The sequence below is a fragment of the Numenius arquata genome, chromosome 7, assembly GCF_964106895.1.
Source record: "Numenius arquata chromosome 7, bNumArq3.hap1.1, whole genome shotgun sequence".
NCBI classification, from domain to species: Eukaryota; Metazoa; Chordata; class Aves; order Charadriiformes; family Scolopacidae; genus Numenius; species Numenius arquata.
In genome coordinates this window covers 50779449-51067806 of record NC_133582.1, presented here as the reverse complement: position 1 = coordinate 51067806, position 288358 = coordinate 50779449, and the positions used below count along the sequence as shown (strand labels likewise).

Genomic DNA, 288358 nt, shown 5'->3' with positions numbered 1-288358 from the left:
ATTTAAGATTACTTAAGAGATCAAAAATGACAGGCTTACTGAAATATATTCTGGTTTTCTTACAGGCACCACTCAAATTGTTAATTCTGCTCCTGGATGCTAAGGAGTTACATAATGATAATAATTACCTTGCATTTCTATGGTATTTTCATGTCATGAGTATGTTCTACAAGCTGTACATGGAAATAAATGGAAATGCCACTGTTTCTAGGGGTTTTACAGCCTTTGCCAGGGCTATGTAGATAATAAGGAATGATAACCTATCTAAATAAGATACTTTGGGCAGGCTTGTCTGGAATGCAGGCAGCTACAGAATTGCAATTTTTGCATGAAAATTTGAGGATTTACTTAAAGCTTCTGCTCTTGAAATCATGAGATTACAACGTTTATACTGGAAATAATTTCTCTTTTGATCTGCACTTTGGAAAAACTTGAACATAGGAAACTCAGAGGCTCAAAATAAATGAAAACAACCCCTGCTACACTGACTTTGAGGCAGTGATATGATTTGAGAAGGAAGGGGAGGCTGCGTCCTCCATTTTCAGTTTATGCAGTTCAGCAGGCACGGGTTTTGATATTATGCTGATTGCAACTTGTCACAAAGACAAGATGCAGCCTACATTAATTAATAGGGGTCTGGCAATCTCTATTCCCACGACTTCCAGTGATCTGTATTTTCAAAGAACAAATCTGAGTCTGATCCTTGCTCTGAGTAATGAATCACAGAATACCTGAAACCTGGAAGTATAAAATACATGATTCCATTTTGCACAGCCATAAGGCCATATTGTTATTAATTCTTTGCTTTACTGATTGTTCACATTAAACTTCTGGTCTACTACATGTGTTGGAAAGGCCTTCTGGGCCCTCAAGAAGCAAAATGTTCCCCAGATCTGCCATAGTCAAGGTTTATGGATGTCAGGATATATGGGAAAATCCATCCAAATTTATCAAAGATTTGAAGTTGCAGAGGATTTGTTTAACCACATTAAACTCCCATCAGGATGCTCCCATCTGGAGTTAAACTAGTTCATTTTCACCAAATTCACTTTGTTTCTGAAGGAGTTAAAGTCATGGTGCAGCCGCTTTAGCTGAGAATAGGAATCTAATGCATGGATTAGAGCAGCCTCAAATCAGCTTCTTTCTCTCTGTGAAGAATGGCCCTCAGTGTTACAATCCACATGGAAATCCATGTTTTTCCACAGCTCCTCCTGCAATCTCAGGGCCCCTTTCTTCCCTCCATCCTGGAAAAAATAGTAAGTGGACCAGGTAGCCACAAAAGACACAGCACTTGAACACAGAAAATGAACATCTCGCTTGCCTGCACATCACCAGCTGACGCAGCGGCTGGAGAAGGAGACCTTTCCGTTCACTGTATTTCCTTAAGACAGGGACGCCACTGCTTTTCATGCAGGAACATCAGACTACCCAGCCCTTTTGCAGCCCTCACCGTCTTGGTCATTTACAGGTGGGCAGAGTCCAAATGCCACCACACCATTTACAGCCCTTCTGAAGGGGTTTAATCCAGAGGACTTTTCACATTTGAGCCCCCTCTGAGCTTATTGGCGTAACTCCTGACAAAACAGGACAAAGGGAAAGGAGGAGCGGGGGAAGCCAGGAATTGCAGAAATACTGGCCCATTGTGCAGAACTTGCAAATGCTAGTCAGGCTTTAGAAAAATGCAGTAAGTTATGGCTGATCCAGCAGAAAGAGAGAAAAAGATGAAGAAGACAGCAAGGAAAGTCTGTCTCCAAGCTGTGTGTTTTGTCTATTCACATCAGGACCACTGACCAAAATGGGTGGGGATTTTGTTTGGTTTTTTACACATAAAGAATGACTTGGCAGTGGGGTTTGATTTGAAGAAAGAAATGCAATTCAATACAATCTAGATGATTAATTCTATATAAGCAAATGGTCGCTTAAACTGGCAGGCTTAAAAATTCTGAGGGTGTCACTTTATCGTTTATAATTATCTGATTTTGTAATGCCTTTTCCTTTACTCTGCTCACTGTTTGAATTAAACTGGAATCCAAAATTTCATAGCTAAGCCATTTGAAAAGGATTTTTAGAAGGAGGGGGAAGAAGAGTTGCACCTTAATTTGTTTTATTTGCAGTCCCATCCAAACCCACAAAGACCCGACTCTGAGATTCCCATTTAAAAGAAACTGACATCCTGAAAAAGCAAGACGTGTTAATGTGTTAATATTTTAAAATCTGAACTTGAACCATAGCCTTCATTTGACCTTGAGTCTAAACCTTTAAAGCTTCTTTGCCTCAGCCCATCTCCATGCGCTGCACATTTAGCCAGTATCTCTCCTGCCACAATTCTAGTTTTGTGTCCCATTTATTTTGCTTTTCCAGCAAATTATGTTTTTTCTTCCCTATCTATTCCCTATCTAAAAAAAGGTCAAAAAGGAGAATTACTGTGCATAGGAAATCAGCATTATTTCCTTTTGCATTTGCAGCCAGCTGCCAAGCACAATAAACACATCCAGTCACAGCTAGGCTCCCTTCCCTCCCACCTCCCTCCCAGACCTGGTCAAAGAAAGAAGAAAAACAGCTAAAGAGAAAATATTCTGGAAATTGGGAGAGGATACCCGGCTCAGAGTGTGCTGTTTTCTGCGCTGAACAGCAGAGGGGGGCAGCAGAACAGAGTCTGTCCGGCTGCACAAGGGCTGCACAGTCCAGCCGCTAGAGAAACCCCCACTGGGGAGACCAGCAATCCCCTCACGCACTGGAATTTAGCATTAAATATATTTCCTCGATGGCTGTGAGGTGAATGAACCTCCTTGGCAATAGACAACATGTCTTCAAGATGGTGCTATATGGATTGCCTTCTATTAACTCTGTATTACACCCTTACTGGTCCAGATCCACAGGGATGTCCAGAGCCTAACTCCCACTGGTTTGGAGTGGCCACCACAGCCCTTTGATCGTGTATCAGCTGGCATTTCCCTAGGATAAATCTGTATAAGTGAATGACAGCCAATCAAATTCAATCAAATCTGAGCTAACATGTAAGAGACCCTGGAAATAAATTCAAATTGAGGAAATTATATAGCATCATTACTTGAGCATTCATACTTTGCTGTGTCTGCAGCATCTATATATTTCATAGAGCTGATACAGGAGAGATGTGGGCACTGACCCACTAAAAGAGAGCAGAGGCCATTGGAAATGCCTCTTACTGGAGTTGTAAGCCATGCGTGCGAGGTGTTAGGAAGCACTCAGCCTGGAAAAAGCCCATGGGAAGGGCTGACATTCATGAAACAAAGGATGGGGAGGCCTTTCAAGAAGGCTGGAGACTGAAAATGCCAGCTGCCTCCCAGGTGATATGCAAAACCTGGAAAAGATGTTTCCTTGAAAATCACCAGGTCTTCATACAGGCTAGCACACAGATCTCTTAGCTGCCTGCTGAATAGCCTTGGCAAGATACCAAACTACATGTGATTTGTAAGCAGATAGTCTAGAAGGTGTAATAAGCTTGCAGGCTGTCCAGAAGTGGGGCTCGCTATAGCCAATGCAGGGTTTGCCGCGTGATCACATCCACTGTGCATCATGTACACCCGGATTTGCAATGCAGCACATGCCAATAAGTTTGGGGAGTCATGGCCTCAGAGGACATGGTGCCTGTCCTGTCCCAGAGTGGCACTTCTTCGGGGTGCTCTCCTTCAGACACAAGTACTGAGCAAGGGTAGAGGTGGCATGCGCCTAAGGAAAGCCGTCCCTGCACTGAAGGTTTTTTGGGAAGCCAGGCAAAGACCTTGCTCTATGGAGCAGACACACATTTGTAGAAGACCTTAAACCAAAAGTCTAATTTTAATCAGACAGAGCCAAATACAGAAAGAAAAGGGGCCACGGTGAATGGCAGTTCCTGGAACAGCAGAGAAACTTAAGGTCTTAGAGCTGCCCTGCTGGAGTTAAGCCATATTACTGAAGATGTAGCGAATTTGGAAGCCCTACTAGGGAACCTGTTGGAGGATGGTAGCTGAAAAGGCTGTTCTGAGTCTCCCAGCAGAGAACAATCCACTGGCTGAACAGCCACAAACTGCAGGCAGGGACAGGCAATGAGATGTGAGGGGCAAAAATCAGGCACTGGATCTCATAATCTAGATTATATGTGCACATGTGCACGTGTGTGTGCATCTGCACACGTGTGCATGTTTGTGTATCTAGCTCAACTAGTAGCTGAGATGATGACCATATCTACTAGAGGAAACAAATCTGCATTTTAGTAAAGAAAGAAAACACTAAGCCTAAGCAAGAAAGACTAAAGCAAAAAAATTCCCATCCATTAGAAAGGGATAAAAATACTACAAACCTGTAAAAACAGAAAGCAAGTACCAGCACTTCAGCAACAACAAAGAAACAGCCTCAGCTTCAATAAATGTGCAATTAATATTTGAGAGAAATGTAGAATAAGAGGGCAGATTGGATACTGCATCCAACATGTTAAATTTAAGTAGTTGAGGAACCCAGCCCCTAAGTTTGAGAAGCCTTTGGGGTATGGACCTGTAGTTGTTCTCATCTCTGCAGTGATTCTGTGAATTAAAATGCAGAAGTTACCTGATGGGTCATCTTACCTGAAATTACCGTTTAGTATTTCAACTCCTTCAAACATACTGTGCTGGAACCAATAGCACAAAATTTTATTTAAAAAATAATAAAGCAGTTTAAAAAAAAAAAAAGCAAATGGAGAAATTGCATTGGCCTTCCTATTGTGGGCAACGTTTTCTTACCAAATTGTGAGATAATTTGTGTAACAGGGGTCTCTACACTAAAATCCCAGTCTGATTTCATTCATTCAGACTTCCCGTATTTCCCCTGCAGTCTTGCTGGCCTGGCGTCCTGCCCAATGATAATATTAATGGCCTCTAAAAACTCTGCATACATGATTTCAAGACACACTTGTGAACTTTGGAGGAAACAAATGCTGCTTGCTGCAGTGAAGTGCCATGTCAGTAAATATTAAAAGCACCAGACCTGCCGGTAACAGCAGCTATGAAATAAGGGCAGTGCAACCTGCCTGAGCATTAAGGCTGTTGCTTTTGTTGTGGAAAGGGAGTGCCAAAGTAGATTGCATCAACTAGACAAATTGAATAGAACAAAGAAATGACCCACTAAATTAATAGCTCACTGTCTATTTTCCCCATAGTAATTATCTATATTAATTTACCTCAGAAGGATAAATGTATAGAGGTTGCCAAGGGACGTGGTCAGAACTAGGAAGAGGGAAGAAAGAAGAGGATACGCTCGTGGCCAGACCGTGGTGGGCACGCATGCTGGGCAGAAAGATGTTTCAAAAGCACTTACAACAACTATGACACATGGAGGGATTCAGTTGTGGAAATAGTCCTAAGACATCTGTCTCTGCTGCCAGAGAAAGTGAGAAAATACTGAGTCCCTGTGCCCTGTCCAGGACCCCGACGGGTGTCCCTCAGCCCAGGGAAAGTCAGGCACAAACCTGCAAGAGGTGTTTCAGCCTCTTGGACCTGCAGAGGGAGAGGGAAGATGGGCCAGGTATGCAGCCCCAGAGCCTGTATGGAGAGTGAGGAGACATTGCCCAGCTCCTGGGGACAAAACCAGTTTGCCACAGCTGGATAAATCCAGCTTGTGCTCACGGTGGAGATACAGGCTTGTAGGGCAGGGCACAGGTACGGAGGTGCCAATCAACACAGATGAATAAGAGGAGGATCTGGAAGTAGACATAATACTGAAAGAAAGGTAGCTAGAGAAGGCAGTTAACAACACCAAAGCTCCTTTATGAAGCTGGGTTGAAGGGGAAATGTGAGAAAAAGGCCTTCACTTCATGAGTGCCTGTTGCTGGCCACTGCATCTGCCCAGCACAGCAGTACCTTTGCGAGAGGGTTGCTAATGCAGGCAGAGATGGCATAGCACTGCTTTTTTTAACAGAAAGATTTTATGCACTGGGTATTTTGTCACATGCCACTGCAGTTTTGGCAATCCTGAAGTCAAATGTAGCTTGTAGCACCCATATGAGCTGTATGCAATGATTTACAACAAGATCCCGGAAAATAGGTATTGACATTTGACCAGGGTACTGGGTCACAGTGAAAGATTTTTAACAATCATAAGTAGACATAATCTCTGTTTTATAGCTTAGCTAAAATATCCTTATGAAGCCAAAGAGCCTATAATTAACTTTATAACAATACCTAGCAATGCAAGCATGTTGCTCAGGCTGCTCCCCAGTCACTCCCAGCAGAGCACCAGCTCTTTCAGTGAACAAAGCAAAATCGCTTGCTTTCTCCCCAAACGGAAAATAGAATTAGCCTGAAAAAGACAGAAAGCTAAAAGGGAAAGGAAAATTGAAAGATTTAAGGAGAGAGGACAGACAGAAGGGGAGAAAGGAAAATGACTACTGAGGAATATTTGTCTCGCTTCCTACTATTTTTGTGTGTTATGGCCCTATTTTGGGCTGCACTGTTAACGCAAGTTCCCCAGCCTTTTCCTGCCCGCTACAACACTAAGAGCCTGATAGATTTTGCCAAAAGAGGCTCCCACCTCTGTTTTGACTTTTGCATTCAGCGGCGGTACACAGTTGTTTTTTCCCTTAGCAGACCGGGTGCATGTTGGCTTCTCTGCTTCCAGCAAAAAGAACATCCAAAATCCATAACCACACAATAACATCAGGATGAGGTTAAGCCAGCCACAGATTTGGGAACTGATTTCAAACACAGGCAGTAGGTTTTCCCTCACATATAGCTTTTCTATTTGTTTTCACACTTAAAATTCTCAGAAATAGTTCGGCAGTGTGTCATACAAATAAAGTGTAGTAAGCCTGCACGGAGCCCAGGCATACAGCAAACAGAGTGAGATTTATTAGAATTTTTAATGTAAGGAAAACATTTTCATTACTCATATGTAGGAAGTGGCTGCTTCCCTCAGCGGGGCAGGCGGGGGACCTTAGTTGGGCCCTGTGTTGGGTGAGATGGATGGAGCATTTCCAGCAGCATCCCTGCTGTGAGCATGAGTTTCTCAGGAGAGGGAAGCAGCGTGTAGGACTTCAGTGTAAGATGCAGAGTATGACTCAATGCATAGTCTCTGTAGGCTACCTTCACGCAAAGGCACTGCAAACACCAGCAATGGTTGCTTGCAGTTACACAGCTCGCAGCCCTTCAACACCTGAAATGTCTCACCCAGCAGCGGGTATTTTGAAACAGGAGCAGCTGTTATGGCTGGTAGCTTTTCCTCTACACCATCGCTATAAAATGCTGCCTGTACAGGTGATAATGGAGCACAAACCAATACTTTCTCTATTTCCACAGTCTAGTCAAGGCTGACTAGCTCAAAAAATCTAGTTATGATAGAAAAAGTCTATCATACCACTAGTCTTCCAGGTTCCTTCTTTGGTAGTCGCCAATGACATGACTAAGCAATCTCATCCCAGACCTGCAATAAGCAAATATCTCCAGTGTATTAAGTGCCATCCCACTGGGAAGTCACCAGCACCGTCCTGGCTGCCTCAATGGACTAAACCTCTGGAAATGAGCTACAGTCACTAGAAACGTCAGGCCAAGCTCAGGTATGCTATATGCAGGTAGAAATAGAGTTTCAGAGGGTGGTATTTACTTACAGCAAGGCTGGTTTTTGCCCTGTGGCCTGAAAGCATTAAATGAAGCAATGTGTGGTGGTGGATTGAGCAGATATTATGCATGTGTCAGGGCTAAATGGAACGTATTGGCTTCTAGACCTGTCTAGTCTTTCTTTGGGAGCCAAACTACTTTAAAGTTGAAAATTCAAATTGATCTTAAAAAATCAAATCTTGTGATTAGAGGATTTCTGGAATGTCATTTCAGGCAATACGGCTCTCCACAAAAGAAATCTTGCTAGTAGGACGGATGCCACCAGAGAACTGTCGGAAAGATAGGAAATGCCTGCCTTTTCTGGTCCCCTCCTACAGGGGTGCGATTCGGCAGGGATGCTGCAATAGCAATGAGGCACAAGAGCATGAAGTGCACTACATCAAGCTTGCTCTTGGGAGACAAGAAATTTGACTGCCATGGAGGACAAAGCAGAGTTTAAGTAACTGCACTTCAGGTAAGCACCAGCTCTGGGATATTGCAACCAAGAAATTTCTTTGTAGTGGAACGAGATTTGACAGAAGGACCTTTTCTGTTGAAACTATCTCCCATTCTAGTATTCTGGGATTTCTAGTACCAAAAACCACAATGTAGATCTCCATCAGGCTTAAGGAGAAATGCAGCCATCTAGTACTCTAACAAAAGTCCTTTGAATAGTTAGTTTACTGTGTTTTACCATGGGTACAAAAACAACTCAGGAATGGCTATGTCTTGTGAATGCACAGGCAACCACAGACAAATTCAGCATAGAACCATGATTAGACATATATCAAGACAGATGTATTTGTCTGTTGAGGCCTGGGAATTTTTCAAGACACATTCCAGCAAGTCCTTTTGAAAACCAACTCAGAATTTGAAAATATTTCTCTTCTTTTCATTGGCTTCCAAGCAAAAAACATCATCATGTCTTCCCCATGCTGCAAGTGTTTAGGAAATCCACCCCACATCTGGACAATTAAACTGCCTGGAGATGCTCCAGCTCTGGGCTTTGAAGAAAACACTTTAAATGTTGAAAGAAAATACTGATAAGCCAAAAATAGGCAGATGGGTGGATTCTATCAACTTTCATAAATCCAAGATCATGTACATATGTATTTAATTGGAGAAGCAGTTTCTGTTCTGCTTTGAATCTGAAACATTTTTATTGCTCCTCGCATTTACACTCTGAGATTTTGCCCTGATGTACTTTTTTTTTTTAATTAATAGGGTTTCAAACTGCTGAGACAACTTTCAAGCAAGATAATTGTTGGCCTGGGCCACTACATACCATATTCATCAGTTTATCTATGAAAGGCTTTAATAAATAGCATGACATTTCAGAGCTTTGCTCCCTATGGGAAATCACTATGCCCCATATTCCCTTCCTGTCCCCTTTCTAAATTGCTCTTTTGGCTTCTCGGTTTTGCTGGAGGGTTTGTAGCCCTGTTGTGAGTGCTTGCTGTGGTGAGAATGTTTTTCCACTCTCTTTAGTGTGAAATTCCAGGTACAGTATTATGTCACATCAGATCTCTGTGAAAAAATGTATCTTGGCTCCAAAAGAAAAGATTAATGGAAAAATCATTCTCAACCTGCCAGGAAAATATTTTTTCCCCTTCAGCATGAAAACAAAGTGTAGAGTCAGCTGAGGGATCTAAGGATTAAAGGGAAAGTAATGTTCCGAGCTTTTCTTAACCTCTGTCCCCAAATTATCTAAAGGCTTTTGAAGGAAGTGGAACAAAATAAAGAAAATCAACTTTGTTTATTCCTGAATAACAAAGTCCCGTTTGGCGGTGCCTTACATTGATATAAACGTTAAGGTTGCTTTTATCAGCAGTGCTATTTTCAGCAATTATGTCTAGCAAAAAAGCTTAAAAAATAACTGGATAATATAGAACGACACCTTTGGCTCTGGAGCCACTCTGTCCTTTATCTGTCTAGCAGCCACAGGAAGTTTCTAGTGCTAAGTAAAAGCAATGAATTATAATATAGGCAAGCCTAGATCTTTACTGTCATATTTTATTAATCTGGCTACAGTGCATTAAAACTCAGAAAAGACAAATAAATATAGGGGGGAAGAGGGAAAAAAAGGACTGACACAGCAAATTTTATGTTCTTGCACACAAATAGCAAGTACTCGGCTAGAAGGGTGTATTGGGCTGAGGGACGCACGGAGAAAATTTGAGTAACCTGCCAACATAAAACAAAGGGGGTAGTATAGCACAAAGATCTGCTCCAGCACTTACTGAACACAGGAACTTTAACACTGCTTTGAAGGAGAATTTGATAAATGCCCAAGGTGGAGCTGACCAAGGAGAAATGAAGTGTGGCAGCCAGTTTTTTTCAGGGAAAATGAATGCTACAAAGTGTGATGCAGAAGCAGAAGACAATAAGGACTCGGAAGGCTGAATACAGCAACAAGTTACGAAAGCAACCCTGCACCCTGCCCTTCTCTTTTGAAAATGTCCTAACGCTGAGTGGCAGCAAACTAGGGGAGCAAATAGGGGTCAGAAAAGAGAAATATTATCCCAATTCTAGGAGAGATTCCCATCTTAGCATGTGTTATACTCTTGATCAATCCAGCACACACACACACACAAAATCTTGGCAAAAGACTGAGCATTTCAATTAGATAAATTACTTCCACATTTAATCAGCTAAGACTGAGCTGTATTTATTAGTGAGTGCAAAACTTCTGGCAATTTAAGGAGGTTGCTTATGTCATTGTCTTCTCTAATGCTATTAAAACATTGCTACGTTATCACTATGGAGTCTGACAAAACATTTGTTGTGGAACAGGACTCAAAAGTCATTAATTTTAACTAAATTTGGACGTAAGGAAACTGTTTTTCATAATTGAATTAGGATGTTTTCTGTGATCTGTCAGGCCGGTTCCATAGCTCAGCTCTTACCAAGGTCTCTTCTTGCTGTTTGAGTTGTCAGACTCCCGGAGAAGAGCGGCACAATTAACAGACACCTGGGGCTGATGAGTGAACCCTCAAATCAACAGTGCTGTTTTAGAGTAACCTGAAATGAAACATTTTAAGTTTTAACACGGCAACTAATAGCCATGCTGTTTTGTCTTTGGTCAAACAGATTGCTTTGGTCAACCTAATGTGAGATGTTTCATTTTGGGAGTGCAGGAGGTGGTAGGCTCTTCAAAATGTTCTTCGGGTATAGAAACTAAATTTTGTTTCAAAATAACAAATGGATATTAGGAGAAAATACTGACATTAAACACCTAGATTTCTTTCTCACCCAGCTTAAAAAGTCAGTTCTATGAATTGACAAATTCAAAGATCATTTTCTTTGCCTTGAATCTGCATTTTTGGTCACATTTGACCAAAAAATACAAAAACATCACCACGATCCACCCTTGAGAAAGCTCCCCAAATAGAACTTAAGTCAAAAGGATCCATCCTCAGTGACAGGAGAAAAGACCTAGACTTCTCCTTTCTCAATACAATAATTTGCTTCTATTTTATTTGAACTAGTAACAGAGTACTTTAACAAATTTTCAAGCTAAATTGAGCCTCAGTAATTCAGAAGTTCTACTGTGTAGTGAAGCAACGCTGTAATTGACAGATCAGTCTGCATTTAAATTAGCTCCTGGGAGGATTAGTTATGTGGGGATTAAATCCTTTCATATCTGACCCAAATCCCCCCAAAATTAATATTAGTTTCCTAAGTCAGCTGGTTTAAAATGTACTTTGATCACCTGGGAAACTTGTCTCTACTTCTGACTGATAGGATTGCTGTGTTAAAAACAAACTCATTGCTCTTCTCTTTGACCTGGCCCCAAAAACATGACATGAGCCTTGTAACTCCACACAAATGAGAGACTCATGTTGTAAATCCATGCAGCTACATAGTCCGTATAATCTGCAAATGAATTCTTACCATCTTCCTTTTTTCTTGATTTACTTGAAAGCCAAAATGCAGGATTCTTGTTTAAGAAAAAAAACGAAAACAGTAAAGGCAGAATATTCCAGGGTGGTCCTAATCTTCTCATCTTGAATTTATATTTTTATATGTCAGAGATGGAACATATGGGCAGAGTGGAATGTCAGACAGGCAGAGTATTAGGAACAGACAGAGTAGCATAAAGCAAGCTACCTTCATGTAACTAATTTACTATGTGTTAAACTGGATCAAATTCCTACAAATGTGATGTTAAACACTTACGTATGGCAGTATATTTTTATGGAACAGGATTAAGAAATGATGTAAATTTCCAAGCATAAAATTTTGGCTAATCAAAATCTTTTGGCAAGTTAGCCATTTTCATTTTGAATGAACACTCCATATTACCACTTTGTCTCCAGAAAAGACCATATCTGCACATAGATCGCTTGAAAATTGAATGGATAATTTATTTTCCTGACTCAAAGCATTTCCCTGTACCACCACCATCCCCATTTATTTCCACATATTTTATTACATACAAATCAAGTATTTTTTTAGTAGGAACAGACCTTATATGTGAAATAGAAGCACTTAACCAAGTTTCCTTAACTTCTGACCTATTAGCAGCAAAAACCTGTCAAAAGATCCTGCAGTAGAGGAACATTTCTGTTTAAAGAGGAATGCCAGCACCTGACAAGGCCTGCAGATTTTGGGGGAGAAGAGGTTATAGCAGTATATAGCAGATTATAGCAATTTCCAAAGTTATAGGTGGAGACTACATCACCATCCAAGTCTCTAATAATGTGTTTCACGACGAAGAAAAGAACGTGGTATGGCACAGCTCTGGCTCTGTTGTTTCCTCCTGTCTTCACATGACTCAATCCTCAGCTGCAGCACTGTGACTGGAGTTATCCCTTTTGATCTGACCAGCTGAAATCCAGGATCTTGTCTGTCCTAGCCAGAAGGAAAACTGGAGGTGGACTGAGACATCATCAGACTAACTCTCTTTATGTAAAAACATATTCAAGGTTTTATTTCTTACTCATAGGAAGCTTTGAACCACCCACTCACAGATTGAAAACCTCCCTATGAAGCACAGCTGAGATGGCAGGGTGGGCATAGGAAGCGACCTAGAATTGGTACCGCCACGCTTGTAGCAAGATGCAAATGAAATCACCAGCTCTTTGAGGTGCCCTGGCCTGCTATCACACCTCTTGGTGACCTGCAAAGCCCACTGGCAGCAGAAAGTATGAGGAACAAGGCAAATGCTGCTCTTTGTCCTGGAAAAATTTTCTGTCTGAACAGTCTCACCCGGCCAGTCCATCTCTCAAGTCTGAAATACGGGAATAGAGGGGCAGTGCTGCTTCCTGGAAGCAGGCAGCACTCCTGGAAATGGCATCATAAGCACAACAAGGAATGTTTCTTTGTTTTGGAAGAAGAGGAGGGGAGGAGGAATGGCGGGAAGAAGTTGGCTCTAAGGAGAACCTTATGAGTGGGAAGGAAGGAATCATTTAGTTTTCTTTACTGTCTAATTAAAAAAGCATGTTACAGAACATTTAGATTATGAAAAGGGCCGTGTCTCTGGGACTGCCTGTTTTGACTTGGGGAATGCTCTTGAGCATGAAGGATGTACTTACAGGCAAAAGACTCAGTGACTTAGAGTCACACCCACCACGTGACATTCACCAAAACATCTGGGCACATAGGACATGGAGAGGCTTTGTCAATAAAGCCGTACTGATGGGCAGAGACTGCCTGAAAACGAGCTGCACTGACAGCTCACTCGTATAAGCCCAGCAATGGGGAAAATGGAGGCGGGTGGATACGCAGGGAAAAGCTTCTGCTGTGCAGCAGATGTTTTCAGCCTGCTTGGATGGAGGCTTCTTCTAGCTTACAAATCAGGGAGGCCAAGCTGAGGGGACACAGAGCAGTTCAGGAATTCATAGTCTAATTTTTCTACTGGGGAAATACCAGGGTGTGTTTGCTTGCACTTTGGGATGTCTTAATTCCCTCCTGCTCTCATGATTCCTGTCCTGTAAATGTTTTTACTGTTGCTGGTTAATGAATTCACTTTAGCCTGGCAACTTATCTGCTAATGCAGTTTGAGCAGCAGATAGTTGATATTTACCAGGCTAGAGTTAAAAATAATTCACATCTTACACTTGAATGTTGAATCTGAGGTAACACAAGAGCACAGTCCATTAAGTAAGAACAGATGCAAAATTAATCTGATACTTTGTTTTTTTGTTTCTTTCCCTATGACTTTTCTATTTTTTCTGCTAAACTCTGACTCTTCCCATCTTTTCCCTGCTGCAGAGGGTGACACCTGCCTGTCAAGCTCGCAGGCAAAACTGCCTTCATTGGTCTTTCTACTGATAAACACAGCAAAGTGTTCACCCATACTTGCAGTCCCAGGAGTCACTGTAATGATAATGTTAGGTGCGACCAAAGCGGTCCCAGGAGGTCCAGGCTGCAGTGTGACTGGAACAGGACGTCCCTAAGCAGCTGGTGGCCAGAAAGCTGGAGCACGAGAAACACCACCGTATGCCTCTTGTTATCTTTGCTTTGCTTGCAACGGGACTTTTGTTTGACCTGCCATGGCAGTTCCTATGGCTTGCTTTATGTTTTTGTGTTTTCTTAACCGACTATTCACACAGCAATACAAGCTGCCAAGGGGGAATGCCCCAGAGATTTATCTTAGCTGGACTGGATTAAAAATTCCTTTAAGCACAATACTGCCCAAGTGCTCATGGCTATGCTGTAAGGGGAATGTAGCTAAAAATGGTCCCAGACATCCCCCAGCCAAGTTCCCCAGACTAGGAGCCTCAGTCATCTAGTGTGGCTGCTGCACAACCAGCTCCAAGAATTGACTGGGGAGTCCTTATGGGCAGCAGGGGTGAAAAGGGTCCATCCTGCTCTTGAGAGGCCTCTCTCCCAAAAAGGCCACTAGACTTGACACTGCACTCTGATTTCTGCTGACTGGTGATATCAGAGAGGCTGGACTCCACAACTGAGAGTCCAACAGCTGTTGATGGGCTTCCTACACCCATCACTTTTCTTGCCATGCTGCCTGTTTGGAAGGGTTTGAAAGGTTTGAGTGGCAGGCTATGAATAGTGTTTATTCTTTGCCCTCTAAGGATATTTGTAAAGGCGAGTTAGAGATGTGCATTGTGGCAAGCTGACTGGGCTTATGACTGGTCCTAATAGCATCCGGGGGGGCAGCCCTGCCATTTTGACACCACAAGACTAGGATTTCACAGTGGAAGGACATAAATCAGTATTAGTTACCTCGGAGACTGTAAATGAGCTGTAAAATACATGATGTTCTTGCCTACCAAAGTAAAAGCACTAACATGCCACCATCCATGCCACATAAATTTGGGGCAATCGAACGTAGGTGGGCTGTTACTAGTGGCTGTGGAGGCAGAGAGCTTTGTAGGCCAGCCTTAATTCTGGCAACCAAGAGCTGAGCTAGTTCCTGGGGCAGCAAACAGCAGTAGCGGTGATGAATCTCCATAACACCCATGTGAAGTCATGCACTGGTCACCCTTACATAGATACCAGGCATAGATTTCCTGGGAGGGGTCAGGGACCCCTCCAGCAAGTTCTCTCAGCGACACTCCTCATCTCACAAAGCTGTGACACCCTACCACCTCCTCTCTGGGACACACTGAGGTGCCCCGGCCTAGCGCTGACACTGAGCAGCGGGGCAAGCAAGGATAACACACTGCTGTAGGCCAGCCTTTCTCTCTGGTATTTGCAAGCAAATATCAAGAGCAACATCTGGTACACCTTCAAGGTGCTATGGAGAAGATGCGCTCTGGGACACCCCAGGGCAGAGCCTCCATGCTCATGGCTATGCTGTGGTCACTGCTGGTCTTCTTGTGGAGCAATCCCTTCCCCTCACTCAGGCTCTTGGGAATAGCCAAAAATTTACAACATGCTTGTGGCTCAGTTCCTGCACTGAAGCACTAGTTCTTTATTATCATATTTAATTCTTAAGAACTACATCAATACAAAAGAGGGATGAAAGCACCAGAATTTGTACGCTGTAATCCATCTTTTTAGAGGTTTCCCCTATAATGACAAACATCACATCTCATCCCACTTGATTTTACACCCCTGTCTCACTGCTTTTCTTTCTGTCCTCCCAGGAACCAAGAGCAGGGCAGCCCCAGGGAAAAACAGAGCAGGCCTGAGAAATGGCTCTCTGAAAAGGACACCATGGGACAGGAGGCTAAGAGTCTCCCTGAAGACTTGTACAGGCTGCATCTGAGGTTACCTTTCTGCACATCAGGCACAACCTCTGATGACAAACTTGGCCAGGACTGCAAGGGCTGAGCCGAACACTTCCTGCCACATGCATTGCTGCTGCAGGCGTCCTCAGGGAAAGTTTTGCCCCCACTTACAGCCAGCAACTCCACGGTCGTTTCCTTCTTTCAGTAATACGGAGGTGCAAAAGAGGACGTATTTCGTCTCATTGGGAGCATCAACTAGTTAACACACCTTCCTAGATCAAAATGACACGAAAGCATGGAGGGCAGCTACAGGAAGACCCCTTAGGCCTATTGCTGTAGGTGTTTGCTCATCCTGGGGGTGTCAATGACTGCCAGACCCCCAGCCCTCCCCAAAGTACAGGCTGAGAGAAAAGGGAGAGCCAGTAGGGACCCAGGGGTGACATAAAAGAACACAGCTGGGAAGGTGATGGAACTGTTAGCATCAGAGCTGCCTTGCCCCAGGGTAGGACAAAAGCTGTGTCTGTCACAGCAAGGATGGGTTAACATTTCCCCTGGAGGGAAGCTTGTCTCTCCCTCAGTGTACTGTCACTGCACTCACAGTTGGCAAGGACAGGTCAGTCTGGTCCAAAGACGTCTGTCCACCCTTCAGCCTTGTACCCAAATCTCTGTCCTCGGCTAGGTTTCTGCAGTCCAGAAGAGTGGCTTGACCTGCCCTTTATTTCTGTCCTGCAACCTGGAGAGCCAAGAGAGGCAATTCTAAATATCTCAGCTGGCTGGCTTAAAGGGTGCCTGCTGTCATTAAGGAGAGGATAGAGGTGGCTCCATAATGTCCAGAGAGAGTTTCAGCAAGCACTTGAAGGAATGTTTCCCTCATTTTCTAGGTCATGTATCTGAGAAACACTCACTGGATATTAAAAATATAAACATTTGTTAGATAATAAATCCCAGACTGTGCTTTCTTGATAAACTAGATGATTTTGTGAGGACTCTTCAGTGACTGAAGGCAGATTATTTCATGGTGTCGTCATTTGTTTTGAGCTTTGCTGTTACCTGGTTTTGCCTAGACCCTGTTCTATGAATGAGAAAAAAACCTTCTAATTGCCCCTTGTGTAATCTTAAGGAAGAAATTCAAGTAACTGGTAAAGTAATAAATCCTTACTACAGATCATCACTCATTTTTCCTATGAACATATTTAAGACTTTTACCACTGGTTGGAGGGGGAGAAAGCAAAGGTTAGTGCAATTCCTCTGCTTTGTTACCACAACAGACTGCAAAAAAACCCGTAAAAATATCCCTCCCTCTCTCCAGCTATTGCACTAGTCCAAGTCTATGCAGTGGGACCGTGAGTCATGTCACCAACAGCTCTGCAAGTACAGAGCTATTTCTACATCCTAACAAAAGCAATTCTGTTGCTCAGGATGACAAATTCACAAAACATCTGTGAAAGTTCATGAAACAACATGCCACTTTGGGACAAACAGACTTTCTTCTGAAGTCCCACATTTCAGTGAAAATCTCTGCTTCGCAGCACATGCTGCCAAAAGTTATATTAAAAATATCATACCATAAAAAAGAAAAAAATGTTAATATAGCATAGTGCTGTTTTATTTAGGTTTTTTAGCAACCTCAGAAGGGCAGTTGTAATATTTTAAGAAAAGAGCAAGCCAGCAGCCAGGTTTTAGCATTCTTCACACTGTGCAGATGCTCCTTGCATACAAGCCAGATCTGCTTTTTACCCATCTCTGCTGTCCCTTTCCCTCTCTGTGTAACCTGTGCAGCCCAGGGGCCAGAGGCTGCATAGTTTCCATCTCTCCCTTTTCCATTCTGGATACTGTTCCCAACAAACCAAGACAGCTTTGAGAGTGTCTCCAAAGAAAACAGGCTAACTGGGGGTAGGGGTGAGAAAACCCCTTAGGGTAGGACCTGAAACAAGTTAGCTCGGGCATCCGTATGCCCAGTGGGAAGGGAAAATCTGTGCCTTTTGGAGAGCAGAAAGAGAGATTCTGCCCCTGGTACGAGTCAGGCTGGGAGAGGTCTAGAGATCACCATGTAGCAGTTTCCAAGCAGAAATTCCCCTCCTGTGGATTTTAACATGGGAGGGGACAGTCTGGCCCAGGTTTAAAAAGTCCTTTTAAATCCCTTGGAACATAGTTTTCCTTTCTGTTTTGTCACTTACAATTACAATTATAGGTGTTGCTACTGCTTCATCCATTGTTACACCAGGCTAATACTTTCCACCCAGTGCTTCCTGTTGCTTGTCACTTTGTCAGACCTTTAACTTTTAAGGGATGAAATCTTCCATGCTCTTTGTCTGCCTGAGATCAATTGGGAAATATCCCCAAAAGGTCAGATGCTTTCCAGAACAAAAACTAGCAACAAAGGCAGATTTCCCCACCCACTCATGAAGATTGCAAAGGTTCAGAGCAGGAAGCTGAAATTTGGCAGAAAGACCACAGTGAAGTTAGAAAGGTGTGTCACACCATCTCATTGATGGTTCTTTTTGATTCAGTTGATGTGGACCTGATGAGCAAAGTACTAACGCCTGCCCCTCCTGCATGCACGGTTGAGCTGGATCAGTTCTCAGTTTTGGTGTCACTGAAGCAGGGTATAGCTGGTGGAAGCTCAAGCTCCTGCCACACGTATCCCAGGCACTGGTGAGCCTGATGCTGTTCAGAAGGGACTGTGTGGGGTTCTCACGCCATGCAGGAGAGAGACTATATGGCACGCACTGTGCCAAAATCTCTTTTAGGCTGATGTCATGGTCAGTGCTGCGGTGGTAGAGCAGCTCCGCGTTCCCAAGCCACCAGGCAGACACAGGTCTGAACCATCTCCTCTGTGTTATTGCCACCACCCTGTCTGTAAAACTGGGGAGGATGCACATCACAATAATTTTATCAACCGTTGCTGTGGGCACAGCGTGCTGGTATTTTAAATTGCATTGGTACCAATCCTGTCCTGGTCTTCCCTAGTGCACAGTAGGAATATTTGTGACTACTTCCTTCAGAGGACTGGCCTTCCAGGACTAGCTCCCCTCCCACAGCAAGCATATTGCCACTGACTGGCTGCAGTTTGCAGAGCAAGCCATGCAGCAGTAGGTATTCCTGAGCAGGGTTTCCATGCTCTCATTTCCCAAATGAACCTAGTGATTAGCAGATCATCTGTTAAGGGACTTGGCACTCATTTTCTAAACCTTATTGCTAACATCTCTCACAGAAGTCAAGAATGGGATATGCCCTTCATACTTATTCGGTGGAAGTAAATGGGAACTTTAAGCAGGGCATACTACAGTTTGGAAAAGGAACAGAAAGCATCAGGCAGACCCCTCCATCGGTTCATTCTTTGAGGAGCTCTCAGTGAACCCACCAGAGTAGAAACAGCCAAATGAACTCTGGCTCACAGTCCCTCCATAATATTTCCTGAATTTATTAGACCTGACAAAGGAGTAAGCCCACCAGCAAAGGTGTCACCATCATGCAGCTGCAGCATTTCTACCAGGTTCCAGGAGATCTGTGGCTCCTGATGTCTAATCTGCCTCCCAGCCCAAGGGCTGGACCCAAGAGATGAAGCCCCCCAATCTCTACTGTGTTCAGGTTGCTTTGTGCCACTGATACATGGAGGAGGCAGCAAGGCAGAAAAAAGCACTCAGGTAAAAGATGTTCTTAATGTTGCTGCTTCATGCATGTACATTTGGATACATCAATCATTTTTAAATAGGATTTAAACAAGCACGAATAAAAAATTCCCTTTCCAAATGTGAATGCTCCAAACATCTAGGACTGTATGCTCGATTAACTTTTAAGGAAATAAAGGGTCATGAGTGCCAATATTATTGTTGAAAACGAGATCTAAGTCACTTAGATCTTAGAAAGTCTTATACACAGCTTTCAGTTACATGTTTGAATCATTAAACATGTACAAAAATAACATTATAAACGTGTATAAATATCTACTTAATGGACGCACTTGTTCACATGTGTTTAATTTCATTTTAAGGTGGCTTTTGCATACTATCCGCTTCCTCTATTTGTGGCTAGGACTGAGCTAAGACATTGATTTGAAATTTCCTGGTCTTCAGCTTCTTGTAACTTTCTTCTTAGGACAGGTGTTTGCTCACACCTCAAAATTGTAATAGCACCTATTATAGATAGGAAAAATTATTCACTTTCAGCTACTTTCTAACATTATCCAAGCACTTAAAAAAAGTTACTCTGAAAAAAAGTGTTATTCAAAAAAATTAGCTTCAAAATAAGGGTATTTTTTGGAAGGAAGGGATCTGCTGAGAAAACTGTGCTGTTTAACACCCAGATATGTAGATCTATACTCATGAACTGCATTGATTTTAAAGGAACTGCTTGGAGTGATAGGTTTATACGCATACAGGCTGGGACATCCTGTTGTATACAATTTTCTTGCCTCTCAGCACTCACTACAGACACATTTTTGTTGTTTTTTAACCACTTACACTGCACTTTATTAGGGAAAGAAGCCCCAGTAACTCATTGTATGACTTTTGAAGAGAATAGGTTTTAAAGTTTTTGAAGCAAGAAGATTTTTTGTTCTGTATTTGACCAGCACCAATAGCACTACAATCCAGCTCAAAGGCTTGGCTTTTATGTTGCAATTACGTTACAGGCTATAGAATAGACCAAGATACACTTGACAATTGAGATGCAGGCAATTGAATACCAAAGAAAAATGTCATTTTTCCAAGAAAGATTTACATCGTTATAAATTTGGAAGCCTCCTCTTGCATCAAATAGGCCACACCACTGACTTATACTCCAAATATTACACCTGCTCGTATATTAGACAATTACCATTCCCAGGGAAGATTTTAATTTCATTTTTACTCGTGGCCCTGTGCTTGTTTCTGCAGATTGGACCAATTCAAAAGCCAGTGACCTTGGCTAATTTGTGAAGGACAATTAACACTCAAGCAGAAGTGTTCCAAAAGCCATCTACCACTAACTTGCCAAAAGAACAGACAAAGTCATAAAGTGCACATTAGGGTTGAAAAAGAGAGAAACAAAAAAAAAAAAAAAAAAAAAAAAGAGGGATGACTTCAACCCTGAGGAAGGAAAGAAGAAGACCGAGAGAAACTGAAGCAGGAGTAAAATACCCTAAACATTGAACTGTGTTCTTGAACGCTTGGCAAACTTGCGAGGTAGCCTGGGAATCAAAGAATATAGGGAAAAATAAAAGCCCCCTATTTATGGTTGCTTAAAAAGTAAAAAAGGCCATGCATGCAGCAAAAGAGACCAGGTGAAATATGAAAAATACATTATGATTCAGCACTGGAGCCAATGTATTCAGAGTATTGGTGGCATAAGTATTTTCTCACTGTTTAAGCTGCAGCAAAACACAAATGGATCTTCAAATAGAAAAAGAGATTCCCCAAATCCACCTCTATTTCTTCTAGGACTTCAGTGAGAGGAAGAATTAATCAACAGACGCCCAACCTTAGCCCACCTTCCCACCACTTAATGCCTTTTGGAAGCCTAGCTTTGAACTTTACTGCCTTCATGTTTGCTAAAATTATTCTACACACTGATTTTGCCTCAGCTAATCTATTAGAAGTTGTTAGTTAAACTGAGCTGCTTTACAAAGTACTTAACACACTTGTATATCCTATCCTTGACACGGTCTTGGAGATCATCTCATTGATTATCCTGTTGAACAAGTCAAACTCAGAAGTTTTGGCAGGGAATGGGTCAGGGAGGAGAGGGACAACACAAACTCTGTGTCAGAAGGACCACAATTTGAATCATGACATGGAAAACGTTCATTTCAAGCACCACTTTTACAAACAAATCTCGCTGGATGACAACTCCTTCCCATAAGTTATCTAGTCAAAAGCACACCCACTTTGGGAGTATATAAATACTCTGAGACTGGTTAGAGCTACCTACATATTAACATCATATATTACAGTAGTTTCAAAACAAATGAGAATTTCAAATTACACTGGCTGGATCTTTTTTATAGGTAGTTGCAGTATGCTGGAGGCAGACCTTAGAGAGCAGACACTTTGGTAGAGAAGGCTGCTGTGAAGCGTGACCTACCTTTAGCTTCCTGTCTTCTTTTCATTTTTTTCCTTAATAAGCAGAATTATTAAGATCACCACATTACACGATGCAAAGCAGAAAATGTGTTCATCGAGGACTGTCATAGATTCACCAGTGTCTGTGGTTTTCAGTGCACTCCACAATGGAAAGCGGAACCCAGCATTCCCACTTTGTAAGCAATAAGAGGGCAGCACAGAGTGTAGTGTCTTCCCCAAAGCCATGCGACAGTTTGGCGACAGAGATGGGAGCAGAATCCACATCTCTCTGCCATACTTTAATGCCTTTATCCTTGCCCAAACAAGTAAGCAAACTGAAATACAATGGGGAGGATCCTGCAGTCATGGCTACTCCTCATTAAGCTGACCCCTTATATTTGCCCATTGAATTTGTTGCCCAACAACTGGAGCGATGGGAAGGGTAAGAAATGAACTGCAGTTTAGGGACTCGGTGTTGACAGAAAGAAAGTAGCAAAGATGTGGTGACTAATCTCATAGCCTCCCTGGGCTGAATTGCAATGCAGTCTGGGGCTTCAGCAGAAACCTCAGTCTCCAATGACTTGTCATGTATTATAGTTTTATGACCTCGAAGGGAAAAGCCACCAAAAGCTTTTTGACAAACGTTCATAACCCTGCTGAGTACCAAACCTGGTCTGCAGCAGTGTTTAAATCATGCAGATCTGAACAACAAGAATGGGGGAACAACAGAATTAAATGTTTTCTGAAAAAGAAGTGAGAGAGTGTTAGAAACCTTACATGTTTTCTACACACTGCACATCTGTCTCCTCTCTTTGGCCTCTTTAGTAGTTCAGTTGAAATGCTTAAAGTTCTTCTTTTAGCCCAGTTGGAATGCTACCTGATTTTCTTCACAGAAAACCTGGGGATACCTGGATTTTGCAAGAGAAAAATAAACCAACAAACTGAGATTTTCCATGTAATCCAACATGGAAAAACTACTGATAGGCGTAACATTTTTTTCATTTAAGCACCTGGGCAAAGCACTTCCCGGTTTGTAATTCAGTCTTATGGTAACAATTGCAGAAACGGTGACTGAAATTGAAATTATCTTTATTTTGAACCCTTTCCCATTTTTGTCTTCCTTGGCAAGACAAAACTATTTTTGCCTTGCCAAGCAGACATATGAGCATATACCTTCCATAAGACAACTAGACACGATGCAGTTACCTCCTCTTCACTCATCTATTAAATAATAAATATTGTCCTTCTTTTTTAAGGTCTAAGCTTTATCCATGGTTTTATCTGGAAAACTTCTCCATTTCAGCCTCCAGTTTTTGTGCTCCAAAGGACTGAGCAAGTTGATGAAGTTTTCCTCAAGCTAATAAACCAGTTGGCTGACACAATTTAGGAACAAAGTCCTGCATTCATATGCAGCATCTTTAAAACTGTAACTCACTTGCAAGGACAAGAGCAGTCACGAAACAGTAACTTAGCTCAAAATAGGTATGCAAATGTTGGCTGTACTGGATCACTAAGCCACCTGCTAGAGAGTCATTTGCATCTATTTAAGCAGAACAGGGTTTACCGGAATACAGACTGCTTTCTTAAATATCTACTAGGATCTAGGCAGGACAAAATTAATTTCTTAATGAAAAAGGTCAATTTCTGCACTAATGAGAATTTTGAAGAGCTAAGAATGACAGCATTAAGAACACCTGTGTTCATATAATCAAATGAGTCTCCAAAAAAAATGCCAAGATCACTTTAAAGGCAGATGAGTTATCTAACATCCTTGTATGCAGGAATGCAGCTCTCCCTGCACTGACAAGTTTTACACCAGAGCACGCAGTAGCCATTCCAGGTGAACAAGCCTTCTACAGAATTTGAATCAAAAAGCTTTATCAAAGCAAAGATTTTTGTTCTTCCTGCAAAGACAATAGACTCCACCCTGGAGTGCCAAGCGTGGCAGTTTCTATAATGTAATACATCTGCCTGCCTGTGATCACCTCTCCAAGATTTGAAGTCATGGGCTGCCAACAGTCGTACCACAGAAAATGTTTGATCAAACTGAAGTACTTTCACTAAGCAGGACTGTGTCTGGCCCTGAATCTTTGCCGATGCTGGTTCATGCCAGCATTACAATAAATCCATTAAAAACAGTGGAGTTAGGGCTGCATAATCCTACAGTCTCCCTGCCTCCGGTGGACTCATCTGTTCAAACAGAGGTCACCTCCCTTTTCTGGTCACTACTGAGACCAACAGAAATCTGTACCTGCTACTGAAATGGAGCCAGTGCCTTCACTGGCTGAATCTTTAATCAGAAAATTACAGCTGTGGCTAGGCAACTACAGCAGAGACTTTGAAGCAAGTACCCCTTTACAGAAGTTTTCCATGAAATTATCTTTCCTAAACTTTCCTTGTGGGTCTCATGATGTGCCATTCTGTGTAAATACCTCAGCAGGACATGATTTTAAGATGCTGATGTCAGATGAGGTGAAAGGGGTGTATGAGAGATCTTGGACACAAGCAAAGCAATCTGAGACTTTACTCTTCAGTGTTGACTGGAGACTCACAGTGAGATCACCGCTTTTAGCATCCTAACACCATAGCACCAGTGCAGTAAAAGGATACTTAAATAACCAAAGTGCTACCAAAGTAGAAAGTAAATGCCAGGGAACACCAGTCTAAAATGGAGACAATTTAAAGAATGTTCATTAGATGATGTAAGCATTTACACAGCCTTTTTACATATCAGTATGTTTTTGTTTCCCTACCAGTATTTTTTCTGCAGCATAGATGTATCTCTACAAAATCTGTTCAGCACATAAAACCTAAAGGTGGAACATATGTGTCTGATAAACAGCCTGTTACAAGCTTATTGTATTTCAGGATTGTTCCACTTCGGTTTACAATTTGTTTTATGTCCTTTTGAAACTGTTTTGGTAAAACTGGGATTAATTTAATACACATTTTATTAAAATTGTTTGGAGTAGGGTAAGGCAAAGTTATGAAGTACAGCAGACATTGAAGCACTGAGCTGCCTATAGCGTTTAGGGCAACTAAAAATAAAGCACATCAAACTATGAATTCCACAAACTTCCCGATTTCCTGGCCCCAGTCACCCTGTCTCAGATCCATGTTAGAGTGAAAGGTCTTTTATACAGTTCAGCCTTTCCTTAGACAACATGATAGGTATATCGTTAAATTATTTCCATGCAGCCACTGTGTTCAAACAATAAAATTCCCAGTCCAACTCATTTTGTAAATATGCTATAGCTGTTCAAGGGCTCTCTGAGCTCATGTGATTGGATTGATAGTCCTCAATGGTCAAAAGAAGGGAAAATTATCTGCTGGGATTTTTCCATCTGGTTTACATTGCAGTTCAAACTCTACGGATCAAAGAAAAAGCATTTTTTCTTTCACTGTGTTATCTAACATGAGCCAAAGTATTTCTGGGTCTGTTCAGTGGAAAAGCAAGAGAGCACCACTTTATAGAAACTACCCCTATTTTTATTAGTTTCAAGTCACTCTTTAAAGTCATAATATATAGTAATAGACATGGGCACCAGCCATGTGAGTGCTGGTACAGGGAGCTAACAATGAAATCTTTGCTCAGTTTTTATTTGGTCCTTAAGAAAAGCTATGACACCCATTCCTAGAAAGCTAATCAGATGCCTGTAAGTTTAGAGGAAACCATAAGCAAATTTTTGGCTTTTTGCCTCCACAAATCAACAGCAGAGCTACCAAGCTCTTTTAGAAGTTGTAACCCTATCCAGCCTTTAAGGCTTGGGCTGAAATGCAGCAGTCTAGAAGAACCAGCTTAGTTACTCATACAGAGCTTAGACCTGGAGCCTCCGAAGCCAGACATGCTCTGCTGTCTTTCCCTTTTAGGCACTTTATTTTAATGCTTCTTAGTTACATCAACAGCCTCTTTAAGTCATAAGTTCTGGTGCTTGCTTCTCACTAGCCAGCACCTAACCACGCTGCCTACTTCGCAGAGTTGGGGTAGAGATAGAAGGTGGCCTTTTAAAAGAGAGAAACCAAAGGGAAAAAAACAACACATGGACAATTTTGCATCCTGAACATTCCAGGAATGTAACAAATAAAGAAGCTTTGAACAGGGACATATTCTTTTCACGACAGGATAGTGACTTCCAGAAAAAGCCAATCCCAAATGCCCCACCACAAAATAAAAAAGCATAAAGTAGCCATAGCTTTGTAATTATTTGTGCCTCTTAGGCGTTAGAGAGACAGTTAGTAGCTACAGCTTTATAGAGAAACAAAGGATGTCAGTTGTGCAGTCAAACACTTCATGTTCTGAACTGCTCACAGTGTCTTTTAGTCACGTCACTGTTTTAATCCATGGGGAACAGAAATCCAAATCTTTTTAAGACTTGCTGGAGTTAAACCTAGAAGAAACGTTGAAATTAACTGGATGTACAGAATGTACCGATCGGATCCCATCATATCTTGGTGAGAAGACCCTCAGACAGCAAGCAGCACAGGCAGCTTATTCTACAAAGTCTGGGAAGAGCCCAACCTTGCAGGAGGTAAGGAGCACACATGGGAGCAAGCACAGACACGCAGAGTGTCCAGCTATCAGAAAAAACTTCTCTGTCTGCAGGAAAACCAGACATTTTTACGCTAGTCTGTGAAAAGGAAAAGAATATACCCCAGACCAGTGCAAAGCGCACATATTCCAAATAAAAGAAATTTCAGCTATGGAAAGGAAAAAGTATCAGAATTCAAGAGCTAGATACATCCAGTGAGTGGAATATTATGTTGGATTTAGATGAGATGATTATTACGAACAGGACATGACTACACTGATTAATGTGACATCTGAATCTAAAATAAAGATTTTGCAGAGAAAGTTGACTCATGTGGAATACAGATGGGTAAAGTTTAAGGCGTATGCAGGGTAGATCATTCTCTGTAAGGAGAAATAAAGTCTTAGGAAATAAAAGAGTTCACAATTGCCTATGGAAATGGAATACCTGTTCTTGGGTTGAAAACATATAAATGAAATATATGTTCTTAAAGACTTTATGGTGCAGAGGATGAGAAAACCTTGAAAATGGAAATATTTCTATATAGAGGAAGAAAATAGGGCACAGCTCTGCATGAAAGCTGCTGTGCTCTAATTGTGGGCAGACACCAAGAAGTGAAGGCCAGGCCCTTCCCTGGTCCCCCTCTGGGGCTGCAGCATCTGCCATCCTTCCATGCTTGGGGGTCTAGCTCCATCAGTCCAGCTTGCTCATCTTCCCCAGAGCCACTTGCTGGTGCCAGGGATTTGTCTGGTGTTGAATCCCTTCACTGAATCACTCTGGTCAAGACAGGAACATTTGCCAGGCGTTTACCATAACTGGGCTGTGCATGAGAGGGAACGGAGGGGGAGCAGAACTGCCTCTTCTGGTGGCAGCCTGCAGTTAGACCAAATTCCACATGGATGTAAAACTCAGTATACGCAAGAGTACACCAAAGGAAGAGACAAATTGCCAGTAAGTAAAGAAATACTATAGACAGTCCATTGCTGTCTGGTTTTAATATTAGAAAGCTTCTTAAAAAAAATAAACATTGTTTAAATCTTATGACAGAAAAGGCAGAATGAAAACAGTCTGAAATCAAACACAAATACATGCAAGAAAATGTTAAATCCACAATACAAGTTTGGCCTGGGAGTATTTGTTGATTTTGACTCCGAGTTGTGGTTCTGCATAACTCTTGTCACTATCCAGATCTCCTTAAAGAATATAATATATGAACTCATGTATAACCTCTATATTTAATAACTATGGCAAACTAGCTGAGAGTAATGACAGGCATTGGAACACAATTTGATTATTATGTTTTGTGACAGCTGTGATTTGAATGACCTTACTTCATAACCAGGGAATTACAATTAAGCTGTCTTATGGAAAACAGTGTCAATATTGTTAAAGAGACATTTTAAAAACCGAAAAGTTAAGTTCGTGTAGGTAGGGAGTATTAACCTGCAGGGCAACACACCTGGGACTATCACCTGTTGAAATCTGTATAATAGTAGTCTTAGAAATAACAGTAAAAATAAGAGTACAATATGTTCTTGCAAATACAATGAGAAGGTGAGAGAGAAGAAAAGCATTACAGGCATAGGCCTATGCACATATATAGTATGACATAGTCCTCGTCCCAGAGGCATCTGTCTCTAATGAAGCTGCCTTTGTGAGTTGAGTGCTATGGTCCTGAATACAGTGCAGAGCTCTGTATTTTAACTCCTGCACAGCACTGGGTTTTAGCTTCCAAAAGGTACTGTGGGAATTGGAGCAACTTTTCAGAGCAAACTAAACTAGGACTTGACGCACAGAGATGTTGCAGAAAAAAACCCACTTAAAACAGATGAGATTGAGGTGAAAGTCAGTGTGGCACTGAAGGTTTCATGAGAGTAAAATAAACACAGCCAGCATTTAAACTCTGTGCATTGATGACAGGAGCAGGGGGACCTATAATGAGGTTTTTGTGAGTCCCCAGGCATGCACATATTATTACATGCTAAAAAAAAAAAAAAGTAAACCACAAATCTAGAGAGAAAAGGCAAAATTTATCTAGCAACTACAGCATGGGCTAATTTCTAAAAGGAACTCCATAAACCCCAGCAGAGAGACAGTGTGAGCCAAAGGAGGGGGGAAAAAAAAAAAAAACCAACATGTATCTGTGAATGTTAGTGAATTTAGGTGGAACCAAGAAAATCTAGCACACTCTTTTAGTATTGCATCCCAGCTGCGCACAATCACGATCACCTTGTAGTGTGATATTTCATTCAGGTCTACAAAGGGCAGGTTATGGGAAGTAAAGGAGAATGGATTCTTCACAAACTCGAGGATTAGAGGGTTTAAAATAATTCATAATGCATTTAATATTAGCTCCTCTGCTGCATATGAAACCTCTAGAAATAGATTAAAGTTTAATGTATTCATTTGTCATGCATACAATTAAAACAAAAATCTTTTAGCTGATTGTGAATTGTTTACAGAGACTAATTATCTGATATATCCATTTGAGACAGGCCAGCAAATACATAGGCTGTCTCCTGGCTAGATACATAAGAATAATTTACAGTCGGAAAGGATGGCTTAGGAAGCTTGATTCTCTTGGAGAAAGTTGGCAGTATATGGAGAGGCAGAAGATTAAAAAGCATTAGACATTTTAGACAAGTAAACTTTCCTTGTGAGGGCAGTTTACATTGCCTGATATGTCCTTTTCCAAAATATTATCTTTATTGGCCAGAAGCCCAATTCTCTGGTCACATTCACGGACAGCTCTCATGAGAGCACAGACTCAGACACAGAGGATGAGAAGCAGTTTTTGAAGTCTGTATGTTGGATGATATGAAGAGGAATAAAAAAAAATAATCTTGTTCTTTGAAATAAATATCACTGGCAGCTTATTGCAAATACTTGTGAACAAGATGCTCAGCAGATGTGCAAGTGTATAATGTTACTGACTTCAGTAGCACAAAGACAACTTACTCTGGGTAGAACAAAGCCTTGAGCCTTCATAGCAAGTTTTAGTTCTGTGGAGGTTTGTGTGGATAATGCTCAGATTGCTGAGCCATTTCCAGGAAGCAAAACATGGGGCTGAGCAAAATATTATTATTATTTTTTTAAATAAAATGAATGATTGTCCTCCAAAAATAGAAACCTTGCACAGAATACAAGTTTGCCTCTTGTTTTGGCTAACAGAAATGCCTTGCAACTCCAAAACTTCACTCCATCAGCCTCACGTAGGGATTGTAAGTACATATTCCTGTATATCTGGAGATATAGCTGGCCTGCTGTGATAACTTCCCAGTTTCTGCTGCTGAGGAATTTTATTTGGCATGTGAAGTGGTTGCTAGCAGCCACATATGGCACCCCTGCCCCATAGGAAGGGCTTTATGCAGAGTTACACCGCCCATCCTCAGATGGCCCCAAGCCTGCAGTAATGTGGGCAAGCCGCCCTGGCAGTGGCTACCATGTTATGAGGCAGATGGGCTCTGGGCAACCATGTGGACTCACAGCAGGTGAGCAAACCAAGGAGCAGCTCAGCCTACAAGGCCATGCTGAGAGGACCCCAGAGGAGTGTTGAGGAGGTCCTGCCCTTCGCCAGCCATGGGACCTGGCAGCGTGACCCAGCATCGACTGCCGGGGATTTTATGCTTTGTAACAGTTGAAGTGCACTGAGGAAATTTCAGTCATTCTGGGCAAGAAACAAAGCCATTTTTGTGAATTGTTAAAAGCCTTACAAACTTGGACCCATATAATTTTTGACTGTACCTGACTGCCCAGCACAGTGAGGTAATACATCTCCTTACTAGGTCAGGCACAGTCCCACAAGCCGTGGAGCGGTGCTGGCACCAGCGCTGTTCCGTGTCTACCTATGCAGGCCAGATGCTTGTGTTTTACAGCCTGCAATAACAAAGACATGACTGCAGGCAACAATACTGCAGCATCTCAGACCAGATTTGGGGTTTGTCTTCAGTAGACATTCAAGGTGCTTGTGGCAGTTTTCTGTTAGCTCTTGAAGACAAAAGCTTTTCCCAGAGGATCACTTGGATCAAGCTGAAATACCCATTTTGGACTTCAGCCTTAAGGCGACCTTCATAGCTTGCCGAAGCAAAAGGGATTTTTTTTTTTTCCCCCCTTTGGAAAAATCCAACAGAGGCAGTTAACCTCAGCCACATGTATCTACACTACTAATATATTTTTACTACATTATTGAAGCCTGGTGGATTAGAAAGCCTGCTGCATAAATTAAACTTTACAATCCTTTGCCAGAAGCTCAGGGGGAGACTAATTTTAACCAATCATCATCCCATCTCCTCCTTATGGGCTGTACTAATTTTCAAGGGATAAATTCACCACAGTATTCAGGGTTCTTGTTTCTGGGCTTTTTTTTTTTTTTTTAAAAAAAAAGAAAGAAAACAGAATTATGTGATTACATAATGCAGAAACACTTTCAACTCATTACTATTATGAAAAAGTAAATAAAAGTCTCAAGTTTAATGTGCCCAGAGTTCCTGCTTTGGGAAAAGGCTTGGTACAGGGGAAAAAGATGCAAGAAAAACCCCTTTGGGCTTTAGCACATGACTCAGAAGCCATGAGATATTGCTCCCTATGCAAACTGACACCTGCTGCACCTTCCCTTTACGCTGTGGATGAGGGCAAGCCTGGCAGCAGGTTCAGGACCACTCCAGTGAGCAGAGCTAGCCAGAGAAACCACCACAAGGAAAGAGCCTGTCAAAAAACCCTGGGGTTAATGAACCATGCAGCAGCACCTCAAGGCTCTCATTTCATTCCAGTGAATGGTTGTAAATGGAAATTAAAACCACCAGCAAAGCTAAAACCATGAAAGGAGGAAGAGATTTACACTCACCTGCGTGGGGAGTTTTGAATCCTTCATCCCCTCAAGACAGACTCTTAACTCACCCAGCAGGAACTGTGGTTTGTCAGGATGCTTTGGCCATACAGATTTTCCATATGAACACCCAGTACATTTAATTTGTACTCCACGAGCTGCATGTGTTACCAGGGGTGGGATCTGTAGACAAAAAGAAGCAAAGGTGAATCCACAGGCTAACTAGCTTTTACTCACTTTTGCTTTTAACATGACCTTGGAGAGCATACTTAATTCTTTTTCTATATTATACACACTCATGCACACCTGTGGGGCCTTTTTTTTTTTTTTTGAGTCTTAAGAGCTGTTTTGTTATTTTTTAAGGTCTATGAGAAAGGTTTCAGAAAGCTGTTACTTTTTGAAATTCTTTCCCAACTCACAAAACCAAAACAAACCAGAAAAAAAAAGAAAAAAGTGAGCTGTGGGGATCTCGTGTGATCTCTTTCAGCAGCCTGTTCTGCCACAAATGGCCATTTTCAGATCCTCCATAACAAGGAGGTTACCTGTGAGCTAAAAGCAAACCTGAATTGCAAACTGAATGCATTTAAGACACAAGATGCTTGATGAGTGGCAGTGTAGCTGAAAAGAGATCATTTAATCAACAGTTTTCCAGCTAAAATAATTCCCACCACATGAAAGACACCTTCTTCCCTCTTTTCTTCTTTTATCTGTGGGAAAACTGGGGAAAAAAAAAAAAAATCTAACAGGTAAGCTGTCTTAAACCAGATACCTCTGAGTTTTTGAATTAAACTGGTCTTTCTGATATTTGAGGCTCGGGGCACTGCAGTTTGAGGCATTAGTTCCCATTTTACTCCAATGCATTTTACCAACAATCTGTGGTCAGATCAATGCTGTGTTTCATGGGAATATTTATCATAGGTTGGCACGAGAAACACAGGTCAACTGGGGAGCAATGCTTATATGGAACTGAAGCATGAGACTGTCAAACTGTAAATTTCAAGAGGCACTGCAACAGCAGAGGGGGCATAGGCTCATTTTGACTTGAGCTAGAACAAGTACACCTACTCTGCACAACATACTATTCCGAAATATTTTGATCAGCACCATAAAAATGAATCTAAATTCATGCTTTTCTTCACTTGCCATTCTGTGAAAAAAATTTTTAGGTTTTTCACCCTAACTGGACATTGTTGCTTTTGAAATAATCTGGGTTCTCCAACAGACTTCTCCATGAGCTCTGATAAGGCCAGTTCATCTCTCTCTCTTTGGAAGAGGTGGTAGGATGATGGACCCAGCATGCAGCTGGAAAGCTGCTCTCCAGAGCAGCTGGAGACCCCAGTGTGTGTAATTCAAACAGGCAAATAACAAACTCTTCTTAGTAGGTGCCTTTCAAGAAAACACACCTCTAATCCTTATGGTCATATCACACACTCAACACTAGCAATATGTTATTTAAAAGCAGGAATAGATGAAATTTTAAGGAGCAGTGAAAAAAAGCATAGCCAAGAGGTATAGAAAGCAATAGCTGTAAAGCAGCTACATCAGCAAAAAGTTGAATTCATATGGTTGGGAGAAGAAGAGCTTTCTACCAAGGTTAAAAACAAGTTCCTTGTGGCAGCAGCTGGGAAAGATGTCACTGCAAGGTGTCACTGTTCCCACATGGCTGTGCGGCCACCCAAGCAACAGGGCATCGCATCTAATTCCACAAGGAAAACGCCCACAGAGAGGAGTTGCACAAAAACTACTAAAGGGCAGGGTGGGAAAAGGGCTCAGTTAACTCTCTGGCAGGATGAATTTGGCTGTTGTTAAATCCCCAGTTATTCTGGCCTTTATGAACCAGGAAACTGAGTCTGATCTCAGTTCTCCTGTGGTAGCGGAACAGGGACCAGAGCACTAACACGGCTGACCATCTAGATGCGACTGGCCTGCGAAGACTGACTTCCCTGTCTCATGCTTCAAATCAGCTGGATTTCCAGGACTGTTCAGATCAGCCTTAGGAAGATGTTTCATTCCCCTCTTCAATTTCAATACAAAGTAAACCCAGAAGCTTCCAGCCTGAAAGCACTTTAACAAGTGTACAAGATGCAACGGTCTGTCTGGGCCAACAGAATAAATGATCACTTAGACAAGAAAACAGAGATGGGCAACCTGACCAGCCACAGATGGCAGAAAGGGGAGAAGGCTTTCTGAACTATTTCTTTTGGGGAGATCACGAGCAGGGACAACCCATAAAGGTGTCTAGTCTGCTTTCTGAAGAGCTATAATAAAACCCCACAAACAAGTGTGATACAGGATTTCCTTGTTAACAGAGAAATTAGGTCATATGAATATCCACCTATGCCACAACTGCTCATACCTGCAATAAGTCTTTCAGTTTCTCTGTAGGTAATAGTGAGAGGGAGCGACAGATGCATCTCTCTAGGGTCAGCCAGTTTATCTAAATTACATTACTGCTATAAATCCCCTTCTCAATAGAGGAAGCATCTCTATCTCTCTCCATTAATAACGTTAAGAAGTCTAGTTCCTGCCTTAGGAGCATAATCAGTGCCAGAAGTTCAGTGCTGTTAGTACTACCAGGTTGTCTTTTCTCTTTGTAATGTCACGAGCTGCAGAGCAGGCTGTTCTCTGATCTTTCCTAACGGTTCCTGTCTGCTTCCAAACAGAAGAAAAGCACGGTTTGCATCTAGTTTGTGATTAGATACCAACGCACTGGTACTAGATATGCACACAGCAAACAATAGTTCTACACTGAAAGACAAGCTAAATATTAATAAACATCCCAAAGTCTTATTCGTGGGGACCTACTCACAGAAAACAGCTTATAGGACTGTGCAAGCACAGGAGATTGCTGTAAGTGATCACTGATACTATCCCCTAGCTGTGACAATATGCAGCCACAAGGACACTAAAGAATTCAAAATAAAAATAACAGGCAAGCTATATATATATACACACAAATATAAGCAAACAAAACCATCCCACTTTCTGCTGAAAGATTATCACCAGATGGTTGGCTGCCTGACAGGAGGTAGCCTATCTCAAACAAGCAAGATAAAAGAATAGGCGAGGCTGTAACAGTTTTTATATTAACAGCATGCACATCTGATGCAGTGGTTGAGCTTTTTGGGTATATACGCCCTTCTCCAGGTCTGAAATAGAAATATCAACTGCCAGGCCAAATGTACATGGGAACAGCCAGTCTGAGTCGAGTGTAACAGCTACACATAGCCTGTCTTGCTGTTTGCATGATGCTCCCCAGTGAACATGTTCTGCTGTGAACAAATAGGATTTCAGGCCACGTGGTTCCCCTCCCACCACTCGCAGGGGTGCTGCCTGCCCCTGCCTGGGCAGCTGTTTTTGGAGAGGGACGGTGCCTGTATCAGCAAAGATGGCAGAAAGCAGCAAGGTAGCAAGTAATTTTCAAGCCTAAAACAAAGATAAAAGCCAAGTGGAAACAATTCACAAAACATTTCTCCTTTGAGCTGCCTTTTTCCTAAGGAGGAACAAATGCTTTGTCCTGAAAAATGCTATAAATGAAAAGCTCTGAAGTATTTTTATCATTAAAGTTTCCCATGTTAGAAAAACAGTTAATTTTTTCTCCTAGTTTTAGCCTACGTAACTCAAAAATATTTAAACACAAGAGAAGAAACAGGGAAAAGAAAAGAATAAGAAGGGGCTTTAAACTCTAGGAACATTTTTTCTGCAGTGAACTCAGAGTGACTGAGGTTTGTAACAAAAGTTTAGCATGTAATATTTTCCACTGCTTACGGTTCCCTTCTGAACTTCCATTTTGTGGGAATACACTTGGATCACTGCTGACCTGTCTCTGGAAAAGGCTCACTGTGTATTTTGGCTTGGCTTCCTTCCATTTCTACTCCTCTAAGTCTGTTCCCCATTTCAACATCTCTTATTGCCACATTCCCAAACATGTTACACAACCCTAAAGAAGCAATTTATAGGAATATTAGTAATTCAGCTGTGACCAAACAAGCACTTTTCCCTTTTAACAGATCATTCTCTCCTGGGAACCATAGTTATGTGGCTGTTTGCTCATTTGTTTACAGCGTTGCACTGGATGCAATATTTAAACAGGCAAATGACTCAAAGCGGCATAAATCTGTGAAAGCCAGTGTTCTGCAGCAGCTTTCAAAGCAAAACCTGCTGGAAATATTCTGTGAAGACTTTTCCAAAAGTGCCTGGAAGAGTCATACATGAACGTGCAACCTTCCTATAGCCAAGCAAATTGTGCCAAATGTCTGTACAGAGAGATTTTGCTTTGATGTCTACAGCCTGAGGCAGCGCCATCCTGATGAAAGTCTGAGCACTCTGGGAATGCAACCCATCACCAAGTGTAGGGCACTTTTGTAGTGCCAGCAGATACAAGGGTATGAGGCTGCATAGCTTACCCCAAGACTGGAGTTATGAGAAACCGATAAGTAGCCGAAATGCAGTCTCACCAAATGTACTGAAATCCCCAACTGTTGCCTTATCTTGCAACCCCTGTTTGCTTGAACACTGGTTCCCATGGGATATGCCTACAAGCTGTCAGTTTACCAGGTCAAAGACCTTAGTTTTTAGTATTTTATCAGAAGATTACATCAAGTTCAATGTCAACTTCTCTGGAAAAAGAGGACCCCCGCTATGCAAGCTTAAAACCTGAGCCACAATCAAGACTTTTTCATCTGCCTTTCTGCAGAACAAAAGCTTTGGATTCATAACATGTAGTATATTTTGCTGACCTTCAGTTGTACTTTTTACTCTGCTCCAAATGCTGCCATCCCGGCAGAAGAGCTCTCCAGGTGGAGTATCTACCTGCCACTGTTTACAGCTTGACACATTAGCATGCAGAAAAATTACTGACTTCAAATTTATGCACTCATTACAAGCTGCAGCTCGTGGTCACATTTATTTCTGCTTGGCTGTGCCTTCAGCACTGATAAAGCCCTTTGGAAAAAGGTTTGTGGCATATATTAAGGGCAGTAATTGCTCAAGCCACCTCCATGAGTTCCACCTTCAAGTCAACCCAAAGAAGTCCTGTAGCCATACTGTGCTCTACCATGATCATATACATCCTCCATCATGCAGACGGTATAACCTAACACCAAAGTTAAGTGGAGAACTGTGACCAAGAGCTACTCAACCTCTCATAGAAATGAGAAAGTAGTCTAGAGAGACCCTCTGGATCCAAGCCAGGGAGCACAGCCACAGACAGAGCAGTGAGCTGCTGAGGCAGCAGTCACAGCTGATGGCTGCCTGACACCCACCTGAAGGTAAAGCAGGTCTACTAAAGGCAACACAGCTAACCTCACCTGTAAGCACACCAAGGAGATAGCCTCACAGACACAAAATGACATTTTTCCATGTAAGGCTACCCAAGGAATCCAACACAGACTGCACTAGGCTTCAGTTACAAGCAGGTTTTTTGTTTTCCTGCCCCGAAGCGGTGAGCTCTGCAATCTACCAAACAATGACACCATATGTCCTCAGAGATCTTCATGAGAAAGACATACTCAGATGTAAGCAAAAATAACTATCACTGGGGCCATACAATTACCATTAATATCCTCAGGCTGATAATGTGGGTACAGAATTACACCCACATACCTGTGCCTGAAGTGACAGATATTGTTCTCACCATACGTTGTTTCCTTTTGACATCCTAGCAACATCACTGATGTCTTTTCTGGCTTCAACCAATACCTACCTATAGGACAACATAGTCAACATCATTGCATGGGCAGTGGGACATTTAGCTACCGAGTGACATGCAGTCAGTACGCAGCAACTCTCCAACCAGCCTAACTGGCCATTTCACCTATCACCTTCTCATCTGATAGAAGGTTGTCTCTGATTATGTGCAGTTAATGCACGCGTTTCGGTCAGGGGTCACCAGGGATGTATATGCGTGGACAGGGCTTGGCACGATGGGCCCTCAATAGCTCTAGGGAGCTAATCTAGCCTGGAGCAGACAGTTTGCTATCTTGCATTCCACCACTAGGATCCATACACCTGAGCTCGTTCGGCCTGGCAGATACAAGCTGCTCTCTATCTGCCACTTCTTTCAGAAGTAAAACATCAAGAAAAAGTTATTTTTTAAACAATCTTACCAGTAAACTGAGGAGCAATGATGAAGCACAAGGCAGGGACAGAGACTGCAGGCAGGGGGAAACAGAAGTGTCATAAACTGCTGCCCACAAAGACACCGAATTGTGTAATACACCCCCAGCTTCTAAATGTCAGCACTAACAAGTAGGTTTTCTCCTGCTTCTGTGAGTTTTCCATTTCTTCCCAGGGCAGAACTGAAGGCTATGTAGGCAGTAATAAGGGAATGAGTAGGCAAACCAAGTGACAGATATTTGTCAAAAAAATTGGACAGAAAATTCCCACATTCTCTACAAGGATTTTAGTTGCTACAGAATCACAAAAATAGCATTGGGCTGTAAAGTCACTGTAAACCAATAACCTTCTCTCACTGTCCAAACTGGTGGATGGGTAAACAGAAAAAAAAAAAATACAAGGTGAAGGCCAGAGCCATAAGCTATTGGGAGCCTTTGGGATAGAAGAAAAACAGGTTTGAGCCCTTCTGTGTGAACTTTCTGGGAAATAATAAAGTTATTGAAAAACTGCCATATCCAGACTCAATATAGAGATTTACAGATGGCTGTGCCAGCACAGTATGATCTGTCAATTTTCTGGCTCCTCTCATCAACAAATACTTGGAGTTCCTTTATTGAGAACATTTTATCCACGTTCAGGCTGAAATACATCCCAATATACCAGGACCTTATTAGATGTGCCATGGAGATACTAGGGATGAATTTGGGGACTTGTTACTCAAGTTTCCTCCTGTGGGAATTGTAACTTGTCAGTACTAAAGCAAAGTTCAGAGAAGATGCACCACCTGATGCTCCTAAAGCACTTAGAGAGAATAACCTGAAACACTTACTAAGACCCCCCGGGACTGACTTTTACATGCCCAAGGAAAGGCCAGATCATCACAGAGATACATGTCCTAAGCCAGAAGAAAGAACAGGCTTGGACTGGGACATTCTGAGGAAGAGGCCCAGGGTGTCCAGTGTGCTGTTTCCACCACAACTGCAAGAGAAGGAGGGTACAGATGCCTCTTGCTCTGGGCAAGCACAGAACAAAAGAAAGGGAAGAAGACAATGTAATGCTTTTGTTAGAAGCAGATGTAGCCGCAATAGGACACAGCTATGACAGAATGGTTCATGTCTGCTTTCATCCGCATCCAGCCTTGGTGTCCACCTAGATCTTCTTACCATTGCAACAACCAGTCTGCTGGCCCAAGTCCTTTGGTGCACAGTCCGGTGGGACCTGGGGCCTCCCAATGCCACAGGGCCTGCAGCTGCCATCACTGTGTTAAGAACATCCTTTGGGGTGGCTGCAATGTGGTGGAGGTGGCACAGGACCAGCTCAGTGCTGCTCCTCAGTTCTTTAACCACTGTGACCCTTCTCCAGTATGCAAGCCAAAACTCTTCTGCTCTTCTAAATTACCATTCCTCTCTCAAAGAAATGTTAACGAATCAGAATAAAACCAGGCAGGGTATGGGGAGGCCCTGGGGGGACTGGTCATGGCCAGTCGTGCCTTGCTAGTGCCACCAGGGCCATGACAGTCCCAGTCATTACCTTGAACATGAGACCATAACGGCAAGTAGTGCCTGCAGGTGTTATTTCATTATGCTGATTGCTGCTTTGTTTTTCACCCCACATTTGGAAATGGAAGCAGTTTTTAATCAAGAAGAGGAAGAAATACTGAGAAACTGGCAGGATTTTTGATTTCGTCTTTGGTGAGGGTGATGGCACAGCAAGGGTGTTTGCAGCATTTTGTTGTGCTTCAAGACACTTCCCACATAATTAGCCCTCTTGCCACTGTGAAATGATTCAAAATATACCTTCCCTAGTGAGCAGTCCCATCTAACTACAGCAGTCATGTAGCAAATAACACTTTGATTGTCTGTGCTCACATTTTCCATCATCAGCAGAGCAGATATTTTATTTCCATTAGATTTTCCAACCACTCTTCTCCCATGCATGACAGACATAAGAGAGGACAGTTAACTCATACCTTTCCTGAGGCCACCTTGTTTCAAAGCCTAATATCTAGATCCTAAAGAAACACGTTCTGTTCCCCTGGAAAGTGAGGGAGAGAAATCATGAAATGAATAAATTCTATTGTGCCATTTATGAGTCTGTGATACCAATAATTTAATTCTGTCCCCAAATCCTCAGTTGTTCTTCTTGATATGATTGACTTAAATGTGAGTAGTCCTACTCATAGGTTTCTTTTCTTCCACATAAATTCATAGTTTTGAGGCAGGTTTGTTTGGTTTTTTTTCCCCAAAATACTTAATATCCTTAAGCAGTGACTAAAGACAAGAAGATTGCTGCTTTTCAAAGAAGCCAGTCCTGTGAGAGTTCCTGTCTCTTCTCCTTTAAATGCATTAGTATGAATAGGAAAAAGGCAGAAGGTTCCCCTAAAACATATGGCTAATACAAATCCACAATAACAGGCTCTGGCCCTCTTATGGTCCCAGGGAATGAATGCATCTGTTTACTTCTGCACGGCTCTGAACTCAGTTAAGTGAGGATCACTGAGTTTACTCTACCATTAAATCTCTGCCACATTAGCCTTCCCTCATCACTGTCCAGAATCAAGAAAAATATTGTAGAAGTGTGAAGAAAAACCCAAGGCATTTTAACTTGACTTTGCACTTATTTGTGGCCTATGGGATAACCGCTTTAATCTGGATTTTAACTTCCTCTAAGAAAAGATTTCTAACTCATTAAAATTACCCACAGTCAAAAAAACCCCAAACAAACCCAAACACCAACAAACAACTCCAAAATCCCCAAAACAAAAAAGAACAACCAGGGAGGACAGGGTGGGCTTGTTGTCATTTACAGCTGTGGAAATATATGCTTATGACAGGGAAAGGCAACCAGAAAACAACAGTGAGCATTTTGTTAATTATTTTTCCCAATAACTTCCCCAGTTAGCTAATCCAAGCAGTACCTATATGAAGAAATTGTTAGTTTCTCAGAAACATCTTATCCACGTCTTAGTAGTTGTATCTTCCTTCAGAATTTAGACTCTACAGTATGTTTGCTGTTTAAAAAAAAAGATTATGTTAATTATCCAAACCAACTCAAGCTAGAATTTTATTCTGAAGTGGATTAATAATTGCCAGCTTGTTTTTCAGCAAGTGAGAAGTTGGAGAAGTGGCATCCCCTTTGTGCCATACCACAAGGGCAGCAGAAACTGAAGAATTGGAGGGTCAGAAAATACAAATGGAGAAAAATTATTTGGAAGTATAATGTCCAAAGTTTATAGCTGATAGCAAGGTTAACACTATAGGGATTATGAAGCTCACACTGCAGAAAAAATTTTATTTTAAAAAGGTATTGTTTTTATCCAATTACCTCCTTCCTTTTTTTTTTAATAATAAGGGATTATTTCTCTCAGCTGGGCTAACTTCGCTTCAAATGAAGTTCACTTCCTTTTCATTAACAGATACTGTTCTTTTTCCTTCAGGTTGCTGAGCTCAGTTTCACACTGAGCACAAGTAGCTCAAGAGTTGTCTGAGGATCACTAGAGGACAGGAAGACTAAAGCTTTTTAGAGAAATGCAGCACTCAAAAAAAAAAAAAAAAAAGGGTATCAGTAGGTAAGAATTAGCATCAATATCCTGTGCTGCTTGTGTTACTTGCTTGCAGTCTCATAGCTCTGTATATTATGACCAGGTTTGCATAATGAGAAACTAGGACACTGCTGATTTAAGCTTAATTCACATCCAGATGCAGCAAGTTATGTTTTTATCACCTGTGTCTCAGGGGAGGTGTTGAACCAAATAGGCACTTTCCTCATAGGGAAAAAAACATGGGTTAAAAAGGTAAGAACAGCTATACTAGGCCAGAGTGCTGTATCCTGCAGCTCAGTATCCTTTCCTGGACAGGGACCAGTAAGAGATGCTGAAGTCAGACTATAAGAACAGGCTAAGAATGCAGTGATGCTTTGCCAGAATGCACTCCCAACAACAAATGGCTTTAGGAATTCTCCAACCAGAAGCACACACTCATGTATCCCAGCTGCTAATGAGATTTTCTTCTATGAGCTTGTCTGGTTGCTTTTTGAACCCTGGTAGAGTTTTGGTCCCCACAGCACTCAGTGGCAAAGGCTGCCAGAGCTTAACTATGGATCATGGAAGAAAATTCCTCTTCCTATTCTAAACCTTGGAATCTGTTATTTCACTTGGCATCATGTAACAGAAGAAGCAGAGGAAACAGTGAATGACTGTTCCCTGTCCACCTTCTCTGCTACTCTTTATTTGATAGCTTTCTATCATATTCCTCCCTCCTAGTCATTTCTTTTTTATGCTGAAGAGCTGTAATCTATTTAGACATACAGAATGGCTTCCTTTCAAGGTATCTCTGGTCATCACTGCCTTCCTTCTTTGTGTGCTTTCTTTTTACTCATCCTTTTTGAGAATGGACAATTCATGAGGTGGGCACACCATGGGCTCTTCAAGTGGCACAACTGTTTCTCCTGATTTTCTGTCTATTCCTTTCCTAACAACACCTAATACTCTTTTTACCTCTTTGACCCTCACCAAGCACTCAACTGACATTTCCACATTGTCCAAAATGACTCCAAGACCTTTTGTGATTACTAGTAGCTACGTCACAGCCTATACCTGAAATTAAGGCTGTTCCCCAAAGCACAGTAATTTTCTTTTATCAACAGTAAGCGTCAGATGGCATTTTATCACCTAGTTATGAAATACAGTCTTTCTACACCATTTTGAAGTAAGTTCTGTTTCTCCCCTGAAACTTCCTTTCATCATTCTCTATCCCCCCCCTTTCCCAGATCACCCATGAACAATTTGGGCAACGATCTCCAGGAGACTCAAGTGATCTGCTTCCCTGTGAAAACTCATTATCTATTCCTACACTTTGTTTTTTTTTTTTTATATACTGAATCTCACTCATATCATGCAATTTTGTGGAAGCATAGCCCGTATGGTGCCAACAAGCACGTTTCCCTTAAATCCCAGGTCACATATGTCAGCTTCACGCAGATGTCTTGGGTATCACAGAGCATCCCAGGTGGCACAATGTGCCTGCTTTTAGGCCCCTGAATCCAACTCTTTGTTTCCTGTTTCTTAACAGCTTACAGACTTATACAAGGACAATCACATTGCTTAGTTTTGTTCCTTTTCAAGTGCTTGGCAAAAGCTGTGTTGGAAATCGAGACCTATCACAACAACTTTTCACACAATGCTAGTAACTACTCCAAAAAAACCCTCTAATAAATTTGTGAAGGATAAGTTTTTTTCCAGAAAAGCAATGATGACTCTTTCCTATGATACCTTATTTATAATGTCTCCACAACACTTCCTACAATTTTTCTGATACAGACATCAGTTAGGTGCCACTAGCTCCCAGATCCTACTGAGAACCTATTTTATAGACTGAAGTCACATTTGCCACTTTTTAATCACTCTGGTTCCAAAGCAGTTTTAGAACTGTTTCAGTCTGTAATACAGCACCTATTTCTCCACACTAAATGTTGGTGCAAAGACCGTGAACTAATCAAAGCGCTGACTCAGCATAAATTAATCCATGAATTAGTCTGTAATCTACATGCCATGATCAGCCCCTGGCAAGAATAAGAAAGGACATGCATCCAATTCTTGGTCTATGGCCTTTTTGCCTTTAAAAGCTCTAGCCATACCAGCAACTCCTCCTAGGGTAAGCACAATTAAGAGTTGGCCAAAAAAGTTCTTCTGTCCATGTGGTTTGTATCTGCTCCTTAAGCAAAACATGCTACGGTAGCAAATGGATTTTTTGGCCAGGATTTGCACTGGGGCTACCCTGCTGTTGCCACATCAGCAAAAGGCTCTCATTCCTCACTGATATTTCTATGCCAGCAAAACTTTTAAAGCATAGGCTAGGCCTATATTTTAGTACTTTCCCATGTGTGCCCCAAGGGCCACAGCAAAACACCTGCTCTCCACAGCTCTGTGGCCCTGCCATCAGTTTCAATCTTCTTCCTGCATCTTTCCCTCTACCTGTGCTTTCAAGGAAACCAGCCCCAGCTGCTTAAACCTGTCTCCCACTGTGCCCAAACTGGACACAAGCCACCAGCAAATAGGGGAAAGATAGTTGGGTATGGATCACATACCTGGGTTTTCACTGGTGAGACAGAGCTGAAAGCTTCTCAAGGATGTTTAATCCATGAGTCATTAGCATCATTAAGAATTCAAATCTTCCTGTGAATTCAAAATGTGAATAACTGAATTAATTAAACAACGGCTCCTTTTGTGTAATGAGTAGTAAAAAAAATAAATTGTATCTAAGTGAGTACGCTGTCACGTAAAGCTGTTTTAGAGGAATCATTGCTCTTGTCCACAAGGGAATCTATCGGCAGATGGAATTTACTCCTCTATAGGGATCTTATTTCTCTGTAACATTAGATGCAAAATTTCTCTATTCTGTGCTTCTGAAGAGACTTATTCATAGCCACTCTTCTGGTAAGATACTTGAATCTTGTGGTAATATTTAGACGAGGTCAGTTTCTGGCTGAAACTAATGCGTTGCTGTAGGTTATTCTTATCCTTAGCCAGTATCATATCACATAAATGCATTAGGACATTTTCCTGGACTACAATGTCTTTATACGTACTGGAACAACTACAGAATAAACAAATGGAAAGGCATTCCCTGTGGCTGACTTGTAATTTGGAGTTCTCTTTCAATTCCTTGAGCTTCATTTTCAGCGTATAAAAATAAGCCAAAGCATCAAAACTCTACAATTGTCACTTCCTCTAGAGTTCACCTATGGCTATTTATCTGAAAGGAATACAGTGAAAGGAAAGGTGCATCCAGAGAGCAAGGCACAGAGCAGGTGGCCAACATCAAGTGAGTAGACAGCAGCTCCGTAGAGGGCTGCCCAGCTGCCTCTCCAAAGCACAGCAGTGCAGGACATACACAGGGCCACTGTGGTGACTCCAGATGCCCAACAGGGAACCAGCTCACTTGACAAACATTGTAATTTGGACAGGAGCATATGGTGCTTCAGGTATTACCCACACAGGTGGTACAACTCTCATTCCTCCTCAGGATTTCAAGTCTAAGAGCATAATTTTCACCTTGGGAACACCATAGAAATATCAGGCTATAGCAGCTGGAACAAAGCATTAGTTTAAGAGTATAAAATCAGAGATATTTTTGAGAGTGGATATGGTTGACAGTAGGCTATGATAGGTTAAAAACCTCAAACACCCATGAAAAGTAGATAACTCTGGGGGAAGGGTTGAGGACGATGCGGGAGATTCCAGCTAGGTGGATGCGCTAGCCCAAACATCAGGAGGAAACCTGCAGATGTTTCAGGGACTATTTCAATAGGCAGAGCTTGAGTTAAGAGTCTATATAACAGATGGCAGTTTCTGAGTCACTAAACATTATTATTTGGCAACAAACTTATGCTCTATCAAACATTTCTCAAGGGATCCTTGCCACAAACTGCTGTGAAAGTGATGTGTATTCTGTAACATTCAATTGCAGAGTTTCTAAACCAACAAGCAGAGCTCCATATAACTATAGACACAGATACATATTTAAATAAAAGATCTAAAGTAAACTTGGCATACATCAGCCCAAGTCAGAGAAAACAACAGTGGAGTCCAGAGACCCACCATTTTCTGCGTATTTCTGGATTAGTGAAGTGCAAGCATAAATATCTCCTAAGAGATCAAATAATTATTTTTTGGGGGGGTAGATATTCAGGAAATTTCAGTAAATATGACAGAGGATTTAAATCTTAACACCATTGTCTGGCACTGAAAGCAGCTTTCTCCAAGATATATTTGAAAAACAACCAAACCATAGTTATAGGTTGATTCTAACAATGCTACTATAAGTATTACACTTCCCACTCAATAAGTAGATACAGGCTCAGAAGACCAGATACACAAAAGGATTCAGGTTCCCAAATGCTTCCCAATTTCATTTAGTCCCAGTTTGGTGGGATTTAGGTACCAAATCACTTCACGGGATCTGGCCTTGTGTATCTTTGCCAGGCTGTTGGAGGCACTACTCCCAGGGACAGGATTAAGAAGTCCCAGCTCCAGTCTCATCCTCAGGTTATTAAGCTATAACTTCTTCTCAACTGCATCAACAGTTAATAGAAATAGCACATGACCTTTCTGTGATAAGGCTCTTTATCACGAGCAATTTCCCAGAGAGTCACAGTGTTTACTCTGCAGAGCTAATAAGAGGCAACGTTCCTACAGGGACATAATTTATGGGGCTGCATGCACAAGGCATGCACCAAAACCTCATAAAGCACCAAATGAATCATTCACCAATGAATAAAAACAAACAAGCTGCACACACTGCATAGTGAAATATTCAATAAAAACTATCTGCATAGCAGCTACCTATCTTACACCCAAAAGGAGAAAAACTGTAGAGGGTAGACAATAGCCAACTGGTTGTGTATCCCATCTTGGGCAATGGGGTTGCTATTTTTGGTAACTCCTTCTGCCCGCTAGGCATTTTATTCCTACCCTGGAAGGATCATTGACTAGCAAGAGAAAGAAAACCATGAACAAGAAGAGACGAGACTACTCACAAGAGATCAGTATGGTCTACTTAAACCTGGGAAGAGGAAATACAGGAAAGGGGAAAGGATGGTTTTGCTTAAAGCAGAATAAACCTTCAAAGTTAAAGCATCTCTCTCTCAGAAGGAACATCCTCTTTCCTCCCTTCCCTGTACAATTCCGTGCAGTTTATCAAATGAAAGTCTGCCAGATGAAATGCTTCTTTCAGCAATATAACAGTGATATCCAGAACTGCTCATAATAGAAAGCAAAGTCTGCAACCATCTTTTGTAAACAACGTTGTTGCTTGTAGGCACATATGTATCTAGAAAGTGATGACTCCTTTCAGTATTGCCCTTGAAATTGTTATTTTTGGCACAAACCTGCATTTTTGAAAAACAGAACCAAGGCATCATGTTACAGAGGAGAAAGACATCATGTTCTGAGCTGGAAAAAACACTCTCCCTTTCCTCTGGGTTTTGTCTACCAAAACAGGGCAACAGAGCTTTGTAACCTTGATATTGTACACCGATGTCAAGGTGACTGCGATTATATCCTGTTCACTGTGCTAGGTATGAAAATGAACTGACTCCCATCAGTACAGATGGTAGTAGTAGTTTTGGAAAGGAAACAGTTAAACACTGACTAAACTAGTCATAAATAAAGAGAAGATGACCCTTGTGGTTAATTAGCATGTAGAACCTCTTCGATTTTGCTTTTAAATTTCATGTTTTTCCCTATTATCTGCTTTTTGAATACTGCGTTTTTATTTTGATCTGGTGATGATTCATAGGCAAAAAAAAAATTATGGCTGACTCAAGGAACAACAAATCTATTATACGGGTAGTATCACAGCCTAATCTCCATTGCGAAAGCATATAGAGTGAAATTCTGTCCCTTCTGAAATGCACAGGAGTCTATCATCGAGTTACTGAGTTCAACAGGGACAGGATTTCAGCCATCCACTGAAGATATCTCTAAATGGTAAGATGACACAGCCAGCATAAAAACATACTAGTTAAAATCAAATGGTGCTTAGACAGAAGAATTTTATGTTCATATAGTTGTGCTGTTTGAGGGGCTTGCAAGCACATTAAATGCATTTCCAAAGTCAGGGTTTACAAGGTCTCCTTCTGCAACCATGTAAGATACGCATAATTAGGTGTCATTACAGCCAACCCTTTGTGATCTCTTCTTCTCCTGTAATCTTTATAAGGTGTCCCTGGTTAGCAGTGTCCAACAACTCTATAGAATTCAAACATTTTCTGACTTGACTTTGCAGAAGCAGACTGTAACAGACAGGAAATACTCCCTAAGGATTTAGTCTTGCCAAGCTTCTTCCTCTGTATTTCACACTCAAGTAGTGATGTCCATGCATCTTTACTGGTATCTCACCTTGCTCCTGAGCTTTGGCTAGAAGGAATATCAGCAATAGTTCCACTTGTAGTGAACTCACTTCTTGCTATTTTAAAAACAAACAAACAAACCAACCAACCCCAAAAAACCCAAATTGCTTTTCTTCCATCAGATAGGAAGCAAAACAAAATATTGACTCAGAGGCTAAAATAGATCCCTAAATCCAAAGAAACCTTTGAAAGCGAGTTTTTTCCTCCCAGACTGTGTAACCTTTAGCATATTCTTTTTTTAAGTAACACGTTCCATCTCACTTTGAGAGAAGCAGTGTAGCATCACCTCACCTTTTTTCATCACTACACATTTTTACAGTTGTTCTGTTGCTGCTTCAGATACTGTAAAATGCACCAGTTGAATCAAGTGCTGCTTCAGTCTGCATGAAAACAGGCATGAGAAATTCAATGCCTTTCTAGTTTCTTTCCTTTCCAAACTCCCATCATCCATCATTCCACCTCTTCACAAACAGCATCCAGATGTTAATAAACATCTCAAACTTACTGTTTTTCAATAGCACAACCTTTTCCTATTAGCTTTTTCTATCACTTATTTTGTCCACCCTACAGCCTTTTTTGTTTGCTCATATTTCCAGCTCACCACAAAATATGTTGTATGAATGTCAACAGAAGAATTTCTTTAATATGAATCAAAATAACATTATTTGCTTAAAATCCAGGGAAATAGAACCTGCATTTAAATTTATGCTCATTGGAGCTTCCACCAATATTTTTCTGGATGACAATTTAACGTGGAGCATCACTGAGTGTTCCAGTTGGAGTTCAAAAGTAAACATTTATTTTCAGAGTCCACAATAACAACGAGACTGAGAATCTTTTATATTTTTAAATGTGCTCCATTCAGTAGAAAATAGGTCCCCAGGTCATGAACTACAGACTGTAAATCAATACAGGTCTGATAAGGCTGACAAGTGACAGAAACAGAATATGCAGCACCTTGCACAGGCTTTGCAGCGTCACTGAACACATTAATGCCTCTACATTTAAAAAAAACCTTCTGACCTAAATTTATAGGCATGCTGATCTTGACTAGAGAAAGGAATTTTAGTAGCTATATGGGAAATACAAAAATATATTACATTTGCCACAGTTCCCGTAATTGTGTGTATAGCGATAAACAGTTGTTTTCAACCTGAGTTCAGTGGACTCTGGAGGCTTGCAGACTACTTCCAAGAGGTCTGTTTAAAGTAATGAATAAATGCAAGGGCATCATTTCCAGGTTTAATTCTGCTGGCAGTCATCCCCATCTCTACTGATTAAAAGTGCTTGAAATGACTGATACAACCTAAAGGAGAATGAATTATGTCACCTCCTCCATGGGCCCGACAACAATGAAAACTGGCAAAAAGTATTGCTAAAAAGTAGTGGCCCATTTCCAGAGTCTTGGGACTGAGGTTGAAAGAAGGAGGAGCTTCCCCAGCAATGCATTACTTTCTCAGGAAGGCTCCTGCAGAGAACCTGAAAGACTCCAGGTTCTTAAAAAAAGCTGACAGCAAGCCTGAGGAATGACAGTTTCTCAGGGAATCTGAAAAGATACCAGAGACATTGCACCTTCAAAAATCAGCTCAGGAGCTGAGATGTGGTGCAAGCCTGAGCCAGACTTTTGCTAACTGAATCATGACTCTCCTGCTGCATACCCTGTCCTGCAGAGATGGGGATAATCTTGTTTACTATTGAAAATCTCACTTGTCTGGCTGCTCTTTGTGCCACAGGACTTAGACTTGATATGAAGGGTTAAACCCTTGTCTCCAATTAATATTGTTTAATGAAGCTAATGGGTATGCTGGGCTTGCAGCCCAAGATGAAGAGCCAAAAAAGAGCCAAGGGCTTACCCTATTTCAAAGCCATGACAAGGGCTGGCAGTGTCAAGGTGATCAGGCAAACATGAAGCAAACAGACTGTGGACACCAGGGCTCTCCTGGCATGTGGAGCCATGACAACGTACAAACATTGTCCTCAGGCCTCAGATCTTCTCTCAGGGGAATTTGCTGCCAGAGCACATGCTATTTGCTAACATCTTGGGTCAGAAAGTAGTCTCTATGCCTCCCTGGTGGGACTGCAAAAGGGGGATTGAATCAGACCTAAACCTAACCAAAATCCAATCAAACCGATGTTTTTACATTCTTGTTAAATTCACACCAGCCTTCCCAAAATGTTTCTGCTAATCAGAATAACAGCTCAGCTAAAACTGATGTGCCCAGGTGCCTGACGAGCACCAGAACTGTCTGCACCTGCACAGGTCTGCAATGCTGCATTATATCCTATACCATTATAGCCTATGTCCTCAACATCCACAGGGCTCCCCACAGGGATACTTGGTGATGCTCAGGGTCCCAACTGACCTCTGCTCCCTGTGAGGATTCTCACGCCGTGTGCTATCACTACCTGCTTTCCCTTCCGAGAACTCAAATGGGTTTAAACTCTTTTGAAGTTACCAAAGTGGTTGAGCCCACCAGTAGCCTGCATGGGAGCAGAGCCAGAACAAATTCAGCCAGAGCAAAGTCCAAAAAGAAAAGAGTTGTGGTTCAGCTTTCTGGTTTTACTTCTCCAAGGACTTTGCAAATGAAAGTGAGAAAATTTTAAAGGAAATTGAATTATGTAGGAAATAAGAACTGTCATTACAGTTCACCTCTAGAGTCTCCTGTAAAGTCTGAGACACATGGGCTAGATTTTGCATCAACACAGTCCTTGGCTCAAACAAGCTCCAATCCAAACATATAAGAGAGGAAGGGAAGAAGGAAAAACAGGGCAAAGCAAGCTAAAGCAGGATAGTGACTGTGCTGTTTTTGAGCACAAGCCCTACGCTCTGCTCCAGAGCGGCAAAGTAGGAGCAGAAAAATCCACAGAAAACATCTTGGTTACAGTCCCCTGCTCATGCCACTGTTTTAGGGTTGCTGTTTGCTTTCCTATGAGAACATCTCACTTTCCTTGAAAGCTTAGATTATTTCCTCCCCCCATCTAGACAAAAACTTATCAGGAACCTGAAATGCGATTACAACTCATATGCAGTAGATGGTCTGTTATGGCAGGCTAAACAAAAGTCAGTTGTGATGTGGGCATGATTATAGGAAAGGCCTCCATTATTTTGGTTTGTTTTTAAACAATCTGTGGTCTGCAGTGATCACTGACTGTACACAGCAGAGGATCAGATGCTGTTGGGTTACACTTCCCTGGATAGGCAGCACTAGAAGTCAGAACACTTTCACCTCAATAAAAATGCAACAAGTTAAAAACAACTCCAAGCTGTAACAGTGCAGTCACTGCTTATATTCCTACCCCTATTTGTGTAACAGTGTTTACTACTTTTTCTCCCCAGGAGTAAGATTTCAAATAATTTAGTACTTTTCTCACTTGCAGTCTCAAAACTCTGCTCTTTTCAGGTCTTTACAGAAAAGAAACAGACTTCATAGAGTCTGAATTTGTTCACTTCCTTTCCTGTTACAAGGTCCTCTGCAAACTTTGTCTTTTATACCCAAGAAATAGCTCCAAAGGAATCCCTACAAGGAAAAGTGTTAAGAGATGATTAGCAATGCCTGCAAAAATATTCAGAAGCAAGCTCCAGATTTTACTTCAGCTAAGAGGAAACATTGAGCTTTTGTTGTCAAATTGGCATCAGAAACCTGGAGAACCCAGAGACACAGCAAGGTCCATAAGATATTGTCCAGCTCCACAGAATCATGGCTATAAACAGGGCTATCTCAGGAATTCTCAGCAAGGCAGGCAAAACTAGATTTTGCTTCCTGGAATAAGGAACTTGAACCGGAGGTCGAGCTCTTCTGATCACAGGAAGGACAAAAGAAAAGAGGGGGCACAGGTAGGATGCAGAGCCAGAGTAAAAGACCTGTGCACCTTTGAAACTGGGCTGTTTGCTGGCCTATTGAGAGAAGGGGAAAACTGGAGGTCCATAACTCTGAGTTACACCTCAGATACCCTATTGCCCTTCCACGAAGGGAAGCAAATATTAGAGGATTCCTAAAATATTTTGAGGTATCAATCCAGTTTCTAACTACTAAAGGAAGGAACCATCATCCTTTTGATGACCCAGATACATTTCACTGCATTACAAAAAGTAGTATTACATCACAGTTTGTGACCTTTTGTATACCACACTGAGGATCAATTAAATGCAACGTCAGAGATGGATTGGAATCCATCCAATTGGATGGATCTGTCATTGGGATTGATCAACCTGTTTCGTTGCACCATTAAGTCCACTTTGGTGAAAGGCATAACTGAAATATCAAGTTACAAACTCAGAAGCAAAATATTACAATAAATAGTTGTTGTGGTGACTCAACATATAACATTTCCCAATACTACACGTCACACACACTAATGTCTAGGACTTTTTTCTTGTGTGGCGTGGAAGGAGAGTAGATGCTCTCCATATCATGCAGAGGTCTCACCAGAGAATGCTCCACAACAGCCCATTTGCTCAATTTTTATAAAGGTTTTAAAGATATAGCAAATCTGGCATAATGTCAGGCTAAAATTCAAGAACACAGTCTCATCAGGACTAACCAATGCCATAAACTTAAGAATTTGGTACAAAAAGCCAGAAATTCAATACTCACTTCGTGAAATTCCACTACCCAGGATGAATACAAATAGAAAATGAAGTGACTTAGAGACTTCATGTATTTTTTTAAAAAAAACCCCACCATTATTTTGATGTTTGCTGTTGGCCTATTTACCAGAACACATTTGCCAGGAAGTTTCAAGCCAATGCAGTCAGAAGATGACTGTTTACTCAGCTTCTTCACAGAGCTACTCTCTTACACATAACTGTAGTGGCCCTGATACTGAGATATCAGTTCAATCACATATTAAAAAAAAAAAAAAAAAAAGGACATTTCTCTAGATCTTTAGAGGTGACACTTGGTACAGTCCCTTCGGCTGTACTTTGACTCCCATTTCAATCCATTCTGGTGCTGCCTTTTTGGTGCTTGCAGAGCACTGGTTGAAGCTTGTTTATAGGAGAGGTATTCTACAGCAGCAGCAGCAGTCACTTCTCAATAAATCAGTAGTTGGCCTGCTGTATTCTGCATGTGAAATTGCTAATACAGAATGAGGAAGGAACTGGCTTATCTATTTTATATTAATGATTCATGAGGGTTGTTTGGGGTTTTTTTGGGGTGGGGTTGTTTTCATTGTGGGTTTTTTTGTTGTTTGTTTTTTTGGTGGTTTCTTTTGGTGGGTTTTTTGGTTTGTTTTTTTTTTTTTTTTTTTTAAGAGTATGCAGTAATTCCACAAAGGATGATGTAAAATATTTATGAGGTTTAAACAAAATACACCTGCTGTGTGGATGCATTACCTACCAAGTCTTACTTCAGTTTGACTGGATTTATTTATTTTGGCTCTGTTTTCATAAAGTTTCATAAAGTTTCCCAACCTTTCCCACTCTTTCAAGCCACATAATCTTCTAACCAAGGAAGTAAAGAAACTAATGTCAGTGAAGTCTGTTCAAAGCTTTCACTTTTACTGATTTTACCCCTCCATAGATCACAAATCCTGATCTGACCAGAGTCAAATGGTATGGGTATGCCTAACCCATTGTACTAATGTTTTTGGAGAGGATTACTCAGACAGTAAAGAGCACAAAGAAAAAAAGTATTTTCTTCTTGCTTGCACTGAAACAAACAAAACAGCACTTAAAATGGTCCCCAAATTATTTAATTTGGTATCTTCTCTTTGTAAAAAGTCAATATTAAATAAACAAACTACATGTTTAATGATAACATGAGACAATGACATAAATGAGTGAGTTTTGCCAGACCCAAGTTTCATCTCTGCATATCACTGCTCCCAAAGGGGAACAAACTGTGCAGCTATCATTCCATTACACTGATGCATTGCTTTTGCTCCTTCTAGAAAGGGGAAAACTAGAAGATTCACCAACTGAAAACAGTTTTGCTCTTAAAAAATGATCATTTGGTTTGTCCACTTCATATTAAAATGAAGAACTTCCATTAGCCAAGGGCTTATTAGCACCTCTTGATGAACTGATCTGTTATGACTGATGTCTTTGGTATCCTTTTGTTACCATCTGAATCAGTGAACATCTTTTAACCACTGATATTTCACATTTGTTTCCAATAACAAAAACCCCTTATACACATCACTACATTAGAAAACAACAAAAGTGTCCTAGAAGCATGGTGTTGAGTGCTATTATCTTTTTCATTGTAACACGTGGCGATCTACCTATTCAAAAAAAAAAAAGCAGTATTCCATGAGTAACATAATTGTATAATGATACTAAATAATACTAAAAAATTAAAGCTTTCTAACAATGTTCTTGGAATAGACCATGAAAAGGCTGTTAATGAGTGACCTGCAATATATGAGGAGCTGGGGGAGTAGACTCACACTAGCTGTTTGTCTTAGGAAATGTAAGGATGTGAGAGAGAAAAGGCAGCTTTGAACAATCAATACATCCCCTACCCACGGCTGCACACAGTCACAAATACACCGAATCACAAGGACAACAGCGGGAAGAAGACAGAAATGCTGCTGAGCAAGTTGCAAGCCAGCATAGCCCAAGCCTCTCTAGCCTGGCAGGCTACCTGGCTTATCCTGGTGCTGAGCAGGGTTGCAATCGGTCTGCAAATATGCTGCGCAGCCATTACGTTCCACACACACACACACCCCACCCACCCACCCACCAGTGAATCCAAAGCCATATAGGAAAGAGAGGATCACTTCCGTCAGTTCACAGGCCAGAAATCTTCATGGACCATTTATAGACTATTCGATCTGAGCGGTCAATCCTTTTTATGGATAACACATTGAGTAGGATGAAAGAATGAAACTCTGTGCTAGCTGGCTGCTCTCGAGTTTTAAATTTATAAAAAGACCTCAACTTATAAACACTCTCTACATACTAATTCTGGGAAAGATTTTTGGAACATCGCTCTACAGTTGGGTGGAAGAAGTACAGATGAGTCACACTTTTTATTGGTTGCATAAACTTTCATTTCTATTAAACGTTTTTCTGAACATGCATTTAATTTTATTGTTTTTTTCTTACTTGCTGATGTTGATTTGGCATTGGTTTTGTCTGCACCAGAATAACAGTGTTGCTATTTTCACAGCATTCACATTTTTGGTAACAAAAAAAAAAAAATAATACTGTTTTCCCAGCATTAATCAGCCCAATTTATCATGATTCCAGAGCTGACAAGTTATGGTTTCTCTAAGGGTACAGTTAAGTGTATGCTAAGCATAATATTCATCCTGCCCCTCAGCTGGATTTCACTTGCAATATACACCACCTAAATCCAGAACAGCTCTTTGTAACTGCAATCATAATCCAGTCCAGACAGTTAATTCAGGAAAGGAACATAAAAATACCACAGTAGAATTCAATGTGCTAAGGACAGCATCATTATAACCTACTAGCAAGGTAAATATGCTGGGAGAGAACCTGCAAGTAGGTAAAGATTTTCCATTTCGTGCTGCTTTGATGGGACTTGGCACATACAAGTAAAGCGATACAGCACACAAAACATATGGTTGGAAGGTCAGCCTCCATACATGGCTAGGCTTGTCCAAGAAGACTGAATGCCATCACTGGGGCACAGCCTAGGACATGCATGCGGGAATAGGGACGGACAGCTCAGTGGTCCTAGAAGCCTCCTCCACATCCATTCCAGGCAGCAGGACATTGCTCACAGCAGCCCACGCAGGTGAGGTGGGACAGAGGCCCACCTCTGTCTGACCTGACCCAATCCAGCCCTCCACGTTGCTCTGCCTGAGTGTCAACAGGCAGACCAGGGTGATGCCCAGCCTAGGAAAGCTCAAGGCCATTTCTTGCCCCCTGTAACAAATCCTGCTACTCATCATCACGTGGGCAAGTGTGAAAAGTGGCAGCAATGAAGACACCAAAGGAGGGTGTCCTTAGAGTAAATGGTCGAACCTACACTTATGATGCAAGGAATCTCTTAGTTTGCACAGGGCAATGAGAAACAGAGCTGTTTCACTGATTTTTGCACCATTTATGCTCTGCATTACCCAAAAGCTCTATTCCACTTTCTGTAGTCACCTGGCACTAACTTTATGTGATGCACCAACGCTTGCCTCCCCAGCTCCAGCACAAAGCATTTAAAAGCTGCAGGTATTACCCGCTCCTCACTGTGCCGTGACGACATGATACAGGTATTCACGTCTTCCCTGGCCGCATAGTTTTAAGGTTGCTTTTGAAACACAGTTCACTGCCTGCCTTGGGCTTTGCTGATGCTTGAGGCGCAGGGCCGGGGGGACAGCTTGTCACCTGGTATGGAGCTAACACTTTCTCTCTTCCAAGAGTCCAGCTTCCCCACTGCAGCACCACCGTATGCCTCAGCTCTGCACGCTGAGGCAGATAACGGGAGAAAACAGCTCTGCCTTTCTGTGGGTACACTTTATTCTGCCTTTTTTTTTTTTAAACCTAATATTTTCTTTAAATACTTGTAGCATGATTATAGAGCAGAGAGAAAGCAACACAATTGCTGTCCTTTGCTTTAGCCAGGAGGCCAACTTACCTCAGTACCTCGTGTCAGAAATGGGGGCTAAGTACTACCCTGAAATTGTAATCCCATTTTAAACTTTGGAGGCAAATAACTTACAAATGCATTAAATCTGGGTACTTTAATGCCTTGCCTGCCTGACACTTGGACCAGTACTATGGTTTTTTCAATACAAAGGCCCTAAGGCCTCCACTAACTAAGCTGGAAATTGTGCGTGGTATTTTGACTATTTTATCTGTTTAAGTGTATTTAGTTTTTTTCCAAAATAGCTGGGGGGGAAGAATTAAATGAATCTTAGATGCAAGATAATGAATAAATATCCAGACTCATGGACTACAAGACTTGTTAACAATTCTAGAGGGAATCACAACAGTTTGAAGCAAAACAAAGCTTATTAGTCCTCTCCATGCTTCATCAGCTGAGGCCACTGTGATTACATCGGGGAATGGGCAGGGAAGGAAAACCAGAGAGCTCCCAGTGTTATCACGGGGCTGACCAGAAAGTGAGCCAAACTCCTCATCTTTAGCAACTACGGCCCATTCCCCCTTTCATTCTAATTGGTAATCAGCCATGTTTCACCACCCAAGAATGAAGCTGCCCCACAAATATGTTACACACAAATAAAGGAATTCATATTTTCCCATCATCTCTAGCCTCCTATTTTAGGAGGCTGGTTTTGCCTTTTCCCTCCTCCCCCCTTTCCAGCAATATTTGTCCCTCCTTTTCCCTTCCCAGTTCCTTGAGCCTATTTCAATGGAGGCTCTTGCCATCCTTCTCCCTCTTGCACACTCACCTCTTTGCACTTGTTCCTCTAAATATAGTTCCTACACTTTTCACTAAAACAGGCTGGTGGGAACCAAGTAACAAGCAGCATTGCCTTAAACGCAGAGACAACATTTCACAAAGTAAGTGGACAGGAGGCAAACTCCAAGGAGACAAAATTGCAGCTACACAGCCCATGCAGAGGAATGTCTCCAAATACACATGAATAAACAAGATGCAAGAGAAGCAAGGGCATTCAGTCACAAAGATGGATGAAGTAACAGTTTCTTCTTCTCAAGCGCTTGACATTTAAATATATCAGTGAGATGGCAGCAAGCCTTGGCTTTAGTACAACTTGAGCCTACAAGGATATCAGTTCATATCTCTGCCTTGTGGGTGCCACATTTATGCCTTGTCAAACAGTAGTGTGAGAATATTTGCAGAGTTTTGCCTCCAGAGTAAAGGAAACAAGTAATTACATACAATTGTTAGAGACATCCCAAGGTTACACCAGTAAACTCATGTAATAGTACTATTTATTGTTCTTCTTTCTCTAAATGGACACCAATTAGCCTTGCACTTTGCTGACAAAACCTTCCCATTTGCTAAAAATAGAATCTTGTGTTCAGTAATACAACTCCTCAACATACTGAAATGTGCCTCATCCAAGTAAAAGGTAAAGACCCAACACCGACATTTTGTCTTCTGTTACAGTTAAGCAGTTATGAAACATGGACAAATCAAAAGTTATGAAATTAAGGCAGTGAACTTGCCGCCTTGCCAGAATCCAAATGGATGAAGTTTTCTTCTCGGAATATGAGTTAACAGATATATGGATTCAATTAGCCCCAGTCCAATACGAATGGTGCATAATTTACCTTTATGTCAAGCTGCCTTATAAATCAGATAGCTTTACAGTCATCTGCCTATGAGTACCTCAGCTGCCATTCTGATTGCCTGCCACCATGTTTTGTCTATTTATGCACTGAGAAACAAAAGGTGGTTCAGTTCCTACATCCTTCATTTTTTGCTTTGGAAAGAAATGCAGTGAATTTTCCCACCATTCTTCCCCTGCAGCCCCTATTAGAGGGAATAAGAGGGAGGGGAGGAAGGAGAATGAGAAGAACAGCAGGGGGAGGAAAAAAAAAAGATGAATGTCTCAAGCATGTCCTCATACCTTCAAAATGCCAAGAAAGAAGGATAACTATTTCCATTTCACTTCCCTCGTCCAGTCTCAAGCACTTCATGGAGAGAAGATGATGACTGGCTACAGGCAGTATGAGGTGTACCACAAGCAGCAGGAAACATAATAGTGTCTGAAAGGTCAGAAAGGCTTCCTCTCTGTGAATTAGAAGTTGTGATGTAGAGCCCAACCATTTCCTTCTCCCACTTCACTGCTCACAGGGAGTGTTATCCCCAATTCACTCTACATCAGGCTTTGGGGGAAGTGTTTTTCTCCATTGATTCTCCAGAGGTGTCAACTCATGGCCATATCTAAATACCATTCGTATTACATATTCGTATATCTAAATACAATTCATGCACCACTAGCATTAATCACTCTCCCTTCTTTTGTTCCCTAATTAGCCCAAGGAAAGCAAATGAGATAAGGCACATCACAAACAGTTTTTCACGGAGTGACAAGAGCTTTAGCAAACTCAAGTTGAACATGAGTCTGGTAGGGCAACAATTGCATATGAAGATTCTCTACTAGGACATTCACAAGATGACACGAAAAATAGATTTTTAAACATCTAGAAGCCTTTACAGTAACTTAATCTATAGTAATAAAGACACCATGGCCAGGATGTAAGCCTTAACCACTGACACAAGACCATCCCATAGCATTTAACTGGCTAGCTTAGTGCCTAACGTGGTTTGGGCCTTTCTGAACCTTAATTCAAACTATGCCCAGACAACATAGGCCAGGGAGTGATCCTTTTAGAGAAGGTGGCCAGAGGTGCACTACACCTGGTAGCCATGCAGCTAAAACCTGGGCCATACCTCTCTCCCAGAGAGGCTGGCTTGTGAGATTTATTAGTATGGACATACCTGTAAACCTCTGGACAGGAATACCAAATAAATATACAACTGATAACTGGTCCCAGAGAGCAAGGCCTATTAGTGAGTGATACAGCGTAATGAATCCTCAAAGGAGCTACGAGAAGTGCACTCTGTAGTATTCTTGGCATGATAACGCTGGCAGTTGAAAAGCTTGTTGTAGGGGAGCGTTGGGCATTTTACCCCCTTTTCCCCTAGACTCCTAAAAAAATCCAGGGGAGATACAGACCCTTTATAGTAAACTTAAACCAATAGGCAATACTTTTTTTTTTAGTTGCCTTCCACAGTCCACTTGAAAGTGGTTCAGATTTCAGGAACAAACTTGGGTGGCAAAGTCACAGCTGTAAGTCAGTAGATCTACTTCTCATTACAGACCACCACTTATGATATGTATTAGAGGTCAGATCTTGCAAATGGTCAGTCCTATGAGAAGCAGCCATGAATTCATCGGCTCCAGAAAGATACTTTGGGTTGAGGTTTTTTTTTCAGGGCAGTACCTTGTCTAGAGATCCAGAGGACCCAAGTACACCCAAGGCAATGCAGCTGGCATGATTCCTGGTACCACCACGCTGTGTCCACACCAGGACACCATGCTGTGTCCTGTAGCACACCTGGTACAGCAGCAGAACCTCCCACAGTTGTTGCTTCTACTTTTGTTCACTTGTACACAGACCAGAGAGTTACCACTCTCTACCCCCAGTCACTGCTACTTGTCAGATACTCTTCTACACCCTGAGCTCAGAAGACAGAGACTGTCAGGCAAAGCATGAATCACCCTGTCACCTGGAAGCAATAAGCCTTGACCTTTTCGGAAAGCAAGCACCTGAGCACTGCTGTCAGCAGGGAGGCCACTACAGCGGCAATCAAATAGCATCAGATCATCTAATCCAGAGCTTGACAAACCCAGATCTCTGCCCCTTGTGCGCCACAGGGTATCTTCCAGTGTTCAAGGCTGCCTGAGAGGAGGCTTGATTCTGCAATCTAGCTAAGCTGGCTGTCAAAGAAGATTATCTGGGCATTTAGCCTACGTTTTTCATGTTTGTACTAATTTATGCATATAAATAACCTATATGTATACATTAGCTTTTCTACATTTTAACAGCCAAGTATTTCTTAGACGTTAATAACACGGCAAGGCTAATTAAACATTGAACATGTTGCTACGTAGCTAGCATTTTAAGGAGAGCTACAGCTGCTGTGATGGGATTTCATTTTGTGCAAGAAAACACCCTCTTAAAATAATCAGAGATATATTATTCAGAAAAATACAAACTATTTCAGCTGTCAAAATAATTAAAAATCTGATGATAGCAAATCAAGCTATTTAACAATTGTATAAGAAAGCTCCAATTTATAGGAGGAGGTGAAGCTTGTTTCTCTTGTACCCTAGATGATTGTGGCTACAATAACACTATCTATTTATGATGGATTTGGATGAAGTAATCCAGCCTTAAATGGAACAAAGAGAGATAAATACATATTAATAAAAGCACAGATAAAAAGTGTCAGCAGATATGCTAAATATCTCTCAGTTGTCAAATACAGAGATAGCAAATATCTTCTAAGAGTTCAGTAAATATCTAACTCTGAATGTTAACAAGCACAGGCAGGCAATTTAAACAAAGACTAAAGCAGCAGGCAAGCAATACTGCACTGCCCCAGCTGGCTCTCCTACTAAGCATCCTGTATCATCATGCAAAAGTGTTATTTTCCTATTCTTGATTTATATGGTAGATCAAAGTCTGAAACACAATTTTCCATATGAAATGCCATTGCCAACTCTACTTTAAATCTGTTAATGTAGCACTACAAAGTCCCATTTCTTTTTGTCATTTCCATGTCAACCATTAACTCTAAGTTTCTGGTTTGTGGTTTTGTTTGGTTGTTGGTTTTTTGTTTTGTTTTTGGTGGTTTGTTTGGGGTTTTTTGGTTTGGTTTTTTTGGGGGTTTTTTTGTTTTAAGATTACAGTCCCTAGAAGCACCCCTTGAAGTGTGAAAAGAAACCTAACTTGTCATAGCTTGTCATTCTTCTCAAGCATTACAACAGCTGTACAGACCCTGGCATCTCGCATTGTGCCTTCTGATAGCTCTGCAAAGTGCAGTAGGCTTACACAACAAATGTCTGCAACTTAAGCAACTCAGTAGACAAGACAAATATCCAGTTGAAGGTCTCCAAGTAGCATCAATTCATTTAGGAGGAAACAGCTAGCAAACTTAAGTATCAAAACCAGATATGGTTGTATCCACAGAGGAGTCAGATCTGATAAATGGCATAGTGGCTACATTAAAATGGAGAAGAGTCGTAATTTAAAGCTATATTGGTTCTGCAGGGGAAGCCAAACTTACCTCTTTGGCTACAGCAACTGCATATAAAAGGATAGAAGCAGGTCCCATGACCTCAGCGTTACTAAGGCATTCTGAACTCTTGAATGATTTAAAAAAACTGGAATATATCCAAGCAGGCTGAGATACAGCGTTCCCAACTCATGCAAAATTGCCCTTGAAATAAGGAAGATGTTGGCACACCATGTTTGAGCAAAAGCAGACTTTCGTAGTGGGATGAAGCATTGAGCCATTTAGACCAGTAGCAACAAAGATTAGATGCAGCTAATTATGTTGTTTTATATAAACAGAATCAAGCACGTTATATCCCAGCATTTCAACAGCCTTCCCTCTTCCAGACAATCCGTCACCCCCATGATGTAATAGGGAAACCTCCAGACAGGAGAAACATTTTCCTATGCTGCTTTTTACTAAGGTCGAAAGATTCACTGCAGAGTTATTTTCACCAATTGCCTCCCACAGGTCAAACCCATCTGTTTAAGACATGCATCTAAAACAAGTATCACTGTCATGTTCCCTAAGGCAGGAAAATATAAGGAAGATTTTGCCAAGATTAAACACGAACAAAAACCCCTACTAATACTGAATGTCAACATGTAAAACTGGTTACTGGTTAAGTAGTAGCCCTGCATAGAAACACTGACAGGAACCCTGCATCCCAAGACTGTCCATGCTCCTAAATTTGGGGCTTTGATTGCCAAGTGAAACATTTTCTTCATGAATGTTTTTAAGGAATAGACAATATAGTGGCCAGAGATAATTGCTTACATTCAATGCATAGCACCTTCTGCTAAAGAAAGCTGCAATCTTCCAGGAGAAACAACTATCTGAGAAGAGAGAGCAGCTGCTCTCCACTTAAGCGGACTGCAAAGATGGCATCTTCCACAGGAAAATGGGAGACAACAAATGAGGTCCCATGGAGGTGATCTGCAACCTCATGGGATGGTAGAAGATGGGTACTCTAATGACAATTTTGTACAGAATATTTGCCTTGAACATACAGAGAACATGACATAATGAAGACTTTAACCTGAACTGTAGTTGCTCTTTCTAACCCTCCCTTGTTCCATACTCGGCTGTGGATCTTCAGATCTGCCAGCATGCACCAGGAAACTCCAAGACTTTCATCTTCCAAGAAGCTTGAAAGCTCCCTAGTATGACACATGGGAGTGCAGAGGAGCCGGATTTGTTTTTTGGGGTTTTTTTTTTTTTTTTTCCTCTGTTTCCATCCTGAAGCTTGCAGACTAAGAACTCCATCCCCAAAGAGGCAAGCATAGCTCTTAAATGCGGTTCGGAACAAAGGAAATTGGTTGATCCAAAAGACTAGAAATAATATGGATGTCCAAGGCCTAGGTGAGTCACTAGCAAAGTAAGCTTAGAAGATCATACTGTTAAGAACCAGTTGATGCACCAGGCCTGCTATCTCATTACAGTTAATCAGCCAGAGCCCAGATCATGAATGAAACAGACTTCTTTTGGATTTAGAGACACAGAGGAAACCTGGCAAGACTTCTTCCAAAAAACAGAGACCAGCTCAGGTAAAAGACCCCATCTTTGCTTCAAGAGCAACACGAGCAAACATTTTTTTATATCAGCAGGGGAAAAAAAAAAAATTATGTACCTGTCTTACACCTTTGTGCAAAACATTAACAAAATGACCACACTACAGCAGAGTATAAAAACCATTTTCATCGGAAATGGCACAACAAACTATCCGACAGTAGGGTACAGTTTAGCAAGTGTGAGTTTAAATCATTGCAATAAAGTGTGAATTTAGAAATGTAACAAGCAATTCCCATTAACCTCAATTAAGGGCTTGGCAGAAAACAGTGTCAAAATAAAATGAGTACTGTAAAAGCCATAGAATGAGACTGATCCATATTTAATTATCTTAAATTAAAAGATCCCTGTGGAGAACGCATGGTTGCCTGATGACATTCTGTTTGCTAGAAGGTTGAAAAAAGAGTATCTGCACTGTTAGAAATTTATGTTAGAGTTGCTGAGGATTTAGAGAGATATAAACAGGCAAAATGAAGCCCTGCATCTGACTAGGAACTCTAGGACCACTCGATATCCTGGGAATGATTCTGTACATATCATCCATGACGAGATCCAAATGTCTGTTTTTTCACAAGATATAACACAGTGGTCATACAAAAATCACCACTGAAAGTGAACTTATTGTGTGGGAAAATTAAGGATTTTTTTTCGTGTTCCAGAGCAGGTGTGGAGATAATCGGGCACAGGGCCATTCATTCTGCAAGACGGGCAATAAGGCAGCAGGCTGTGGCAGTCAGCCACCCTGGCATGGCAGGGCAGAAATGGACTTACTTTATCCAGCCAATGTTCCTGAGGAGACCAGATGATCATATAATAAATAGGAAAGCACACCCCAGAGACTAATTGAGCCTAACAGGCCCTTAAGCTGTTCTAACACATCTGGATTTTTGCATCACATCAACGTGGATTGTAAATTACTGTCATTTAGGTGTTTGTCTCAAGAAGCCCCATACAAGTAAGTACGTTTTCAGTCTGAAGAGGAAGACCTGGCATCAACAGATCTCCCGTTGGGCAATATTCATTAGCTGGAACTGCAATGCAGGGCGCAGCCCCACTGTGCGAGCTATTTTCAAGCTGCACGAGAGCCCCAGGTCTCCCCTGAGGGAGATCCCTGCTGGGCAACAGGTGATGGGAGACAAATATCCCCATCCATTGCCACGTGGCAAAGTACATAGCAATATTCTCCTGTATTAATTTCTGACAAATTCTGCACAACAGCAATTAAAGCAGAACATGCAGGGCCAGTTAATTTGTTTTTAAGATAAATTCAGTCTCAGAGATGTGATGATAATCTCCTGCTCTACAAAGGCCATCAGGACAACATAGACTTATGCTCAAAAAAACCACCAACCAGAAAAACACCCCACACTGTAAGATTGAGATGAGCTTGGCAGAAACAGAAGGAATAAAGGCGCATTTTCCCTGGTATAAAAGCAGACAAGCCCGTGGTGATACACAAAACATCATTTGGCTGGAACCTTGGAGTTGCCAGTTAGAAACCTGATCTCATATCCACTGAAATCAATGCAAAGACTTCCAGAGATTAATCTCGGCAAGGTGCAGACTGAATCCTTAACCGACACCAGCGGGGAACAAATTGGGTGATTGTTTTCAGCAAGTTTAATATTTGTTTGAAACAAACTTTTCCAGGAAGAGTTCCCTAAAAGAAGGGATTCTTGTCACAGCAGAATATTTTTCTTCACCATTATAATTTTATATTGACTTAATTTGCCACTATATTAACTTTAAAAGCACTTTAATGATGGCACTTCAATACATCTCTAGGTGAACAGAACATATACCATGAAACATGTTTCTCTAGCTAGTTGCTTGTTGCTAGATGAAAACTTCATAATTGCTCCTCTCAACACCCTCTTCTCTTTTTAAAATTAGTGACTTTACACAGTTGGATTGTTTGTATTAAGTACCATTTCAAACAGCATTTGCCTGAACAGATCTGGACTTATAATTAGGTTTGTAGGTTGGATGCACTTTAGGTATGTTTGTCTGAGTCTTTGCTGTTGTCTCCAGAGAGTGGCAGCTCCTAGAAGAGTTACTTTACAATTAAAATCAGTACATTTGATCCGTTAGTAAGTTACCATTTAACTATAACAAGTCCCAGAAAAAGTTTTAAAACAAGCTGAATGGTTTTCAGCTGTCAGCACTGTCCAGATAAAGTAGGGTCAGAGAGCTCCTGGGTTCAGTGCAACAAAATTGTACCAGTGTAAAAGTTACCTTCTGGGAAGGAGAGGTTAGAAGTCAAGCTAAAGAAGGATGCAGGATGATGTGCAAGACCTCTTTTTCAAGGAGGAAAACCTCAAAATACATTTGACTAAAGTGATCACATGAAATTAATACATTAACAACATGCAAGAGATTAACTCCTATTCATACATAGCTATGATATTGTTGCAATATGGCCCATTTAGGCAGAGAGATATGAAAGGTTGTTAGACTCATGTTAAAAGAAGCACTCAGCCCAAGGCTCTCCAACACTAGAGTACTAAACAGCTGTCTGGAGACATGTGGACACAAGTTAAGTGTCCATGATCTATGCACTATACCCACAACAGAAACCCTTCAGCACAACATACGGGCCAGACAGAAGCAGCCTCCAAACTGCCAATTTATCAGCTTTGACCTACACATTAGCATCTGGGGAGGCCCACATCTGACAGTAACACAGCTCCTTCCAGGTTTTGGAGAAGACACCCCTTACAGGCCACCCTTCTTCCCCACTGCTGCAACCACTAATGCATGCACTTGCATTGGACACAAGAAAGCAGGCCACTGTTAGGTCAGAGAAAAAAGAAAAAAACAAAACAATATAACAAACACTCTTGCTGCCTAGCACGACAAGCCACACTGACGACAGCACTAGGAGAGACCAGCCCAGCAACACCCCCTTTCCCTATTCACCAAGCCAGGAAGAAGAGATCAGCTTGGCTTTGCACGTGACCGGGGTTGTCCAGCTGTCCAGGCAGCACTCAACAATCCAGCTTTCAGATTCCAGATATATCCAGGTATGCCCCATCACGGGACAGGCAGGAATCATCTCCCCAGTTGTTTAACTAATAAGCCAACACCACTACTACACCCGTACTGACGATGTACACCAGCTACTGCCTGTGCTGCTGCCCAGGCACCTGCACGGATGGAGCAACCACGAGTAACAACAGAGGCAAATTGTGCAGCCATGTACAGGGCTGAAAATTGCTGGCCAGGGACAAAGAACAAATGGAGTAAGGGCAGGCTGGCATGGGATGATGAGGGCATATAGGAGCAGAAGGCAATAAGGATATAGAGCATCTCAATGGGCTGAGGGTACTGGGAATGATGCTTCTTGTCAGAATTAAACCAGTTTGCCCCTCACTTTGCACATCACCCCCACCCAAAAGTAATCAGGAATCTCAGTGAGCCTGGAGTTGCCCCCACAAAAAGACCCCCACGTTTCCTGTTTACCGCACCACCACAGCTGTAGGCCTCAGCCACTTGGCATGGCATCCTGTCACTAGATTCACCCCTCACATTGACTAAGGCAACAGGTCCAGCCAAATTAGTTTACTGCTGTTTATTTCCTTTGTTTCCAACTCTTTCTTCTGTGTCAGTCCCTCCTTGGCACTGAGCATCTAGTTGTTAGGTTACTTTCTTTTACAGCTTTATAAAAGAGCCTCATTATGGCCATTAACATGTCCGATGCTACACAATAGTAACTGGGGACACAAGGTATGATATCCTGATCCAAGCTAAGAGCAGCTTCCCCTGAACTTAAGTGTTCCCTCAATTTGCTGTCCACATTAATTCCAGCCTTTACACGACTACCATTAAGGTTAGGCTGATTTTGTAGAGATGCTGTATGAACAGCTGACATAACACAGGTCCCATCTGGGGATGGTGGAAATCTAACAGACAAATGTAGGAAATAAAGGTAAGCAATCCACCAGCAACAGCTAAACACAGGGAGAATCCACATCAGCTCGTATCTCCCCTTTGTGTAATTTCCAGAGCACTATCACCATTAGCTACATCTTTCTGAAGCAACTTTCAGGCAGTTTTCCAATTCCCTCTACTTTCCTCCATGCATAGATAGTACTACAAGGCACACACTCCAGCGTTGTTGACAGCAACAGAGTAGTCTGTACAGCTTCCAAAGGAATTCCTGGTCGCTTACTCCGTGGTTATCTTAATACCAATATGTGTTTCCTGGTTACTTCTCTTTGCAGTGTTTATATGCCAAGAGCAGATGATCATTTCATAGAAACCAAAGAGCCTAACCTAGAGCAGACACAAACTACAGTATAGCAAAAATACTTGGTGCGTTATACTTACAGACTAGCTTAAATTCTCAAAGCATTTTAAGCATTTAATATATCTGATATTTATTCGTAGGTGTATCATTTTTTCCATGTTAAATGATGTCCACCCATTCTTTTTTAAATTAAACACTAAGAAGGTAATTTGAAAGATAACACTGGGATCTGTCCTTACCGCATGATTCTGTAATTAAGGTAGAGTTCTGCAAAATATTTGCAAGAAGTCCCACGTTAAACAGCTACTTTTACATGGACAATAGTTGTTCCACCAAGAATTCATGCAGTACTTCTCTTAAAGAATTCCATCCACAAAGTATTGAAATGCCGGTAGCAGTGAGACAGTTTCACATCTAACTTGAATGGTTTTGATTCTGCATATTGCATTTAAGCAGGTAATGTAAATGTATTCCTTTGCTTTGCTAGTGTTGCTTCCCCCCCCCCCCAAATAAAACATCAGATGTGTAATACAGATTAGTCACATCTGAGAAATTCCAGCACATTAGTTTGCCAGTCATTAGCAATGTGAATCAAGTTCCGTGTAAAGCTCCCACTAAGAAAGCAAAACGCAGATAGATTTTGCCAAAGCCTGCTCAGATAAAGAAGGGGATCCTTGAACTCCTTTGCAGGAGCCAAGCAAAATGCATTAGCTTGCACTCCCAGTATGTAGGGCCAAGGGGAAAACAAACAGAGACCTAGCCTCACTTATTGGCCCTGTGCCCTTTCCACACCATAAAATGACTGAGGCAACATGGAAGAAATGTTCTCCATACCCTGCTTAAACGTACAGGCCAGCTTGCTTGTATCCTCATTTCCAAAGGCCTTTGCTTTACTAACAGCAAATGCATTGCTTCTTTTTCGGTGCTTGTATGACATGCGGTGTTTCACCTTCCATAACTGGAAGTTTGACAGCTTCCATACTGTCAAGAAATACACCGAAAACACTGCTGTGCAAGAGGGCGAGAAAGAGAACGAGGTGCAGTTTTGTATGTAATATGATCTACAGACTTTCATACTGCATGCAGTAGGAACAAAAGTAGTCATTAGTGAGATGAAGTATAAGTTTTACACTCCTGTAATCAGTTACTTAACTGATCTTTCCAGAAACTTGGCAAAAGTGTACTGCAGCTATGCATATATTATACTTAATGATGGCCATTAAGCCTGCAGTCACAAGATTCAGTTTGCCTTTTGCTGCTGAATTTGTACAGCAGCCTCCCAGATTTTGTAATAGTTACTGACAAGGTACAAAATAATAGTCCTGTGAAATCATGACCCTGATTAGTAAAGGGGTAACCGCACCCCCCTCTTCAACTTCATTGGACCCAGTGGGTTCATACCAACAATAAATTTGGTTCATTCTTTGAAGATGAAAGGTGCTATAACGTGCACTTTATTAAAACCACTATAAAGACTTGTTATTTTTGCTCATATACCTGCTGAGTGATGGTTTCCAGAAGTCTAATGGCACCCCCTGAACATGCACACTCACTGTACTTTCTGGCTTGGAGAATTCCTCTTAAAATTGTGGGCCATTTCTCCAGCTTTTGGTGTACAGCTTTCTTGTATGCTCCAGGACTATAGATCGGCCTTTCTATAAACCAGACAGTTGTGTGGGAACACAGCTTTACTGTAAGGTAGAAGTGATACAGCATCTTAATGGAGATGACCTAGCGGACCAGACGCAGAGTCAGATGTTGATCTTGACTTTTCTCCAGGCCATGGAGTGGTGGGTTTGGGTTCAGATGTGGCCATGCCAAATTCTCACTGTCTTTGACCCTAACCAGAAATGTCCCACAATTTTTCTAGCAATAATTTCTTCCCCTGCATGACAACTTTGTTTATATGGGAAAAATCCCAAGAAGCCTGTAGGATCATGTTTTAACTTCTACTGAAAAGTTTCCTCCCCCTCTTTCCCTTTTGGTGCAGAATCTCTGAATCACTGTTTCCCAAAAACGCTGTCCCAAAACTCAACACTTTTGAGGCTGTTGACAGAAATGTTAGTGCTAGCAAAAGAACAGCCCAGGTTCCTAGTACCTAGACCGTGATATAAATCTACAGTCACCAGGCTCTTCCAAAAAGGATGTCACCTCCAGGTATGCACCTTTAATAGTAGTACTCTTCCTACCAAAATCATCTGCCTAGCATTTTCAAGCTCTGTTGTATGGATGCCAAGATTATGATTTCTGAGAAGCACTCAAGAACCTTGAACAAAGGCTTAGTTCAAATTACTAACTGCAAGTCTGCCTCTTGAACTTTCATTTTCTCCCCATTTAACAGCTCTATCATTTGTTTCAATTTCTGTGAGCATTAACCATGCATGTTAGCATGTAAGCCAATTGGCTTCTCAGACTACATCTGCAAACCAGCTTCACAAACCAAACATCCCATCTATGTCTAGAGAGCCTTTTTCCTGAACGGGAAAAAAAAAAGAAATAAAAATCAAGACTTAACATGAAGAGGAAAGGAGTCAGTGAAAAAAAAAAAAAGTCTCAACTGTCTTGTGCCATATGCAGCAATTAAGTAAGAGAAGAGAACAAACTTTTACTTCGGTCACAAGCACAGAGAAAATGAACTGGAATGATCAGTCACATATCTCAGTTTGTGTCCTTGTGCAGTTCAAAGCACATTCAGAGTCTGGTGAATGACACTAGTTTTCCTGGCATTTGACAGTCAGAAAACCCAGCCTCAGTGACCTTTACAACCCGGATGATATTTTTGCAGGCATATCTTTTAAAAAAGATTAATCGAGGTCTATTAACTATGTCTTGCTTGTAGTTAAAGCAATAAAACCTTTCGTGTCTATTCTTATTGACTCTTGTTTGGCAGCCAGAAGTGACCACAGCCTATACCTTCCACCACCTCTGCCTCTTTCCTAAACTGCCAGGAAGTCAGGAGTTTTAGATATTTAACCTATTGTCGTGATAATCCTTTTTCTTATAACTTCGTTTCCAAAATCCCTGTTACTGTCTAAGTTTCTGTACAGAACAGAAAAAGCTCACAAAAATCACACAGACAACTCTTGCAAACTACAGACACAAGTAAGCTTTTCTCATAGCAAGCATCCATTGTAGCTGTGTGCCTCATCTCCTTCAAAAGGCTGTGCTTGGAAAGGACACTCTTTTCCTTTCTATCAGAGCTGTTCCTTTGGAAACGCAGGCTTGTATAGGCAACATAGTAAATTAACACATATCTTGGTTGTCTTGCCACTTCCTTCCACACTGGTATTCTTATTAATGTCTTGCCAACATGCAGATATTTTCATAAGACAGTAAATAAAGGGGTCTTGTGTCCCTTTGCAGATTTCCTTAATCAAGGTTGTTGAGTCTCCTATTTTAAGGCAGGAGAAAATAGCTGATCCAACAGAAACCAGGATTCTGAGGGAGTGTCACAACATGGAAGTAAGTCTGCTTATGCTGGAGGATTTACTTTAAATTGTTCTCTAAGTTCCAGCCATTACTGAGCAACTTCCCAGACTGTCAGCGTTAACCAAGAACGTATATAGATAGCGAGTTTTAAAAGTATATTAACAAATTAAAACCATATACTTCATTCAGCTGTACAGAATTCAATGCTATACTGCTAGAGGGATGAGAAGTTTCCATTTATTCCAGTTTAAAAAGGCAAGAAAGGAAGTATCTTCAGCAGTTGGTTTACTGCTTTCTTTAGTCACCCTGCCACAAACCAAACAGCACATCTGACAGGATGGTAGGATAATCCAGGTGGGAATGGACATGAGACCCATGAGTGTAGACCAGGTTGTTTTTATTTTATATATTTATACTGTCATACACACACACATATAGTATACACACAGACTACTCTTCTATATGCATACATATGCACATACACACACATTTCCTTTCTGTTTTTCTCCTTAAATTCAATCCCGCTTTTAAATATGTAGGCCACACACAGAGCTCCTACAGATATCAGTAATGCATACATGCATTTTTGGGCCAAACCTAGTTTATCTAGAACATCTTAGGCATGAAGCCCAGCTTCATTTTTCAATAGTACTTTATATTTAACTTTTAGTCACTCTACATGAACATTGATGATCCCAAACAAATGTGAAGAAAAGCACAGGGGTTTTTTTATATCCATCCCATTATGAGCTGCACTTAAACAGGACAGTGGGGCTGGGGGAGGAATCTAGGCCCTTATTCTTGAAATTTAACTTTTGCATACACACTGCTGAAGAGCATCATAAATTCAGTGTTAGCTCTTATGAAAATAAGTTATTTTAAAAAGAAACAACTAATAAAGGCAACAGGCTTGCAAAAATTAGCATTTTCTGCATTCCTCTTATGAAATAATTAAAAAATATGTCTTATTTAGTAGATATGGAGAGAAATCACAGGTCCAACTCGCACACATGTAATAGTAACATAACTTACTTTCATTTTCTCTGTATTTCCTTCATATTAAAAATTAAAACACTCCAGCCTTACCTCAAACATCCATCCCACATTTTGTGTAACTCTTCTATTGTAACAGCACTCCAATATATGCCCCCTGTGCTCTCAGCTTATGCTCACCTGCTACCCAACTACAGCTCGTTAAGCTGCACACCTGCAGTGACTTAACTTGGGCTTTACTCAGCTCTTAACCCACCCCAGCAACAGTGAAATCATTTGCTCTTCACACTACCATTAAATATTGTCTTCTCATCAGGGTTTTTCACAACTATGATACTCTCTGCTAACTTCCCTGGTAAATTAAACCCCTAATGTTCAGCAGGTATCTGAAGAGCAGCGATTTGCTATACCAAGTACACACAAATATGTAACTATTTAGAAAAAAAAAAAAAAGGTCATTTCCAGCCTAGGTGATGTGGACGACCATTGCATTGAAACATGTGTTATCAGTTGTTTAACTCAATACTTGAGTGAGTTAGGAGATGCAAGAACAATTTAAAGCTTTTTCTTTTCACTTAGCCTAAACATTTTAGCTAAAAATAAGTACTATGGAGACAGCCTCTTTATATGAATATTGGGACTTTTAAATGCTGTCTGCTTTTAAAGTTTCTGAGAATCATATGCTGTTTATATATCTCCCATATATGCAGAAAGAAATAGAGTAGGATATGAAGTTAGAGCTGCCCACCAGGTACTTGGTAGGGAAAAAAGACATTGTTGTGAGTGTCTTTAGTATCACCCAGATTTCTAGAGATGCTCTGTTTGCAAATGGTTTCATGGCCTGTTCTGTGAAAGTAAAGTAAATTTCCGACCCCAGAAGAAACTCTACAGGTAGAGTTCCCCAGGGGAAACCTGTGATGGAGATTTCCTTCTTGTGAGCCTCCATCCATAGGGCTGAATTTATCCCTGAAGTAACTCTACTGATGTTAACACTACATGAGGGACCAATTTCCCTTACCTCAATTGTTTAATTTTTAAAGCCAAAAAGGCCAGGCCAGTCATTTCAAAAGAGTAAACCACCTTATTTCCATTTCCACCTGTGTAGCTACAGCTATTTAGAGCCAGCTAAGAACTTGCCCCACTGTCTCTAATGGTGGGTTAGATTTTACAGTCAATGTGGGATGGTTTTCTAGGGAAGGATGTTGACAATAGTCAGCAAATAGTCCCAGCCAGTTTAGAGCTGGATTCAGGTTACCTGGGTTGCGTTCCTGGGGATTGAAGGTATACAGGACCCTCTTCAGCTTAAGGATATTAATCGCAGTTGAGTACAAGAGGCAAGAGGATGTGATGGCATGCGTGTTGCCCACAATGCTTGAGATGTATCATTTCTAGGTTGGCTAACAATGATCAAAGGTCTCACTCCTCCCAGATAGCTTGTAACTGTCTAAGGCTGTGTTAGGGACCCGGGTTTCAGGCGAGGAGTACATACTATTGCCCTTTAAGTCCTGAAAGCTACCATTTCTGAGTTAGCCAGAGCCTGTGGTGCAGTAAATCCAGAAGCTGTCGCTCCTCTGATATGTTCCCTTTACTTCCCATCAAGTGCTGCTGACCTTCATGGCCACAGAACTGCTTTTGCAAAGCAGCACAGAGGCTTTCATGCTCTGTTTTACATTGGCCACGTGATTTATGAGCAGAAATCTTGTAAAAATGGAATTTCAGCTGCATTTCCTTCACTGACAGGTTGGCAAACATCTTATAAATCACAATGCTAGTGCCAAAATCCCTGCCAGTGATCAACAGATTTTATCAAGCTTTGATAGCCTCCAAAACTGAGTTCCATAGAATCTTATTCTAATTTATTATTAACTTGGTATTAGAAAATGTCATTGAACGAACAATATTTGGTGCAATGCCAAGTACACAAAGCATCTGCAACACCTGCAAATAAATTATATCCTGTGATAATCTACAAGTACATATTTCTTGTACCCTGGGAAGAATGAGGGAAGTAACTTGATTATAAAACCACCACAAATCCTGTGCACCATGTAATCAGTCTCATTTTATGCACTGACTTTCTTCACATCTGTGCAAATAAAGCCATTGTTAAAATGTACAAAGAGCTGTGGCATATAATACATGCAGCTATGAAACCGTGAGTGCTGCTACGTGTTGAGTCTTTAAATGGAAGGTGGCACATCTGCTTTTGGCATAAGAGTGTAAATCAATCCAAGATGTTTATTAAAGAATAAGTAACAACCTGTCCACACGCTCTTTCCTCCATCCAGCCTTGTTTTTATTCTTTCTTTGTTATTTTCCTGGCAGTTAAATACAGGCTCTGCACATTGAAAGTATGTGTTTTTTCTTCACGTACGGATAACATAACATGTCACATAATATTTAAGAAGTATGTGATGGGGAATGGTTTAGACAAAATCGCAAGCCAAAATGAGGTGGGAGGAAAGGGTAAGTACAAGCAGTTACACCACAGTTGACTGAAGGGCTTATTTCTCTGGGTAAGGCAACTATGTTTCCTAACATTTTTCAAATTAATAATAAGACCTAGATTTGATTTCATATTCTAGCTCTTAGCAACTAGTGAGCAAAATTTGCAACAGTGAAGGATGGTGAATATTTTCTTCCTCAACAACCAGAAGCATAAGCAAGCATTCAAAAATGGAGGAGTCAACACGGCTTGACTTCGCATTTACTGAAGGTATGTATACCTTCCACAACTGGGTCTGCCTGAGCAGGACTGGTTAGGAGCCCAAGTCTTTCACCACTTGCATGGGTTTACCAGTAGGAAAGATAACACAATATTGGCACTGGTCAATATTGGCCAGTTGAGGTTGGCCCTTTCTAGAGCAATTGCCGATGTATTTGGCATAGATCATGTAACATATTCCTCTCCCACTGACTGAGGAGCTCTAGGGTCTGCTGCGTGAACAGCAGCCCAAGGACAACAATACCTTTTGTGGGCAGTCCCTTTTGTGGGCCACCTGCATGAAGCAGCACTTAAGAGACTGGAAGTGGGGAAGAAGGCAGTGCCTCTATGCCTGAGGGTAGAGCCTGGGACATGCAGTGCTCCTTCCTCTTTCATCAAAGGATGCACAGGAACGTGTCCTAGGATGCCTGGGGAGAGGGACCCCCTCACAGCTAGGCAGGAGAGAGCAACCCATTCTGTGTCCCAGTGAAGGGCCTACTTTGTAGTGTGTTTTTTAGTAACCACGGATAGAAATAAAATACCTTGGACGTGGTCTTCTTGACTTCCAGGTAGAGAGGTGATAAGAAAGTGATGCTATTCTTCAAGTGTACTTCAGAAATGAGACACGTCCTCTCAGACGCTGAAGGGCTCGGCCATTGAAATACAATCTCTCCTCTGTATGCTGGCAGCAGAAAACCACAGTGCTTTCCTGGCTCATTTTTAAGAGACGACATTGGAAAACAGTCTCGTTGACACACGATGGTTCAGGAGGGCTCTTTGTGCATACCTGGGGATGGTTGTGAGAAAGCTTCAACAGAGATGTCCATGCTGGACAGGCATTAGAGGCTGCTGGAAGTGTGCCACCCAGTGTTTTATACTTGCACGTTTAATTGACGAGACTGACCTCCAAGCATCTTCTGTAACTGTTAATTTCTTCTTTGTTAAAATGGTCAGGATATATTCAAAAGCCAGATTCCATATGCCTATGTTTCAATGATAATGTTATCTATCAGCTCTGTCCCAAAAATAGCAAAGGTTGCTGTAAATTTGTTAATTGGGTCTCTTTTCATCTGTAGCTGAAACAAAGCTGCCCAAGAGACCCAGGTGTATTTGTTCAGCAGCACAGAACACACCAGGACAGAATTTATACAGCAGTTACCACTGCAGGCTAGAATTATCTTGATCAGAGTTGTTACAGCATCCTGTTATAATATTTTAGCCAGGACAAAAATATTAATTAAATTAAATCAAAATACTTGGGTAGATCAGAAAAGTAAAAATAGAAAAAAGGCCAGTAATACTTTCTCTCATTTACTACACACACTCTGAAGTTTCTCCTTTTATTTTCTTTTATTTTCTTTTCCTCCATATGCCTGATAATGGGACTCTCTGAAACTGAACCTTTTGCAAGTCACTGGTGCCAGCTTTTTGCGGAGTGTTTCGGACAGGTCTCTCCATTTCCATTTCACTTTGTCTTTCTATGTCTGACACATATTGTTATTTAAATGAATGCTTTTGAACTCAGATTTTTTTAATGCAAATATGTGCTGCTTCCCTACTGAATTGAAAACATCAACACTTTTTTTTTCCCCTATGAAAAGTAGGATAAAAAGCAATATTCTCAGGGCTGAAGGTGGTTTGGGATGTTACTTTTCTGTGAATTTAAAAAGGGAGACACATACAATGGTGAAGTATCAAAATATTGGCTAAATCTTCCTTCTACCCAAGATATGATTAAAGCAGTATTATATCTTCTAAAGAACAGCTGAGGTAGGGAAGGTGCCAAGACACAGCAGACTGGCCACGCTCCCTCAAGGCATTCTGTATAAGACACTTAGGGGAGTACACAGAAGTGCCAGACACTACACGCCTCCAGCAATTTTAAGGTGCTCTATCCAGTCCTTCCTTCTGAAGGCCATGACTCATTTTGGTTCAAAAGTCAGTGTCCTCTCATTTTTATTTTAAATTTTTTGAAAGTCATTTACCAGGAATCATAGGCTGAGGTTACAGAAGTTCTTACAGGGAAGCAATGGGAAAGAAGAAAAAAAAAGACCAAATCCCTGGTTCCCTTCAGAGTATACTGCATTCATGTCTTCAGGGTGTTTTTTTTAACCTATAATGTCTAGAAATGTACTTTTTAAAAGAGGTGAATATGTAAGTTCTCCAGTAATCACATGCCTCCTGGAGCTGGAGCTTTCTGCTCGTCAAATATTGCAAAATATGCAAAAACCACATCCCATGCTCCCGGTGTCAAAAGGGTTGGTAACACCTGAGTTACATCCATACTCTGCCAGACCGAGAGGGGTGTGACGCTGGAGCGTGTGGACTGTCCCAGCCCTTTTCCCATTGGACAAGCATCCATCTTGCAGCAAAAAAATGCCACAGTCCGTGCCTACTAGCACCCATGCCAGCAACATTAGCAGACAGACCTCAGAGACCGAGCTCCCCTTTTAATCACAGAAGTCGTCGTTTTCTTTCAGTGTCAGTAGCTGTTGTTCCAGGCCAGGCTTTCCACACGATATTCCTGGGCTATTGAAAACTTGGAAGTGCTGCTTCCCTGCCATACCAAATTTATGGATGAGGAGACAACTTCAGTCTGCCAGGTGATAATTTGGCATCCTTATGTCAGTGTTAAAATCCCTACAGCTGTAAATATTTATTGAAAATGAAATATACTCATATACTCCAGCTAGCACATTACCATATGAATAAATCTAGCCTTAAATAAATCATGTGCACTCCCTCTTTTATTCAGTTTATAAAATTCTTGCTTCTTGCTCTGAGCATTCTTAGCTTAATATGGCTATTCAGAAGTACAGTGATTTGTGGTGTGCCTTGATTTCTTTTATAATACAACGTTTTGCTTCTTATATTTCGCCTCTTACAGCTTTTGAAAAGTTTTGATTTGATAGGACACGAACAGTGAGGGCATTAGGACCAAGAGAAAGACGCACACATTGCTCTGTATTATGTCTGGCAAAGAGCTTCCTGACTGAGTGCCGTAGTTATGTGTGAAACAAAGTCAGGGACCGACTAGTTCTCATCTGTTGATCACAGTTAACTTGAAGCCTCTGAACGGGGGAGAGCTGTCAGATCTGCTTTCAGAAATAAGGCGCTTCAATCCAGGCAGCAACTGGAAACTTTGAAGAAGCAAGAACTACTCTGGAAGGAAACTATAAGAAACGGGATTTCTTTTTTACTTAGAATTTAAAAAGGAAAAAATCAAAACTTTAGTTATTCTTTTCATCTGCTAAACCTGCGCTTTCCTAAATAAGCTGGGACTCTGTGTAATAAAGGATCTACTTTATCTCACTGGATCCATGCTACCTTTTACTACAGTAAGTGCAATATTAATAGGAATGTTATATTTTGTCTGTACATAGAGAGGAAAGCATGAAACGGCATCAGTGAAATGTGAGGGGAGCAAAAAAAATCCTCTTGGCAGATAGTGAAAACCAGGGCTTTGCTGCAACCCGAGGACTGGAATCTGAGAAAGATCCAAGTGATATTTAACATGACCATCTGTATCATTTTGTCACCAACAGTATGTTCTTGAGGAAGAAGTGCAGATATGGATCACGTAAGCTGCAGTTTCTCTTGTTGCTGCTGATGCTGGGCTTTTTGCTACTGATGGTTACAATGCTGAATCCACCACCCAGCAACCAGAGCAAGGAAGGGACCTTCCAGCCTGTGGAATTCAACCCCCGGGAAAGGTATCAGATGGACTTTGTGGAAACCCAAGAGATGCTGGAGACCCAGGAGGAGAGCCAGCAGTATTACCCTCTGGATGGGCTGTCACCTTTCATCTCCCTGCGGGAGGATGAGTTGATCGTGGCCGTCGTGTCGCCCACTGGCAAAAGGAACCACAGCAAGGCCAGGAAGGGCTACCGGGTGGTGAAGCAGCAGAGCAGGCGGCCGGAGGGGAGGGCAGAAGGGGACCCGGAGCCCCAACTCCTGCCCCTGCCTCTGCAGCCTGGGGAAGGGGCTGCCGCTGAGGGGGAGCAGCCGCTCGGCCTGGAAACCCACGGCTTTAACGAAGCGCTCAGCGAGCGGATCTCTCTGCGCAGGGACCTGCCTGAGGTACGACACCCGTTGTAAGTAAAACAGCCTCTTTAATCTCTGGGAGAAAACTTGGCTCTTTCCCCGTCGCCGTCCCCCCCATGAACCTCTGCCCCTCGAAACCCCCTGACTTTCCTATCCAACTCCCCCCGCTCCGGTTCGGGATAACGTGTTTCTCCCCACGCTGTGTGAGGAACACGCACCCCGCGTTCCTCACAGCTCCGGAGTTCCTCAGAGCAGCCGGCGGGATCCCCAGCCGCCGCAGCCAGGTCCCACCGGCTGCCCACCCACAGCAGCCCCCGCCCTGGGCCACAGCCCCCGGGACTCCGAGACGGCGGCAGGTGCTGCCGGACCCGCACGGTGTTTTCGAGCCCGGCAAAAATGGAGGGTGCGGGACAAGGGAGGGCGGCGACGGGGCGGCCGGGCCGCGGCGGCCCTGCCCGTCACCACGGCAACGTGGGGCCCGCCGGCCGGCGGACGGGCAACAGCGCCCCCTGCCGGCGGCTGCGGCTCCCCCTGCCCGCAGCAGGTGCCGGGCGGCGGCCGGGGAGGGCGGCGTGTGCCCCACCCCCCACGGTACCCTCGCGGTTGTCTGTCAGTCTGTCTGTCAGTCTGTCTGCCTGCTGGGGCTGGGAAGGGAACCCGCACGGCGAACGGGGCCTGGGCGCCAGGGGGGCGCGGGGTTGTCGAGCGGGAAAGGCAGCGGCTCCGGCTCGGGCGGGCCCCAGCCCACCTGACTCGCTCCAAGGCCTCAGCCATCCCCTCATGGTGGGCTTCTGACAGGGCTGCTGGGCTTACGGGGTGGTAAGGGAATCAGGAGTTGGGACTTTCAGCTTTTTTAGTATAACAAGTAACCCGACAGACGTTGAAAGGAAACTCCTGGGTGAAAGGAAGGTGGAGATCAGGGTGTCTGACCAGATCTGCTAACAGCTCTGTGGCTACCAGCAGCCAGGCTGTAAGGCCACATTGGACAAGCAATGCATTTGAAGCCCTTTACGTTACATTTGAAGCCCCACAGGTTGCATTTGAAGCCTGGAGACTTGAGATCCAGTTACTCCCAACAGCCCAGCAGGGACAGTTTATTACACTTCTTAAAAAGGCGCTGAGGTGTATTTACGCCTGTCCAGGGGAGGGGGAGAGGGATGTGAATGGGTGTCTTCTTGTCTTACCTCCTGTAACGAAAGCTATTGTAGCTTTCCCCCAGGACACAGTGGAAAGATGCACCAGAAAATGTTTTAAGTAAGACACAGAATACATATTTTTTTTCAGTGGTCGTTTTCACGTGTTTAAAGAGAGCTGGTAGCTCTAATTTAAGGGGACAATCTTAAAGAAGGAGAAATGAAACAGTGTTTTCTACACTTGCTGGCTAGGTTCAGTGTTAATTTGGGTAATTCCATTGAATAATGAAATGCTAATACTATTTCAGTTATTTTTCACAATGCTTCACTGGCAGCTCTTTGAACCATGTAATGTTCAAAGGAGGAATGATGATTCCTGGTTTACTGCCTGTGATGTCAGCCAAAAAACAGTTTTATTTTGGCAGCTGAAGGGCCATCCAACAAGAGACAGGCTTAGTTAATACTAATCTTGGTAAGATTTAAGCCATGGCCTCAGAGCTGTTGGATGGGTTTTCCTGTCTGACTAGTTACAGCCTAAAGAGCTATCAACACCACAGCTTATAGAGCCCAGACTGAAACCATAGATCTGAACATCTGAGGTTTAGATCTGAGTTGTTCAGATCTAAATCCAGATCATAAAGCTGCAGCAGAGGTCTGCCTCTAAGCCTGTCCTGTCCTTTATGGCACAACACACAAACCACAACGATATTTTTCAGGCGTAATTTACTCTGCGGGCCTGGCTCACAACTCTGTCAGTCCAGTTTTATACCGGTATAAAATGAGAGCGAACCAGTAATAAATTAAATTGTCTATTACTCTATTCTGTTTGACTCACGTTGTTTCTAATAATGTCTGTTATTATGTAGTCAGAGAGAAAGCAACCAGTTAGAGACATTTCAGTGAGTTAGCTCCACAGACTCAGTCTCTCTCATTTCACTTGAAATTAGATGGCAAGTTCTTCACACCAGAAGCTATGCCTGCTAATTGTAAAGCAATTCCAGATACTATAAAATAAGGCTGGCCAAAATTCACATTTGCATACTTCATGTTTACTCTTAAACCAGAGTGGAAGATGTAAGGTAAATGCCATAAGATACACTTTACTGCTGTTCCTTAGAAAATCACATAAAGAGGTCTGTTGTGCTTTGCATTGGAGCAATGAGCAGCACAACTACAGTTTCTTCTTATGTGAAGAGTACAGAGCTGTGCTGGAAATAAACCGGAGCCTGTGGGCTCTGCTGTGCCTTCAGAGCCCAGGATCCAGCTTTCTCACCTGGAAAGTGGTACTTCAGACCTCTCTCACTCAACTCCAGCTTCTAACATAACCCACATCTCTTTGCATGCCTTTCAGGTGAATGTTTTATGCTAATTTTCAGAAAGTAGATGCATAAAACTTGTGTCTCTTCCAGCACTGCTACTGATCCCACAGTAAACATACCCCAATGGATGAATCAGGTACCTTGTTTCGCCCATTGTTTTTTTTCACTCATTTACTTTGAGTACCAGTTTTGAAACAGCCAGGATCTCTAGGTGAAAAGGCCTAATAATTTGTCCAGTTGTACTAGAAAGTTGTTTTTCCACAATAAATCTCATCCTCTAAGGTACCTTCGTTCCTCAGAGGGCTTTTTGCTGCTATCAATTGGTCCAGCTGCCGTTGACACCCTCCTGGTTCAGTGGACCCGAATCAAGCCTGCCATTGTGATTTTTGTGATGGGGTTCTGCCTCTAAAAAGGTCTGTTTTCCTCTCTCGGGCTTGAGTGTCAAACGTATCCAGGAAAACAGAAATTCACAAGCTCTCTGAAAAGGTTTTAAGTTTGATTACAAAAGCATAGCTTCCACTTCAGTGCTGTTGGGAGCTGAGTCTTGGCAAGACGTTTTCCCGAAGGTGGGTGGGAGTCCCCACCAGCAGTGCCTTTGCCGAATTTGCAGAATTGCTCTCTTGTTCATTGCTGGTTGTCACGATTCCTTATTTTTCACAAATTGGATTAAATCACTATGTCTCATATGAGTCACAGCCCTGACTTTTTGAAATGCCAATTTATGATGGACAGTCCATGAAACTGCTCCAAATTACAGGGAAGATATTTCCGTACACCAGTACCCTTTCACATTTTTCTGAAGATTAGATATCTATATTGCAAGTCTTTGCCAATCTCCATGGCAACTAAACACTCGCCACCTAGGTTATGTATTCAAGTACAGTTATTTTCAATTCTTTTCCAATTAAGATTCCACAACAGCTTTATTTTCTTGCTATAACCACAGTACTAGCAACAAGGTGTTGTAGTATTATGGTGCAAAATATAGGTGCTTATAGCTGTACTGAATGTTCCTGGTTGGAACATTCTGCCTGGCAGTATAAGGACTGCATCAGATCTTCACTTTTCTTAATCACCTCTAGATTCTTCTGCCTGAAAATACGAACACTGCCAAGTCGTGAGAGTATCCTTTTCTCCATCCTGATGAAAATGGAAACAATTATCCCATATGAAATTGTGAAATAACAGCATTGTTGATTACAGAAAATTAGTAAACCAATATAGATTCATTACAATGTAAAAATCATCGAGAAAATTTACCTCTCTATACAAAAAGGTATAAATGTGAAATATTATAACTTTTTATTAAACCATAGTAAATTATTATAATTGTGCTCATTTAAAATTTGTATTCCCAGAAGTGTATCTAGTATTCATTTATTTCTTTGTTATTCAATCATTCAGACTATGGATTCTCTCAAATGATAAGCAGCTTTGTGTCTGGATAGTGTCTAGCATCGTAGTGCCTCCATCCATGAATAGAAGCACTAAGTAAAATGGTAATAAACATAGCAGTATTAAAATTATATCCCCTATATGAGCTTCTGCTGAGTAATTGTTTAACAACCACTGTAAAATCTGTATGACGGTGTGCTTGGCAATACAAAAATGCTGAAATAACAATAGGCCACATTCAGCCAGTTCCGTAATTCCTTGAAGAAGTTCTTGATGCTGGAGATTAAATGAGTTAGGAAAATAAATGACTGCTCCTCGGGAAATGAAAAGATTTTAAAATGTGTTTCCTGATGTAAGAAAAGCAGATACATAGGCATGGTCTTTGCATCTCTACAACAGGTATTTGAAGGTCTTTTCTGGAAAATGTGCATCATCATGCCAGTATAGTGTGTCCTGTCTCTCTGAACCAAGACGGGTACATCAGAAAACACTTTTTCTTGTGAATGTGGTTTGTAGATCCTTTACTTATATTTATGAAACAGCCATTGTTTGAGAAGGGTTTATAGTTTTCATATACAGTTTCTGTGAGGATGAATAGGAAGTGTTTTTCATTCTTAAACTGTAAAAGCAGTAAAAGCAACATCTAATTCCCAGTAATTTTGCTGAAAGTTTTTTTAATGCCATGAGTGAAGTCTTGGCCCCATAGAAAACTGAGGAGCCATGGGACCCAGCTGGCACTCTGGAGCATCTCAAGAATGCAGTGACCCATGCAGCCAGGTGTCTTGCAGTAGATTGTGTCAGTACCTGGAGTTGTAAAGTAAATAGCAGAAAATGGCATAAAGATAATCTACCCAGCTGAGAGCCTCATTCATCAATGATTTGTTTTCATCAAGAAAAAACAACCTGTATAAGCTTTATAGGGAAATTACATTTACTTTCTTAAATGTATCTGCATTTCTTTTCATTGCCCGTATAAGGATCCATTTCTTTCCAGTACAGGACTGAGATGTTAGCTTCATTCACTGGTCAGGCAGTCCACAGGTATACTGGCCTGTGGTGCACATGAGTTATTTTACTTGTTAGTCTTAAAGGTACTGCATTTCAATTTACTCTTTTCTGTGTTACTTGAGAAAATGTGGTAATTGGTGGAGGTTGACTGACCTGCTTTATTCCCCTCTCTGCTTTGCTGTGATTGTCTTCAGTTTCTCTTTCTTTGCCTTCTGGACCATTTCTGTTGAGCAGTGTATTTTCAGGCAGCCAAAGCAGAAGAAAGTATCCCAGAATACAGCAAAACATTCCTACTTTTGCATTTTAATTTTTATAATGTCATTCTTGTATTTTCACTTTGTATTCCAGTCTTGGGCACCTTAATACTTCCTTTGCTTTGTTAGAAGTGAGCCGGTTTTAAACTCTTTCCATCCCTGAAGGTTTAGGTGTAGCATACAACTTTGCTCTGAGAGGCAAGCAGCCAGTTGTACCAGTGTTTCTAGTGTCTCCCTTATTTTATCGCATGCAGGTGCCTACAGCAAGAGTATGACTCCAGTCTGCCTACTGCTAGTGTCATCATCTGTTTCCATGACGAAGCCTGGTCTACCCTACTGAGAACTGTGCACAGCATTATGGACACAGCACCGAAGGCCTCCCTCAAGGATATCATCCTAGTCGACGACCTCAGCCAGCAAGGTAGTCCCCATCTCTCTGTATGTGAGTTCATTCTTTCAAAGCTTCAGGGAAGAAACTGTCCTCCTCCAAAAAGTGTGTGAGGAGAGTAGAAGGCAAAGAGGACCCTAAGGAAGAGACCTAAGCAGAGTCCTCAGCTGGCTGCCAGGTTTCACTCTTCCATCCCTAGAATTCAGCTTAGCCTTTCAACTTTGAAATGTTTCTTTTTTCCCCATCGTTTCCAATCACTCAGAACGTTCTTACTTTAAAATAAGATCATAGTATGCAAATCTTAGCCTTCCCACTGGATCAGATCTGCTGTAATAATTTCCAGACTTGGACTTTGGCTGAAGCATAGAGTGGAAAACTCCACATTGCTAAAGTAATCCACGGTGCTTGGGAAAGCCAAACACCTGTAGTATCTCACTCTGATCTGCGCCTTTTACGAGATGATGAGAGCATCCACCTTTTGTTGAAAACAGGAGAGGAGGCTATAAAATTTCCCACAGGAATAGCTTAACACCTAGTGAATCTCAGTTTCCATTAGTCTCTACTTCTCTTTGATATTATGCTGTTGTGGGAATATTTGGAACATGGCCTACCTGGCCATGTAAAACAAATGCCTCCAAACCATTTTACCATCAAGAATAGCATCTCCTACTACCTATTGCTTTTCTGTTACAGCTTGAATCAAAGCTAAAGCATTTCAGTGACTGTTCTGTTTTTGACAGGGCCCCTGAAGTCAGCTCTGAGTGAATACATCTCTAAGCTGGACGGTGTGAAGCTCATCCGGAGCAACAAGAGGCTTGGAGTCATCCGAGGTCGGATGCTAGGAGCTGCACGGGCAACTGGGGATGTGCTGGTCTTCATGGATTCACACTGCGAGTGTCAGAAGGGCTGGCTGGAACCCCTCCTAGCCAGGCTGTCCAGCAACCGGTAAATATCCCCGTGACCTCTGAGTTCCCTGCATATGCTAATTTCTTCTGAAAGAGAAGTACTTGGAAAGATTTGGGTACTTTTTTTATCCTCTTTTTGTTACCTTCTTCCTCATGGTTGCATTGCTTTTATTTTCTACCTTATCACCACACGTATCACTCTGATATGTGGGAAGCAGGATAGGTCACACCGCTGGTAGCCTTCATTTCACACACAATATCACTGAACCGTCAGAGTTTGTATCCAGTTAGAGCTATAAGAAGGCTTCCAGGGGGTCTGAATTAAAAAGGTTGCAGTCTCAAGCTGTTTGGAAATTGGCAAACATCCACCTAAAAAACTACTGCAAGACTCCATTATTTTTACTTTTTAGCTGTCTCAGTCATGAGGCCAAGGATAAAATGCTTTGTCCTCCTGAGCCAGTTTGGCTACATACCAATGTCACTCGTACCATTTCTGTTCCACAGAAAAAAAGACTTTCTTGGCAGCATAGACAGTTCTAGCTAATCACAGGTACTTCCACTGACACCAAACTGACAGAGGAAGATACAGATTTGTATTTTCCAAGTCTTTCATGTTTAGGTTGGTGCTTGGGCCTGCTCGCTCATGTACAGCTGAACTCATCTATGCAGTCCCCAAGTCCTTCAAAGAGATTAAATCACTGAAAATGTTTCAAGAATTACATGGCAGTAAATCCTTTGTTAAGGGGACTTTTCTGAAAGAAAAATTTGTACATTAACTTGTCTATCATTACTCATAAGCCACTAGGGAAAAAATGAATAATTGCTTGAGGGGGTAAAAGAAAAAATACATCTTTAAAACTCTTACCAAACCGTTAAATAGTCATACTAAAGACTTTCAAAGGCTGTTCCCAGGCACTGGAACAAGCTGCTTTTATGGCTGATTATGTTTGCTTATAAGAGAATTCATTTGAGTTTTTAGAAATGATTACATCATTCAGATGAAAACATTAAAAATACTGCAAGCAAGAGTAATGCTGCTCTAGAATGCCAGGACTATTCAGATTACTTTTTGTCTGCTGACTTATTAGATGGCTTATTATGAATACACTTCATGATTCTTCTGCCTTGAGCTAGTCTATTGTTGATGTTCATGTAAAAATCCTATATATATATCAATTGACCAGTCCTTGTTCAAGGTTGTATTGCTGAAATTAAGAGAGTTACAAAAAGTCTCAGGGGAAAGCTATAATGAAGGGGGCAAGAGAGAAGTTAGACCCCACCACAATTGTAGTGTTTCACTGTCAAAAATTATCTCAGCTGAGGGAATGCAAAGCCACTAAGCCTACTATAGATCTGAGATTTATGTAGCGCTGTCACCAGGGGGTGAGAAAGGGATTCTCTTCCCCTACAGGGCTCCTACGCTCATTCATTCCTCCAGGAGAGCAGAATTTAACACTGAGTTAGCTAACGGCTAATTGGATCCATGGAGCAAAGGTAGAAGGATGTTTGGATAATAGTGTGGTCTAAACCATCCTTTTCTGTATGCTGCATCAGTCACTGTGTCTGACCCTGGAAGCTTTGTCACTGCTAGCGTGGAGAACCTGTGCCATTCTCCAGTGCACAGGGAAGACATGCTCTAAGGCGTCTGGCAATCACTTTCACTCGCTGTCCTTCTCTTCCCAGCTGAAGAACGGTGATAATAACACTGACCTGATAAGGAAGTTAATTCATGATTTTTCCCAAATTGCCTGTAATGCTTGCGTGGAGATCACTATGGAAATATAAAGCATTAGCATAGTCAACTTGGCTTCATTTAGCAGTTGAGGAGCTGTTAAATTGAATCATGTGTACTCCCTGAGACTACCCAAATGAGGAAAGTACAGTGAAAAAAAGCTTACAGTGACTGGTGAAATATTCGTCATTCCTCTTCTTAATGTACCAATCAAGCTGCAACTCATGCGCTTTTGCTGGAAAGACAGGATGGGAAAACACTTAATCACTTAGAGTGTGCGAGTTGTTTGCTGGCAAGGAAAAATGCAGTCTTTCCAAAGCTCAAACCTTTGCAAGGAGCTTAGCGGAGCTGGAGTGAGATTTTAACTTTGAAAATTGTGATTAAGCCTAATTTTCTAGACTCCTGATCAGATCTACCACTATTATTGTGTCCTGTCTTAGAGTGATGCCAAGAGATCCTTGCCCAAACTGAGACCTCACTGTGAGTTGAACATACACAAAGGGAGATAGCCCCAGTTCTGAGTAGCCTGTGGTAATGACAGATAGGAAAAACACGAGAAAAATTATTCCAATTTTACAGGTATGGAAATATTTGACAGATACTTGACTTGCTCTGGGTGATGACATTTCATCTCCTGACGTGATGGTTTTCTTCACTAACACAATCATAATTATTTTCCCAAAAAGTATTGAGTCTTTCTAAAATCATTACACATGCATTTATTACACTAAAATTATTACACATGCACCTTGACTGGGAGTAGTTCCACGAACCATACCTAACAAATTGACTGGGAAGCTGTGCATCAGCTTAGTATATCGCTTAGAGAATGGTTCAGCGGTTTGTAAAGCATCCCTTGACATTTTGATTATTCAAGGATGAATATCGTAGGCACCTGGACAACATTAGAAAACTAGATGAGGTGCCCCACAGATCATTTAATTTGGCAACTGTTTGTGTTCTAGGATAATTCCAGGTGAGTGGTGTGGTCTACAGTAAGGCAGTGTGCAATTATTGCAGTTGTGTCTTTTGAGGGGTTTGCCTGTGTCAGGAGACTGCAGGAGACAGCTGCTTTTTTGTATTCGGTCCAAAGGTAGAGGGGGCATGTACTGGACTGTGCCATGAAGCCTGGAAAAAGTTGTTCCTCTAACCTAAAAACTGTGACCATCATGCTGAAGCAGGATGATTTTTAATAAATGATCTAAAGTGTTGTTCCTGAGAATACTGCATGAAAGCAAAATGAGTCTTGATTATATCCTTGACAAGGAATTCCACCTCTAAAAAAGACATGGACACCATAAGTATGGCAGAGGGATGGCTTGCAAAGGGGTAGCTTGCCCTTAGGACCTTTCTCCTGCTCCTGGTTGCAAGGGCTGTTTCCCTCTGTGCCAGTGCACTGCCTATACCACAGCTCAAATATTACGTTAGGAAACAGCAGCCAGTGATATTATTAAAAGAAGCCTATCTAGTTTTTAAATTTCAAAGTGCCTCTACTTAGCACCATGATTCTAGGTCACTAATCTTTAATGAAAATCCTGTTAAACAGAATAAGAAATTAATATAGCAGTGAAAAGATATGTCCTCCACTGTTTGCTCCCATTCCGGAGTGAATGGGAGCCTCCGCTTGTAGATACAGGAGTAGAAACAGAGTTCTGCTGTTCAGAAAATTTCTGTGTGGTTCTTGTTTTATGGTAATACACTAGAGAGAAGAGAAACACTTTTCACTAAAGTTGAACAGCTTCTTCATCTCTTTTCAGCTGATTCTCCCCTTCTCAATTGCCCATACCCCAGCCTTTCGAGCTACCAAGTACATGAGCCATCTGTTCTACCTTCTCACGGGCTCAGGGAAGCATGATGTTATCCATCCAGAGCCCACACAACGCCAGCATCTGAGCATGCATTTCCGTGCTACTCTCCTTGTTTTGAAAACCTTCCATATACTTCACATGTAACAGCCTGCTTCCTGAGACTTCTCTTTTGCCTAATCCTTTTATATCCTCCATTTATCGATAACACTGATTTCAATTCAGTAAATTGATGTTCTGCATTTATGGTATGTTATGTGAAGATATGCTATCTCTTTACAATCTTCCACAGTTGATCGAGATCAGTAGGTGACCTATTTTAAAGAAGCTGAGGTAAAGAAACTGAAGACAAGAATCTAAAGCCAAAAGCAAGTATTAGTGCCAAATGTAGGAGCAATGAGGATTTAGACACCATTCATGGCACAGTGCCCTGACTATCCAGCGTAAAAAGGTGTTGGTCACTCCTACAGATTTTGTTACCCTACGTACAAATTTGAATATTTTAACAAAAAATACAGGTTCAAAAGGTTTTTTTTTTTTTAAACAAAGCATTCCCTTAGCACCCTACGTAGCCGAAATTTGAAGTATTTGTTTAGTGCTTAGCATATGAGTAGTCCATCAATTCAAGGAGACTGTTCATATGCCCTAAGTTAGTCTGGAGTTGGTCTGTGAGGCAGTATTTAATCCTTTATACCATAGCTTTACCATTCCTGATCATTGCATTTTATCTTTTTATTAACCCTATCTAATTTCAAGTGTTTTGCGTTACTATTTCCCTGAAGACTTCAGCCAGCCAGCAAGATGTTTTCAGTGAAAATGCAGTGCGCTGTGAAACCAGCATGGGTTCTCAGTTACTTGCTGAAGTTTTGACTACGTGCAGAGCCAGAGAACTTGGACTGCCTGGATTTCCTAGCTATCCAGTTTTTGCATGGAATGATCCCCTATGAAACTGCTGAGGAAAATACATCGTTTTCATGTGTTTTTTTTTTTTTTATTCCTCCTTATTTAAAGGGGGATTTAAACATATTAAAATTAGTTCCCTTCCCAGCAAAAGAACGTATAAATTAATAAAAAACACTTTCAAAAAACAGTGTATCTAAAACTACAAAACAGATGTATTAATTGAATCTCCCTCTCCTCATGTTGCTTAGTCTAAAAATAGAAAAGAACATAATGTCCATGGTGACTGCAAAGGGTCATGGGAAGACATTGCATTCGCAATTGTATTTGGTTGAGAAATCCCAAACCAGGAAATTGTTCTTGTTTGGGTTACTCTTTTTCATGGAATTGTGACCTTTTGTAGTTCATGTGTGTTCCAAGCATTTGAAATATTCGCAAATTAGTCAAATGGTTCAAAGCCTTGCTGCTAGTTGTGTTTGAATTTCCTGTTTTTTCCTTTCCTCGGATTCCACAGAGTAAAATTAGCAGTAGTTTGCCAGTGTGTGTTTCATTTCAAAGTGGCAAGAAGCTGCTGACTGTCTGCCAGTTACGCAGTTAAAGGCAAAAAGAATAGCTAAGAACATCTTCCAATTTTCAATTACCTTCTGCTGCAAATTTGCATTTAGAACCACACAAACATCAAACCATCACTGATTATGCAAAAAACAGATCTTTTATTTTAAAAAAAGGCTTTAATACCAAAATATAGGTAAAGCACTGCTTGATTAAGCTTAAAATTGGACACTGAGCTGTTTCCCCACAAGATAAAGTTACTTCAGATCTGAAAGATACTCCCAATATTTAAAGTTTCAAGAAGGTGTGTTTCTGTTGGTTTCATCAGAGCTACACCAGTTTATACAAGGTGAAGATCTAGCATTACACTTACAAACATACTCTTGAAAATTGTTAATCTTGGTATTCTGAAAGAGCTACTAGAGTAGTAGCTCTAAAACACAGTTATCAGTTTGTACTGTATAGTTTTCTGGCAAATGAGGTTAGATTTTATTTTGTTCTGGTTTATTGTTGAATTTAGGCAGGGTAGAATGTTACCTATCCGGTGAGTTATTTTCAGCTGTCTTAAACACTGTAATTTTCCATGTCATAATTTGCAGATAGTTTGGATAATTGCTTGGTCTCCAAACCATCAGAATCCATGACATCACTGCAGGTATTTTTCTTGAATGGCACTGAAGAATCAATGCCCAATAACAAAGCAAAAGCATGCCTTAAAAAGAAATTATTATTTCGACAAGAACTGCTATTTGTGATGCTTACTCTTACGAGCAATTGCGCTGATGCTAGAAGCATCATTGGAATTTGGAGTTTTATAGTGCCAACAAATTTAAAGTGGATCCACAAAGAAGGACAGGTTTTAAATGGCTGAAATGATATGAAAACGTAGGATAGTCTGAAATGTCTGGATCATCTGATCCAGAACACAGCTGATCCAGAATATGTCTGGGAGTAACTGAGCATCCACATTGTCTGAGCTATCTTGGATATGCACATGTGGTCTAGTCTTCACAGTCAAGGTTTTTTCAGTGGTTTAGCCTACATTGCCTCCTCCAGCTTCCACACAAATTCACCCTCCTGATATTTCATTCTTTACTCTGAAATTGTAAAATAAATTACCCTGGGGTCATTAGTTCCTCAGTCCTCTCTGGATGCAAATGGATAGACAAGTAGGAATAGATAGCATGTATTTCAGCAAGTGGCAACAAACTGAGGTACACCTAACAAGACAGATGTCAGAGATGCTCATACTCTGGAAGATAGAGCAGGCTATAGAAATTAAAGTTATGGTGACTTTTCATTTTTTGAATTTTAGTCATATAAAATCCATTTAATTTGTTAGCTGGATTTTTCTCAGCACATCAAAGACAAAACGTGCTTGTGTGAGCCCATTGGGACACTGCCTTTTAGTAACTTCTAGAAGCAGTCAGTTTACTTTTCATGCTGTTAGTGAGTAAAGGTTAAATACAGCTTTCAGTAGAAAGGCTCCTGCTGGCTTGAGTTTGAGGCGGTTGCTCCTGTCCTGGATAAAAAGCTATATTACAGGGCTACCACCAAGGGAATCAGGGGAGGATATATTTTTTATTATTTTTATTATAATTTCTTTTCATTTATTCTTGAGTCCTGTGGGAGAATGACAGCAAATCACTGCTTTAATGTATATGCCTACAAATATTGCATGTGACCATAGAATTTTCTCATCTATTTATAAATCCAGTGCTTGTTTCTTGGAGTACCTATTATTACATATTACAAAGGCTGTTTTTACACCTGAATGGAGAAATACAATCATTTCTCTATTTTAAAACTTTCTGCCTGTAGCTCATCATAGGACAGTCTGGTCTAATTAGGAAATAAAGGAATAACTGAGTCATTTTAATGCCATTCTCTGCATAGTTCATCTTCATACAATTCCCTGACAATCAGTAGTTTCTCCATGGGCTTCTAAAATTCTCTACAGGAAATGGCAACTGTGATAGAACAAATTATGGAGTTTCCCCCCACCCCAATACTGAAAAAACATTACTCTAGTGATTGTAAAGGCAGAGAAGATACATCAAGATTACATTAACATCACCCAGAGCTACCATCTTCCTCAGCTGGTACTGGTCTCTGCCATGGAAAAGTACAAAGGGCTCACTGTGTTGGAGATTTCTGAGATGACCTTTCTTCATTGATGATGTTATATTTTAAGCGTATTTCTCTCAAGAGTGATCTCTGACCAACATATGAATCTTTAAAAAAGGAGATAAAACCTTCTACTTTTTGCCCCAGAAATGCCCGTTTCATTTCTCTCTCTGTTTTAACAGGAAGCTATTTTCTAGGGAAAGAGCTACTCCAGAATAATTTCCTATACGGATACTCTTACTCTAGAACAAGAGTAATTTTTTCCAGTGTACTTTAATCCTTAGTCAGTGTTGCTGTTTTGTCTCCAGAAGACCTTCTGTCTATAGATAGGCAAGGCCTTACGCTGAGACCAGAGGCTATCCTTTTTGCATAACAGACAAGAAATAGATAATGATGTTCTTCAACACTTTTTTTCCTTCAGTCTCTAATACCATTGCATTTATACTCTGAAAATTTCCAAATGTCGTTGACCTGGAAACAAGGAACACTGGTGGCTCTTCTGAACTACCAGTTAATTCCAAGATGATGCACAAGCACACTGTGAAATACCATGACATGTTTGCCATGGGGAAATGTCTAATACCTCTTCTCAGACTAATCCAAATTTAACTCAAGTTAGAAATTAATTGGTGGATTGCTGCTCTGTTATGGATCTTAAAAGTAGATTCCACACTGTGACAGTGCATTTGCAAGAGCATTTTAAGCTTGTGATAAAATACAGTGGCTTGTATTTTATCATTGTATTGTATTTATCATTGTATCATTATGTATTACTTGCTATAAAAGCAACTGGCTTGTGAACTCAGTGATAAATGTTTTTGCAGAACAAAATAAGGATAAGTGCACTCTTCATTGGCCTGAAGTGGCAAACTCATGAAGTGTGTGAAACATCTACAGGAAAATGAAAGTGTTTTGAGGCCAAAATCATCTTTTTGCTTTGGACTTTGCATCCATGGAGAGCCTATAGCATCAGAGACTGGGGCCTCTGTGTGAAATAGCTTTATAAGAATTCTGGTGGTTAACTCTTAGCAAAATCCTGAATAGCTTTAAATGACAATGTAAGGTACAGTATTCCCATGCACTGAGCACCTGAGCTTCTATCAGCAGGGAAAATAAGGGCACTTCACATCTACAGGAGGGCTTGTGCTTGACAGTGTCAAAAAGGAGAACTGCTGTTTACTAAAAGTAGTGAACTTAATTTGCGCTTTGGCTTGAAAAGAAATGATGTTGTCTTTTTCAGAAACAGTGTCGTGTCCCCTGTCATAGATGTCATAGACTGGAAGACTTTTCAGTACTATCACTCTGTGGGCCTGCATCGAGGTGTTTTTGATTGGAAACTCAATTTTCATTGGGAACCAGTGCCAGAGCGTGAAGAGAAGGTACGACAGTCTCCCATCAGCCCTATCAGGTAACAGTCCATCAGCCAATATGCCTCTGCTCAGCTCAGCAGCGAAACTGTACAATTTGGGTCATCTTCCAGCTAATAGAAGAGAGATGTGGTTACGTACATATGCTTGGTTAATGTTTTTTGAAGGGATAGGTTTTTTGTTTACGCTGAGTTTGTTTGGCCTTTAGTAATCATTCCAACTAGATTGCAGTCATACTTTCAACATGACAGGTATTTTCCACACATTGAGACAACTAGTATACAACCTCACCAGACAAGGTGTGGAGGATTGTAAGGAAAGCAAAAGATGAATCATGCAGAATTAAAAGAGATGTCTTAATCATTATCTGTTTGTCTGTTGTTTTGGCTGTACATGTATGTAACATTTCCCACTGTTCTGAGCTTTATTTAATAATTCAGCCCTTCGCTCCCTTCCCCAAGCAGATCCTAGAACTCAGTTCCAGTTATTCTTTCTTTTGGGTAGATAATCAATTAATTCAAGCCTTTATGGACTAGTATTCAATCATTTTGCAATACTATCTCTATGGAAATGGCAGGATTTTCATCCTTCATGTAATTCCCTATCCAAAACTAAAGGTGTTCATTTCCAAACTTGTTTTCTACATAGGAGTCCCGTGGTAGCTGGTGCAGTGGTGGCCGTGGATAGACATTACTTCCAAAACACTGGAGCTTATGATTCTGACATGACAATGTGGGGAGCAGAAAATCTGGAGCTATCTATAAGGGTAAGAACCTTAATTAAAACATTAAGCTCTGGTAACTATTGGGCTTTTAAGGAACCTGAATGAAAAGGCAAGAAGCAATTTATGACAGCGCTTAAGTGCAGAATGTCTTGGGGTATGGAGAATATTGCTTTCCTTTCAGATATCTATCCCCACGCTCTGTGATCTGTCAGGACTATACAAGAACATACAGCTGCTGTGAGTTAGGAGCATTATGTCAGGAGAAGGAAGTTTCACTGGCTATCGCTATCTGCCTCAGGACAGAGTCACTGGTTTTGGCACCTTCTGAAAGCTGCCTCTTCTTTTTTGGCATGTAACATACACCAAAGGGAGAGTACCTTTATTTCTTTGCCAGCCTGTAGTTTTAGTACCAAACTGTTTATATTATATTGTTTGCATTGATTTTTGCTGGATACAAAGAGCAACTGATACTAAAAAGCAATCAAAATTGCAGACACAAAGGGTACAGAGTCTTTAATATCCCAGACAAAAGAAGGTATGTCCCTAGGCCTCTTCACTACACTGCACTGTTTGTGCACAGAAACACATAAAAGCATATAAATAGCCATACTGGGTCAAATCAAAGGTCTGTATCTTCTCTGTGTCTCTGTATCAGTGGGGAACAGTATATGAAGAAGCACATAGTAATGCTCTTGCTGTTTCCAGCAATGTGCAGATTAGGATTTCCTGAGGCAGAGTCTATAGTAAAGGAGCTTCTCCTTTTTAGATAAAAGTAATCAAAATAAGATAAGATCTTTTTGTGCCTTTACCTGTATTTCAGACCTGGCTCTGTGGTGGCTCTGTAGAGATTATTCCATGCTCCCGAGTTGGGCATGTCTATCGAAATCACTTTCCCCATGCTTTCGCCTATGAAGATGCCATTGTGAGGAACAAAATCCGAATAGCAGAGACCTGGTTGGGCACTTTTAAAGAGAACTTCTACAAGCACGACACAGTGGCTTTCTTAATCAGCAAGGTAAGGACATGTATAGTGGTTTGTTTCTGAAGGAAGGAGTGTGTGTTGAGATGGGTGAAGGGGGTGGAATAGGGGTGGGGGTGTCCACGTGCAGTCAGACATTCAACGTCCATGGTGCTGGGGATACTCTTCTTATGAAACCTTCCAGTGGAACAGCTGTCAGATCAGGAAGGAGAGGCAGAAGCTTGTGCCTAGGTGTTGTTTGCTGAAGGTATCAAATCTCTTAGAGTATGACTCCTTCTAAAATGACTCCTTCAGCTTGCCCATGAAGCTGTGATTTATTTTTCCACCAATAGTACATGGAGTGTTGCAGTGCATCTGAAGTGGAAGCTAGTAGCACTGTGTGCTCAGAAGGCCCTCCTGGAGAATTCATTCTTTGTTACTGAAGGTCTTCGTCATGCGATTCATGAGGATTTTCAGTAATATTCACGGGCACATGGCAAACTGTGGTGTCTCTCCTACTGGAAGGGAACATATCTGAGTGGTTCAGTGACAAAAAAAGGGGATTTTTTTCCTGACTTGACAGATGTCCAGAAGCAATTGTCTGTAACTTGGAAAGTCAGATCTCAACATAGCCACTATTTACAAGTTACTTTCTCATTAGAAGCATCACGCAGGCAGCGGTCCAGCCTCCAGGGATTTGGATTCCCAGCAGCCTGTACGCTAAAACAGGCTTGCAGCCAGGTGTGTGGCGTGGCCCTGGCATACAGCCACACTTGAACCGCCTGCAGGCGCTGTGTACACCATCCAAAAACTACAGAACAGCCACACTTGTTTTTAAGCCACTGTGTAATCCATTGCAGATCAGGATCAGTCAAGGGACTGTGTATCCTATGTATTACAAACCAGTAGATGTTTGTTTATTGGGAGCCATGCAGCTGCGGTTAATGTTGTTAACGTTAACTTGTTAATAATGTGAAGTTGTTGATGTTGCTGCAATTCTCAGGAATTCTCTGGCTCCAATACCCTTTCTTGTAATGGTATCCTCTCTTACAAGGCAATGGACAAACTTGTGATAAGCTGTGAATAAAAACGTATTGTTCATCTTCTTTTTCATTTAACAATGCCATGCTTTTAAAATAAAAAAAAAGTTCACTGAAAACAGTTAGGCAGAGCATGAGTAGGTGCTGTGCAAAGTTTCCCATTCAGTTTTGCTCTTGCATTTCAGTCCTGCATGCCTCGGTCGCTGCAGTACTGGCCATCATCTAAGAAAGCCAGATCCATCAGGACCTGCATTGTACTGAGGAGAGGAAAAGGGCTGTGGGCCAACGTGGCTTCTCTCCTGTCACCTAGTCTGACCTCCTTATGCTCTACCAGTGGATCTGCCCCTCCAGTCAGCCTGCTGTGCTAATCCTAGAGTCTGAGGCTATCACGTTCCTTTTTTTAATTCTATTTTCACTTTTTAAAAAAGCTCTCCCTCCTTGTCTATGTTGTAGATTTGGACTCCACTGGCCAGAAGTTCCTCAATTGACTCACAAGGGTTACAGACATATAATTGCAAGGAGGATGCTAGGCCAAGTCTTTTAAGATGGACAGTTAGGTCTTTTAAATCATTTAATAATTTCCTGAAGGCCTTTCTTGTCAACTCAGAAGCAATTTTCTGTACCAAAAACTAAAGCCATCAACGACACAGTTTAATACCTCTAAGCACCATGACCTTTTGCCTGAGAGTTTATTCTAGCCAAAATACCTTTAGTACTCGTAAGTATGATGCTTCAAATGATCAATTTTATGATCTCTGTGTTCAGCATACCATAACATAAAAGGCCCTTTTCTCTATTCCTTTCTTTCACAGCCAATATTTTCAGTATGTCAGTGCAGCGGGATGTTATTCAAAAGACATAAGCAAGCAATGACATTATTGCCGCTCAGCTGCAGAGGGGCCCTGCGGGGATTTATTGCACTGAGAGGGCGAGCGGAGCCACCTATTGGCTACTAGAAAAATCTCCGTGAGCCTTGACCGCCGGCATTGCCCTCTGCAGAAAATAACTAGTGACGCCCATTTAGGTTGCTTTATAAATCTTCCCGTTTCATGGTCTGAATCCCATCCTGCACAGGATGCCCGTGGTGTGAGCATTAATGCAGATGAATAAGGCCCTTTCCAGCTCTCTACTGTTTCAGCAACTGTCTCTTTTTCTCCTTTTCTTGTGTGGTTTATTTAATTTAAAAGCACAGTTTCTTTTCAGGGTTTCCCCTGGTTTACAGGGATAATGACTTTCTTTACATTATTTACAGTATTTATTTGGCATCAAATGCAGACTGTAACTAGTAGGACAAAATGAGATTTACTGCCATCACCTTCTTCAGCCAAAGCAGACTCTCATGAGAAACATCTCTTTTTAGGGGAAACATTTTACTTCTCTATTTCCCTTTTCCAAGAAAACCTCTTGGGGACAGGTTTGTGGGGTGCTGAATTGCTGAACTTTGCTATTATGCTTATTGAATCAAAGACTGATACTAAACTAAGAGGTTCTCTTTAACATACTGCGACTGTTGAGCTTTGCCTGTGCAGCTTCCGGGGCTGGAAAACAGCACCACATGGCATGATCGATCCCTGCCTTTAGAAACTGATACCTCTCCCTTGATCTCCAAGGCCCTTCATTTGTCAGTGTTTTCCAGGCTTGTTGCAAAGTCCTTTTTTCTTTCTTATGGATGCAGAGAAATAGCTGGTCTGAGGAAAAGTTATTTACAGGCTATTCTTTGCTATGTTACCAATTTTGATTTCTGACGTAGGAATCCAGACCAGTTGCCTGGAATCCAAAACTGCATTTTTAAAAAGTAGAAACTTGAAAGGGGGAGATCTACTGCTGGTGAGAAAGAGGAGAGAGGCTTTTGAGGGTGGTGAGATATTTTTAGAAATTGGGCACAGAGAGACTTAGAAAAGTGTTTTGTGTGGTTTTGCAGCTGAAGGATTAGACACTTGCTTAGAGGTTTCCAGAGCCCTATTAGCCACGTTCAGTGCTAAATACCCTCAAATATTCAGACTGTCAGTCCTTTGCAGTGCAGATACCAGTAGCTGCACCAGGGGTTGAAGACACATGTGGGTTTTTTTCAGAACAGAGTTGCTACCAGAAGAGTGAGAGTTGACATTGTGTGTATATAATGCAAGAAAACACATAAATCATAGAAACGGTTTTATGACTTTATAGCCACAAAATACTTTCACTTACTAGATTTAGTAACTGTCGGGTAATAATGTGATAGACAATATTTTGGTCTAAATTCTGTCATCACTTACATCCTCTGATCAGGGAGGACTGACAATAACTGAGTAGTTTGGGCTGTTAAAGGCCAGGAAATTGAATTTTAATCAGCAGAGCAAATTCTATACTGAATAATAATCTAATATAATCCCACTGATTTCAGTGCAGCAAATATGAAACTTGGCCCTTTTTTAATTGAAAAGATGACAAGGACTGATTTATCTTGCAGTATAGTAATAATTTTCAGATTAAATACTTATTTTCACAGTGTATGCTACTTCTGAAACATTTGCTTCTGTCACAATGCCAGACTAAATGCTGTTTTATCACAAAATTGGAGGAAAGCTATAGCTGGTCCTCCTCCTTTGCATATTCATTGAGAGAGATATAGCAATATCTATAACATGCAGGATAGAAGAGGTGGTAGAAATAATTCCTATGTAGTCATTTTCACTGCTATCATCTTTAACCCAAATGCAGTAGTAACCTTGTTGCCCCTATGCTTTCTCCATAAAGGCAGAGAAGCCAGACTGCAGTGAGCGCCTTCAGCTACAGAAAAGACTGGGCTGTAGAAATTTCCAGTGGTACATGTCAAATGTGTACCCAGAACTCTCCCAACCTGAAGACACACCAAGATTCTCTGGCAAGGTAAGAGAAAACACACTATAAAGAATGATTAGTGGTTTTGCATTGTTCAAAGACCCCAGTATTGCTTCCATGTACAAAGTACTCAGTGAGCGTAGAATAAGAGGCTGTTCCTCTGAAACATTTATTGTCCAAACAGACAATGCAAAAGGATGGGAGGAGAAAGAAAAGGACAGAGGAGAAAAACAGCTGGTCCAAATTCTCACATAAACGTTGAAAGCAAGCCAGGAGATGAACCCAGATTGTCTGACTCAGCTCAGTGTCACAGCTCAGATATCATATCTCTGTGCTGACCCATGCGCATGAAGAGAAAAAAGCATTTCTTCTTTCCTGCACTTCCCCCAAGGGCAGAGGTGGTAGCAATAGCAGTTCCTTGGCTGACTGTGTACAGGAGGCAATATTATCAATGTTTTCTTTTAAAACACGTAAGTTGATAATTATCGTTAATTAAAATATGAATTTATTCCAGGCAGCCTTACTGGAAGAGATTTTCCCCCAACAGGGCAACCAGGTTCACTAATTAAGTCACACTCTGCTATCTGTTGCCAGATTTTACTGTGTCCTTTTCCTATTTTGTCTGGTTTTTATTATGAAAGTTTGCTTGAAAAGAGTGTAAAAACTAAGTGTGGATCACAGGAATTGTCACATGTTTTTTTCTACTGGAATATCTTAGTTTTTTTCTGAGTGCAGTGTCCAGTTGAAGTGCAATTTTCCATTAGCATAAAAATTTTGACAGATTTCTTTTAACAATCATAATAGTTAAAGCCAGAAGTGGTTATCTCTAACTTAAACAAAACCCATTGAGTAACACTGACCTTTGGTGAGACTCTGCCTTTTGTATCAGAGCAGTTTGCAAGTTCAATATGCAGGATGGAGTCTGAACGAAAAAAATAGTGCCTGAATTTTGAGCAAAATCATATATTAGAAAGGCATACAGTCACTAAAAAGTTAGCTGAAGGATATTTTGTTTGTATCTGATTGTGCTTTATTTCAGTATAAACCTTTACTTACAGCTTTACAATACTGGTGTTGGCTTCTGTGCAGATTACAAGCCTGGAAGAGCCATTGCAGAAGGCTCTATCAAACTCTCCCCTTGCAGTGACAGTCTCACCCAGGTACTGTATGCTTTAAGTGTATGGGCACTGTATCAGATCTAAGGAACCATCCAGAAGACAGTGACTCCAACATGTAAATGGCTGGGTTGACATTAGTGGAAATACTGATGTGTTCAAAATTAGGCATGTACTAAGGCAATGATGCCCACTCTTCTTCAGCTGAGTGTCATTTGAAAAATGGCAATGTTCCATGTGTCACTGAGGCCAGATGCCCACACTTTGTTCCAGCAGACATCATTAAGTGCCTGTTTGTTAGTATATTTGGTAGTGTCTGGAGAACAGAAAGCCTAGGAGTAAAAAATATATAACGATTCTAGAATAATGGGGATGGGTTTCCCCCTTAGTGCCTAAACTGCGGTCAAAGACAGGAGGGAAATTCATGTAGGCTCCCAAGCTGGCATTGAACTAGGAAGTTCATGCACTAGGAGAAGCCAAACCAATACAGACCAACTGCAGACGCTTACTCCAAGTCTCAAGCAAGTTTTGCTGCTCACACTGAGCTGAGGGTAAGCTGCAGCCACATTTCTAACTGCAGTGCATGTGGACACTGTCAGAAACAGCCTTCTGTTCAAATATTTATTAAACTAGAAAATTTTATTATAGGATGGGTTTACTTTATACATAATTACAGTCCACAAAGCCTTTCCTTAGGTAAATAGTTATGCCAGAATTAGCTAGCAGGAGGGATTGCTTTGCAGGGTCAAGGCTGTTTGGTCTCCATCACTCATGTTTGGATTGCATCTTAACAAACATGTACAGGAAATTATTTTTGGAATTAGAATTTAAAAATGAATTGGGATGTCCTTCCCTCATTGTTCAAACAAACCCTCTCTTTTCCAGCACTTCGAATATAACAGCATGAAGGAAATCCGGCTTGGTTCTGCTCCGCTGTTTTGCTTTGATGTCAGACATGGGAAGGTTATCCCTCAAAACTGTACAAAGGAGACAGACAACAGCCACCAGCACTGGGATGTCCAGGAGGTCAGTAGTGACTCTGCTGTGAGGGGAAGGCAGCTGACGGTGACTGTGGGATCACTGGGTGATTGACAGCATTCACGTGTGGGGAGGGGATGAGGTATTTCAAGGGCAAGTTTCTCTTCTGTACCATTTTCACCCAGGAAATTTAGGGTGCCTCTTGCCCATTTACACTGTCAATGTGAAAGAGATTTGGTTTAAAAATACAAATTACAGGAATCTTATCTAAATTCGTATGTCCTTGTTTTAACTGTTTGTCTTACTGGTCTTATAGGAATAGAATCAGAATCAGTGGTTGTGAAAATAAGATTTTCACAAATCTTTGCCCACTTCTTTTGGATAGATGAAGGGCCTGGGGATCCTAAACCCTCCCAAATGAGAACTCTTTGAGAGTAGGGGAAACATTAAAATTCGTTCTGCATTGTAAGAGAAGAGCAAACTTCCTATTAGAGGAATTCAGTATTATTCAGTGGAGTTCACCCAACAGAGCAGGAACTCCCCTACAAGATTGAAAAATGCTCTAGGACAGCCTGGGAAAACAGCAGTTACTGTAATTGTAGGGATGCTGCAATCCTCTGGTGCTGTAATTTGTTTTGATTCCTAAGCACTAGTCCTTTTGAAATTTTGTGGCCTGTAGTACTGTAGTTGATGCTGATGACAACCTGTACCCATAAGAAACAAATAGTTGTGGAAAAGAGATTGATTGAATTCTGCACCTACCACTCCTATCAGCTTCAAAAGGAATACTCACCATGCCCTGGGCTCAAAGCTAAACCTAGTCATTATATTTAGAGCAATACTTAAGAAATTTTGAACAACCCATCATTACTGGTGATCTATCATACTCAAAAGGTTCCAGAAACACGGCCTAGATTTACTGGAAATCCCTTATTTTTAATTTGTTCTTTCTTTCCCTTCTTCTCTCATCTTGCAGAATGGAATGATTGTCCATGTCCTTTCTGGCAAATGCATAGAGGCAGCGAAGAGTGAAGACAACAAGGACTTGTTTTTGTGTGTATGTAACAAGAATGCAAATCAGGTGTGGCAATTTGACCGTTCCCATGTGCTGCGTCAGAGATGACTGACAGGTCTCTGTGGCGATCAAGTCTCCAAAATGTAACTTTACTTCTGTGTGGGATTTAAGATACATTTCCTGCATGGACAAGAAAGATGTTTGTGTTTGCTGTAGCATGCAGGGGAGTTAGGAAGGTCTCTCCTTTGAAAGCCTGGCTCAAATAGTTGCCACCAGTTCCTGGTTTATTCAGCTCTAGCTAAAATTTCTATTTATTCTGTGAAGCAGGGAATAAAGATACTGTGAGCATCAATAGATACTCAACTCTGCTATTGCAGGAGACAGTTAAGTTTGCCCTATGAAGGAAACATGGAAAACTGGCTGCCAGACAGCTTGTCTTTAGCATTCTGTGACTTCTGAGGACACAGGAAAATGAATGTTTGTGAAACCTTTGAAACTGTAAGAGGAAGCCAGCCAAAGCAGGATAAGAGTTTAGCCTTGTTTTACAGTGCACTTGACTCATATAAAACAAAGTAGGTTTTGTATGCATAAAAGTAGTAGGTGTTTTAATGTCTAATAGCTAAAATTCTGTTTTCCAACTAGCCTGAGCCAAATTTCTACTCTCTATGAGATTGCACAGAGCATAAATTAGTGCTTAATTAGGCACTAACTGCTCTAATTGAGTTGGAATACCAACAGTCCTCAGGGTTTGGCACACCCTTCCTTAAATCCTTCATCCACAGTCTAATTTGGATGGGATAAGACTGTAATATTAACAACTTTTTTTTTTTTGTTTTAATGAAATTTAAGAACTTCAGGAAACTTTTGTGGAATATGGAAGAAGATCAAACTAGATTAGAAAGAAGGGTAAAAACTTCCCTGTTTATTTTGAAATGGAAAGTATCAGTGGCATCCATTTGCTCTTATAAAGCGTATTATTCCAGCGACAAAAGTGCTGGCTGAGGCAAGTTTCAACAGTTTCTACCTAGGAAGAAAATACTACTGCCTACTTGCAGTTGCTTGAGGCCTGAGATAAGTCTGAAATTGAGTAAGTCCTTCACACTGTCAGTTTTAGCCAAGAAGATCTTTTAGGTTCTTGCTGTCATGGGTCTCCAAGCTGATCCCCAAAAGACAGTAGCATGCAAAATTGTCTAAACAAGCTTCTTTTGCAGACCCTGCATCCCTGCTAACCTTCTGTCTTTCAAAGAAGTGGATGAGAGTTGGCGTTAGGTAATGAAAATGGTCTCATACTGTAGGTACTAGCAAAGCAAATGTCTATCTGTATTTTGTTAGGGTACTTTCAATTTTGGAATTAAAACCAATAATGATGACACTTTCCGAGAGCCTGCTAAGATAGAAGAACAAAGATTTGGGAGTCTTCCCACATCAGCACCACACCTGATTAGTAGTATAAATCAGTCATAACCATATGTATTTATTAAAGGGGAAGAGCATCATTAATTAATCTTAATTTGTTTTTGAGGTTTCTTGTCAAGAGACAGAAATTTGGGTTTTTTTGTAAAACGTAAAGCACATTTTTTTGAACTTTAGACAAAGGAAGGAATAGCAGAATATTCTGCTCAGTCTTCTAGTTGCCTGCTCTTGGTAAATCATAATAAATTAGCTTCAAGTATACAAAATTGATTACAACAGAAGACAAGAACAGCACACTGTGTTGTGTTGTCCAAAATATTTGCCAGTGGGGTCTGTGTTTGCTTAGAGTGCTACAGATTGCACTCCATGTTCAGGTATCACTCCAATCACCCTAATTCCTTACTCTTTCTTTCATAGCATCAGAATCTAATACCATTTGCTGATGTGTCATTTAAAATTTCCCGTGACATTCTTGAAAATGCTGCAACTTTCAGCTGAAAGGATGGTAGCAACCTCTTCCAGAACACCAAGTGATCCCTGTTCATTGCCCAAATCTAGGGTGAGAAAAGAGAATTTCTAACATTGTGTAAAAGCTGAGTGAGATGCTGTTTTAATGACCTGTGATTCCTTTATTTTAAATTATAAGTATGCCAGAATTTTAAATTATGTATTATTTATTATATTTTGGACTCAACACTGGGAGTATCATTCCTTCAGCATTTAGCTTAATGTTAAAAGAATGTGTATACAAATATGATAATGGATCACAAGTGGGATTTATCACAAAGGAGAATGAAAATATTTTTGTTTTAGAGAGGAAAAGTTTGGAATAAGACTCAAGAGATGTGGACATTCTCATCTTATACTGCTTTTTAACATAATGATAAGAACCTAGAAAATAAGGTTTGCTGTAGATATATGTACAACAGAAAAATATGTTACATAATACCTCTTCCAACAATAAAATGAAAATATATGTTCCAGAACCACTTAAAAAATAATTGTTGTTATATTTGTTGCTTTTAGTAAGAGTGTAACTGAGTGTTTGGTTTCCAAGGGAACTAAAGGCCAGAGCACAGGCTAGAAGGGAACTGTTGTGCCATCCAGGAGGTCTCCATATAGGGACAGCCAGGGGACACGGATTGCAGGCCATACTGCGGAGCACACTTCCCTCTAATATAAACATAACTTGTTAATAAAAAAAACAAAAACAAAACCAAAAACAAACAAACAAAAAAATGGAAAACACCTATCCCGTTTTTATAGTTTCCTTCCTGTATGCCTTTTAAATGGATGAGTTGGTTGTACCAGCACTGTTTCCCCATTGTGGTCCTTTACACTCCTCCCCTGCAGTTAGATCCATGAACTAGAGCCTTCTCCCCATGTAGGTTGTACAGGGGGCTCAACAAGGGGTGTCTGCTAAGGGTGCTGGTGTGTTTCCCTCATTCTTGCCCATCTCACCACCAGCAGACAGTAATGCTTTGAGCATCCCAAAGCATGGAATTACTTTTAGCTCTGTATTTAGACAAGGACAACATTTCAGGTTCCTCTAATTCCCGTTGACAGGAGAGAAACGCAAGAACAAAACGTTTCAGGCAAGAACGGAGTGGCAGTTTTGACTTTGAAGGCCTCCGAAGTAGAGCCTCAGGCAAGAGCAAAGGAATTCCAGCATAACAGGAGTAAACATCTTATAGTCTAACTCCACCTGTTTCTTTGAATTTGGCAACCCAGGCGGAAAGAATGCTTTGAGCCAAGCCCACCCATGAAGCTGAGCTAAAAGGTCAGATTGCAGAACAGGTCACCTTTCGGTTGACAACGCTTACTAAGTAGCCTGGTTTATCCCTTTTCCAGCTAACTGGAAATGGAAGAACATAAAGGCTTGAAGTATTGTACAACTTACTTTTAAAGCTAGACCCAGTTGGTGTTGGCCATAGTTTGGGGTTTGTCCTGTTTGATGAGGGGCCAGCACTAGCACAGAGAAACAGAACGGCAGCATTTTTCTCCATGTGTTAACCTGGAGTGTGAACATGGGGAAGGTTAGAGCAGCCTTTACGCTAAATCCTGTAGCACAGAAATGGTCAGGCCACCTCTCAGTCCATGTCCAAGTGCCTCCAGGTCCTCCCTTGGCGACGCTGGTTGAGCTGTAATACTGTTTGCTTCCGAAATGCAACAGCTTCCATTATAGACTTCCCCGGGAAGGAACGGGGCTGTGCTGAGGCAACCGAGACAAGAACAGTAACAGCCTACCTTTCTTTTTGTAACAGCTGGGTGGGGACGTGTGAGTGAGAGCCTTCAGTTTCTGCCTTTGTATCTTATTTATCTCCAGTAGTTTGATTCAAATTATGAACCCATTGGAACAGAGTAAAAAAGGATCATTTTGCAAATATTGGTAACTTCTTGGCTCGTGTTTTTAAGCTATGCGAACTGCACCACCACTTCTGCCCTGAATAAAGTGTATCAGTACACAGTGAAAGGCTGTATTTTTATTCCTCTTCATTGTGATATGATTGGCTAATGCTTCTTTTTCCTCATGCTGCAGAACAGCTGGTCTGCAAATAACCCCATCAAAAACCTGCAGTGGTAATACCTTCATTTAGCCATCACTTGTTGGTCTTACAGAAACGTACAGGACTCTGCCGCCACTAACAGCTCGTAGAGGGAGTTTGATTTTATAGTCCTTTGCCATAATTTCTATCAGTTTCAGTGGAAAGGTCTGAGTAGGGACTACAGAAGTAAAATCCCTGGAAAGCACGATCTCTGGCACACCCTTCAGACAGCTCACAGTTGTTTCTTCACCAGGAAGAAAGGCTTGGAAGGATCTACTACAAAAACAATCTGGCTACATGACTTGGGATAGCAGACAGCATTTTTTCTGGCTTTCTAGCTGCACATGGTGTTTTTTTGTACCGCAGCTATCCCACTTGGGGATTATTAGGCATTAGACACATGGGGCAGGATTCACCTCTGTTAACTGCAGCCACCTAAACACTAGTCACAATTAAGCTAATTGTCTAGGCTGCTTCTACTGTTCGTCAGAGAACGCTTCCAGAGGTAAGGTCTTTCTTTTCAAAGACAAGTATTTAAAAAAGATGGGTGAATCACTATCTAGAAGTGCTTGCTTTCTCTGCTGACTAGAGAGGGAATTTTAATGATTAATTTAGATGGCATGTGTAGCTTTTAAACTGGAGTTAGGTGGAAGGAACATCAACTGAAGCGTACCCAGGCTGAAATCCCTTCCAGGACCCATACCCCAGTGCCCAGCTCTTCCGATTCCTCCCAGATCTGGCTTCAGGCACAGAGATGACAGCCAAGAACAAACTCCCTTGCTACTATCCGCAGTTTCCCCAAATAAGCTCACATCCAACAGCACATTTTATTTCAAGATACTCTCTTTGTTTGCAAACTGAGAGACCCCACTGTATAGGATGCTGTGTTAACAGCATGATGGTCCCAAGAACTTAAATTTTCAGGAAAGTCTCTGTAATATTTTGAAGATGTTAACTCTAACATTAACGATAAATCTTCTACATCTTTCTGCCGAATAGGCTAGAAAGCTACAGGAGGATTTTCACGATATGGAACAAATATAGGTGACAGGATTGTTAGCAAGGTTCTTTTTAGTTTGAACCTCAGTTACATATAGACCAGCCTAGGGGCTGAATACATTATTCAGTTTCTAAGTAGCTACAAAATGACCTTCGTTTAAGTCCATGACCTTTGGTAATAATACCATGTTTATTTACACTAACGGTAATTTTGCATTACAAATTGAGAAGATGGTGAAAAGAATCCATTTTAAAAAATATGCATTATATAAAAATATTAAATATGTTTTTAAATAATCTAAACTATTTTGTGCAATTATTCAAAAGATTGCTACCGCAAATTTCCATTCTTTGTCATATATTTATTAGTCTCTCAATCTTACAGACTGATAAAAAAATAATCTAATAATGTCATTTATATTGTTATAGGCATAAATGAGCTTTAAAGGATTACATCCTTTGGTACTATGTTTTTCACAGTATTTTTTCTTAACTTCTTAACTTAATATCCTATTAGGTGAAAACTGATTTTTTTTTTTTAGAGTTTCTTTTTCATCATTTAATGTGACATTTACATAAAAAATTTAATTACAGATATGAAAGAAAATCAACTGGTACTTTGATGCATCAGGAGTTAATCTCTCAAGATTTAGAGTATCCAATATTTATATCTGAGTAGGAGCCATTGGGAGGCTGCTTCAAACACCGTATATTCTGTCAATCACTCTTTATACATATGGTTTGGGATTACTGAGCAAACCAGAAGTGGTCAAAAGCTGTAGCCAAACCAAAATGTTTAATGGGAAACAGTCCTATGGAGAAGATAATTCATTGCATTAGCGTCTTCCTCTTTTTTCTGTCCCTTTTATTAGCACACACTGCCTGCTTTGCTCGCTTAGAAATCAACAGCCGAGCAGTGAACAAAGAGACAGTTTCATAATCAGAATATTTCAAGTGGGCAGATGCATAAAATTCATCACATCAATTAAAAATAAGCCTTGCAGTAAAATTCTCATTGGCCAAGCTGTCTGTCTAAAACACTGTTTTTTTGTCTTCTTATCTAATTTGTGTATGTGTCACATCCATCGAAAGCTCATCAGCTGTGGTGCCAAGAGCTGTTTTAACTTACAAACCAGTCAACAGATCACGGACCCTGAACAACGGCTCAGTCTGACCCAGCCACGAACGCTTCCCGAGTTCACGCAGTTCAGCTGCCGGATCACCCGCTGCCGTCGCAAGCTCCCAGGCGGTGGCAAGAGCCGCTTCTTCAGGGCAGTTTGAGGTTGATTCCTTTATTTGCAGAAGCAGAGAAAACATTAATCTCCTGGCGTAACAAACCGCCGCAGTCAGTCTGTGGGGTCTGCGTAGATGCGCACACGTACAGCCTCAGGAAGGGAGCCTGGTGCTGATGCCAAGGAAATAACTTTTAGTTTTACATAAACAATGAGCGGTTTCGGCTCCAGTTCCTGCTGCTGGAACACCCTCCTGCGTGCAGCCCGTGACAGCGCTCTTAAGATTCCCTCGCGCCAAGAACAACCCTTAAATCGTTGATGACAGGGAAGGGTGAAACAAAATAGGTCTTGACACTGAAAAACAACTTGATAAGCAAAATAAGTACACTGAGACCATAATTTGCTAATTACGAAAAAATGTCCCTCTTTTTTAAAACATACAGTCCTTTGTGCATTTTAATTCAACGTTAGACGTTGTAACATGATGCTCAGGCTTGGCAGAGAGCGATAACTCCATTTCGCAGAATGTCCAAGGTTTCTGAGCTCAGTTTGGTTTCAGTGTGGAACAAGACCCAGTGTTCCCTTTACGCTCTGAAACAGCGGTGGGATTCTCACCGGAGGCACGATGGGAGAGGTCCCCAGTCCAGGCTGCCCATGGCAAGGTGCCCGGTTCTGCTTCCTTGTCGTCTCATCATAAGAAAGCACATTTTCCTCTGGGATGTCTTGCTTTCAACAAGATGGCAAATTTTGATAAAAATTGTTTTGCCGGAATTTTCTTTGCCAGCTCTAGTGAAAGTGTTTATAACAATTACATGCTAGCAAAGACTGCAGACTCAGCAGAATGAGGAAAATCAAAGTTCAATTTTTTAACAGAGGGAAAGAATAGAGAAAAGTGGCAAATGGGAAAAGCTGAATTTAATTTCAATTCCCAAGTACATCCATCTATTTCTTTTTACAGCACTGCAGCACTGTAGAACAACCCAACAGGGCTACAACAGTATCAGCAGCCTCGGGTTTATGTTGTGAATACTGGCTCCTACTGGAATGCCTGGCAGGGAAAGCTTTTCTCTTGTCTTTTCATGTGTCAGTATTTGCTCTCTCTTTGCTGTCCCCAGCACCTGGGGTGATTTTCATCTCTCCCTACCTGCAAAAACAAGCTCTCGAGGGGAAAGAACGAAGCAGGAGGCTGGGGATTAAGGACCCAGAACCAAGTTCCTGAAGCAGTTTCAGCTGGTAGTAGCTGCCCTGCTGTTTAATATCTCGGCATTTGATTCACTCTTGCTTTCCCCTAGCATTTCACTTGTCAGGTAGATTTGAGAAGCCTGAGCCTTCCTTCACAGCTCAACCCTCCCTGCTCTAACTTGGGTGGCCTGACAAATCACCTGAGTGTCACCCAAGTGTAAGAAAAGCCTGCCTCCCACTCCTCTGGGACGTGGCAGGAATGCATGAAAATCATTCTGGATCAAAGACAAAGCTAATCTCCTGTGTCCAACACTCAGACACCCTTCCTCCAGTCTGCCTAGTGCTAATCTGTGCTGTCAGCCACCCCACTGGGGGTTTTGGTGACCTGGCACTCACATCCACCTTGTGAGAATGCTCTAATGTCAAATACACGGCTACATTGGACCTCCTTTCATTATTATTTTTAGGACCTCTAGTGGCAGAAAAAAAGGCATTTGTAGAGAAGATGATCTTGGAAATCTCTTCACGTGAAAGTAAGACATGAAATACCAGTATGGCCATGAACTCCAGCCAGTAAGGAATGAATGCCAAAATGCCATTTCTTTAATTAACATTCTGGATTTTCTCCAGGAAGAGTTATCTCATCTTTTTCCTTCTTATACAGGGTACTGCAAAAGAGGAAACTGAAATGGAGCTCTCTGTTTCTGGAGGGAACTATGATTTTTGCTAACCAGGGAAAATTATGGTACACTGATTTAAGAAAAAGATATCCTTTCTCCCCTCTGGCACCCCAAAAAACATCCTACTACTCTCTAGAGCAAAAGTTGTCCAAATCCAGGGCTCCTGCTGTGTAACTCAATGAAAGACTAAAGTCTACCAGGAAAATATCCAAGACAAAATATATTTATAGCTATCGGTGATTGTTATTTTATGCCTGTCAGTAATCTTTTTAGCAAACAGGTATCCTCAATTATTGATATTTCATTGTAGGGTTTCAAGGTAACTCTGTAGATGAAAGGTTTAACCCTTAATGTTCTGTTTCTCAATAGTACTCTTAGCATGATGAACACTGGAAATGTACAGCAGGCCATGAAACTCTGCCCCTCCAGATAACCCACATTTTGGCCTCTGACAACAAAACCGGTTGGGTTTTGTCTGCAGCCCTTAGCCGGATCATTCCAGCTGTGCCAGTACCATCAAAACTTTCCCAACCTGCATGGATCTAGTTCTGCCAGGCCAGCAATTTCCACCTCTGAACTAAGGAGAATATTAAGCTGCAGAAAGGGCCAGGCTACTTATACCTATACTAGGTATAAATCAGTGCAATTATATTACTAAAAGTGTTTAAAACACACCTGCAAAATAAATAGTAAAATTAATAAAACCCCTAGATGCGGACAAAGTCTACATCCAGTAAGACTCTCCATAGGAGACTCGTATCCTTTTTTCTTGTTTTTGGCAGTAGAAAGACAATCCTAATGGAGAACACAGGAGAGAAAATAACTGCAGGAGAAGTGGCAGGACAGAGGAGGTTATTTCTCAGACTGTGAGAACGTGCAGGTGGTCATTTGTTCTAGTGAGACCAAGATTCCACTTTTTTTGGCTGGACATGTCAGAAATATGCACAAATCTATACTTGAGGTTTTCTCCCTGCTCTATTTGAGAGTCTCATCTTGCTTAGCTTTCTGGTTGCTTTCTGCTGGACTGCCTATAATGAGAAAAATGATGGAATTTCCACCAGTAAAATAACTATATTGTGAACTATGGACAGTCTTGGAATTGTCATTTCTTGGCAGTCATGAGCAATGAATTACAATATGCTGCATCTGGGGGAAAATACCGGAAAGAGTCTGCATGGTAAAGATCTGGATAGTGCAAGAACAAGCAAAAGTAAACAGTATTTCACATTGATAAAACACATTTGACAGGTTTAAAATATGACAGTCAACTCAGTAAGAAAGCAGAATATTAAAACTGAATAGTTTCAGATTTTCTGAAAAGGATGTGCCTTAACAGCCGTTGTGTCTCCAGCCATGGGTGTAGCTCTTCAAATCTCACTAAGGCATTTTGCCCCTCAGTTGGTGCTGCACAACCGGTCAGGAGCACCAAGAGAGTGTGGGACACAGCAGGGATGTGTTTGGGCCAAACAAAATAAGTGAATAGAAAGAATCCAGCAGTAATGTATGAAAAAAAAAAAAAAGAAATCAGACTCATTACTCACTGAGTAAAGTCCCCTGAAAAATGAAGTTTTGGGGAAATCAAAACTACTTACAGACTGATGTCAAGTGCCAGCCTGCACAGAGGGATTGTGAAGGATGAGAAATATTGTGATATTTTATATTGACTTCTTCAGAATGAAATTATTTATTTAATAAATGCTGAAATTTATGAATGCATTTCAAATAACACTTTTTGATCAAACTTATTTTTATGCATTTAAGATTGTTTCTCCTCTCTCCTCCCTATTTTTCAGTCCAGCAAGAGATAAAGAAAAACAAAACGGGAGCTGGAGCTGATCAAGAGCAGTCACAGCACGTGCCCTGTGGCACTGGTCAGGATGGTGTCACGATCCGAGAAAACAGGGTTTTGTCTGTGGTTCTGCCTCACCCGGAGCTGTAACAGCCTCAGACGTGAGTGACACCGAAATGCACTTGCCCAGTCTGATCTTTTGGCTGACACGGTGAAGCAGCAATTGAGTCTGAAATATTTATGAGCGACAGCCATGAAGGGCAGAAAACCCAGAAATTTATTATTTACTGCGCACGTCCTTTATTCTCTGCTCATGAGTAATTCATTTAAATTGTGCCCGTCTGTGGGGTGAAGTGGATCTGAAGTAACATCCCCAAAGCCGCCTGAGCTACTCCAGGTTTAGGCGGCTGTGCTGGATGGCAGGGTCTGCCTCGGAGCATTTTATATTCGCTGTGTCTCACAGGGCTCCCCGTGCCTGAGGCTCAGAGGATCCCCAGCCAGGTTAATCTTCACGAGCTGCCTTTGCAAGGCAACCTGCAAATGTGTTTACAGATCTAGCACAATAATTTCTTATTCCTCAGGTTGATTAACCTGTCAGAAATTAATCTCTTTCCTCAGACCTCTATTTTTGCAGGTGCTCCTTGTATAAACGCCTCAACTCTACAAAAGCGAACTAGACAAAATGTGCAGACGCTTTATTTGGCATGGAAAGAAACCAAGGACACGGCCCTGCTACGGTTGCAAAAATAAAAAGAGTGTGGGGAACTTGGCCTTCCTCAATGGAAACTCGACATTTGGGTGGCCCCGCTGCAGCCTGTGTGGGGCTGGCGGTCCCTGTCTCTGAATGAAGAGGCTGGGCTTAACCTGGACCGCTGTCAAATCCTCCCTCCGCGAGACCCTGCGTTTGGCAGAGGTACTGACAGAAATTCTCTGGCTGAGAAAGCGCAATCACATCCCGTTAGCTGTAATATCTTAAGAAGGGGAGCGGGGGTTTGTCTATTGGTTTAAAACACTGAGGAAATTTGACTGCGGTTGTTTGGAGTTTTCTCTGGTTGCTGATTTATTTGAATTTTCCTTCAGTTATGAAAATCCCGGACTTGAAAAAACTATTGGGGGGGCTGGGGGGTGGAAGAGGAGGAATTTGCAAGGATTAGGGTGTTTTCTAGGGACCAGATTAAATTCTTCCAGCACGTATCTTCTATACATCATCCCTCACTTGCTGTATGCACATGGGATAACCACGCAGCCTGAACTGCTGGGTTACTTGCTAGGTTTAAAGAGCAAGAAACAAATTCCGAGACTAGTGCCTGGAACAAACAGCTAAGGTGGGGAAAAATATCCTCCGCCCGTCTCATCACCAGGAGGAGGTGGGCCCTGTATCAGTGCATCCCCCCAAACCACCCCACTGCCATGCGCTCTCAGTGGGCACGTACAGAAAGTCCGCACAGGAAAGGGTTAGGGATCAGCCCTCTCTCCCACTCACCCTTGCTTCCACAGCAAAATCCCATCTCTAGATTGCCAAGCAGCTTGCAGCAGAGATGTAGGGACCACAGAAACATCTTTTCATGCCCAAGGCAGGATGCCAGCTTGGTGGGCCATCACCTGCTCTCCCTTGGGCCTTATTGTCAAGGGATATTAAAAATAGTGTCTTGGTTCCAGTTAACAGCAGTGCTTGGGCTTCATGAACCCTCCCTGGCAGCAAGCATCTTCTGCTGCTTGCCATGTCCTTTCCACAGTCCTACAGTGAGGGGTTGCATTTGCCCATCAGTGTCCCACTGTGCACCATCCCAGGGTTTGGGAATTTTCCTCTTTGTCTCTATAGGAAACAGATTATGTTCCTGACTCCACAGCTTTTACTTGCCCACAGAAAGCTCGTAGGCTCTGACCCCAGGCTGTTTGCAAAGCCTGTCAAAAACCATTTGTGTATGGAGATAGCAGCAGCGAATATCGCAGTTAAGGCTAAAAGGCAATTCTATGCCAAGCTCATTCTAGGTCACTAACTTCCTACGGGTATTCTTCCAAGAAATAGCTTTATCTTGAGTAGTTCTGCAAGAGGAGAGAGACCGCGAGTTACAATTAACCCCTTCTTCAACAGGAAAAGCCAGAATTCTTCACTCTATAACATTCATCACTCATGATTTATTCAGGATAACACTTTTTTTTTTTTTTTTTTCCCCCCGGGCAATATTAGAAAATAAAGTTACAAGGAAATAGTAGATTTGAAGGAAAAAAAAACATTCTTTGCTCTTTCAAAAAGGGCACTATTTTATATGTGCATCTTGGGCAGTATCCATGCTCCTTTTAGAAAAGTAAATACATTGTATTCAAATTTAAAAGAAATCTTACATTAAAACACTCCACCAACTCCAGACAAAGGCTTCACTGCCTGGAAAACCCAAACACCCATCAGGAAAGCCACGGTAGCAAAGACAAAGAAATACAAGAGACGTATGGAAGTGTCTTTGAAGAAAGAGATGAGGCTGTCTAAGAAGTGCAGTACAGCTAATTAAGACGAACATGAAAGGGAAGTAACAAATTACAAAACTAAATGAATCAAGCCAGCTGTAAGATGGGAGGAGAGGAGCATTAACCAGTCTGGGACAGTCCTACCAGAATGCATGGAGATGGCCCACCTTCGTCATTAGGAGGTTGTGGTAGAACAACCCCAACTGGAAGGGACTAGCAGAAAGACCACCTGAGCTGATGACACCTGAATCAGATCACCTTGTCTTCTTCTAAAAGACACCTCGGCCATGAGCAAGAGTAACTAGGAAAAAGAGATGGTTACTCTGAGGCTTAGATCTAACAGGCTTTTTCCTTAATTAAACATAAGCTCCTAGACAATGTCCGCCTAGTGCTCAGTAAGTGCCAAAAAACCACATCAAATGTTAAGAATTTTTAGAAGATAGAGAACAGAACAGAGAACAAATACCATTATGCCAACGTGTGCATGATGCACCTGCGTCTAGAACTGTGCACAGTTCTTATCTCCCTCCCTTTCAAAAATGGTGCAGGAGAGCTGGGCAAGGTTCAGAGGAGGGCAACAGAGACAATCAGAGGTATGGAGCAGCTCCTGTGTGGAGAATGGCTGACTAGACAAGGACTTTACAGGCTGGAAGAAGTAACTGAGGGGAAATAAGAAAAAAATTCTTAAGTAGGATAGAGAGGAGAGAGCAGGGAACTGTCTCTTGCTATCCAGAAAGAGTCTTCAAATGAACTAGGGAGCAATGGGTTAACAACAAACAAAAGGAGATGTCTGTCTTCACAAAGTGTACTTAAAACGTGCAATTCCTTTCCACGGGATGCAGTGGATTTTAAGGTGGGATGTGGATTCAAGAAGTGATTAGCGAAATTAATGGAAATATATATTTATTCATGCTATTAAACACAAATGCATCAGCCTCAAGAAGCCCATGACTTACAAATTGTGTGGTAGGGTGTTCTAGGGAAGCACTCCCAAATGCTTGCCCTGGTTATTATTAGACTCATCATTAGCTGCAGGGCAGTGCTGGGGATGGGATGGGACTAAGGAGACCTTTGGTCTGCCCTGGGATGGCCAGTTCTGTTCTGATGCATCTACCTGTTTTGATGCCACGGTTCGTCTCGGCCTCTAGGACAGAAGCTTTTTTTATTGGCTCTGAAACGGCACTGACAGTGTCTGTATCTCTGCCTCCAGACTGTTTTCATATATAATTCAAAGTCTGGTTCTCCTAATCAAGCTAAGGGATGTACACCAGAATCCACCAAAGTGGTTACACCTGTGCTGCATAGTGGAGGGTCACAGAAGCCTCTGCATAATGTGGGAAGTCAAAAGTATTCTACCATAATGAGAGAAAAGGTAGGATAATGTAGGGTTCATGTTTTATCTACTGTTTTCCATATCTAATTAAATGAAACCTTAATCTTAATATCTGTCACATGCTACAAAATCAGTTCTAATCTCTGCTACAGAGTGATACAAAATGATCAATTTATGCTGCGGTACACAAAGCTCAGTTGGAGTTCACCAGTCTCGCTATTATCTGAAAGAGAAAATAAATACTGGATGTTTGCATTGGCTTTGCATAAGTACACCATTTCCACAGAAAAGAAGCAGCAACAGGCCTACGATCAGAGATATGCAGGAATGAGGACTGTTAAGCAATACCTATTTCAATGTTTTTTTTAAAAAAAAAACAAAAAAACTCCCTTGAAAAATGTAAAATTTTCCTAGGAAGTGCAAAATAGTTACTCTTCCTAAGATTATACCAGAAACTTATGTTTTGTGTAAACATTGTAGGACCACACACAAAAGATCATGCTCAGAAATGCTGCGGCTATTTAGTGTTCTGATGGACTGGGATAACTTTTACTTGAAATAAGGAACATGCCAAAAAGTTGTTTTCTGACTTGTGCAGAAGGACTACAACCAAGACCACAGTAAAAACATTTGCCATGGAGCAGAAAGCCCCAAGAGGGCACTGAAGGAGTGACTTATGGGTCAATGTCTTGCCAGCTCCTGTTGATTTTATTCCGAGTCTTGCGATAGCTGGATCTTTCCCTACAACAACAGCTTCAGCATACAGGTTTTAGCTTTGACTTGAAAATAAAAAATGACCACCACACAATAAAAAAGCGAATCTTAGTCGCAAAATGAAAATATGATCCCTAAAAGCTTCAGTCTGAAAGAATAAATTTAGAATACTTTTTTAATACTACAATTTTAAGACAAACTTTGGATCTTCAGGGGCCCAACTCATAAATTTTGAAAGCTTGGTTTTAGCAACATCAATGAGCTGACTGAAAAATCTGTCAGGGAAGTGACTATGAGAAGGAAAAGGGACACCGAAAGTTGCACTGTATTAATCACACAACTGAAAATATGGAAAAGAGCCAAAAGAAAAAATGCTTACTTAACAATATACATATGGGGCAAATATTCATGAATTAACTACTACTTTGTGAATGCAAATTAAATCACTTTCCCACTAGAAGAAAGAGAGCAGGCATAAAATCATAATACTCATGAGTTAGTCTAGTTGCTTCCTTCAGAAATGTTTCACAACAATGACTCATAATTTGGGGGGGGGGGCCTAAAAGTTTACTTCTCAATTACACAGCTGCCAACACCAGTATCACACATATTTTGCTCCGTTCTCTATGGAGAGGAAAGACAAAGAGCGCCAAGAATGAGGCAGACATTGAAAGCAGAGAGAGAGAGGGCTCACAGGGCTGTTCCTGCCCGAGAGCACGTTGGTGGACACTGTGATTGATCTTTTGGCTCAGAAAAACCTCTCCACGCGGGTAGAACTCTAGAGAACTCTGAGAGCTTCACTTTCTGCTTGACCTTGTTAAAGGGCTAGAATTGCGTGTGGTAGCACATAACCTGACGCAGAAAATACCCATTGTTCAGCTGGGTTGTTTTAGAGAGAGAACTCTTACAAGTAGCTAGGGTGGCTGCCCGGCTGGCTGGGTGACAGTGCAACTCCGTTGGTGACCTTGGCACATCACCTGGCCTTGGGAGCGAGCTCCTCTGGGCTGGCTGTGCTCAGCAGCAGGGCAATGATTTACCGTGACATGACGGGAAGCCTGTGCTGGACCGTTCAGCTGCCAAGAACTCTGGAGAGGTGACCACCTGGTATGCAGACAGATCGAAATAGTGACGGCATGAGGTGGGAAGGAGCGATGAAAGGTCGCTTAAGGTCCCTTTACCTTCTTGGTTAGTCCCTTTTGACCCACTTCCTCCCTGATACCCGGTGGCAGCTGTTTTCCAGTTTGGCACAGCTTCTGTCACTTGTTGACTCTGTCACTCAGAAGGCCCAGCATCTTCACGGTTACACAGGATCCTCAGGATCCTCCCCGTCTCCTCCATGTCACAGCTACTATGCAGAGACATTACAAAATCAGCATTTTAAGCTACCATGAAGCAGAGTCAAAGCTACATCCTAATTAAATATAAAGAGAAAGCAATCCACAAGGAACTGTGCTAAGAGAAAACCACAGCAAACATTCATTACTATGGTAAATATCTTGATAAATCCTGTTTGTAAAACCATTTCAGGAAGTTTTCAGTGTAACAAATACCTACCCCTACAGTTAGCCTGATTTGAACATTAAATTGGAATAGAGATGGAAGTGGGATACATGGGAACTGTTTCTCTTCATGACAACACATAGCTGTCAGTGCACTTTCTTAACTGAAATTTTGAAGATTTGAAATTAATCAGCATTTGGTAGACAGCCTTGGTAACCTAGGCAATGTTCTTTATTAAACTGATGTTCTGCAAAGGAGGTAATTTTTTTTTGACTGGTGCTGAGAATTGAAGTTAAAAATTGGGATGGAGGGAAGAAATGCCAAGGTATTTACATAAGGGTCCTTAAGGACGCCACAACTTCCCCAACACACAGACAAAAGGAGCAAGTGCAACGGCTGAAATTGGTGGCCTCATGACCTCAGCTCCTGGAGGTCCAGGGTCCCTGTCATGGACTTCTGGAGCAACTACTCAAAACTAATCATGTAAGCCCCTGATACAAAGGCACGGGGAGTCAAAAGTACATGACATTCTCAGCAAGTTTCTTTGAAATGCAAACAAGAATCTGACTGCTCAGAGAAGCTGAGCCTCTTTCGGTTTAATGAAGAGCAAATTATCTTCCACTTCTTCCCATAAAATTGTGGCAACAGAGTGTATTGCTTGTTTTTAATATTACATGGGAGTTTAGTGGTGTTTAACAGCATTAGCAATTTCAGAGCTTGAATATCTGAAGTTGATCCTGTTCTACGCTCTCTAATCTCCAGTAATAACAACTTACTCCATTAACATTCACACAATGCTGCTTTCATCACACTGGACTGCTCTGCAGAGTCAAGGACCTAATCAAATACATAATCAATCAATCTGCTGGTCAGATACAAGCAGCAAGCAAAAGACTTCTTTGTGTCCTACACAATGGCCTTTTTAGAAGAGAAGTGAGCCATTTGTTTCTAAGAACATGCAATACCCAAGTAACGCGTACGGGGCCTGCACGCTGGGCAAGGGCCTGCCATGCTGTGAAGAAACCTTGTGACCGAATTCCAGCAAAGGAACATTTCTGATGGGTTACTCAGATTGCCCTGACTGGTGTTTTGGAATTACACAGTATGGAAGAACTTTAAAAAGCTGTCTGAAATCACGGGAGTCAAAGGTTTCTTACAATTTAACAAAACACAGAACTGGGGGGCTGTTTGGCTTTAGCATCGCTGAGCTTTCACAAAGGGTGAACTCTGTCACTACAGAACTCCACTCAAGTAATTAATTTTGCTAAAGTTACTGTTAAAAAAACCATTACCTCTAGTTTAGATGAGCAGGGAACACTACAGAGAATCACTTCAAAGCTTGTATTAGTGCATGCCAAGCAAAATTAAATTGATAAACATTTTACAACCATATGGAGTATAAATAATTTTCTACACCGGTGTCATAAAAGTCTTAACAGTGCCTTACCTTCATTATGAAATTAAACATGGTCAAATTACTTCTGTAAATTCTATGCACCTTTAGAGATGCTACACCTGGAAATTTATTTTGATGTCATTATTTCCAAGCATACATTCCCTGGTGTTCCATTTGAAACTTATTTAGTTTTAAGTAGAAGACTTGTAGGAAAATCCTTAAAGTATTTATGCAGTAGAAATTTCAATAGAAACTTAAGAGTTCCTGTAAATTTGTTTTATAGCATCTATAGATAGACTGAAACACTTTTTACTAGCTAACCCAAAGAAACTGCAGTATCATTACAACAATAGCAGCAACTCAAGACCTCAGGAAATCATTGTGGCTGGTGCACAAACGGAAGAAGCAATGGGCCATCATAACCACTGGTGCAATTTAAAATATCTTTATTTAAATAGTCAAAATAAATATTTGATAAGATATAGCTAACCAAAGTACCACAGCTATTTATTTTTTATTGAAGCACAGATATCGAAGTAACATGAGTGCCACCTCCTGGTTTAGACATGAAAACACTTTGGGTTGTGCATATTGCATTCAATATTTCTGACTGACGGGTTTAGGGTTTTTCTTTTTTTTTTTCCTTTTTTTTTTTAAAGAATTAGAATGTTCATCTTCAACATTCACAGAACATTGTAAGAACAAAAAAAGTTAAACGCAAGAGTTCAGTAAGACTTGCTTATCTTTAGTACTTGGAGCAAAGCAACTACTTAAACGCTGCACAAGTATTTTTCCCAAAATTTAACTTCACGGATGTCAAATTCTACTAAAACACATGAATGACCATAATTTTAAATAAATATTTAAATGCAGCAGACTGTAATACAAGAAGTAGTCTTGGAATCAATGTACTTTGGAGTGTGTTCTTCCAATTCTTTTTACCATAAAAAAATCCTTTTTATTAAGTAAAACGTGTGCATCTCCTATCCAGGAAATGACAGAAACTAAGAAAGGAAGACTGAGAAATTCAGCAAATGTGCCACTACAAATGGCACAAAGAACTGCAGCACCTTTTATATTTGCTGCAACAGTCAAATCATAAAACTGTTGAGAAAATATGGGTAAACTAGAATCCGCTAAGAGTTCAAGTTCGTTTGCGCATTACTAGCTGTGCAGGGGTAAAAAAAGTTGGACTCCTTTCATTTCACACAACATCCACAAAAGTACATCATTATTGTGTCAGAGAGTCATTTGATAACAGCTACCAAAGCTGTTTCAAAGCAACTGCAATTTAAGAAATCAATTTGCCCAACTCAGGTGTTACATCCACTGCAGACATAAATACAACTGCGGCTTCTCTGTGCTTGCAGTAGTAAAAACTAACAGTTTACCAACAGTGTTAGTTCTGCGTCTCTTAATTTTTCCCTGTATTAAGCATCAGCTGGAAGTACGTGAGCCCACATCCTGGGTGATACCACACTGCGTCAAAGCTGTAATTCTGTATGGCATCATGTCATACAGACTTCTATATTTTGTCTCTCAACATTTCAGCTTGCTCTGCCATTTCACACTGATACACACCCACGTCGCCCGCTTTTCTCCATAGGCTAAGAAGCCATTGCTAGATAAATGTTTTAATTTCACAGCTCCGCACATTTCTTCTATATATTGACTTTCTGTCAACTGGAATCATACTCCTCCAGTCTTCTGGTATACATATGGCAACTTATATAATTTTTTTAACGTATAACCCCTTTGAACAAAACCCATTCATGCGCTGATGTCCCAGCAAATTCTCATTCAAATTATGAAGACAATCAGTTATTGCACTTGCATCTCACAGTAGCGAGCACTTCCAGGAAGATAACCATGTCTTTTTCTGCAGGTGCCATCCTCTTAGTTATTCTAAAGCAGCAACGGTTCAGGATGTATTCATCAGCATTTAATCAATTCCTTGTTTGTCAAAGGTTCTGCAACAACTTCATCACGCATGAATTGTTCCTAAAGACAGCAAATAGAGTTTTAGTTCATTTACATTATTTTTGGATTTCCCCTCCCTCAAAAAAACCCAGATGAACATTTTGCTTTCTAGCCTGAGCATAGCTGGTATGAATCTGTCTCTCCAAACATGAAAGCCGTAACACATCTACTAAATAAGAAAAACTATTACATTAGCCGATAGGGCTGCTAGAGTCATAGATAGATCTTAACATCGCAGATGTTGTTTTGTCGGTGTTCTACCCCACGCTCACACAATCAGGCATGTTTTAAACCCCGAACACGGCAGCAGAAGGAGACCAGAAAAACAACAGAAGATGCAGGAACCAGAGTCACAAACGAAAGAGCCACGTGCTCACCCAACCCAATCCCATCTTCACCAAGGACCTCGCCTTCCTCAGAGGACGGCGAACCGAACCTCGACTTGGCCGGCCCGGCGCCGGGGGAAGCAGCCGCCGCCCTGCCCGACAGCCCCCTCCCCGCACCCACCTGGTCGTAAATGACGCGCAGAATGAGGGAGCAGCTGGGGCAGGTGGCCACGTCCTCGCCGTTCTCCAGGTCCTCCTGCAACAGCCCCCGGGAAGGAGACAGTCACCGACCCGCCGCCTCTCCGGCTCAGACACCCCGCGGCCGGCGGGGCCGCGGCCTAACGCTGCTTCCCTCCCACCGCCTCCCTTCCCTCCCCTCCGCCGCCTCCCTGCCCGCCCGGCCGCCGTTACCCGCGTGATGAGGAAGCGGTCCCCGCAGGGACACGGGTAGCTGTAAGTTTCGGTCTCCTCGTCGTACTCGAAGTCCTCGATCTCCACCTCATCGTGGAACACCGCCATGGTGCCGGGGGAGGGGGAAGAGAGACGGGACGAGGCGGAAGGGACGCAGGGGCGCACGCGCTCTAGCGCGTGACGAGCGCGGGGGCGGGGCGAGGCGAGAGAGGGGTCACGTGACGCGGCGCCGGGTAGGGGGTTGCTGTGGTGGCGGGGCGCGCGCCCCGGGGGTCCGTTGGGGAGCAGTGGGGGGGGCGGGGGTGAGGGGGAGAGCGCGAGGCGGCGGGGCCCTCCCCGGTTTGTCCCCTCACGGCGGTGGGAAGCGGTTCGGCGGCCCCGGGCCACTCTCGGTGGCCGGTGCCCTTCGCTCCTCGGCCCTGCCCGTTCCCCGACCCGGCCTCCCGCCCGCCCGCCTGGCCGGCGGCGCGGTACGGTGCGGTGATCCCGAGTGGCTGAGGGAGACATGGCAGGACGCGCCGCCACCTTGTCTTTCCCTGCCTTTCCGGGCCGAGGCGGGAGGGCGGCCCTCCAGCCTCCTTCGTACTGTCCTGTTTCAGACAAGTGCAGGCTTTTCTCGTGTTCGCCTTGTGCCCCTTAAGGCTAGGTCAGGGGGGAAAGCTTTTTTGGGTGATGATTTTTACAGGAGGGACAGTTTGGAGGGGTGTTCTTGCCGATCTATACAGTTGCTTTTGGTAGAAGATGTCCTATCCTGCTTGCTTCAGTGTCCTTGCCTCCCCTTCAATGCTCTCTTGCATTAACTTAGGTAATAGGTTGCTCGTCAGTGTGGTAAAGGTTGACTAAAAGTAACTCTCTCCCTTCAGATACTGATGTAGGACTGAGGAAAAGAAGAGATGCAGTCGTAGATCTCAGGCGATACTAACCCAGGGCCAGTGGGTCAGAGGGTAAGGAGAACGAATTAATTGCTTGATTTTAATTTTAAGTGAGGAAGGGAGGGACACGTACAAAAGGACCACTCATTTCTGTCTGCAGAGCAAAGGAAGACAAGGAGCATTTGGAGTGGCTGTTTCTGTAAGGGCTTGGGTAAGAGGAGAAGGAAAAAATGGAGAACATCCCACCAGACAGAAGCACTGTGCGTTTTGGAGGGCAGGGAGCTGCCGAAGAGCTGGATGAGCCAAGAAAGTTGCCAAGGTGGCAGATGGGGGAGAGGCTGTTCACATTTTGTAAAAGCATGACTCAGACTTGTACATGGTAGAGGAGAACCAGGACTCCTTATAGGAGATTTTGGAATTTATTAGTTACAAAGTAAAAATTACAATTGGTTTTTATTGTGTTTTTTCAGGATTGGAAAGTGATTGATGATAGTGTAAATGGAACAAGTATCTTGAACTACTGTTCAAGAGTTATTTTTAATTTAGAGTAGGTTCTCAGGCTAAAATAAATAGCTAAAATAGGATCTTTCAGCTCTGACTTCAGAGTTGCAGCTACTACAATAAAATAAGGGTGACGTTTCGTTTTTGGTATTATTTATTAATACTGAACTTTTTTTGTTTATTTTACATTTTCATGTGTAGAACTCAACATGTTTGCTCTCTAAAGTGGTAGCAGTGAAAATGAGAATAAGGCTGGTTTTAAGTGATTGTCAACTTTAGCAGCAGAATTAAACTAAGTACATAAAATAAACAATCCAGAATCTTCATACTGGATTTTAAAGTTATGCCACTTAATTTACCAGCAGATGTCGCTGTGTCTAGTAGCAATTAATGGCGAAAAGAGTATTGAAGAATGTAAGGTGATTTAAAAAATATATGAAAAAAGAATAATTAAATCTTTATTCTCAGTCCTTGGCCTGTGAAGCAAAGCGCTGGACTTTGTGGTTCATTTGATGTTGTGCTCATTTAATTAGTCACAGCTATTGGCATAAACAGCTTACATAAGAATGTCTACTTTCAAACATCCTTAGTTTTTAGTTTGAATTAGTTAACGTGGTAGAGTGAAAAGCTTGAAAAGATGAATCAAAAAGCACTTGGAAGCCTAAAAAAAAGGAAATATAGATGGATATAACCAAGATCTGCTATCTAGAAGACTCCAGATTATAAAATGATCTCATGAATTTGAGTAACGCAATGATTTGTAAGCACTCAGCGTTTATGGACTGAACATGCTGATGTGGAGGAATGCGAGTTCTTCAGTAGATGTGTTCTTTGGCATGCTAAAATAATTTAAGAATGTTAATACTTTTGTTATCAATAACTCCTACACATGTGCATGGAGAAAGTGCTAAAGTATTTTGTTTAAATACGGTACTCTGTATATGGTATGGCAAAAAATGTTCAAGTAATTTTGCTCACTGGTGGGAGATGAGTTTTAAATAATTCCACTTTGAAAAGTTGCAAGCTGCTGTGGAATTAAATGCTAAAAAGCTGCTAAAAAGCTGTTAAAAATTATGGTCAGTTAAAAGCCGTGGGAAGTATTTCTTATGCTGGAAGTGAGCATTTTGAATAGTTACAGTAAATGTATTCCATTTCTGAGAAGCCTAATTTATGAAAGCTCTGCCTCCCATTTGTACAAGATTACAAACAGGACAAATTACTAAGTGACCAGCCAACGCAGCTGTTAGTGAAAGCCTAGAGAGTATAGGCCTGATTAGTTAAACAAGCTGGATCGTTGCCATTTCAAAGGATTCAAAATGAAAACAAAAACATTTTGAAAATAAATTACATGCTTTAAAAGAATGCAGGAAAAGAGATTTAAATGGAAGTAGAAGATCAAGAATCTTTTAAAGAAGTAATGGACTGCATCATAGAAATAATATGATAATTGGATAGGTGATGATAATATGATAGAGAATTATGCAAATCCATTTTAGGAAAAACAAAGGCAGATTTACAAGCAATGAGGAATATCTCTTTGCTCCCTATGAACCTGTTCCTACACTTTGTAAAGGAAGGATATTTCTGACTTATTTTTAGTATTGCACGTCAGTTTATTTTTCTCTGTCATAGCTCCGTTTGAGTACGCGGTTTAAAGCTTCACACCCTGTTTCCACTTAGTGCATGTCTCTGCTATGTGCTTAAGTGTTTAGAGGTGTAGGTATTACGTAGGATATGTGGAAATATGAGGGATTTATGTGTTTTTAAGTAAACCTGTAAACAAACAGTTTTAGAAAACCATAAACCAGAATGCTTTCGCTATGAATAGAATGTTTGATCTTCTTTCAACCAAAATTACTGTTTAAGCGTTGAGAATCGCAGATGTGTTGGCCGGAAGGGACTTCTGAGGGTCGCATAGTCAAAGCTCCTGCTTGGAGCAGGCCGATTGCCAACACTGGACTAGGTCAGCTCCAGGTGCAGACCTTTGTACTTCTTTAAGTTCATGAGGTTTCTGTTTTCCAGTCCTGCAGTGTCTCAGTGTTCCTTTGAACTGAGGCCCCATCATTCAACGTCAGACATGTCAGTATGGTACATTCTGTCTCTTCATCCAAGTCAGTGATAAAGTTACTGAACAGTATCAGCCCTGATAACAACCCCAGCATACTCTTACTTTTACTAGCCAGCAACTGAAGCAACTTGAAGCCATCAAGCCTTCAAGTCTCTGTGTGCCCAGCCAGTTTTCAGCTGCTCTGACAGCCCATCTGGCCTCAGCTTCCTAATGTGTATGCTATAGGAGGTGGTGTGAAAACCACAGTAAAGTAAAGGTATATTCAAAGAATCACAGACTGTATCCACTGCTGTCCTCTTAGCTCTGTGACCAGACGTTTCATCACAGTCAGTGTTTAGATTTGCCAAACATAATTTGCCCTTGGTAAATCTGTGCTAAATCTCCCTGATTACTTTCATAGTTTTCACATGGCTACGGGGACAAGCTCTGAGCATTTTTCCAGAGACTGAGGTGGTGCTGACTGGGCATAGGAACTGCTTATTGCGTTTTGTACGAATGACCATACTTTAGTCTTTTTCTGGTTATTTTGAGACTTTCTCTGCTGTTTTTCGTAAGTAATAGACAGTTGCCTCACAAGCATGTCGGCTGTGTCTCTTAGCAACCTTGAGTGTAACCCATCTGGCTCCGTGCATCTGAATACATCCAGCTTCTCTAAGCAGTTGCTGGCCCCACTCATACTTACCCCTCTCCCCAACACTGCTGGTACCAGCAGAGCTCCTGGTGCAGGCTTTGCCTGTGAAGACCGAGGCCAAAAAAAATATTGAGTACTTCAGCCTTTTCCATATCATCTGTGACTTGGTTGTCCACCCCTTCAATCGATGGCTGTGCATTTTCACTTTATGATTCTTTTGTACTTTTAAAATTGTTTATTGCTATTCTATATGTCTATTGCTACTTTTAGCTCCAGCTGAGCTTTGGCCTTTCTGATTTAGTGGAAGAAGTAGGGTGAAAACAAGTCGTGTCAAACAGTGGGTATTTTATTTAACAAATATTTGTACGGATTTTTCAGGTGCTGGCGTTTCTGAAGACGGCCTAGTCATCATGGGTCATGCTACTATTTATGTGGGGTTTGCTGTTCCTCAATTATTGAGAGGTGCCTGCAGAATTTTCCCCAGTCATTCAGCATTGGTGGTGTTGAGACACTCTGCTTTTTGTTACTGCACAGTGAATGGGTAGGTTATCCATGTACAAAAACTTACTTATTTTTTTTTTAAAAGAATGTCATGGTAACCCTGTCAAAATGAAGCTGACAAATTATTACAGACCTATAAATACTTACTTAACTCCCAATTATATATTTATATTAAATTTTTATTTAGACTTATGTCATCTGTTGTCTGGACTACACTGTTAAATTATTATGTTAATAGAAATTCCTGTCAGGAAGGGACAGTAGCACAGCTGTCAAAATGACAATTATCTTTGCTTTTTTTTGCAGCACAATAAAATCAAAAAGGAAAATGGATCATCTAGAGAGGACAGCAAATAATTTTCGCCAGGAGGTTAGTGTTCTGTACTTTAGGATGTAGTTAATTTATTTTTATTTTTTTTGGTATGAAGAAACTGGATAATTGTATTTGATTCTTAGGCTTCATTTTGTCTTCTACTGGAGTCTGTTTTAGTTCTTTTTCTCCTTATTTTTCATATTTGATATTGCTGTAAAATAAGTGTATTTTGTTACAAAAATTGTTGGTGGCAATTTTACTTTGCTGTTTACTTTGTTGGACAAGAAATTTAATAGAATTCTGGTCAAGTGTGGATTATGATAAGTAAAGAAAGCAGACCAATACCCATCATCTCTACACAGGCTTCTCAGATTTTTATGGATTTCTACAATTCTGCTTCAAATTTGAGATGAAAAAAATGTGACAAATGTCTTTTTTTAACATAGGAAGTAACATTAAAAAGTGTAGACATTTTGAAGGGAGAGATGATAGTTGTAAAAAGGATCTTAGTTTTTTATCCCTCTTGATTAAGAAGTACAAGGAAGGTAGAGTTCTCTGTCAGAATCTGAAAATGCTTATTCTGAATCTCATTTTTGTGCAATAAGCATCCTTTTTCATTATGGTCAGAGGTAAACATGTACTTCATACAGGTATTTCCTTTCTGTAATTAGCTAAAGTAGATGTTTAAAATTTTTATACACTCGAAGAATATGACTTCAGTTCTCAAAAGCATTTCACTAGTGAAACAATTCTGCATTTTTCTTAGACTTTTCAGGAGAAGTATGACACTTTTTTGACTGAAGACATCCTGTCTAATTCCCAGGAGTTGGGAAACGGTGCCCAATTTTTCGCTGCTGTTTAGTGAGCTGCTCTGTGTGAAGGAGTAGCCATTCGTGACAGGCCAGTCCTGTGTGTATCACACAGCAGTACAAACTCGATGTTCTCAAATGCACTATACAGTTATTAATGTGCATATATGTACATCATTAACTCCTCCTCTGCTACCTTTTTCCCTTTATGAGTATATTGAGAATAAGTCACAGGCCTAGATTAGTGTTGCTCGTGGACATACAGCTTCTCAGGTGGATCCGATTTATGCCAAATTAACTCAGTATATGGACAGAACGAGTGTGGAGATGGGTACAGACAGATGCACATTCTTGTTTGCTTCTGACATGAAAAAAATGATTGCACTTGAGTTTTGCAATCATGTGTTTTTTGTCTCGGGTATTTCTGATTGCTTGGCTTGCTTACTTTTTTTTGCTCGATATAAATGCCAGGTAGATGGAAAATATGCGGAAAATGGATCCTTCTGAGGTTTTGAAAGCTCTGAGGTGGTACAGGGAACTGTATAAGGTCTGAGGAAGAGAAAGAAGCTGTATGGGATAGGTGAAAGAGAAGGGCTCAGTTCTGGTACTGCAAATTCCCTGCATATCAGAGGATTGTGCTGTTTCTTTTTTTAATGCTTGATTTATTCTTTGTTACTTTATTTCTGACTGCTTTAAAATCAGTTTATTTTAAATCCTCTGCTTGGTTTTAAATTCCATATAATCAGCAGTTGGCTTCCCTCAGTCTGTACTGCCTTATTTGGCTATTTCAGTCCTGTAGAAAGATGAAAGAATCATAGGTCTGTGTTGCATTAGTGTGTGTGCTACACAATATCGCCTGTTGAAGAGTGGTAATGGGAAGGACCAGGGCAAGAAAAAGTGCCTAACACTTTCTTGAAATACAACAGCAAAGTCTGGAGTCCTGTGTCCTCCTCCATCTCATTTGAGCCTTGCTCTGCGTCAGTTGAATACTCTTGTGGTGGTCCAAAATACTGGTTGAATGCCTTTGATCGCTCTGATTCAAATTCAGTTTTTGTAATAACTTTATAAGAATTAAATTTCCAGTGCTCTGTCAGACCTATCAGCCAAAGAACAAAGGGAGGGTCCTGAAGAGTAAAGAGGCAATGAAGAAGATCCAAAGTTAATGTCCATTTCCTGCACTTAGAGTTTCTCCATCAGAATAACCATTTAAGTCATGTATCTGACATTTCTTTTGTTAACTTAGAGTGGTTGCATTCCCCATTTAGTGCTGTCTGCTAAAGTGGAAAAGAAATGTATACTACATTATTTTAAATTGGCAAATATCCTGCTGTTTAATGGGACAGTGGACGTGTTCAGATGTTGCTTTATGAATAAATTAATTTCCTGCCATGTGTTTTAAATTAGAGCATAGTTGCTTAAAGTTTAAATTTTTTTTTTGATCTGTTTGATCTTATACAAATGAGAAATGTAGAGTTGTGGTGGTATTATTAGTATTTCCTAGTGTGGTAAATTACATCAGCCTCTTTTAAGAGAGCGAAATCTGTATATTGGCCTGTGTAGAAAATATTTAGGGCATTACTTTCTTTGTAGAGGAAAAAGGTTCATAATTAGAACTCAAAAATACTTGAAGAGGAAGGGCAGCGAGGGGAAGGGATGAAAATCCATGTTGTATTGATGGGCATTAGAGTTTAAGTGGGGAGCTCCTCCCCGATGGTTCTGGTGCAAAATCTGCTTTTCATTTAGAAAAACATCATTTTTCATGATTTACTTTTTAAAAAACTCTTTAAAAGTGGAATCAGCTATGGCTCTTACATCCCCTTCCATCTGGTTGCCAAACAAAATCTCTGTGTTAACTTGCAATGAATGCTTGTGTCGCAGTTTCCCCATGTTCATAGATCACATATGTGGTCAAATGGGTACGTGTCTAAAAGCAGTAACACAAGGCTTATTGGTTTTCTTTCACTAATGCATTATGCATTAATGCATAGTCTTTCAGTAGTGCATTTAATTACTTAAATAAAACCAGATACAGATCCAGAATTCTCTCTGGGACTTCAGTAGCAGCTGATCTTTTATGAGTTTCCTTTGTCAGTCTTTATATCAGAGATCTTTTACTTTGTTGCTGGAAAGATACAGGAGTGTTTGCCTTGTATAGGTGTCAAAAGAATCTGGAAAGTGGTAACTAGCAATCATTTCTCTTTAGCGGTATGTTCTCTTCAACTGAAATAAAAGAAATTTGTATATGATCTTAGAATAACCCTGACAAAAGTGACAGACATGGTGGACTGTAAGTAGAAAACCATTTCGCTGTTCAGTGACTGTGTAAGTGGGTTCATTTTTATTTCTCTACCCTGCTGAAATAATATTGGTGCTTTAGGTAATGAAACGCCACAGATACCTATCGCTTCGCATGTTCTCTCATACACAGATTCTTGAGTACTTTTGCTGCAAATGATATCTATGTAACACAATGGTTCATTTTCCTTTTGTTAGGTAATTTCACAAGCAAAAGTGTGTGGAATCACCAATGAATCGGAGACAGTCAAAAGACTTCGTTTGGCTATTGCAAATAAAGATTTTACTTTCAAAGCAGGACAGTGGTAAGATCTTCCGATATTTGAGGGGAAAATTACTAGCAGAGGTCCACTGTAACAAAATATTAAAAAGCCTTTGATGCTTGAGCCTTGGAAGAAATAATTTATTTATATAACGTGATGTTTTATTATTGAGTGCTCTGTGAAATAGCTGATATTTCACGTAATTTTAAAATAGCCATTATTAAATATGCTAAAATTAGTTTTAGAAGGGAAAAAAATTATATTCTTTAAATGTTTTGTTTGATTGTTTCAGTATTTCCCTCTGGTTTATGTATATTATGTTGTTTCTTCAAGAATACTTTGAAGTACACTGCACTTTATTCTGCAAGCTGTCTTTATTTACTAGTTATCTTTACAGTGGAGCTGAGACTGCTGCTGATTTGCAAGTTACTTAGTTTTGGTTTATAATTAAGTCAGAATTGCCTGTTAACTTTTATTTCTTCCCCTAGAAGTTAGCACTGAAAATTAAGCCTGTTAGGTCAGATTAATATATAAATATAGATAGGCAAACTTGAAAATAAAAAACTTTGAATTATTAAGCCTTTGAAATAATTGGTAGTTTGTTTAAGCAACCTTTTTTTCCCAGGGAAATAGTGAATTTTCATGTTTGTCTTCCATGTTAAAAATACTTCCACTCAATCACTTCTTTTTTTTTTTTTCCATAAAAATTAATTTAAAACTATGAGTATTTGCTTTTGGCATTGGTCATTTCAATGTTCTTAAATTTTTTATTGGCTTGGCCCATCTGAAAGTGGTTTTACTGGAATCAAAGTATAGCTGCTAGGGTATTAACAGCATATGTTACTCATGTAGTGTTAATATGCTGGCTTTTAAATTTAGAACCAGAACACAAGATGTTGATTGCAATAATTTGTTTGTGGAGTAATTTGCTGCAGTTTTTGCACATGTGCAGTGACTCATATTAAATTCTTGCTTGCCAGTACTTGGAAAGTGCATTTACCCTCCAAAAATGTTTAGAAATTATCATGCTGAAAACTGAAAGCTTTAATTATAATTACTCTTTTTCATTTTCTTCTTCCTTGAAAGTATTCTAATGCTGTTGTAAGGGATACAACAACTTTTCTATACTTGTAGCTATAAACTGCGGTTGCATTTTTTGATGAGCAGTACAAAATACTAGGCCACAGTTTCCTGAGTAGAAAAGGCTAATTTGTTAGAATTTGCTATAGGAAGATGTTACAGCCAGAGGTTGTCACTAAAATATATATATTTCTTTGAAAATGTTCGAATTATCAAGTTTTTCAGAAACAAAAGTGAATTTTGTTTGGCAAGCACAAATTGGTCTTTATCTGACTTCAAGTAATAATGAACTGTTACCCATTTTGATTTACTAAAACATGCATTGAGATATATGCATATTATAAATACTTTGAAGAAGTAGCTTTATGGTTTTAATTTTTCTGATCTCTTCCTCCAGCTATTTCTAATGGTTCTTCTTTTCTTAAAGATTTGGCTTAGGTAGCCTTTAAAAGGAGGGAAATGAAAAACCACTATAAAATCTCTGTTTTACATCTTTTTGCGCCTCTCTGTTTATATAGGTTGTTTTTTTGTTTGGGTTTTTTTTTTTTCCCCTACAACTACTCTTATCACTTAAGCTGCAACACGTAGCGTTTCTTCAGGAGTCCTCTTATCCTTCCTACATGCAGCTAAGATGAGACAAGCCATCAGAAATACAAGCTAGTCCACTATAATACAGTATACTATGCACTGAAATCTTTCATAATTATGTAATTGGGAAAGAAATACTTATATAGAAAGAAACATATGCCTACATTAGTACTTCAGAAAGATAAAAACTATGTTTGGTTTAATTTTACAGCAGTGTTTGGGTTTGTATGTTTCCCCATCAGGCATGAATAATATTTCCCTTATATATCAAGCAGAACATTTTGACTTGAATGTAAATTGTTACTTTACAGCATAAATGTAATTTTATATTTTTCCCAGTAATGTTAGTAGTAAGATTATTTTCCACCAGAGGGTGGTAAAGAGCTTTAGTAGCATCTTGAGGTGTTCTTTGATACAATAAATGCTGCAATACTGGAGTCGTCCTTTCTAATCTCTTAGATCCTTACCGCCGAGAAGGCTGAGCCCCATGGTCAGTGGGGCTGCAGAAGCTGAGGACAGCAAAACAAGCTTTCTCAACTCTTTTTCGGTTGATGACCTTTCATTTGCATTCAGATATCTTTATACACAATCAAGTTTATTAGCATAAAGTTAAAAATTCTATCACTATAGTATTGTGTCTGTCACACTTTGTATGTTTTTTTGAGAGAAAAAAGGGATGTTTTTCTTTGAAGGGTGAAGCTTTGTGGGGAGTAAGCAGGCAAGATTTTTTCTTTTAAAAGTAGTGAATTATTCAAAGTGCTTCTCTCCTCCCTCAACAATTTGTGATTGCCATGAAGAATAGAGCTTTGCTGTTTAAAGAATATATCTGTGCAGTGGAAGCCAGTGGAGGCTGTTTCTTGTTGCATTCTCGTTTAACAGCAAGCCAGCCTAACTCAGGCTTGAATCAAATAATGGTTTTCTAGTACTTGGCAGTTTCTTAAATTGAGCCGCACAATTAGTTTTAAATATTAGTTTTCTTTTGAAATACAGGGATTTAGTTATGTGCTGTAGAAAATGGAACTATTTCAAGATTTATGCAACACCAAGGAGTTTAAATTTTAGATCATAAACAGACTCCTAACTTTTTCTGATACTATTTGGAATATCAAAGCTTTACTTTGATGAAAATTAATTATAGCTCATGTAATAATGGCTTGCCTTCCATACTCTCTAATTGCTGTTGTTGCAAAAGCTTAGCTATATGTTACCTTCCAAGCTGTAGAAGCTCATGCATGATTGACTTTAATTTTAAAAAAATATTGTAGTAATTTATTATTAGTTCAGTTTTCTATCAACTAGGAAAAGATACCTGCCACCAGAGGGCACTGCGTTTCAATAGGTAAAGCAATTCTGCTTCTAGTAACTGATTTTTCACATAAGAAATTTTTTTACTGGCTGTGGTTTTACTTCAGATATTTCATCTTCCCAAGCAAATAAAGTGTTTAATCAAAAGTCATTTCCTTAAAATTAGTTTCCCAATCTTCTTATGTTTGAAAATTGAAGAGCCCATCAAAGGGACCAAAAAGAGTGAGATTTAAGCCATTCTGTCAGACCATATTGTATTTTTATTTTAATATGCAAATAATTTATTTAAACACTTAGAATTCTAGTCTGTTGTAAGATGTGGCATCTAATGCTAAAAGCAGAATGGTTTAAAAACCTGTTAGTTTAACAAAGGTGATGACAGGTTTCTAGATGAAAATAATTCTAAAGAAATGGCATTACTCAAGATTAAGTCCTTTTTTGGAAAAGTTATGTTATGGAAATGAAGATGTCTTTGTAAAGGAGGGATAATTGGAACAAAGGCAACTGTTTTTTTTGGTTATTGTTTTCTATGTTTGGGGTTGTTGGCTTTTTTTTAAAACTTTTGTTTCTGGTCTATTTTTAGGGTTGATTTCTTTATTCCTGGAGTATCTGTAGTTGGAGGATTCTCAATATGTTCAAGCCCTGGCCTGTTGGAACGAGAAGGAATATTAGAGCTGGCAGTAAAGCACGCAGTTCATCCTCCTGCTCACTGGATTCACACTGAGGTAAAAGAGATTAACTGTTGATAGTGAGATTTGGATTATTATTTTTTTAATTATTTGGGGGGGGGAGGGGGTGAAGAGGGTGATATGTGTGATTTTAGACCACTTTTTGCTATTGACTGCAAAAGTTCTGTTGACTTGTTACCAGTTTTAATACAACGTACATCTTAAAACCTTTTATTCAGTAAGGGACCAAAATTGGATGTTTATGTGAGAACATGGTTATCGTGATCTTTTGACTGTACTTGTGCTTGGTGGATCTACAGTGATATTGTGGTTAGTGCGTATAAGGATTCTCACTCCTTTGGAATTCATGAGCTGAAAAATGTTGAAAAACCTCTGCTCTAACTTGTGTCCCTGAGAACAGTCTGCGTTACACATTGCAAAGTTACATCTGATAAATTGTCATCATTCCTGGCCGTTTCTACAAATACAAACTGGAACTCATTGTCAGATACAAAAAAATGTAGATTATTAAGGGGGAGCAAAGGGAGATACTTAGATCAGTTTTTCTGAAATGATAAAACAAGAGAATACTTCAGAATTTCTATAGTATTCTTTTAAATATGCAGTATTTTTGTAATATTGACATAACCCAAGCCTCGATTTTTGCAATATTAAAAGTGTGACACTTTGGCCTCTTGCAATGTTTTGTTCGTGCATTTACCCCATTTAGTTATAGTCAGAAGAGTCCTATTTCTGCTGCTGATCATATTTCATAGATGACGTGTCCTATCAGCTCTTGTTCTTTTCACAACCCCCTGTGATCTGTGCTATTTACTGTTCTGTGCCTGGCATTTGTATTTCTTAAATGTGGCTGCAAGGTTTAGATTGACAGATTCTTCTTTACAAATATTGCCCTTTTGTTCAGTGGCTGACAGAGTAAAGTAAAGATTGATGCAAAGTTACTAGAATTGAGAATATCCAAAGTGGTGCGTAATCTTGTAATTGGCATGTGACCATCCACAGTATTTTAATTGCTGTTATAGCAAGTTATCTGCTCTGGAACATAAACAAAATAACCTTTTTGAGGTGTTGTGTAGACTTGTAGTGTACGTGTCGGCAGACCACATCATACCTAAAAGGATTGCGTGGGTTTTGGTATTGCTCGTTAGAGAATAAGAAGGCCTCACTTTATAATTCCCAATCTCTGGAGGCTCTTCTAGGATTTTTTAGGTCATAAATTGGTTTGTTGTTGCTGAGTTTTCTGGTTGAATTTATAGGAAAACCTTTAGTTAGCGGGTAAGCCTAGGTTAAACCCGATGTTGTGGAGAAATCTCCAGGGTATAGATGGACTGTTCTAGCTGAACAGAAGTGTGTGTTTTTCCTCAGGAAAGAAGAAGAAAAAAAAGCAACCTAGAATTTGAAAAGGTTGTATATATGGTGAAAAATCTCTGGTACTTAATTTAAATAATTAAGTTTAAAATAAAGTTATTTATAAATGAAGTTCGTATGTCAGGGTAAAAGATGTTATGGGAATAGTACTCATTTACTCACTTTTTTCAGAGGTATTTGTATTTATTCTTTAATATTACTGTATATAAAATGATAAAATTCAGTGCAGTGTACTTTATAGCTTAGGAAAATACAGACTTATTTAGAAAAATGTACATTTTAAGATTGCTTTATTTCTATAAGGTGTTTCAATGCTATATTTACAAACTAGGCTAAAGGAAAACGCTTTCTCACCATATTACTCTAGAATTTATTGGGTTTTTTTGAAAACTGACATCATTGCCATGGTTAACAGACTGAAATACGTGGAAGGCTGCTGGTTAAGAGAGAGTCTTCCTGTGTCATATTCTCCATCCTGATGAGCTACAGCTGGTTAAGGGTGCAGATTGTTCAAGAATGAGATTGTGGAAATAAGCATTTTTTAGAGAGAAGCAAAGGATACCATATTCTATGTCCTCATTCTGTCCCATGAATCTGGAACACTTCTGGATTCATGTGTTCTCTAAAACAAAGGAAAACGTGGTGGGAAGGCCTGGCAGTGTACATTGAAAAGGGAGAGAAATTAGTTTCAGGTAATAAATGCTGATTGTCTTATGCTATAATTGAGAGAATACACTTGAAGCAATAATTAAGGAAAAAAACTTTTTTTTAAATGGTTGTGCTCATTACTGTAGGAACCTCTGTTGTGTGAGCATTTGCTGTGTCAAGGGGCCTCCTTCTTCCTCCTGGTGGAATTGTTACATTTAGACCTTTTGTTACTATACAGGTGTCATTAATGGAAATCCTTTTGTTTCCATGACTGTTTCCTGATAGCAAAAGGATTTTTTTGTATGAAGTGGTTTTATTCTGTAAATTAACTACTAATTTTTCAGCATTTCTTGTAGCTTCTACTTCTTTTTTCCTCTCCTTCTTTCCCACCTTCCTTCGCTTCCTTATCCTTTTTATTTTTAAACCCTAAATATGATCTGAAATGAGTTCTGTTTTCTGCTTCTATTTGTTCTGTTGGTTTACAGCGATGTGGGAGAACTCGCCAGACTTCTCTGTACTGCAGTTTCACCCTTCATATAGGGATGCAGTTTACCAGGAAGATATTGACCCAAATGTTTTAGTTGTTGTATCTTTGGTTTTTCATGTATCAAAAAACATGTTTTGGCAAATTTCTGTAAGAAGTAATTTCTTATGTACAAGTGGAGAGGAAGAGAGAAGGTTTTCCTGTAATTTTTCTTCTGCAGCTCTGAAGTTACGAACGCAGGAGTGGTTTTGCAAGAAATATTCTTCTGGATACTTGCTTTGCTTCTGGGTGTTTTTTATTTTTTAGGAATAGGGATGGCAAAACCATCTGCCTCTGTGCAACTCGTTCTGACTTCCTTCTGTGACCTCATAGCAAGGCCTTTTTTGACATGACTGGGTTTGGGTAAATGTGTCATCTCACATGTTAACCTCGGGTTTTCACAACCACATACTGCTGGTGGAAAAACTCCTGCATGAATCATTCCTCTTTCAACTCTTATGGGAGTGGGAAGGGGAGTCACCACCCGGGGTTATCAGAAGACTGAAACTTCTGAAAGTAGAACTAGATCCCTAGAGACATTGAAGCATATTCCTGCAGATAGCTGAAACTGTGCGTTGATTTTAAAGTACTTCAGTTTTCCCTCATTGGGCAATACAAATAAAAAAAAATCACAGCCCAACAAGTCTTGTGACTGTGGTGCAAGAAGAATTATGTTTCAATTTTTGCTTTTAGTTTTGAAATTAAATATCTTCTTTTCCATCCTAGTGTACTCTTGACTCAGAAGTGGCTCTGCGAGTGGGAGGTGATTTCTTCTTTGATCCTCAGCCTGGTGACTCCCCTGTAAACCTAGTGCTGATAGCAGGGGGTGTTGGAATTAACCCATTGTTTTCTATACTGCTGCATATAGCAGATCTTCAGGGATACCAAGAGGGTAAAGGAAATGGATACAAAATGGGAACAGTGAAGCTGTACTACAGTGCAAAAAACACAAGCGAACTTTTATTTAAGGTAAATAAAAAGTTGTTTTTTTTAAATAGATTTCAGCTATTAGTGTGCGTTTCATTCTGTTGCCAAATTCCAGAGAGCCCCTCTGTGTGAAACACTGTACGGAGACAAAAGTTCCTTCCTACCTCAAACCCCATGTGTGGTTTAATTACTTATGCCAGTGTACAAATTGAGGATGTTATTGGACATCATTGGCCTCATTGACTTCACTGATAAGTCAGCCCTACATGTCTGCATTTGACTATAATCTTATAAGACCATCATAGTATACTAAAGATTATATATACTATAATATGTGTATATACACACTGATAGTACGCATAATGCTATAACCCCATCATCTCAGTACAGACTGTACTGAATTTAAAGATTAGCGAGAGCAATTATATCCAAAGGAAATACTTTCTAAAATAATAGAGGAGCTTTATTGATACTGCATTAGTTATTATTGGGTTAGTCCAGGAATGAAGGATTTATAAGTACTTAATGTAAAATTGCTTGTCACAGTACTTAATCAACGTTTACTTAACAAGTAAAGATCAGTTGTCACATTCAGCAATTAAGGGTCACTGATAACTTTTTAGGGTCAAATTAGCACAGCTTCTGTAAAGAAGCATCCCTAATGATTTAGGTTTCTTTGAAGTATTGAAAGCTTTCGATTGTAAGATAAAGGCAAAAAAATTTATTGTGATTCCAGAAACTGCGTATAGGATCCATTGCTAGTTTTTCTTCTGTGCTTCTGCCATATTTTTAGATAGGAAGACGTTTGCTGTCTTTGGAAAGTCATTTGTTTGTTGCTGGAAGCCGACTAATAAACTGGAACCTATCTGCTCTTCCATTTGGCCAACTACTGATCTTCCACTCTGCCCTGTGCATGCTCTGGACCTAGCATCTCCTGAGTTTCGCTTCAACAGTATTATGACAGCAGAGCTTTTGCATTACTGTTTCTGGGACAGAAGAGAACACAATGACATGTATTGTAAGCAGTGCTTACAATATATCATTCCCTTTGTTCTTCACGTGTCCCTCAAATCCAGAACATGGATATAAAAATTCTTCACTCCTGTGCAGAGGATTGAGCAAGCAGGTTCACTGCTTCCTCACGAGTCTTCATGTTGTTGTGAGATCCATCTGTACAAAGCCCTGTGAGGAACTGCTAGGTTGTTGCTAATGTTTTGGAGGACCTGTTGTTCCCTGAAGAAGCAGCTATGTATAGTGTCACCCGCATCCAGCATTAGAATAGAATTACAAAGGATAGCGCACTAACTTTGCTGCTTCAAGATGCCAGTTAGCTGCGTTTTCCTGATTTGATGAGGACCAAAAGTGACCCTCATTTCCTTATTGTGGGAGGGACTCTGGGGATGGAGCTTTTTCCTTAGGTCTCTATTGCTCGGCTGTCTGCTCGTTTTATACACTGACTTACAAGGCTGCAAAGAACCCGCTGAGCTGTTGAAATTCTCCTTCGTTCAGTTAAAGTCTGTCTCTCATCCTAGAATACTAGAAAGTAGTACTGCAGGATTATTTAAGCAGGTTGAGTCCCACCTTAGGCATGCTTTCTGGCTTGGTCCTAGGACTTCAACTCAACAGGATGTGATTAGTTTCAAAGGTGCTATCAAATTGTATGTGGTTCCGTATAAAGGGGACAGGACAGTGAAAGCAGGGCAAGGTACAAGTACTGGAGGTACTAGTGGAAGAACGTCCAGCAGCGTCTGTCTGTGCTGCTCTTCATTCCATCTCTTAAGAAATCAGAAACAGATTTGTCTATTAAGTAGAATCTGTCTGGGTTTCTTTTTGTTAAGCTGCCCACAGCAGACTGTTCGGTGTAGTAATTAGTAAGTAAACACGTAACACAATGAGCTAATTTACCTATTCACAGAGTAGAAATTCTTTTTATTTCAGAATATTTTAAGAAAGAATTTCCAGTGTTGGTTCCAGCAGTGAAAATCCCAAATAGTGCAGAATCTAGACAGTAAATGAATCTCAGAGCTAACTGCAGCATCTGACTGACAGATTTATTTTTTTTTACTATGATTTGAACTGAAGCCACTGGGGTTTTGGTGGTCACTATCACAGTTGTGACTTAGGGAACTGAAAATTACAGTTTCTACTCCAGTAAAAATAGCATTAGCATTACACTGTAGTTGGTTTTACTTGGAGAACACAAGAGAGTAAAGGGTCTAGTCATCTTACCAGATAAAGCAAACAATACTCAAAAAGGTCCTAACAAATGGTAAATACCAGCTGCAGGGTCTTTTTATAAATGGAAACCCCATATGGAAGTGGAAGGAGGAAATGTGAGCCTTTACATGGGGAAGAACCAGGCAAGGACATAACCGGTTTTTAGACCCAAATCTTACAAATTGCAGCCTCTTGTAAAAAAGGAGAAGAACACTAACAACGTAGCTGGTAGTGCCTTTGCAGTCCAGCTGTGGAAATTCTGCGTACGTGTGCAGGTCAGCCCTGTGAAATCAAGCTCATCGAGTTCTCAGCGCTGAAATGCAAGAGGTGACTGGTGGTGTGGGACGGAATGCAAACATCTGCTTTGATTTAATGGCCTGTGGTGTAAGCAAGTGTGTTTAACATTACAGAAAAATATTCTCGGTTTGGTGAATGCATTTCCTGGAAAGATCACATGTCGTTTCCACGTTACCCAACAGAGTTCACAGATCTGTAAAGAACTTCAGCCACATGTTACAGGTAAATATAATGGCAATGCACAGAGATGGTATCTAACATCTAAGTTTGATTGCATCCTAGAGGGTGAAGTTTAATATAATTTGTTCTAGTGTATGCATAATTTAGTATTTTTACATTTAAAGATTCAAAATGAGATGTCAGTTAAACCTAAATAATTTCAGTGTACATATTACACTTTGGAGAAAAATTTTCCCTTTGCAGTTTTTGTTTTGATTTCTAGTAACCTCCTCTGATAATCGTAAACTTTATTTCCCACTGCAAACTTTATTCCAGAAACTACTAAGCAAAGTATTTACTTTGTGTAAGGCGGGATTGCTGAAGGATAAGCTGACTGCTTGTAAGAGATACTTTGTTGTGTTCCTATTTCTGTTGTGTTTGTGTTAGAGATACTTTCTTTTTTTCCATCTGAATGTGGGATTTCTAGTTGTATGTAAGTTCAGTGACTAATATCCCATGCATTCCAAATGGAAATACTGATCTAAATTCCCAGAAGAACAAATGGTTTTGGAAGCTTCAAATCTTGATAGCTATTATTCTTAAACAGGCCTGGCATTTTTAAGAAACGAGTACTTGAAATACCTCTAATCAGTCCTTAAATTAATTCCTTAAATTTAATTCATGATTAATATTTCTGTTCTCATTTCCTACTTTTTTCTTTGTCAGAGGGAAGAATATCTGAAAAGGATCTAGAAAAACATGTATCTAAGGATACTTTGTGGTACATCTGCGGCCCACCTCCAATGATAGAATCTATATCCAAACTACTGTCTAACATTGGTGTTCCTAGAAACTGCGTTTTCTTTGAGAAATGGTGGTAGTGACACCTGCTGAACAGGAAAGATATTATTTTGTTTATTTGATACACTGAAATGTGCAGAAAATGGACTATGAATTATTTGGAAGATTTTACTTCATACATGAAGATGTCCTCAGTCATGGTGGCGTTCCTTTAACTGTAATACACTTGTAATACAGTGCTGCTGCTCTTGGGGAAAAATGATTTTATATTAAAGATGTTAACTGTTCTGGGTTTTTTGATGGTTTGCTTACTTTTTACAGGTGGCAGCATATTTTCACTTCATCCACTTGTTTTGTTAGTCAGCTTTTAAAAGCCTGCCAGTGCCTGAGAATCGGGTGTGCAGCAACGCCAGGTCAGCTTATAATAAATAACAATTCAGGCCACAACTTCTGAATCCGCTCCAAATTGTTGTGCTAATGTGTCAACACACTGCCTTCTCCCATCCTAGATAATAAATTCATGTTTTAATTAATATAAATATTAATAAATTTAATATTTTTATAGAAGCAGAGTTGCTGTGTTCTGACTTCCTTCTCATGCCACTTCTTGTTAAAAGAAAAAAACCCCACTTTTATGTGGTTTATTGAACAAAACTGCTTCCCTCAACTTGTAGAAAAACCCATCATATAAATGTTGAGAGTAACAAAAAACCATAATGAGTTAATTATCTGCATGGCAGTTCAAGTCCTTAAGTAGCAGAGTAGTACATTTGAAGACCTCAAGGAGGAAAATGTAAATTACTGAAAATACTAAATTATTATTGTATTATTAAAAATGTTAAACAGATAAGGCCTTCTCTTTGTTAGTAGCTCTTTTCCTGGTGTTCAGTGTTTCAGACAATAGTCTAATAAGTAATACAGCAACTTTCTTGCCATCAGCATCCCTCTGACCTGCCTTAAACAGAAGTTGCAAAGATACTGAGCCCATCAGCTGGTCTCCAGCCTAGAACAGTGCTCTTGGTGTGAAGAACTTAATTTTTCAAGGATTACATCCCAGTGCTTGGCCAGAGCAGCCTCTAGCCCAGCTGTAGTTCTCTCCCAAGGAATCATTTCAGCTTCAGTATGCTGAGTTTAGCCTCTAGTCTTAACTTCTTTTTATCAGTCTCTGGTATGTTTTACAGCTTGTAGGATACCTGCTGCCACATCCACATTCACCTCATCTTCACAGATCAGTGGGACAGCCTAACTGGGAGACTCCAAGCCCTTGCTGGAAGAACACTGCTGTAGTTGTTGCAGAAGTTGGTTGAACAATTAACTGAAATAACCCTAGAGCTTTTCAGCAAACTGAGCTTCAAAGAGAAAAATCCATACTTACTGCGGCTTAGAACAAACACAACTTAAGGAAACAGGCTTTACTTCGGATATGGAATAGGTGAGATCTGAATGAAGGGCCTTAAAGAGTTGCCTTTTGGGGACAATACCATGATTTTATGATTTTGTGATGAGGGTTTGCCTGTACGTGTTCATCTTCTGGTGCCTGCAGCCTCCTCCACTTCAGCCTGTGCTTCTGTACCAGGCGGCACTACAGGCAAGCTGAAATTACCCCCTCAAGCAGTCACTGCGGAGCCGGAGGGGATGGCTCATCAAATTCCTTCCTACTGAAACGAGAGGAAGAGTCTTTCTGAGTACCCCTATTTCAAGGAATGGCTTCTTGTTCCTTCAGTCTAGAATGTAAATAGGACAGTGAGCTTGTCACAAAAAATAAAACCAAAGGGGTTTTGTGTTCACAAAGATCGCAACTGACATGTCAGAGCTTGATGCTTGAAGGAAGCAGGTTTTTTTCCTAGAAATGTGCAATAAATTGCTATCGGGAAGCACTGGTGCCCTAAAATAAAAACCACACACTAGCCTCCTGCATGTTTTAACAGTGTAATCATAAAAAGATTCTGAGAAGCCTTTAAATGTTGCTTTCCTGATGACTTTTAAATCATTAAGTGGATTATAAACTGGTTTACCCTTCTTTCCCTTAATGCACATCCTTTCTTCTGCCCAAATGACATCTCTTTCACAAACCGCTCCTCAGACTTCCACCAAAATGTCCATTTAACAAAAGGCATTTCAAAACCCTTTGCTTCTGTAACCATCCTCTTTCCCTCTAACCTCTTTCTGTCATCCCCTGTTATACTCACATTGAGCCCGATGGGGCAAGGACACATCTCGCTAATTGTACGGGCTCACCCGCCTAAAGAGGAGTACGAAGCACACACACACTCACTGCACCAAAAGATGAGGAAAAATAAAGTCTCATACCTCCCCCAAACAGCAGCAACCTCCGTCACTGTTAACAAGTAGTTCTTCCTTACCTTGAGCTGCTCTCCTGCCAAAGGGCACAGAGCACCATCACTCCAGAACACGTCCAATGGTCACAAATGCCAATTCTGAGCCAGGAAAGTTGTGAACATCCCCGACCTCCGTAGCCTTTTTCTCTTGACACTTATGAATCTTTCGGAAGCCTCTTCTTTCTATAACTTAGTGGTCTTGTAGTTTCACCTTAAAGTCTATTACTGGTCTGACTCTACCATAATTGAAAGAAAAAACCCCAGGAAAATTAACCTATGCAAACATATGCTGTACAAATAAATAAATGTGATACGAGCTTACGCTGACGGGACCAGAGAGCAAGGCCTGCTGTTCAGCAGCTATTGACCTGGAGAAATAGTCTTCATCACATTGTTGAACCATAACGCGGAATCTTAGAAAAAATGCTTATTCCTTTTAGATCTGTGTCATCAGCTGAGGAGTGATTTGAGGAGAAAGAGTAGACTGATGCTTTTTTTTTTTTCAACAAAATATGAGTGAGATACGTGTCCGTCTATGTGTCTATATTTAGTGAGGTGGTTTGTGAGTTACAGCCTTATTAGACTGAATCTTTTTCTCCTTCCTGTGACATCTATTTTACCAGTTTGCTGTGTGCTCATCTGGTACAACAAATACAACGTATTCCTATAGGATTTGCATTCATTAACTGGAAAAGAGAGTGGCTATTCAGTTATCATTACATCATTTTAGTTAGTAGGGTGCTTTTAGAGTAACAGCACTTACATTGAAAAGCCTCTTTTTCCCCCCTCCGGCGTAAAGGTGAGGAGCTGATTAGCGTCAGCTGCCACATCCCGCACCGTGGGCACCTCTCACTGACGGCGCTTTGGCAAGGATCACCTTCCACAGCCAGAAGCACGTCTCTAACAGCCTCGGAGACACAGGAATTGCATCCACAACTCTTAACTCCTAGGTGCGTTGGCATTGTTAGCCAGCGTTCCTCCTACTTTTGAGTAGCATTTATCAGCAAGAAGTGAGTATCGGCTCTTCCTACACTCTCCAGTTCTGGGAGGACGGAATTCCTGCATGAAAAGCTGATCGTGCTTTATTTCTGCCCCATAATTGGCTCCCTGAGGCAAACGTACAGATTCACAGCAACTACAAAGCAAAAGCAGGGTATCCGAATGCAGAGCCCTTCCTCTGCTCACCTCAGAAACTGCGGCTGGCAGAGGAGCCACATTAGGGGGAAAAAAAAGTATATAGGTTTGTGCTTCGCTTCATTTCCACTTTGAGATATTTCAGTGATTCTGTTTTCAAGTGCACAGATCAAAGAATCAAAGAAATTATGCGAGATGAAGTGCCGATCAAATCGTTTGTGCATTTAACCCCTCCTAAACTCTACGTAATCTATTTTAATTACGATGCTTCAACATTTTGTACTTCCTACCCCTTAGTTCTACCCCTCTACCTCTGCCTCCATCCTTCATTTAATTCAGCTGCTCCTCTTTGCCATCTTCATCCAGCCTTTGACATTCCCTCGATTGCCTGAGCTGGATTTTCTCCTTTGAACTTACCCCTTTTAACGACTGTTGTCATGTTGAGGTGGCACCAGTGCAGCTCCTTCTCCCATCAGAGTAGCCCGCTGGCTCCTCCCTCAAGGAGAGGCCACTCTCAGGACTGCTCTACACACCTGAGCGTTGTTGGTCTAACAAGGACACCTTCATGTTAAAATACACCCAAGTGCCACTTGCACGTGGCTGTTGTGCTTCGTTGGCACCAGCTGGCACTGGTAACACATGGTAGCGCAACCATCAGCTCCTTCCCTGTGCACGTCGGCAACACGCACTGGTTTCTCCTTCCCTCACGAGAGAGGCACGGGAAGAGTAGTTTGCATCCTTACTGGGAGATTCTGCCCAGTTTGGGGGAAAAACAGGCTGGGTTTAAAATGGTGGCTCTCTGTGGGAGAGGAAAGGGCCTGGCTTCTCTCTCCACCATCTGCTGGGGGTGACAAACCCCGCTATGGAGCTGGTGGCCCAGAGTAACTGTGGCTTCTCCAGGGAGAAGTCAGTACAGAGTCCCATCTTCCCCCCGTGAGTTGCGGATCGAGGTTGTACCTTTGCGGCCAAACTCCCATTTCAGCTTCTCCCGCATCCGGTCGCTCTCTCCACTCTCCAGGTGTTTTCAGACCCGTTGGTCAGGTTTTCAGACACAGGAGTTGAGCTCTGGCCCGGCCCTTTCTCTTCTCCCTTCAGGCTTCGGTAAGGTGATGGCCGCTTGCTTTCACTTCCTTGCCCGCTCCGGTGGCCTGGCTTTTGCAAGCCCCAGCGTGGCGAAGGCGGCTGCGCTGGAGGCGGCTGGGAGCCGCTGCTGCTGTGCCCCACGCCTGCCCTCCCCGGCCCTCGGCGCATCTGCATCCTCTGCCCACCAGGCGATTCCAGCTCCCGCTTCAGCCGGGACGGGGCCACGGTGGAAGCGCACACACGACTCCAGGCACCTCAGCTAACCCGGAGCCGAAGTCACAAGTAGGAACTGATTATGTGACTATAAACCCCAAACCTTTCGCCCTTTTTAAACTGAAATGAATCTTCCCAACCCTAAGCTGCCCCGGCCTTTACAGGAACAAAGTTTTACATCAAGTTTTCACTTAAACGAGTGCTCCGTCAGACGGGTGACAGAAAACCAAGGAGCCGGTTCCCCAGTGCCAGTAACGCCGGCTGATTCAGCAGCGAGCAGCTTCCTTGCATCACCACCCAGAGAGCCCGAGATCCTCCTGCCGGTGACAAATCGTCGGCAGTGGCGCAAGTACCACAGATAAGAAATCTCCTCATGACCTTTATTTCTCTTTAGTTTTGTAAGCAGTTGGGATCCAGTTAAACAAGGTCAAACTGCAATTCCATAAATGCTTTATATTCAAAAGTATTCGGAGAGTTCTTTCTACTGCAACACTTTCTACTAGTAAAATGTTCATTAAATACAGTATATTTTTAAACAAGATTAATACAAAGCTAATCCTTGAAATAGAAACCATCGGTAGAAGGATCTTACGCGAATAACATTTGCAAACAGGTACTTAAAACTGTACAGAACAGAGACCTTGCGTTTAGGCAGAACAACTGAAACAACCTATTTTCGGGACTATTGGAACTTCAGTTTAATCTCAAGAAACAGGATGCAATAATTGAAGAATACCACTAGAAATTGAAGTTAGTTACAGTCCTGCGGTTAAACCACTGAATTAAAAATAAAAACTCTTTAAGCAATGAAAAAAATACCACCGCGCTTTGTGCGTGTGAAATCAAATGGTTTCGACTTGAGTGCCGTTGTCCCAATTAGATGAATATTCAAAGCGCTGCCACTTTTCTCCCTTCTCTGCAACGTTCTGCCAACTGTGTAATTTTTAGGTGTGGAAGATGCTTTTGAACCACTCCAGGTGCACATTTGGTACAGAACGTAGTTCTTTGTACAACATTTTGATTTGAAGACTCAGGAAAATTATCAGAAGCGAATGAGTCAAAGGGAAAAAACAGCAAATCACTTGCAGAGCTCTCGCTTTAGAAAAACAAAAATCAGGGGAATTTAGAATGTATTTCTCACCTTGTTCCCAGAGTACTTGGCCACTTCTACATAGGGATGAAGGCGGTTAAGAAGAGAGAAATAACTACTTCCTCCATTTTTAAGAATACTGAAGTACGTGAGCGTTGGCACAGAAGCTGTGTTACACGCGTACATTCACCTGAAAATATTTTCACGTAGCTCCAAACATAAAAATGTTGGCAATTTTACAGAATTCTGTTAGGTATCAGTCCCAAAAGATGGTTACTTGTATAAAAAAAAACCCCTCTATTAAGGTGTTTGTGCTTTGTAAGGTCATTTAGTGACATTTGTTGGCCACTGACCCCTGGGTACAATTTCAGTTCTTTCCCCCCATGTATTTGGTAGCAGTGAGGACGTGCTGCAAAATCACCTGGAGGGGTCAGGGGGTAACATCTAATTCCAATTTTAGCGGAGAGAGCCACTGAAAGAAGTACTTTTACCTGCTTTTGTGTTTCCTGTTCTTCTATCTTCTGAAGCCCCCACAACTACTGATGAGCTGTCGATTGGCAAAGAGAACATAAACGTGAGGGAATAGGAAATGGCGTTTTATATTGGAATCATCCGCCTCACAAAAATTTACCATGGGGTTTGTTTACCCACTGTGCCTAAAGTAGGCACACAATTTCCTTATTGCTTAAAGATCTGCAAGAGTTAATAAAATTCCGTAAGTATGCTATTTGAGATAAATACAGATACCAGCCATCTTATCTAAGCTTTCCAATTTCAGCCTGTTTAAGCCCAAATACCATTTCCATGACACTACAAGCTTAATGACAAAATAACATATGGCACGATAACTTCTCCAGCAAAGATACGTGGACAAGAAAGTATTACAGAGTAAAATCTGAGCGAGTGGAACCTTTGCCCTGACCTAGATACAAACCCAGTTTGCTAAGGTCGGTCACAGTAAAACCCAAGTATATTTTGTGTCCCTACTTTTTAATTTAAAGTGTAGCTCCAGGAGATAGCGCAGGGCATTTCCTACTCTGTAAAGCGGGTAAAAAGGAATTTTGCAGTTAATTTCTGTGGGGTGAAAAGCCCAGGCCCTGCAGTTCCTTAAAATACCAAGATATGGGTGTGCTAAGGAGCAAAGGAAGTCCAACGGCAAAGAAATACTGAACCGAGCAGTGGAGTTAGCGACGGTGATGAGCGAAATCTGTTCTTTTGTCTTGGCAAAGCATCAGCAACTCACAGGACTGGTGCGGCGCGGCTGGCTCTTATTCACCGGGGCAGCCCGTGTCCTGCCCTGCCCCATCGCTGCCGTGGCAGCCGTCCGATACCGGAGCGCAGTCTCCCGCCTCAGTTCCCTGATCCCCACCGCAGCCAGGCGGGCTCTGGCTGAGCCCGACCCGCACGTCACTGTCATCGGTATCGGCAGGACACGTCTCTTCCGACGCCCCGTCGTGATGGGCACCTCTATCGTTGGTCCCTGCTACCTCATCTCCCAAGTCTATGACGTGATCCAGCTGCTGTTCAGGATCCGGCTTCCCTGCTGTTGAGATCTGCGCTTCCAAGTTTGTTGTGTTCTCTGCGACCTCAAATTCCTGCTTCTCCTCTGCCATTGGCTTCTCCCTAGTACTTAATTTGGCCTTCGTGGATTTCTTCAGTTGTTTGTTGTGCATGTCGTCTTTGGAGAACCTCCAGTGAAACTGCAAGTAAGAGATCCAGAAGTTAAAGACCACTGGAGCCAGTCTCACACGGACATTTGCTTTCCTGAGTAGAAATGGTTCATGGAATCACGGAATTGTCAGAGTTGGAAGGGACCTCTGGAGATCATCTAGTCCAACTATTTAGTTTGAATTCAATGTGCACAGCAAGAATATGCAAAGCTGCACAAGGGCGGATGGAGGCAGCGATCCTATGGTGTTACTCCAAGGTTTTCACCGTGTTAGCAGCAGAACTGACACTACACCCAAGCCTAGACCCAAACAGTAAAATACTGTGAACCGTTTGTATGAAAGGTTTTTGGTAAGAGAGCATGAAGCTGCCTCTTGCAGCACTCGCCACAAGACTTAACACAGCTGCCGTTTCAGAACCGCTTCAACTACTATTAAAAAAAAAAGGGGAACTAGCACTACCGTGAAATACTGACTTGACAGGTATAACATATATAAAGGCTGATAAATATACCACTACTATATCTGCTTCATTTGTCAAAAAATAAATGCAGCTTCCCAAGGAAAGCCAGCCCATGTCCCAAGCCACTGCTGAGCCACCCTACACATGTTTGCTCAGTACACGAGAATGTGCACAACCCTTTCAGCAGCAGCATCCACGCTGGTGGAAGCTCAGGGATGGGTTGGGAGCTGAGGTTTGGATGGCAGAAATAATCTCATCAGCACATTCAGCAAATTCAGCTGTGGTCCAAAAGCCATTTTTTCCAGTGAAGCAGATTCTGTGCCAAAGTTGGTCAAAAGGACTCGTGTTCATAAGTTTTTGATGTAGCTATTTATTCCTTAGTCAAAAAGCCATTCAAAAACTATTAAGTTTATTAGATTACAAGGATGGAGCAAAGCTCTTTCCTTCTGCTGGCCAGAACTTCATGTAAAAAGAAAAAAAAATGCCAACCTGGCTTTCACAAGCCAGTTTTAGTGAGAGGAAGCCATCTTTCACTTAAATATCATTACAATTTGGAGAAAGAGGAAAGACAACGTCTCAGTTCTAGAGCTCAACTGTTTACGATTCAGAGACACCTGAATATTTTCCTCTTTGACTTGCACCAGTGCTGCGCACCCGCAGCTCCCCTTCAACTTAAAGGTCTCTCTGATGGAAGGTAAGATCAGGGCCCTAAACGTGATAAAGATCAAGCTGTAGGAGCCGCTGTGTTTTATGGGCAGATGTGTGCGTCAGGTGTTTATGTTGTATTTCACAAAAACACACGCAGCCCATTTCTGCAGAACTGAGCATCACTTTTGTATAAAGTGAATGAACACAATTACCTCAGCACTGACCCAATGCTGCACTCGTACAAACGCTGCTGTCTTACTGACGAGGAAAGTAAGCTGTACCGCCCCCTGCGTGTTTCCTTCTCTTATTCCTCTGGCTCAACCCCACAGCAGGCGGCTGGTGTGCACACACAGGATGGATCCGTTCCCAAACCTGCAATGGCCTTTTATTCTTATCAGCCTATTTCCCTCCTCCATAGGGTTACCTATAAACATTTTAATTAAAAAACCCTGAGAGCCTGTGACGTGTATGTAGAATATTCAGCAACTTAGTCAAATGCTGGGTTTGGCGTCTCTGAAGTGACTCACAACCACCACTTACACACGTTGAACTGGTCTTACATTTCTTTATATAACTATAATCAATGTACCTCGTTTTTCCTTGACCTTTGGTATGAAAATGTGCTGTAGTAATATTTCCCCTCAAATACATCTGTATATTTAATACTGCCAACAACTAAATCCTTTGTTTTGTCAACCAGACATTGTTAAATAAGTTTTTATATCCCCAAATGAAAAAATTTAAACAAAGTTTTGAGTCATCTGGATGGTACGCGTTTGTTATTGTAATGCAAGACATCAGTATCACACTAATTTCTCTATTTGAAGTCATACAATTGCTTATAGGTTCCCACACTTTCCATTAAAACCACACGCAGTGGTAGGAAAAGAACGACCAAATACAGGCACTCCAACCCTCATCCCAAGATCCCTTTAATCATCTGGAAACAAAGAGAAAAAACAAGAAAGATGGGCTTTGTAACACATTCACAGGGTACTCTGGGCCTCAGCTTCACCACCGAGAGAGGGTAAATCCTAAATCACGGTTGTGCTCCCAGCGGTTCTCTCCTCCTTCAGTCAGCTCAAACACTGCCCTGCTCTCCGCTGTATCTAAAAGACAACTTTCACAGAACCTGGCCCCGAACCAGTGAGGGGTTTGTAGATGAAAACTATCTGTAGTTACCCAAAATGCTGGGTAAAAGGCTCCTCGCGCTCAGCTCTGCTCAGCGTCTCCTGCTCTAGCTCAGGTTCTGCAGGGCCTCAGGCGCACGGCTCCTTCAGGTGACATTTGCCGAGCCAGCGCTCGAGTGAGTGCAGGGAGCTAGAGTGAAAACGAGCCTGTGTTAATTAGCAACCTCTTCATCCTGTGGTTTCAGAGATCTTTTTCATACTTCACCTGACTTTTCTGATCCCTTGCATACTGAAAGGCAAGGCAAATTCAAATATTGTAGGAAGGTCAGCACCTTCCCAGTTTCCAGTTTAAACCAGTCCTTGTATTTCCCTCTCAGCTGCACAGCGTGACAGGTTTGGGCCCGGCTTCCCACAGCTACACATTTTAAAATGGGAATGGGAATACGTATGTGTATCCACATACCTACATCATTAGCTGTCAGCTACGTTCTTAGATAAATTAGCTGGATTCAAGAAGCTTTTTCTGGTTAAATTTTAGTAGAATTCATTAACATTCCCACAATAGAGAGAAACACCAGCTGAGCCCTGCCTGCCCCGCGCTGGCTCTATCAAAACACGTAGCGAGAGAGAGAGAGCGCAATTTAAATAGAAAAGACAGGCAATGGGTGCGAGAAAAGAGTATCGGTTCCACCTTGCAGACAGAGAACATGGGCATAGAATTTTAGGTCACGTACGGAGGTTTATGGCCCAGCTCTAAAGAAAAGTTGACATCTCTTCTGCTGCCGTCAGTCCAACAGAGAATGAAATACAAGAGCTTTCACATCATTTGAGCATTTTTTCTTTCTCTCATTTGAACAGTTCGATTCCTTGGGTCTTGCTACTGCAGCACAGAAACCTTGCATAGGCCATTTTTACTTCTACAGGAAATCAATTACAATATTAAAATATCTCAAAGGAAAACCAAAGAAACCAGGAACTCAAGGTTATTTACCTTAGATTCTTTCTTCTTTGCTTTCTGGGGCAGAGAAGGTCTCTGAAGAAATACAATTTGCTTTGTAGATAAATTCCCCTCCCTGAAAAGAAACAAACGCACACTCCTGAGAATGAATTAAATTCACATCCAGCATCATTCAAAGCGAAAATCCATCTCAGTCATTTATTTCTGCAGGTCAAAAAAGAACAAAATGAAGCCCTAAACGTTGCCTGTCCCCAGTGTCTTTGAGCAGCCTGGTATTTTTTGGGGAAAAAAAAGCAACTGCTCAGCCTGACAGAGCCTGTCAGCCCGTGACATACTTTTGCTGAATGTTTTAGCATTAAGTGTGTAAACATGGAATAAATGTTTGGAACAAAATCAAGAAACCCAAGCGCCCCGGTGCCTGTGTGAGCAGCGTCTCAGCGACACGGGAGCGCTCCCTCTCTCCCTCCCGCGGCACCGATGGGGAACGGGGCTGGGGGCTCCCTCCGGGTCTGCAGGAGGTTGGGCAGGAGGCACAACCAAACGCCACCGATGGTCAGGCCGGGTGGGTGCCCTTCTGCACCGCCTGACCTGTGTTACTGGAGTTATAAATGGGATACAGGAAGCTAGAAGAGAAAGAAAACCTTATTTACCTTTTAAGAGCCAGGGCTTACAAATCACAATTATGATTTTCCATTCATTTCTATATTTAAACATATACAAAAAACTTAAATACCATTTTTCCCCCAGCACAGATGGCCTTTACTTTTTAGGCTGTTATGTGTAGGAGTAGTCTTCATCTAGATCTTATAAAGAACCGGGCGCATTTTTACTCTTTTAAGATTAAAAAAACCCCATGATTGATTATTGATGAATACAGAAATCCATTCCTGACCAGTGAAAATCCAGAATGCGCCATCTTCACAATTGACAAGTGGGATGAGTACTTTTCACCCCAGTTACGAGGAGTATTTTTAAATGACTTGCATTTATATTTAAAAACTCAGAATTTTAATAAAAGCAAAGTAGACCACAGAACGATTCCATGTACTGGAGTGGTGACACATCAATCTCGCGTGGTTCTGCTCGGTTAAGATGGTGAATACCAGCAGCGTTAGACAAACATTGATTAAGAATAAAATTACTTTTCTTCAGATGAGCAGCATCTCACGCCAAATGTTATCACAGGTTTTGTCGTTGCTCTGAGTCATTGGGAGATTCGGAGCAGGAATTTTACAATCAAGGAGTTCACAGAGGGGCACAGACAATACCCTGAAGATTGATGCAGAAACCACACTGCCACCCTGCAGTGTTCTGCCCGCCAGACGTGTGCTTCCTGCCCCACGCCGCGTGTGATGCTCAGAGAAGCCAGAGAAAAGCTGCAGCAGCGTTTGCAAGGGCAGCTACCGCCCGCAAGCAAGGAAATCCATGCTGACTCCCCAGAGAGTTGCTAGTAGGGACCGCGGTGCTCATACAGCGACTTCCCCTCCCAAAAGGCAGCGCCTGTCCCCTCCCTACCTGTTTGTCTTCACAATGGGAGTAGGAAGCACGCAGGTCAGCTGCCAGCCGTACATGGCAAGGGAATTCAGCAGCGGAACGTAATCTGTCTGCACTTCCACTCCCTGGGAAAGAAAAACCAACAGTTAGCATCATCACTTGGAGTGTGACATCCAGTATGACACCAAAAAACCAAAAACAACCAAGAAAAAAATACACGTGGGGGTTTTCTGGGAGGGAGAAAAGATTTTTATACTGAAGTGGGTCATTTTGTATGTTCAGCGAGGCAGGAAGGAAAACGTTCAAAAACATGAGACACGGGACCAATCACCCGAACATCACAAACTGTTAAATGAGTTTGTTTAAAATGGTAAACATCTGTGATCTTGTTTTTACACTGCCTGAGTCATCTATCTAGCTTTAGACAATTCCAGATCTGAGCAGGAAAAATCCACTATATTTTATCAATTATCTCCTCCCAAGCAAAAAGATATCCAAGCAGTTAAAAAAGGACAACATTGCTTTGCTTGGGTTCTGCTCTTGTCTAGGCTACAGTAAACCCTGGAGATCTGTACTGAAATCAGTTGGGTTACTCTGTCGTGATGGATCAAAAGCAAAATAGCCAACAACAACAAAAATAAAATGTAAGTACAGGTCTATTCCTTTTATCACCCACAAATACACATCGCTTCCTTGTTATTTTGCATCACAAAATCTGTGGGTGAGACCAAAAATGTTGCTTTTCAGTGCACTAGTCTGGCTGCAGTGGCAGATCTACCCAGCAGAGCCTTGACAATTCTCTTTCTGCTAAATGACAGACCCTGTAATTCACAGAGAAAGGACCACTGGTGGTTTCAACAAAGATTGCTCTAGTGAGGTGTTTAATTGCCAAGACTGCCAATAATTTAACAAATAGATGCAAGAGCATATTTACTAGTTTTTAATTTTAATAAACACAACACAGGCAAATGGTAACTACTAGTCTCTACAACCGTAACTATATTCCATTGGAATAACAATTTCATTTGCCAAAAAGCTCAGGCACTTACACTGGTTTCATGTGCACGCAAAGAGTTTTAACTGCCAATTCTCAACACTGGGTAAGGCACAATAGTTTTGCAGCTCCAAAAAATCCATTTATTCCACAGTAATAAAATAGTCATTTGATCAGAACTAATCCAAATCCTGCAGTAGTTATTTCAAGGTATTTTAGTGAATTCCAATCTCAGCTATTCCTTTCTTCTAAAGAATGTAATTTAGGTCACTTGATATCTTCATCACTGAGTGACTGCCTGGCTATACCTATTAAAAACCAGATCATGAGTACAAATGCAAATAGCTGAAGAAGCTGTATCACTCCTGCTTAAAAAGCAAAACGTTTAAACACTCTACTCCAGAAAGTGCATGCAAGAGAACGCTCTACTCATGTTACTTCTGATTTCTGTACAGAGGCTTTCAGGGACTTACAGAGATACTGCTAATCTACAACATCACCGTGTACAGACCAGAACTGCTACCTCCAGGAGAGGAAAGAGATGTCCTGCGAGAGGGGAGGACGTCCCCTGAAGTAATCGGGATTTATCCTACAGCTGTGATCGTGGTAGATTCCGTCTCCTCAGACTCCCACCTCCCTCCATAAGATGGGTATTTCCACCCTCTCTCCAGTATTTCAAATAGAGTGTCCAAGGGTAATGCAGAAATTATGACACATCTAGATGCCTTTAAGAGCTAATGTCTCCAGTAAACACATTAATAACATGCTGAGATTTACGAGACTGGTCAACAACGCCTTCCAAAAATAAAGACAAAAATATGCAACATGAGCATTACGAATAAGGTCAGAGCATCCACCATCACAAGCCCGCCATGAGGCGCCTGGAAGAACACTTAAAAGGATCTGACCAAAACATTCCCTCCATCAAACAGCATTTGTAGAGGAAAAACCAGAAGGGCCTCACTCATTTAGAGGGTGGAAGACTAGCAGGTCGGGAAAGACTGGCACAGCAGACCTCGTTTGTGCCCCAAGCAACATCTTATGTTGCAAAGAGGATTTCTGTTTTGAATTCATTGCCTGAGGTCGTTGATTAGCAAGGGGAACCTTCTCCTTGCATCAGGATGTGCAGCAAACGTCAAAAATCAGAGGAAGATTACAGCAATGAGGAAGGACATCAATACCACGCAGAGCTCATTTGGCTGCTGCAGAAGCCCAATTGTTTGAGGGACATGCAGTCGCTGCTGCCACAGCCCACTGTCCCTGCAGGCTCTGAGCGGCGAGACAAGGCTGGCTTCCGACCTGTCTGACTTGTCAGGATTCAGCATCATCTGCAGCAGATGATGTTGTATTGTACAATCCCAAGGGTGCAGAAAGGAAAAGAGCAGGTGAGTACATTCAAAAGTGTAAAGTTACTGGAAAATAAATTTAAGATTAAATTAGAGTCAATTAGGCTTAAAGAATTTAAAGAAAAATAATCTGGAAATGGAAAAAACTCTGTTGAAAGAGTGCTGTGCAACTGTTACAAAAAGGTGACCTCTTATTTTTGGTATGTGCTGGTCCATGACACCGCAATCTGTGTGTTGGACTGTTTGGATGAAGGCAGGGTGTACATTGTGCAGAGGCGCACACCTCCTCCCGGCTCCACACGCTCCTTAACAAGCTCTCTCCGACTCCGCACGACGCTTCGCTGGAGCCAGACACCTCTTCCCCCGGGGAATAAGCTACTCCTAATAATTGCCTGCGTTTGAAGCTGATAGACAAGAGAAAGAAGTCACTCCTGAATAAACAGGTGTAATTCACATGGGCTTCAAGCTCCTTACTTGCAAATACAGGTAATTGAAGCTTTCTTTAAGACCACAAGAAATGACTTCTTCCTCCCCCTCTGGAATCGCTGGTTGTAATCCTATCCCACGACTGGAATTTGTGTGCCAGCAGGAGTCACGGTTATACAGACCTTTAATTGGTGTCATATTAAATGCTTTCCAAAGCAAAAATGCTTCTAAACAAACAACACACTGGGGATCGGGTGCAGAGGAAGAGAGTCATCTTGTATTCATTTTATATTTAATACAATAATTAAAATTATTTTATCTACTATTGTTTGAGACAATGGAAATAAGATTTCAAACGTACAGTTTCATAAGATGGAATTACAATGCTCTTTCTAGCTAGCAAATATTGGATTTGAACACCAGCAGAAGTAGAAAGTACGTGCCAGAGCTCTACTGAAAAAGAAATGTTCATATAATGCGTCTCAAACTGGGAGACACTTCATTCAGTGAAAGGCTGGAAAATTTTAATTAACTTGCTTCCCACTCTCCTGTGGATGATAAGTAATCTCTGATCACACCTTGAGTGTCAAGAAGCCAGAGCCTATTGAGCTAGGATTTTCCCTTGACTTGCATCACATGAAAAGAATTCATTTTATTTATAGTTGTACTGTTTGTTTTCAGCATTTTCTCCTTTCACAGTTGCTTCTGCTCATTAGAAAAAAAAAAAGATTAAAAAATGATAACGATAACATCTAGGGCAAGCTACACAAACAACTGCATTAACAATTTTTCTTTTCTTTTCCCCCCCTACTGCGGCAATTTTAACCACAGCAAGATAATAAACAAGATGACGACTAAGCTCTTGTGAGACAGAAAGAAGTTCTTTAGAAATCATTCTTTCCTGGGTTAAGTGAATGTGATTTAGATACAAGGCAGCTACGGACTGTCACTATTTAATATTTTTTTTCCAACGTGGATTAAAGAGGGGAAGATTGAAAATATCATTAAATAAATCTTAATAAAACCTTTATCAGCAAAACCTAACAGACTGTGTACTAAGATCTACAGACAGATGGCAAAGAGGATGGGAAGGAAAAAACATGAGTCACTTTAAAAGCGTAACCTACTGTTCGTGGGGGAAAAGGGGCAGTGCGTTCAAACCCAGCTCCTTACAAAAAAACCAGAGGGAAAAGGCTACAAGGGTGGCACCGTGCACCCCCAGCCGGGGCTGGCTACTGGTCCCCACCACTGCCAAAGCCAGAGCTTTCTCCTAGGGCGCTGATGGGAGGGCGAGGAAGTGGCGAAGGCAGGACTTGCACCTTAGTGGAAAAGAGGGACAATAAAATGAGAAAAATTGAATATATGGGCTGCCTGAGAATCACCCTGTAAAAGCGTGCTGCAAATGTTTTATGTTTGCAGTAACACAGCTGACAAGGAGACTAAATCCAGGCCCTAAATTTGTGCATCATTTGCCTTTTTCCTTTTCAGACTTCTTCCAAAAGGTAATTTCTGCCAATAATATAACATTATCTATCCATTAAAAACACTTATTGGAAGCAAAAGAGAATTTTCCAAGTGTTTCAGCACTAGAACTTGGACTATGCTCCTCTAGTATTGAGCTGCTCCTAAATTTTCCTGTGTAATACAGCACAGCACCTTGCCAGCAGACACTCTCTAGGCATCCCTTAGCTGTACAGCAGAGGGGTGTGGGATGGCTCCTGCACCTCAGAAACCACCGGTGGCTTTTGGCAGCAGATGGGTCACTGACCAACAGACTAGCTGCCAAATTGGGACCTTAGTGGAAAGTTATTAGGGAAAAAAAAGTAATAAGTAAATCCACAGGCAGGCTTTTTCCTCATTATTCTGGGCATATGTAATTTAGACTTATTTATGATTACTTAAGATATGTGAATTCATGCACTGTGAAATATTTTTGAGAATATAATAAGGCTGTAACACTATACGGGGTAGCATCCTGTTAGGACAGTCTTTCTGTGATTTCAGATATATCCAGGCACAATTTCAATACACAACAGGCTTCTGAGGAGCAGTCACACCTCTCTCTACATAAAGGGTAAAATAAAAAACAACCAAAAAACCCCTCCTGTGCCCACAAAGCCGACTTCTCTTGGTGACTTCTGCGGATGCAAATCCTGCTTTCTAGCGTATGTATAAACTAACAAAAACGTTTGAGTGTTCCTGATATCGCCTGCACCTGTGGCACAGAAGCACAATTCTGCATGTATGGAAGCACAGGATAGGTAGCAAAAGCTCCACAAGCTGAACGTGTTGACACGGAGGGCCCTCCACAAAGGAAGCATGGAAACATCTTTAGACATGGGTGAAGTTCGCTATTGCATAGGCAATGTACATGGGAAAGGTTAACTCCACATAATTGGCCACGGAGCACAAGAAATAAACGTGATCTAGCAATCCATCAGTACACTTCCTTAAATAACTCTTTTTAGTTTCACAATGCCTGCAACACTTGTACACTGTACCTTAAGGTAAGCACTGGTTTTACTGTTTGCCCATCAACTGTTTAGGGGGAAAAACCCTAAACACAGAAAAACACTACCCGAGTACTTGTATACTCCACACACAGCTTAATTATCTCCATGCAGCTTCCCCAACGTAACTTCCTTCGGTCATAATTTATTCTCAGACAAAATCTGGGTTTTGAAAAAGGCTCTGTGCACCCCTCCACCATCACGGAACTAATGATCTATTTCCATGTGAGAAACGCAGCCGAAGCACAGACCCTCCGCTGCCACCGGGTTCAGGCAGCAGGAGAGCAAATGTTGGCGCTGCCCTTCCCTTAGGTGCAGGCTGCGTATGCGATTTAGGGGGTTCCAGGCACCTGCTTCCCGCGCCCCTCAAAATGCTGATGCCTGTCCCAAACCCGCCTGGCAGCAGCACAGGGTCAAAGGGGTGCATTAGCCGGGGCACTGCTGCCTGGCTAAAGGTGATCTGCTGGGGAAAAGGAGCACGACTTGTGCCCTGTGTGGTTTTTTAGAAAGTATAAAAGAGGACTGAGATACTTTTTCTCAGCTTGTTCTTAAGTGGAAAGCTCAAATTTGGTACGCTTCCTTTTTCCTGAAAGATTTTACAAGTGAGCAGAGAAATACTTCTTGTCTCTGAGCCTGTCACAAACCTAAGCACAACTAGGAAATGGTATTTTTTTGTTGTTCAGACTGTTTTAAATCCTGTGCTTTTCTGCCTGTTTAGTCTAAGTGCCCTTTACTCATGTGGAAGAAGGTTCGCTTTGTTAGATTTTCAATACTGCCAGTGCCACAAGAAAGTATCAGGAAAGTGTGTATTGCTAGATTTTATTACTAAATTTATCAAGAAAACCAAACGAAGATTAGCTTGTGCATTTTAATCCCACAGAGAGCACGTCTACTGAGTTCAGCAGACAAATATGCATACATGCTGCTTTCATATCTTACAGAAAAGAAAGAAAAAAACCTATAAAAATCTGTTGAAGAGGCTTCTGAGAGTGGTGTTTTTTTCAGTTTTTCCTAAAAAGCAACAAGAGGCAAAATGCTGAAATATTATGCCCAGACAACACATATGTCTTTTGGGTGGTAAAGAGGGTCACTCACAGAGCTGCATTTCACACCCATCACCATCAGCTGCTTTGCTGACCTGGTCATGCCTTTCTCCCCTGGCTAGAGACAGCAGAATGTTGCTTAACTGACATACGACCTAAATCAGATTTACAGACAAATCAAATCCTCGTTTCCAGGGAATTTGTTTCAAGGCTTACATTAAGGCAACTTGCAACCTAGGCTCAGCAGAGATCATTTTTTAAATCTTTTGATATGTCGTACTTTGAAAGGTTTACCCTGTCTACAGCAGACACTGACCCCATTCAATTCTGCCAGGGAAATGGCAACACCATGATGTATTTGAGATTTTAATTCATGTCAGTACACCAAAGATATGGTATAGCAGAAAATAAAAAAGTGATGAATCACCAGCTGAAGGTTTTCAATGAGAAAATGCCTGTAAATTAAGGACAATATTTTCAAAATGAACAAGGCTTCAGAAGCAGAACAATGCAGAAACCTAAAATAGATGGTATAGCACTCAATTTTAAAGACATTATTAGCTATTTTGTCCTGGGTAATGGGGAAGAGAAGGTGACAGATTAGAGCTGGGGAGAAGGAAATCATACAGGCTCTGATTAATCAGAACTGTCTACCCACATTTGCCTACACAAGCAGAATTAAAACCATCAAACAAGTTTTAGTGCTAGATCTCAGAGGCTGCGGTGGAAATAATATGCCCTGACATTTTTAGAGTTAAAGGGATAAAGATGAGAGCAGCATTTTGTCATTAGGTGTCCCATGGTCATTTGCAGAGGACGCCACACCTCTACTTTGAGAAGAAAGAGTTAAATTACTCAGAGCTATTACATCCTGTCTGCTGCTTGGCGGGACCACATACTGTGACAGCTGCGAGCTTTACATCCTCTACAAACTGACATTTTACACACATACGAGTGCATCACACTGTTCAGCTTGTTTTCTCTATTAGCCTTAGCAATTAAAAAGGCAGCACTTTCTCTGCTAAGACGTGTGCCAGCCCTTCTTTTTTGCCTTTATGGTTAAACAGCAAAACTTTACCTTTTCATGTAGAAAGGTTATCTTTCTATTACTAAGGGCATCGATACATGCTACACGTCTTCCTTTTTTAAACAGTTCTCTTTTGTTGTGGCTGGGATTCTTTTGTTTGTTTCTCCTTCTTAACTGGGATACAGTGCAATAAATTTACATTCAGTTCAGACCACATCTGAACAACTCCATAGCTCCTCCACATATTTTAAATTTGTATCAGATTTGATTAAGTATCCATTATACATATTTATGTCATGCTGCTCATCAGTTCTTCCACTACCTTGGTACAAACAAAAATGACAAATGGAAAATGTTAATCTGGATCAGAGCTGAACCTATATAAAAAAAAAAGCCTACATTAATGAGTCATGCCACTGGTCCACAATAATCTCTGTGATAATTATACTTTGAAGTACTCATAACAGAAACAAAGCCTTTACTGGCTTTTGGACATCTTGTCTCACTACTGTACTCTATCTTCTCCCATCCAGATCCTGCATTTTACAGTCCCTTCCTCTGCATTATTCTATGTTTATGGTAAATAAAGGTTGAATTCCAATAGGGTTTAACAGAGAGGCGACTTGGTCTTCTGGGTACGACACTGGACATGTGTCTACAGACCCCCTGGTTTCCAGTCTGTCCTTCATTCACTTGATCACTTTACCTACCTATGCCTATTATGTCTCAGAAAGCATGACGCATGAAATACCCGGGCAGTTATTTAAATGTCAGGAGAAGGAAACAGAGGTGGTCAGCTCTGCTCTTCCTGTGAATGGGTAAGACCTTTGCAGGAGTTCCCCAATGCCTCAACCTCTTCCTTCAGCAGGCTTTTTCTTCTCCATGTGCTTCCACTTTCAGGTTGGTGGGTAACAAGTTCAGAATGTCCCCAAAAGAGGGGCACTTATTTCAGAAGCGCAAAATTGTCAGGGAACACACAGCATCCAAATTTCAGACTCCAGCAGACAATAATCTGATCATAGAGGCAAGCTGTGTAGATGCTATCAGTCAGTTTCTGAAATTGCACATACCAAATCTTATGTTTGGAAGGAGAGATTCTCCCCGTTAGCCCTCACACAGACATGGGTGCAGCACCACAACATCTCTTGACACACCAGATGCCATCGGGAGGTTGATTCCTTAATCTGTTGACCAGCTGTGTCTCCGGCACGGGACTGCCGGAATTTAATGCAAATTGAATGCAAATCCATCTACCAGGGCTCTAATGCTTCAAGGGGCCCTTCTAGAAGATACTAGCATTTTGGTCTAGCACTCTGCCATCACAGGATCCCCATTACCAGATGCTGTCCTTGGCACGTAGCTTGAAACAAACTTTCTTGTGTCCGCACAGAGCAATTTAAGAGGTGCGTAGGGGGAATTATGCATAACTTCACTGCAATATCCTACTGAGGCAGAGAACCTTTCACTGGTTGTCCAAGAGCAAAACTCATCCAGACCAAGAATCCATTTAACTCAGAAAGCAGTCTTCAACATGGCTGTAAGTGACAGCTAAGGAAGAGTAATATATATCGGGGCAAGCATGTAGGATACCTGGCCCAAATATTTTGTGTACTTCCTCTCAGCAGGTCTGGTTCAGTTTCTATTGAAAGGAAGCCAGCTTGTGCAACATGAGACCATTCTGTGACACCAGGTATATTATATGGGGAGAATCAGGGGGTTTACTTCAAAATAGCACTCCCGATCTGAATTAAAATGCTTGTATAAACACAGAGATAGATAAGGTAGAGGAAGAAAGCAACATTGCTTCCACCTGAACCCATCTAAACTTCTTGAACCCACACCATTCTCCAGAAGAGAGTTCTACAGATTTACTGCCTGCTGTATAAAGAATTACCTGAATTATCTCTTTTTGGTTTGTTTCTTACCTGGCACCTACTAGTGTGATTTGACAACTCTTAGTTCTTATACTGGAAGAGATGGCAAACAGCCAATCCCTATTTACGTGCCTCACGTGATTTAGGAGACCTCTACCTATTCCATTCCCTGCAACTCTTCTCTTTTCCAGGCTGAAAGGACACACCACGTAAAGTCTTCCCAATATGGAAGCCGTCTGTATCTCTGATCCTCCTCGCTGCTCTTCTCTGAAAATTTACCATGTCAACATAACCTTCTGGAATATGGTGCTGTCAAATCATGGCTTATACAGTAGTATGCAGTAGTATATGCTTGCTGCTTCACCCTCTGTTCCTTTCCTAACAGTTTTTAACATATGGTTAACATTAAAGCTTCTTAACATTTGCCTTCTTGATCAGCACTGACCTAATACATTCATGGAACCATCTGTCATTATTCCAAAACCTTCCTCCTGAGTGGCAACAGCACAATTTGACCCTAAAAATGAACAAGAACTTCCAGTCAAGTCTGTAATAACTGGAATAATATTAAATGTAATGTAGGAATTGTTTGTTCAGATGCACATTATCACAAGAAAAACTGCCATTAATGCATTACACTGTTCTTCAAGAAGTTTCTAGCCATTATTATGTGGCCATTTCTTGCTAGATTACAAAGTCATCCATCTAATAACCAACCTCTTAACTCTAGTCTCCTGGAATTTTACACATTTAGTCTAGCATCTGTCCAATTTTCCTTTAATCCATCCTTTTGGCATGTGTGTGCCTTGCTTGTCTTAGGATTTTACACCACTTATAATATATTCCAAGCGAAAAGGTCAGGCATTGCCTTTATAGATACATAACATCTATTTCTGGCAGACTACTTCTTTCCCCCCACACACAATCTTTTTGCTTCAAGTCACAAAGACTTTTAAGCCCGGCTTTTCAACTGCCTGTGTATCAAATTTGCTGTGGAAGATCAGTACTGACCTGATCTAAATGGTGTTTCTGCTGATGTGAGTGTGCACTTGGATCAGTAAAAAGCCTCTCTGTGACACACGTGGTCTGTTTATAGGGACCTATCCAGGATATACAGTGCTTTCAGCACTGGTAAGAAGGAGGTCAGAGAGAAGCAAATGCAGTTATCTGTGCATTCCTGCTGCAGCTAAGTCTACCTAAATGGACGCCTTCTTTAGAACTGCGATGCTACCGTGACTTGTGTGATCATGTTGCCCTGACAACCAATGGAGATCCTCTCTGCAGTTAGTCTAGCAGACATCTGTATTTTGGGGACAGATCGCTCTGAGTTTCACTGCTCACCATCACTCACATTTCCTACCCCCCTTCAATAAAGCACAGAGATTATAAAAACCAAAAGTGCACTGTACAAACCTAGTGTGTGGTTAAATGGTGTTACTGTTATGTTGCATCCCTTTACCTCAGTTGCCTCTCTGGTACTGTTGAAGCACAGATCAGTACAGAAGAGGTACTGCCTCGCAGTCTTGGAGTGTTTTGATTTGCAAAAACAAAGAAAATCAAAGAAGAAAAACTGCGCACATACCTTCAGGACAGTCCACTGCTCTACAACAATTGCATCATAGCTCTGCGTGGTTTTACTGTCTTCCACAGCAACATCTTCGAAGAGAAATACTCCATCCATTGTCCCGTGTAAAGAATCTGTGAAAATATAGGGTTATCTGTAAGCTTTATGGAAGGCCACCCATGTGTAGTGAGGCGTTTGAATTTATTAAATCACAAATTCTTCCAAGGATGGTAATAAAATGTGCGTAGACCTTCCTCTGATATTCCAGCTCTATTAAATGAATGAGACTAATATCTCCAGCAGCTTTTAAGAGCAATCCTACTCTCTAATAGCAAACCTCACTGTCCACTCTGCTATTCCAGAGCTTGTCCTCAAAAAACACAGCTCTCCCATTTTAAGCAGGAAAAATTGATTCAGTCCTCAGTTCAGCAGTACTGCTCACCTACTTGAAGTTATGCATGCACTTTGGGGGCTAAAGATCATGTATTATGTCAACTTTTCAAGGGCTTTTGAAGGTACACCGATATTAATGGCTATACCCATTCATTCACACAAGTCAGAACCCTACATATAGATCAGCCGTTGTAGTGAGTGATCTACATGGACTAAGGATGATCTGGCGTATCTGAATGGTGTGAAAGAAAAGATACATTCATAACTATTTAATCAATTTATGAAGGCATTTTGACCATCTGGTTTAGTGGCTCTCTATTCTCATTTGCATTCCCAGCACATTCAGCCTTTTTTCAGACAACACATACTATTAAAGTTACTTGAGCAGCACTTTCTCCTTCAACTTAGCTGTATAATCGGCTATCACTCCCATACCCAAGTTTTGTCAGCTCCATGACAGAAAAGGATCAGAATAACTGAAAAAAAATTACTTACTTTTCTTTGCTAAAATAAGCTAAATGATGAAGCAATACAATTATACTTAGAAAAACTGTAAATAAGCAGTGCCGTACTATTTACAAACACAGAAAACTCCTCTCATGTTGTCACAAAGCATGGTTTTCAGCCCTTCTAGTTTAAATAATACAGTTACGCTGTATGAATGATTACAAAGACCTTGCTTCTCCCCAAGTGTTGTATTTTGCATGATAGTTTCTTTACATTTAGGAAAGCTATGTTCCTTGCACTGATACATGTTTTTGAACTGCAACCACACAGGCCAAACCGACAGATTCCTGAACTGACAGGAGAGTCTTCTGGGCAAATCTGCTCAGCTGTGTCATCAGGTCCTCCTGCTTTCCCTGGTGGATGTTAGGAGGTCAAGAAATGCCAGTGGGAAGGCATCGCTGCCTCCAAGGGAAAACATGTGTCAAACTCAGAACCGATTTTCACAAAGGAGACAGTAAAGAGGATTAAGAGGCTTCTTACCTCTTGCAGACACAATCTCAGTCAACATCTTCCAATGTCATTATATGATCTAAATTCAATTTATTATCTGGAAATAACAAATTTATTGTGGGCTTTGCCCACAACAAACCAGGCTCGTACAGTTGAAGGCTTCTGTCTACAAACACACCGTAGCAGGACTGCTGCTGCAAGCGTCAAGCATTTGCACATCCCTTTGCTGCTAGTCACACGCTCCACTACTCTCTCCTGCCGCAGTTTCAATCAAGTTATTAAGTTCTAAGTGAGCAGATGCAAATACTCCTATCTAAACTACAACAGGATTATGTTTGTTTTCGTTTGGTTGTGAAGGACAAAAGTTGTAAACCAGACTGGGAGACTCAAAGAAGTATAAAAATACACTGTGTACTTTCAAGCTGACTGTCTCCCCAGACAGGTTTCCTGTAACTCTGTCTAGAATAAAGGGGGATGAAGACTCCTCACCACTACAGCACGCCAGAATTACAAATTGCTCCAAGGAGGACAAACTGGACTACAAAGCAGTAACTCCTGTCATCTACAAGAATTTTTCATCTGAGTGAGGAGAACAGATATTTTTGTTATAACAGGCCAGATCACTAAGTAGCTGGGTTGCAGATTAGAAAACACAGCGAGGACAAGCTTGCTGCGTACAAATGGGTACAAGAGTTAATGATAGTATTTCATTCAGAAATGGCACTGTTAGACTCCACATTCTAAAGCCAGGATCAACTCAAGTTCTGTGTAATCTGCTGTGTTCCAGCACCCACACCCATACCCAAATACATTCTAGAATGCGTAGTGTACAAATAGCCCTTTAATTTCCCAAAGCAGGGATGAGAGAGAGCACAGCACCTAAGGCTGAAATCAGAAAGCCACAGATCCCTACCAGACACAGACACCCAGGTCTCGCCAGGAAGCTCTATGCAGCGTTGCTGTACTGCTCCTGTACTGCCAATTCTTTTATGAAACTCAGAGTCGCACTGTTGGCACAACCGCAGCTTGAGCTCACCCCACGCATTTGCCAGCTAATTAATAAGCGATCAAAACACAATCAGCATGCGTGTGTTTACACTGACTCGTAAATCATCCTTTATGTTTCGCTCTGCTGCGCATTCCACTCGTGCAGTTCACAGCTTCCACATATGTGAACATTATGGCACATATGTAATGTTTTAGAAACTAATAGCTGAGCTGGTGAGACCCTACAGGCTGCAGACAAGCTTGACTGCACTTCCTTGTTGAATCTACAATGATTACTGTTGAATGCTACATCCAGTCAATCCTAAAATCCATTACCCTTTTGGCCAGGAAAGAAACCTACAGAAAATGAAGAAACTGGAAGGGGAAAACCGATAACCTATTAACCACAACCCCCTGAGCCTAGCCATTGAAGATGGGAGGACAACTAGTCCCATGTAGGCTGCAAGGTCCTAACTTGGATACAAAAATATTGTGGGAGCCAATGGCAAACCTCCTTGATGAATTCACCCAAAACGACATCTACTGCTTTCCCTTCATTCACAAATCCAGTGATTTTATCACAGAAGACAATCAGTTTCATCAAGTATAATTCACTCTTGTTAAATCTATACTGACTGTTCCCAGTCACTTTCCTCTTCTTCATGTGTCCAGAAACGTGTTCCAAGAGGACTCACTCAGTGATTTACCCAGGAATGTGTGAGGCTAACCACCCTCTAGGTCCCTGGATTGTCCTTTTGGCCTTTGTTTAAAGATGAATGCAAGCTTTACCTTTCTTAAGCGTTGGAAACCTTCCCTGATGTCCGTGACCTTTCAAAGATAGCTAAGAGTGGCCTTGTTATGACATCAGCCAGCTCTGCCAGCACCCCTGGATGCAGACCATTTGGTCTCAGGAACTCAAGCAACCCCTGTCTTGGTCTTCATCCGCTGCTGCTAGTCCTGAACCTCCTTGAACCTTGCCATTGAGCTCAGAGGACTAGAAGACTGCGTCAGTGAAGACTGAGGCAAAGGAGGCACTGAGTATCTCAGTCTTACCCAGGTCTGCTGCGACTAAATCACCCACTCCAATCTACGTGACCTCTTTTAGATATCTGATGTAGGATGAGATGGATCACAACACAAATCCTACTGACTATATTGGTCTAGGCCGAGATGTCCACTGATTATAATGGCAACTTTTGAGTGATAACTCATATGTATATACCTGCAGGGCAAATGCTTACATTTATTCAGATGAATCTTACCTAACCTATCTACAAAGATCAGACATCTAAAGCTTCAGACAGTGAGTTGGTCTTTCCAGTTTCCACTGTTTCTCATGCTAAGTATTTCCTGATTCTGATAAAGTTGTATTCCCTTTTGATAATCTCTTTGTTTAAGAAGATTTAGCTCATGGAACTTAGCCTACATTAAAAAGGTCTTTACTAAAATCAAATGTTAGTTCATTTGCAATAGGGCAGTAAGGAATGCCAATAAAACAAACCATTTTGACTTTGCTGTTTGTGGTATCATTTCCCAATCTCTACTCTTGAACTGACATATCTTCACTCTTCCTTAAGGAAAAGGCTCTGAACGTAAAGGCTACAATCACTGTCCTTCCTCTGAAAATGTTCCATTACCACTGCATTTTTTATTAAGGTATCCTACTGTGCACAAAAAGCTATTTTCACTGGGTTGTATAAATATTTGATGTAGCTTGGTTGACAAAAAGCTATTTTGATGTTCCTGTTTCTGATTTACAAGAAGTATAAGGGAAAAGATTTCTTACTTTACCATGACAGCTTTCCTAGCGGGCAACAATTTTCCCCTTGTTGTTTTTGAACTACAAATCCCCCTTATCCAGGAAACTAACTTTTAGGCTGCTAGGAAAACTAGCTATCTGTGTCTTTGTGTGGCATGACTTGAATGTTAGCTTTTACTTCATATTTATATTCCTCCCTCCTCTTGAATCTTTTCACCTTCAGTACCCACAGATAAAAATAATTCCAAATGGATGATAAAAATCCCAGCCACTTCAGTGGATTAGGTGACTATAATTGGCAAAATGCATCACTGGTTTAACTCTGTCAGAGGCGGTGTGAATATAACAGACAATCAATCTGACCCTCTAAAAAAATACCTATTTTCCTCTTCCAAGCAACTCACATTTTGTTTCATTTGCTTTGTCTTTAAGGACTGTCAATGTTTTCTGGTTGGTTGCCTGGCTTTTTCTAAGTTGTAAAGGCAGGCAATTCACAGAAAGAATGGTAAAACAAATACAAGAATGCCAGGCATTTAAAGACCTGCAGTTCAAAACAACTAAAGAGGAGCAAGCTTGTGATTACTCTGTTAAGGCATCAAAACATAACCTGAGCTTTGACTCTTCCGCCCTCCTCACTCTCATCTTCTTACACTGCTGATTGGAGACTTGCTGTTATAGGAAAGAAAGAGACCCCACCTGTTACACCATTTCCATTTGCAGCGGTATTAATCTGGAGCTTGCTGCTACAGCCTCCACTTCTCACTAGAAAAGGGCAAGGGTGAAGTCCTATGATCACTTTAGATCACTAGGCAGGACCAGTTTATACCCAGGACTGCAGGCAGAATTAGCCATTACTCGAGTTGGATGAAAAACACCATCAAGTAACTGAACTCCAAATCTAAGTAACTTATTTGTCAACATCTGTGAATGTTCGAGGGCCAAGCAAGCTGCTGTTTCTAAATTACTAACAAAATCTGAATACATTTAATATATGGTGTAACTCTGCGTGGTTTACATATTGTAATTTGCAATTGTGTTATATTTCTGTTTATAATTATCTGGTACAATAAGCAAAAAGAAACAATTGTTATCAGTGAACTTTAAAACTCTTTTAAAGACTAATTAATAAACTGTTGGCAGAAGGAAGAAACAGATTTATGACTACTGACAATCTGGAAATCTTCACTTCATTGGGCATTCCAAGGACATGGGGGAACAGAAGATAATAACCCTGCTTTTAAGTCTAATAAGCAAAATAATGAATTCATACTTTAAGCCAAAGAGAAAACCAGCCCCCAGAACAAAGAAATGTGATATAACCAATTAAAGAAAGTATGCTAATATTACCTTAATTTGGAAGAGGATTAATCAGTGAATAAGGAAAGCAGCTACAAGGAGCTGGATAGGCTGTCGTAAAGGGCTAGAAAAAAGTAAGGAGCTGAGAAGCCCTCAGCCCCCTCTTCCTTCCCCCTCCCTCCCTACCCTGGGTTATTTCATACTGGTTGGCATATGAGTGAAAAAGCTGTTCCGTTTCTCTGCAGCACGGGAAAATTTTGTAATTTAAATCATAAACATTTAACTGCAACTGACAGCAACTTACAGATGTTCTTAGCAAAAGTTCTTCTAATAGCACGGGCACGTTCACAGTGTTTTAACGTAAGTGTTCTAATTAATACACTTTTAGAAACCTTAACTCTGAGCTTTTTGACCTCTAAATCTGTAACTGTAAAACCTAATAAAAATGTTCATTAATTGTTCATTTTCAATCTCTCATCTAACTTAATCCAGAATCTGCCCGCTTTTATACAATTCGTCATCCTGTTTACGTTGAAACCTTACTGTCATCATTCAAGCCTCCTTTATCTACGTCTGCAGGCAGTTATCCAGCCCTCCTCACTCTGGTATCCAAGTACATGAACTTCCCCCAGGACTCTGTTATGTAAATGAACTCTAGAAGTTTAAATAATAGAAAAATGCTGTGTTTAAAGCATTTTAGAGTGCACTGATAAGCAGTTTTTATTAAAGAAAACACTGAGCCTGATAGAGCCAATTAGACTTGCCTCTATGAGTTGCAATTTATACACATAAAGTAAATCAACATTTGTTTTTAAGTAAGTTAACTAGCAATTACAAGGCTTTCCAGGAAGCTGTGTGAAAGCATTCCATCAACTGAACTTTAGACCTTCCTTTTTTTGCTACTTGCTTGCAAAATGAAAAATTAGGATTGCCTGTTAATTTCCTGATTGACTTTTACCAGAACCGACTCACATTACTGTGTTTTATTACGGATGCTGGAATTCTGACCAGCAGCAAAATAGGAAGAAGATGCTCTAGAAGCAGTTCCCCTATAATTTTAAGGCACAAACCCATGAATGTTAGTTGCAGTGCCCAACCTATAGATTACCACATTCCTTTTGAAGAATGCAAACAAACCAAAATTAGGTGAAAGATTCATCCATAAGCACTTTAACCACGAAGTACACTAGTCACAAAATATTCCAGTAAAATTAATCTGGCTGTAACTTGAACATTTTTATGTTCAAGTGCTTCCCTTGGTTTGTCTTCATGGTCCCTTGGTTATGTGTCTCAGATCCCTACTATGCACCGAAGTCTGTCTTTGTACCACAGGCTTGTCTTCAGAGACACTGTGGTGGCCACGAGCGTAGTACAGACTGGCTACAATATTAAACTGGATTCAGTGCCACATTTTCACAACATGCAAAAATCTGGATTTTAATCTTTGCTTCTTAATTTAAGACCAGCATTTAATCATCACTTATTTGAACACACTAGCTAGGATGAAACAAACACAGAAGACAATTTTATAAAACACTGTGCCATTAAGGTGGAAGGGGTCTCTGGAAGAACCGGGAGTGACTGACTACACATTGGACAGATGAAACCAGAGGGTCCTTACACTGACCTTCAATCAGACTCAGCTGCAGCGTGTGGCTGGGCAGCTAAGAAGAAAGCCACTCTTCCATTTATGTCATCTGCTTCACAATCTTATTAGTTTAATTCATTTTACTTGGTACTGTTTATTAACTCTGTCTATTTCTGCAATTGCAGGGTCATTTATAAATGACGTTATAAAAATGACGTACGTTTATAAAATACAATACATGATCTGTTTTCCTTATTCAAATGCCAAAATATTTCCTCTGCTTTCATTCCATTTCACTGAAATAGGTTGATCTAAACCAAATCTGCCCCTAGCCTCTATTAAAGCACCTCCCAAATGTCTTCTCTTCAAAGATAATGACCTCTATTAGAGGAGAAAGGAAAATAATCACAGCATAATGCTTTCTGTAATTTCCATACCATTTACCATTCCAAGGCTGAAGATGGCATTTACCAATGAGCCTCCTTTCCTGAAGTGATCTGTCATGTGCTCCAGCCAATTTGCTTCCAAGCTGTTGACAGTCTGCCCATTCCTGGAGATCCTCATAGGGATAGTCACTGTGTAATACTGGCTGCATCTTTGTGGGGTTTTTGGCTTGTTGAAGAGAGCGAAGATCTCTGCTTCTACCAAAAAGTAAAAAATGGAATAATGCAACAACCACTTTATGACATTTCCGCTAAAACAATGTATAACCACTGTTTGCCCTTCCCTGATTACACTGTGCAACTGCAACAAATACTTTGGGACATGGTTATCTCCTGAATACATTTCTGCAGCGCCCGACACAGTAAGGTCCCCAAACCCAACACAGTATTTTGATTGCTGTTACAGCATTTGTTACTAATTATGGATTCACTGTTGATAATAAAACATTTAAAGACAGAAATACCCGAGTACTAATGGACAATTTCCCTACTGGAGTTATCAGTGTAAACCAAGACAGGAAAACATATTCCACAAACTGCTTCAAGTACTGTAGCAGTCACAAAATCACTAAAAATTAATGCTCAGAGTACCTGTATTTTTCTACTGAATGAACTGTTAAAAGAGCTGTGACACTGAGGACAGTTTGAATACAAAATCTTACTGCAGATTTAGAAGAAACTGCATTCCATTCCATCATGGCAATTAAACTAAAGTATTAAATAACTTGGTTTTGATAATACAATGGCATGGAAACAGCAAGTAGTAGGCTCATCTGAAGAAAATGTGATGAAACATTACCGTAGACACGACATTAGCTGGTTAGTTGATTTGCTCTGGGTCTGAGCCAAGGCGAGACATCAACACAACAGTAAATGAACTTTGAAAGTAGAATTGTGAAGGGTTTTACAAATGAGAACATTTTCTAGACTCTGCTCCGTACCTCGTCTAGTATACCATAGAAGCAGATAATGTAGGCTTATCACCACAAGAAAGTCATTGTTGACAGCAAAGCTGAGCTTTCACAGCCCTAAAACTGGAAACAAGTTTAAGTGCAGATACACCTTCCAAATTCTCAGAAGGGTACAACCATCAATAGAATTACCAATAAAAAATTGTTGGACATCAATATTTTACTTATTAATGGACATGGAAATCAATGGTAAAATTTCTATTGACTTCCAAATGCCAAAAATTCTCCTAAAATAAAATAATTCAAAAGGTAAAGACATTATATGAAATTCATTCATTCAATAAGCTCCTCTTGTTTTCAAGTTATAATATTATAATCTCAAGTATTAAAGTAAAGAAAGAGATGTCAAGAGAAATGTTAAGACTGCTCGCTAACAAATGTCACTGAGCAAGTAGTGTTGAAAAAGTTGAAAAAGGTATTAGAGGGGAGCTGCTCAGAGCCAGGCTGGCAGCACTTGAAGAAGAGAGCAGGAAGCTCACGCTATAACCGAACATGAAAGAGAGACCTAATGCTCTCAGACATGAACCGTTGATTCAAATAGAGTAGAAAGGAATAAACTGTCGACAAGAATCCTCTTGCTGTTTACCACTTGTTTAGAAAGAACAAAATTATGATAACCCTAACTCAGAAGAGCATACAGAAAACTTCCATGATCGTTTTGATTCTGACCCCCAAAATAGACGCATGTTGGAAATGGAGATCTTTTTGGTGTAAACGAAGAATTACATTAACAATATTAAATCATGGAACTGGAAAACCATAGGGAAATGATAAATCAGGTTTGACACTGGGCTGTTGACAACATGCATTTAAAATGCATGGGAGTTTTTCAGTGGTTGACCTCCTTTGTCACCATTATTGAGTGTTTAGTACACCAGTCCTAACCACCCTTCAAGTCACTGTTGACAACAGTTTTCACCAGCAAGCCTGACTTCCCAAGCATGGACACAAACACCTTTGGTTTGGTTCTAGGTAACACAGCACTTTTGGACATACCCTTGGAATATCTGTGCCTTGTTCACAAGCAAATAATTTTCAACACTGCATTGAAGAGCCCTTTAGTAAAAGGGAAACTGAGTAAGCACTACAAAATATTGAGAAAAAAAAAAACAATGAAGAAGCAGAAAAATAACACTTGAATAGTATAAAACCTAAAATAAAGAACAAAATTAAGATTCCACAAATAGTAAGAAATATTACAATTTTTTCTGAAGTTTTATGTAGGGAAGATGGAGTTCAAGAGTAGGAACTTCCTATGGAATAAGTAGGCTAACTGGAAAAGAAAAACACCTGATGCTTTCTATCTTTATGTTCCCAAGGAAGGATGGAGAACTGCTGCCAAAGACTGAAATACATTTTCCATGGGAGGAAAAGGGAGTGCTGTAATAACAAAAAATTCGTGCAAGAGTAATAAAGAAATCAGCAATGTTGTACAGGCAATAGATTTGGGAAAATCCTACTATTGGTGAACTACCACATAAAACTGCTTTCTCAGACCTTTAGTCTTGGAAAGTATTTGCGTAACTCACCAATTAAAAAAAACTGTATGAGAAATAAATAAAGCCAAAAAGCACTCAGAGAAAGAAAGACAAATAAGGAAACTAGATGCATTTTTAAAATAAAACCTCTTATCTGGCAAATCAGCAGCTGTAATAAAATCCTGGGGTGTTACAGACAGATAGACGTTGGGAAGACTGGAGGTGATCAGCTTCACATTATGCAGAAATATTAAGAATGTGGTTACTTGTAGCAAAAGGTTTCCACTGTTCAGTATGGAGAATAGCATCAAAAAGATGATTAAACTTGCTAGGTTAACTCTCTCAAAGACAGATATTAAAGAGAGAAAGAACGGGTCTGATTAGACTTGGAGATAACTAATTTAGAACTATAAAACTAAGAGAAGTTTTATGATGTGTAAGATTCTAGTGTAAACCAGAAAAAATTACTCAAATAATAGCTATGCTTTGACTGCAATCTGGCTGTCTCCTCGCCCAACAAAAATTGAAGAAAGTATGGTGAAAGGTTACTGGAGTGTGATCCAAATCGGATGGCAAAAAGCTTATTACACCAAAATACAACGGAAACCAAGACAATAGTCCAAAGAGGGTACAATGCAAAGTCATTCTCTACACATAAAATCCCCAAAGGGGTAGGATTGTTTCACTGAATCTATGTAAGACATAAAGAATAGGGATAAATTAAAGTCAAGGACAGTACCAGGTGAAAGGAATGTAGATGGAATTTTCTTACGTAGATTTGTGGCTTGTAAAGAAAGTAAGCAAAGCGGTAAGAGAAATGAGTGTACACACTTTTCTAGGATTTAAGCAAACACAGGAAAGAAAAATATTTTGAGGTTTAAACTGGAAATGGGACAAGAATATTTTTTCTGATGACTTTTCATTTTCTAAATTACTCTGGTCTCCATCCTATTTTGAACTACAATTCCTGCTACTGAAGTAACCTCCAAGCAACAAACACCTTAAGGAGGGTATTTTGAGACCTCAGCTGAGATTTTTGGTTTTTTGATGGCATAAAATCAAGTGGAAAGCACACCTGAGGAGAAACATGTCAAAGAAATGAAAGAAAGAAAACTGGTATATGAAGAATAATCTTAGAAAAATAGGAGAACTGGAAGGCAAATTATTAGGACCATCATTACCAAGAGGACCTTTATGATAAATTAGCAAACACGAGCCATTAACAAAATAACTGCCGCTTTCCAGTAATTACAATTCTGACTGTAGCATTGACCCCAGCCTGACTGTAAGATACAAAGAGAGACTTCAGAGTCCAGATTACATATACTCCTGCTGTTCCTGATATGGTTTAAATTTCAGCTAGCTGTTCACCTGCTACAAAGGGGCCAACTGTGATAAGCCTTTGTGACTTATTCCTTCTATTGCTCCAAAACCTCGTCAGGCAGATTAGCAGGGCTTTTTATTCAAATGGACCAAAAGGATGCAAAAATCAAGAGCTCTTGGGTTATCACAACAAGTACAAAAAAAGAACCAACTCGGCTGAACAGCAGACAAAAATAAGTCTTTACACTCAGGCTTACAAATGGACCATAAGAAAGTTGCACCCGCTTATATCATCTCTTCATTTGCCATCTGACTTAGCTCAGTCGTCGTGAACTGTGTAACGGTGTTGAAATCAGGTTAAGTGGCTCACTTGGTGCATCTTTTCATGGAGATTACAGTGGTAAGGTCCTCCCTGCATCCCCACCCCCCAAAGGAGCTGGGAACATAATTGAGGCAATTTTAACTTGTCTTTCACGTATGAAAGGTCACTACAATACTTACTGCCAGTAAGTGGTTTTAAGTATCGTGCTGGTGTTTCATTCTCTGCAAGTCCGTTCGGCTTGTCTGCTGCTTCTCTTACACTTGGGTTCGCGTGTTGAAACTGCTCTTCGATTCCCTTGGCAGACTTGAGATTCAGCTCTTCAGCAGCCTGTCCTTCACCTCTCCAGCCCTCCCTGGATGTGGCACATTGGTCAGCACTTTCCTCACTCGGTGCCGGAGTATTGCATCCATTAATGCCATCTATTTTCTCACCATCCGGTGAAGCATGATCCTCGGGATAATTGGAAACATTTTTATTATCTCTTGATTGCACAGAGTTGTTACTGGCGGGTGTCAGGGAGGCGCTGACAAGACAGTTCTTTTGGGAATGGTACTGAGGTATAATTCCAACAAATTTCATGCCTTGACTTGCAGCATCTTGAATCTACAAGTCAAAGAAGATTAGATTTTTAACTGTCAAGCTGTCTTAGCTAAATAGAAATACAGAAAATAACACCCTTCAAGGCAGCTAGCATGTCATTTTTCTACTTTTGTCCACTACCACAAGAAATTGTATGTGTTACATTTACAAGAAAATGTATGTGTTACATTTACATAAAAAGTTACATTCTAGAGAAGCAGGATGAAAACTTTTCTAAATCCTCCAAAATAATGTGGAGGTGGAGAAAAAAAGGAAAAAAAAAAAAAAGAAAAGAGAGAGAGAAAATTCCTACATATGTCTTCACAAGGGATAAAGTATCTGTTTGAAAAGTTTATTTATGCTAAATTACCACAAGTGGTAATACTCACACAAAGTTTTAGTATCAATGTTATGAAGCCGGAGACTTAATATTACATCTTCTGCTGTATTAGGTATGCGATTATGACTTTTATGCAAGGAAAAGGTTGTTAATTCTGTCTGTTATATGCACCATTATAACAACAGTTGTAACACCATTATAAGAACTCAGAATAGAAAAATGTGCGAGATGAACTAAGAAGAAGAAAAATGGAAAAAAGAGGTGTTATTATTAATCCTTTACACTTTAGGCAAAGGAGGAAAATTAAGGAATAAAATCACAATAGATCCTAAGAAAAAAACATTGGGCTAGTAGTAATGACAATTAGATAAAGCTGGAATTAACTAAGGAAGTTTTGAGACGAAGCAGTAAGAGAAATCTCTTTTAGGCAGACTCAGCACTAGGGATGCACCATCCATTCAAGTCACCAGCCTCACACCCCTCAAACCCAGGAGAAGCTGCAATGACTGCCAGGCTTCTGCGAACACGAGTGTCTCCTGATTCATTTACCAAAATCACCCACCAAAAAGGAAAGGTTTCCGTGTAATGTATACACTTCATATAATATAAAGTCTAAACACACATAAATATTTCACAAAGAAATGCCTTGAGAACAGAGAATTAATTTCGATTTCTCTGCATACCATGTAATTACAGAGAGTTAAAGTGTCTTAATTATTCTCCGAGGTTCAATTTAGTATGAACTTATGTGAAACAGTTCAGGCCTTTTTTTTTCAACAGCAAATAAATAGGAAGAATCTTGTACTATTTTTTTAAATTTTTTTTTAAATCTAAGAGGAAACTCATTTCTGCATCTTCCCTACCCAGATTTTTTTTTTTTTTTTTCATGAATCATCTGCTTCCTGGTAACGTGTTACTGTTCTGAACACACAAACCTACAGATGATACCTGAGCAACAACAAGAACTTCCTCTTTCAAACCACTATTGTATTTTCCATGTTAAATTAACTCTTAATTTCATGATCACAGGAACTTGAACAGAGCTCTCCAGGAAACAAGGCAACACTCTTCACAGGTGTTTAATCTGGCAACGGTGGGATGCTGACTTAACTAAAGATCATTGCTAAAGAGGACAATAACCTCCAAATAAAAATACTATTAGTACCCTGATAAATGATTATCTGTCTACAAAGAAAGTTAGCATGTAACGAGCCTGCTCAGAAAGGTTTAAGTGAATGTCAAGGATAGATGCATTCATAACATGCTTAATGGCCCTGAATCCCTGTTGTAATTTTACAAATACTTTTTTAAACAATGATAGAGTTACAAATTCAATTCATCTCTCATCATTAATCTACAGACACACCACTACATTTGACTAGTAGGTTGCAGGGCAGCTAATTATAGAAATTTAACTGAGCGTGCAACTGTTAAAAGTTTGATGGTACATAGGCAGTAATTTTACTGGTCCTAGTCAATAAAGACTGCTTGTCAATCTAAACCACTCTCCCACGCTGTTATTTGGATGTGATTTGCTACAATTATTGTAGCAGTGTTTTACAGTCTTGGCTCATTCCAAAAAAAAAAAAAAAAAGTGTTTGTTCTAAGGAATACCTGATCCTAAGGTTTTTCTTCTGAGGCTTTTGTTCTCAGAACAGAAACAGGAGGAACTAAGGACTGAATGACAGTCTAAGCCAAATTAGCCTAATAGTTTAGCAGAAAGATCGCAAAAAGAGAATGTATCTTCAAGGTCCTCTCCCAGCAAGTTAATCAGCAGTATCCAGAACACAAAATCTTATTTAAACCTATATTTCAAATTTTCCCAATTACATGAGGGAGAAGCAAGCATCCCATTATTTTCAATAAAGCCAATTTAGCAGGAAATGTTACATCAACAGTGCAATGTAATCTGCAGAACAGCAAAGTGATGTATCAGCAGACACAAAGATTCTTTCCTTCCAACTTTCCACAAAACCATGAAGAGGCTAGCTCTCATCATAAATAAAGTATAAAGCCTGAACATCTTCAACAGGATGCTGGTATTTCAGCATCCTGTTGAGAGCTTAAATAGTACAAGATTTTAGTTGCCTTCACATCCAGAATGAATTATGCCATCCAGTATACATTCACATTTTCTGTTCACTGTATTTGAAATACTGAATATTTGAACTATAAAAAAAAAAAAACCAACCCAGACTTAAACAAGCCCAAGCATCAGTACGTGGACAGGTCATGCCCAGGAGCTACACAGGGCAGAAGGGCTGTTTCTACCAGGCACCTGGGGTTTTTGGACCCTTTGAGGTATCCAGTGGTGGTACACACAGAGAGGCAGGTCCGTTCCAGCCTTTTGGGAAACCATCTTAGCAGATGCGGTGCTGGGAATCAGTAAGAGGGCAATGCATGGGAGAAAGCGGGGGTAAAGCTGCACTGAATGGGAACAACACGATGCTACTCTGACAGGGTCACCCAGAACATATTCCAGATTGGATAGATACTACAATTACTTGTCTTTATGTGCCAGTTTAGAGTACTAACAAAAGTACTAACAAAGGTCCTTGTCATACTATGCTGTGTGACTAAATGAGAGGAAAAAGCATAAAGAGCAGAGCAACTGCATCTCCACCACCTACCACATCAGAAAAAAGAGCTAGATTAAAAATACCCTTACTTTAGGTGATTCATACTAATTTCAGTTGTTTTACTGACCTTTTTTGTATTTTAAATAGACTACATATTTGCTCTTTACATGTTGGGAAACCTTTAAAAGGTAAATTCCAACAAAATTTAAAATAATAATACAAAAATTTCTTTGGTTCTTTCCCCAGATAGGAACAGAAACATTTTTATTGCCTCAAAGTGCTGCTTGGATGATCCTAACCACAAACACAAGAACAAGTTTTCATCACAAAAGATGTTATTGTTCAACAACAGAAGCAGAACTTAACTCATTTATTTTGACCTGGATAAACCCCCAAGTGGGTACATCCAAACCAGTTTATAACTGGCTTGAAACAAATTGGATTTATGCCAGTTTAAAAATAGAACCTGCTTAAAGAAGGGGTGAAATTTCATGTATACAGAGGGCCAAGGCATTTAAAGAATTTAATGTCATCCCTATAATTTGCTTGATTAGAAACCTGGCATTTTCCCTGAAGGGAAAAAAATGACAGATTTAGCCTTTGCTATCTGTGAAATAAATATCAAAATTTCCCACTAACTCTAGTAAGAATAGGAACAAGCACCGCGTCCAACCCTGGTGTCACTACCTTAATTGAATTTTAGCTGGGGCACTTGTGTGTTAACATTTCTTAACATTTGTGAAGTGTTATTGTTTATTTCAGAACTGACTGACCGCTATTTTTATATGGCATTTGGAAAAAAGGAACCATCAGCGGCACAAACTAGTGTCACTAAACATTATGTTGATGTAACAAATTTATATCCCATCTTTTTTAATACTTCTGGTGCTCTTGAAGGCTCCCTACCTAATTAGAAAATGGCTGACAGTCTAAAGCTCTGTAAAACCACACATGACCGAATGATTAAATCCCCTTTTCTGAAAACTACTTGTTTTTAAACTGTAGGCCTCACAACCATGAAAGAAGTGCAGAGATTCCAGGTTGAAAGCTCATTTTGAACAGCCACATACAGGTTTTCTTTTCAAATCTATTTAGAATAAAGACACTTGGCAAGTTCATTGTACAGTCCACATACTGTCTGTGATTCTGCGCTTCTTGTATTATCAGCTCCACAATAATCTCCTATTCATAGCAAGCAAGCATCAGGGTACTACTTATAAATACAGAAGCTCAAAGATATAGATCCCATGCTGAACAGAATCATAGACTTTTGTCAGCTTCGGTAATTGCTTACAGGGAGATTCTGTACATTTCTCCCATGGGATGGCACACAGAAAATCAAACACCTCCCGCAAGCTCAGGATAGTATTGCACTCACATCAATAAACAAGGGAAATAATGCACAAAAACTTAATAATAAGGATGTCTCTTGGATAAGGATTTTCAAACAAATGATTTAATAAGACAAGTGTTAGGAATTGCTGTTAACGCAGGTATGCCGGGAGCTGGACATTTTTGGGATGCACCCAGAGGAAAAGCAGTTTCACTAACATCATAAGAGCACTCCAGTTTATAGCAGCCCTAAATGGTCTCAGGGCTTACACTTCCTGATGATCTGTAAAAAAACCACCTTCAAAACCTAGGCATTAGGACTGAACATAGGTTTGCTATATGGTTCACGATATAACAAGGTATGGAAAGAATGCACAGCAACTTGGTAAAAGGGACTGCCTCTAATATAAAACCAAACAACAGAAACAGTTTACAAAGAGCACACATAGCAAAAATGCGCTTGGATAAAGGACAACATTCTCTCTCTGCAATGAACTGATCTCCTGATGGTCAGATGCATTTAGTTAGCTCTGCAGCAAACTAAGGGAAAAACTGCTACTTAGTCCTACTGATGGGAAAACATATGGCCTTTGAAACAATAGCTGGGTTAATTGTGCTCAGAGCTATCTCAAACTTTTTTTAAGCCAAGCATAAACTGTCTTAGCCAATAAAATAAATTCTCGACTGTCTGTCTGTTTATTTGGTTTCTAAAAGAACAATGTTAGAGGCATTAGACCTCATAATGTGTACCAGAAACAAGATCACTGTATTTTTCTACCTTCTTTTTAGGATTCAAGCAAATCTCCTTTGACAACAGACATAGCACCCGGGATCTTCATGCAAAGAACATCATCTTGTGGGGTTTGAGGGGAACACTGTGTACTGCATACCAGGAGCTGGAACTGGAAAAGAATGTTCAAGACATCCAAGTCCTCCTTCATTAATATTTAGCAGTACGTTTCATCAAAAATATTGAACATTCCCCTTCTAGTTTGTTCATTTCTGAAACCAGATGTTTAAAATTAAGACAGTTTGCCTCTGATATTTTCTGTAGGTCTCACATGCTGCTTCCTGAGAAGACAGCAACAGTCATCAAGATTTTACTGCTTATTTAAAACCAATTAAGCTTAGCTAATGTTCTGAAGGAGGGGTTTAGTTCTTTCTAAATGACTCAAAACTTTTGTGACTTGGGCATTTTTGCATCTCTAGTATTAAGTTACGAAAAATGGTAATTCTACTAATCAAACAGCAAAGCAGCAACTGCTAATCATTTCTCTCAGTCCTGTTAGGTCTGAGACTCTGTTTCACTACTTGCAGATTTCCAAACCATGCAACCTTTCTGACTAGGATGTTCTGTCATTTAAACCTTACTTCCCATGCATTTTTAACCTTGTCCAGTTTACACTCATCAGTTCTAAATTTGAGATAGACAGTTCGTGTTCATATAAATATAAGTAAATATAAATGTAGCTATTAGAACGGCAAATCCCAATCTGCATTCAGGCTTTCAAATGACCAAGTATTTTCACTGTCAATTACAAAAAATAGGCCATCAGGGATCAAGCATTGGAGGGATGCCTTGAAAAATGTTACCATAAACCCAAATCACAGAGGTGTCCTTTAAGTACTGTTTTAACAGTGTTTGTATTGATGCTTCGAACGAAAATCTTGACCAGAATTTTCATTTGGGAAATCTAGATCTAAAGACTGTTAGAATGAAGTTGGTAGATCCAAGAGAAGATAATAGAATACAAAAACAAACCCAAAACTTGAAAACTAATGAGTTTCTTGAAGAAACAAATGTACACAGCCCATTCAACACAACCATTGACTTGACACTTTAAGCTCTCTCTGCGTTTGTGGTGGAGCACAACTAGGCACTGAGCAGGGAAAAGAAAGCAAGCTTTGCAGTTTTACAACATGCTCATTGGTAGCAGCCCCCGCAAAAGGGAACTGAAAGCTACGAACAGAACAGGGGGAAATATAGTGAAGCAAGTAGCTACGGCAACCTACTGCTATGACGAATAAAACAGAAGATAGTCTCTTAAGACAGTGCTGTCAAGAGTTATTAAGTTACAGTGAGCTATATGTCTCCTGCTACCGGAGCCAAGGCAGGGATGAGAGTAACAACTTGAAATTCCTTTTCAGCTTGTATTAGCTGTATGTTCATTCCTGAGAACAATATAACTGTGCTAAACACGTAGAGCAGCGTGGTGCCAAGTACACTTGTTCCTTTCAGCGTATTTCACTAGATGACAGGTCTTGAAACCACACTGTCTCATCCTCTGCGGTCTTGGGTGCGATGATTCTTCTCAAATTATTGTCTTACTTTAACATCTGTTCCTTCACAGAGCTGGCAAAGGGTGAACATCGTTGGATACAGGCTACAAAGATTCAGTGACTGTGGTACCTGCCCAAAAGTCACGTAACCTACCTGTGTCCTCCCATCCTTGCCCTAAACTCTGAAAAGAAATCCTCAATTTATCCATGCCATTTAAGATATAGTCTCTAAAAATTGTTTTAGACCTGGGATAAACTGCTACGAAGCAGCCAGCTATGCTCACTCAACTCGAATACTTGATATACGCTGTCAAAAAAAAAGTCTGTAGAAACTCTGTTCCAAGCGCCTGCTCTAGAGAAGAGACATTTTCAAAATGCAGACCATGTCCTGTATATGAATCTTTTGAGAGAAACTCCTACACTAATGGATGAACATAAGCAAGGAGAAAATAAATAGTTATAGAGATGGGTGGTTGAGCGTTGTATCTAACAGTCGTTTTAGATGGATGAACATAATTCAGTGCTCTTGTAGAACATGAGAAAACAGTCATTTATTTGCGATCAACTAGCACTGATGTGATTCAAAACTGGCACGCTGGTTTAGTCCATCTCTGTCCTACGCAATGCAAACAAAAGCCTAAAAGGTTCAGGACAACAGGAGTATTTTAAAAATTAAGAATTCAGTATACAACTACAATACAACTTACAGACTTTACAGAACACTGTCTTTTATCTTTATATAAACCAAAGAGTGTTTTCTTTAAAATCACATTGTTTCATCAAGCCATCTGTTACTCGTAGCCAAAATTACAATTTGAACAATTTGCCCATATTTTATTTTAGCACAGTATAAAATATTATCATATTTATTGTTATTTTTTTCAAAAAAGTTATTTTTCCCACCAGACAGATCATTAAAAACATCAACTACATACTTTGTAACATCTATTTTTATCTTGGTCAAGAGGATGACTCTGAAAGCTGCTGGGGGCAAAGGATTATAAAAGCACAACCAGGCTCCTGGGAGAGTCCTGAAAATAGTTTTGCAATGTTCATGGAAGATATATATCAACACCACTCTTACAGGGCTTAGGCTAAAGAACACAAGTTGAAAGAAGCTTAACCAGGAACAGATGTTTCCCTTCACGCCAGGCTGTTTAAAATACAGTATATGCTATTTTTTACCATCTCTTGTTATATATACACTTACAAAATGTTAACAAAATGCACTTTAATAAATATTATCACAGCAGATCACAAACAGCTGAACCATTGATGTGGAGTTTCAACTTCTGCTTTGTGACCATATCTACTTCTAAGATCCAAATACTTAAAAATAAAATCGGGGCTCTGTTTGCACTGAAAACATGCAGAAAACAAAGCAGTCGGCTAAATGCTCAGCAATGGTTTTCATTACAACGCGCTAAAGAAATAAATGTTGTATTGTTCTTTTGCAAATACCCTGGAGAGCAAAGGTTTTGGAGTGGGATTTTTTGGTTTGTTTTAAGGATGGAAATGATTTTAGAAGAGGTTGAGATCACATCTAGATAGTAATCCTAGGTAACAAACAGTACTCTAGAGGGGTCGTTTTCTAGCCACAGAAGCAAATTTGAACTGCTTGTTCATTTGAAGAACAATCCTCTGAGCAATACTAAAGACTCAATTCTCAATTTTTCCCCTCTTCTATCTTTTACTGCCACCTGCTCTGACTTTATACCCTGCAGGAAATTTCTGAACAGGCCAGCTAAAACACATCTGAAGTAAAGAGTAATGCTTAACATTAAAAGAACAATCCAAGGAGCCCTGGCACCAACAGAGCAATCAGAGACTTCACAGAAGAGATCCTTGTAAGACTGCAGCAACAGAGTCAAGAAATCCACCAACAGTGGGTTTTAGTGCTCTTCAGAAAACATAAGTGCATCTCTTTGTTCATTCTAAAAAAGAAATCTCAATGCCAAGATTAAGAGTTGAAGAATAAGAAATGACAAAGAGAGAGACAAGAATGTGAGAAATACTAGAACAGCTATAGAAAAAACAGTATTTTTCTTAGCGATTATAAATAGAAGTAAAAATAATTACAATATTAGGAATTTTCACATTCATTTTTTCTAGGAAATTGCAGACTTTTGTCTTCTCATTTGCTTGCCATACTTTTACAAACACAAATAATTATATATATAAAAAGGAAATATTATTATGGACAAATTTGTCCTATGACACATTTCTCAACTTCCATGTTTTCTTGCCGTTTCATAGTTAGATGCTGAAGAGAGTTTTAAAACTCAGAAGTTGAGAGTTCAAAATCATTTAATATCACTTTCACACACTATATGGATATGTGAAGTCCCTTGTTTTGATCATATAAGACAAATGCTCATTCTAATGTGAGTAAATATGTAGGAAATAAATGATGAGAAGTCTGGGCTGAATCACTCCCTTGACTAGGAACATCTATGGAAAACATTTAAAAAGCTCTTTAAAATTCAGATAGGCAGTCAGCTTTTCTTTTATATGAGACAGAGAAGTCCTCCTAAATACTCCAACTCTGCTTCTACCTAGCACGTTAAAAGAAGCTGGAGAATACAGTTGCCTTTTAACAGCAATACTAATACAAAAATTCTTCACCAACTAGAGCTGTAACACAGATGACTCTCCAGAATACAGATGAACGGAGGGAAAAAAACAAGAGAGCAGGAAAAGTATCTTGGTAGTTTGATAAGAACATCAATATGGAGAAACACGCAGTGAGACTGACCTGTGGTCGTATGGGGTGTGTAGCGGTTCCTCACCCAACAGCTCAGCCAGTCTCCTGCCTGCTGCTCCCTCCAAAGGATGAGGGCAAATGACGGACAGTGGGGATCGAACCCCGCCAAGAAACATCTCACCTTTCAGGAGTACACCGGGTAAGTTCAGCTACAGTTTAAACTCATTGGTAGTAACGTGCATTACTTTCCAATGTATAGACTAACACTTGGAACATACTAATTCCTCATGCTAGTTCTATTCCTGATAGCATATTCTGTTTTAAATGGTAGGTAGAAAATTTCCAGTAAATACGAGTTGATACCATATATTCCATAGAGCCGGCAAGAAGGCTCAAATATGGTAGATCTTTCAGCAATGTAGTATGTGGGGTCTTCACAGAAGTGTTAGTATTGTATGGCCTTTCTTTCAAAATAATCCAATTCCCTACACAAATTGCCTTTGTACCAGGGAGAAGTGGTGGTCACTGTTTCAGATGCCAACTCGAGAACAAGTACATGGGTGGCAGTGTCCTTGCAATGTCTTTTGTTGGCATATTCCTCCCTGGGGTCCTACTTGCTTAAGTCTGAGAGGTGCCATCACTTCCTTGGCCCAGCAATGCTATTACTAGAAAATAAATGTCAACGAAAAAGTCACTACATCTGCAGGAGTTAAGATTATTTCTAGGGTACTTTGGACTAAAGAAGCTCTTCAGAGGACCGCCTAAGGGAGTGACATGTTACTGTCAGCTTCTGAGCTAGCGCTGGTGACGGCATTTGTATGCTCACTGAAGTTCACCAAGACTATGAACAGAGGGAACAGCAGTGAGAAGATTTAACAAACACTGTCTCATACGGCAGATTTTGCTGCAAGATAAGCATGACATTGGTGTTTCAAGATGTCAGTTGTGTTCCAAGCTAAACCGATCCACTGCTGAAAACACAAAACCAATGATTCATCTGTACGGCCTTAAGTTTGTTGGAAGAAATTAGCCTAATTTCTGAGTCAAGTAAGGACAGACCAGTAGGGAGAGGTCCTTGTCTAGTCAAAAAAACAAAAGGAAGACGTCTGCATTTGGATTTTCAGCATTTTTAAACCACGCTTTTCCATGCTTATCATACTTCCTCAGGGAAGGATAATGAGTCCACAAGGACAAGAAATATGAACTCTGCAATTGGGTTAAACTCAAAAAAAAATTAACATACAAGAATTTCCTTCTGACAGAGTATTATTAAGCAGGCAACCAAAGATACAAAAATGTGCTTCCTAAATTTTAAAAAGTCAGAACTGGGAAGAAATGGTAAAGAAACTATCTTCCATTTACTAACCTTCCATCAACACCACAAAGATGTGAACGTAGGAGCAAAACCTTCTGCCTGTTACAGTTCTTCTAAAGCACATAACTCAGATTGATGTGGAAAACAAGGGTCATGAGAAACATATTTGGCATTCATATATGACTGCGTATCCAAAATAACTCTTTTCTTGGGATGTCAGCCTAGCTTCTCCTTCCTTTACTTGTCTCAGCAGATTCAGGAGAACGCTCTCAGATGAAAAAACATGATAACAAGATACACAGAAATAAAGAGCAACTAAGGAAGCAATTAAAGGCTACTCTATTTTACATGAGACAGAAGTCGAAGTATTACAAAATACAGTATCTTAGAAGTAACATCTGTGACTTGCAACAATTTCAGAATGATCTGAGCCACAGTGATCAGAAGTTCAGAAGTTAGCTTTGCTCATTAAAAAGCAGATGAGCAAATCTTTAATCTCTGTTTTCCTGAGAGCTAGACAGGAGTGCTAATACCAACACAGCAGTAAAGTACACACGCAACAGTTAAGTTACTTCTTTCGTTACCCAGAAATTAAATGATAAAGACATCACGGGACTGTTTGAGCTCTCTAGGATATGTTGAGCTGCTGATCCACATTGATATGAAAGAACAAACAGAATATCAGGACGTCAACATGATTTTAAGGTACAGAAAAGCATATCCCGTGCAACATTATGTGCCCAATACTCAACTGTGTCCTGGTTTCCATGGCTTTTACTGTGGTTGGAAAACACAGTGCTGGCAAAAAAGTGCAGAAGAGAGTAGAGAGCAGGGACAGAGTCCTAAAGCATAGGAGGATCTCAGCAACAGAACACAGGTTTGACCAAAGAGTCTTCTTTGGCACTTCTTCAATGTTTTATAGTCAATGCTGACTGAGACACTTTGTTTCGGTGAAATATCCAGGTGAAATAACTTCCTTGTTTCTACTTCATTACTCTTAAACATTTATATGGAGTTACAGAAAAAGAAAAAAAAACATTACCTATGCTGTATGCCACTGCAAAATTGTTTTGTGTTTGCCAAGACCAAGCAGTTAATATTCAACATGACATGCATTTTCAATGCAACAAAAAGAAATGAAGTTATTAAAATTACATCCTTGTTCAAACTCCATGTGAACAATACTTGCTCAGTAGTGCATAATACAATTAATAAAATTAATTTTCTCAGGGTAGAGGAGTTTTTTCTAATGATTTCACAGTTGGAGAAAATTTTTACTTGTTACTTTGTTTTGAAAATATGGCTACTCTATTTGGTATCTTTTTTTAAAAATACAGTAATTTGCAATGCAGTAAGATGGTAAACCTGTGCTAAAAGCCTCTGTTATGAAAAGCTCTGTGATCAAGGATTTGCCTATTCAATTACAACACTATTAACTTCAATTGTATTCCATAGTTTGAGAAGAATTAAAGGGTTGTTCTTTTTTGAAAGCAAGTAATTGCCCTCTCTAATGGCTTTTTGTTACTAGTTTCTTTGAAGAATGTCCTTTATTTTTCATTTATTTTGTTTGTAAACATCTGTTTTATATGCCCTTAAAAGTAATGGACATTTTTGTTGCTCAAACAAATTAGTTAATACGACAATTAATTCCTACTCCCAAACAAGTCCTGTTTTCTGAGTTAGATTTACATAAAAGTGTTGAGACTTTCACAATGTGTTTAATCAGATATAGACAGTGACACAGCACACACTTGACAGCAACAGCTTCAAAGAACTTCAAATTCCTCTACATCAAATAACATCTGAGGATGAGCGACATACTCAGCCACAGAGAAACAGTAAATATACATTTTAGCTATTAAAATTTAAATTATTATATTTCAAAAGGCACCTTCATAACCTCATCATCAAATGGCTTCTACCAACAGAAACATTTCCATGTCTAGAAAAGCATTCTAAAGAGTCTCAGAATTGGATATTTATGGAAATAAGCTGACTCCTGGATTGTCATTTTGTTTTCATGTTAGCCATACTCTTTCTGAAGTTACAAATACAAAGCAATTTTCTGTTGCAATGATATAAAATTTTGCTACCAGTTGTGACAGGTAAGTCTATATTTCTAGTCTGTCTCAAAGAACTGAAGAACAAAATCAAACATGTTGGAACTGATACACAAGAACACCAGTTTTGCCTAAGTGTGAATATATTGACATAATTGAAGATAGTGCCAGAATAAAAGTGCAATTCCACAATAAACCCTGAAACGAAACTTAGACTCAAATTTTGGAATATTAGTAATTATTCAGAAAAGTTCAGTTTGTTCTGATACCCAAATGTACATATCTTTAAGTATGATCATGATGATCAGGTACTCATGGCTGCATTACTTTTAATCCAGCTTTTACAACTCATGGTAAGAAGAAAAGATTGAACATAAGTGCAGTCTGTCAAGCTAATACAGCCTGCGCTGAAATTTGTTCTACAAAATTTTCTTAGCCATTATCACTGCAAGATGGATTAAAGCTAGGAGAGCGTGCCTACTCACACTATTCTTACACCATGTGGCTAAGTAAATATAGAATTTAATGCTAGTTTTTATAACATGCAATAGGACACAACAGATGCTGCAAAATTTGAAACATGCACAATGAATCTGTCTTCACTAAAATGGACACAACCTGCTAATTTCCAGTCTGGCAGAATATTACAGCATCAAAAATAATTTGAAAAAGAAAGCAACAAATAAGAATTGCAGTGTTCTTTTCAAATTCCCCAGTACATATAAAAGTTTATTGAAAGCAACACTATTCTGAATGACAAAGGTATTTAGGTTACCAGTACTATCTCTAACTACTAAAATCATGCGATACTGAAACAAAATGTAAATAATCTGGGGGATTCTGGGAGTTAATAGTTCTTTTACCTCCAGTACTGTCCAACAGGATATTTTTACACTAAAACGGAAATTACCTATATTGATTCAGCTTCAAATGTTTACACCATCACAGGACTGTCCGTGAAAGGACACCTTCCTGTGACACTACAAATCATTTTCTCGTAATAATATGATCAAACTTGCTTCCCTCAATAATTGTCCTTCAGATAATTAAAATTACAGAAACCCAAATTCTAGTGCAGTGTTACAACTGCACAAAATGTACACATATTCCTGTTGTCAGGCTGACAGAACTAGAAGCAGTAATTATAGTGCAAATAAAAGCATACTGTGTTTTGGTTTTTGCCTTTTTTTTTTACTCACTTTTTTAATAAAATCAGGTATCTCCTTTTTGTCTGAAAGTTGGTTTAAGTAGGAGCAGCACTCTACCTCCAAGACATATCCTTCACTGTGGACATCACCTTTTGGAGACCTAAAGAGACAGAAAAAAAGAATCAGTTTCTGTTCTTAATACTGGATACCCAAACATCCCCTTAAGAAGTATTTTCTATGGATAGGTAACCCTCAGACAAAACTTTGGTTCCAGCGCATTCACTCCATTGAGCTCAACACAGCTCTGACAAGCGACACCAACAGCGTCTCACCTACTTGCCAGGGAAGGAAATCACACTAATGACTTTGTATGATGGAATGCCTCAGGGAGTTACAAATTTCTGTATCTGTCCAAGAAACACTCTGTCAGCCTGGCATCTATGGCCAATGCCAAGGAGATGCACCAGGGATGTAACTCAGAATATGCAGAAAGCAGGTTCCAATGCAATGGGATGACAGATGCTCTGAGCCCCACAGGGCAGCCTGATGTAGGGTGTGTTTCACAGGCAGTAATTAAAGGAATCCCTTCTCTTATCTACCACCATCCTAAGTCAACATTTAAAAATCAAGGACTAATCAAAGTAGTCTTTCCTTCAGTCTTACCTTATGCTGTTGAGAAACATAAAGCTATGTGTGAAACCCCTTCTCTTTCAGAAGACACTAACTCTTAAAATAATCCAAAGCCCATGGCATCTGCCACATACACTGCTGAAAAAACCAGCGCTGTAGGAACATGGCATCAGACAAAATATGCCAAGGGAAAGTTTGGAAGTTATCCTGAATGATCTTGAGAAACAGTCCGTAGGTGTGTGCTGCAGGGCAGTGCTACTGAAGGCAGTTTTCATCTCCTTCAGACTCCCATGAATGGAAACTGATACGCCTGATCAATAGAGGTAATCTAGAGAATCATTTGTTTTATCAGTTCTTTAGGAGAACATATGGAGGAACATACAAAAACAAAAGGTAGCCTATAATTCTTGGGAGTAGTAACGAAGTAGTTATCTCAACATCCCATATGGAGAATCAAAAGATCTAGTCTGAAGCGAAGAACTAACCCTGGCCAGCAGTCACTTGATGCACTGGGTACCTACAGGACAGGAAGAAAGGTGCAGAAGTTTGAATCCAGAACGCTGAGGAAGCAGCCAAACAACAAAACAAGGGCTTTGCAGGCTTGCTATACTCGCCAAAGCAAGTCTGTGTAAAAGCCCTGTTCTGGGGACTAAGACTGTGACACAAGTAAAACACACTTCAGCTACAGATGGTCCCAGGGGCTTTCCCGAGATGCCAACAGTGACTCGGAGCCGTGAGATGCGTAGGCTGCTGACTGCAAACTGGCAGCGTGTTTCCTAGGCAATACTGCAGAAATTTTCTGAAGTATCACATGACACTGTATTTGGTACTTGGATTTTGTACTTTCACACTCTCACTTCATTTCTCTCATACGTGAGACAGGCAGGACCAGACTGTAAATTGTTTGGGAACACTAAAGTCCTCTCCCTAATTGTTTTTTCCCTCCTTTCTATGTTCTTCTCATAACTTGTGGTCCCATTCTGTTCTTGGTTCTGGACAAAATTTTTAACAAAACATTGGTGCCCATGGAAACTCTCCAAACACCTTTATAGAATGTACGGAAATCACTATTGAGGGACTAAAAGTGTTCCACCATCTACTCCTCTCTAACAGGTGTACAGAAATTAATTTTAGCAGCAAAGAACAACTTTGTCAAGGAAAAAAAAAGACAACCCAAAATCATTTTGTGAGGGACAACAAATGAACTGCAGGCAACCATTTTTGCTGTTCTAGACAAAGTCCTAGGTAAGATAATCTATTCTCTACAGATCAGATTTTCCACCACAGATGAACTCAATGAATTCAAGAACATAAAAATAAAGCTAAGAAAGTCTTCCTGCTACAGTACTTACTACTATACCTATGTTTTTTTCTAAAATGTGAGTAACTGGAAATGTAGCCCTGATGTTATCTAGTCAGATAGAAATAAGTAGGAGCTCGGGCTCTCCAATGCTTTAGCAATCAATAAACCATCCAAACTGCCACTGGATATTGCAATGCAAAGTCCACACAACATCAAGCGGAGCAAACACAATCCTCCAGTGCTTTGCTTGTTGTTTAATTACAAACCAGAAGTGGGTTACCAGGAACAGGCAGCAAGGAACCAAGCTCATTTTAGAAAGCCAGCCCCATTCTGGGGGGACAACGCTAAGCCTCTAACAAATGTGAGAACCAAAACGCCTCCGCCAGTTTCCTCGCTGGGACGACCCACTGCACCCATCACAGCCCTCTTCCAGCCCGGCTGAGGAAGCCATACTCCTAGCCCAGAGACTTTGAAATAATACAGCTCAAATTCGAAGTTAATATATCAAATCCCAGAAATTAAGTCTGTACCATGCTATTTCTGTGTCCACTCTTTCACCAAGGCCTGTTCCTTACATAGCAACCAGGTCTCTGTGCAGACTGCAGTGCTGCTATACATACTTGCTGTGACAAACATAAAAACTTACTATTCTCATTGCTCCAAAAGAACAAGATAGACTGTATTTTCATGTTTAAACCCACTAGCTACCTGTAAAAACAAATTATTTTCAACCTACATAGGTGAGTTTTATACACAGGTGTAAGGGAAAAGGGAAGTTTGCCCTTGAACCACTTTCTCCTAATTCCTCTCCTCCCACTCAACAGCTCCCTGGACTCTGATTTTGTGCAGTTTTTGGAGGGCCTACTTCCAACTTCTTTAAAAGTTAACTATGAGTTATCTGAGATACAGATTATATCCATAAAAATATAGTGATTCTTACTGCAATTGCTTAAAATGACCTGTTTATTTTTCGTCCTTTAACAAGCGCTTTGAAATACACTTGCTGCTTGTAAATATTTAAGCAACCAGGAGACAGTGAATTCTTCCTCGAAGAGGCTCAGAGCTGCCTCTGCACTAGAGCTCATAAAAGAAATTGCATCAAATACCATTGCACTCTGTTAGGAACATTATTTCACAGAACACACATTAACAGATCCTGCTAAAGGCAATAAAATCTTTAGTTAAAATCTTCCAACAGAAGAAGTCTGTATTATCAAAAAGTATTTTTCCGTGCTTTCAAGTAAAATATGTCCATATATGTTAAAGGCAAGTCTTTGTCTATACTGATAGTTTTCACCTTTTTAGGAAACATTATGAGTCTGTTATTCTGTCAAAAACAAACAAACAAAACAAAAGCCATAGCTTCTCACATGACAACAAATAGTTGTGGATTTCACAGACCACAAAAATAATTTTCTGAGCAAATCCAGGTGGGCAAGAAATTATTTCCAGCTTTTATTTCCAGCTTCTATACAATAAGCAATGGATTTCATAAATTAATAGTGAAGTATTTAACAAATATCATAAAAGTGTCTCATTAAACTCTTTGAATATTAGCATAGCTGAACAGAAGTAGCTAAATATAGATACAGGTAAATTCTATACTGAACAGAAATTATTATCTTTTATTTATTTATTTATTTAATGGGACTACTTTTAGGACCACTTTCATTAGAGACTATGAATTAGGAGCCCCCAAAAGACGTACATCTATCAAGATCACAGAAGTCAGAGGAAAAGTCAAAAGCAGAGCTCAGATCTCCTGACTCCAGGCTTGTTCCTGCACTTGCATCCCCCTCTTCTCTTCCACAGGAGGACCAATATCAACCATTTGAGAAACAATCCAATAATCCATACTCTGGAGTCTCTTATCAGTTTGACAGCACAGGAAGTTACTCGGAGTCCAATGTATAAAATTTTTTAAAATTAAAGCAATGGTTTTATAGAAAGTTAACTTCCACTTCCCCATCATAAAATATTTCTCAACACAAAGTGAAAGAGAAATGCCGAGATGAGTTTAGTCAAAAAAATGTGTGAGCCCCCTACAGTTTGAAAGATATTCCTTTTCTTCTGGATTTACAGTCAGCAATTTCTTTCTCTTCTTTTCCTCCTCCCAGGCTGGAAAACTGAATCTTCCTTCCTTCATTGTCTGCAAACATTTGAGGTTTTTTATTACCTACGTTCCTCTAACAAAAAATCCCTGGGCTAATGAAAAATGGCCCAGTCCTGCAAGAAGCACACCTGGATACAGTAATGCTGTGCTCTTCTTGGAAGCTAAGATGAACCGGAGCAGCTGGTACACCCTGACTCATTATCAATGCTCTGTACTCACTATAACACATTTTGAGATACCCGAGAGGAAACAAAAGGGACACAATGGCGAACAATGCCATTGCTTCACCTGCAGTGGGAAGGGCCATCTCCTGCCCACCACCCAGGAGAGGATAACCACTGGTTAATTGTGGAGACCGACAAAAAATTTCACTGTCTCTTACACACCCTGGGCTTTCATTTGTTTTTCTTCTGTTGTTATATATCTCATAATTTGTTTCTCTATTTTTCCACAGAAGGATTTTTCTGTCACTGTAGGTACCCCCAGTGACCACCATGGACAATGTTAACCAGGGGGTGGCAAAGAGCGGAGAGGGAATTTCGGCCTATGTGGTGCTGTGCAGAGGGATGGCATTTGCAGGCATGTTGAGGCTGGGGGTAGAGGGTCTCCTCAAATGTTACTGATATGGAAAAGGCTGAGGACCACAGACTTTAAAAAGAGTGGTGTCTTGGATCTTAAATAGGACCTCTAGTGCCACTAAAGACGAAAAAAATACATAGAATAAATAAGATTTTTCACTTATAATTGGACGTTCACTGGCCAAAAATATTTTATGATGGTTGTTTCAGTAGGTTGTCATTTCCTGCACAGCTGTTCACAGTTAAGCGCCATTTCATGGTAGATAAACCATAACCAGCTGTAGAATACCAGTAACTTACACAGTAACTATTAAAGCTGACAACTTGGTGTCTGTTACAAACTGGATTTCCACTCCTTTTCAGATACAAGAAGGAAAAGAGGGAGCCAACATTTGGTCCTCATCTTCCTGAAGTTCCCCATGCCCATGAATTTGGAGAGGCAAAAGCAACTTGTAAGCTGCACAGACAATCTAAAATGACTATTTGATTAAGATGATGCTAGGAATGTAAGTGCAGTTTTGAGATTGTTCTGCTACATAGGAATAGCTCTACAGCTCAAAATATAACTGTACATTTATGGCAAACCAATCTATATTACAAAAAAAATAAAACCACATCAAGGTGATTAACATGAGCAGTTGGTATCCATACAGTTGCAGGTTAAAAATCTAGCAGAACTAGAGAATCTGAAAACCATGAAGGCAGCAATTAAAAACCCATCGGCTTTATGATGCCCACCCAAAAACCATACCATTTTTCATAAAAATAAAAGCAGGTACATTGTATCATAACAACCTCAACTTTTAACTTTATTACCTAAGCATTTTCTTTACTAGGAATTTTCTTACATAGGAGACCTTATCACTGGAATATATATTATTTGTTAGTAAAATTTATAAACTTTTTTAAACGACAGCATATAGAGGTTCTCAAGAAGGATTCAGGCATGTATGGATACATAGGCATCTTTAATGTGCAGTGTTTATAATTTTTAGAACACGGATGAAAGAACATTTATTTTGGGTCAATGTTAAAAGTTGTTGTGAGGAAATATGTATTTCTTTGAACTTGAAACAAATAACAATCTTTAAAAACTCAAGCCATTGTCCCTTGACTAAAGGAAGATATCTGTTGACTCTTGGGCATGGAATAAATATTATTTTTTCAGCAAGCTGAAATCAGCCTGCTGAGAGCAACAACACACACTGCTTTTGCACACAAAATGTGTTTGATCCTGATGCTCATGAAGGCAAGGTCAGACATTTGCCACCTTCAAGCCCAAATCCTACATGAAAACCAAGTAGATACACATATATATGCATACACACACACGCATTTACGTTTAAATTAAAAATATATCGTACCAATGCAAAGTATCCACCTTCTCCAACTCAGGCAAGCACAGCAGCACTGGAGGAGATCACTGGTACTTTTTGTCTGACTGTTTTGTTTTGAAATGGCTACAACTGGAATTCCCGTATTTCTGCGGGGATCCTGTGTAGCACATTCCAGGGCCCACAGCGGAGAAGGACGCTGGGAACAGTCAACGTGGAAGCAGCAAGGGTACATCATACCTTACCAACCTGATTGCCTTTGATGTTAAAATGAGTGGATTTATGGATGAGTGTAGGGAGGGCAGTGACTGCCTTTGATGGCAATTTCAGCAGGAGGTTTGGTATTGGCTCCCATGCTATTTGTACGCAAGTTAAGGGTGCTACAGCCTGGAAAACCAGATGAGTAAAAGTCAGCTCCATGGTTCATGGTGATGCCCTGTGTGGAGGCCCCTGGCAAGTGGAGTCCCCACCCAGGGGTCTGCAACCTGGGACCTGTCATGTTTACCACCTTCATTGATGACATAGAGGAGGGGATAAGGTGTGTTCTTGTCAATTTTGCAAATGACATCGGAGCGGTGGATGCAGCTGATGTGCAGAGTGTGTGCTCCAAGAAAGCTTGAGACCACTGTGCTTGCTTTATACAGCGATGTGCCACTGAAGGTCAAATGTGGCAAGAAAAATTTTCACATGGAAAATAAAATAATATTCACAGAAACTCAAAGACAGGCTTGCCAGAGAGAGGCTCTAGTCATGGCTCAAGGCTCTATCCACTGAATTCCACACAAAGTCAGAGCAAGAACTCCCTGTTTCAAGTACCTATCAAAAAAGCTTGAAGAGAAGAAAAGCTTTTTGGGACTAGAAAGCATCTCAAACAGCTAAGAATCAGAAATTTGATAAATTATCTGGATGTTTTTAGAAACATTTTCCTTTGCCTTTGCAAGGCAAATGTGCAAATCCAAATGGCAGAGGACCAAACCAAGACTTCACAAAGCATAATGCTTCCAGAGGCTGCTGCTTCTTCCCAATGCAAATATATCTTTTCATACTTCATCAGTTCCCTGGTATAATACAGTTTTCCTTCCTTTCATGGAAAGAGCTGTTTGCTACTATTAAAAAGGGAGTTTAGTATGACTGGAAAAAGACAGCGTGAAAGAACTGGTCTTTCAGGCATGAAAATCAGGATTTCCCCTAACTTAGCTGCCTGAAACCTCCAGTCAACATAATTAAGCAAATATCAAGTGGACCCTGACAAATGCAAATGCAAACATAGCATCAAACAAATAACACAACTACTAATGTCTTGTTCAAGCCATTTCACAATGTATGTTTAAGTCATTTCAATCTTTTGCATTTACATCATGCTACGTTGCATTTTCTATGTCCAGACTTTCTGTAAATCCATTTTCCATATTTACTGTAAATCCAGACTTTAAATGACACAGAGGACACAAAAATCTAGCTCTATCTCAGAAGCTGCCATTAATTGAAATCACTTGGAATTAACATTGCATACCAGCAAAAAAAAGAAACTGTAAAAATCCTGTTTTACTATTAAACTTTTGAACTCAGTCTGTCAAATTCCTTTGCAGATAAATAGAGTTATTTTTGGCCAAGTGATGAATGTTTGCATTTCATCAGGATTAATGGATATAGGGAAATTATAGAAATAGAATCAGAATCATCTCATCAAGTATATCACTGGCACACCTGACACCTCATTATTTTACAGAAAGGGAAAACAGCTGCAAAGTTGTTTGAGGTAAACGTAGAAGTCTACTGTAAAAAAATTATTTTTAATTATACTACTTACTCTACTTCTGCATGGCAATGTTTCCCTGCTGACTGCTTTATTGATCGGAGGCCAAACCTGTAGAAGGGTATGTCCTAAGACATAGATAGAACCACAGAGAGAAAGACCTCTCTGGAATTCAGTTTATATCCCCTGCTTCACTCCACTGTGGATAAATGGAGCATCTGCAAACATACAAACACTACTGTAAGCAGACAGTTTATGAGCCTGGACCACACATCTTTCCTGGTGGAAGAGAATGGAGCTTGCTTTCTGGTGCACAGTATTTAGAAAGGGAAATTTACACACTTTAATTGACATTGAATTTTTAAACTTTAAAACACCAGACAGGGGTGTCACACTCTAGGGAGCTGGGAATAAATTAAAGCAGCTTTGTGCTATGGTTTTGTAAATTTTGTTCAAGGGCTGACTTTGTGATTTCTGTGCAGGGAACAGGTTACCTGCAACAGACACAAGCTGTCTGAAATAGTAATGTGCACAAGACACCTAAATAGAGATTGCTATATTTAAAAATAGTGAGTATGGAAATAAAAAGGCAAAGAGAGAAAGGTCATTACACTTATGAAGAGCTAACGATTTCTGTTCCTCAGGGGAACGTAAGTGACATACGTGCTACTCTCCTTATCTTGGTTAGCCAGAACCTCCCAGGTGCACGGACCTTCCCCCGTCCCTTCCGCCAGCAGAGATACGCTGTCACACGTTCGCGCTTTCCAGGGTAGCACCATAAATCCGTTCTCATGAGATTCTTGTCTTCGAGTGTAAATCAGTGTGAATCAACTTTTCTCAAGTGTGAATCAATGTGAACAAGCAGGCCAGGGACTACATTTCACACCTGGAGCCTTCCCCATATTCAGCAAAAAAACCTCTAAAAACCTGGGCTTGAAGATTTTTCTTTGCGTATTTTTTTATGAGACACCTTCTCCGAGAAATCCAACCATCTCAGAACTCAGCACAGTCAGTAAAACAGTCAACTGCTTTTTAATAAAAAAATCCACTGAAATTTAAAGACTGAAACAGAAAATATTCACAGGAGCTTTAAAGTTATTATTCCTTTATCCGACTCTATTCTATTTGACTTTCAAACTGCTTCCAATCAACTGGTTAGCATTCACAATGCAATTAGGTGCTACAGAATTATTTAAATGTTATTATATCAAATTTAACGAGAGCAATGGCAGAGTCCTTCAGCTACTTGGCAGAGTACCTTCATGCCCAATGCCTTTAAGGAATTAAACACTCCTATATTTACTTCATTTACTTTAATTGAATATGACACTTTTTGCAGTGCAAACAAGTGCACTCTTGATCTAAAAAAAATAATTAAATCTGTCCTTTACTTTCATATTCTCCCTAACATTTCCAAGTGACAAACCTTGCTTTTCAATATTTGCAGCTTCCATATATGTTAGAAATGTGTTTCCTCAAAGGTGCTAGAGGAGGAACGACTCCTCCCTCCTCATTTACCAGAACTGATTAGGTAGCTAAGATACTGAAGCCACAGAGATACCAGTACAGATTAAACACAAAACTATCGCAGTGACTTTAAAAGTCACCTTAAATGTACAATGACATCTCAAAGTCACACAAAGTATTCTAAAACTCCAGGGCAATGGCAAAACAGGAGGAATAACACTAACAAGTACATTTTCCATGAGAATTAATGCATAACATGTCTAAGCACTACCTTTTCCATTTTATACCTGAACAAACTAAGGCACTGCAAATCTCAACGACAGCAGCAGCATGTAGTTCCTGACGCACATCATTTGCTGCAGCTGGTATAGCTTTTTCCTCCTTTGGAGAGGCAGTGCTATAAAACCAAGCTCACAAAACGTGAGTCAACAGTATTCACTCTAAAACATAAAACTGACATATAAAGGTGCAACACTGATTAAAGACTAATTCAAGTGTTCATTTCTGTCTCTGTATACACAGAATTGACATTACTGTACCAAAAAGGCACTAATACAACAATTTCATTTCTGTTGCATTCAGGCAACAAAAATAGCAAGGTGAAAAAATGCAGCCTGTATCTGCCAGACACTGACAGATAAAGTGTATAGTGTTGGAGCCAGCCGTGGTGAAACACCTGCAGCAAAAGAGGAGCTACAGCCTTAGGTGTTTTGTAGAAAGTGCCTGGGAAGCCTGAGGGTGAGTCCTACACTCAGGTACACAGGTTTTTATGACTCCTTGGCTCCCCATGAATGCCTGGCACCACCATCACAGAAAACAGAGGGGACCACTTTGTACTTCAGAGCATAAATGATGTTACTAGTGATGCTACAACTGTACCTGGACAGTTACTTACACTCTTAAAATCTTACAACAAAAATAAACGCTCCTCTGATTAACAAATATCCTAAACAGAAGTTCTACCCGAGCTCAATTCTTTTATACAGAGACAGCCTACAGATGCCAGACCTGATAGCCCTCAGTGAAAAAGGTATCATTTATTCTTTATCAGCAGTGTAATGAGAAAGGTTAATTAAAAAAAAAAAAAATTAACAATAAGTCTTTTTTTTCCTCCTGTTGCGTATTTTTTCTCCCCGGTTGTTAGTGGGATGGGATAAAGCCATAGTTCAAATACAGCTGGTCTCCATACAGGGCCCCGGTCACCTGAAACCTGTGCAACACCCACCTCTCTTCATTGCGCCTGGCAATGCAGACAGTCGTTGCACCCACACACTATGGAAGCAGCTTCTCCCGTACTCTCAGCCAAACTCGGGAACATTTAAACTACATGAAACATCAAACTGATGTCATTTCCCTTTCTGCTACTTCTCTGTTTTTTCTCACTGCACCAAGTCTCTTCTGCTTCCCTAGGCAGTCAGAAATGACAGATAAGGGAATGCAAAGAAATGGAGTGTGAATGTAAAAGGAAATATAATTGGTTCAAGACTCTCTACTGTCTTCAATTTTGTACAGTCATTTACAGCTGTCGAAAGTGTGTGAAACACTGGCACCCAAGTGAGTGAGTAGGCAATTAAGATTTTGTACTCTTTCACCATCACTCTGCACAGATGTAAACTACTGGATAGGGTATGAGACAGCAGTGACACACTGAGCACTCTGCCCTGGAGACCGTATTGCTCGGCCGAGAAGGACGCTGCTTTTTCCTGACGTGTCTTCACGGCTCAGTCCTGGAAGATGCTGAACCCTTGGGCCCCAATCCGGCAGAAGGGTTTAAGTGCCTACTTAACATTGCAAACTCATGCATGTAAATAATTTAATTATTTGCAGCAGGGTATTTTGTAGGCAGGGAATGCAAGGCCCCAAAACCAGGCAAGCTCAGCCCAGTATTACTCAAGAAGTTCAGCCAAACATTTTAGGTTTTGACCATAAAACCAGAAACCCTTTAAACAATAATACAAGGCAAGCCAGCATGAAGTTCTGTATTAATAAAACTAAAAGCAAGTCAAGGTAAATTGAGAGTTATTTTAGAAGCTAAAATTGCCTGCAACACCTATAATGCCTACGTATATTTGCTAATGAAATGCACAACTTTTCCTTAGGTCACAGACTGAAGTTCGACCCTGTCCGTAATTGCTACTGATTGATTACCAGGCTGTAGCAAATTGAATGGTGGTTTTACTTTAGTTTTATAGAGGTGCCCAGAACAGCTACATCCTTTCCTTCAAGCATCAGCACAAAGAGAGGGACTAGGATTTGCAAATGGAGTTTTAATTATCCCCCAGACTTCAGTACAGGCCACTGTAAGAAGGGGTGGACTGGGGAATGCAACTAATGTAGGAAAGCTGCACAGAATGGCTGCAACACCACAGGTAGTTGCAAAGTTGTGGGTGGTCAGATAACATTAAATTATGTTTTAAATCATTAACTGAAAATCATAAACATATGTTTATAGATACTCACATTTAAATTTTCTTCTGGGCTATTTAGCAGCATATTCTATTATTTCTTTTAAAAAATCAGATTAAAACATAAAAGAACAGTATTCCTGTTTGTTTATTCATCTTCAGACTTTGATTATGTAAAACATTCTTAATACATTCTAAGAGACTGAACAAAGCAGGAGAGTCATCTTTTTATTTAAGGAGTTTGCACTGACTGAAAAATTAAAAGAACTTGCATTGTTTAGAGGAAATAAGGGCCTTAAGTCTACACATAAATTTATGTATGCATTAGTGCTGCGGTTCTCAAATTAACTGCATTAACTATAACTGTCTAAACACAAAACACGCCTTTTCTAAGCAAACATTTCTTCTGTCTTAATTTAATCTCATAAATTCTTAAAGGGTACCAACAGGACCATCCTCACAAACTGTCAGACATCGGGGCTTCTTTCTTTGCCTCTCAGGACAACACATCCCAAAATACAGGGCATATTTTAAGTTGTTATTCTCCAAGTCGTCTGCCAAACTACAGATGAACTGTAAACATGAAGAACAAGTTAAGTCTATTCAAGCCCATAAAAAAAAAATTAAAAAAAAAATAAAAATCAAGTCTTTCACAGTAAACTCTGCTATAATTTCCTGATGTAGGTCAAAACTCAGCAGGAAATCACATTGTCTATTTTTATCCCAGTTTACTGCAACTGCTTTACCTTTCTGTTTTCTTGATAAGCACAGCCCTGAAGATTTGTTCCTGGGGAGATTTCTCTTTTTCATCAGTTGGTTGCACGAAAGGGTGGACAGCAGCCAAGACGAAGCCCTGCTGGTACAATTCTTGCAGCTGAGCTGGAAGATCACACAGGGAGGAGAGCTTGATTGCAGATGATCCTGGCAGCTCAGCTGGAAACAAAAAGAAATTGGTCAATAATCCTACACTGGACTATCATGTTTTTTAAAATCCAGGCTCTTCCGAGTCAAGCAAGCTTCCTGGTGATCTGCAATATTAACACAAAAATTGACCTTTCCATTAGGCCATTTTGTATTTCAGATTTTAAGCACGCTGTCTCGGAAAAGGACTTGTATCACACAAGAAACTGGTGCAATTAAACAAGAAGTCATACACATTAAAATGCCAAATTCACTACATAGTCTGGGAGAGACAAAGTGGAAGATTTAATAAAAATAAGGCAGTCAGTCATAAGTCATTCTAAGGTTTAGCAGTCGTTACAGTAATGCAAGCTGAAGAGAGCAAGCCATGAGTCAAAGATATAAAACAAGTGAAAAAAGATAGTCAATAATGGTAAAATATTCAAATTCAAAAGCATTGAACAGAAAGCATTCATCTATACAAAAGCTGTATTATCAGACTAAGAGATGACTGATGCAAAATGCTGTTGAGATCAACTATCTACCAAGGTGTCTGAAGTACTTTGTAGATATATTGGTAACGAGAACGCTAAGAGCAATGCATACCCATAGTGATGAGAAACCTTTTAGAACAGACTCTAGACTTTATACCTCAGGGTTTAAGCAAACCTATATATACAGGAGACGATTCCTATACATATTAGAGATGAGGATTAGACCTAGTGCATGAAAATAATCCATCCCAATCTGCTTACTGGGGGGCTTTATGCCTTCTTGGGAAGCATCTGATGCTGACTCTGGTCAGACACTTGACATACACACAGATACTGCAGCCAGTAAAGCAATTGCCCTTGTTTCCTTGGAGTCTCGTGGGCTCCTAAAGAAAATCCTATAAATCACCTAAAATAACCTTCCATTCTCTTCCTCTCTACATCAGTAATTCTTTACATGTTTTTCATATTTTATGTGAAAAGACATCTTTCTTTCCTGACCTTTGCCTCTTCATTTCCATCTCCCTTGGGGGATATTTATTATTTCATCCTAACCACGCTAGAGCACATACAGTGGTGAGGTGCTGGATGGCTTCCCCTCCCGCTGAAACCAATAGGTAGGGGATGTTGCAATAAACATGCCGGAGGTTCCCAGCACCTTGCAGGCCTTCGTTAAAAAAAGCGCTGGAGAACAGTGTGTTTTTATAAAAGACACCAGCTATGCAAAATAAGGTTTCATTGTACTCCTTTTTTTCATCAAACTGTGTGGCTACCCTTTATGAATAATGAAAGAGGTTATCAAAAAACTAATAAATATTCAAAACCAGTAATACAGATGAATAATTTAAATAATAATAGAATAGCTGTGCTTGGTATGCTTTTGCTTCATATAAGGCCATGTTCCAGAAGAGGATAATGGAACTTTTTGACCAAGAACTATAAGATGCAGAATTTCTATTATTTTTGCAAATAAAATGAGAAATCCAAGCAACATGTACATTGACAGAAAACAGGGCTCTACCTTCTACAACAGCAGACAAATAACTTCAGAATCATAAAAAGAGATGGCCCAATGAATAATGCATAATAAATAATAAAACTGGCTGTTACTTACTGGCCCCTACTAGGGCTCAAAATGGGTGAAGAAACCCAGATGTTAAAACTACTTTTTCCGTCTTGTGGCTCAGAGATTCCAACAATTTCAGACTACACAGCAAATATTTTAATTCATTAAAAGAATACGAAAGCCAGAATACCTTTGTAAACAAAGGTTTTACTTGAATACAATGGAATGACTAAACACTGTCCAGTAATGTTAATTCTGGTAATGGCACTTCAATTTTTACCAATCATCTATGAAAACTGATGCTTGTCTTGCATATGAATCTAGTATCTGGATTCTTCTGAGGATGCCTTGGTAAAGCTAGTAGATAGTCCAGTCATTAACATGGGAGAATAATTGCTTCCTCCTAAAAGCTAAACACAAGAGGAAAGCGTGAAAACGCATGTAATTGGAGCCTTGGGATGTACACTTGATGATTAAAAAAGAAAGGTAACAGAAAATAGAGCTGGGAGAGATTACCCAGCTAGTCCATCCTATTACCTAGAGGCAGGATCAGTTCTAGTTAAGCTATTTCTCAGTTTTTCTCATCTATTTTTAAAAACCTTTAGTAATCAGGATTCCACAAGCCCCATAACTCATGTTTCAATACTTCTCTATTTCTACATTCAACACCTTTTCCTAGCACCTGGCCTAAATTTCCCTCTCTGAAATTCAAGACTGCTACTTCCTCACTAGGATATTTCTTTTCTGTGTCAGCATTTTCCAACTCCTAATATCCGTCAAACCTCAATCTTACCTTCTTTAGACTGTACAAACTCAGTACTTTCAATGTTTCCTGTTCCCTTGTGTTATACAGATTTCTAAATAATTTTTGATGATTCTCTCCTGATTATCTTCACTTGACCCACACCCTTCTTCAAGTATAGCACCTAAGCTTCACCACAGTGATTCAGCACAAGCCTCATCACTGCTTTGTAGAACGGAAAAGCTCCTTCATGCTTATTATACATCCCATGTCAGCTTACATCAGCTGGGTAAAAAAATTATTTTCCTCACAACTAACAGTGGCCAAATGTCCCTGCCCTGAGTGAATTTTAGGGTTTTTTTCTTTCCATTTTCAAGAGCCATTCTGGATTCTGACCTTCACTTCTCAGATTGGCAAACCTCAATAAATATAGTCAGCAGTCTATTGCTGGAATAGTTAATGAAAACGGCGAGTTTGAACAGACTCTGGACAGAATCATTTTAAGTCTTACACTCAATACATCTTTTCGGCTTGATGTTCAACTACTGCTACTTTCTCCTTGGACTAGAGATCTTTCAAAAAGAAAAGACAGTTCCTGTTACACAACTGATGCCCACAAGGTCTCCGTGAGTTTCCAGGGTACACAGATCTGTGCTGTGCATTCTTGTTACTCTCCCACAGACTGGTTCATGTGATGCAAATTCCTCCACAGAAATCCCTGCTACTCATCATCCTCTGGGTATTTTATAAGTTATTTGTTCCAGGATCATCGTGGGCATTAAGTTAGGCTAACAATCATACAGTTCTCTTTAAAGTTAGGTTGGAAAGGGACATCACACCTTCCCGGAGAGTTACTTTCATCATTCAACAGTCTTCAAACTTAAATTACTTCTTCAGCTAATGCCTCTAAATTGCATACCAGTAGGTTCAACCTACTCAAAACCGCCTAATTTATAAAACCAGTTGTTGATCTAGTATTTCCTTCCTTTACCTTAGAAAAACGCTAACATTTTCCGAAAACCTTAGACAACTTCCAATAAAATCCATTAAAACTTAGTTTAGTTGTTAAAGAGAATTCTAATCATGCCACTTTCAAAAGCAAAAGGAAACTCAAAATTGTGTGTAACAGGGACTTGTGTAAGGTAAAAGAGCAAATGAAATACCAAATAAAATTTTGTGTAGCTTATCATAAGCCTCTATCTTGCCAAGAGATAAAGCTGAATTTTTTTAGCAGTCTTCATGTTGCTCCTGAAATGCAGTTAGCTCTAAGTTTTATATTCTGCACCTTGTTCCCTTATTTATTGTTGCACTTCACAACCTGACTTCAAGAGATTCCTTTGCTTATTCTGTCTACATCCAGACCAGTGTGTAAAAAACTTGTAAATGACAGATGTCGTGTTTTTCAATTTTGCTGAGGCTGACAGTGGAAATGGAAGTGCTGGCTGCTTTTGGAACTGATCACCAGACAAATTAGTTTGTTGCCTGACTGATAATTGAAGCTGAAAACACTTCCAGAAATGCTCAGATACATACAGAAAATTACAGCTTAGAAATCCTTCAAAAAGAAAAGAAAGTTTGTGTTACACAACTGATATCCCTAAGATGACTTTCCTGGGTCTAGGGACTTGTGCACTATTTGCTGCTAATGGAAAAACCTGACCAAACACTCACACTGTCCCCATCTTGCCACAAAAAAAAAAAAAAAAAAAAAAAAAAAAAAATCAATAAAAGGATTGAGTTGACATAAAAACCCACAGGTTGAGTCATGTATATTTGAAAGGAGTCATCTCTGCAGCTCCAAAAAGCAATTGATGGGAAACAGAGGAAGGTGGTGCAGTGTGCCACAGGGATCCTGAGGGACTGACACCAGGCTGAGAAATAGGGTTGGGGAGACAGGTACAGAGGAGAACTGGTTCCTCCTCTGCGTTCCCTCCCAGTGGATCATCCAGGGCTCCTACCACAGAGGCTGTTTGGTAACAGCCACCGACCAGCTTCAAACTGAAGCATCTTGTGACCTATGACAATTGTGCTACGTTCCATGCTAAGGAGGTAGAAGTATCCTGATCAAATATTAAGAGAAAAGACAGTTACAGTGACTGTCTACAACAAGTGGGCTAATTTTATTATGTTAAAACAATAGACTTGGGTACCTTTGAGATGCTATAACCCAACACTTTTAAGTAAGAAAGGTATATTATGCTTTATAAAATAAAGCACGGATCCATCTATGAGCTCATGCTTAATAAAGACAATCATCAACTACAGCACATTTTTATATAATATATATACTCAACAGGATTAGATGCTTTTAACTCTATTCTATTTCATAAGCAGCAATTTTCCCTTCCTGCTACTTACATTTATGACAAAGCTAAACCAAGCTTTATTGGTGTTTAATTTCTTTCTACTTGATTGATAGCTATGCTCCAGGAAAAATAAAATGTTAAATGCCAAAATGGCATTTATTTAATTTCTCTTTACTGAAATGGTCAAAGTCAGAGTAAAATTTAGGTCAGTTTCTCAATGCTTATCCTTAATACTTTATTTAAAAGTATGAGCATACAGTTCTACTCTAAATTTCTGTTATTCTGTGTTAGAAAGAAAACAAATTAAATGCTGGGATTTGTTGGTCTTCATTTTTTAACATGTTTTCCTGATTAAGCTTTTATGCTCTTATTCCAGTCACAGCTGTTGAAGACTGGCGGAGCCCTTAATGACAGTTCATATTACACATGAAAATGTTCCGCAAAAATATTGGACTCCTTTTAGCTAGTTTCCGTTTCCTTTTAAAGTTTTCACATTCATCTGTGTTTTCAAAGTAATGATCCTCAATTTATTATGAAACATTAAGTAACCTTTTTTCCTTTGCATTAAAACAACCAAAGATCAAACTGGCGTATACATAGATCATACACGCACTCTGTCTTTACCAGGTACAGAAGAAAGCACTGTGCACCAATACATGCCCAAAATGTGGTGCATGATGGGGTCTGAAACAAAAAAAGAAGACCAGCAAACTCACTGGACCCAGACTATTAAGCAACGCAGCGACTCGGTCCCCCGGCAGTCGCAGGCACAGTACTCCTATTTGATCAGGATTAACACACACCAGCAGGCGCAGACCCTTCAGGAAATACAGTTGTAACTGTTTTCTTTTTCAGTGCGCAGCATGAGGCTGTTCCCAAGCCCGTGGTCGTTCCTGTGAGCCATTCACATTTGAGGCACCCAGACCCAGCGACCTACGGAGTCACTTGTGCTCCTCCTCGTACCTCCTCCTTCCAGCACCACAAACCTTGCAGGCCCTTCTGCAAAGCTACAGCTCCTCCAGATGACTCATGGGAAGGACAATGTCATAGATGGGATGTGAGCTCCTGCTTTGCAGCCCTGTGAAGACCCAGGTGTGAAGATTTCAGCAGATGTGGGAGGGTTGATCTGAAAGACGTTTAGATGAGCTGAAGAGATGTTTAGATGTGGTGTTGGGGGATATGGTATAGGGGAGAACTTTGTAGAGTAGGGTAGATGGTTGGACTCGATGATCCCAAGGGTCTCTTCCAACCTAGACTATTCTATGATTCTATGAATGGTTAGAGTTGGGAGGGACCTTAAAGATCATTGAGTTCCGACCCCCCTGCCATGGGCAGGGACACCTCCCACTAGAGCAGGTTGCTCAAAGCCCCATCCAGCCTGGCCTTGAACACCTCCAGGGATGGGGCATCCACAGCTTTTCTGGGCAACCTGTTCCAGTGTCTCACCACCCTCACAGTGTCCTCAGATCTCCCCAGGAGAGCTCAGGGCTTACGGAGCCCTCAGAAGAGGGAGGCGGCTGATAGAAGAGCCAGAAGGGCAACCACAGCACAGATCTCTTCTCCACTGCAGGCCCAAAGACGGGTAGTTGCCCCTGAGCAGGGTTGTGCCTGTGAGCTAGAGAGGAGCAAACATTCAGGCACATAACACACTTAAGTCACTCCTACTTACTACTTCCACGCAACTCACTACCCAACATGGATTTTTTGCTGCTGTCCTTCTAAAGCAGCCAAATCTCCCTCCTGCACTCTGCAGAGCACATAGGAGACCACCTGAAAGAATCCGGATAGTGGTCAGGTGTTAGTGTCTATGGTCCTTAACAAATCTAGCAACGAGCACGTAAGATGAAAACAAGGTACAAGCAAAATTATGGTCATATGGTGATACAGCCATTACCCCACACCATCCACTGACGTCCTGCAGGGCTTTATAATAGATCTGGCTATTTACCTCCTGCCTTTAGTGACCGTCTCGTGGAAAACAGCATTAGCTTGCTCTGTTGTGCCTCACGCATCCCACCAAGGTGGTCGTAATTGCATGTCTGCTGGCAGGAAACTAAATAGCAACAACGAATGGAGAGAATAATGTGGGAAGAGAGTATATCACCGAGCATGTGTGCAAGCAAATGCATAAATCTGGCCCGAGTCCACAAAATTTCCCATGCTTTCACACAGGGCACTTCCCGAGCATATTTATGATTGTTTATAACAGCCCTGATCATTTTGTAGAATACTAAGCAAGCACGCTTCCTCTATTCAGCATAAGGATTGCTGTTTCTTAATTTAATATTAATTCCTTTCCAGCAACTTTAATTTAATTTAAAGAAATCAAATCTACAGCAGACTAAGTTCTAGTAGAGCAAAACTTTGTTCTTGCATTAGGGCCAGTCAAAAAAATTTAACTAGAAAGTTTGCCATCAGAAGATGCAGTTTCACCCACATGAAAACATTTCATAGGAACATGTCAAAGGCAGCAAAGTTTTTAATTCGGATAATGTTCAGAAGTTCAAGTAAAAGTAATACATTAATGTTTTGCATGATCAAAGTGCTAAAAGAGGAAACATTTTTTCAGCAATTCTGTGAATTTTCACTCCACTTGAAATTTTGGAATTACCTGTATTACTGGAACCATGATTTCTTGTTGGAAGGTACAACTGCAGTGACAGAAGGCACACGCTAACAACAATTAGGCTACACAAACAAACCAGCGCCTGCAAGCTGAACGCTGACTGCTAAATGAAGGACCATCCTGTCAGGTCTCTTTTTGGTTTGCCAAAGTCCTTGGGTTTATCCGTGCAGGCCCTGAGGGCTGGATGGTACCAGAGCTCCTTGCAGAGAGGTGGGCAAACATCAGAACTCGCCTGGAAAAAAGTGCAGGGTAAAAATCTGTTGTGAAGTGCTGGCTTTCATCTAACGATGCAGCACAGACTGGAAAAGATCCCCTCTCTGTACTATAAATAAAAAAGTTTTTAAGGCACTTTTCACTGGCTTATTTAGCAGTTGGTTTGGAACAGCTGAAAGAATCCAGTTCATCCTCCTTTCCAACTATTAAGGCTTGGCAAGACCAATTCGGTACTCCAGAGAGCAGAAAGCAAACTGTTACTTGAATATTATCAAAACACTTATTGACTGATCCTGGGAGAACAGAGTTATTTCCAATCAGTGTCAATCTTACACAAAAAAAAAAAAAAAATAAATTAAGGCATCTATTGCAAATTTTCATTCTTAGTTACAAACACTAAGGAGCTCTCTTTTCCACAGCACAAATTGTTTGCATGGCAAAACAATGCAGTCACGTTACTCTCACTTAACTACAACTATTCTTTCCTCGTCCAACCCACAAATAGCTTTTTGCCAACACCACCAACAAAAACCTATCAGAAACTCAGAGCACCTCCAATGAAAAATAAAGACAAACCCACTAACAATGTAATTTAAAGAACACAAAGCAGTAAACACATTTCTGGGGAGTTTTGTGAGGAATTCCAAATAACTGGTTCTAAACTAAAACCTACCAAACAAATGCTAAAGCAGTACAACTAAGCTAGCAGAAAATATATGGTGCTTCTGACAGTATCGCACAGCTTTAATTACCTGAAACACACTAAAGCTAGAATTTATGAGTTAAAAGTTCAGTATTTTGCAGTAACAACTGAACAAGCTGTATTATAGTCTCTTTTCTTTTCTAATGGAGCTTGGGCTTCCTTGGGATATATAGAGAGGTTCCTTAATTTCAAAGACAAGATAGGCAGGCTGGGTGCATTACTGTTCAGGCCGTTGGCAGAAGCAAGACCCTGGATGTTAATATATCATGTTGCTTTTTTGGTTATGCTAAATGACATTCTCAGTGGTTTTTCTTTTAATCTTCAAGGCAAATACAATAAATGTCCCCATCAAAAAAAGTAATAATGAATATGCAACAGAAATCAGGACTTTAAATGAAGGATGACTGTTCAATAAGCTCCTAGTGTTTACTTTTAGTGAAAATGTAATAACGGAACTTAAAGATATTCAGAAGCAAAGCACTGTATCTTAAGGCGGCAGAGAGGACAAAAACCACAGAAAGACCATGAAACTGCATATAGACCCTTTGAAAGTATGTATGTATATAAATATGTGTATATATAGGTATGCATACATATATTTGTGCATATATGTAGACATACACCAACATTCTTTTCTTTCCTTTAGGAAATAGTAGATATGTGCGTTGGTCAAATCAAGAAAGTACTAAGATAACTCACAGATGCAATGAGAATAGACAACTTCATCTCATCAATTGTGTTGTCTAATCACACTGTACCTGTGAGTTATCTCTTTGGTTGTCCGGTTGAAGTTTCATTTCTGTATCTTGCAAGTATAAGCTAAATATCTTAAGAACCGGGTACATTTGCCACAAAAATGTGATTATATATGGGATACTTTCATTTTTGGTGTTTCAGGAAAAAGGAAATACCCAGGCTATCACCTCCACTAAGTGAAAAAACAACCACTAAACAGAAGTTCAGTTACCTAAATAAATTGACAAGCACTTCTTAAATTACTCACAGCCTACATATATCAGCTTGTGGGCAGAATTACGCAAAATGGGCAAAATTAAGGCTACCTACTAGACACAAGAAGGGTTAATGACTGTGCAAAAAGAAAGATGATGAAAAAGGGGAGGGTGTTCTCATTTAAACCTTGCACAGAAAAAAGAACCAAATCCTGTCCCATTTGTACTTGAGCAGCTCTTTGAAATTATTTTTTTTTAATTTGTCCCTCCCTCCTTCTTGCTTCTACTTCCTAAATTGATGCAGACCAAACACAGAGACAACAAAGACAGATAACGTACATTTCACAAATCCAAGCAAACTCCAGTTATGTCTAAACAAAAGAAGAAAGTGTTCAAAGTTGCAATATTTAATTCATACAGATTGGTTATCTGTATAAGCTCCAAGAGGCAACTATTAAATTAAATTACAAAGGAGAGAAGGGGTTAATTCTGAACTGCAGGAAGGGCCAGCATGTTAATTCACATCTATTTCCAACCCCCCAAAAAGTACTGGTTCCCTGCCCTAAAGCCTTTAGACACCAGGTTACTATCCTCATGGCAATACTTTAGTTGCCAAAATCAAACACACAATGCCCTTCATTTCAACAGCTTAAGAAGTAGTGAAACGGGACTTTCCACCGCTTCCACCAGTGCTGCAGCAAGTTAGGTCCTCTCACTGCAAACAGCCAGTAATCAAATACTTTAAGAGGAAGGAAAGAAGGAGCTAACCGAGGAGGAAATAAAACATGCTGAAGAGATCTTCTGATATCTTAGAAACCGGTGTCATCACAAGATTTGCAGGACTGACGCTGCTTTTTTGCTTTGACCCCTCTCTAGCTAATGTGCTCACCATTTTTCTGAGCAGCAATACCAATGAACAATACCAAGTTTCACATCTAACTCTGAAGCCTACAGAATCTTCTCATTCTCTCCCTCCCATACTTTTTAACATATATATATATATATTTTTTTTTAACATATATATATATACACATATATTCCTGGCATAACCCCTTCCTTTTCCTTTTCCTCTCCTCCTCTCTGTTTTAGGCTTCACTTTGATGTTCTTTCCATATTTCTGGCAAATTTTCATTTCAGACTTTAGAACTGCAGAATATAACAAAGAAGTTACACTGGATTCTTTGCAAATTTTACACAATAAGCAAACTTGGACTGCAGTAAAAGAACTGTGAAAAACACAGATAATATCCCCAGAAGAGTACAAAGAATTGCCTGCTTTAATAAGTTCCAAATTATGCAGATATTATTCATTTTATAGAAGACTTTGCTAGATGAGAAAATCTCTGAAATGGAATTTGTAGCATTTCTTATCTTTCCAAATCACTATATCCTATTGTCAATAAAACACTGCATGTGCTGACTCTTCAAGCAGTTAAAAAGCAGAAAGGTTCATATATGAGTCTACATATTTCACAGAATCACAGAGTCATTTGGGTTGGAAGGGACCTTTAAAGATTATCTAACCTCAAGGTTGCAAGGGGTTTGCACCATCCACATACTCCACACCCCTGACCTTCCACAGAAATTGTGAAAATAGGGATTTTAAATCCCAATCTATTCAGCCTTCATTGCACCTCCTGAGCTGCCTAGTGACCCTTCTGTGCTTTGGTACCATACAGGTACTGGAATGGAAAGAGGGGGTCCAGCTGGAACCACCTCATACTCTTCATTTACTACCCATTTCTTGTTTTCTTGGTTTTTCTTTTATTTCCATCCAAACCAACTGAGAACAACCTTGAGATTACTGTTTTTATTCTTAATCCAGCACAGATGAACAAAGTAGGTTGCATGCATTATATAAGGGATTTTTTTTTTTTTCCATACTCACAATAAATCATCAGCTACAAATCTGATTGAAGCCTAGCTTCCAAACTGAAAAATGACAAGAGCACTTCAAAACATTTAAGGAGAAAAGAGCAGAAAGAAGTCACCAGCAGTAACCGTGGCTGAATACATGCACTGTGATACAGTGTACATTTTTCACGATACACTGAAAATTGTGATTAAAATCAAAGACTTGGCCCAACTCAGACAATTAAGAAGATAAAACTGCCATCAAAGTATTACAACAAAAGGGTTCTTTTCCCCAGTTCACAAGATAACTGCTACATATCATAACTACATGCCAAAACAAATAACTGGAAATTAGAACATTTAAAAGTTTGCATTTTATAAATTCAGCCTTCAACACAAAGATCTAAATTCACTGATATATCCAGTAACCTCAGGAAGAAAGGTTTGGATTTATCAAGATAGCTCTTATTCCCCAATGCAACCTGTGCAACAGAGAACTGATAGTCTCCAGGGAAACTAAAATCCTCTTGGCAGGTCATGCCTATATATACTTTAAACATAACACTTTGCATTATATATACAGAAAAGGACAGATAGCTTTATAAATGCTTGAAGGTTTTATTCAAATGTCACCTGCTGGTTTCTGTTTCTTTTCACTTTGAATCTCCTGTGTTTCACATGCATTTTCCCCTTCTGTTGTAATAGGTGTTTTCAGTCTTTCTTGTAAAATCTTATTTAGGATGATACTGTCTGCCAAGTTTGTTTGATTTTTTTTAAAAGCTAGAAATGGATTTTTTCCAATCCTGTCACTAAGGTCCATATATTACCCTATTTCAGATGTTCCCAGTTCTTGACTGCATCAACCAATAGCAATCCTTTTTTTCAAAAGGCAGGGGTACATACTAAGCACTTGATATTTTAAATTAGAGTATGTAAATTATCATAGTAACTTTTACCTTTTTAGTCTTTTTCCTGGCTTGAAATATTTTATCTTTTAGATAAAGAGAAGACATTTCTAAATTATGTGCGGTTTTGGTTTGGAAGGTAACACGAAGTGTAACTTCTCAGTGTTCTTTTGGTGCTCCTTTATACCAAATTCCCCTATTTTGGAAATCTTGTAATTTTTCATAAATGTCTGCTAAATTGTTTTCAGCTTTACTGGCAAAACTAAATAAATGTTCAAGCAACCAAAAATGTAATATACATTGTACAACTAAGCAAGCAGCGTTATTTGAAAATATATTCTCAACTAGATTTTGGCCCCAGATTTGGTTATGTTCGAAAAAGAAAGTTGGGTAAGAGAATGCTACATGATGAAATTCAATATAAACACGAGATATTCAGGGGCAGGTAAATTAAATTCAGAGGAAAGGGAGATATAATTTGTTTGGATTTTTTTTTAAACACATTACCCTGTAGTGATTCTAAGACAAACACTTCCAGGGGCACCTATACAAGACCCAGAACACACAACAGCTGTTAGATTATAAACAGAAACAAAACCGATCTACCTAACTCTATCGAACTTTCCAGGAAAACTCCAAATTCAAAAAAGGAATAAAAGGTAAATTAGATCTGTCTTTATTTCCAATCGCTAGGCCTGCTTGGGGAACTGCAATGAAAAACCAAATGCAAAACATTCTCCAGAAAGTATTTACCATTTCTCTCGGCTCTCTCATGCCCCACACTTCTACTTTTGTTCTGCCGAAACCACGACATGCTGTATTGATACCGGGAATATATTCCCACCACTGCAAACTGTAAGAATGCCTCTGTTAGAGTACGTGAGTTTCCTGTGAAGAGCCTGTGTCTGTACACAAGCAAGATTTAAATCTTACTGTCACAGCAGACCTCATACCACCCTCACAAAACTTGCTCCCAGTGCCACCCTTGAGCTGTATTTGGGATCTCCGCAACCCCATAGATCAAAGGGAGCAATCCAGCTGGAACTAAAGCTTTTCTAATATTTGCAGAAAAACAGGCCTGAAGAGGAAGATCTTGTGATCCAAATCCTCACTGTTTAAAATTATCACAGGGATCCCTCTCTCCGATAACATACTTTACATGCAAAGATTTGCAAGGGAATGTATGAAATACAGGGTGGCAGTAATGCCTATCAAGTAATTTCCCCAATGGTTCCTGATTAATTTGGCATGTGGAAGAGCCAGGTATTACCCCATCTATGATTAGGGTAATGACCACATAAACTACAACTAATTCCGGATAGAACCACCAAATGGATCAGCTACTTTGCAATGAATTAGGCAATTGTGTCCTTTAGAAATGAGGTAAGGGAGAGTTAGAGCTATACCAAAGAAGACCCGCTTTACAGTCAATACATTATTGGGTTTACTGACTCTGTTGGTACACAAAGGTGGCTAAAGATTGTATTAAAAACAGTACCAGATAAAATAATTTTTGCTGGCTTTTTGCTACCTGTATCACTATATATAGTGCTATTATACAAATTCTTACTCAAGTTCTTTTCCATTAGCATAGCTAATGAAGAGTGATTGCCACTGATGAGGCTTTTGTTCTCCAACCTCATTGCTGCCACAGCCACAGATTTCCCTTCTTTTTATTTCCCTATCCCTTGGATTCCTCAGACTGATGAGAAACAGAGGCTCTGCGGCTATGCTGGAGCAATGCACCAGCTCGCTGGCCAGCAAGCTGTCACCAAGGAGAGGGTACATGGCTTGGTTCTCCTCACCCTTCCCTGATCAATACAGGTCTCTGTCCTCTACATGACTGCCAGCTTCCACATAATCAGGAGCAGCCTAATTGTCTTCAAAAATTTCTAGCAAATTGGTTTGGAATTACGTGGTTATTATTATTTGGAGGAACGAGACAGACAGACTGTGAGCCTTTTTTAACTCTCGTTTCCCTAGGAAACCGGTTCAGAAACAAAACAGAAAAACCCATCACACTACCACCTCCAAACTCTTGGAAAGAAAAAAAAAATTCCTTCAAAAATAAGGACCTGAAAAGAAAATCCTGCAAAAGGTATTATTGCCTTTTGTAACACCTCTAGTGGTGTATTTAACAGCGATAAGGCTTTCACAGAATATTGAAAACGACTAGCAAGCAATAGCTCACCACTGGCACCTAAAAGAAGTATGTCACTGCCAAACACACCACATCACTTCAACTTGGCAAGAACGCTTGATAGAAAGCCAAAGAGTAGTGGAAAAGGCTGTTAAAAGTTAACAAAGCACTTCCCAAAAGTACTGTTTTGTTTTTTTAAGCAAGTCTGCTAGAGCATGGGTGATGGATTTACTAAAGAAAAAAGTTTTTCTTGGCAAAAAAGCCCTGCTTTTTTTGCTTAGAGCAAATTTTCCTGTCACTCTCCAGAATTTGAACTCCTACTCCCTCGTTTCACAAAAATGTGGCCAGTTTCTGTTTTCAAGTGAAGAATTCCCACACAGTAATATTGATAGCATGCAAATCTATTGTTTAATATGGGTCATGGGAAAATAGCCACAAATTCAAGCATCATTAGAATGGAACGACCAAAGCTAAACTGTATTTTTTTAATTTTTAATTTGCAATAAAATGGTTATTGTTGCAATTTGTTTGCAAAGAGTAGCACGGCATTTCTGCAAATGTTTATGAGAAGGCACCATTTCAGCTTTATTTCTCAGCATAGTTCTGTCAAAAAAAGTGCATCTAAAACATTTATTGGAAATATAAAGGCAAGAAGTGGAGACACCTTACCTTCAAAGCTGCCAAAGAATGAGTTAATGAAGTTATAATAATCTAATCCCAAAGTAGTAAGCATATGCAGCAAAGACGTAACACATGTCCTGTCCAATGGGGACAGAATTCTCTTTCACGATATGAACGTGGTTATTAGAAAGCATTATGCAGGCAATCTTAGATTTTAAGATTTCCCTTAACCCCCTGGTAGGATCCCTTTTGGGTTAGTGACATCAAAAAATTAGTTTCATAAATGCACAGTCTTACTGATTAAATAATAAAATACAGAAGCAAATAAACAGGTCAGATTCCCAGTTCCCTTTGTAAGGAGTAGAAAATAAATTGTACAGGTGGCACAGCGGTGTGCAATGATGCATATTCACAATCAGCGCACACCAGCGGAATGGCTCGCTGTTCTTCCTGTCCCAGGCGCCACCTCGGGAGCAAACCCGTGAAGGCGAGCAAAGCACAGCGCCTCTAGACCTTGGCTAACACCGTTTTCTCACTGTTCCTAATAGCGCAACCCAAGGAGAGGTCACAAGCAGCCTCACGTGGCTCTAACTTCTAAGCATATGACAGCCCACGTTCAAGATACTTTCACTTCTCTCCACTCCTAAGCATATTCTGCAAAACAGAGAATAATTTTTAAGTCCTTTTAGGTCAAGAAGGGCCAAACCCGCTACTGGATAATAATGAAATATCCCTAATAAAATAGTCTTGAGTTTTCACCAATGGTTCTGGAAGGAATCCCTGGTAGTATCTGTTGAGGAGCAGACCAATTTTTCCCCCAAATTTACTATAATAAAGAAAACTAAACAAACAACAAAGCCGACAAGTAGTGCAAGAGTGCAGCTTGAAAACAGTGTCTTACAATTATATAGTATTTTATTCAGTGAACATGTGGTGAAGAACAATGAAAATAATCCCACAGAATATGTACAATTTTATCTATTTGATCATTTGAAAAGCTTCATCAAGGCATTCAACCCAGCTGGAAAAATCGGGTGGAAGGACTGCAGAGAAAGACAGATGCTGCATCTGAGCTGAGCATTCCTAAGTAAATAAACAACAAAACCAAAACAAAACAAAAAAGCAATTCTGACACAGTTCCAAACTTTATGAAACAATAACTTAACAAAAGACCATTTATTCTGTCACTCTCTTTTCGTTCTTTTGTTTTGTGATTTGAGATAAAAGTACATGCTAATTTTTTTTGCTTACTAATAATCTGTACAATAATTACTAGTGAATTAACCCATGCAATTTAGCACTATTTGTCAATTCTTGTATCAGTTGTTATTAAGAAATTCAGGAAACAATTGTTCAAATAAAAGAACACCAATAGAGGGCTTAGCAATTGAGGAACTACAGCAGTAGACTGCTGTTTATTTATATTTCACCAGTAACCATGTCTTGGCTTATCTCTAACTTTCTCAAAACTCCATCTATTTATTTGTAAACCTCATACCTCATTCTCTTTCAGATTTAAGGCCTTTTATCACTTCATTGGGAAATGCATGGCACCCTTTAGGACTTCTCACATCCTTGATGTCTTTAATTTTTTATGTGCCACATAGTACGCAAAAGCCTCTGTATTTTCAGATGGAGATGAACTCTTTCAACTGATGACTGTTAAACAGAGACGGGTAATATTTTTGCAGTTCTTAACTCACCTGAGGACTGTCAAGCTTGTCTTTCCTGTGTTGATCAAGAGCTGCAGCTCACAGCAAAGGCTTAATGAGATTCTCTTCCCCTTGAAAGGACTGTTTCTTTCAAGAAGAATCTGTAGCTAATCACTGCAAGTCTCAAGTTGAGAGGACGATTATTTGGGGGGAGAAGGAAAGGAAGGAAGCTGGGAGTTCTTTACAATTTCAACTAAACAGAGCTCTGTTTATAAGAAAAAGGCAGGGTTTGCAAAAGCCAATTGGCTGGAAAGCCCTAAACTTGTAGTTCCCATACAAGATCTTATCACAATGCATGTGTTACCATTTACCAGTAAGAGCCGTACCAGTTAGCTACAGCAGCTGAGTAAGCATCCGACTGAAATTTCTCATATGCCACCTCATCCCTGGGAAACCTCCTGACACTGCTGCTGATCCGAAGTTTATCATATAGCACAGTGTGTCACAAGTATCAAATCATTTGCAAAAGCATGACTGCACACAAACCAAGAGTTTGCTGGGTGCGCAAGTTATCTCACAGAGAGCAAGTTGCAATTTCATGCAGTAATTATGTTACCTGGACTCCTCTGAAGTCCAGGATATCACATATTCATAGGACCGCAGTAAGATGAAACCAAGTCACTGTGTTTAGCGTTTAAGATACAGGGCAAAAATATACAACACATATCAAGGTTTTGCCAAGATACCTGAACGAGTGCCAAAGGAGCTAGCTTGGGAACTGGAAGCAAGACTAACACAGCTCTCAGCAAATGCTAATAAGTTATTGTCCTCCATGTGAGCCATGAACGTTTTTCCAGACTGCCTCATCACTAAAGAGAAGGCCACAATCTGGAGGCCCGGATCAATCTTTATCAGCTTTGTAATATGTTATGGCTGTAAAACAGTAATGTTCAAACAGTATTTCACAAAGAAATTACATTGAAGAGCTCTGAAATTGGGGCAGACTGGCCATGAACCAACAAGCAGGTGCCAGAAGCACCTGGAACACAGCATTAAACTGAGAACTAATGCAAAAAGGCACATTAGACCAGTCCCAATTTGAGAGGTTTGCTTGGCAATACACTTACATCTTGTACAGACGGAACACTTATTAGGGTGCCTATCATCTGTGTGCATACACACAGGCACTGAAAAACAAAATAGAAACAAAGGTCTCATGTAGATAATGCATTATCACAGACATAGGATCGATGCCTCTCTCTACACGAAATCAAGGTAAAGAAAATGCAGTTCAGGTGTTCACACACAAAACCCATGCAAATACCATAAGAAGACTAACCTAAAGAACAGTTAACACTTGAGACACAATCATTAAGGTCTGCAAACTACATTCTTTTTCTGAGTACAATATTCATAACCTTAATTTAAATTGCAGTCACAATTATGCTTGTTGCTAAAGCAACAATTCTATTTACAGAACTGGGCAAAGAAAATGAAAAATCCTGCAGTTTCCACACACAATAGACATGATAGATTTAAACTACCTAAATGTTCCCTGGTTATTCTTCAGACAAAATTTAAATTGAATATTGATCTTTCCTAGAAATGATAGCATTTTAGTGTTTAAAGTAACCTTTCTCTGTACAGTAATGAGAAGTAAGTCTAACAAACTCAGGTGAGGTTTTTCATGTCACTGTCAGATTAAAAAACAAAACAAGTTATCATGGAAGACCCAAAAGGGATCTGAACCCAGAAACGCAGGTTGTCTTCTGCAGTACAAGACCATGTGCTGTCCCATGCACAATACTATGAGTTTTATTCAGGCAGAAATCAATAGCAAATCTCATCAGAATGACAGCCACAGTCCGTGCCGGGCTTCTTTGAGATCAACACAACATAAAGGCATCCCTCCAGCAATGGAAAGCTCCCAAAACTCATGCAGTGCCATGTCTTCTCTTCTTATTTAACAAGTCAAATGATATCTGTCCCTCCATTTTTACTGTCACCCATCACCCTCAAGGTTTTTCAGTTTGTGTGTTCAGCTCCTCCGGTCCCTTGATATTCTTTTCCTATGTTATCTGCTCTACTTTCTCTTGATGCCCTCTCCATTCTGAAGACCTTATCTCCTCTTCCCACCATGCATGAGTGTCCACATCTATCCTGGCAACAAAGTAATCAGAGCATATGAAGTGTCACACTAACACAACCCTCTCAGGCTTCCAGATGCAGGGAGATGCTGCTGTGAAGCCCCTTCCCTGTCCAAACACCAGGGAGCACAGTGGCCAACATCACAACAATGGCATCACACACAGTGTTTGGGGTCTCCAGGTCCATCACCTACAGCAGCATGGGTCCAGGCTAGGGTACTTCTACCTCTCTGGAAGACATAGCAGTAGGTGGCAGAGGCCATCGGGGCAGCGTGCTTCCCTTCTGCACTCATGAAGTCACCTGGTCACATACCCAGCAGCAGCAACATGATCCTGGCTTCTGGAACTCCTATCAGCTGTGTGTGTCACCTTCTGCAGAGGGCCCACAGCATGGATGAGTCACCTTGTATTGAGTGGTGTTCACTGGAAGGATGTTGGGTACAGACTTGCTTTTATTCCTTATTTCAGCATGCAGCCTGCAGACAGGGTGCACAGCTCTTGTCTTCTCCCCATGGCTGTAGGTGTTGTGTCAGATGTCCAAGCTGGGCTCTGCTGTTTAGTTTTTGCTCCATTTAATCCTCTGGACATGCTGGTCCACAGGGCCTGTTTCTATATCAGCACCCCATCACCCTTTTTCCCTATCTTTGCTCCTGCACCAGAAGTTACAGACCCCACTTTCCCTCCCTTTGCTTTTCATATCTTTAAAACTTTTGGGTCATGTTTGTCTTCTCTGAGAAAAAAATCTGGCAAAGACGTTGCTTGAACTCTTCTGCCGATCCATTGCTGTTTAGCTGCAGCTGTGCCTTCCCCTTCACTTCTTCAGCGGAGAAGCCTAAAGTGCCCGCATTTTCTGGGGTACAGCAGCAGGAAAGCTGTGGCAGGGAGCCTGGGCTAGGGATGTTACAGCTCATCACAAGGCTGACAGACATCTTGACTGCTGCATTTTTTGTGGAAAAGAGTGTGGAGGCAGTTTCTAGGATTGAAGGATTCTGGCTATGAAGACCCTTTGGAGCTTCATATGAGCTGACATGTCAGCAGAGTGTTGACAGCCTATCAAGCAGCTGACAGGGCACGGTCCTGCTCTGAACGGGGTGCTTCAGCCAAAAGCCTAAGAAGAGGACTGGCAGGCCATTTCCTCTGCAAGCTAAAAGTAAAGCAAGGAAGAACAGATGCTTTCCAGGGAGAGATGCATGTTTCCATGTTGAGAATAGGGGAGAGCTGATCTCCATACTGCAGATCTTAATCAGCCTGTACTACTCCCCTTTCTTGTCCTTAAAAGTTTCTCCTCTCCCAAGCCAGGTGAGCAGAAGGACAGACTTTATCACTCTTCCCTTTGTCAATTCTCCCTCCTTTGTCACTTCTCAAAAGAGCAGGGCACAAGATATTTACCCTCAGCCCTCCCTCTTCCTGCATGGTGTGCTTTCAGCTACTTTTCAGCTATGCTTTTCCTTAACGAAAAACTCCATCCTAAGTCTGCTAGGTTTCCTGAGGGCCATTGAGCCAGCAGCCAAAGGCACCTGCCAACAGCACGAAAAAGTCGAAACAGGCATTGAGCGTCAGGGAAGAGACAAAGTAACTATGCCCACCTAAAATGATCAAATGCCACCAGGAGAAGAGTGAGTCTCCTCACTTCTAGACACTCAGCTCTGCTGTGCCTCTCTACAAGGACAGTGATTGGAACAGTGTTGGGAGGATGGCATTGCAGACCTTGATCATGACTTTGTCCACTGCAAACTTGCCCTCCCTCCTCAAACTGGTTAGCCGTTGGCCAATAGGTACTGCAATCATGGGACTCCACAGGGTGACAGCCACACCTCTGACAGCAGGTTTGGGCTCCCAAAATTTCATCCACAGACGGCAAAGTCATGGCAGTAGCTTGTAACAACAGCACGTTCCCACCCACCACACCATCCTCCGTGCAGAGAGGCAACCACTAGCCCTACTAGGCCAACCTTTTGTCCTACACCCATAGTACCCTCCAGTGGATGTAGGGCACAGCACACAGAAGAGTGGAAAAATCAAGAAAGTAAAGCACAGTCCATGTCCTCCTCAGACAGAAGCGGGGAGGGAGCAGGGGAGAGTCAGCTCATCTGGGGTGTGCTCACGCAGCAGCGGCCACAGCTGCAGGAGGATGCTCATCCTTTCTGCCAGTGGCAAAAAAGTTGGGAGAAATCATCAGGCAGTAGGTGCAATAGTGGCATGTATGAAGAAGCAGCAACAGAAAACAAACCTGGAACAGAAGTACAACAGAAATTGGACCTGTTTCTGCATGTGACATTTCTTTATAAGTGTCTCTGGCAGAGGCAATGACAAGCTATAGTCATCTGCATGAGACAGACATTGGGACAAAATGGCACCTCCTACAGTGGCCCCCAGCCTTAAGGACTTGCAAGCCAGAAAATAAACATTTTTCAGATACCTTTTCTTATGGTCCTTTGAAAAACATGCAGTAGGATGTTCAGCGTACAGGAGCACACTAATTTTCATCCAAAGTAAAATCCTCAAAACACATTTAACGCAGTATAAAAACTCCCCAGAAGCAACGGCTCCAGCCTGGCTGTCTCCTCTTGCAGCACACGACTGGCTCAGGATATGCACCAGTATGGTACCAGTCCGGTACCAGCCAGTGCTGAGTTAGGTGGACCCTTGGTCTGACCCACCCAGACACTGTTACAGGTTATGTGAAATAGCTAAAAGCCCAAACTGTTTCCATCACAACAGACACTCACTATTCTTCATGTAGGAAGATTAGAAAATTAAATGCAAACAGAAAAATTCCCGCACAATCAAGGTGCATCTACTCAGTGTTTTCTTTTCAGTTTGACGAAGAAAACCAACTTCTCATAGTTAAGAGCAGCTGACACCAACACTTCCTGTTTTCTTTCAAAGTGGGTATCCTCCACTCAGGATTAACCAATTCTAAACCTTCCATTTGCCTGAGATTTTACCCAAACAGCACTTATTTATGAAGTAAATTACTAAGAACTCCATTAAAATTAAAATATTGCAGTGCATCATCTTTTATCTGGCTGATGTTAAGGAATTTGTAGTACCAAGTCATAAGATTAAATAGATTACTAGAGAGATGACTTGTAATCACTTCTCTCCCAAAATAAAGCCATGAGGTATTTATTATTTAAAGTTACAAGCCACTGTGTGATCTTCTGTTCCAGTTAAACACAGGGGAAGTTGTGTTTCTGAGAAAACAGGATTGGGCCCCTGTGGCTTGAAGAATTTCACCATTCCATCACAAATGCCTGTCTACCAGCCTTGCAGACTGACAAGTCCAGCTCCTTGGCTCTTGCACAGCATCAGGAGGATGAAAACCACATGAAGATTGGAAAAATGTGCAAAGCCAGAGGCAAAAGAAAAGACAAGGCTACTCAGAAAGATCATGTGCAATTCCTAAGTTGCTGACAGAAAGAATTTCTTGGAAGTTCAGAGCTCTTTTTAGACAGATCTGTAACTATTTGTAATTCACTCACATCATGGAAAGCATTCATGTATGTGGGATGTACAGTACGCGTCCTTTGTAAGAATTCAGTCTAATAATTGGTACAGGCTAAGAAAGTTAACAAAAGATGACTATTGCAGCACCCATGATTTTTCACAATGTGGAATAAATAGAAAACATCCTACCCTAGTCCATTTTTCATTGACACACACCCATTGCCCAACTACATATGCAGAATCCATGTAGAAAAAAGTGACTATTGCATCGCTAGATGTATTGGGGTGAGATTCCATAAAAGCATCTAGAAGAAACCTATGTTTCCTATCACAAGTTGAAAATACCATTCCAGAACACATCATACATGTGCTCTTTAACATATTTGAGACTTCTAATACATGTACCATATTGCATCTAAGCTTTCATCTAGTCTGTAATATTCTAACAGAAAATAGCAGTGCCACAGTTCAGTTGGATCTTGAGGAGACTGGCAATATCACTATTTTTTTTTTTCCATTTGGAAGTATGTGAAAGGTACAGCTTTTTTGCAGGTATATAACTGTTAGGATACGGGCTAGCAAATTTCATTCATAATATTGACCAGCTTCCTGCTTTAGATTCAGTGAGAAGAGTGCTTTGAAGGCCATGATCTAGCCACTGGAGCACTGGACTGTCCAGGACCTATTCCCAGTTCTGTCACAGTCATGACAGGGCTTTAGATAAAGCTCTTTGTACTTTCGGTTGTACAGCGCAGACATAAAGCAAAACACAAAAAACTGAATGTTCATATCCTCATTAATGACCCCTCTCAATAATATAAATGCATATACAATACATACATGTGCATATGCATTACACACATATTACTGATGTACAGATATAGGTATGCTTATATATATACAAGACAGAATGTGTGCGCATAGTCTACCATAACAAGGATCTATATACAATAATTATGGATAGCAAAGCTTGTATTTAGTAATTAGAATATGTCTAACAGATTTTACTCGGTTACACATCCTTATTAAAAAGCCAATCATGGTAAGGAAGTTCAAATTATTCCTAAAGCAATTCTTTAAAGCAATTACATTTATGATGTAATTTACTGCATTTATTAAACTACTAACATATGGAATGCTCCTTTTATGTCAAATTGCAAGTTTCCCAAGATACACAAATAACTTTTAGAAACTGCTGCAGCATGAACACTTCATTTTGCTGTGACTTACAGTGGCAAGTCCTGAAAGGTTACGTATTACTACGGACTGCAATTCACTTGAAACAAAATACCAAGAGAAGCCAAAAATTTCATTTCTTCATGTCTGCATTAATGGAAAGGATGGAAATCTAGATCCAGCAAACCCCTTATGCCGATTCTTTTTATCATGTGCGTATTTTCATGTGCATATAATCAAACTAGGTTGAATAGGACATGCACATGGACAAAGCCTAACCAAAGGGGAAGCATTAGCAGAATCTGGGCTACACAGAAGTAATCCATTGGCCTCTCCTGCTCATCATCTTTCTGCTGTGAACCTGTTCCATATTAAATCCCCTCTGAAGCAACGCTTTAGTCTGTTGTACACAATCTATACATCGGGTAGTTCAAGCTATCACATCACATCAATAACCTAACAATATTTTGCCTTGCTAATTTTATTTCATCACTCCTGAGGACAAAATCAGGGTAACAGACATGGTCAACTGGAAATACAAAACTCAAATGCTAATTTAATTTATATTCTTTTGCTTATAGAAATGAAAACAGGAAATTAAATAACTTCACCAATGGGGAAACAATTGCTTTTACTAGTCTTAAATCAAATAATAACACCTGCAAATGCAGGGTTGCGGGGTTTGTTCTTTTTTTCAGCCGTGCAGCCATTTGCTCAGAGAAGCGGGGCGTTTTGTTTGGTTTGTTTGTTTTAAAGTGAACAGTGAAGAGAAACAGAAAGCAGAAGCCAGGCACAAATTACTGTTTAATGTAATATAAAAATTACCAATAGGGAGAGACGGTAAGCACTGAAGTCAACAACAAATATTATGTTCTGTAGCAACCAGAACTTCCTGATAAAAAAGACATACTATGGGAAAAGACAGGCTATGGGAAAAATGCCTTCTCTGTCCTCAACTTGCACATTTGCCAGTGCATGACAGTCCCAAGTTCCAATTAGACTTCCTCTTTCCCCCGCTCTAAGGGGAAAATCAAAGGGCTTTTATTAATTTAAGCCTACACACAACTGAAATTTAATCCCAAATTAAGAATATGTCCATACTGAAATGTTTCTTTAACTATTGATTCTAATATAGTGGTTTTTATAAAGGTTCGTTAACACATTATTTGTCTTGTATAAAAAAAAAAAATAAATCAATCAAAAGCCCAGCCATAGTAGTTGTAGTAAGACTGTAGCAAATGTTTTTTGAGCAGTATAACTGGTTCCAAAACATTTTCGTGTAGTATCCAGAAGCTTGTCAGAACTTGAAAGATAGATACGCTTTCAAATTTTATACATATACGCATGCATATAAATATATATACACAAACATATAAAAAATGCCTCAAATCAGAAGGTTTTATGTGTGTAGTAAATTTGTTATACTAGGAATACTGGCCTGGCAAAATACATGTCCTTAGACAACCACACTTAGAAGACTCAAGGAAAAAATGGGGTGGAAATGTTGGAATGTAAATAATAACCTTACTTTTTAAATACTTTTCTTCATTTAATTTTTTTTTTACTAAAGAGACAAGTTCTTGACAGTAAGGATAAAAACCATACGCCCTAGTATTCATATTATAACTTAAGAACTTCTTTGGGACATGTGAAGCATTGCTATTTTTCATTCCGTCAGTCAAAACATCTGGATTTTAGTGGTTTTATAGCACAAATGGCTTGTTCAGAGTATAGCCTTTCCCATTTTAAAAAAATTTATACTCCCGTTTCATTCTCATCACATGGCTAGCATATGTTTCGTGCCAACTTTATTCCAGGCCAAAACCTGTCGTAACTCATCAGGCCAATGAGTTACTATAGGAATGTAAAGCAAAGCAAAAAAAAAATAGCCAATCAAGTTAGTAAAAAAAAGTCAAAATACCAAAAAAACCCCTCTACACTATTCTGAGGAGAAGGAAAGACACAAATAACTACCAGATTCCCAGTTCCCCTCAGAAGGTCATCATAATTGAAAAGGGGTGGAAGAAAAGAAATAAAGGCTGAAGAAGAGAGAGAGCTCACTGTCCATATGACCTATTGTTGCAAATGAAGTTTTCCAAAATAAGTAGATCACGTAAGAGCCAGGAAAGGAATGCAGATTATTGAAATATTTCTCTTTCAAACAAAATAACAAAGCAAATGACCTTCCCCACAGAGTCACTGTTGAAAACATAGTTGCTTTAAACCAAGGCTATATAATTTGTCAGCACACATCCTCCACAGGTTGGCTCACCATTTACCTCATTTCCAACAAAACTTGGAGATGAGAGAGATACAAGACAACCATTATTCAGCTCCTCTTATTTATACAGAAAGGGATGCAAAATAAACAACAATTTCTTTACTTCTGGGGGAGAGGGTGATATTTTTGTGGGTTTTTGCAGTAAAGAGCTGAAGTATATACCTGTACTCAGCACTGGTGAGGCCACACCTGGAGTATTGTGTCCAGTTTTGGGCACCTCAATACAAGAGAGATATTGAGGTGCTGGAGCGAGTGCAGGGGAGGGCAATGAAGCTGGTGAAGGGCCTGGAGAATAAATCGTATGAAGAATGATTGAGGGAGCTGGGACTGTTTAGTTTGAGGAAGAAGAGACGGAGGGGTGACCTCATCACTCTCTATAACTACTTGAAAGGACACTGTAGAGAGGTTGGTGCTGGTCTCTTCTCACAAGCAAACAGCGATAGAACAGGAGGGAATGGATTCAAGCTGCAACAAGGTAGGTTTAGACTGGACATTAGGAAGAAATTCTTCACAGTCAGAGTGATCAGACACTGGAACAGGCTACCCAAGCAGGTGATTGAGTCACCATCCTTGGATGAGTTTAAGAGTCGCTTAGATGTGGTGTTGGGGGACATGGCGTAGGGAAGAACTTTGTAGAGTAGGGTAGACGGTTGGACTCGATGATCCCAAGGGTCTTTTCCAACCTAGATGATTCTATGATTCTATATACATATAGACCTTGATTCGTCTCTTTGGCTTTGTTGCAAAAGGTTTGCTGTAACGTTGATCTAATGCTACTGCCTTTTACTCTCCTCAAATTTTTTATTGTGGTAAAATTCAATCATTGCCACTTAGCATTATTTATTGTCTCAAACTCTGTGAGAAGGCAGCCAGTTGAGCAACTCTGAAGTGAGGATTAGGCAGCAGAGAGCTAGAAGAACGTTCAAACTGCAGATAAAGCTATTGAGAATACGTTTTTAAAAAGTGTGCACCCTCTCCAAGGCACTACCTGCACCCATTGCATGCCCCCACTGGGAGCATCAGGACAGAGTGACTCAGGGGGAGCAGCAGAAGAAATGACTGAGGGTAGAAACCTGACAGAAGAAAGTGGCTGAAGATGGAGATGATTCAAGATTCAACTGTACAGGTGAGACTGACTCAGTGAAGGAATGAGCCTTACAAGATGACAGCAAGGTGGGTAGAGTTCAGGAGCTGGATGAGCACACCAGGAATGCTTCATCAGGGAGTGTAACAATAGGATGAGGGGTAATGGTTTTAAACTGAAAGAGGGGAGATTTAGATTGAGTATTAGGAAGAAATTCTTTACAGTGAGGGTGATGAACAGGTTGCCCAGAGAAGCTGGGGATGCCCCTTTTCTGGAAGTGTTCAAGACCAGGCTGGATGGGGCTTTGAGCAACCTGCTCTAGTGGGAGGTGTCCCTGCCCAGGGCAGGGGGGTTGGAACTTGATGATCTCTAAGATCCATTCCAACCCAAACCATTCTATGATTCTATGTTACAACTGGGGCTTCTGGCATTTTGCTGACCCAGCAATGAGTCATCCAATTTACAAGCCTGTTAATGTCTTCTTGACAAAAAAAAAAAAAAAAAAAAGTGATGGTTTTATCAATTTAATTCAAGTGAAATCTGGTGTGATTTCACCTGAGGGAGAGCAGCAGCCCACAAGCTTTGGACAGTACAGACGACTAAAGAACAGAGCACAGGATAACACTGTCAAGGGACGACACTGAAGACAGACTGTGATTTCTTAGAAAAGGCCACCTTCGTACAAACAAGACAGACAAGGCTTATAAGCAGACATTATAAAGCCAACAACTCAAAACAAGAATACCCACCTCAAGGTTTTGAAATGCCTCAGTGAAGTGCTCCTTATTCTGAACATGCCAATCTACACTAGATGATAAGCATTTGCTACTGTCAGCTATCACACTTGCTCAAGAAGTAAAGGACAGTGGCAAATCTAACCATTTTAATTCTGAAGAACCATGCAGATCATCAGTGTTGTAGCACATGATGGAAGCTGATGGGTTCTTCACAGTCTGATTTCCTTGAAAGCTTGGGAAATCCTTCTCTAGACACTTTACTTCCAAGTACGTTGATTCTGTTGGGAAATGTCAGAAGGAAGGTTACACTTGCAACCTTAATTCTGTCTTTTGCATCTATGCATTATTTATACAGCACTTAAAGAAGTGATTAAACACTATCTTCCATTGGACAGCAAGGCTCAAGTTTGGAAATGAACAAAAATGTATAATAAAGGAACATATTTCCTTATATTACTATAGCTGTGTATGTCAGAAGGTAAACAGAAACCAAAGACAGCAAGCAAGAAGATTTAAGTTTCTGACTAACATAGCAGAGAAGTGACCAGCAGGACAGAATTTCATCCCTGTTTTCAACAGTGATGCTAAGGGAATGAGTTCATAGGAGTGTGAGCTGATTTCAAGGAGGCCCTTTTTCTTTTCCTGATTGCAAATTCTCACCACTTCTACCAGCTCCAGCATTCTTCAGACCTTTCCACAAGACACTAATCTGGCAGATGATAGTGAAACGAAAAGACTGCATAGCATTCTGCCAGATCCATGAGTTAAATCCATTCACAGAGTGGACAGGAAGCGAGAGAGGGGAGCAGTATCTCCCCATATACAGCTGCAGAAAACTTGTGTCCACCTACCTGCCTGTGAAACTGCAGTTAAAACATACACCACATTCTGGAAGTGATCTCTGATTATCTGGATATCAGATTTGAGAATACATGCAGTTTCAAACTACAAATACAACCAGCATCCACATTTACATCTAAAGTGAACAAGAGCTGCTTTCGGAACACATGAAGAAACTCTAAGGACCTGGAAAACTTCTGGCAGTAAGTAGTAAGTGTATTAGCTCCCACTTGCAACACAGAGATAATCACACCCTTCTTGCAGTTAAGATTAAATGCTCGTGAGAGATACAGTTATCAGAGCAGTAAACGTTATGGAAAAGCCTCAGAGAAAAATGAGTACCGGTCTTCAGAGACAGGCCCACTACTGTTGTAAGTAAGGCATAAAATAAGGCTACAGGAAAATACTCCGCAACTACTCATAATTTAGCATGGCTTATTCTAAAAACCTAATGAAGCAGAAAACCTGTGGAAAAAATGATGTCAGGATACATATACACACTGAAAGGGCTAGAGTAGATTCACAGAAGACAGACTTCACAATCCAAATGTTCTTTTTACACAGCTGTGAGCATTTGATTTTTAAAAGCCTCTGAATCCGTTCAGGCATAGGTGAAAGAGTCATCAACTTTGGTTATTTGCAGAGGTTACTTCTGAGCAAAAATATAAATGAACCAGTGATGCTCTCGCCATTGAGAAAAACATGGAACCACGTGATGGGACGTGAGCCTTCATACAGCCAATGACATGAATAGGGAGGGAGCTGCCTAACGACGTGCTTTGACCTGCCAACCCTGAGAGCACACAGCCATGGGTGATACTAAGGAAAAAGAGCAGGAACAACAACTCCATCCCCTCCTCCATCTCCACTGGAGTGATGGGGATACAACATGCCAAAGCAGAACTGAATGGGAGTTGAATACCTTATACTCTTTGGCAAACTGAAGAATTTGATAAAAATACTTCTACTCACAGTTTCTTTAAAGCCGTGCCTCCTACAATCATAATAAAGCAATCTATGACGAGTAAGAAAAACGTAAAAGTATGCTTTATAACAAACCTATCCATTTAATCAGATTTGGAAAGTCTGGGTTTAATTTTTTGCTCTGTGCCAGACATCTTCTGTGCCTGACATCCTCTGTGCCTGAGGCAAGTCACATTGCTATTGCATGTACTGATTCTTCCTCCATACAGTGACAAAGATGAGACTTCCTGAGATACCAGGAGAATGCACACACTAACGCTTGGGAGGCAATCAGACAGAACAGTAATGAGCATCCTAGAAAAGCCCATACAAGTGTGTTCTCAATATTAATTCATATTCACTAATGACACGGTACCTCTCAGTAAAAGTTGTCAAACTATCGAACTACATAAACAGTTCACTTTGAAATAAAAACACATCAATGTAGAAACAACTGCAATACATAAACATGAAAAAAAATCCTCTCCCTTTCGTTTGGTGCTCTCAGTAGCTGCAGTGCATCCCAATTAGTATAACAACAAACAGAAGAATCCGCGAATATGAGGAGTAGCACAAAGAAAAGTCTGCAAAGACAAAATTTCTCAGCTCCCACATTGCCTACAAAAGCACACTCCTGTCCAACCGCCTACTCCAAACCTCCACCTTTTTCCAAATTCAAGTTCAATCGCAGCAAGCTTTAAAAAAAAAAAAAAAAAAATCAACAAATTCACTTTACTCTGGGCTGAGCATACTGAACTGCACTTAGAGGTGTCACACCAGGCGACGTATCAGCAGCTCTTTGTCTCGCACAGTGAGAGACGTACCGCGTTGGCTTTGCCTTTGACCCGACTTGCAAAACAAGAGAAGTGGCAGCGCACCGCAGGGCAAAAGCAGAGAGGCTCTACCTGGCATCCCGCCAGCCGGCTGCAACAGATTTTGGTACCGTGTTGTTTTATATATAGCAAGAAGCAGGTCCCAGCCTTCTGCTCAAGCTTCAGATTTCCAAATGGTGTGAGGAGTAATCGCTTGTAGAACAGGCTAATTTTGAAGCAAAAGAGGGCACAGGCGACGGTGTGAGCAATACTGGCAGAGATGCTCGATGTCAATCAGGAAGGAAAGAAATGGAATGTCTGTGGATTGTCATGTGAATTAAAGCATGACTATTTCAGAATTTCAGATAGGGAAAAAACAAGAAAAAAAAAAGGTAAAAACCACATGAGACTGGACCTTCATCCCTTTAACGTTTTAGATCTTCAGCGTCTCCCACTATCCTGTTTCTGCCCACGTGGGTGCACCTGTAAGTATTTGTACCCACACAAGAGTTATTTAAGGTAAGTTAGCAGAACTGAAAACACTAACCTCTCAAAATACTCCTGAGAGAGCACAGGGAGCAGAAGGGGAGAAAGAAAAAAGAGCAGTAAAGTATAAAACCTGGCAGACCTGAATTGCTTTACCATATGAAAGGTGGATAAAATGCAAATTAAGGAGAAAAAAAAAACACATATTAGAGTAAGCAAAAAAAACCAAAAAGATGGGATGTGGTGTACAAGAACCAAAAATCTGAGAACCTACAATTAGCTCTAAGGTTCAAAATTTACAGAAAATTCTCAGTGAGATCTCTGCATGTCAGCATTATGACTAAAGAGAACGCATTTACTCAAAGAAACTAGAGACATTTTAAAACTTCACTATTACACACGCTATTCAAAAACCATTATGGAGCAATTAACATGTTAATTTGAATAGAAAAAAAAAGAAAAATATTGCGTACTTACTATCATTTAGTGTTGTGAAATCCAGGAATCGATACTCATAGCAAACATCTGTCTTGGTTTCTACCTGAGGCCTCTTCAAAGTTGAATAGATATTACCAGGTCGTTTTTCATCATGCTTCTCTAGTTTGTTCAATCCACAACCCATTTCAGCAGCTCCTGATACAAAAAAGCAGGGAAAGGAAAAAGGGAAAAAATGCATAAACACCATTCATTTTGGGTTTTTTCTCCCTGGTTTCATGCAACACAATAGTACATTACAGTGATTTTTCATTTTAAAAATACAAGCTACCTACAAACTATATGAAATTCTGTAATTAAATAAATGCTCACATAGTAACTTAAGTATATACCACTCATATCAACCCTCAGGTATGCTATTATTTTACTGGAAAATTGACAGTTTAATGCCTGTATTTTGCATCTTTCACATGTATTGAGTGGTATACTCTGGAAGACATATTTCATTATAAAATGTGGCTGAAAACGCAAAATAACTTGCTAATATAAGGGTTGACAACTTAGTAACAATTTCTGCACATGCAGTTACTATGAGAGGAGAGAGTATTATCTTTTATACAGATTTCTGTAACATTCAAATTAATATCGAGACTTGTAATTCAATGGAAAAAGCAGGTTTGCAGAGAACTACCAGCAGTTAGAAAACTACTTCCCATCCTTCCACCTCATTTTTTCAGGTAAACCACAAGAAATACTGGCACTTTATGGAAGCCATCTTCAAACCAGAAGAGGCCCATGACCACAGAACTGGACTAGATAAATCTGGTTCTCTTTAATAAGCTGCCAGTTGACAATGTTTTAAAGGATTACTCCTGACAACCATTTCTGCTACACATTAAATGTTTCTCAATATCCTGCACTTTACGGCTCATTTAAGTATGAAAGAATGGAAGAATTGCTTGGTGAAAACACTCAGGTGATCCAAATCCTCTCATTACTCTTCAACGCTGGTTGGACTGAGGCAAATCATTTCAACCAGTAGTGAGTATGAGAAGATAAAAGGACACACTACCTAGGCACCTGAGGTTTTTCATTACAACCCACCCAACATCCTGCCTCCGCCTACATGGAAAAACTAACGCGGCTGGGAGGGACATGCAGAAGAAACACCCCGTGATGAAGAGGGGCTCCCGCAGGCCACCCCAGGCACAGGATTCATGGAGTGTAAACACTCTGCATGAAGCATCATAAAGATCTGTGGTTCAAGCTCTCTGCAACCTCCAACAGACACCAAAAAGCACCTGAAAAACTTCAGTCACAGACTAGGGCTGCCTTTACCTTGACGGTTAATGAACCTTAAGCGGAGAATGAGAAACTAGTTCAGTACCCCTGTCTCCAAAGACACGCTGATAAACTTATGCCACAGCATCATTCCCCGAATGGTTAGGAAAGTTATTCAAATATCCAACCCCAATGTATTTGGAATCTACTTGTAGAAATTTATTTATACTTATATTGTGCTTTAACTTCTGTAATTTTTATCCCTCCCCTGTATTTCCTTGTGAAGTCATCTTTATGAAGTCACCAAGTCCCTTCCTGAGCTCTCCCAGGATCAATGTGCTCAAGTCCTTTCCTGTCACTTACAAGACAGGATTTCTGCTCCCTCCATCACCCCACTTACTCTCATCTGCATCACTCCTGTTTTCAGTTCTCTACATGAACACAGGTGACGTATGCTCAAAATGAGATCTTAACAAGGTCTATTAAAATGACATTAATGCTTGCCTGTCTCCACTGCAAACAACATGCCCACTTCACCTAAAATCATCAGGCACAGCTGAATCACATTCAGAGTTTACAGTCAGCTTCTCAGTAGCCAAAGAACCCATTTCTCTTATTTTTATCCAACCTGGCTAACTGAGGTGTTCCCAACCTATAACAGAGGTCTTTGCTCATCCCATAACTTTGTTCTATTCCATTGCATTTCTACTACTCAGTAATAATCTCAGCCCATTCTCCCACATCCCTGGGAGTGCTGGAAGTTATTTCAGGCTCAGCAACGGAGCCCAACTTTGTGTCATCTGCAGAGTCTGCAAGTGCACACCTGTACCTTATTACAGAGTCACTACTAAATATATCAGAATAGGACTGACCAAGACATTAAACCTCAAAAAAAATTCCACAGTAAATATCCAATCACACAGAAACTGGAAGCAGACAGAATATTTGCTGAAAAGATGCAGCATCAAGAAAAACAGCTGATGTGTCATACATATTCCTGAACTTTAAGTATTTGGAGATTCATCCAACAGATAACAACCTTCCCTTCTTATTTTGGCAGAAAAGTAAAACTACATTATTTTAACAACTTCTATAAATGAAAGCTAGATTTAGGGATATTTGGGGGGTGGGGGTGGGACACGACACTTAAGGTAAATATCCTCAAGATCTATTCTTATTTCCTAAAATGATACTTTCTATTATTTATTTTGTTATGGCAACTACTACTATTAGCTAAAAAAGAGGATCATTCTTTCATATATACAGCAGCTTCTTTCTTTTGCTTAAGTCTAAAATGTTATTTATTTTGATATAAATGTATATCATATATTAATCTGCCTGACAAGATACAATGAGTCTTTCCATGGTCTGTAATGGAGCACATCCACCAGTATGCTTAAGCTTTAGCATAGTGTAGAGTAAGGAACTAAAACAGCAATATGTCAGCAAGTGTCTCAAATTTCTTGTTTCAGTGACGGCCCAGTAATTCTTACACATCTTAAGTATACAGAATGGCATTTTTTAAGCAAAAAAATTCCATTTCAAAGGTCATTAAGCAGCAGTGCCTGCAACCCTTAGTTATACAAAGCATCTCAAATCCACAGGACTCCTCAGACAGTGATGGCTGCAGAAGGAGGCCTTAGAGACTCGGTATTTCACATCATAGCAAGTTTTGCATTCTTTCCTAAATTGGGGTGAAAGTGCTAGAAAATATAAGCCTGCTCTTCCAGCAGCAGCCACGGACACTCTGCTGTGCTTCTCTAGCAAACACTTCCTTGGCCCTTTTGAGAAAAAAGCCCACTCTCACTGCCCATGCGAGCGGTGATCTCTGCAAACAGGGCCAACCCACGAGTCATTCACCACGGAGATACCTGCCCAGTTGGGACTGGACTGAAAACATACATTTTTTGTATTAATTCACTGAGTGATTGCTTACCAGAAGACTGACTTTCACCTTCCTGCTGCTTGGCTAAAACTTCAAGGGGCATCCTTGAGGATAAATACTTCCCCACATTTCATTAAGTATAGACAATTGTATTTATATTACTAAAGCACACGTGGAAAAGGATACTTTCATTTGAATAAAAATTAGGTATCAGTAGGACAAATAAGTTTCATAACACCACAGTCTTTTCCACAGTAATTAAGATGCAAGTGCTGCTGCAGAAAAAAAAAATCCTAAGAAATAAAGTTCCTACTTTAATACAGAAGTATTTAAAAAATTCCAGAGATGTACGAACACTTAAAGTTTGCTCAAAGACATTGACGACGTGTGTATGACAAGTAATCACTGAATCACCAAATTCTGCTCAATGTTATCCCACAAATTTCCACTGGGACAGCCTGTTTTATAACCTTCCAAAGATTTTTAACATTAGTTATTACTCTCTTCCTTCCTTCCCTTTGCAGCAAAGTTAGTGCTATTCAGAATCTTTCCCATCCCTGTCTGAAAATATCTCCTTGCTTTTCAGTTACAAATCTAGTTGTCAACAGGACATTATTCACCTTCTTAATTTTCTACATTGAAGTTATAAGAGTGCTGTAAGAAGTGTTCATCACTGATGCATTCAAAGTAATCTAAACCCACTTCAATCTCCTTTTTCAGCAGGCGTATTGCTTTGCTATAATGGATGCTTAAGGTTACCGTAGTACATATATTTATCCTGGCTGTCTATACCCACATGGGAATTCTACTTTTTTTTTATTCAGTATTAAAGCAAAATGTCGCTAATACTCACTTTATAGTAAATTAAAAAACAATTCTTCAAGAACACTGGAAAATTTTCAAATATTTTTCGCTCTGCAGTAAGTTCTAAGACAAACTTTTTCATTAATGTAAAAATTAACTATCAACTCACTAGTTCCATACATACAAGAAATACCTTGAGTGAGAGAAAAAGTAACAGCTAATGAAGAATATTAATCACTGAAATTAATATTTAGCTATGGGGTCTTACAGCTACATATGCTGGAAAAACTAATTCTGTCCATAAACTCACTTAGACTGCAAATTAATCTTAAACCTGCTCTGTTATCTTGATAATCTCTGAAATTGGTCTTCTGTTCAGCCACGTGATGATAAAACCAGAACTGAAACCCAGATCTAACAACAGATTACTTTTTTTAGTCTAGATCTCTTTTTGATTTTGCAAAACATGAAAAATGGAAGCTGTGATGAGTTGCAGAACAACAGCAAAGCCTACAGTCAATTAATTCCTAAATTTGTCTTGTGAATGAGAGCAAAGGCCCCCACTGGTTAGGAAACAAGCAGCTTGCTTCTGCAAACTGAGTTCAAAAATTTAACCCAGGTTTTGTACATCCCAAGCAAATGCCCAACTTGTAAGCCACAAAATAAACCTCTTTCCTCCACCTTCTCCTCCCCGTTGCTGTCCTTTGTCAAGTATTTAAAGAGTAGAGATCTGGGGAGCATCTGGAGGAACAGGACAGAAACCCACCCCAGCACGGCAAATAACCCGTCCCTGAACGCTCCTTCCCAATGCAACTTTTATTGAAACTGGTACCATCCTTTGCCATGAAAAACAAAAAATTACAAGAAACTGTACTCAGCAAGAGGAAAAACCCCCAGTATTTCCATTCTTAAGTACCTCCGTGATCCACAAAAACGAGTGTATCTTGAATAAAATATCGGAATTTTGATAGCTCCTTTAGAGATCTGCCAAGTTTTCAACTCGTCATCTCTGAACCTAAGCTTTGTTAAAATACTCTCTTCTGCAGCTTGGGTTTCCTTTCTCACTTTATCAGCATGTGTTCCAAATAGATGAAATGCAACAAGTTCAGAATTAGCAAACAAGAACAACAAACATAAAAGAATATCATGTAGCTAACAATTTATTTTCTTGGTAATAGTGGCTCAGGCCCCAAGATTCCTTTTCAGCCAGAAAAGGGCACAAAGAAGAGAAGAAAAAAACCCTGCTTTCTGCCTGTTTGGGGCTTTTAGGGGAACAAATGGAGCTAGTTTTCTGATGCATCACCCCCTCCTTTCGCAGAACTCCATAACAATTTATCTCCAAGGAATAATAATAAAAATTACACTGAAATGTAACAGAACCACATGGCTAATGGCATCTTGAATAGATTACCAGATTATGTAATTTAAGGGATGTTTATCAACTAAGTATATGTTGGCTAAACAGTTTATTTCAACTATATCAGTGTTATGGAAAACATAGTGTCAATGACTGCTTACAGGAATGATTTGAGAAGACTTCCTAAACAATTATTTTAAATACATATAGTACTGGAGTCAACTGCTAAGTGTATAGCATTAGACTGAATATTTGAATACACATGTAAATGCAATATACTACCACCTGAAATAGAAACAAGGTAATTTTAATATTTATAATGGCATCCAAAGAAAACATGCAGTACGGGCACATTACGCTACTACCAGCTTGCTTGCTTTTAAGCACAATTAGTGAGACCAAGCTTGCCTGCATTAACACATTTAAAGTGTTTATTGTCCAGAAGTAGTGACCTCATTTTGTAAGCTTTATCATTAATTAATTTATTTTTTAAAAATACATATGGTAAGTTACTGCTAAAATTCCTTTCACAAAATTATGGAATATTTAGAGGAATAATACTCTCTTACTGCAGAGTGCAGCAGCAAAACAAGATAACTGCAATACATTAATATGTTTTCTCTCTTGATTTTGGTTAAGTCCTTTCATCCTGGTTCTTTCTTCCGTGGGTAATACTTAGCCGCCTCACAGGGATGCTAGAAGGCTTTTACAAATAATTACAGGACTTCAAATTTGTTATGCAGTAATGAGATGCACTTATTTTCTTAAACCCTCACGCCTGCAATCCTGACCCTTCCATTTTCAAAATAATAAGCACTTCATGCTCAGCTCAGTTCACTTGCTGGCATGTGGTCACTTAATTCTTGCATCCTTCCCAGTCTACAAAACAGCAGAGTGTTTAGTCCCCCATTCAGCTCTAAACAAACCCTGAGAGAACCTGCAAATTACGGCCGAGTCCCTTTCCGAACACAGTTAAAGCAATGAAGCAGAAGAGGAATAACAAGGCAAAAAAACATCAGGCAGAAAAGCATAGCCAAAGCAGAGGATTAAAAACACCAGACCTGACAAACTGGATGTACAGGTAAACAAAGAAAGAAGAATAGTATGCTAGGATGGTCCTTTATAGGTTCTCAGAATAGAGCCATGCTCTGACGTATCCCCATGTCCGGGTTTGAGGTGGAACAGAACCACTTTTTACTTTTCAGTACGTTTTTCCCTCTCTGGCTTAGCACTATATAGGGTTTTTGTGAGATTACACTCATTAAGAGGGAAATTCTGTACTGAGATGCACCTACTTGATCAATTTTGAAGAGTATTACCATACAGGTAACTATGTAAGCATATACTCAATAAACACCGCAATGATTTTTATTTGTGGGGAAGGATCAGTTGTTGAAGTAACTAATTTAAAAGATTCTCCAAGATTTATTTTGAAAATACAAAGAACGATTACTGTAAATCAGTCCTATCTACTGCTGGATGTCACAACTGACCATTTTTTTCACCATATACTTAACCAATTCCACTAGCACTATCAGGATTTTAGACTTGCAGGTGATAACTAAATCTCTGCTTATAGAAAGGCTGGTGAAAGAATAATCCCAGATTCAGTCTTTATGATTGATTTTATTTAAATTAAATGGTAGAGCAACCCAAGTAAATCTGCAATTAAGGTTTTCAATTTCAAAAGGCAAATCTCAAAAACTAAGGGAACTCATTAGTGAGATGAACGGGAATGAAAAGTTATGGGACATAAGCACAGGGGAGGTCTGGAACACGTTTAAACTACAATATGAGTATCTGCAGCATTTGTAACCCAAGGAAGTGACAAGAGAATTCATAAGAAGGTTTCCAGACCCAGCGAGATGAATTACCTAATAAAGAAGGAAAGGTAGAATAAGCAGAGAGCTTTCAAGGGACAGGAAAGAAAGCTCAGCAGAGGAAACGACGGTCTCGGATCAAGGAACACCAGCATAAAGTGAAATGTGCCAGAAGCCAAGCCTAGTTAGAGAGGCCAAAGACACCAAAACTAAACAGAAGCAGAACGCAAATCAGGAGGACTAATTTGGACTCATACCAAGAACTCTGGAAGACCTGTCATGATGAACTGCAGATCCAATCACTAGAATTAAAAAACAAACTATTGCATTAGCTTGGTACCATCTCCCCGGGAGACAAGAAAATGCACTGCCTACACGAAAAAAGGAGGAAAACGTAATTTGGCCAATTAAGACAATTGCTAGTCTAGCTTCAAGAGTTTGCTAAGCTTTAGGAAACTTTAAGAAGAAAAAAAATAGTATGTGGGTAAATATGATATAGATTCAGTAAAGTTAGAACAGATTACCCTTATAGATCTTATACACAAGTCACAAAGAAAGCCCAGCACTAGCATGCAGCATGTCAAATAACACGCCACAGTGATAACGTGATTTCAACAAAATATTATTAGGTGCTATTGTTTTTATTATGGTGTTCACAACACTAGTCTTGGGATGAACTCTGCTGCTCTGTGTAACACACAGGGCACTGTCCCTGGGCTACCTCTGCGGGCTCCCTGCCCATAACCAGGGGCTGCTACCAGCTGCTCTTAACCCTCTCCAGGGAAACAAAGCTGGTTGGCGTGTATTCATTCTCTAAGCAATCCTGCTTCAGCAGGGGAGTTGGACTAGATGATCTATATGGTCCCTTCCAACTCTAAAAAATTCAGTGAAATTCAGTATGCACACATGGGCGAGAGGGTGGGAGGAAGAACAGCAAACAGGATCAGAGAGAACTAGTGGAGGAGAACAGCAAGCATTGTGCTGGTGTTGGGGAGCAATCTGAGGAACAGCAGGTTGGAGAGACCTTGCTCCTTACCCGACCCGCATCACCCTATAATGCTCATCCAGAAGATTTAATACTTGGTGACACCATGATGCTGTTTTTCAGTACAGCAAAAGATTCAGATGGTACCACGTATTTCCACAAAATACTTTTAGGCATGCTATTTCTGGTCAAGATAACAAAGTATTAATGTCACTGGACAAAGCACAGGTAAGATTTCTTCTGAAATGCCACCGCTGCAAGTGTTCAAGCAAGGTGTGTCCAAGTGAAGACAGGAGACGACTGAGATGTGAAGGACTAGAGAACAACTCTCAAGAACTTAAGGGGAAACTATAGCAGCTAACATTTATTGTCTAGCAAAACAAAGACTAAGTGGACCCGGCAGAAGCAAGCATAGAAATGTCAGATATGAATCTGACTTTCCTTTAAGGTTAGTCCCACACCACCCCACAGCAAAACAGGCGTGAAAAACGTATGCATATTGCAATGTATGCACAGTAGCTTCCAGGACAGCGAGTAAAACCATGGTAAAACACAAAGCTAGGCAGACTTGACAGCCCTATGCTTACTGTCTTGCTAGTTTGCCATGGAGTAAAACCCTGGCCAACTGATTTGGAGTAAAAGGTAAAGTGGACCACTGGAGCCAGGTGTGAAGCTGTGGGATCTCACATGAAGATGGGGGATGGAATAACAGTTACATGACTATTTATTTATTTATTTATTTTAAATACAGACTTCATTGATTTTGATCTTTATTCTCCGTAAGGCTGTGGCTCCAGCTTTTCAGCTTTTTCACCACAGATTCTAAGGTCACTTAATTATACCCAATACGGTATCTGCATTTCCCTGTACCACAGCTCAGAACTCCCCTAGGTATTTAATCACAGCTGTATACACTCATTTCATACAACATTCTCCCTCTCAGACCAGGGGAATGCCAGCATTCAAGCAGTGGAAAGCCCCTTGTCTAATGTAACGAACTTGAGGTTAAGTTAGATTCCTAAAATAACCCTTCATTCTGAGACTTTTATTTTCTTAGAAAAAAACAGAAATTAAACACAAAAATGTGACCACTGGTATTGTGAAAAAGATGGTTATTGCCAGTAACTTGTTATTCAATACCAGAAGCTGAAATGGATTGGATTCATTAAAAACAAAACATAAAAGCAGATGTCAAAAAGATTTCCCCTTGTAAACTAGAGATCAGCTATATCTTGACAATGTTAATTATTCTACTAAGTAATACAGAAAAAAACATTTGGGTTTTTTTTTTACGGGAATAAAAATAGAAGGCACTATACAATCATGCCACAGCTTCCAAACTTTGGCTGAAGATGTTAAAGAACGTTTTGTCAGGTATGGTTAATTCTGTATTATTTTACACCCAGCAATCACTTTAGCACAGCAGCCACCCAAGGCCACCACAGGGCTCCATCGCTGCTGCCCGTCCTGCCCCCGGCTCAGCTCCTTCCCCCGCTCCGGCTGGCAAGGGGCTGGAGCCAAACACGCTCAGTCGTAATGGAGAACAAATGCCTCCCATTAATGATCCGACCGAGTTGGAAGTATCACCGAAGAGCTCCAGAAGTCCACCCAACTAAATTCCCCTTTTCCAGAAATACACAGGCTGCGAGAAGTAGTTGCTCTGACAAGGATTTAGACAAACGAGAGGAGAGAGATGTATTTCACGCTCGGACAGACACCAGTCGCCCTCCCTCTACTTATTCTCTAATAAAAACGTGCCGAAACACAGTGTCGCTGACTGCGAAAGGCGATATCCAGCCTACTCTTTGAAAACAACTGTAAAATCATAAATCCCCGCTACCACACGATGGCACGCCGCGGTCCCGCCGCTCCCAGGTGCCCGGCGTGCGAGGGGCGGCGGGCAGGCACCCTCCCGGCTCCTCCCGGGGCTTTCCCCCTTCCCCGGCTCTGCCTCACGGCGGCGATGGCTGGACGCGGACAACCGCGCCGGCTGGAAGCGATTTGCAGCGATGCCGCCTCCCGTCCCCGCAACCGCCCCGGCCGCAGAAAGCCCCGCCGGAGCCCGGGCTGTCTCCTCACCGTCTGACAGGACGGCACGGGCCCCGCCGCCTTCCCCCGGCCTAACGGCGAGCCACGCGCCGGCCCCTCAGCGAGCGGAGCGGGCGGGACCGCCGCCCCCCTCGGAGCGGCCGTTTACCGGCGCTGTACAAACCGAAATCGCGCTCGGGGACAGGGCGGGCGGGGGAGCGCCTCCCCCCGCCGCCCCCGTGAAAGCCTAGAGCAGCCCCTCCGCAGCCGGTCAGCCCGGGGCCCCGCTCCCAACTTCGGCAGCCAGAGGATGAGGACGAGTCAGAGCCCCGCAGCCGCTTTCCCCGCTCTGCCGCGCCGACCCTGCCCAGCAGCGACCCCCGACCGGCCCCGGACACTCCCCCCCTCACCAAGTTTGCCCGCCGGACCGGACGGGTGCGCGGCGGTACCTGGGACAGGCGGCGGGCGAAGCGCAGCCCGGCGGTGCTGAAGGATGCCCGGCGGGCGGAGACGGCCGGCCCCACTGACAGTGCTTCCTCCTCCTCCTCTGGCTGCCGCCCGTGCCCGCCCGCCGCGATCCGGGGCCGCTCCCCCCTCGGCTCCGCCACAGGGAGGTGCCGGGGCAGCGCCGCGCCGCCACACGGCCCCGCCGCCCGGCAGAAAGTTTGCGCTGCGCAGCCCGGGGGGCGGCGGCGGGGCGCGGGGAGGCGCCGGGCAGCTCCGCTCCGAACCCGGCCGGCCTGGGGCCGCGGCCACTTCCTCTTCCTCCGAGCTGCCGGGCCGAGCCCCGTGCCCTGCGAGGCAGGGACGGGGGGCAGCGGCGCTTCCCGCCTGCGCCACCGAGGCGGCCCGAAGGGGGATTGCTCCGCCCGCCGGCCAGGGCTGGAAGTCCCTCAGGCACTGCCCGCCTCAGCGCCCAGCCCGCCCCGCGCTGCCGGAGAGGACGCCGCCTGAGAGGACGCTGCTTGGGGGCTTTCAGGCCCGCACCGTCCAGCCAGACCCGGGCTCACCGCTGTGGAACCAGCCTCCTATCCTGAGCCTCACCCTCTTCTTTTAATACGCCCGTTCTCTCATCCTCCCTCAGACTGGGGCAAGCCCTCCCTTCTCCAGGTCAAACGAATTCCACTCCCTCAGCCTCTCCTTGCAGGACGGGTGCTCCAGCCCTGGCCTTGGTGGCATTCCCCTGGGCTCATCACTTTCTTGTAACAACATTGTGAGGGTGGATGATACACCTGAACAGCATGTGGTCTAGAACAGCCCTAGTGAGTGCCAACTAGAAGAGGATTATCACTTTTTCCAAACTACTGCCCTACTGCTGTTACTTTTGCTGGCTGTGGTCAGCTTGCTACCTCCGGCCATCCCCACAGCCTTTCCAACAGAGCTGCTACCCAGCCAGCCACTCCCCAGAGGTGCCCTCCCTTCCCAGAGGCAGGATGTTTGTCCTTGTTCGATTTCCAAAAGCTCATGCTGGCTTGTTCTTTGCACCTGCCCAGGTCCTCGTGGACAGCAGCCCAGCCCTGAAGCTTGTCAACTGTACCCCAGTGGATCCTCCAGGTCCTTGAGAAAGACATTAAATACAACAGGCCTCACAACAAGCCTTTTACCCATCTAGATGTCCACCCACCCAGACTACAAAATCCTCAGCATATACAAAAATAGCACAGGAGGCAGTGCTAAGCACCTTACTAAAGTTGCCATGGCATCCACTACCATCCCCGGGCCCACAAATGCAGCCATTTTATCATAGAAAGCAAATGGTTGGTGATGCATGATGGCACCCTTTCTAGACACGAAACACAAAAGCAATTGTTTCAAGGGGACTCAAATGATTTTCCCAGGGTCCGATTTCCTCATAGTTCCCCACATTGTCCTTCTGGACCTTTTCTGAAAAAGAGTGCAACATGTGCCATGCTTCAGTTGTTGTGGACTCTCCTCACCCCACTCTAAAAAGCACAGAGACCTGCTGCTCTCAAGGCATCAGCCAGCTCTTTCCAGCAGCCTCAGACACAGCCCAGCTGGTCTCACATTTGTATGGGTCAAGTTCTCCGAAGGAGTATCTGTCCTGATCCTCATCCATTGCTGGTAGTTCTTCACTTGCTGGAACCTTGCCTCCAAACACAGGGGTCAGCAAGACTGAGGCAAAGGTGGCTCTAAGCACATCAGCCTTACCTGTGCTCACATTCAACAACAGGCCTACTTGGTCCTTGTTCAGCCTCTTACTGTTAACATAGTTTTTGAAAGCAACATGAGATTCCTCAAGCTCTTGTCTCAACACCATGCCTGTGAGCCTTGGCAATGTTTCCAGTATCTCCTTTGCCATTACCTGCTCTTTCTTCCACTGTTACAGTTTTGCAAGGAAGTTCAGTCAGGCATTCCTCATTTAGCCCAGCCAGTTCATCAACTTCTCTGCCCATTTGAATGTGCCACCCTTGCAGAGGGAAAGGTTCCCCTTAAAAACCTGCCAGCTTTCCTATGATCCCTTCAGCTTTCAGAGCTCCCTCCCATGGCATCCCATTTATCTGTTCCCCAACTATACCAAAAAGTTTTCTTTCTGAAGTGCAAGGACTTACCTTCCTCACCTCCTTCATGACCTTGAGCTCCACTGCATGATGATGACTACAGCCAGGGTTACCATTATCCCATTCCTAAAAAATTGTTAATGAACATCCATTTGTGCAACACCCTTGGCTGGCCCATTCAGTATCTACCAAGAAAGCTTCCTGAAATCTGCTGGATTGCTTGCATCCTACCATGTTATCCTTCCAAGCTGTCAAGGAGATTAACTCTTCTCCAAGCATCAGAATCTGTGACCCAGAGATGTCACTGAGTTGCTAAAGATTTAATCAACCTTCAGCATGAGTAGTTGGTCTGCAGTCCACCAACATGCCACCCTCAGTAGCACCTCCTTTGATCCTTACTGTTCTCAAGCAGCCTGTCATCCACCCAAGAGCTCCATACATTCCAGCTGCTCTTCTTACAGAGGGGGCAACCCTCCATTATCATCCTCCCCGTCTCTCCATAAAAACGTCTATCAAAATGGGTACCAAATGTTGTGCTTGTGGACCAGGTCCGGAACTTTGCTCACCGCCTTCAATGTATTAGGCCAGAAATCTGTTCAGCAATTTCTAAAACACTTTTGATTAATACTGAAAACTGCACAAAGCCCTTGTGCCCAGCAGACACCACTACATTTGCTACACATTGTCCACTTAAGTCTCTCTCCCTACTGTGCAGGTGCATAAACCAAATTAAATTATATAAAAAAATATGTATAAGCAAACACTGCATTAGCACCTCAGTTCCTACCTGCAGAATATTTCTGTATTTAAGGCTATTGTGACAGATGAAATCTATTTGAAAGTACTCCCTCCATTTTTCCCCTCAAGAGCCAACAGAGAACAAGAAAATTTCCCCAGTGGTCTCTGTCCACATTCAAGTCCTCTTAAAGCACAACTACCAGCACTAGCTCAGAGTCAGTAGCCAAAAATGTAACACCAAAACATGTGAAGTGGGGAAATGGAGTTACTTTCTTATCAGTGCTGACCTGTGAAGCAAACACTAGCAGTTGTGTTTTGCATGAGAACCTTACCCATCTCCTTTTTCTATTTCTTTCTGTGTGTTTTGGTGTTTTCCTCTCCATTTAATTATTTACGCAGTTTTTCCTCTTTCCTTGGCCTTCACCATTTTTCCTCCACTCATTAGTTTCTCTGGCTTTCCAACTGTGAGAGAAAGCAGCATGCAGTCACATCAGGGTGCCATGTAATTGAGCTGTTTTTCTGATACTACTGTTAAAGCATATGGGGAAGGATCGCTAAGTGCATAGGGAAGAAGTGAAAGTGCAGCCTTCCCTGTATTATAAACACATCAGGTCATAGATGGCTCCAGAAGGAGCATCCTGGGCACCAGACCTTGCTGACACCATAGGATTTGCAGATCTACACCTCAGAGGTTGAACTGAAAGTATGTCTGACAACACTGAAGACTTTTGCTGGTGTAACATCTTCTCAGATGCAGAAAGGGGCATCACCACTAAGAAAACAATGTTCCTGGATGACCATCCATTGCTATGAAGTAGCAGTCCTACACAGGTGAAGTGTTCCAAATTAATGTTTCCAGTTCATCACATGGCACAGGCACTACAAACCATCTTCCCACTACACATCAGACATGTCTGCAAACTTAGAGCTATCCAATCAGGTGCTTTGATGCACTAATTTCAATCCAAGATCCCACTACCCCCATGTTAATTACACAACGCATTAGGACATTTCTGCACTTTTTAAATAGAGACAAATTTGAATTAAAGTTTTGTTCCATAGGATTTTTGACATAAACGTGTTTTTCTCCAACAATGAAAGTGTACTATGGAAGCAGCAGATTAATTACCAGGACAGGATATATCTTTACTACCACCTAGTTACGTGTGTCTACGTGGACATTCAAGAAAACAAAAGATGGTTCAAGTGCCTGGTACCAAGGCATGTAAGTTGAAGCATAGCATACAATCAACCACTGTGAGAATTTCAGAATTCCACTCTGGCTTGCTAGGGTTCATATATTTAAAAAATATGCGCTGTTCCCATATTTTGGTGTTATTTGCCTCTTTTGGAACCATTCTGGTACAGATTTGATTTCTTAAGATATTATCTAAAACCTACTCTGACTGTAACAGGTATTTCATGTGGTGCTCTAAGAAGAGGGAACATTTAAAAAACCTGAACAAGCATGTGTATACACCCGCCCCCCCACCTCAGAACAATAAACTACTGCAAAACACAAGTGACCTGGTAATTAAATAATATACTACTACTCTAACAACCATTGAACTATAAACAACTGAAGGACCTTACTGCTTTAATCAACAGTAAGATGTTGCCCCCAGACATTCCATTAGGGAATATAAGTTTACCTTAGGAGTTAAAAAGTGCTTTGATACATTTTATTTCTGTTTCTAGCCAATGTAATTTCTCTTGTAAACCCACACGTTTAGCAGTGCAGGGCTCTACAACCTCCTGCATCACAAGCAGAAGTGATCACGTTTTCCATTTGCACTTTGCAGTCCCGAGTGCAGCTGGTTAAGGCAAGGTGTAAATTGCTACTGGTAAGGCATTGAGGAATTCTGCCTTGCCAAATATCTGTACTTATTTTGGCACAGGCAGAGAAGATCACACATTGTGAAACGCAGCGAGATATCACACACACACACACTGCATTTCTCTCATGCAAGGTGTTTCTACTTACACCACTAGATAACCCCTTGCTTGGTTATTCCAAGCCTCATTTGAACAACTAATTGGAAAGATCCACATAAGCATAAACCATTCATTTATTTTGTACGAGCCAGTTACTGTACTTTAACTACAAAGTTAGACTCCAGCATTCAAGTTAACCACATCCCATTCTTCCAGTTTTTACAGTAGTATGAAAAAAAAATTTAAAGCTAATTTAGAACAAAATTTGCTTCCTTTGTCAAAAAGCAACAGATACCTGCAACATCACATTGAACAGGATTCAGCAAAGCTTCAGTTATTTCTGATTAAGCTTAAGTTAACTAGAAATAGATTAAAGTCAGTAAAGAAAGATATTTTACTATTTACCTACCACTCTGCAAAATGAAAAACTAGACTCCATTTGAGATAGACAAGTCCTTTAGCGTATCTTGCTCATTTCATCAGACATTATTGAGAACTAGGCCACCACTTCTCAGAATCACAGAAGCTAGCTCAACAGTAATAGAATAACTTCAACATGAGTTCTACCACTACAGCATTTTAATGGCACAGGACTAACTTTTTAATTTTTTATTAAGTGCTTCTATTGCTAGAGAGTTGGGCAGAGAGGAACGTAATGCAGTTCAACAAGGGCAAGTATAGGGTCCTGCACCTAGGAACTGCTGGAAAGCAGTTCTGCAGAGAGCAACCTGGGAGTCCTGGTGGACAACCAGTTGACCATGAGCCAGCAATACACCCTTGTGGCCAAGAAGGCCAGTGGCTTCCTGGGGTGCTTTAACAAGAGCATGGCCAGCAGGTAGAAGGAGGTCATGCTCCCTCTCTACTGTGCCCTGGTGAGGCCGCATCTGTAGTAGTGTCCAGTTCTGGGCTCCCCAGTTCAAGAAAAACAAGGAACAGCAGAGGGCTATGAAGATGATCAGGGGACTGGAGCATCTGTCTTACAAGGAAAGGCTGAGAGACCTGGGTCTGTTAAGCGTGGAGAAGAGAAGACTGACAGCGGACTGCATCAATGCTTGTAAACATCTAAAGGGTGGGTGTCAAGACAACAGGGCTGACTTTTTTCAGTGCCCAGCAACAGGACAAGAAGCAACAGTCACAAACTGGGACACAGGAAGTTCTGTCTGAACATAAAGAAACACTTTTTTACTTTGAAGGTGACAGAGCACTGTCACAGGCTGTCCAGAGGGGCTGTGGAATCTCCTTCTCTGGAGACATTCAAAACCCACCTGGATGCATTCCCGTCCAACTTGCTCTAGATGAACCAGCTTTGGCAGGGGGGTTGGACTAGATGATCTCCAGAAGTCCTTTCCAACCCCTACCATTCTGTGATTCTGTAATGCATTTTTCAGTTTCCCAATTACATTAAGCTAATTCATATATAAGGGAAAGTACTTCTCAGAACTTTTGATGTTTTAGATTTCCACCTACCAGATACCTGGTGCCCAACTGTACTAATGAGGTCAAATGAGATTCTCATTTGAGTAAGTTTCACTAATATGAGCAAGGACTAGACAACCAGGCCCTTTAAATAATGCAAAAAGATTCATGAAATTTTTAGTAAGTCTATTACCTTTACAATAGATGGATAAGTAAGCTACACCCCAGAAAAAAAATATTCCACAACTTTGCAGCAGCCCAGTTATTCCAATGGAACAAACAGTGACTAGACCAGGCAAAAGCCTAGAATGGGCCACTGCATCCTGCGGTCAGAAGCACTTGATTGTAGCCCTATTGGTAATAACTAGCAGAAAGTTTGCTTCATTTCCATCTGAATAAACACTACATATGTACAATCCCAGGAAATTTGACATTTAATGCCGTGATCTGAAAATCAGTACATTTGGTAAGTACAGTTTCCCAACCTACAGAAAAAAAATATTTCTGGGTAGTGGAAAGGGAGAAGCAAGGTATAGGAACTTATAGGAGAATCCATATCATCCAAGCAGATCCAGTTCATTAATTTAAAAGAAGTATCACAATCTAGGAATTTCTAGACAAGGAACAGTTCTCCCAATTCAAAAGTCACTTTACTACTTTAACAGGAAAAAGTGTTAAGACTCTTGGAAAAATACATCCCATGGCAGCTACGATCCTTTACATGGCCCTCAGGCCTCACTCTGAGCCCTGGTAAGAGAGAATGACATCAAGTTCTAAGCAATTTCACTTTTTTTTTTTTTTAATCAGGGACTTTTCTGCAAGTTAACTGAAGACATTTAAGGCTTCTTAGTCACAAACAGATCAGATCTGTAGCCGTTTCAGTAGAAGCGCAGAACCAAGATCCAACTCTAGTTCCCTGGGATCAGTATTACAAGAAAATGAAAAACACCCCATAACAAGACACTCTGCTATGTAGAATCTGGTTTACACTAGAATTAGTATCTCAGTAACAGTACTGTTGATATATTCAAGGAAGCTTTGATGGAGTCCCAAACTTCGGGAAGAAGTTGTACAGCTGCACAGACACCCAATGCATTCAGTACAGGGTATATAATGTCACACCAAGTGACTGTAACTGGGGCAAAGTGCCTCAAGTGTAGGTGGTCTGTGAACACACCCTAATATTCAGCACCCTTGGAAGCATCCACACAGGTAATACAATCAGGATAAAAGGCTAAATAGTTGCTTGAGACTCTTCAATTTGTGGCAAAAGAGAACCTAAAGATAGATACAGAAACTTTCGAAATCCTCTTTTAAAAGGACTTTTAAAGTCAAGATCTTCATCAGCAAGTAAGAGGCAAGATTTTGTACATGCAGCACCACAGTTAAAAAACCAGAGACAATCCTCCAATAATTAGAAATTCACCTGCTAAGCATAAATAACATGTACAGACTCCTGATCTGCAGGTGAAGACTAACTTACCCCTACCACACCTAAGGAATCATTGCTGAATATGGTAAAGGAGAAAGTTGTTATGAATCAATCCTTTTCCCAAACTTAGCACCTCACACAAGTTGTATATGAACTGTGTATTTTGAGTGCATGAACAGGTTTTATACACAAGAACTATCACATTGGCCTGAACTACTTAACTCTAAAGCTATCTTTAAACTACCCAGACCTGAAAGTCTTCAAACAGTGCACTTTATCCTCCACAATGAAATGTGCAAGATCCTTTTCAGGCATCTTTGTTGCCTAACTGGATCAGATATAGCTAATTAAATAAGGCTTGTCAAGTAAGAATATGGACAAGAATATGGTTCGTGAGTATACTAGTAGAGGATCTAACCCCGGCTCCTAAGAAGCAGCATAAAGAACAAGTATCAAAAAGCACTTTCTGTACTAGAGCTAACCAGAAGTATCAGCTCAGGACAGGACTAGCCTTCTCCAAAGAGACTCAGATACCAAAAGAAAAGCATGAGCAGAGGAGCTATGCATTCGTTTCAGATTTTGAAAACTGTAAAACCATAATCTAGACAGTTCCATTATGAAAGTGATTTCAGCATAAAGAACTTTCTGATCTGTGACACCAAAGACAAAGTCAATGGTGTTGAAGAAAAGCTGCTTTAACACGTAACAAATTAACAAAGATACTAGTGTTAAAGTAAATGTGGACTCCATACTCATTAGCATTTCTATACACACACAATAAAACATAACCTTGTCTGATGTATTACACTTACACTAGATAAACGAAGACTTTAGTTGAATAACTTACTGTAACAGCAAAAGCTGGTATTTTCTGCACTATTTTAGTTTTCTAGGATGGTAAAGTACAAAACCTGCTGCAAGTCTTTAGAAATCTTATTCTGCTATGCAATGCACTTGGGAAACAGTGTTTGAAAAATTAAAACATGAAGTTTCATCCTTGACATTACAGCTAAGTATGTATATTTAAAATATATCATTGTTGTCACAGGTAACAAATACAGTAAGAAAACACTAGTGGCATTTGGGACTAGTCACAGCAACTCCATTTTCCCCACCAGCTCTGCCTTCTCTTTAGCACTAGGTATGAAAACCAACACACAGGATGAAAGAGGAAGTAGTACGATTCTTAAAATAAAATATAACAAAAATTGAGTTTTCAGTTACAGGTTACATCCTAACAGGTTAAAGAGACTTAAAAGTCTCCATGTTATTTAATTCAGACCAAAGGAAAAATGAACTTTGCTCTTGAATAAGGCAAGACAAAGATCATGTCCGATTCCCACATTCTAGCCAAGTGCCCTTCAGCCAACAAACCTCTTAACCACTCCTATGCTTAAACTAAGACAGAATTCTGTCTCCAATTAGGTTTGAGATTTCTGCTTTCCAAGTTGAAAAGCATTCTTTCCAAAATAATTAACAGTACTATATAATACAATCCTGTTTCATCCTTAGCTCATACATATGTGAGAGAACAGACACGGAAAAATTAATTTTATCATTTCTGAAGCTGCACATTACAAGCCGAACAGGCTGGTCTGAGATAATACATCATCTGCTGCCAAAACACAGACCTCTGTCACTTGGATTAAGAGACCACTCTAGTAGCTGTAACAGGGTCTGTCAGCAAGATCTCAAAGCTTCAGGATGCAGTCAGTCTCATCATTAGATATGCATGTCCCCTACATTTGTTACAAGAATCTTATTCAGACAATACTTTATCATATACACCAAAACTTCCATAATTTAGCTTGTTTGGACACAACCTGTGGCCTCAGGAGCTGCTTCTAAGTCTACATACAAGATATTTTTGGCTGGTTAGGCAGCATGTATACAGCACTGGAAACTACCATATTCACAACAAATACTGAGTACTTCTGGAGAGCTCCAGGTATAAACACATAGTATTATCTACTACTGTCTTCTTTTTAGGCAGTTCCATCACAGGGTTGGAGTTTTTTTTATACAGAATTTAAATTATTTTCAGAACACCGAGTATGGCAAAAAATCTACTGAAGAATTCTAATGGTCTATGAAAGAAGTTTGCTTCATGGTTTGATTTTTTGTTTTTGAAGTAAAAGCTTTGTTACAAGTTTATGGATTTAGGTTAAAGCATTACTAAGTCCATAAAGGCAGTGATGAAAATATATTGGACTCATACAGCAAATACAATTCCTTTTATTTCTAACAGCATTCTATGACATTGTGGCAAAATACCCTAGTACAGCCCGTCTTGCTACTCCGTTCAAGTAGCAAGCTACTCCATTCCTTTTGGTATACCAAAGGAAGGATTCAAAGACAACCTCTGCCTCAGAAATCCTGAGGAACAAGCTGCTGGAAGCTGAGTATGTTCTTGATCTATTTTCTTGCCTTTTTATTTTTCCATTTACAGACAGGTTTCCAATAATAACCTACAATACTGAACTAGACAAACCTTAGACAAGTATAGCAGTTCTTAACCAAGGTTATCTAAGGGTCATCATCAAATGTAGGAACTCAGCAAAATAATAATTCACTATTTTTCGCTTCTTCAGTGGTGCTTCTATATAACAAGATAAGCAAAGATGTAAGCAAACCCTGGTTTTTTTTCAGTCTGTTCTCTATTGATTGCATAATATCCTGTCATAAAGTATCATTTATAATGGAAAAATGTCACCCAAGAAAGCAAACATTTCAGAGAGCTCATAATTCCCTAGGGGAAGCGGACACAGGAACTGAAAATTAAAGTTATCCGCAACTTCTGCTAGATAACCCCTTCCTGTCCTCAAACCAACCTAGAAGGATCTGGCCCTAGGAAACACTGAAAACAGCAGACAACACTAAACACTGGTAACAAAGGTAAGCCACACAGCTGAGTGCCCATCCATTGCTAATTACTGTGTTCCATTTACAAGAACAGAGAAATCCAGAATGAGTATCCAATTTAAAGAAGTGGTCCATGCTCTTACTCATTTCAACCCTACCTCTGGAAAAAAGGGAACAGAGAAGGCAGCTAAGTTAATACATTCATAATATATGGAGATATATTTTATCAAATTCAAATCGAGATTATTTAATCAAAATTATCAAAATCAAGAATTTATCAAATTCTTGGGATTGTAGAATCAACCAGACTTACCTGAAAGCAGAAAGGAGGACTGAAGCCTTTTTGGACTTACACCCCCTTGAAATACTGTCAAGTTCATTTAAGGATTTGATTTGTAAGCATCGTACAGAAGAGAGGAACTGAAGAAGTTATAAATAAGCTGACAGCAATTTTTCAGCTATGGAATACATCAGTGGTTTAAACTTCCCTGTCCTGCTTCCCTGGAGTGCCCAGCTCTCTCCCAACAATATACTCAGAACCAGCACCAAACCTGCTAACAAACCCTGCCTTTCTGCCAAAACCACCACACACTGTAACATGACATCAGGTCACCTACAAAGTGTTTTCACTGCATTTCCTACAGCTTTATTTTTTAACGCAGAAATTCATTAGCCTACAATAAACTGTGACATTCTGCAACGGACAGCTTTTATTGTAAAAAGAACAGACTGTAGCATTCCACAAGAGAAACGTTTTTTAAATTACAGTATTTGGTAGGTTTTTGTTAGCTTAATGCCCCACCTGCTGGCTGATGACTAAATTACATTGTGACAGTTATCAAAGAAGTCAGATGCTTATTATTCTGTCACTAGCAGGTAGCTATACGCTGTCATGGCAACTGGTACAATTCTATGTTGAAGATGGACTACACAGCTGGGTCCACCACCAGTGTGAAGATCAACGCACAGAAATAGAACCCAGATGGTTATAAAGCAGACATTAGGCTCAGATTTTTACCATCCATCCGGGTTGACCACACTGAAATATTACAAAGCATAACATGAATAAGAAATACTACAAACACAGTGAACTCCTCACATATCTTTAGTCTGTAAGGACTGCTACATCTTCAGCTGCACCCAGCTCAGTCCCCATACTGGGCTATGTTATACTCTGGCATAATTTCTCAAAAATGGATCAAAGTCTAGGAGAGAGAATTCAAGGATTATGATGAAAAAATATTTGTCTCATTTATTTGCAAATGCCACTTGAAAGAACAGTTTTAAAGCTTAGCTTTAAAGAATAAGTATGGTTTCCTGCTCGCTTAGTAACCCAACCTCACTTGGTCAAAGGAGCTCTGCTTGCAGTTAGAGCTGGCCTGAGTTTAGGACCTGCTTAATAATTTGAAAAAGCACAAATAAGGCACCTTTCAGAAGCAGATGTGCCTCTCTGTCACATCTATCTCCCCAGGCTCAGGGAAACAGAGTCAGCAGACATTTGCTCAGCTATGCCAAACCATTAAATGTTTCTACCACAGCTCAGAATTTACACCAGAGCCTGGAAAATTCTCTCCCTGGACATACAAGGGTTTGCCAAGGTGCCAACTCCAGTGTTATCTTCTATTTCAATCCACCTGACCTCCCAGCTCAAGCCTCAGTCTCTTACAGACACTCCCACATGGAATCAATTACCTAAAAGAGTGTAATTAAAAGCTGAACACACACAATCTAAGGTACACATAGCAAGAGAAGTCAAAAATCCATATTCGGGCCTCCATCACCACAGTAGACATGTTTTGTACTGTCTCAGTGTCAGAAAGCCTGCTCTGGTGTGAGCTGTCACACAGCACAGCAGCTGCCCATCTTCCAGCAGCCCAGCGTTCCCACCTGCTGTGCACCACATCCCCAGGAACCACAGCAGAACACAGCTCACTCATCAGCCCCGGCTTCACAATTTACTAACGGGCAACACAGCACTGAAATACCATTTCTGAAATTCCACCACTATTGATCCTTTTTACCTTCTGTTGAAAAAAAAAATCTGTTTTTAAAACCTGTTAACAGAATTGCACTTGTAATTAATGAAACTACCACAGACCACCTAAGCAAACAAGTATTTCTGTGTCTGGCTGTCTCCTAAGCCAGGGAATAATCACTGCAACAGTGAGCTAAGCACAACTGACAAGTTTTATGAAAGCCATTATAACATTCAAATAGCAAGACCACACAGATTTATTTCCCTGTCAAGAAAAGATAAAGTCCAGCATTTACAGGAAGTGTCTTATCAATAAAGATCTGTTGTTACAACATTTTTCCTTAGAAAAAAATTCAGTAAGTTCCTTAATTATGCATAAAGATCTCTATTCTAGTGAAAGTAGAATCAGGAGCACTAAGCAATCAACCTCAATTAGCATTCCTAACATTTAGTGCTGTAATGGTAACTTCTATCTGCACAAGTGAAACATCTAACAAAAAGGAAGAGACCTACTTCTTTTTTCTTTTTAAAAAGAAATTTACTCTTGGTATTTTATATAAATCAGTTCTACGTATTTTCTCAAAGGCAAATTACAGCCTTAACTTCAGGGACAGTAAGGGAAATCTTATTCTCAATGTAAGGTTTTGTCTATATGCTATATATACATACCTTGACCTACACCATCTTTAGCTTAATTGCTGTTTGACACCTAACTACAATATGATATTTTATGTAGCACTGAACACGGGAGCCCTCTCATGGCTACAGTAAAAATACCATCTGTGGCAGACCTGAAGCCTAAATCCCAGGGCAGCTCCGCAGTGCAACGGGGTACTGTCCTACAAATCCCCCAAGTCTGAAGAGGATTTTCTCCCAGTAATTAAAAATACTACCTGTAGAGATTTCCACCCAGTAGGTGTGTAAGAGAAAGATACTTTAAGAGTACGTCACGAAGCTTTGCAGGGAGAAAATTAGAAGTTGATCTGCTTGAGGGAACGAAGGATCTACAGAGGCATCTGGACAGGCTGGATCAATGGCTGAGGCCAATGGGACAAGATTCAACAAGGCCAAGTGCTGAGTCCTGCACTTGTGTCACAACAACCCCATGCAGCACTACAGGCTCGAGGAAGTTTTTCCCAGGTAAACAAGTCAATCACCTCTAATAACTGGCAGTTCTAGTCCTAAATCACTCTAGGAAGACTGCACAAGAAGTTTAAGAATTCCTTGAACACTCATTCATTGTGTGCTAAAGGAACCAGCACAAAATAAAGGGGAAAACCACTTGTTTGAGTTTGTTCTAGCGAAAAGGATCCAACACTCAGCAAAATATTAGTCCTCTAAATCAAACAGAAATCATATAGAGGGCAAGGCCAGAGTTGTGTTGAATGGAGTAGGGGAAAAGGAAAGCAGCCTTCTTGAGAGTTCAAACAATCCACTGAAATCTGAACCCCTGACTTACAAGTACTAAAAGGAACTGGCCAACAGCTAGAAGCTTAGAGGGCACGATTACTAACATACCCCCCCAAGCACAGCAGCAGAGTGTTGCACACCCATAGGCAAAGCACTGTCTACAAGCAGTACCTCTAATACTCCACTGTATCAGAAATATACTGCATCTTCACTGGACTACGCATTGAGTTTTTGAGAGAGTTTTGGTGATTTTAATTATACTGCTAGTCCTAAAGTAGTTACTGTATGGATACTTATTTTCAGCCCTGACATCATATTTTACAGTAACATTAAAATGTAGAACCTGTCCTCATTACTACAGAGTATCTCAACTTTAAGCTAAAAGAATTAACAATTCTTTCATGTTTGTCTTGAGCACCAAGTACACAGAAATTCACAATACTGGAAAAAAACTTTGAATTTATTCAGAGCAGCTACAGCCAGAACAGTCACTGGGGCAAAGGTCTTTGTAAACTCGACTGGTGCCACCTTCATTTAAATGGTTACAGTGAAAGTGTTCAGGGTGGTGTTTTTTGTTTGGGGTTTTTTTAACTTTCTCAGCTACAAGGAAAGTGGCAGACACTGATATTTTAAGTTACACATCATACTGGTCTACCAAGTCATTCCTGCAAAGAATATAGACTATATACATTTTAGGGGACTTCTCAAAAAATATTTTCCATTAAGGTATATAAAAGAAAACCCTTTCTTTTCTGAAATTGTGAAATACAATTAAGGGAAAAACCTTTTCTTTCTTTGTAGCATTCAAAGATCAGATCACCTTCAGGTAAGACAGAATTTAGCATCTTGGTTTAACACACAAATACCTAGAAGGAAAAAAAATATTCCCATTTTGACAGGGAATTAGCATCTGTGCCAGACAATCATTCTAATGGAGAGCCAACAACACCATCTGGCTGGCTGTCTCATTCCACGAACGATTCTGTCAAGTGGCAAAGCTTGTAAAAAGAGTACAAAAAGGCCACAGCACCAAGCAGCTCACTGGGACACTTCAGGCAAGAACCATAAAACAAGTGTCATAGCTCTATAATACTACACAAATGAAAGCACTGAATTTTTCTATCTTGTCTAAATGATTTTTTCTTTTGACAAAAAGCTGTCTTTTTGAAGGAGACTTGCACGCTTTTGGGTCCCGCACAAGCGGATCCTCGAGACCTCACTACAGCCTATGCAATTAATACAGTCCACTTGATTTAATAATACAAGAGATAAAAATTTGAAAGAACTTCCAATTGTGCTCCTATCTTGGAAATGCCTTCAGCTACAGCCATATTAAACAGATGTTTCAACTTTCTGAATGCACCACAAAAGAGATTTACCTACTGTTTTTGTGTTATGCTTATAGGGTACTTCAAAAGAACATTAAAAATGCATGTTCTTAGTTATAACTTGTTACTGTTACTGGCATATGCCACAATATGTACAATTCCCAGATGGGAATAAAAAAATTAGTTTCCTACGGGTGAGAAATGGCTAACAAAACCAGCACAACGTGATCTAATGGAAGAGAAAATAAATGGCACTCATAAGGCCCGGGCTATACATTTCACTGTGATAAGCCTTCTCAGCATGCTTGTAAGAGCAGTTCATATCTAGCACCACCATTTCAAACGTACTGAACAACCTACTCACTCACCAGATGGTCCTACGGGTAACACTTGGTCAAATAAACATAAAATATGCACTCTATGACAATATCTGGTGTTTTATCTCTTGTTTTGGTGTTGAGACTCTTCAATGAGAGCTACACACAGGCACTTTGTGTTTTCTTATAGCTACAGCATAAAGCCTCAAATACATCCCAGGGCAATCAAGCCAACTAGAACATTAAGCCAAAATGAACTTTGCATTTGCAAAGAAAACATTACCTTTATCAATAAACTGGCATCACAGCTTTAACAGCTCAAGTAGGCTGTTTAGGTACTTAAAGTTGCAAAGGAAAGGTTCCTGCTATTCAGAAAACTCCAGATTTGTTCTTTTTCAAAGAACTATTGAGTTTAACTGCGTAAGATGAAAAAGAACACTTATAAAGAAGCTGGTAACACACAAGCAACGTTTATCAAGCTACTATCTTTAAAACAGTAGTCTGAGAAAAACACTGCAAACTGGTATTATTGGAACAGTTAATGCAGTATCTTTAGTGACACAGAACAGTCTGAGCACAGATTATCAACTTGGGGTTTTTCAGATCTACTTATGTTATCAGAACATTGGTACAATTCTGCATAAAGTGGCTCCAAAACCTGTAATAATTTATTTTTCCCCTCTCCCCCCACCCCACCCACCCCCTTAATAAAATGCTACCCAGAACACTCCTGATAAGCAGTCCTTAGACATTTTTCATGCTGCAGCCAGATTCCCTTACACATGCGGGTCAGTAGCAACTCAGTTCCCTTGTCATTATACATTCCACATTACTACTTCTAAACCTTCTGGAAACTTGAAGCAGGACATGCAATCCTATTCAACAAGGGAGGCAACATTTACATTGAGGTGTTAGGAACAGGAGAAGAAAAGCAGACTAGGACCCAACACAGATACAAGAATGAATACAGCTCTCAGTTCTAGTCTTTCAAAACTAGAGCTAATAACTGCTACAAAATAAAGTTTATTACTATGCATTTGTAGTAAGTGGAATTCTCATAGGGTAATAAACCTTCAATAGCTTCAACAAATCTTTATTATGCTGTATGTCTCTCAAGATAGCATAAAATATTAGTATATTAGTATGTCACTAGAAGTCTGGGAAGCCAAGTCAAAATAAAAATTTATTTTAATTGTTTCAAAACACACGACTAAAATCTACATAATTATTAAAATAAGCTTACAGATGTTCTTTGATTAACAGTTCACATCACATAACAAAGACATGTTTTAAATGCAGTATTTTCCTCACAATTTTAACATACAGGTATTGCTAAAATTTTTCAAGTAAAAAAGCATACTCTGAGTAGCCTATACAGTTAATTACATTCTTGCATCTTAAGTTACATATCAGAATTTTAGGATTCTCTTAATTACTTTCCCAAAACTAATAATGATGCTCAAGACTGCAGGTACATAAATGTCATTAATGAACATAACCACATTTGATTATGTAGTCTAAAGACAACCAGGACTTAAAGGGCTTCAGTTGAGTTACAACTTGACATCTTCTGTTCCACTGATTAAGAGCTCCATTTTAAAATACAACCTCTCGGGCAAATAACTGCTTCCATTTTTAAACTGCAAGAGGTAACTGGTTAGTATTAGTCACTTAAATTGTGGTTTAAGAAAAACTAAGTGTAACATGCAAACTGTACCTTAAAGCTCACAAGAAAATCCACATGCACTAAACAAACCAAGAATGTTTTTCCCATATAAACTCTGTAACATTTCAGTTATCAGGGGAAGCATGCAAACGATTAATAAAACCTGGAAGTTCGTCAACTCTTACAACTTTAAACTTCAAACTACTCAAGCAAAAACAACTGTATTGGAACAGATAGAACAGGAACACAAACTTCAACTTGAAGCAACTTTTTGAAAAAGGTTACACTGCATATATTGCTAAACTGAACTGTAGTAACATCAAGTTAATGAATTTAGATACTTTAAAGTCTTTGTCGATCAAACACTTTTGAGTACCGTTCTTCCTTTTCTGAAGTGATGCGCCTTCCTCTCCTGGAATGGGATAGGAGAAGAGACAGGAAAAAACTTTCTAGATCAGAATAAAGCCACTGAAGTTTCAAGAAAAGTATCTCGAGACACTCTATGCTCTATTCAACACCCTCTAAAACTGATAAATACTGCCTTTGTACACATGCCAGTCACATGTCTGTCCTTTGAAAAAAGGAGGCAAAGTCTTAAATATAACATTAATAAACAACAGAAATTAAATACTACTTGGAATGTAATCAGAAACTGCAATCCTACAAAAACTGAACACATACAGCAAAATACGATGACCAGCTACCAACCTGGACTAGTTTATTGGTTAAAGCATAGACTTTACACAAAGAGCCACCATCCAGTGGTACTTAACTGGTGTAAAGACTATTAAGGCTCAAACCCAACATCCTCTATCCAAACTAGGGAGTTACCCACTGCACTTTGAGCAGTTTGTCATTGAGAAGTGATTAGCCAGTCTTATGCTCTAAGTGTCCATGAGCTGACTGTTCAGCATTTTTTTATGCAGTTTTGGTTAAATCCACTGATTCCCATTTCAGCGCTTACTTCCAGCATTAAGCAATTAAGAGCCAGACCCACACACCTCAGTACATGCAAGAAATTAAAATGGCATTCCAGACACAAATCCCTTCATCTTTATAGTATCCTGTAGGTGAACAAATTCAAGTTCAGCTGTGTTCTAGGCATTTAATTTTGCTTTCACTACATACCTTAAAGTAGTCTTCTTGTGATACAAAGGTGTTCCTCAGACGGTTCTCAGGATTAAACAGACAAGATACTACTGTTTGTATGCTCCTGTCCACGGACTTCTGAAATACAGTTATAGGTACATCTACAACAATACTGACTTCTAGTTAGCCCACTACTAGCAGTGGGCATGTGTGACAGGGTTTACTTCGCATTCAGGATTCTTCCCAACTACCGTATGTTTCCTGAGCTTTTTTTTTAAAATCTTTTAATCTCGATAACTCATTAATCGCCCCTAGATGTTACATCACCACAGTTCTGACCAGTGACACACCAGTTCAGCTGTGGAGTAGCCTGACAGCTGAAAAATGACGTCTCCTTTAGAAAATTGAATTCAGAGCCAACTGTTGTCCAAACTGGGGTCACTTTCCACAAAAGAAAAAGTGAAGGGAATAAAGCATTACTGATTCAGATGTTTGAAGTGTACAATAAATCTCTAGGACAGCAGGCAGTGCTACCTAACCTTTTTTAGTACCTGTAATTCCCCTTGTAATTCTCAGCAGATTAAGTAAAGCCTTGTCACTTAAAAACGTTGTACTTAATGAAGTAGAACACACATTTTATACAGCCCTCAGCACTTTAGACAAGCACTAACAGCTTTAAGGAAACATGTGAGGCTGCTGAAGTTATGTACGCAGAAATCACATACAGTGGATTGAGTTGTCATTCTAGCCAGTTGCTAGAACTTTAGTTTCTACAATACTGGTCAGAGGCCCTCTCCAAGCCACATAATCCTCATGTGCAAATTTCTATGAATAGAATTTATGACAAAAAACATTTAAGTTTTGAGAAAGCCCTTACCTTTTGTGGGCTGCTAGTAGACGACTGTGTGGGCTCTGGGACAACACATTCTGTCTGTATAAGTTCTGGATCCTCAGCACAGTGATAGCTTACTGAAGTATAAACCTGCATAGTTTTTTTGAAATATTGCAGTATTTCAGTAACACTCTGAAAACATGCACAGTTGTGTTGTCATTGGTCCTCACCTATCCATGAGTTATGCCAACTTTACCTTCATGCTTTGGATAAGCTTCACAAGTGGGAAAAATACCATATCCTGATCTGTTGTATTAAGACAGATCTACTTCCGAAAAGGTTCTAATAAATGTCTTTTCTCCCCATTATAATCACTCTTGAGATTAGCTCCTCGATCTACTTCCTCCATGCATGGCTTTTGCTGTGAAGCATATTGAGCAATAAAGGCATTCACTGAGGATTTGAGACACCAGCAGGAAACTTCGAGATTGAAGACTACAATCAAATGAAGGTGAAGCAAAACATCATCATCATCCTTCCGAGAAGTTGCTTTTCTCTATACAGCTTTCTTGTTTGAAGCTTCCTTCTCATTCATGCCAATATACTATTTTAAGACAGAAAAAGGTCTAGAAAAGCACAAGCCATGTTAGAGCTCTCCCCACTTCCCTCCGCTTGCAGTGTTGCAATTGGCAACCCAGTGCAGAGTTTAATTACAATAGCAAAGAGCCTGATAAAACAGTTACTCTTCATGGAACGATCCTTCCAGATGCTTCCAGAGAGGACTGGCAGCTTTTACAGCCAATTTAACCAAGATTTCAATGGCAAAGCTAAACATTCTCACTTTTCAGAGGCAACTTTTTTCTCCCTCAAAGTAATCAGATTTACCCAGACTTGGCTGTAGTTTTCAGTTTCTTGCAACATCAGTCTTAGGATGTTATTTGTGATTACACACAGCAACCATAAGCTGTGCCACCTGACAATCCTAAAAGCCCTTGAACATCAGAACTGTCATTTCCAACTGACAATACTGTGAGATAGGAAGCCCACAGTGTTAGCAGACTATTCCTTCATGAGCACCATCCCTAACCATCAAAAGGTGTATCATATCTGACCTCATAACAACTGGGGCATTCCATTTATGAACAGAAATTGTGACTATCCACCAAACAAATAGGTAGGTACAAAGCAGTACGCTGAAGGATGAAGTTTCCTATCTCCTTATGTGCCTGTCCTCTCTGAGTCTGTAAAGAATGATAAAGTAGCTTAACTCAGACAGTTATAGAAGAGTTTTCTGCTCATTTGCAATCCATCTGCAATAAGCAATCAAGATTAACCATCTAATGAAAACCACCATGCACACCTACTCTAAAAACTCTTTGTATTGGTACTGTTTAATTGCTAAGCGATACACAGCTGCAGTATCATGTCCACGGATATGTTCAACAAAAATTATTTCAAGCCAATTAAGGTAATACTCAGTATTCTAGTGACTTCTGAACTCTTTTGAGTCTTTCTTCCCCCAGTAGAGCAAAGGTAATTCTTACTAACAAAAATACAGACTTCCTGTGAAAAGGAAAAATGCTGCTTCTCTACTGAGAAACTCCAAGTAAAGCTTAAGCTTAGTACACAGGACTGGAAGCGAGCAGGAATAAAGTAGTCTTCTAATACTATCAGTGACAGAATTGTCAGATGCCTGCAGGCAGCAATGTATATCCACAAAGTTCCATTTTCTTCATTTCATCCCCCCATTTACCTTCCACACATTCTACAGACATCTGCTGGGAATTAGCTTGAAAGAATACTGTTCAGAAGAAAATTAACTATTACAGCTTATAAATACTTAATAGAAACTGTACTCAATAAATACAAGATGACAGCCAAAGAACACAAAAATGCCTAAGATGCAAGTTTAAATTCCAGCACTTAAAGAAATACACAATTTTTTTCCTCTTATGGACATCACTTGTGTGAAGTCACAGAAAACAAGTGATCTCTTTAGAAGCCATAAGCACCATCTACAGTCTGTGGCAAATCATTTAAAAAAAGCTGTAGAAAGGAGCCAAAAGCACCCAGTATTTGCAAAGCAGAATATTTTGAGGCTTTTAGATTTTAAAACAATTTGTAACATTAAGTAGTAATGTTATACAGATCTTATGACTCAGGATTGTGCATCAGGTCACCACTTATTTTTCTTTCAACCTTTCATGAAAAATCAATTCTGTTCATATTAAAATTCCAGAATTCTGTGACCAAAACATATGGACTAACACCATAAAACATAGTTCTGTTTTGCCAGGCAGCTCCTAATAAAGTACCAGGTCAGTAGGAAATCCTAAACAATACTGCATCAGCAGCTGCAGATTTGTATAGACCAGATTACATACAGATCCAAAACAAGTTTGATTTTTTTTTAAAAGTATCAAGCTGTCAAAACAGTGTGCTAATTGAGAACACGAAGTTCCAGAAGTTTAACTTTGTAGACTTACCGGAGGCATAACATAATTTCTTTGCTCCCCAGCAAGCCATTGTGGTTGGACCTTAAACAAAAATTGGACAAGAACCAGCTTTTATTCATTTATTTCCAACACAGGCAAGTAACTGCTATTTAAGAGCCACCATTTATAACACTTCATGTCTGGATTTTTCATTAAACAGAAGTTTACACTCTTCTGTCCAGCAAGATAGCTTTTTCATGTGTACCTCACACAGTGTTTAGCACAAAGCCATCCACAAATTCAACTACCTCCCTCCTCTTCTCATTCTGGATTTTCAAAATTCAAAAACTTCAAGTTTCAAAAAAATTCAAAAATAAGATTTCTAAAGATTAGGAAAATAAGGGGAAATCACAGCAGCCACACTGAAAATACCTCAAACCTCTAGTTACTTCCAGTTACTACTTCTGGTTTAGTTTCAATAACAGGACTTACCCATACATTTCACTTCTAAGTTAAAAATGACTGTCAGTTAAGTACCTTCCCAGGGATTTTAAGAGCTCAAGAGCACATCCCCTCTCTACATACACCCCAAATTTATATAGTCTGATAAGACAGTGATTCTGTTTTATGTAATTAACATCAACTGCCTGCACTGTAGCATGTACAAATGCAAAGCTCCTTCCCATGAGAAAAAAATACTACTGATCCATGTAGTTTTGCTAATTTGGAAGTTGTTTTATCACTACATATTAAAAAAACCAAACTAAAAAAAGAATATGCCAAGTTAATCAACAGTTTTCATCTTTTGGTTTTGCTTTCTGTGAAGCAGGAGCTGAAGAGAAACAGAATTCACAGAAAAAGAAACAGATAAGTCTCCAGTTAACACTGTTCGTTCCATTCAAGTTTTGCCAGGTATCCAACACCCTTTCTGCTGCTACGTGAGAATGACATACCTGATAGTTGTAGGCTGGCTGATACCCTACGGGAACTTGCTGCTGTATCAATAAAGCCGGTGAACTGTATGGGTATGTCTGCAAAATAAAGCCTTTTTAAAAATGCAACTCTGAAGCAAGATAAAAGGTATCTGTAATGTCAGGAGCACATTTTTAGAAATACGTAGTCGCATTGTTACTTCAATTCCTGTTTCAGACTAGCTTCATTATTTAAAAACAGCCCATACAGATTTCCCACGGCGCTTCAGCACTTCAGGCACTCAAAATCTCAAGAAAGTGGGATTCTAAACTGTATTACTTATCTAAAATCCCACATCTACTTGTAGCTCATCTTTTAAGTAATTTCAGAAGTACAACTCATCTCATGAACTTTCTAAAGCAGACCCAAAACAGACCAACTACCATGAAATAAAGGACTACAGCCTGAAGATCAGTTTCTTGAAGCCAAAGGCAAGCCAAGCATTACAATTCAGAAGATTTCCCAGCATTTCTTCACTGCAAGTATTTTGACAGCGTTAACCTGGAACCTTCTCAGCTTCCTCATAGAATAAAGGCACATTCCAGCATCTAAGAACCAGTTCCTCCTATGCCATTTCCCTCTTCCAATGGAAAAATCAGCAAGAGTACTACTATCAAGCTCTCTGCCTTAGAAAGAAAATATTTCTGTGAGTCACTGCAGTGTGCTCATCTTCATTTCCTTAGGAAAATACACAAAACAATCAGTTTGCAACTAATGCTTCCCTGTTGCATTGCCATATCATACAGGGTTAATACAGGAAGAGACTAATGTGGAAGCCCTTCTATTCACAGTACAGGACACATAACAAGGCCAGAAGTACTCTGCCTATACCTCAGTAGGAATGCTTATCTGAAGTACCAGTAAAGTGATGTCCTGTAGGCATAAAGTATTGGTCACAGCTGTCAGCAGCAGATGCCATAACACAGCTCTTACAAAGGCACAACAGCAGTTCAGAAACAAGAATTTATTTGTCCAGGAAGATTAAAATAAAAGTACCACACCCAACTTCTGGTTTTACATTTGTTTTAAAAAATACATTTTAAGTTTGTGGTTTATTCTGAGGCAGGGCAGCAGAGTATTAAATATCTGGATGCACTTGATTTGTGAAGTGCATCTGTGACAAGTAACAACATCACTTAAGAACTATTATATAATTAAATCTTAGCCTTCAACTGTTTTCTTACTCTTAAAATACAAATTATCTCCTTGTCTTTTGTTTTAGAAAGACATCACACCACTGAATCAATTTTTTTAAGCTGCTGGCATTCTTTTAAAGTGGTTTGAAATTGGGCGCTTGTTATTGGTGAAAGTAATATGAAAACAAGCAGGTAAAATTAAGATCGGAATCTCAATATGTATTCCTGAAGTTCTATGTGTTTGCACCTTCAAAAATATCTAATTTATGATTGAACATCAGTGGCATGAACAGTCTTACCTGAACATACTGTGTTACTGGACTCATTACAGCTGGAGGCTGCATGTATGTCTCTGTATTTTGATTACTCCATACACTGTGGAATTGTGGTGCAGGAGGATTGAACACTAACGGTCTGGGATGCACATAAGAACCTTGTTTTAAAGCAGAGAAGAAATAAAGTGTTTTTAGTAAAGTCATTTTCACATGTACTTCATTAATACTCAGAATTCAAGCTGCAAAAATACTTAAATGGTTTGACTCTTAAATTTAACTCAACATTAACTGCATTGTATTGTGCTACTAACCTGAGTTTTATTATCAAAACTGTACAACATCACACAAGTAGTGAGGTCATAAAATTCAGAACTGAACGTTAGTTGTAATATACGTATTACATCAGATAGGAAGGAATTGCAAGAATGATAGTGTATAATTAAGAAAAAACAAATGGATAATATCTACTTGTAATATGAATAAACTTGTTTATGTATACTTACACAAGTTTTGTTGCTTTCTAATCGCTGGCCCCAGTTTGAGCTTTTTGCCATGGAAGTTGATTTGTGACTGAAAGACAGGTTATTCTGTAAGCTGGACAATCAGTGAGGTGGGTGTGTGGTTTGATTTTAAAAACACTGTACTCTGCTTCTACACCAGAATATCATCAACTCACACACAGGCTCAACAGCCTCCATTCTCCTCTCCCACCTCAACACCTTACACCTTTCAACTTCAATTTCCTGCAGTGTTGTCATCACACTCATCACCTACCCACTGACTCTCCAAACCTACTATGTATCACTTGCCTTAATAGCAACATGCACTACTAGTAGTTGGCAACTACATATTAGTGACTGTCAGCCTTCTGCTTTTATAAAAACAGATTCAAACTATTCTTGCCTTAGTAAGGGTATTACTGTAGAGTGACCATAAGGTAGGTTCCCTTGAAACCCTATTTACATCACCACTTACCTTCCTTCCCACAAACTTTCTAACAGGCTTCACATAACATGTTAGAAGCTGTTCACCTAGTATTAAAGGAAATGAAAGGCTGTCTAAACACTACTGTTTACCTGCATACTACTGTATTCTCTCTAGGGAAATTTTCACATGTTCCTCCAGAACATCCAACAAACATGCCATTTTGCAACTTTTTTGGGCAAAGCATCTATGCAACACACAGACTAATGAAGAAACAAACAAATACAGTTCACATCTTCCTCAAATACCCAAACTCTGGATTACAAGCATCTGAAAGACTTGCAATAAAGGGCTGGAAATACTCCTCAGTAGTCCACAAATGCCTGAGATACATATAACTTCTCATTCTTCAAGTTCTGCCCAAATGCTAGTTCCCACAGAAGGCACGATTTCAGACTTGCAATGATTGAGTACAGTTTTGCCAGCACACTATCTAGGGCCATAACAAAACCTCTGATATACAAAGTCACATCAGTGAGTACTATAATAGAGATACACCAAGGGCTTTTAGTTTCAAAGAAATGCACACAAAATCAGCAATGTACATGGCTCAAATGACAATGCTACTCAAGAGGCCTCTACAGAGGCTGCTGCCTCAGAGCAAGCATTCCACACTTATCTAGTACAATAAATGTAACCCATAGTAAAAAAAAAAATACTTGGATGAAGTCTATTGCTCAAAATAGCAGTATTTTTGTCAGCATACTATGAGAATTAAAGAACAGCAAGGTTTTGAATTCTTTTGGTGAGAATCAAGAATCCCCTGCTGGAGTTTCAATGCTCTCCACTTTGTTCAAATGTGTTCTCTTAAGGAGCTGGACAGCCAGCAAACACATCTGAACACATCACAGGAACACTACATTTGCGCCTGGCACATTTTTCTGGATTTGCCTTTCAGATTTACTTCCCTATCCAAGAGCTTCAGAAGCAAATGAGAGACTGTTCATCCTTCATAGACACGGGGAGTTTTCTGAGGCATACTACAGAGAGGGAAATATTTCACTGCATGTTATTTTCACAGTTACTGAACCAATTCTGAACTCTAAGAGCAGAAGATCTGTTACAGCTCTAACCCTTTATCTCCTGTGTGAAGTACAGGAAAACCATGACACATGAACAGTTGCATCTTATAGTCAAGGAAGCCTAAAAAAAAAAGTACTTGCACTACATGTAACATCCAAATGCACAAACACCACAAGAAACAGAACTTCAACTGCTAAGACTTAAGTAAAAAATCTAATGCCGTTTTCCATGGTACTGTTATTCCCAATAATAACAGCGCTGAAAGGTCTATGTATCTGCCATAAGCACAAGGGTTCTATGACAACCATCCAATACAGCAAGCAGGCAAGACACACATAAGGCTTTCAAGCACAGAAACAAAGAAGAACCACCAGAAATACAACGTCACGAAACATTTAAGCACGCCATTGCCAAAATTAACTCTTTCTTAATTAAGTCAATATGCAAAGATTCTACCCCCAGTAGAGATTCTAGTAAGTTTACTTCTTGGGAATCCCTACTTTCCTTGCCCTTATTTACTCTACAGGGTACGTGACTTGGTTTCCCCTGAACATATCTCCAGCCTTGATATATCAGCTTCTTCACATAATTTAGACAAAGAGCTTACGTCTACTATTTTTTGAACATCCACATTGTCCAGGAAAGATACAAATCCATACCTGAAAAGAAAAAAGTTTATTTAATAACTAGATTTTGATTTGTTAGCTAAATTATTTTGACCATCAGCAGTTAACAGCATACGTGCCAAGTACATTATATTGCATGCCAAAAGAATCAAGCAGGACATCAGTTTATAATTCAACATGAAAATGTATTTACTGCTAACTAGCAGCATATACTACTGGGCCAAATGAAAGGAGTTGAGTGCCAGATTCTAGAATAATACAAAACCAATGTAAGGGCTATTTTTCCATTTCAGCTACACAAAATGAGCACTACTGTTGATATTACTAGATCAGAAAGTAAAAAAAAAAAACCACACCTTTTGAGATCTGAATCATCAAATTTTGTATTTACTACAAAGGTATGGATAAAATCAGGCATTACAGGAACAGTGACACCAGTGAGGGAAGTGACTCTTGAAGAGGTTTTTCCATTTTATTTCACTGCCCTCCTAGCTTATCTATAAAATGAATATAATTTCAGAGCATTATAGGAACAGTTGTATCAATCAATGGAGTATACCAACTCATTATCAATACTTAGAATGTACACTGGCTAATGGCACATCAGAATTCACCATGAAGACTAGCAAGGGATATGAGAAAATAAAACAGATTTCCAGCTCGTGCATTACCACATATGCCTAAGAAAAAAACGTGACTTTTTAGGATCTCCTCACAGAATCTTAGGAAAAATTGGGCTGGAAGGAGCCTCCAGAAGGTGAAGTCTCCTTCTTAAAAGGAGGGATAACCTCAAAACCAGGAGAGCTTCCCCAGAACTCAAACTAAGGTCTTAAGCATCCTTATTTAAATGTTTCACCACAGACAATTCAGAATTTTTCTATATCCAATGGGAATTTCCCTTGCTTTAACTTTGTTCACTTAGTTTCACTCTTCACCCAAATGAGCTTGGTTGTTTTCTCTACAACCTATCCCCTGAGTGTCAGAAGAGTGCAGTCCCATTGCCCTGAATAAACCATTATCCCTTCTCTTAACCATCCTGACCTCTCTCCAGATTGTTAACTACTTAGCCATCAGACAGGTCCTACAGAAGAACTGTCTGCATAGGCATCACACAAGTTTCAAGCTTTGTTTCCACTGGTTGAGTGACAGTAACCCCTCTCTCTTCCCTGAGGAGATAGGGAACGACCTGATTTTTCTGACTGTCTATAAGATTATACAAATTTAGGGGCAACCTGGATTTACACACTTCAGTGTTAATTCACAACAAAAACTGCAGCTAGCATTAATGCTTAAGCACATCAAGTGAGTTGCTAAGCAGCTGCTTATGTAACCTATGACAAATTATGTCCACATCAACTTCAAAGAACTACTTATGTTCTACTCACCCTTTGGAAACACCAGTCCTGTCAGTGATTATTTTCACCTCTTTCACAGTACCATATCTTTCAAAGAAACTCCGAATATCTGCTTCATTCATCTGAAAGAAACAAAGTTTTAAACTTCTTCAAATACATTCAGCTGTTTAGAACAAATTTAAGGTAGCCAGTACCCTTTTTAAACCCATCTTCTACTACAGTAAGAAGTTAACTCACCTGTTCCAAAATTCTCTCATGACACTGCAATACTTTAAGATTGGTAAAGACACGTTAAAAAACACCACCAAAAACTAACCCAGGAGCTGCATCCCATTTCCATCCCACTGAAGTGCCCTATATCTATCTTAAAACAATTAAAAGTATGTAATACCCTTATATCAATTCCACCAACAAAGACTGTGTTTGGCATGATTTTTCCTTCTGGTAAAACATATCCTTGACTGGTTGTTGACAGACGGGTGTTATCCTCTGAGACACCTGCACACTGGGCCTCCACATTTGCAGACTGAAAAATTCAAAAAGAAACACATATTTCAGTCAAATTATTATAGTAAACTAAGATACTAGAACGCCTGCATCTTCCTATAAATATAGCATGGGACGATAAAATTTAATAGCAATGAATTTTAATAGCAATGAATTTCAGCAGCAATTTTTCAATTACTTAAAGGAAGTACTTGCTGCAAATAGACCATTCATTGGAAAAAAGTTGAATAATTATTCCAAGAAGTTTTAAAAATTTAAATCTAGACCTAACCTAGGCTAGGTAGCCCTTATGACTACACAAAGCTTCATGACCAGTGTTGCTACTACCAAACAAACGAGAATGCCAACATGATTCATTTCAGAACTTACCAGATTCCTTTCAGGTGTAAGCAAAAAATTAAATTCTTTAATGATATAATTTACTGTAAATTGATTATCCAACAGAATAAACATCATCATGTTCCTGATCAAAAGCTTTAAATACTTGAGAAGCAAGTAAGCTTTCAAACAGCCTTAGAGCACAGGTAACAGGGTTATACTACAAGTCAGCTGTAAGAAGAAAAATGGGATGTTCATGGAATATTCATGCTTTTCATTTTCCCAGACAAAAAGTTGTCAGTTTTACTACAACAGGAATGACTACAAACTTGTTTTCAAATTGTCTGCACCAAAGTAGGATCTTAAGAATACACTGCATGTACAGAAGAGAACTGCAAAGAAAGTTAAGATCATAATGCAACTACAGTCATGATATGCTTTGCACATCCAGGCTTCAGATGCACCCTTTTGGTCCTAAAGCATTTTGTCACAACGTAGAACTTACAGATTCATTCAGTGCAGAGGAAGACATGATGCTTCCTAAACAAGCAATAATTCAGTATTTTGTTCAGATGAACAGACCACATGCAATGCTATTTCTTGTTACTGATGCTAGCAAAGATGCATACCCTACTCTGCATGCAGTCTGAAGCGTGTTTTACCAAAAAAAGTACCATGGGCACTGCAAATCTAGCCCCTCTCATCTTCTGCTCTCCCGAATGAATAGTTCCAGCTATGTATCATGCTTTGCCCAGCTGGTAAGAACAAACTTCTTTGACTAGTTCAGTGTTACTCATTCCTCCGTATTAGTGCACTCTGAAACACTAATAAGCTTCTGCTAACAATTCAACTGGTGTGTCACCATCCCTACTTCAGATACTCCAAACTTTCATTTAGTCTAAGTTATCTGGTATTTTGAAACCTAGTAATTTGAAACAGGTAGCATCCAATTTTTCAACACTTTTCATGTTTAATGCACATGTAAACTGCAGCTGTGAGTGATAAGTACTCATGTGAACTGGACATCCAGTAAGGGAATAAGAAAATTACAAGAACCAAGCTATACATGTAACACTGATGTACCCAGCAATTAAAGCCAAAACTAGAATTCAGGCCTCCCAATACGATTCCAGTGTAACTGAACCAGATTAACAACACACCACTACTAGAAGACAGAGAGGGCTTGCCCCATCTCTTTTCCTGTACCTCCTCTATTCTAACAAGTTTTAACACTTGTCACTTCAAATTAAGCTGGGTCAACTCAATTTGGCAGGAAGATTAACATGAAGTGAATAGTTTTTCACCCAATTAGTATTCTCCTATTGTACAGAACTGAAGCAGCTTACTATGCTAACACACGAGCATCAGACCCACCTCAGGATCAGTGGATGCAGAAGAGGAAACGGAGAAGGCTTAGCTTCTTCTTCCAAGAAGCACTAAGCCATTAAATTCAAGTTCAAAACCATTTCACAAAATTATACCTTTGACAGAATCTGGTTCCACACCAGATACTGTTGCCTACACTCAATTTACTCACCGACTATGCTTCCTATTGCAAAAGTAATTCCCTTCCCTTTACCCTGTAAGACATCCCTCTAGCCCTCCAGTGAAGTTGGAGACTACAACTTCCACTGTTCCATAACAGTAACATTTCTGCCTTAAACAGAAAAAAGGTAGTTCCCCCCTTCCCTCCTGTTGTACCAGGACATCACTGCAGAAGGAAAACAAGCCTCTATTTCACAGGAGAAAAATTCTGCAGTACTTTTTCAGACAGATCCATTTCTAATCCAAGCTCATTCTGCAGTTACATAAACACTTGTGCTAGCATAAGAACATAAGGGACAAACAAAGCAAGATGCAAAGACCACTTCTTTGGCTGTACCCCCAGTTGAAGGGCATTTGAACTGAAGTCCGAAATGAAACTACAACTCCACAGCAACCTTAAGCTGACCTAACCGTTGGCTTCTTTCTTTCTGGATCTGTTTCAGCAAAGCAGACTAAAAGAGATGTATTCACTTTGCTCTGCAAATTCTCTGGCAATTTGAAACAGGAAACAGCTCCCAGCAGAGGCACCCAACAAGTGCCAGAACCAGCACAAGGAAATGGGTGGGCACACAGATACTGCTGGTACTCAAGGCACCAATGGCCTTGGCTGCCATGAAGTGCAGCATTTGTTTCTCATGCTAACGATGTGAGCATTATTTTCAATTAAAATACATTCACTTAATGCTTTTACACATTGAGTATCTAAAAGAAAGAGTACATAGGCTACTCAGGCATTATGATAAATTGGTAAACATCAAAATTAAGCTTTAAGATCTCTTAATACATGTATTACTTAAAAGATGAAAAGGGGCTGCTGCTGAAAAATAGTTGTAAAAACCTCCTTTCAAAGTTACTCTTCAAGTCTTCAGTACTACAACGCAAAACTTTTGCCAAATCAAAAACACTGCCCTATCTTAAAAAAAATGATTTTACCAGCACAGTGTCTAGTTGTCATTTTACTACCTAAAAGATTGTGCTTCTACATACAGTACGGGCAAAGAATTCAGACTGCTGCTAAAGCAGTGTTGAAAGCCTAAACCACTTATGTTTTCAAAATCTAGGGAATCCTGAAGCTGATGAATTGGCTACCCTGAAATTACAGCATCAGCTGACACGACCCAACTCTTCAAAAAATAACCTAAGTGGGTATTTTCATCTATCCATCTCATTAATTATCTTTGAAATCAAATTTCTAGATGCCAGGAAACTTAGGGCTTACTCAGTTTTTCAGCTTACTGAAGTTAACAGGGTTTTTATCCCCTTTGTCTCATCAGAAGATAAATTTAATCATTGATTTATTCCAGCAAACATGAAGTTTAAGTTGATGCCAGGAAACTGGATTAACCTCTTGATTACGGTAATCGTGAGACTAGTTCTACAAAGGTGGAAAGAGACCACCGTTAGGGTCAGGTGGTGGAAATACCTGGCTACTCAAGTGGGTTACAAACATCACTCGGTCTTATGCACATCTATGAGAGGAACACCTTCACATTCCTTTCGGCGACATACCTCCCTGATTTCTCAGCCTTCTCCCTGCCTTCACACACACTTCAATTTAAAATAAGCAGTAAACGTTTTCACTTTAAACATTTAACACTGCCGACATCGGTCCGGGTGTGCGGGCTTTCTGAGCCCTGAGAGCGGTTACCATGGCAGCACAGTGCCGGGAGAGAGAACATGGCTCCCAGCACAGGGACAACAGTGTCGTCTCCCCACTCGGCAGCAGGTGGAGCCACCGCTCAAGCACTGTCGTACAGCTGCGACTTCTAAGGCTTAACTTTTATCTTCTTGTCGATTTGTCTGCGCTACAGCCACAAATTTCATTTTTCAAATAAAAAAAGAAAACCAGCAAACTAATTCCTGAAGAAGAAACGGCAGCCTTCACAGTGAAGGAACAAAGTGCGAGTTCTGGCAGCAACTCCCACTGACCACACGGAGCCCCACAAAGCGCTACGCGACGCTTTTTTTTCTGGCAGGTTAAAAAAAAAAACCAAACAAAAACACCAAAAACCAAGCAAGCGAGGACCCCCAGGTCGGCGCGTTACGGAGCCGACGTTCTGCCGCCATTTAACGGCCTCACGTCCTGCGGGTTTCGCACCTCGTCTAACGGCCTCGGTACCAGACGAGGCCATGGAAAAGGGTTTCCCATCTCCTCAAGAGACAGGGGGGCGAGGAGAAGGCGCCCCTCTGAGGGGGATGGAAGCTGTTTGAAAGCCCCCGACGCCCGGGGCAAGGGTTCTCGCCAGACCCTAACGGCGAGCTGGGGGCAGAAGGAGCCGACCGGCGCCCAGCCCGAGCAGGCGGACGAGAGCCCGGCAGTGCGGAGCGGCGCCATGTGGCAGTGCCGCCACAAAATGGCCCCTGGTGGTGTGAAGCACCTCCGGCTGCGAAGCCCTCACCAAACCGCGGCGAGCCATGACGCCTTCCCCACACACAAGCCCCAAGCTTTTTACTTGCAGTATTCCCTCCCTGACCGTAACCCCTCACCTCCTCTTAGAACACTGAAGTCTTCAAGGTATTAAAAATGGCAGTAGCCCTCAAGGGTTCAGCAGAGGCAGCGGCGCACCCCTCACTGCCTTACAAGGCGAGGCTACCGCCGCTGTGGGGATCCCCGTTCCTCTTGTTGAGAACAAGTTAATGCCCTACTCCCACCTCCGCTCCCCGCGGAAGCCACGGCTTCCACCTGCCCCACGGCTCAGTCTCCAAGCGCACCCCCTTCACCCCACTTCCCACCGCGCCGGCCACGGCTCCCCTTTCGTCCCTCCTCCTCCTCCTCCACTCACCATCATTCACCGAAGCTGAGGCAGCGCCCACACACTTAAAAATAAACAAAGCTTTTAAAACAAAAACAATACGAACTTTTCTGAGAAAACAAACACCGGGCAGTCTCCCTTTTTTTTTTTTTCTTTTTTTTTTTTTTCTTTGCTCTTTTCAAAGTGGAGAAAGGCAGCTCCTCTAGGTTACCGCTCTTCTCCTTAAGTATCCCCAAGTGGGAAGGGGCGGGGAAAGGCCGCACCCGCCCTCGCCGCCCTCTCACACCTGGCACCGGCGAGGCCCGGCCTCGGGGCGCCTGTCTGGGCGCTCGCCCCCTCCCTCCCGCCTTCCGCGGGTCGGCGTTTGTGCTGTCTGTGTTTTAGGAGACTGGTGTCTGTAGACAAAGGGCGAAGGGGGACGTAGCTTTTCTCTTTGTCAGGAGATCGGGCGGGATTGTTATTTGCGGCCTTGTTGTTGAGCGGGGCTGCGTGTGGTAGCAGCTCGCCCCTGTCATTTTGACAAGGACTAGCACTTGGTTTGTTGGGGTTTGAGAGCGATGTATTGTTGAAGAGGTTTTCACTCACTTTGAGACAAAAGCTGAAGCTTTGTCATCAGTGTTTTGGTGAACCAATGTAACAGAGCTGTTCCAGAGCAAGTTGTTTCCATGACGTCTCTTACTGCCAGTGCTGGAAACCAACCCGATCTCCATACAGTTTCCTAAGACCTTTCTAGAAGGAAACCTCTCTGGGAGCCCTTCTAGTTCTACAGTAATAAGATGCTTATACTGAGTTTTGAAAATTAGTTTTAAATAGTTGTTTGCTCCTGGTGTCAAATGTTCAGTAAAGATACCGATTTTAGAAAGTTTCAGGGAGAGGGACAACATGGATACCTCACCAAAATAAAACCAACCTCTGACTGGGCTACTTTAGTAAGTTTTTTTGTTTATGTGTTTTGCTTTGGGTTTTGCTTTGTTTTTAATAGCAAAGGCATATGAATGATACTTGTTTATGATGAAGAATGGAAGTACAAAGCTAAGCAGATCAACTGAAGTGTATTTAACAAGAAAGCTATTTTTTCCTATGAGATTTATTTCTTCTAATGCATAGATATTTTTTTTTTAACAATGTGCCAAAGTGTTCACCTTTTTCAGATGCTGACATTAATAATCAAAAGTAGATTCCTGCACTAGATATACCTGGCCCCAGAGCTGGTTTAGGTAGTAGCAATAACAAAGCCCTGATGACAGAAAATATGTTAACTATAGAGGGGATTTTGTTAAAGCTAGTGGGGTTGCTGTAGTATCTAAAGGTAAAGGGCCCTATGCATGATCTTTCATGCTTGTTTACTTAAATAAAAGAAATTCTCTACAATACCATATCAGATCTTTTAAATTTATATTTAAAAATTGAAAATGTTGTCCAACAATTACATAATATCCTCAATAAAATGGATTAATATTTGGCCTTAAGAGTGGCAACAGGTTAGTACCCTATTTCTTAAGAGCAAAAACCTTTAATGACTTTTAAAACTAATACAAGTCTTAGTACTCAAAAATAGAGCAGAAGCCAGATTGGGGGCGAGGTGGGTGGTTTTTTACCTTCTTCACTACTCTTTATGGCCCCAATTGGAAGTGTTCTGAAGGATCTCCTGTTTGCTATTAAGTGGAAGATAACTTTCCTGGAAGCGATGATACAAACACTGTCCAAGAAAAATAATTCTTTACCTTTTATCATGGAAATAGTGAGTATTGTCGTCTTCTCGAAAAACTAGTATGATTCCAATGAAAAACAGAGTATTGTAGTTGCTATAAAAAAGCAACCCCTTACCAAGGCATTATAGATTCTAGTTCTGTGAGGTTATCCTGCTGAGCTTCTGTGGGCTGGCTTTGGGTCAGGATTGTGTCCTGTTTCTCCTTAACTCGGTATTAGCTTCTAAAATTGGAGAACATCTGTTGCTTAAAACAAAGGAGAAAGTCATTTATTTTCTGTTGTGAATACACAAATCTCAAAAGAGGTGGAGGGAGTGGAGTAGGAAATTGTTGTCTTGGTTTATATTATTAATATTGCTACTGGAAGGGTTATTGCTCAATAGCTTTGTTAAATGCACTAACTAGCAGCAGAAGAAACAGATTTTATATTCTGCTATGCCATATAGTTCTTTTCACTTTAATACACATTTAAAATAAGAACCTGAGTATCTTAACCAAATTGCGTTCTCCTGGAATCTTATGATTTTAACTCAATACAATATACAGGCAATAATTCAGTGAAAAGTTAACACCTAAACTATATGTACTTGAGTTACCCATAACCTAAGCTGGGACAATGCTGAAATCATTGTATGAGATTGTTCTGTGGTTGTCCTGGTTATATTTAACACTACGAATTAATTGTGATTAGCCTTTAGGCATTGAAATTCTGACTAGTTCATTAAATTTTAACCTGAATAACTTTACAACTATAGGAAAGCTGATACATGCTTTAGTTTGTACTATGGCATGTGCCATGACTGAGAAATGTTAATATATTGTATAGATATGTAATATTCTTCATCCAAACATTTTGCAAGAATGAATTACACATGGGAACATGTAAAAATGGCTCTATGTGGCTCAGATCAGAGGTCCCTCTAGTTCAGTATCTGGTCACAACAGCCAGCAGGAGTGCTTAGGGAAAGAATGTGAAGAGAGGACAGGCGTAGAGTGATTTTTCTTGCTTGTATTTTCTCCTTTTGCTTGGCAACCTCAAAAGCATTTATTGAGGTTCCTTCATTACTGTATTTGATAATACTTGATGATTTTTCCTTTAAATTTCTCTGATGGCTTTCTGAACTCGTACTTAGGCCTGCACGACAGAGTTTGGCACTGGGTGCCGCAAAGCAAACAGGCATTGTTTACAAAAAGTACTTGTTTGCTTAAGCACCCTGATAATTTAATTAGAGCCATCTCATTCATGACCTAACAGCACACGGATATCCTTTTGTCACATTTTGATGCCATTCATGATTTGATAGGCCTTTGTCATAGCTACCTTTCAGTTGTCTTGGCTTTCAGACTGAAGAGTCTTAACTATGTTCCCTCTTCCCTTTCCTCCTCAGGTCAATAGCTTTCAGAATGGGTTGCCTTGGCTCACTCAGCCTCTCACGGGGCAGCAGCTCATGCCTTTGTTTAAATTGATTTATCTCCCCATGTCGCTAACTCATGTGCAAGGCCTCAACTACAGCAGGCCACAGTCAGCACAGAGCTTCCCAGCCATTTCAGGCCCAAGGTGTTGTGCTGCTCTCCAAACAGAAACCCAGAATGCTGTTGCCTAAGTGTATGAGACCACTGAGTCAGCTGGAGCTTGGAAGTGGGTATCTCTAGGTCTTTTCCTTAAAAAGAGTTCCCCAAAGGTGAAAAAGGCTTAAACACCAAAAGACTGGCTTTGTTCAAACTGGTAACTAAACAGGACAAGGGATTATTTTTTTCTCCTGAAAAAAAAATCCGAACTAAGTAAGACAGAATAGAAATAAAAAAAATTTATAAATAATCTCTCCTTGCCATCCTATATTTTCATAAATCAACCTTTTTTTAAAGGTGAGAAACCACTGAGCTGACTGAAACTGAGCAGATAGGCAAGGTCTGCTCTGAATTGTAACAAATTGTACTCACCTCCCCTAGGTTCTAGGAGGTTTTTTTCATTGCAAGGGGAGTTTGAATATCTATGTGCTTTTCTCATTAGTTTCTTGGGTGTGCTGCAGGTTCTTCTACCTTTTCTCTAACCCTACAGACTCTGAAAACCTTTCTTCCTTGAGCATGGTAAGGAGTGCAAGTTGCTTGCAATGACAGGAGCTGTGTCTCTTCCTTCAGGGAGATTCACCTTAGTGCCTCTGGTGTTAAAAGGACAGAATGTAGAAACTAGAGCAGACATAGAGAACAAATACTGTCTGTCACGCAGGTTTCACTGTATGATGGCATTACTAATGTCATCTTGTCACTGCCTTGCAGAGCATCACCCTTCCATCTGCTATAGATGAAAGAGGAGGAGGAAAAGCAGTATCCTGTAGTGGTTTTCTATATACTCTAGAGGGGGATGCCAGCCTTTATGGAAACACACACCCATGGCTCAGAGAACACGCTCAACTGTCTGCCTTGGCCCTGATTTAACACATCTTCTGCCCAGCTGTCTGCTTCTGAAAGGCTTCAGTGTGCTTCTGAGCCTAATGGGTGCTCATGTGGTGCACTACATGCTGTGGATAGTTCTTTCTGGAGAAACGCTAAAAGTCCCCCTGCAGTTCTGTACTATTGAGAACTAAAATGTTTATCCTCTTATGCCTCTGAATCCAAAGATACCTTTTGCTTATACCATTGGGACCCACTCTGTATTGCCTAAATTTCAACCAACACCTCAGCAAAGCAATGACTTCCACTGAGTCTGCATTTTATATTTCCACTGAGTCTGCATTTTATATTTGATGAAATAAACCCAACAAGTTGGTTTTTATAATTTTTCATTTTGATAAAAATTATCTACTGGAAAGGATAGAACTGGAAGAAGAGTAATGGCACTTTTATACCTTCTCTTATACAAAATCCTCATTGACAATGCTATTTTTGACCACCTTAAGATTATTTCCGACTACCAGTTAAAAATCACATAGGCATTTGACATGTTTGAAATTGTGGGTTGTAATCTTATATGCATATCCAGATGCTTGTCCACTAGTGTATAGAATTGGGAAAGTCTAAAAAGAAAACTTAGTACATTGACTCTGCAGATGTACACTTGTGTTTTGAATCTTGGACAAATCTTTCTGATTTGGGGCCGTTTTCTTTTCATGGGGCTTAAAGAGTACAGGCTTCCATATCTTGTGGTCTTTTAGATCTCTTGGTCCTGATTTCTAGCTGAAGGTTTTGACTTCCTCTTGCACTGAACTGTGCCTGCTGGGTTTATTGTTCTCTTAAATTTAAGCAAACTGCATTTTACCTTCCCTGAAAGTTTCTATCCTATGTGCTGACATTATGAAGAAGATGGAAAACCAGCAGTGGATCTTTGCAATTTTCGCTCATGTAAGGAAAACTACTAAATAACTAGCAGAGTTCCTCACATCAGTGCTGCCTGCCACATTTGCAGACAGCAGGTGAGAACCCATGCTGTTTTTTGGAGGCAAAATAGCAGATCCATACTTGGGGTAAAAGGGCTTATAACACTGGTTTGAACTCTTTCTGCAGCCCCATCAGTTTACTACAGGACAATCCCTCCCTGCTGGAAGAGATTAAAGCTTCTCTCTTGCCTAGTAAGATGTCCCACCATCCCATGTAATGAGTCACCCAGAACCTTTCCCTAATCACCAAACAGCAGCATTTGGTATGGTAGGAGGCTGCTTGAGTTTATTTATGGATGCCATTAGGCTGACATCTTCCTGACTGAAGTGAGAAGGAAGAGGAGGATGAATGATATTTATCACCTGCTGAGCTCAGTATTAGAATGAAATATTTACAGTAAACACTACATTTCTGGCTTGTGTTCTCCTTTCTTACACAAAGAGTTAAACAGTCAACAGTAGGATATTTGAGTTGTGTTTGGTTATTTGAGAGTTAATAGCAGCTTGAGTGAGCTCTTTAACAGCTATTAGACCAGTAACTACAGACTTTTTTAAAGACCAGTACTGAATAGTTGAGGATTATTTGCATATGACTATCTACAATTGACAGGTTTGCTGGTAGAGCCACCCTTGTACTGGTCATACCAACAAAGTCTGAGGTAAACACATTTCATGTCTACATGACAAATGGGTAGAAAGGCCCGTTTGCTGAAATTGGCTATATTCCACTAGAGAAGAAATAGGTTATATTATCCAAGTTACTTTTTTAGTATAACTGCGTTTGCAGTAGAACTCGTAGCTGAGATGTGTATACTGCCAAAAAAAAAAAAAAAGTTGCATTCAGTCTGTATCGCAAGCATATTATGCCAAAAATTCTTGTTGTGTAAATAAATCCTACAAAATCTTTTGCAAACTTCATACCTCAGCCTGTTTTCTAAAGCAGCTGGAATCCTTTAGGAAGGACAATAGCTTCCTACACATGCTTTTGCCAAGGGGAGCCAACAAGTGCGTTCAGATAGTTTCTGGTATTATACCACATTTTGTCTGTTGCAGTGTTGGTACTCACTAAGGCAGAAGTCATATACTGCCTGCAAGTGCACTTGATTTTAGAGAGATATAATTTTCCAAATCCTTTGCAATCTTCTGTCTACCAGGTGAAAATCATATATATAAATCATGAATAAGAAATATGTAAGGTGTTGATTACATAAGGGTTACCATTGTGGTATATCTCACAAAGCTGATGGTGTAGGATTATCAAAAACAAAGTCCACTTTAGATTCCCTTTTTTTTTTCCTCCACAGGATCATTCGGTGATCAGTTGTCTGAACCAGCAGCCAAAACTGTTACGTTTCTAGCATTCAAAAATGTTTGAATCAAAGGAAACAAAGAAGAGGAATGGTAATGGTAAGTACTGAGAATGGACTATGTCCGAGTTTTACAAATCTATTATCAGTCCAGACATAAGTTATGCCTAAAATATTGGGTGGTTATGCTATTGTGTTATCCGCAATACTAGTCTTGTGGCCTCTGCTGTCTGAAACCCTTCCTGGAAAACTTCTGTATGGGCATTTTCATCTTCTTGCTTTTCCATTCTACTTGAACATCAATGATGTGCTGAGGTACCTCATTTGTTCCTTTGTGACAGGACCAAGCCAAGGTGGTATGCATGTATGCCAAACTGTCGGCTGGGGCTGGGGCTCTGGCATACAAATTTCTTTATTCCACGAGAGAGAGTGAAAGAGAGAGGTTCCAGTCTTGTGTGCCATCTGCTGATGTAATCTTTGCCATGCGGTTATTGTGGACTATGAAACAGTCCTGACCCTCAAATAAGATCAGATTGTTTCTGAAGTGAGAGGAGAGAGACAACTACAAGGCCTGAAACCTAAAAACCTTTCTTCAGAAACTTAAGACTAGTGTGTCTTTTCACTACGGTGTATTTCCTTTTATTTTTTTTTCTATAGCTATTAAAAAAGATCAAAATATTACTCATTAATATTTTTTGATCAACTGTTTAATTTAAGATGCTCCTACAAGGAGATCCCTACAGATGGACATCTAGGGCAGCACAAAACTTCTTGTGAATTAAAGCCTACTGATTTTTTTTTTTTTAAATCCTATTTGGTCACAAGTAATTAAAATAGTCTACAAATGATTCTGACTAATTCCATGTAAGGGCAACTCTCATTCCTGAACAAACTAGTTTGTTTTAACTAAAGTGGAATGAGGCACTTCTGTAATAAGAATGGCCCCATATGGAATTAATCAGGAATGGTTCCATGTGTAGAAAACCCTTAATTAACTTTTGAATGAGTTTCATTTGCAGTGTCTTTGCTGGAATGTATATTTGGACCTAGATGTATATATAGGATACTAAACTACTTGCAAATTGGGCACTAAATCTTTGGTTTAGAGTTTTTGCCAGAAGTCTTAATGATGATTTTTTTTTTCCTTTCAAAAGTCTTATTATATATTGGTGGGAAACTAAAATTAAAACAAGAATCTTTTTAAGTTTTTAATCAGTATGTTACGCTTTCTGATTTTATGTTACATGCGGAGCACTTTCACTTTTTTAAGTTTAGGTTCTTGATTTTACTCAAAGAAATAAATAGCATAAATCTCTTACATGCTTTAAATAACAAAATTACTCTAATATTGAATGTTCTGGAGTGAACTTTCACACTGTTAACTTTCATTGCCAAGATGATTGGAAAATTCTTTATTGAGGTAAATTTATAGATTAGTATGTTAATAAATGTTTATGTTCAAAGATGTGTTTGGTGTCCTTCCTGAGCTTTTTGATTGAGGGTAAAAAGATAACATCATAATCTAATGTTTTGATCTATACTTGTAATTAGAGTCTCTTCAGTTTGAAGTACAGTACAGGCCATACATTTTGATATAATAGTATAGTAAATCTGTGAACATTACTCTTACTAGCGAAATGATATCAATTACAGAATAAAGAAGGGTGTCTAAGACTAAAAAATATACTTTTGTCTTTTAATTGTTTCTTTTGAATATTCACTAGCAGTAATTTAGCTAGATCTTTGAGAATTTCCATTAGTCTTTCTCTGTTTTCCTTGAATATTAACTTTTTTTCGCCGTCTGGCTGTATTTTAGTGTTAGTCTTGTGTTGACAGACATTTCTTCGTATTCAGTTAAAATCATCATTTTGTACATGTAAATCATTTTCTCATTGGAAATATGTTTTTTTAAATGGTGTCTAGAAAATGACTAGTCAGCTCTGATTTATCACAATGACTTGTATAGAATGAGAAAGGATGGAGTGTTGGGGAACAGAGCAGATTCCAATAATTCTGAGTGCCTTTGTGTATAAAATGTGTCCACAATTTTGTTAATTATGTTTCTCTAAAGAAAAAACATCTCCATTTTATTCTCTGCTTTTAATATTTTCTTCCCTTTCTGAATAGGACTGATGTAAAGGATATTATATCAAACCACATGTCTGCTGTCCCCTGTTGGTGTGGCACTTGACTTAAGAAAAGTTAAGAAATGTTCTTTGTCAGGGGAAAAAAGAAGCAAAGGCCTCAAAATCTTGTTTCCAAAATGAAACATTTATTTCCTTATTTAGTGGAAGCATCATTTACCTGCTCAGACAACCCTTGATTAACTGAATTGTCTCAAATTAAATTGTCTCAACTGTTTCTTTTGTGTCCTCCATTGCACATGCATTCCCTGATGTTGGTCAGAATTACATGGGGTATCTACTTGAAATTAGGAACTTTCTGTGAGAATCTGAGTGTTCGTAACTTTGTTGTACCTACAGTTTTTCAAAACATGGATACCCCCACAGTTGCCACAATAGACTGCAAAAGAATTACACAGAACAAAATAAGCAGAGGTGTCTGTAGCCACAGATGGCGGTGGTGCTTAGGAAAGACAAGGCATTGGATGACGGGCTTGCATACTGGGATGGTGGTACCAGGCTAAGCTGACTCAAGCATTTAGGCCTGATACCTACCAGTCATTCAGTATAATTAAAAGGCATTTGGGACCTTTTTGTTAATAGTTTCTTGTAGCTGCACATAAAATGAAGATTGAGCTACAAAACCATACTCTGGAAACTCCACCCAGGGCTGTGGGAATAACTCACATTCCAACCCAAAAGGTTGGAAAGCCACCAAATCAGAGATTTGGCATTAAATCAAGTAAGAATGTTGAAATTTTACTTGGGGCAGCTATCTACAAAAGATCATGTAGCCCTGAGATGTCTTAGAAACTTTTTTGGACAATGATTTGTTCAAGAAAATGTTCTATGTTACAAATTATAATGAAATTTAAAAGAAAAAAAGAGGGCGGGAGTGGGAGAGGGATTTAAAGAAGAACTCAGTACAGGTGGAATTGTCACCTGTATTCCTTCCTTATCTTTGGAAGGAGGAAAAAATTGAAAAACAATGAAATTTTAACTGGCATTTAACTTGTGATTGTATGCTGTAGAGCCGAGAGGCAGAAGCATGTGAATTTGGGCAATATAATTGCCTCATCAGTCTTTGGAAAAGTCCAGTTTTTTACATACCTGAGTTATAGACTTTCAGAATTGACTTATAATGGCAGTTGCTGAAAAATGTTATTTACAGATCTTAATCTTAGCATCAGGTATTTGCTGCTATGAATGTAGATTACTCCAGCAACCAAAAATTAGAAAAAATTTCTGCCCAAACCAAGTGTTCATAATAATATATTAGGTCACCAAAAATAATTCATTTTAGAATTATGACATTTTAGAAAAATACTTTGGCATAGGTTTCTGCGTGGGTGTCAAGCTTTTGCTGTGCATGTACTTTGTATTTTGGGGGCCTAAATAGCTAATAATCAGACTGGAAAGTGGTGTGGGTTGGGTTTTTTTTGTTGTTGTTTTTAATTGAGAAATTTAGCATTCACATGGTTCTGCTAGCTTGAAGAACAATAAATGTACCACTTGTGATAAAACACTGCATATGTTACTCACTTTACTGCATTTTCTTGATTCATCTACTTAATATCTGGCTTATCTGCTTTGCAGTAGAGCAAGGGGATCTGAAAATGCCCATACGAAGCCCTAGTGAGAAGAAATTTGTTAGTTTCAGAGAATAAAAATAAGGTTTGCAAAGTGAATGATGTCCTTTATGTGTGTTAGATACATTTTCTGTTGCAGAAATTAAGATCTATCTGCATCTTGTTATTACACTTACTGTGATAATAAATGTTTTAGAGGTGCCTGAAATAAAGATATAAACAGTTACACTTGAATTTAATGTTCATGTCCAGAAAGGAATATCTGGCAGATGCTCAGTACTAAATATTGTTGACCCATGTGACATTTTACTTGAACTTGTGTAGTCTGCACTAAAGCATTGGAAAGGCACCTCTTTCACTTTAACAGCTAATTATGTAGGTCAGAGATAGAAAAGACTTAGCAGGTCAGGATGCTCTTAGTTAGGAAAAGGAAATAGAAAAGCATAAAACATATAAAGAATTGTATAATAAAAGTCTTGGAACATGATTTTAAAACTAGTAGCTCCAAGTGCTTTCAGCCCAAAGTCTATATGAGCTATTCACTGAGAGCACTAATATTTCTATAATAATTTAATCAGGTGCTGAACTTAGATAGCTTCCCACACTTGCAGTCCAGCATTAAAATGAGCTGAGATCCTTGACTATAATGTTGAAATAACACTGTTGGAAGTGATGCTACTCAGGCAATTACTGATGAACTTCTGCATAAAAAAAAAATTACTTCAGTGGTTCAGTTAACATGACTATTGTTCTGCATTTCCCATTCGTTATAAACCTGTATTTTCTTAATTTTAAAAATAACAGGATGCCCAGATCTGCACAGCCTGTTTGGGCAGTAGTGGCTTAGTCTTTGCCATCTTCCTCCCAGGTCTGTCTCCCAAAGATTAGGACGGGTGGCTGTTGGCCTCTTCACTCTGCCAGATAGAAGGCAGAGAGACAAAAGTTAGGCTTTGCTGTCCCTTGCTTCTCAACTGATAGGGCTTTCCTGTCATATAGCATACAGAACGTGTCAGACAAGGGAATCTGAAAGAGCTGTGGTCCCAGCAGGAAAGTGGGTAAATGAAGAGGTGCATTTGCAAAGAAAAAGCATGTCAAGGAAGACATCAGTGGGATCCCAACATCAGCATGGTGCAGCCCCATCATAGGGTGATGCCAGGCAGGTCCTGACTCCTGACAAGATCACATTGACGAGGAAACAATGAAAGAGAAAGAGACCCTTATACCTAGTCCTTGTTAAAAGGTTTGATACTTGGAATATGATTATATATTTTGATATCAATATTGGGAAGGATTCAAACACTATTGCCTCCAGCAGCTGTGGAGAATGTTAAAAAGATTCAAGACAGTAAATAAGAAACATTCTGCATCAGTTTTTAAGAGGGTGAAAAACTGAAATGAAGGCCCAAGAAAATGAGAAAACAAAGAAGTGTTGGAGTATGTCATTCATTCAGGGAGAACTGATGCAGTTTTGAATACCAAATCAGTGTTGCAATGGGTAAATAAGTCTTATACATTTTAATTTTTGTTGCTCTTACCTTGTAGTTCAACTTCTTCAAATGTCTGCAATAAGCTGCTAAAGCCCTTCTAGTGACATTATTTACAGTAAATTATTTTTGTGGCAATGTCTGCTTTTTTAAAAACGCTGTTTGTATAGACTACACCTAGTAAACACCGCACACAGGAGGCCAGGGACCCTGCTGCGGTATGAAGACCAACAAGCATCCCTTCCCCATAAACTGTGGGTCAGGTTTCAGCTGAAGACAAAAAGTACCATCTTGATTTTGAACTCTCTAAAGCTAGCAGCTGGATTATTGAAAAAAGCACAGTTCTCTTCTAAACACTGGGTATTTTGTATGACAACCTGAAAACCCTTGGGAAAAGCCAGTCTTAATCACATGCCTAATTGATGCTTGAGCTTTAATGAATATCTGATTCAAAATGTTGCTGCTGGTAACATGGGCCACTCCACGAAAAATATCCTGTTTCCCATGATACTAGATGCTGCTAGTTGAGTTCTTAGGATAAAAACAAGGAAGCAAATTATTTGAAGACATGAAGAAAGCATTAAAATGCATTTATTTAACCTCTATAGTTGCCATGCTAAAAAATAGCCATAAAGCATCCAGTGTTTGGAAACTGTGTGGGGAGGGTTGATGTGTCTGGTTTTAATGAGACTCAAATGAGTGACTTTGATTTGGGTAGCAAAGGTAACGAGTTTGAGAACAAAACTGGATTTGGAATTGAAAGACAACCCATACACTGTTGTATTGAACAATTAAGGTGAAAATAATATCGGAGAGTCTGACCTAAGCAAAGTCATGCTGAGCTAATGAGACAGAGTTCCTCCAGAGTAGTTGTGCAAAGTTAACCATTCCTCCCTACAGTAAACACTGCAGTACATACACTGTACAAGTCCTGGAATATATTTGAATAAGGTGAATAGAAGATAC

At 40.4% G+C, this 288358-nt stretch overlaps 5 protein-coding genes across 10 annotated transcripts; 2 read left to right on the top strand and 3 right to left on the bottom strand.

Moving 5' to 3' along the window:
- The first annotated feature begins 76351 nt into the window (after window positions 1-76351).
- On the top strand, window positions 76352-103754 carry GALNT15 (polypeptide N-acetylgalactosaminyltransferase 15). 2 transcript variants are annotated; one of them, XM_074150750.1, is made up of 11 exons: window positions 76352-76377; window positions 77320-77868; window positions 83182-83348; window positions 84056-84260; window positions 92577-92744; window positions 93352-93469; window positions 94248-94442; window positions 98162-98293; window positions 99304-99405; window positions 100246-100386; window positions 101315-103754. In XM_074150750.1, exons 1-11 carry the CDS (start codon window positions 76352-76354, stop codon window positions 101459-101461), a joined length of 1950 nt encoding a protein of 649 aa, XP_074006851.1. In that variant the 3' UTR covers window positions 101462-103754. The 2 variants fall into 2 exon arrangements, with proteins under 2 accessions (XP_074006851.1, XP_074006852.1); XM_074150751.1 differs by lacking the exon at window positions 76352-76377 and adding an exon at window positions 99883-99885 and having other exon boundaries at window positions 77321-77868.
- Window positions 103755-119033: 15279 nt separating this feature from the next.
- Window positions 119034-121460, bottom strand: DPH3 (diphthamide biosynthesis 3). 2 transcript variants are annotated; one of them, XM_074150654.1, is made up of 3 exons: window positions 121321-121460; window positions 121091-121165; window positions 119034-120604 (listed from the first exon to the last, which is right to left on the bottom strand). In XM_074150654.1, the coding sequence occupies exons 1-3, from the start codon at window positions 121426-121428 to the stop codon at window positions 120539-120541; spliced, it is 249 nt and encodes an 82-aa protein (XP_074006755.1). In that variant the 5' UTR covers window positions 121429-121460; the 3' UTR covers window positions 119034-120538. The 2 variants fall into 2 exon arrangements, with proteins under 2 accessions (XP_074006755.1, XP_074006756.1); XM_074150655.1 differs by lacking the exon at window positions 121091-121165 and having other exon boundaries at window positions 120539-120604; window positions 121321-121428.
- Window positions 121461-121519: 59 nt separating this feature from the next.
- Window positions 121520-141023, top strand: OXNAD1 (oxidoreductase NAD binding domain containing 1). Of its 4 annotated transcripts, XM_074150573.1 has the most exons (10): window positions 121520-121553; window positions 122184-122264; window positions 125771-125933; window positions 126200-126263; window positions 129509-129615; window positions 133130-133271; window positions 136501-136537; window positions 136643-136743; window positions 139329-139437; window positions 140101-141023. In XM_074150573.1, exons 3-10 carry the CDS (start codon window positions 125803-125805, stop codon window positions 140253-140255), a joined length of 846 nt encoding a protein of 281 aa, XP_074006674.1. In that variant the 5' UTR covers window positions 121520-121553; window positions 122184-122264; window positions 125771-125802; the 3' UTR covers window positions 140256-141023. The 4 variants fall into 4 exon arrangements, with proteins under 4 accessions (XP_074006674.1, XP_074006672.1, XP_074006673.1 ...); XM_074150571.1 differs by having other exon boundaries at window positions 136501-136743; XM_074150574.1 differs by lacking the exon at window positions 122184-122264 and having other exon boundaries at window positions 121531-121553.
- Window positions 141024-145306: 4283 nt separating this feature from the next.
- Window positions 145307-242964, bottom strand: RFTN1 (raftlin, lipid raft linker 1). The gene is made up of 10 exons (XM_074150701.1): window positions 242808-242964; window positions 232241-232396; window positions 201365-201551; window positions 189084-189192; window positions 174875-175298; window positions 170596-170799; window positions 163197-163312; window positions 152416-152519; window positions 150934-151015; window positions 145307-147734 (listed from the first exon to the last, which is right to left on the bottom strand). The coding sequence occupies exons 2-10, from the start codon at window positions 232383-232385 to the stop codon at window positions 147303-147305; spliced, it is 1803 nt and encodes a 600-aa protein (XP_074006802.1). The 5' UTR covers window positions 232386-232396; window positions 242808-242964; the 3' UTR covers window positions 145307-147302.
- Window positions 242965-260314: 17350 nt separating this feature from the next.
- DAZL (deleted in azoospermia like) lies at window positions 260315-271203 on the bottom strand. The gene is made up of 10 exons (XM_074150782.1): window positions 271075-271203; window positions 270714-270805; window positions 269310-269361; window positions 267199-267265; window positions 266720-266853; window positions 265266-265343; window positions 264364-264414; window positions 261923-262027; window positions 261085-261183; window positions 260315-260368 (listed from the first exon to the last, which is right to left on the bottom strand). The coding sequence occupies exons 1-10, from the start codon at window positions 271111-271113 to the stop codon at window positions 260315-260317; spliced, it is 771 nt and encodes a 256-aa protein (XP_074006883.1). The 5' UTR covers window positions 271114-271203.
- Window positions 271204-288358: the final 17155 nt, after the last annotated feature.

Coding starts and splice junctions, on each gene's coding strand:
- GALNT15 (XM_074150750.1), top strand. CDS start 76,352: ATGAGGAGACAACTTCAGTCTGCCAG. Junction 94,443..98,161: donor TGGCTTTCTTAATCAGCAAG/GTAAGGACATGT, acceptor TTCTCCATAAAG/GCAGAGAAGCCAGACTGCAG. Junction 100,387..101,314: donor AGCACTGGGATGTCCAGGAG/GTCAGTAGTGAC, acceptor CTCATCTTGCAG/AATGGAATGATTGTCCATGT.
- DPH3 (XM_074150654.1), bottom strand. CDS start 121,428: ATGGCGGTGTTCCACGATGAGGTGGAGATCGAGGACTTCGAGTACGAC. Junction 121,166..121,320: donor ACCGCTTCCTCATCACGCGG/GTAACGGCGGCC, acceptor GGGCTGTTGCAG/GAGGACCTGGAGAACGGCGA. Junction 120,605..121,090: donor TGCGCGTCATTTACGACCAG/GTGGGTGCGGGG, acceptor TGCTGTCTTTAG/GAACAATTCATGCGTGATGA.
- OXNAD1 (XM_074150571.1), top strand. CDS start 125,803: ATGGGTCATGCTACTATTTATGTGGGGTTTGCTGTTCCTCAATTATTG. Junction 133,272..136,500: donor CTCACTGGATTCACACTGAG/GTAAAAGAGATT, acceptor TTTCCATCCTAG/TGTACTCTTGACTCAGAAGT. Junction 139,438..140,100: donor ACTTCAGCCACATGTTACAG/GTAAATATAATG, acceptor TTTCTTTGTCAG/AGGGAAGAATATCTGAAAAG.
- RFTN1 (XM_074150701.1), bottom strand. CDS start 232,385: ATGGGTTGTGGATTGAACAAACTAGAGAAGCATGATGAAAAACGACCT. Junction 201,552..232,240: donor TTTCACAACACTAAATGATA/GTAAGTACGCAA, acceptor TTTTGTTTCCAG/CTGAGCTGCCAGGATCATCT. Junction 151,016..152,415: donor CCCATTGTGAAGACAAACAG/GTAGGGAGGGGA, acceptor GTTTCTTTTCAG/GGAGGGGAATTTATCTACAA.
- DAZL (XM_074150782.1), bottom strand. CDS start 271,113: ATGCCAAACACAGTCTTTGTTGGTGGAATTGATATAAGG. Junction 266,854..267,198: donor TAGAAAGCAACAAAACTTGT/GTAAGTATACAT, acceptor CTTTAAAACAAG/GTTCTTATGTGCATCCCAGA. Junction 262,028..264,363: donor GAAATTATGTTATGCCTCCG/GTAAGTCTACAA, acceptor AAAACTATGCAG/GTTTATACTTCAGTAAGCTA.